Genomic DNA, 271,726 nt, shown 5'->3' with positions numbered 1-271,726 from the left:
TATCCAAAGGTGTATCAACATGTACTTCTTCATCATACTTTTTTTCTTTCTTTTCTAGTGTTTAGTCATAGCCAATGGTGGTCTCGGAAATGGTGTCAGCAGGGAGGAACTCTCTTCTGTGCTGAAAGACTTTGGACCTGTAGAGACCCTGTTGATGCCGCCGCAGAAACCTTATGCTTTTGTTAAATACAGGTTTGGGCAAAATTAGCTGGTAATTCATTTATCAAATTACCTATTGATTAAAAAATGTCTCCCTGCAGCTCCCAGGACAGCGCTTTAGAAGCCTTCGCTCAATTGAATGGACAACAGTTGCAGTGTGGTGAAAGCAGTGTCACGCTATACCTCAGCTATGTTGACTCTGGTATTGTCAAATTTGTGTCTTTGAAATTCAAGATGAATTGATTAGATATAGCTATTAGATAGATTAAACTAATTTGTTTCTGCAGTTAAATGTCAGGACCACTTGTCTACATCCTCACCGAAGGGACTACAAGTAGTAGAAGGCTTTCTGTCCGAAGAGGAGGAGTTACTTCTACTGGCCGCCGTGGATTGGTCATCTTCTGATGGTGATGTGACAGGTGAGTTTAGTAGCTAGCATTATGTAGGAACAGACCCTTGCTGTAAGGGAGAGGTTGTCACTACCTGGCTCGCTTCTGACTTCATCTTATGAAACAAAAATGAATCGGCATTAATCGATACTGTGTTTGTCTTTTTTTAAGCACAAAAAGTTCTAAAGCATCGAAAAGTCAAACATTATGGATTTGAATTTCGATATGACAACAATAACGTGGATAAAGACAAGCCTTTAGCTGCAGGTAAGTTGTTTCCTTTTATGTCACTGTGGACATCTGTTTTAATTGGACTACGAATGTAACAAACTTTTGTTTTACACCATTATAAAGATTTAAGTGTAACAATATTGATAACTTGAGAATACATATTGCCTCAGTGATTGATCTTCATGATGATGATCATGAAAATGTTGATCCATTTTGTGTTTTGCAGGTATTCCTGAGGTCTGTCAGCCTATTCTGGATCGTTGCCTGGCCCATGGTTACATAAATGTTCTACCAGACCAGCTGACTGTGAACCAGTATGAGCCTGGACAAGGTTATAATTTATTTATTATCCTAATATAAAACATAATAAACATAAAAAACTTTTTTAAATCAATGGTATAGTCAGGTCCGCCTTCCCTTTATGTATGTAATTTCTTTGTTCGTACTATTTTTCCAGGAATCCCTCCTCACGTTGACACTCACTCTGCATTCGAAGACACCATCCTGTCATTCAGCCTTGGATCAAAAGTAAGAACCCCTTTGTTCGATCTTTTTTCCATTAATTTCAATCTTCTACTTTTATCTTCTCTGAGATGATCTACTACTAGCGCAACAGTCACAGGACACCATCTTATTACTTTAAACCCCACTCGTTTCAGTAGCTTGAACCTTGTATGTAGCAAAAATAGATCCATCAGAACCGCTCTTTAAATCCACGAGCAACATCGTCTTATCCAGTTTATCCTCTAGAGAGCGCCACATATCTGTGTTGTGTTGTTTTTATTGTATTTAACTAAAACAAATAGGCAATCATCCCTACTTCGTGAACACATTGTTATGTTGTTTTCATGCCAGTATATGATGTGAAGGAGCCTTTGAATGATCTCACTGATTTTAAATTTGATGTCTATGTGTCTCCAAACTTGAACATTAAAGTGGACATGTGCAAAAATAAATAATGGATTACAATAAAATTAGAATCAAATTGAGGAATTGTTCGTAATCGGACAGCAGTAAAATAAGTTATTGACTTTAATATGCTTTAGATTGCATTGATAATGTTGCTTCCCTTGTGATTTCTTTCATCAGTACTAACTGTTCTGCAGTAAATGAAACTCACTCGTTGTTATGTTTATGTGTGTCTTAATTGCGTCTCTTAACACAATACATTATTTTTACAACTATCTGTGGGTTTGTTAGAATAGCTGAATGTGTGCTTGACTGCTTTGGTCAGTTGTGTTTGTTTGTTTGCATGTACACACAAAGTTTCAAGAACCACTTACCCCTCCTCATCACAGAATCCAATTTTGCCGCTGTCAGAAGTTTGGGGGATGCAGTCTGAAATAGTGTGGTTGTAATTTCCCAGCAGAGTTCATGCTGTTATATGCTGTACAGAACCATTAGGATCAAGCACGGCGGCCGGGTGGAGACGGTTTTGCTGGTTCTTAGTGGGGGAACACACACACACTGGGGTCCTCATGCTCCCCGGGATACATCAGAACTGTTTAGTTGAAGATTATAGGCTTCTTTTCCTTCCTTTAGAAATCAATTCATATTTTTTAAAGTAAATATGTGTTGTAAACACACCATAATAATTTATTATTAGTGGCAGCTAAGAGTTACAGAATCATTATAGAATTATATATAACTTTTACCTAAAGATATGATATAAATGTCTATAAATATGTTTATAATATTTTTTTATAATTATTTCCAAGGATAAGAAATACTCACAAAGGTACAAACAAGAAAAAAAAAATCTTTAAACTTAACTAAACTAGCTTATTAAACATTTAATAAGTAATTCATTTTAAAATGCAATGCAACCATTTAAAATTATGAATGTAAAATGTAATTAAATTAGCTACATGAAAATTTTGAAGTAATTTCAAATGACTACTGTCTAAAATCAAAAGTGGATCACGTTAATGACGATCTATGCTGCTTGTTCTTTATATTATTTCAGACCGTGATGGAGTTCAGGCATCCGGAGGGTCCCATGGCTGACGTCCTGTTGCCAGCTCGCAGCTTGTTGGTGATGACTGGAGAAAGCAGATACCTTTGGACACACGGGTGGGTTGAAGCATCTGTCCCACCTGCCAGGAATCAATTTACTCTGATGTAAACTTCAGGTCAACTCACAGTCGAGCCCGTGTTCAAGAGTGACCTTTTCTCCAGGCTTTTTGCTCAAAAAGTCTTCTGGAGTTCCATCTGGAACGCTTCCTCACTTTTCTTCACAGTGATCAGCTCTGTTCACAACTTGCAAAAACATGAATAAAAACACGTTATTTAAATTTCAAGTCATAAGAATTAAGCTCCTTGGCAGATGTATTCTTTGTCTTTGTGCATTTTTGGTTCTGTTCTGCAACTACATAAATAGCCTTGTGTATAAAAGTACATTTTCTTTCTTAGGATCACACCGCGTAAATTCGACACTGTGCTGACCAGCGACCCACTATCTCCCACTGAGACACAAAGTGACCTCAACAATCTTACCCTGAGCAAGAGAGGCGTCCGCACTTCTTTCACATTCCGCAAGATCAGGCATGAACCGTGCTGCTGTTGTAAGTACTTTTCTCAACATCCCCTTTCTATTATTTATAGACGATAAAGGTCTTCAACACAATTGTTTTGGGTTATTTATATAATAAAGAAATGGAAAATAGTTTTGTCTTCAGGAAACACACTTTATGCTTTTATTGTAACCGATATTGACTTAGATGTTCAGTCAGTTTGTTTTTTTTGGCGGGAGGGGGGTTCCATTGCTAACAACTTTGACTTTTGATTTATGAGTTTATGAGTTATTTTGGCGTTACATTTTTCATCATATCAAACCAAATTTTACATTCTGCTAGTATTATTTTGGAGGAAAATCCTAGCCTGTGTTGCATTCTGCTAGTCTTATTTTGGAGTGACATCTTGGCCTGTGGTACATTCTATCAATACTACTCTGGAGTGAAATCTTAGCCTGTGTTGCATTCTGCTAGTATTATTGTAAGGTATATTCTATATGTGCGCAGGTTGACGTGCATGAGGGGTTGCCAGACAAGTTCTGGTGAAAACATTTTGAATTTCTGTACTTTCTGCAAATATTTTCTTCATTGAACATTAAAAGAAAAGCCAATAAGAAACACTGAAAATGGTTTGCTTTTTCAGTGTGGTTGCTTCAGAACTGGGGCCATTACGATCCTGGATATCAGTACTCATCTCTGCCCCTGGTGTCTGATGCACTTCAGTGGGGAGCGTCATGACTAGTTGTCCTGCCACTTTAATTGGCTTAACTCTCGGGGGAGCATCACTGAGACTCAGAGAAAAATCACTTGTACAAGTCAAAAGAAGACTTATAAATGACCACCGTTATTTAGTTGAGCCCGACATTAACTGTGAGCATAAAAGGAAAATAAACGACTATATATTTACAACAACATTCTAATCATTTCTTTTTTCATGTTTGTGTATTTCAGCGTTTCCATCTGCCTGTGACAGCCAAAAATCTCAATCAACCCCGCCGCCTTCTCCCCCTTTATTACCTCGTTGCCATGCCGACGCCACCCGTCTCGAGGAGGAATACGTCCACCGGGTGTACGACGCCATCGCGTCTCACTTCAGCAGCACCCGCCACTCCCCCTGGCCTCGCGTCTGCCACTTCCTCTCGTCCCTCCCGGCCGGCAGCGTCGTGGCCGACGTGGGCTGCGGGAACGGAAAATACCTCGGAGTCAACCCCGAGGTCGTAGCTGTGAGTGACACCTCATATCTCACATTCCGTCCCTGAAGAGAATTTGTTCATTTCTTTTTTTATTGCACTTCCTCCGGAGATCACGGTCTGCGCAAGGTCACATTATTTTGGAAAAGGTTTGATGCAAAGAAGGCAAAGTTGACGAACGGGAAGTCGTGAATGAGAAGAAATACAGCAGCTTCAGGCGGACGATCAGAGCATTTAAATAATAAATATTGAAGCTCCGATGGAATCTGTTATATAATATAGCAGCGAAAAATGCTTATTTGGATTTCTAACTTAAGCAATTTAATGACCATTAACTTACTTTATTTAACTTACTTAATTCACTTGGATTCAATTTTTGATTAGTCGTGTCATCCCTTGTGTTATCTCAAGGTCAAGGTGATCGACCTTCACCACTGCATATGTATTTCTAGAAGCCAGGGAGGTCGTTCACCTTAATCCAGAGACAACACAAGGGATACTACTAACATTTTCTTTCGTGCCTTCAGGTCACCTTGAGATAAAAAGAAGGGTTAAGAAGAAAAATATACTTTTCTTTTCAATGAGATAAAGATTAACTTTTTCCTATATAAACAATTTTGCTGCATTTAATTCTTTCATATGTTTTTGATATGTACCTCTTACTTTAACTAAGGTTTTACGGAAATATACTAAACGTTTAGGTAAATGTATATGATGGTATATAAAGGTAATATTTTTAAATTTTCACTCATCTGTTTCCAAGTGCAGCTCTTCATCACTTTCTGTGTGTTTTTCTATTTTTCACTGCATTATTTATTGCTGCTCTTCAATTCTTGGTACTTTCTCCTTGGATTTCACACCTCACCTCCACCACATTGATCGGAACGGAAAGAGCTTTTTCCTGTCCGTGTTTGCGTGTAAGCAGGGGATTGACACAAATTGTGCACAAATGTCACAGCTCGGTCTCTGTGGTGAGATCGCTTGACTTGTGAAGATTAATATCGCATCCCTGGACTCACCTCCCAACTGCCTTTGTTTCTCTTCCTAATGAGTCTGAAAACAACGTCATCGGTTCCACCTCAATCCAATGGTTCACATGCTGTAGTTTTAACCATGATCAATCTCTTTAATTGGACTGCCTCCCTTGTCTCTGTATCTTGGTACAGATGGGTTGTGACCGCAGCAGCACACTTGTCGATATCTGTGCCGAACGTGGATTCCAGGCATTTGTATCAGACGCCCTGAGTGTTCCACTACGAACCGCCAGCTGTGAGGCCTGCATCTCCATAGCCGTGATCCACCACTTCTCAACACCGGTACGAAGAAATCGGATAAAAAGAAACGTTCAACTTGAAAATATTATTATTCATTTTAGTTAAACATATATTCAAAAAATGAATCGTTTTAGCGGCAAAACCAGGAATCTTGAGTTTATAAAACACAAGACTGTGTTGACAAAATGTTCTGTTATTGTTCACCTTTGCGTTAAAACACAAAATAATACTAATAATAATTTTGGTAAATTATTAGTTTTTATTCAATAAATAATCTTCTGATGGATGCTTCATCTTCCTCCAGCTGCATATGTATATGTCTCATTAGATGTAGTAATTGGGTAAAATAATTGTTATAATTGAATGAATTCATTAAATAAAATACATAATCGGGGGTATGTCTGGCTGATTGTGGTTGATTTTAGTTTGTCATTTCGTCAACAACAATATCAGGACAATGTGTGTTAATCTGTTGCAGGAACGCCGTCTAGATGCAGTGACTGAGCTGGTGAGACTATTGAAGCCTGGAGGACGCGCTCTGATATACGTTTGGGCCTTTGAACAAGAGTATAATAAACAGAAGTCCAAGTATTTGAAAGACCAAAACGAAGAAAAGCGGGACTCTGATTTAAGGATTCAGGATGAAAGGCAGGATTCAGAAAAGTGTGAAGACGACGGAAAAACTAACGTTGATAGAGCCACCGATGGCAAACTGAGTGTTCACAAGAATCGGACCTCTTTTAACTCCCCTGACCTCTTGGTACCCTGGCATCTTAAAGACCGGACAACAGGAAGCAAAGCAGAAGAGGGTGACATGAAAGAGATTTCGTCAAACTCCATTAACAAGTCAAGTTCTGGAACAAGCTATGCTTCAAAGTCACAGCTGGTAGAGAACCCCGCACCCATTTTCCACCGCTATTATCACGTGTTCCGCCAGGGGGAGCTAGAGAGTTTGTGTGGTCAGGTTGCTGGAATCCAAATTCAGAACAGCTACCATGATCAGGGGAACTGGTGCATCATACTTGAGAAGGACAAGATTCTGGAATGAGTTGTTGAATATGTTTTTAAAATCATGAGCAGATTCTTTAACAAATAAAAATAATCTATTCTGGGGTTTTTCCCAAGCATTCTGCAAATTAAGTTAAAAAAATCTGGAAACAAGCAGAAGAAAGTGGTTCATGCAAACATTATGTTGATCAGAAACATCCGTTCTCTTCCCACTTCTATTTCCACTTTTCTTGACCTCTGTGCGCTCACTGAGCCGCAGCTAAACGGCAAACACTGTCTGACCTTTTCAAAGGAAAGAGGTCAGGTGTGACGTGGCATTTTCATGCTGTTGGGGATTCACTCACAGGGAAAGAGGAAAAACAGATCTTGAAGAGAAGAAACCATGTGTGCACAGACACACAAATGTACATTTTTATTTCTGCCTTAAAAGGGATATTTTGTCAATTTCTTCTTCATTTTCTATTAATACAACATTACTCCAGACAAAGCATTTGTGTTGTTTTTTTTACAAGGTAATTTACAAGCTATTGCTTCAAGCTATTGTATAAAAGTGATATTCTGTCTCTTCTGCTGTGATCTGTAAAACAAGAATGAATGGCAGGTTAATGGAATATTGACTGATGTGGAATAGAGATTGATTATTTGTTAAGGTAGTGGGTCAGTGAATCCAGGTGAATTAACCTTTGATTCTCAGGGGGAAGGAGGTGTCGATTTATCAAGCTGTGAAGATAAAGATATGATTTATTTTAAATATATATTGTGAAATTCTCCCTTTATTGTTTCTTCCAACACATATTGCCCATAACCATAATATTACATAGTGTTAAATATTTAAAAACTTATTAAATAAAAGTGTTAAAGCTTAAATGTAAAACCTTCATAATGTCTCTCTGCCAATGGAAGCAGATTATTTTTCTTATACCAGCCAAACAACAGATTCAGTGAACATTAGTCAGAAAAAAGGACGCCCATACGTGTACTTATTCTTACTGTTTAGTGATGAAAAGTATCAATTACATCCATTTAAGTTGTTGAATAAGTGCACTGACACGACGATACGATTATTGACAAACATACAGTGAATATGAAGCGAAGAGAAGCAGATATAAAACTACAAACATGGCGCTATTCATGTACGTATGGTCGTAAACTGCTTTGCTTTACGACAACAGACAAAAACATTAACGACAGTGTCATGGCGACGAACGGTGTGAATTTTGAGAGTGTTAGGAGCATCGATGAAGAGAAGGAAAGAAAACGACAGGCTCGTAACGAAGTGATAGAAAAAGTAAGACAGAAAAGATTTATTAAAAAAAAAAGGTTTAATGTTGTGTTTTCCTGTCGCTCAGGGATCAAGAGTGTTGGCTCCTAGTGGATGCTACATAGCTAATGTGGCTAATCTAAATCGCTGGGACGACGTCTTTCTTCAATTTCTATCCAACTTATTATGTTCTTCTAGTTATATACGTTATATATTGTCGTTGTAACAGGTTGTCGTGTAGGATTAAACGTGCAGAAAAGGCCAAACACTGCAGAAGCAGATAGGGTTGTTACCAAGTTCAAACCCACGCTTGTTTGCATGTGTTATCTGCAACACTGTTAAAACAGATGCTGCCTGGTGTTTACAAGGAACACATACTAGTTTTAACAAATACAGAGAGTCGGCTATTAACTCATTATCTTTCCTGCTTGTCCGTGCTAACTGTTGATACTATTGACTTGGACCTGAATTAGTACTTGTCAAATAATGATATTCTGCCATAAACCATAAAGACACCACATAAATACTGTCTAATATATGTGTTAATATTTATTCTCTGATTTAGTCCTCGGTAGAGGGAATTGAAATTCCCTTTTTTCACTAGCTAAATATTTGTTCACACTTTCAAATGTTTGTATTGATTATTTAGGCCAAGCATCAGTTCGAGCGAGAGGAAAGGAGGAAGGAGCTGAAGAGGGAGAGAGGGGAGGACACATGGATGCTTCCTGAGATCGACCAGAGGTTGCAGCAGCTAACTGGTGTAAGTGGTTGACAAATGTAAATGATTGACATCTTTGTGTTCAACACCAACCATTAATTCTCATTACAATCCTCTCAGGATGGATCACTGAAGAGCAAAAAGAAGAAAGAGAAGAAATCAAAAAAGAAAAAAGAGAAGAAAAAGAAGGCAAAGAAAGAGAAAAAAGAGGCTGCAGAGGACGATGGATCCAGTGGTAGCAGCTCAGCGGTCAGTAGTGCTTTTTTTTCCCTATACCCACTTTGCTGCTATAAAGTAAAAAGGTCTGCCTTGTTAGATGAAGTTTTCCCCTTTTTATTTCATTGTGTTTCTCGATTTCTTTCCTGCAGGCCTCGGAAACAGAATGGGTGGAAAATACCACTGAAACACAATCAGTTAAACCATGGAAAGTTGCTGAAGAGTCGAAACCAGTGGAGACTGAGTCTGGTCAGAATTTGACCTCTCAGGTACCAAGTTTGTTAGGGTGGTTAAGTAAATAGAGTTGTCTGGGAAATATATATACTACCTACTGTATTTGTAATCCTTATTTAAGATAAACCTTTGCATCACCATGATATCAAAATTGGACTTTAAAATGTATAAGGGGTTTGATTATTATTCCTTTATTAATCCTCTTTAGAGAGATGAATGGATGACATTTGACTTTTTGGCCATGAAAACCACATCAACTACGGACAGAAGGGCTGAAAAAGAACGAAAGAAAGAGGAGGAAAAAGCCAAGGCTTTAGCCATTGAACAGGTGAGTTGAGTGTTTTATGTCCAAGATTTGGCTTTTTATGACATTCAAGTGGTGATGCTATGAATTTTTTGACTTTTCTGTCTTATTTTTAAGGCTGGTCTGCATAAATTGGAGCTAAACCCTTACTGGAAAGACGGCGGATCTGGTCTCCCGCCAGTGCAACAAGCTGACGCTGCAGCCAAGAAAGGTTATTACACAGTTCATTGCATTGAATGTCGCACAAAGAAAGTATTTTCCAAATGAGTATCATTCCCCCCTATTGAACCTTTAGAGCCTCTCGCTAAAGCACCCACTTTATTCAGAATACACAAATATCACATTATCATACTTTTTCAACCTTCCAGCCAATGCGGTGGTGAATGATGGTGGACTGAGTTGGCTGCGCAAAAGCTACCAGAGGATGAAGGAGCAGGCGGAGAGGGAGAGGCGCAGCCTTGATGCCATTGTTGCAGAGAGATATGGAGTGAGTCGTATTTGCTTATGTCGCTTACAATCATTGCTCGATGGATCTACTGACTCCTTCACATCTCAAGACATTTTTCTTTGTGCAAGCTTTTCCTTGATTTTCTGAGACTCTTGTGTTTGTCTAGGTGTTGTCTTGACCTTTTAAGCATATATTTTAATGAGTATTGTTTTGATTGTTTAAGCGCTTTGTGAACCTGGTCTGGAAAAGCGCTCTACAAATATAAATTACTTACTTTTTAAAGCTGTAACATTGACTCTAAGATGTTTGGAAAACACTAGATTTATATAATTACCAAAACAATCTTTCCTTTTTAAACATGAACATAATAGATATTTTGCTATTGGCACTCTCTTAGCATTAAGATTAATATCCATTATTATTTTCTCTTCAAGATTATTGAAAAGGCTTAAACAAACACAACCATCACTTCATTATTATGTAATATATGTGATGTAAATTATTCTTTTTCTTTTTTTTCCAAGTCAATGGAAATATTCCAGCAGAGAATGGCTGAGGCTGAAGAAGCTGTCTATGGACAGAAACAAGGAAGAGGTGATAGAGATGGATGGAGAAAAGGGAGAGAGGATCCTAGAGAGAGATGGAGGAGAAGAGAAGAGGATGGGGATCGACCGAGAAGAAATGACAGGGACAATTCGCCTTCAGAACGGGACAGATACTCTGGCAGAAGAGGGGAGACGGTAAGCTCCAGAGACAGACATGGAGATAAGGAACAGATGCATCAAGACAGGGGTAGAGAAAGAGATGGAGATTCTGAGAAAGACAGAAGTGGAAAGGAAGACAGATACAGGGAGAGATATAGGGGGAATGCCGGGGAGGAACACAGGGAGAGAAATCAAGATAGACATCGGTCAAATGAGTCACCGTCATCGTCTTCATCTTCCTCGACTGGGAGGTATGGTGATCGTCATCTTTCTCTGGGGTCACTCAAAGGTCGTTTCCTCAAACCATCAGAAGATGATGACAGTAATTCAGGTGTGTCTTAAATTATTCAACATATCTCAACCCCCCCTCAGTTTTTAAGTCTTGTTTTCTGAATGTATTCCTTCATAGCTCGGCTTCCATCAAGTGCACAGAGATCTGCTGCTTTTGTGAAACCAAGCTCTGATGATGAGGATCATGTGTCACGGAACTCTGACATGTTTGAATGGAAAAAGAAAAGCAATCCTGCCAGTAAATCTGAAATTCATGAAAAAGTTCAGAAGGAAAACGGGGTCAATAAGACGATAACCTCTCAGGAGGGCGGACCTGGTGAAAAGGCGACTGTGGAAACATCAAGGTAAACCTGCTACACTTGTATTGTCCAAAGTCTACTCATGAATGTCCAAGATCCTAGGACAAGCCACATTATTGAAGTTCCTACATAATTTAGTTATTGAGAAGAAAAGTTCAATGTATGGCCTTTTTTTTCATCCTTTGAGAAACTTGCAGTTTTGTGATATGATAACTATAAACTGCACAGAAGACTTTAATTAACTGTATCAATGTCAATGTCCAAAACGCCCATTTTATCCAAAAATATTCATCGTGGGCAGCTTGAAACGTGTATTTATAAATCCGAGAGGGATCATTTGTCATGCATTTTTTTTCGTACGGCCTCTCAGATGCCAAAACATTATTTTAGCTCTAATAATATTGAGGTCCTGCTGCAGAACTTTGTTCTGCTTTTAAGTGTTTTGAACTTTGTTTCTCAATCTAACCGATGGATCCATAATCTGAGCCTACGTTGCACAGTTCTACAAAATATCAATCACCTATTTCCTTATAAAGGTGCACGTGTTTAATATTTAAGATCAAATATAACAACATTCAATCATCTAATGAATAAATCAATCATATAAATGGACATAACAAATCATGTTTAACATATGTGCAGAAGTATTTATTTAAAGGTTTGCTTGATTTGACAGTGAGAGCAGTGAAGAGGAAGAAGAACTTCCATTGATGTCAGAGGAGGAGATGAATAAGTTAGGAGCTAAACTGGTAAAGGCAGAGATCATGGGCAACACGGTGAGTGTGACAGTTGTGTTTTCTTTTTACCAAAGTTGTTAAATATCAGTCTTGTTTCTTGTCATGTTTTTAACTTTGAACATTTTCAAAATCCAAATGTTGTTGGTTGGTGTTTTTTATGTAGTATTATCTAAGTATTTCATTTATTTTATTTTTGTAAAACTTTTTTTGGAAGATGCTAATGGGAATGTCTTCTGCCATTTGTTTTGGTGTGGTGACGGCATAGATGGGGGAGCCCAAATTACATTTTGCTTGGTGCCCCATAAAGGCTTGGGCTCTCTCTGGATACAAGTCTGCTGTATCTTCATTTCTTTTCAATTTCCCAATTTGTGTAACTTTTTCCAAGGGGTGGAAACAGTTCAAGTATAAAGAACATGGATCAAAATAAAGAACATAGATTAAAAGAAAATGACACAAAGAAAAAAGGATGCAAAGATTAACATTATCATGCTTTCACTCTGTTCCTACCCCCAATTAGAATAGAATTATAAATTCTAATAGCACAAGCAATGAATAAGTCCCCGAGTCTATTAATGTTGCATCAGGCAGTTCTCCAGACATATTTTTTGCCTAGGAGCACAGTGCTCCTCAAAAAGTTAGGACCACTTATAAATAAATTGGGAGCAAAAGCAAACCTCTTGGCCATAACATGTAATACTCCTATCAATCAATGTTAAAAACCTGGAATAAAGTATTTGAATAGATTATAAGAGAAAAGCCTACTTTGAAAGGTGCAAAACAATTGGCAATGTGTGGTATATAATGATCTTTTAGCACAGGGGTCGGCAACCTTTACAACTCAGAGCCATTTGGACCCGTTTCCTACAGGAAGGAAAACACTGGGAGCCGAATTTTGAAAGTGAAATATAATTCCATATAATGTTCACTTTATTTGTTTTCCTTTATGCTATATATAAACAAACTATAAATAAAATGTTAGTGATATTTCACCCAAAATTCAAACTTAACTCATTTTCTACTCACCCTCGTGTCAACCAATGTGGGATTATTTTCAGGGTAATTGTTCTTTTTAGAGTTATAGACAAAAACGTTTGTTCTTTTCATGCATTATTTTAAAAAAAAGCTACAAATTTTTTTTAGGAAATGCCCACATTTATACCAATACTTATTTTCAAAACCTCATGGAGCTGCATCAGGGGGGTTATTTGATCGGGTTTCTGCTGCAGGTACAAGCGAGGGGGCAGGGACCAGGTTGTCATGCTTGAATCGGCCAGCCAGGGCGAGGCGCATTCATTTTCAGCTTTCTAATTAGTTTTGCAGCAATTATCTAGGCGCAGGTCTTAATGTATGATTGGCGCAACATTCGACCGTAATTTCAAATATAGTCGACCACTCAAAATTCTTTATTCGGGCGCATTCTGGAGCCCTGATCTGGGGAAGAGCATTCGTGCACTTCATCCGCTTCTCTGTTCACTGATGACAGTGTTGACAGGATGACTGTCATCATCCGTGATGGACAGTGGTTCTCCTCTCTGCAACTGTCACCAGTCAGTCCAGCTTCATGCCAACCACAGAGCCAGCCCTCCTGATCAATCTGTCCCTAATGCATCCAACAATGGCAGTGTCAGCATACTTCTGGACGAGACTCGGCTCAGAAGTCTGAAGTGTAGATGGTGAAGAGGAGAGGGGCCAGTACTGTCCCCTGAGGTGCTCCTGTACTTCATACCACAGTGTCAGACGTGATATCCTTCAGCCTAACGTACTGTGGTCGATCAGTGAGGTAGTCCGAGATCCAGGAGACCAGGCCAGGGTCCACATGCATCTGTGTCTGTTTGTCCTGCAGCAGAGTGGGCTGGATGGTGTTGAAGGCACTTGAGAAATACAGGAACAGGATCCTCACTGAGCCGCTTCCTCTATCCAGGTTGAAGTAGGAGATTAAAAATTGCATCTTCTACACCAACCGCAGGCCAGTAGTCAAACTGCAGGGGGTCTTGTGCGTGCTGAACCTGAGACTTTGGTATAAAGAAGGTAAATTGTCCTGTTGTTCCTGGTGGGACAACCCACTGCCTGGTGGAAAGTAGGCAGTGTCCAGGTTGGCATGATTAAAAGGGATGATGATAAAGTGTCAGGGTGCTGATTCTGAAGTCTTGCTGAATGTAAACACAGTTCGCGATCACGTGACTGAACATGCGTGGTAGATAGTATGGCCACAGGCTAACAGCCAAAAGTTCTAAATACTGACAACACAAGACTTTCTTCACAGTACCATGTCCTGGGCTATACCAGCGTTTATTCACGTACATGATGAGCCCTCCCGCTCTGCGTTTCCAGTAAGCGTGTGTGTCTCTGTCGGCTATTACAATGGTGAAGCCCGGCAGGTCCACGTTAGGGTCCGGAGTGAGCTGAGTAAGCCACGTCTCTGTGAAGATCAACAAGCTACTCTCTCAGTAGATCTGCTGGTTGTTGAGGGAAGACCGCTCGTCGATGTTGTTTGTCAATGAATTGACGTTCCCTATTGTGATCGTGGGGATCGATGGTCTGAGACGTCTCCGATTGTCTGTAAGCTTAGCCGGCAAGAGAATAATTGCCGGCTCTACATCCATGATAGCAGCGCAGAAGTTCCATCGGGATATTATGACGATCACCAGTCCTTGCCATTGACTTTAGTGACAGAAGAGCCTCTCTTGCGTAAAAAAAGATTATTCTAGGAGCCAAATTTAACATTTGTTCATCATTATTTAAATATTTTATTTATTTTGTAATTATATTCCAAACTGAAGGTGTGTTGTGTAGATTGTGAGTTAAATGTATTGCCTTAACAAGTGATTCAATGTATTGAAAAATCAAACGTGTTGCTTACAGGCTCCCTGTAGGATATTGTGAATAATATGAAGACCGTGTGGTCACTGAAGATGCACACGAGAACCCTGTGTAACAACATGGTCTCACAAATGGGATATCAATACGGTGCTTAAAATGCATGTTAAATCATGGGGCCTTAGAAACAACATATAACAACATTCTGATCCTTGATCACTACATACAACGACAGTGACTAACCCCCCCCCCCTTCCAAGGTATTGATCTTAAAAGCACTTCACACTGTTTACTTATAGTCCGTATTGATTTAAGCACTCTCCATACGTCTTCATGCATCATGGTTGAAGTGCACATGAACTATCCTATAGAGGCGCGACTGCGACAAAACATTTGTTTTTTGTGTTTGAGGGTTATATCACGCACAGATTATTTATTTCTAGAGAAGGTGATGTGGCCATTTTTTTTTTTTTAGAAAATTCAAGCTCACAAGTCCAAATGTTTCTGATTTTGTAGCAGCAAATTGTGTTCTATCAACCCTGCATTTATCTAATCATTCCAGACTTATTTGCAGTCCACTAATGTTTGTGTGTTTGTGTTTCAGGCTATGGTGGCAAAGCTGAAAGCTCAGTTGGATGCTGCTCATAGAGCCAAAGAGCTTCTCGCTGCCAAAAAGAAGCTTCATGAAGACAAAAAACAGAACCAGGTGGGTAAAAAACACTGATTCAATAAGTGGAATTGAATCTCTTTTTTTAATTCGATTACAAAGAGCTTTGTTTAAAGAACACTTGGAAATATATATTTTACGATTTCTCAGAAATTACAAATTATTGTGCAACAATGTATTCAAACGTGTCGCTATCATAATATAAGAGAATAAGTGCCGGAACCCTGCTGAAAGACTGCAGTATATGCATATAAAAATCTAATATATAAACTAACATTCTGGCTTGTGTCTCTAGTGAAGCTCATGCACCTGCACTGTGTTTATTTCTGTTGTTTTGTTTACCTCGCAATGGGTTCTTTTCCCGAAAAGTTATGAAAGGTTGTGTCGATGTATAAACAAAAATAGACAATACACGATCTCCCCGGATGTATTCCCTCGCTCTCTCTTCTCCCTCCTCTGTGCTTGGAATGCTAATCCAAACACTTGTGGCGGAATCTTCATGAACTTGACTTTCACACACACAGCGTGTTGTCGGAACATCTGCCTGTTTTCTCTAAAAGAGAAAAAAACAATATAGCCGTCTTCCCTTTGCATACAAGTGTCTACGGTTGTTATTGGAGTTGTTGGAGCACCCGTCTGTGAGCTGGAAATTACAGTGACAAATTGAGAAGGGAACAAAGAGATTATATGTTCTATCCTGTCTGTGTCTGGAGGACAGGCAATTAACACATGGCAATTACTCTGCTCCGGCAGGACTGCTTATCTCCTCAGCTCTGTCCCCGCACACACATGTTTGTGCAGCTGTCTCGAAGAGGACGGTTGCATGATCTGTTCGGTCATTATCAATAATGGAGAACAATATTCAAAGTAAACTTGATTCAAGCTAATCACGTTTAAGTTTTTCACCTACGACAATTATCTTGTTTTGTCAACAATTCTTGTAAACAAAGGTAATGCATATCTTATGTATATCAATCTATTTATCAACCGAAATAACTGTTTAGTTTGACACAATCAAATAAAAGATTTTGGTCTAACAGAAAAGTAAAAACAAATGCTAATGCATTGTTGCTACTGTTTGTGAGCATTAATGTCAATAACTAAACCTGACTTATAGTGTAGATTAGTAACAGTTTATGCAAGAGGTATCCATGATTTAAATGGTAAGTAAGTAATATTTGTAGAGCGCTTTTCTAGACCAGGGTCACAAAGCGCTTAAACAAATAAAACAATACCCAATAAAATATATACTTAAAAGGTCAAGATAACACCGAGAACAACACATTAATCTCAGAAAATCTTTGCAAAGCCTGCACAAATAAACATGTCTTAAGATGTTTCTTGAAGGAGTTGTTTACGTTAACACATTTACAATATTTCAGCTTTGAACTCGACATTCATTGGTTTAGCATGTTGTTTTAGGAAAGAATATTGTTTTTCAAAATCTGTCAGATGGTCAAGAATATACAGAGTCAAGCTTTTGCTCTCTTTGGATGAAAAGATGAAGGGAAGAAAGGGATAGAGGACAAATTGTTTACATACATTTAAAGCTTGCACGTCTTGGATTGAAAAATAAACTGGTAGAGTTAATAAAACTAACTAAACGAACGTCTTGCATCAGCAAACAACCTACACAGGGCTCCTGTAGGATGAGATGAAACTTCATTGCAATATAAATGTGACATTATGAAGAAAGTAAGTAAGAGTGGGTCCGTGTGTGGCATCCACATTTTAAATTCGAGACAGACTCTGACTGTCTACCAGGGGGAGGCAATTCCCACCAACATCACTTTTCAGTTGTCTTCGCTTTTTAGCGTTTCAATTCTTTGCGCCTGTCGTCTGGCTCCTTTTTTATTTTGCTCCCGCATGTGGATTTTTTTTAGCCCGACTTGTCTGCTAGAATAGAAGAAACGTTCTTCAATTTTTCTGACATCTCACCGTCTCTCGGCTACCAGAGTTTTTTTCTTTATGTCTGGCTGTCATCGCTTTCCAATGCCTGTCCATCATATGTTTGCAGTGATTTTATATTCTCCGTCTCTAGTCGTTTTCTTTCTTTCTTTCGGATTAGTAAACAAGTTGGTACACTCTTACAATGATGTTCAGGAAAGGGATGACCATGACCATGCTGGTATCTTGACGTCCAGTCAGACCAATGTTAAATTATTAAAGGTTTTATTTCCCCTCTCTACAGGCCCCTGGTCCCTCCAGAGAAGAGCAGGAGCTCGTGCTATTCAGAACAGATCATTCTGGTCAAGCCTGGCCAGTCAATGTCCCGTCTGGACAACACGAGTCGCACGGAGGGAGGCGCAAGAAAAAGAAGGTAGAAACACAAAATTAAATGTGGAATATCTGTGTCTTTCTTTAGCCTCAGACATGACCATGTTTTTTATTTGCTTCCCCCTCTGAATTAAATGACACTGAATATTTGAAGATGTGAGAGATAATTTAATAATAATAATATTATGAATTATTATATGACCTGTATTTTTAAAATCAATCTTTTTTGACAAATTTCTCCAAGTACCACACCCGATTATTAAGAATTTATTTCTGGTCGCTTTTCTGAATTTTATTATTAAATCATTTTTTAATTTACTTTCCTAACTGTGTAAAAATGTATTTTTTTCTTAATGTTATTGGAGCACTATCTATTGATTCCATATATTTTCAATTCTGATGTACAATAATTGAACAATTTGACTTAAATATTGAATTGTAATATAATATAATAACTCTTATACGTCAAAAATGGCAAGTGTTAAAATTTGATTCTATTATTTTTTATGTAATATAAAATCAGGGATTTGTTTATTGCAATGGAAAAAATAATCTTCTAGGTCTTCGAGTGGTTAGAACAAGTCATGTCATGTATGACCCTCCTTAAATAAACAAAATAATGTGTGAAATTTCTTCAGATCGAGACACACGTTGATGGTGAGCGTGTGAGATACTTCGAGGACGACGATGGTGTAGGCCTGCAGGAAATGGTCCGGCGGGAGAAAATGAGCTCGGCTCAGGATCAGAATGCCCTCTACTCACGGATGGCGGGCAAGGTTTGTGTCAAAATGGCCTTGAGAATGAGTTATGTGATTAATTTTCCAACTGATGCCAAAGACTATTTGTTCCTAGATACAAGGTCCCCAACCTTTTTGCACCATGGACTGGTTTATTGTTGGCATTACTTTTATGGGCCGACATCAATACAACAGAAATTAAAAATTTGTTTTCTCTTATTGTGTGGCGAATACCTCGCAGACCGGACCTGTGGTTTGGGACTAATAATACACTCCTTAATCACCCAAAATAAATGAACAACAACAATCTTAATGAGGGTGAGGGTTGATTTATAGGTAACAATATGTCTCAAGTGGCTTCTACAATAATTACACTGGCCGGCCTTTGTTATGACCTCAAGTGAAAGATAATGACTCGTCTGGATTCAAAATTTACTTTCATTAAAATGTCTAGTGATGAAGCCGATTTAATTGTTAGAGTGATTATGTTAAGCAAACAAGATTATGAAACACAAGTGCTTATAAACCAATTACACTGACTTTTTAGAAAGTCAAATTTCCAAGACTTGACACCGTTTAGGTCGTATAAACAACACAAGTCTGAGTTTGACTTGACACTCAGACAGTACTACCAACTATTTAACAGGGTGTAAAGTGAGTGTGTGAAAGTATGACTCGATTTTCAATATTCGCTCTTGTTTACTGCCTTTGTTCTTTAAATATGGTGTTTTTTATATAACCGAGGCTCTCGTGTCATGGTTAAAGAAAAGACAAATGTTGGTGACTGTCTCCTTCATTGTTCCTGTCCCTCCTTCACTGAAAGAGTCAAACTAAAAGTCACCTACTCTCACTTGCGCGCCGTAGTGTGGTCAAAAAAGGACACGCACTCATTAACACACTTTCTGCACATCCAAAGAGTGGCTCTAAAAATACATCAAGTAACCATGGCAGTGTGTCTATTAATATCGGGCTAATCACAGCTATAGATTAATGATCTTGGAGGACGACACAGACAGGAAACGGTATTTTTTTTCAGACATCTCTCCTTCATCACTCGTTCCTTAAGTCTCTGTCCTCCATTCTGTAATCATCTGTGTAAATCCCTATCTGTTTGTCCATCTGCTTCAGTTTTAATCATCTGTCTTCTCCCGCCCTTACAGCCTTCTTTCGCCTCGTCTGCTCTCGTCAAACTTATAATGCTAAGGTTTAAATTGTAAGTTATATAACACGGTTAGCATCCGCCACCAAAAGTGCTGCATTGGCTTCTAAACGATCTTGAATGAAACCGTACTTATCTGACCAACAATCACTGACTGAATATGTACCAGCTTATTGATTGTGTAGCAATGATGAAGAGGTTTGAGTCAACAACATTATTGTTAAGGTACTTCGAATGAAAGCTTCTGCTGAATAAAATATATTTTAGTGTTAAAGCTCTCTCGGGAAGCACAGATTTCGCTGCCTTGATTGGGTTTTGGTGTCAATTGGTGTCATTGTGATTCACATACAACTCCTGGCAAAGACCAAATTAAACCCCCAAATAATGCTGACAGAACTTAACTCTAATTGTATTTATTTTATTGTATTTTAATTAAATGGTGTTGCAGAATTAACACGAGTCTTGATGAAGTTGTAACAATAGTGGGATAATTAAGTGTATCGATATTTTCTTACACCTCTGAGTATCAAATCAAATCAAGCTTAATTTTCATGTTGCTGTACAAACAAGAATTGTACTGTCGAGATTAGAAAATGCTCCTTCAGGATCTAAAATAAAAAAGATAGGACAAATACATGTGTTGCCTACCAATGCTTGGCCGATAAACACTATATTCTGATGGAAAAAGCTGGAAAATTGACTCAATAAATTAGCGTTTCTCTGCAAATTTCTACAAACTTTCTTAATGGTTTGTCAGCTGCCAGTCAAACATCTGCTCTGTGCTGCTGTAATGAGATCTGGTCGAGAAGATCAGGACGACGGTGACGATAGGAGAGTCCAGTCTTGGCAAGAAATCCAAAGTTTGATTGGGAGTTTAGATTTAAAAATGTGGACAACAATTGTGGCCGAATTATTACTTTGTAGTTCATGGCAACTTCTCCAGAGACTTTCTATTGACGAGAAGAGTTCACAAACACATGCATCCCTTAATATAAAAACATCTTTCTATAATGTGGACAGTATTAGAGAAGCACGTCACTACATTCTACATGCAAGTTGTGAGGAAATGTTGGTCACCAGTGTAGCTCGCAGAAGGTAAAAGATTGCAGACCCGTGCACGAGACTAATACCCTTTACACTCACACACTCACTCCTACACACAAGTCATGAAAACACACTTCAGCACAAATGTTCAACCTGTTGCACAGTTGCCATGGTAACAATGCACAGACATGGACAGAAACTGAGAATGGTCTGGCTGAAGAACACGCTCCAAGAGGAAGTTTGTCGGGCAAATAGTTGGAAAATAAAATCTTGATACTGACACAACGGTTGAGAATTTGCATTCAAAGATATGTCATCCATCCATCCTGCAGATGATGGGGAAGACGGACGGCGACAACTACACTCTGGACGACATGTTTGTGTCGAGCGCCGCTCAGAAAGAGGGTGAAGGGAGGGAGGAGGAGAGGATGAGAAACAGAGCCATCGGGGAGAGCAGGATGCTGGCCGCCTCGATGGACAAATGTCGACACTGCTTCAGTAGCCCGGAGCTGCAGAAGCACCTCATCATCGCCATCGGCAGCAAGGTAATGATGCAACACCAGCCAGTCCCTGACCAGGACCTGCAGGCGTGTGTGGTGCAACGGTATCTTTCAGCAAAGTGTGGTTTCTAAGAAAGATGCATGTTTAATATAATCCACATTGAATGATGCGAGAAAGTAATGTAGAGGTATCAGTACTTTTTTTAATTGATTTTGTTGTTGTTTCCAAAGTATTTAATTATATATTTGAATATCTAAGTTCTATAATTGCTATATTGAAAGGTTGACTTAGTTTTTATTTATTATTTAAACTCTATAGTTGTATAATTCAAGGTTTAATTTGTGTTTTATTTTAATAATAACGTTTTAAAATACATTTATTTCTTTTTTTACACATAGGGTTTGATATTTTAATTCCAATGATTCAAAAAAACATTTTTTAAATTCAATATTTTTTCATACATTTCCTTTAAATTCAATATAAAAATGTTGTTATAATAGTGGAACCAGACAAAACCAAATCGCTACAGAGCAACTTATTACAGCTGTCAGCCAATCATGTGACTCGCAGACGATCACATGACGACATTGAAGCAACACTCTATTCATTATGGTGGATTCCAAAGCATTATAATTGTATAACCTTTTATATTGAATTTAAAGGGTTAGAAATTGAAAAGAAAATGCATTTAGAATAGTTTTTAGTAACTGGAATTATGTGTTTGTTTGTTTTTTTAATTATTTAATTATTAAAAAAAGTCAATCTTTCAATTTAGAAATTGTTGAATTAAATTAGTTTGGATTTATAAGAGAAACATTTTGAATTACAATTAAACCATTCTTTATTCTGATGGCACTGATCTACTTAATGGATTCACTTGCAGCAGATGTAGATCCTTGTGTAAAAAAAAAAAGAGTACATTTTTACATCAAGAAATGTGTTTTATTTTCATGGATTCTGTTCCAAAACACATGTGACTCTGCACTGCTGCTTGTTTAATCGTGTGTGTAGATGATCTAACCTCGGTGTGTGTGTGTGTGCAGGTCTACCTGAGTCTTCCTGCAGGACTCTCCATGAGCGAAGGCCACTGTCTCATCTGTCCACTGCAGCATCACTGCTCAGCGACCGGACTGGACGAGGACATCTGGGACGAGTTGCAGGTCGGTTTGTTGGTTCCGTATAAACGGCTCATCCTCTCGACCAGGTGTCGCCAGTGTTTGTGTTCAAAAGTCATCCATGTTCATGTGTTGATCACAATAATGATCCAGTTGAAGTGTTTGGACTTTCACCGTTAATTTTGTCATTTGTTCCGACAGATTTTCCGGCGCAGTTTGGTTCGGATGTTCGAGTCTCAGGAGATGGACTGTGTGTTCATGGAGACCAACATGAGCCTGCACAGAAGACAACATATGGTCCTGGAGTGCATCCCTCTTCCCCGCGAGCTGGGCGACATGGCTCCCATATATTATAAGGTACATTCAAGACTCTGGAGATCAAAGGTTGTTTTGGTTTGTCTGACACGTGTGCACGTGCAGAAAGCCATCATGGAATGTGACGACGAATGGGCCATGAACAAGAAGGTGGTGGACCTCTCGTCGAAAGACATCCGGAGAGCCGTACGTTTCTTTTTTACCCTCTTTTTTTTTAGGTGGAAGGATGATCCGCTTCCTTCCTCGCCTCATCCAAGTGTCTTGCCTCGTAGGTTCCTCGCGGTCTGCCCTACTTTGCCGTGGACTTCGGACTCCAGGGAGGGTTCGCTCACGTGATTGAAAATGAACAGAAATTCCAACATTACTTCGGCAAGGTCAGTAGATGCATCTGCAAGTTTATCAATATCGAAGGGTAGAATTTAGAATTTTAAATGTTGAAACTTTCAATTTTTCTCTTGAAAATGTGGTAGATCTTTTTAACCCTTGTTGCCTCTGGGTCAAGGTGACCTGGAGGCCTGGAAAACAAATGTGTTTGTGGTATCCCTTGCCTCTGGGTCAAGGTGAACAACCACATATGTATTTATGGAAGCCAGGAAGGTTGTTTGTCTTCAAGCTTACGGGTCACCTTGACCTTGAGATAACACAAGTATTAATCATTGATTTTTTTTTTTTTAAGAATTATTTGATTGAACAATTTCTATATTAAAAGGTTGCATTTATTTTTGAATTCAATATTTTTTTTAATTCAATGGTTGAATGGATTTTTTAAATATAATTTAATTAAAATTCGAATCTTCTTTAATGAATTATCTTTTTATCCATATATTCTGATTTCAATAATTTAAAAATACATTTCTATTATTGGTTTATTTTCTCAATTCATAGGCTTTAAAATTCAATATCATATTTTTCGGTAAATGTAAAAGGTTGTACTGTCAAGCTTTTAATAAACACATAAAAACAAATAAACAAAAATGTAATTATTTAAGTGAATTAAATACTTAAAAAACTTAAAACTATTTAATTAGAAAAATGTTGAAAACATTTGACATTTTTAATTCAATATTATTATTTACGTACAATATTTCCGATGTTACTGACATGCTATAAATCATTAAATGCATGATCAATGTTAAAATGATTCATGAAAAAAAACATTTTCTTTATAAATTTGTTCATTTCTTTTTTTTTTGTTCATTTCTGTGCAGGAAGTCGTCGGAGGAATGATGGACCTGGAGCCGCGGCGCTGGAGGAAGCCGATCAGGGAGAGCTTTGACGATCAGAGGAAGAAGGTGCTGCAGTTCGCTCAGTGGTGGAAGCCGTACGACTGCACCAAGACTGAGAAGTGAAGACGAGGAGTCGACACGCTCTCGTGATCAGGATCTTAACGTGTTTTTCATCATGACAACATTTTTAGAAAACGATTAAATTGATATCATGGTTCATTTTTAGCACCGTGTGTGGTTTGTCTTCACGATGTCGGTTGATTAAATCTCAGACTTCATCAGAGGTTGTATTACTGGCTAATCTCTTGTCCAGGGATTCAATTTCCTGCTCCAGCCTCGTGATCATCAGCTGTGACTCTATAGGTCGTCGCATCATTGCAGCCACAAGTGTTTGCAAGTGTGCTCTCATGAAGCGACTTGCACTCATGTGTGACCCCGCCGTTCTTTTCCCCCCCGAACATACTCTTGATGTTTTGACGAGCTCATCACTTCAGAGCCGCTCCTCATTGTCGGGCCCTCCTCGGACACGTGATGTTTCAGGGGAGCCTCGTGTTGTTGATGGACCACGAGACGTTCTTGTCATTCATATTAAGTAAGTAATTTTATTTGTAAAGCGCCTTTCTAGACCAGGGTCACAAAGCGCTTTAACAATCAAAACAATACACAGTTAAAATAAATACTTTAAAAGATCAAGACACATAAGACGAACACAGGAGATCCAGAACATAAGGGAAAAAGTCTGCACAAATAAAAACGTCTTTAGATGTTTCTTGAAGGAGTCAGTAGATCATCAAACACAGAGGGAGAGGAAAATCGTTCCAAAGCTTAGGAGCAACAGCCTGGAAGGATTTCTCTCCTCTGGTCCGGAAGCGTGTTCAGGAACCATCAGTAGATTCTGATCCACAGACCTCAGAGCCCGAGCTGGGGTGTAAGGCTGGATCAGATCAGTGATGTAAGGAGGAGCCTGACCATGAATAGCTCTGAAAGTAAGAACCAGAATTTTAAAGTTGATCCTGAAAGAAGCTGGCAGCCAGTGAAGAGTTTTAAGGATCGGAGAAATGTGAGTTATTCTACTTGAGCGGGTCAGAATTCTCGCTGCTGAGTTTTGTATCAACTGCTGGCGAGAAAGATCCTTCTTATTTAGACAACAAAATAAACTGTTACAGTAGTCTAAACGAGACATAAATACATGGATTATAACCTCCAGATCGTGTTGTGACACCAATTCCTAAGTTTAGAGATTTTTTTCAGTTGAAGGAAACAGTTTCTGCAGTGTTGTACGCAGTTAAACTTAACACCATGAACTAGGCTTACTGCCCTATAGCTTGTGAGAGCATAAGGTTGTGAGAAATATTCAGATGACAAGACATCTCGCCACACTTTGATGTCTCCAAATATCAGTGTTTTTAATAGAAAAACAATCTTCTGCACCTGCACTGTAGGTGCATAGAGGCAGATGTGTTTCTTTATTATTCAATCTAAATACATTTGCTTCAACCTGAAAATATTTTCAATGAAAAAAATAACGACTTAAAAAACATTTTCCTTCAATAGTAAGAAATCTTTTCACTTTAATAAAAAATAAACTCGTTTTTGAATTCAGTAAAACGACTGCAATTATTTGACTTCAATTAATTTAATTGATTAAAGCAAACTTTGGGGGGATTTAATAATTAAGACGCACATGAATCACCCGTAATAAGGTCCCAATATATTGGAAAATTGTTTTAATTTAAAAAAGGGTTAAACGCTTTTTGATTTAAATCTTAATTTTGATTGAAGCAACATTTTTTGATCAAACGATAAAAAAGCCTCCATATTGATGGCGCCAATATTTTAAAAAAACTTAAATCATGTTGCTTCAATAGTAGATCACAATATATTTCAACTCTTTGATATCATGGTACTACATGATATTTATGAATATTCCTAATGGTTATAATACAAACTAGACAAGAAAAAAATGTCTACTCTTATCATTGTCCTTAACCCTTGTGTTGTGTCAGAGTCAAGGTGACCCAAGGGCAGAAAACAAACATGTTTGTTCTATCCCTTGTGTTCGCCTTGACCCAGAGACGACACAAGTGATACCACAAACACACATGTTTTCGGGGCTACGGGTCACCATGACCCTGAGGGTTAACTACCACCGAAGATAAACTTAATATTGTTTTTGTTATTTAAGTTAAGTAGTATTTATTTGTAACAATAAAGAATGACTTGAAATGATTACAGGTTAGAGACTGATGTGTTTTATGTTCAACCCAATCGAAATGGTAATTGTTAGTTGACAGTGTAGCTGCTACGAAACATGCCGTTAGCGACTCTTTAACCTTGGTTTTACGCTGCACGACGACGGCGGGGGATTGCAGGGGATGTTATTTATAACATACAAGTGAGTGAGGGGCCCGAGGTCATGGTTAATAGCAGCAGAGTGCTGTGGAGTGATGTATGGTTATGGCCAATTAGATTGGCTGGGGGCAGATTTATTGCCGAGACTGACATCTTGATCCTCCGTCCCTGAGCGTGTGTGTGAGTGCGTGCACGTGTGTGCACGTGAGACCACTAGATTAAACTCCAGGTGTTTGCAGATGTGACTGATGTATGAAGAAATGATGTCTATCCCGTTTGAAATGTGGTCTTGGTCCGACCCTCAGAGATTCCTTTGCCTGATTCGCATTCAGGAGGAAGTTTTGCCACGAAGAAGCTCATTTTCGGCAACTGTTCTTTCCTCCAAGGCTTCCCTCCACTTTTGTCCCTAGATATCAGGGATTTGCTTGAGCTCGCAGCAAATCCGGAATATCAAGAGCAGGTGGCTGAGATTGAGTAAATGGCAAAGAAAGGCTCTTGATTTGAACTAATGAGTTTTCCCAGAGGAGCCTGGAGCTCAAGTAAAGGGTCTCTTTTGTCCAGGCTGGTCTTGATGCTGTGTCTTTCATTATTTCAACAATGGGCTCTCACCAGGTGTTACTTGACCCTCTCGTATCCGCAGCTCGATTTCTTAAATTTACCGTAATCTGAGTCGCCCTCGTAACGATGATCTTGAACCCATCGAGCTTCTTCTGGAAATAATCATCTTCAATGAAAAAATAATTGCGACACCTAATTCAGTCTCATTTCTATCATGTTTTTTTTTAATTTTCTTTCTATTGAAGGCATCTTCGTCTCAACTCCCGTAAACTCACTCATCATCAGGGATGTGTCTCTGGTATCAATACCACAGTTAGCCACTTTTAGCACCTTCTAGTGAAGCAACACAATAGCAAGAAATTGTGTGTGTCCCAAATCGCGCACTTCTGCACTTACACTTAATATTTTGAGTGCACAAGCGCGTTAGTGTTGAGCAATGTGTGAAAATGTAGTGTGCAATGCGCACTCAAATGGCCAGAAAACTGAGTGTGGATCGATGGACACTTCCTGCCCTTAACAGGCGCCATATTAGTGACGTAGATGACGCTAAACGAAAGCTATGTCACTGACAAGGCGTCCTCAGAGCAGATACCGGCGAGAAAACCCTAATTTTACCAGGAAAAAAAACACAACAACAATAATAATACAATGAAACACAACTTAATAACTTGTTTGAATTGGCGAGAGGGGCGTCAAGTGTCTGCGATAGCGTTCCAATGGCTGGTTAATAAGTAGTAGAAGAAGAAGCTGTCAGGTCATTTCTGGTAAGTGTGTAGTGACAGTGTTTTATTTGAGAAAGTACAACCTGGTCTTACAGTGTACTGTAAAGCAGTGCACTAAGATAAGTGCGCGATTAGAGACACAGCCATGGGCTCGGTCTGTTATCTTGTCCCAGGTTGCCAGTTGAAACGCCCTTTATATGGGAAAACTACCTGAGACAACCCATCTTCGATCTAACTGATGGTTGAACTCATTGGTAAACCAGTGTTCCTCGAGCAGTAGTGATCCATGATGAGGCCTTATCCACACATCACTATGTAGAAGCATGTGTGAGGATCAGGGATCTAGTCAAGATGTGTTCTGGTGGCTTCTCTCCCTTACCTGGGCACATATGACAGATTTAAATTCTTGGTATCAGCCTTGACGTCTTTGCTCCAGATGCTTCCTCCACCACCAAAATGAATGGGTGGATAGTCTGGTCTAGTCTGGTCTAGTTGCGTCAGTTTTGGTCAGTTCTTGTCGGTTCTGGTCTGGTCAGTTCTGGTCACGTTAGTTCTGTTTACGTCTGGTCTGGTCAGTTCTGGTCTGTTCTGGTCATGTCTAGTCTGGATGTGTCTGGTCTTCTGTAAAAGCTGATGTGAACTAACATTTCTGATGAAGAACGACCACAAAATCTTCTCTAAACTCATCCTGCTCCTCAGGGACGTCCTGAAATCAACCTCAACTCCGCTGGTTCATCTTCTGACCCATCATCGTAAACAAAAATGCATTTCCTTTCATCTCTTAACTCAGTTTTACTGCGTCCACTCATCATCATGTGTGTGTGTCGCATCACAGCCGACTATATATGGAGGTTTTAACATCATCACAGCTGCAGATGAAAGATTTGTGAGGACAGTTGTTAGGAATTTACAGACTCAATGCCATTTAAGATGACACCTGAAGCTGCTGGAAATCCTTCTGCGAACTGTTTCTAGAACATGCTGGCCAACGAGTCTTTATTCAGATGTTTAACAACAAAAAGACGTATTTTCTTAAAGAACATTTTAGATGCATTTCTTAAACGTTTTTAAAGGTAATCTCGGTGATGGCAGACGACAGGATCTAAATGAAAGACGGCTGATATTAAATGTCTGGTTAATATTAAATCTTGATGCCATCTATGTTAAATATTGTAATTTAATTAAAGTAGTGCTTCTCCTCATGATCCTTGTGCCACAGTTGCCCTCGCCGCACTGAGCCGCACATGGCTGAGCGCCAGCTCCCGGCGCTCCCTTCCACACACTCGCTTATCTTTCCTGGAACATTATTTATTCCATTGTACTGTTGGCTTTATTAAATGCCCACATTATTACTGATGGATGACGGGGCGATTGCTCAACGCCACGGACCAGATAAGGCGGAGCGAGTGTTGCAAGAGCGAGGGGGAGCCAAACTCTCCTACATATCGGGGTCACGCTGCTCCAGATGGATTAGTATGCACCTCCAGGAAATGAGATGTGTGCGCACATGCGTGGCACGTCATGTCAGCCCGTCGCTTCGACATGTCCCTTCAGGGGCCGCGATGAACAGCCATGCTGTGCCAGTCGGGGTCAAGGTTGTGATTAGCACTCGACGACGAGGGTGCACGGCTGTTATTGGGCGGCTCTTGTTCACACACACCTCCGTGTCACTGCCACTGAGCGGGATTAGTTGTCAGGAATTTGGGGAATTAATTTTGCTGGTAATAAATTATGATTGTTTTCCAAGTATATTTTGTATAGTAACAAACTGAAAAGATCTAAATATTGTTTACAAACTTGCAAATAATCATTTTGCTTCGTCACAGATGGATATTAAGACATCCAAGGTAATCTATGAAGAAATGTGTTTTTTAAATGTTTCTAAAAAGGTTTAAAGGTCGACTAATGATTGAGTCTTAAATAGATGTTGGACTCGATTGTATCATCAGTATGTGTCTGTTTGTACAAAACTCTCTTTTCATTTAAATATTTACTTTAGAAAATGTACTTAAGCCCCGCCCAATGAAAACACTTGTTTTTCTGGAGATTAAATCTTTACGATTACCACACCCACTCTGCTCTGATTGGTCAAACATTGAGGTTTGTCACTGTGCGTCGTTAATCCTAGATGTCTCCACCTCCAAGGGACTCGCGTATAAAGAAATGAGGGAGTTTACCAGTCTACCACAGCTTTGTAGGAGGAGTGAAACCATTATTATGTCATAATGGACTACGCTCTCGTAACCTTTCATTCGCCGAGATTTCAGACGGGGGAGAACCTTATCAAGTAATAACTTCAAATATGGTCATAATGAGCACAACAAAAAGATCAAGTCCATTTCCTGTTGATGTCATGACCCAATGTATATTGCAATGGTTTGAGCTTATCTATTTTATTTAAATTGAGATGATACATCTTTAGAATTAGTCTGAAAACCATGAAAAAAACAATCAGTACATCGATTTTTATTTTATTTTCAATTTTGGGCTTTCAAATTATATTTATTTTTTCACAGCGTTTGGTTAGTTTTGTGTTGTCCGGCAACTCGATGGGAAGTATCATTAAGTCCTCTACAGCAAAAGGAACAATGAAATCCTGAAAAATACCAGCGATGACTGGGGACGGGAGGATACAGTCGACTCCAGCAGCTTTCGAAAACATCCAAATGCCTCTGTGGTGCTCGTCTGTAACGTCCCCCTTGTATTGAAGCCTCGACAAAAAGAGTTGTTCCGAAAAATGATATATTTTAAGCTTGTTTTTAGCGGAAGTTACTTGGCCATCAGTGAACATCTTGTGCACTGAGAGTTGCCATTTGTTTGAATGAGGAAAGATTTCAAGCAGGAGCTCAGAGACTGATAACTTCTGCTACAAACAAACTTCAATACAAGAGGGATGTTACAGACGAGCACCATGGAGGTATTTGGATGTTTTAAAGTGTCTTTTTGGAGGAAGATGAAGACGACGACAACTGAGCTCCAGTTGCTTTATATAAATGTTCTAACATTTTTGTCTATAACTCTAAAAAGGAACGGTTTACTCTGAAAATAATCAAACAGTAGGTCGACATGAGGGTGAGTAGAAAAGACATTTTGGGTGAACTATCACTTTAAGAAATGGCCCCTAGTGGAAATGAGTTTATTAGAAAGTGATGTTAAAAGAACATGTTTTTGTAGTTTTAGTTCATAAATATAAAGTCAGAAAAAAGTCTGATCTGAAGAACAAGCATGTAAAATGGAGCAGGTTGAAGACAACAAAAGTAATCCATTAATCCGTTAGACAACAGTTGGGTTATTTCATTTTTTTTTAACCGTCAGGTATGTCCACGAGCCTCCAGCCTGCTCTCTGATTGGTGGACCTCCACCGTCCAACCGGAGCGCAGCAGCGCGGCGAGGCGGACTTCTCACCCGCTCGCAGCATCACTGGGGCGGCTGACACCGCTGCCACACACACCGCCTGCTCCATCTCTTCCTCTCGTCCACCATCATGACCATGAATCCGGACATTTAAGGGACTTGGATCGACCACTTGGATACGCTTCTGACGGAAGGAACCCTAAAAAAAAAACCCACTGCGGACGAGGACACCTGGGGGTGATTTTTTTTCTCTCTCTTTCCCCCCTCGTTCAAGATCTGCAGCGACAACATCCCCCTTTTTTATTATTATTATTATTATTATTTTTTAAGCTGAATGATGTTCGGGAGAACGACACGTCGGCGTCACTTCAGAAAGTAGCGACGTTCCATCAAACAAGCGCCAAAAATATCCAACAATAGATTCGATTCTCGGTACAATCGAATCGCATATTGAAGTATTTCGCCTCCTTCTGGTGATCTGTGGACGGATGTCATGGTTATTTAGAAGGCGATAACCCCCCCTACCTCCCACCCCACGACCCCCCCCCTTCACCACCACCATCCTTACATAAATGTTTGCGTGCCGTCAGTTCTCGGTCACATCCCTCTGTCTGCCGCGGAATCGAGCCTCTCACCCACCATAAGAAAACAAGACCACCCCCCCACCCCCTAACCCTGTCACCCCCCAGTGTCTGATGAATCCCCGGCGTAGACCTGGACGTGAACCGGCTGTAGCATCCTCCTCGACACTGCCTCCTCCATCCTCCTCCTGGTCCTCCTCCTCCTCCTCCTCGCCAGCATGTCCTCGCGCAAGATCTCCTCCGAGTCCTTCAGCAGCTCGGTGGGCTCGGACTGTGGGCTCGAGAGCCCCGGGGGAGACGGGGTGGACGGGGGGCTGGAGCCGGCGGAGGAGAGCCGAGGATGCCCCTTCTCCTCCTTCTCGTCGGCGTCGCAGCGAGCGGTGCTCTGGAACGGCCGCAGCCCGGCGGAGAGGTCGCTGTGTCCGGCCGGCGAGGAGCAGCAGCAGCAGGGACCCGGGGGGGTGGTCCCACACAAGAGGGCCACCCGGAGGAGACGAGTCAACCTGGACTCCCTGGGCGAGAGTCTGAGGAGGCTGACTTCACCCACGGTAGGCCTCTCTTGCATGTTTTTATCTCCATCACAAATCATCTCCATCACAAACTTCTTTATTTTCTGTCGTTTGATCATCTCTGACTCTCACCTGTGGTCCTGATGCAAGGGCCTCTGGACTCACACATCACTCAAGTGTTTCGATGACCATCTATAACAGATGGATCTCAATAGATTAGTCTTCAACACTAGGATCATCATCACAAGATGCTCAGTGGTAAAACTATCAAACTGTCTTTTATTGTTCGAGCAAAGAACCACAACATGACCTGTCACCGGTCCTGCGTGAACAAACATTGATAAAAACCTATTATACAGTTAATGAGGACCTCACGTCCATCCAGAAATAATACAAAAGTGAAATAATTCAATTACGTTTCAGTGAAAAAAAGGATTCTTTGACATTATGAGAAGGTGTTTGATACACAAAACTACTCAAATTCTGACAGAGCTACGTTTTTTCTAGAGAGAATTCCCCCCCCCAACTTCCATACTTCACTCCACGCTGCCGGATTGTCTCCATGACAACTGAACAAACTCCATCTGCTGAGAAAGACCTTATTGAAATGTCTTCATAAGCTCGAGAGTACGCTTCAAGGAGGGGGTTTTCTACCCTTAACTCAGCTGGATTCTGTCTTATTTTCCTTCCTACACGACCTTCACATGCCCTCCAAAGTTGAGAAATGACGAACGTATCGCTTCTTTTCGAAGAGCCTTATTGGCTCCTGAACAGAGTCGCTCATCACCGACGGTGGCTTCCTGCTTGAGTCACGCAGCCCACATGTGAGGTGAAGGGAGCGATAGGAAGGCTCTGACAAAAGAGGGATCAGGCTTTTTTTAGCAGCGACTCGTAAACTTCTGAGACAGATGGCGTATCTGGATTCGAGGCGGGGGGGAGCTCGCGATCATGCCTCCGATTATGCAGTCGTCGCAGAACGTCCTCCGTGAACTGGTTATAGATTTCACCATCGACTGTGATACTGTGTTCGACATCTGGCTTGTTTACGGGTTGATGTCGCGGGAAGAATCTTGAACTCGTAAATCTTGACTGTTTTCAAGACCAAATGTACGTCTAAACAAACACAAACTAAAATATTTACAGCAGCGGGTCAGAGACAGTATTTTCCTATGATGTTCTGAGATACTTTTGAAGTTACCAGAAAGATAAAAAACAAAAACAAAGAAAACCTTTAGCTTGTTTTGTAAACAAATGTACGCGCAGTAAAATGGAAGCGACCAGACATAATCTTGCGACATTGCAGTTACACAATTTCAACTAGGGGGGAGCCAGAAACACTCTTTTAAAAATCACGTATAGGGCCTTTAATTGCTGGATGGGAATTTATTTAGAAATTAACATCATCTCAATTATTTGGAGTACAAGTTTTACTTAAAGGCTTAAAGGCATTCTGGTGGAATCCGATGGATCATCAGGCCAAGGGGCGGAGCTATATTCTAGTTAGGTTAGCTTTACTCTCTTTTGGAAAAAGCTTTATTACCATCATGTGTGTCTGATCAGCTGAACATCCTTAGGGTAGCAAATTGTTTTCTTGTTATTAAGAGTTGGATTTATTTCCCGCCAAATTTGTTGCATCTGCATTGACTACCTTAGGAAGCACTGGTCTAGGCATTATCGGTGGTGGTCAGTCAGTCTTATTAGACAAATTAATAAATACACTTTTTCAATGACTATTGGCGCCTCCCGTGTTCTGTCTTGAAAATGCCAGTATTGGGAAGTGCAGGTCTTTGATAGGGCTGGGTATCGAAGTTTGGTTCTTTTGTGTCACAGACTGAAATGCTTTGGTAGTGCAGAGTATCTTTCAGTGGCCATTGGATTTTTTATGTAAGCAATGGGCTTTGAGTGGAAATGTGCCAAAGCTTAAAAATAGGGTCAAGGTGACCCAGAAGTCCAAAAACAAAGAAGCTAGTATCGTAGTAAAGGTATTGTTTTCTATACCAAATATTTATAAATAAAAGCTTTAGTCCTGAATTAAACGCAAAACCCCCCCCAAAACATCTGACTTTTTTTTGGACTTTTGACTTGTCCCCATTCCCATTCTAAAGATTGGGAACTGGTGATCTAATTGTTAAGGTAGCACGTTGATCCTGGAGGTCTTTTCCGGGTTTTAAAGTGTTGCTTGGCTTGGGTTTGAAATACGAACCTTGTAGCATCTGATTGCTCCTTCAGTTCTCCACAAGTGATTTCTACGTCCACTCACTCGTGGACAGAATACAGGCACTTCATCAAATGGCCTCCTGTAATTACAGGACAGGCATTGAATGCAACACCGTGATTGATTCTCTCCTTGGATCAATACATGTACGGTCACGATACAGATATTTTACTTTCTATAAAAAGTTGTTTTTACAAATTTTTTACTCAACATGAATAGAAACTCAAGAAGTTCTGGAGATATAACCGAGGCACAGATCGACCTTGATCCGACTGATACTTGAAATACTTTCAAAGGTCTCACAACTGTGTGTGTCCTTGTGTGTGTGTGATCATGCAAGCGTGCTAGTGTGTATGATCACATTTGCAGGCATCGACGGTGATTCGTTGTGTGATTCCTTTGTCTACACATGCGAGGGTCGCTGTGGCGAGTCACGAAGAGGGAGAGCGTGTTGATTCAGTTCTGCGTCCACCAGGTTTAAACCGTCATGTGTCACACTTAGTGGACGTCACCGGGAGCCAGCTCAGCTGTTTCCATGGCGACGTTAATGACACACATCTTCAATGTGGCTGTTTTTTTTTAAAGGATTGTGTTTGATAGTAAAATGCGAAGGCCACTCCCGACCTGTTCTTTATCACCGCCTCAAATACATTTTGGGGAAATAATCAAGGAGATGTTAAAAATAACATATATATATATATTTAAAACATTATACCCACAAATATCAAATATATCTACTGGAATAAATTGATGTTTATAACTAATGTTGTGTGGTTGAGGATTTATGAAACAGGTGATGATGCAGTTTCACCATTTTAAAAAAGCGAGTTTCTTTGACTTAGGGGCTCATAGCCACATATTATAGAGCAGAGAGTGACATCTAGTGGCCATTAAAGTAACTCAAACTGTATCATAAGCTGTTTCATGACACTTTATTTTTTGGGGAGAGCACTGAGAGTCAAGAGGTCTAAAGTCTGAGTGAAGGTTCTTCTCACAGAAGCGGTAATTGATTGTTAACAACCAATATTAGGAGGAATCCTCGGATCATACCTGTTTCATTTGTGTGTTAAGATCCCTCAAGCACACAACAGTGCTTTGCCGGATGTGATGTGGAGGTCTGTGTGCGGGCACCGTACCTCAGGGGACCAGGGTTCAAGACCAGGACTTCATTCACAGGATACTGTGGAGTCTTGGAAGCTGAATTTAGACAACTATTTAAATATTGAAGCTACAAAAAGCCATCTTAAGGCGAGCTCTCTTTTTTTGTCTGAAACACTTCAGTTGTTTCCTGAGCATTCATACAGAAAGCACGTTGGTTTAAAAGTCAAACAGGAAGTAATCATTAGGGTTTGGTATCGTTTGAATATGAACGATTCCAATTCCGATTCCTAAAGATTTTGATTCTTTTAAAATGCAGTTTAAATGTTAAGTTGAATTATCGTTCACTTTTAAAAAGCTCTTTAAAAGTTGTTTTTGTTCGCAGTAAAACGATCAAAACAAGGAGTCTGTTCCGTCGCTCCAACACTGACGATAGTCCGTCCCAGTTCTTATGCTTTGCTTCATGGAGAAAGATGGACAATCAAGAGTGTGTCACGGGTCGTTTATTCGCCGCTCCAAGTCAAACAAAATACAAGCTTTACGATCGCGACCAGACACACTTTGTCCCGGCGACTGTACAGCTCAATAGTCCCGGGAGAAAAGGTCCCGATCTGTAGAAACATCGCTATATTTAAGGCAAATTTCCCGCCCAGGGGGTCGTCCTTTCCGGCCAAATGGTTCTTTCAAGTTCCCTGTGTCCCGATCCCCCGTAGAGAGACATCCTGATTTGTTTTCTTGTAATCTAATCATTCAAATGTTCTCGGGTGGGTGGTTTCCGTCTTTTAGCCCCCCTTTCCCTGATGTGTCTTGCTTTGTTCTTTGATCTACGATTTAAGGTGTGATTGGCAGATAAACAGATGTTTTAAATCACCGGTGTCGTATCTCTAATTCTGTTTCAAGCTTGTGTGAATCAGTCTGGAGTGAAATGTTGATTGTGATTGTGTAGTCAAACATTTAAGCTCTTAGATCAAGCGAAAAATGTATACTTCATATTTTGATTATCTTTTAGCATTAATTTAAGTATGGCGTATACGTATATAGTGTATAATAATTTGAATCTAACAGCAGAATGTGATTCCATCACGTAGGACTGGTTCTTTCACAGACGTGTGTTATCCATAGACTTGACTAAATGGTTACGAAAAAACTTCCAGTAGATGCTTTTTTCGTTGGTTTACAGTGGCCTAGTAGTCCGGTTATTGGACTGGGTATCAAAACTGGGAATTGAAATTTAATTTTTGAACAATTATGGATGAATCGAAAAGCTAATTCTCAATTGATACCGATACCAATACTGATACCTTAACTTACATACGGGCTCCTGAACGATTATTTCTTTAATAAGATCAATTCTAACAAAAAGAAAATTACATTAACATGGTTCAAATCCCCAGTTCGACATGAATAACAAATGATTTCCAGTGCAAAAGAACAATTGCTAACAAGTGAAAAAATCTGTCTTATGTTCACTACCTTCGTCTCTCATCAGTTTTCCTTCAGAAAAATCAAACATTTTCAAGTTTTGATCTCACGCTCGTACCAAAACTTGGCACCGATAGACAAAGTGTATTTTGATACTCGATTCTACAGAAGAATTTCAGTCAGTGCCACAAAAGAACCGAAGTTCGATACCAAATACTAAACCCTACTAATCCTCCTCCTCTGAAATTAAACTTAAAGACACAACAACGTATGATTTGTCCTCCGCAAGAGCCTTTTATTTACTATTCTCTTCCCCCTTTCTCTACACTTTTAATATCACCCTTTCACTGTAAGACACCTCACTGCCGCCGCGGCTCTTTTCCATTCTCAGTCCCAGCAGGCGGCGTCTCTTTTGCTGCCATCGCCTCGGCATCCGACTCCAGTCACGTCTGCCAGGGTTTCAGATAAAGCAGAAGACGTGAATGTAAAACCTGCAGACAGTGGTTCACATTAAACACAGCTTATTATCTTCTAACTCGGGCCTCACACGCTCGTCGTGCTGCAGCGCTGGCTGTTGTTGACTGCAATGGACCGTGACAGAGGGAGCAGAACATGTTCTCTGTGTTCGCCCTGACCAGGCTGACCCAGAAGGCTCGCTCTCCCTCGCTCACTCTTTCACAGACATTTACATGTGACAAACATTCTTTTTTTCTCTGCCGCCGCTGCTATCCGTGTCATGCATCCACGCAAGGTCATCATCGGCTCAGTGACCCGAGGCTTCGTCAAAAGGCCACGACATGTTCGCTATCATTTCCAGGAAATGTCTCTTTATTTGAAAACTTGTATTATCAGCTTTAATTAGATTCCTTCTGTTTTATAATTATTATTCACGAACACATTTTCTTTTTTATTTCTCTCTAAACTTTCTGCTCACAAATGTCTCTGCAAAGAATCCTTCAAAATTCAATTCATCATTAAACATTTTTAGTTTGTTATCGGGAATTTTTCATCACATTTTTAAAAGATTAAACAGTTTTTAGTTTCATGTTAAGCTTTAAAATTAAAAAAAAATAGTTGTTGGTTATAGATTGTTTGTATTATACTTTCAAAATGTAATATGTTGAATCAAGTGTATAACATGTTTATCTCTTGTCATGTTTTCTAAATATATATATATTTAATATTCAGGAAAATAAGTCAGTTTTTCATCCTTACATTTATAAAAAGCATGTTTTGATGATAAATGTGTATAATTTCTATAACACATGTTCACAAGTACATGGTTTTTCTTCTCCTACTTCGCATTTTAAGTAATTAATTTTCAGTGATATTCTTTTATTTACTATTTCTTTTTTACAATCAAACAATTTTCTCACTTAAAAAAACAAAATCAAAACCTCTTAAAGCTATTTTTCTCAATTTTGAGTTAATTTCCTAAATGAATTGTTGTGTTCTTCAAATACCAATAATTTCTATCAACTACTGTCAGATAATAAACATACCACTGTTATCTCAAAGGTCTCTTTATGTAACTTTTTAACCAATGAAGGATGGTATTGTGCCATGAAGGAAGTGAAAGCTAAACAAGAACACACAAAACCAGGCTTGTGATGTTGGGAAGCAGTCCGAGGATTCACACGCATAAAAAATGTCAAGAATGTGTCGCCCTCCCAGAGATACAGAGCAAACAAATAGATGTATTAGATTAATCGAGTTCTGTACGGGTCAATCTGGGGTCGTAAATAGAAGTCGTTGTAATTGGATTTTCAATGTCGTCGGTCATACCGCGTGATATGCATTATAGCTGCCGTAAACATTTGTGCAGCGACGTGAGACTAATGTGTGATGAGGTTGGGAGTTGTGTGTTCAGCAAACATGCCCGTGATGGCAACAATGCAGACTAATGATGATGAATATGTGTCCCATGTTTGCCTGGCGTTTGCCTACGCCGCGTGTGCGTTACATGGAAATATAAACGAGGCGTTGCACGGCTGGAAAATAAGGCTCTTGAAGTAGTACGAGTATTGTGTTGATGGAGCTAATCCGCCATTTATTCTATTAATATTTGTCTGAAAGTGGTGATGCATCTTTTCATAGCATGAAACGATGAGAGTCAACTTTGAGTCGTGTATTTAACTCGCAGAGAAAAACACACACGTGCAACTCGACTAAATCTGCGACTATATGTCCAGAGTGGGCCGAGACCTCAGGATGACCCCTCCAGCTGGCACACCGTCCTCCAGTATTGTCAGTCGTCTGAGTTGTATCACACATAATCTTGTTGGACCCTCCCTCGTGCACTCACTGTCAAACATGCACAACACACCAGTTGTACACAACACTCCGCTACACAAGCCATGCTAGTTCTACTTTTGAAATCAACAGTTTCTTATTTGACTCTAGTTTAATGTGCACTTGATCAACAGTTTACTAATAATTAATCATTATAAATAGAACCGATCAAATGTTATCAGGGGCCAAAAAAAAAAAGAAAACTGAGGGCCACATAAATACTCACTCATACCTTTTCTGTCTAAAAAGAGCACTTTAATAGTGCAGACCACTGCCAATGAGCTTATCTACAATAATATTGTGAATTAAAAATATTTGTATTCATTTTCAATGTACTGCATTCCATCTGTATAATGAATTCCTGGACTCGCTTGCATAACCTACAAAGAAGAAGCGAAAACTGACAGAGCCCTGCTGCTCCAACAGAAATTTCTGGATATTTTAAATAAAAAAATGTAATGTCCCAAGTGGTACAAATAAAAACTACGATTAATACATCCACAATAACTTTTTGGTGGGAGATATTTCAAAATACATACTGAGTCAATGGAATATTAGGGAAATCTGTGGTGGGCTGTTGGAAGTAAATAATGTTATTATCCAAAAATTAAGTTATTATCTATTTATTTTACACCAAAAATAACCCTTTTTATTCATGAATGGTTTCATTATTTTATCATTTTTTTCCCAGTTAAATACATTACAGCACAGTGCAAGTATTTTTGTGACATTGACAAATACAAAATTATGACCTGCTCTGGTAGAAGAACTCACATTTCCCCAATCCTTGAACTCTTCACTGGCTACCAGTTTCTTTCAGGATCAATTAAAACATTTTGGCAGATGTGCTTTAAAGAGTTAAATATTGAAGAAAATATATATTTTGACAAATAAGTCAGTTATCTATGGAGGTCTGGTGTTAAAGATCATTTCACAAGACCAAAAGAGAAGCGTTCTAAACTGATCTGGGTGTTCAACCATGATTGATCGGTAATCAATAGTTAATTATCCGGTTCATAGAACTTTTGTAATCATTATTGACCTGAAGACATTTGTGTCATTCATGCATTAGACCCTTCTGAAGAAGTTATGGTTGATTTTGATATTTGTTCTTGTTTTTTAAACAAACTTCTCTGTCCTGTGCAGACGCAGATGGTTCAAGATGCTCTTCAGCGAACTCTGCAGTTCTATAGACAACAGGAGATCAGGTTTGTCTCTCCTCTTGACCGACGGTCTCGTCCTGAATGTCCTCCACAGGTTATTTGAAAAGTACCATTAAATATATTCATTACAAAGAAAATCTGTGAGAAATGTTGATCATATTAGCATCGTTGTTCTCAGTAGTCATTGGTTTTGATCTCACTTCACTGCAGTCTTTCTTGGAATAAATGAGAGTAATTTTAAGTAGTATTCACTAAAAACCCTGATGGTAAATAAGCCGCACACATGAATCTAATCTTCTTTATTTTTTTATTCAAATGTTGTGTCTTCATTGACTTATCTTAAGCAAGACTTTCCTAAGCCAGGGTGAAGTTTTGCTCATGGTTTAAAGAATGTCCCCCTGCTTTCTTAAAAAGATCCAAAGTCTGGTTATTGAAGTTTTCTCTGAATTGAAGATAATGGTTCTCATTTAGGAAATGTTCTAGCGAGATTCAGAGTATATTCAGGTGTAGTTCAGGGTAAAATGGAGTGTGATTGACAGCAGTATAAAGTATTAAAAATTAAATCATAAATAGTAAAAGCGCTTCACTCTTAGGAAGGGATTTTAACAACAGATTTTTCTCACTAAACCCAAAATAGTGTGTGTTGAAGATTCATCCTCGGTTTTTGTTTGGAATCCTCCACAGGTGCCAAGTTGTTGGTGGTGAACAAAGGGGAGGGAAGAAAGAAGAGAAGTGCCCATTTCTAGAAAACTCTGGTTCTGAGGAGGACGTGCTGCAGATCCTGCAGTACATGGCAACAATACTGGGTAAGAGCGAGGAGTCATACAGTGGGCGGGGGAAAGTGTGTTTTCAGATATCATTGTTAGTCATGATTCCTGACATTAATGCCGTCGTGAAATCTCAGCTGTAAATCAGCCAATCATCCATCCTCACTGCAACATTTGTCACTGTGGCAGAAGGGTAGGTGCTAACTTTAGCATGCTCACACATGGTCCCGATGCCTTCATGTGGTCTTTGGAACCAAAAAATATTTTGGCTAATTGCTAACCTACGACTGGTGTCTGTGGATAGAAAAATGGGCAATGTCTTTAATGTCACTGGTGTGTTTCTGAATAACAGTTTTGAACGAAATACGAGGTTGCGGCCATCTTGGAAATGAAGTGTTTTGGTTTAGATGAATTATGATTGGACAAGGAAACCCCGCCCATTTAGTTGAGGCTACAGCAGTGAATACACACTTAATCTTCAAATTAATTCATCAAATCAACAATGTCCCTTGTGTCACAGTAGTGAAATTACAAAGGATTCTGATGCTTCTTTAAGCTTTAAAACATGTATTTTAATGCCCTAAAATGCATTTTTTATTTGTGTTATACGTGACTCTTTCTTTCCCGACATCAGTTCCATGAACTGTAGCTTCTTAGAACTTCGGCATCACTTTTTAAAACCTGACGTTTCCTCTTGTTTCTGCCTAATTATTCACTTGAACTTTATTTTTATTTATATCCAGAAAAAAGTGAACTGATTTCAGAGCAGTTTTACTTTCATGGATTTGTAGGTGTCTATGTATGTCACGCAGTCATTTTGTTAGTCCTAAATAATCCTGCGCATCCAGAAGGAATGAGACTTGATGACTTTTCCACATCAATATTCATGATTTTCTGTTTCTGAGGCTTTGATGTTTGATTATTTTGATTTTCTCTGGTTGACTTTTTTTTTTTTACTCTGGATGTAAATGGAAGCCGCCACAGGAAATCATTACACACTCACGTAGCTTTATTAAATGGAATTAAAAATCAGTGAAGTGAGAGTGCTGTGATAATCTTAGTGACACTGTCTGATTGTGTCTCCAATATTCATCTGAAACTCACTCCATTGATCGACAAGTTTGATCCGTGTTGGTCACGAAGCTGTGAAACAAAGGCGGGAAAAAATTAGATGTATGAGTATTGAATAATCCCTTGTTTGCCTAAAAAAGTTTCAACCAGTATTTTAACTTTGCTAATTAAGAAAATAAAGTTTAAATATGTTTTTGAAATAATAATAAAAATAATATATTTTTTACCAATAATATATTTGTTTTATTTTGTTTAAACATGTTTAATCCAGTAATATTATATGTTGTTGAATATAATTTAAAATACTAATTTATAGAATAAGTTAAGTTATAGTATAATTTATATTTCTGACAATTCTGAGTTACATTACAGGTTCTGAGTTTGGGGGCAGGAGTCGAGTGAAAGTATCTGAATGTCCTGTTCTATGTTAGTCTTTGTATCCTTTGTCTTTGTTATTTTTCTTTGATCTATGTTCTTTATCTTTATCTTTAGACTTAGACTTAGATTGCATCATCTTGTCCTTTCTCTTTATGTTCTTTTTCTTATTTTATTTTGATTTATTTTTTATGAAAAATTGCTGTATTTTCTGTGGCTATTGGAAAAAAACAATTTCAATCAAGTTTTACCTTACCTTACCTTATATTTATAGTATAATTTTTTCCTTTTTTAATTAAATGTCAATTATTATAGAGATTGATTTTCTTTTCTCAGAATTATTCATGTATTCGAGGCAGTTTTTCTAATTTTGCGAAGCGCTGTTTTTTTTCTTCTCCTGCTGATCTGTTTCTTGCGCCTCCTCTTCCGCAGGAGTTCCTTTCTTCGAGCTGCGGGAACATTTCGGCGAGGAGTTCTTCGGCCTGTGCTTCGAGGAGAACGAGCGAGTGCTTCGCGCCGTCGGCGGGAACCTGCAGGACTTCTTCAACGGCTTCGACGCCATCTTGGAACACATCCGCACGTCCACCGGGCGCCGCGCCTCCTCCGAGAGCCCGTCCTTCCAGTGCAAGGACCCGCACGAGGAGAAGACGGGGAGGCAGAAGCTGGACGAGGGGCGAGAAGAGGGCGAGGAGCGAGGGAAGGTGTTGCTGCTTCACTGTTTCAATCCCGCTCCCGTGGTCGGGTTAGTGATGCCGGGACTGATCCGAGCCGTCGCCCGGCGGATCTTTCATTCCGAGGTCGAAGTGGAAGAGGTTCCCCCTCTGACTCCTCTGTTGCCCAACGAAGACTCCGAACACAGCGATGGCGACTCCACCACGCCGACTCCCACCGCCTCGCCCTCCTCGTCCCCGTCCCCGCCCGCCACCTTCCCCACGACCGTCCCCACAGTTTGCCTTTCTTTCCAGATCAACGTGACGTCCCCCTCGTCTCCCCAGTCCCTCCCGAACGCTGCCCCGGTGTGCCCCAAGAGGGACCCCCTCTCCCTCTCCACCAACCCCAGCGATCTGCGCATCGGTCTGGCCACGTTCTGCCGTGCCTTCCCGTTCCACCTGGTTCTGGGACCTCATATGGAATTACTTCAGCTGGGAGAGGGACTGAGGCGACAGGCTCGCATTGAGCCTCATCGCAGTCTCTCCTTCAGGGACTGTTTCGAGATCGTGTCGCCCAAGATGGAGCCGTCCTTCCAGAGGATCCTGCTGAGGCTGGCCTCCCCTTTCACCATCCGGACCAGACCTGATACCACGCAGGGCGGCCCGAAGGAGAAGGTGAGTTTGCCTCGCAAAGTCTTGTCGAACTTTTTTAAATTTAAACTTTCTCAAGAGTATTTCAATCTTTCATCAAACTTGTAAGTAAGTAAGTAAGTAATTTTTATTTGTATAGCGCTTTTCCAGACCAGGGTCACAAAGCGCTTAAACAATCAAAACAATATTCAATAAAGTATATATTTTAAAGATCAAGATAAAACTGATAACACAACAGGAGTTCCAGAAAATCAAGGAAAAGCCTGAACAAATAAAAAAGTCTTAAGATGTTTCTTGAAGGAGTCAGTAGATCCATCAAGCGCAAAGAGAGAGGAAGATTGTGCTACAATTATGAAAGTTAAAGCACATTCTTCCTTCAAACAGGAAACGAATCATCTCATGCTGTATCGTGACTTCCTTAAAAATATCCATTTTGTTTGGCCCGCCATTTTGATTGAGTTTGACACCCTTTTAAGTGCACTTTTAGAACAATCATTCATAAAATTATGTTTATTTATGAGCAATCTATGGACAGTTCCAGTATATTTTAACTGTAATTTATTAAAATTTTAAGAAATCCTTTGTTACCCTAAACAGTTTTTAGCACTTTGACAAAAGCGCTTTTCCAGACCAGGGTCACAAAGCGCTTAAACAATCAAAATAATATTCAATAAAGTATATACTTTAAAGATCAAAATAAAAATGATAACACAACAGGAGTTCCAGAAAATCAAGGAAAAGCCTGAACAAAAATAAAAACGTCTTGAATGTATTATTATTATTATTATTGTCCAGGTGAACTTCTAAGTACGTCGTTTAAGGTATAGGTAAACTACCATTTAAATATTTAAAAAACACAATTTAAGCACGCATAAAAATACCATTGAACTTTAAATAACACTTTTAGTAGGTTTCACGTACACATTGAGAATGTTATATATTAGCAATGACACAAGGGTCGCTACAAAAAAAAAAGTAATAATATTCAAATAAATTAAATAGGATTTAATACTTAAATATTAACATGAACATTTTGTGGGTTATTTGCGTTGAAACTTATAATATATATTGGATGTTATTTATTTGAGATATTTTATTTAAAAATGTATTTGTTACGTAATGTTTTTTTTTAATGAAAGTCTATAAATTCAGCAGGTAATTGTTAATTCCGAGCGAGACATTAAAAGAGTGACTGCAGTAATTGTCCTGGTAAAACTCATAAATCAAGCTGTCTTAGAAGAACGGCTCACAGTGATTAGCAGAGATGCTATCACTGCTTCACTGCTAGCGTGTTATGCAGGTGATTTCCTCTCACCTGAGGGAAATTAAACAGCAGCCAAGTATCAACAAGCGAAGGATCTCGGCGGAACATGATTAGAGTCGTAAAGCACTTTAGAAGTCACATTGACTCCGTGATTACATCACACGCTGAACGTTGTTTGACCACCGCAGTGCAGATCCTCGCGCTGCTCGGTGTGTGGCGCAGCAGATCGCACTCGTCTCGTCTTAAACTCACAACACTGGGTCTCGCACAGAAGTGTGGGATCTTAAGGAGGACAGCCATTGTTGTTCTACCTCATAAATCCTCCCTCCTCGGAGGAGGATGGTGACGGATTGGGCCGACATTTTCACTGCAAAGGGCAGAGAGGGAAGCGTCCGGCCAAAGTAAAGAGTCAACCTTCTTTGTTCTCCTCGGTGTGTGTTTGGACTTTTTCTTCCAGGATGGTTTATCACTGACATGAGCTGGTCAAACTCACCTCACTGTGGACGTTTAGATAGTGATCCAGGCGGAGAGCAGAGGGTCATCTGCATATTGAAAAAGTAGGATTTATTTATTCACTGGAGGATGACGTGAGGTGGAGGCATCTGGAGTGGAAGATATCTACGTCTGGAGGTCACCATCGTGGCTGAAGAGCACAGACAGCACCTTGTGGCCTGGAGGCTATAAATAACTGTGGATAAGAAAGAAGGATGGGATGTCAGAGAGTGATTCTAAACACATGTGGCAGGTGGATCCAGGAACTTGTCAAATATATCCACTGAACATGGCAAACGTAGAACCAGTATTTCATTCACTGTGTATTGTCTCTATTAACAAATACTCTTTTGTTAAAATAGTCCAAAACAGATTTGAAAAAAAGTTTTTAAGTTACTGTTTTATTTTCATGATGGTGTTTATATTCTATTACATTCCTTTTATGTTGAATTTTTCTTTTTCATGAATTATACATATATATCTCGCCCATTGCATCCTTCTTTGTTCATCATATTATTTTTTATTGATACAGTATATTTTTACATTCATTAAAAATTAAAAAATTAAATACAAGAAAAATAAAAAACATAATGTGAAAAAAATGTAAATAAATACATTAAAAACTAGAGTATACTATGAACAAACAAAATGAAAAATTTTAAGATGTTTAATTAAATGTCCTGTTTTCAATATATCTGCTTTCATTGTATTACTAAATATGAATCACAAGGCCCTATAGTACTACAGACGAAAAAGGAAAATACAAAAAATTGAAAATACACTTGCAGAAACATCCATCAATATATATTAATCTTCTTCTTTTGTTATTTTATCAATATACATATATATTTATGTATTTATTTTTATTCATGTTCACCCATCAAATACCTTTCCTCAAAGTTGTTACTAGAAGAATTATGGCCAGTAAATAACTGTTTGTATCAACAAGACTTTTGCTCAATATTTTCTCACTTAATTATTTTTAAAATCAAAAAACTACTTCTGTAGAAATAAACTGTGACACAAGGAACCTCTAACTGAATCACAGTAATATTTTGTTAAACTACGATGTAGTGTATACTCAGACAGATGACTTCTTGAGGGGTTCTAGTAAGTGAAAGACTTCCTGGACGTTGAGTTCTATGCCGTGATGAGGAGAAAAGCTCAGCATGAATAATCTCAGCTAATGATCTGGTGAGACATCAACATATGAAAGGATGAAGAGACAACACAGAGAAAACCTCTCGAGGGTCGTTAGGTCCAAGAGCTGCTTTACGATCCTCGGCGCTAAGTGGGTCTTTATATATGACACTCGTCTTTCTCCCAGAATGCTTTGCAGATGAAGGACTTTGAAAAGTGTGACACAACTTTCTGCTTCAATGTATTTGGATTCGAACATGTTTTCTGCCACATACTGGGTCAAGGAATTTGTTATTGTTGTTGCCAAGGCAACTCGGAGCCAATGTCCTCTTTTTGTGACGATGATTGTGTGTCCGTGAGTGTGAGGTTGACTCATTGACTTGTCGTCGCTCGGTGCTCGCTCATGCAGATCGGAGTGTGTTGACATGCCAGGTTCTGCACACAAAAGCGTAGCCATTAGCCCTTCGTCGACAACCCCTCAGTTCTTCCTCCAATTCCTGTTATTCGACCACAATCTACTGATTATATCAAAGTTAGATTCTTTTGTTAAAGCACGTTATCGGTTCTCACATGTATTTAGAACTGAAGGAACATTTCTGAGGGAGTAATACAAAACCTAGTTAAAAAAGAAATCCTGATACTTTGTATTATGTTATATTTATCTTTAAATTGTAAAGGTTAGTGTTTCTTGTTGTTGTGTTGATGGAAATTAATAGACATTTACAAATAATGAGCACAATAAGAGATTTGTCGTTACGTATTTATCTCATCTTAATGCGTGGATACTCATATTATTTGAGAAAATGTGCTTAATTGGAGAATACATCTTGTTTAAAATAACCACGCCCACTCTGCTGTGATTGGTCGAGCATCAAGGTTTGTCATCGCACGTCATCATCCCGGAAGTTTCCCCCTCCAAGGGACTTGTTATATAAACAAAGCGGGGCATGATTACAGCTGGCTGGAGGAGGTGTGAAGCCATTATTACGGACTCTGCTATCGTAACCTCTCGTTGGCCGAGATTTCAGACGGGGGAGAACTTTATAAAGTAATAAGTTCAGGACATGGTCATGATGAGAGACTTACTGCATCTTGGAGAGGAAGATTCAACATTTAAAACATGTGAGTGAGTCAGGAGAGTTTGGTTTTCACATTAGTTGTTCTTAAGTGTACATTTAAAGCTTTTAAAAGTGATTACATTTGATTGAGGAATGATTTTTTGATATTTGACTCATTTAAACTGAGATTATTTTTTAACCATTTCTTGTTTTATTGCAAAGTTGCAAATCGACCTCCACTGTGGACGTCATGTGAAACACTGCTGCCCATTGGTAATATTTTGCAAGTGCAAACATTTTTTTTTTTAACATTTTACGATGCGATAGTGTTATATTGAAAGGTAAACACGCTTGTTACTTTAATATGCTAGTATTTGCTGCAGAGAAAGAAGCAGCTCCTCTGCTGGTTATTGATATCAATAGTTTATTATAAGAGCAGAGATGCTGTGATGGCTTATGAAATATTCTATTCTGGTTCTGTGCATTGTTTGTGAGTGACGTGTCAATCACTGTCTGTATCTCACACTGACTGTGGTTCAGTGTTGAAGATCTGTCGTCAGACGATACTGTTCCATTTTCAGCTGCTTCACTGCCTGAGTGATGTTCAAAGTCACACAGATAACAACGTTCATGCAATTCTCTTCATCCAGAAGATTAACAGATGGAGGAACTACCTCTGCCAAGAGCTTAATTTATGTGACTTTATTTACTTCTATAGTCCATGATTTTATAATCGTGTTGGCTCGTCTGTGGAAGTGTATCAGTGCCATCAGAATATGGTTGAATTAAACATTTTGAATGTTGAAACTTTTAATTTTTCCAAGTGAAATCATTTTGTTTATTCTTTCTTATTATCTTTTTTAAATGATTGAATTAAGAATGTAATGTAATTATGTAATGTAATTTAATTTTAAACTTGTTTTTATTGCATTATTGAATTCAACAAGTTTGATATTAAAAGTTTGTTTTTAAAATGATTGAAATAATAATAGAATATTTGAATTAATTAATTAATTTTATACAGAGATCGATATTGTTACTCTAAAAATGTAAAACCTATTTCTTTTTATAAATACAATATTTATAAATTCTTTTTAAAGCCTTTTAAATTCAGCATTGTCTGTTGGGAGTATTATAACAACACTTAAAGGTTATTACTATTATAACGACACTTAAAGGCTACGAATTAAAAGATATTGAATTTAGAAAATTAGTTTTGTGATCGAAATTAAATAAATAAAAATATTTTCATTAATTTCGATAAATGTATCAGTTTGTAAACTCAATTATTCAAAGAAAGAAGTTAATTTTAAAAACAAACAAGTTTAATAATGTGAAATGTTTAATTCAACCACTATATAATCTGAAGGCACTGATGAAGAAAACCAGATGGAACTACAGAAAATCACACCTAACAATATTTAACTTCTAAAGCTAACTTTTTAATTCCGTAAATTTCTTGTTGATCTTTTATCCATCTTTGATTTCTGCCGCTGGCCATGAAATGGAAAGTGACGAATGAAGTCCTAAACAGTCTCTTCAAGTTGTTTTTCTGACAGTTGTGGCAGAATTACTCCAGAAGAAACTGCTTTCTTTAAGCAGACAATACAGTGACCCTCACTACATTACAGCGAACAAGTGTAACAACTTGTTGAGAGAACAGTCACGTGTTATTTACTGGACTAGAACACAACACACTGGCCTTGGTTGTTCTTCTGCACATCCTTTTCATTTCCTTCCATCTCACTCGCCGACATCGCTCGTCTGCCGTCGCTCTCTTCTACTCCCATGACCTCTTTTTTCTTTTGGCGACCAGGATGCAAGAACTAGCGAAAGAGTTAAACAGAGATTCACATCTAGGCCAACACAACTGCCTCCAGAGATTGTGTGTGTGTGTGTTTTTGTGACGGAGATGAAGAGTGACAGAGGAACAAAAGCTGATACTGGGAGTAGGACTGTGAGGCTGATGAACGATCATTCAAACATCGATGAGAGAAGGAAAACCGTTCTACAGTAACTGTTCAAAACAAGGAGCTGCTAAAAAAACTTTCAATCTATATATATACGTATATGTCATAAACATAAAGTATATGATGTATTTATTCCTGTGATGTTGGCAACTAGTGGCTTAAGAGAACCTCTACAGCAGTGGTCCACAACCCTTGGTCCAGGGACCGGGTTAGAGTCCATTTGTTACTGGGCCACACATAAAAAAAGTCTTATTTTGATTATTAGCGCCTGAATAGTATTTCATTTTGAAGAAAAAGACCAGATTTTCTCTGCAATAACATTAGCATGTGACTTTTCACTTGTGAAAATCAGTAAAATGAAAACTCAACTTCTGTTTCAGAGTCATTTTTCCATATAAATAATGCCAAAACTCACACTAAAACACCACATACAGAACACCATCGTCGGCATACAATCAAATATACATAGAGGCAAATACACAATCGTGTTGTTGTAACTGGCCCAGAGCTCGTGCTAATTCAGCCTCATGGTTTTTGGTGCCATTGTATTTTTACTTTTTTCTATCTGAACGTTTGTCTGTGAATATAATCACAACATTCGACCGATAAATCAAGAAGGGTCGAGGACTTCTGCTCTACAGCACATTAATCATAGAGAAACTTCAAGAACCTGGTGACAGCAAGATCTTTGTTCAGAAGTGTTAAGATAAGACAAGGTGCCTTTATCTTGCTGAAGGCAAATAAGAAAATATGTGAGCACAAGTCTACTTGCTCCGATTTAACTGATCCCATAAAACCTCTACAGGATGTCGCAAGGTCTAAACCCAAATATCTGTCGGCTTAATTCTCGTTCCAAGAGATCATCTTAAACTGTTGGATGATGTTGTGTCTGACGCCGACAGGCATTGTGCAGCTAAAATAACACTCACAAAGTAAAGGTCATAATTGGACGAATCTATCTTGTTAGCAGATTTTTAATTACTTTGAAATTGTGGCCTTTTCGTCCATTAATGCCACATTATTTCCCCTTTACACAGTGTTAATGTTATCAGAAGGATTCAATGACATGTGGAGGTTTTCAATGGGAAACAATATCATGGCGGCAAAACAATGGAAGGTTACATTGGTAAAATATGAGCAGTGAAGAAAAGTTCTATGTGTCAAAGTGTGGACTTGGTCATCTATAAGTTGACCAATTCCTAGCGATTTCTTTTTTTTTAAAGCCATTTTTTTCAATTTCGTTTTTTAATTCCCATATTTTTTACAATGCAATTTCAATGCTACCAAATTTTTTTCCGATGCTGATTTTTTAATACTAACATATATTATTTCAATGCTAATATTTTTCATTTTGTTTTATTGTTTTTAAATAGTTTTTTCTTTTGTAAGCTAAAATCTTTATTTATAATGTTAGTAATGTATCATTGTATTTGGTTTTAAAGCCAATTCCAATTCTTCTATATGCCAGGTTTTCTCACTGGGATTTGAACCAACAACTTCACCACATTATAGTTGCGATCCAGTGAGCATACAGCCACCAACCACTGCAAGTTTGTTCACATCTTTTTATGCAACTTGAGGTGTAGCATTAGACAGTCTCTGGTGCAGTACAGTCACATGGTCGTCTATATTCACCACCAGGTAATAAACAATCATTAATGTGACTGACGTTTCCTTGTTGGTCCTTGAATGGGATGAAATTGAAACAAGAATCCTCAACAAGGACGATATCACAGGTACAAGTTGCATTAGTGCATATTTTTTCTTCTTCATATCAGGCTTTCCTGATTGTTCAGTTTCCATGGCGACTGGCCGTTTGTATGTCAGTCGTGTAGCTCCTCCCACATGGCCAGACTCAACCCCGGGAAAACAGCGGTTTTGTATTTTCTCACCGCTTTTCATAGAACGAGTGTTCCTGCCCTCCGTGGCTCACACACACATCGGAGTGGGTGTGTAGCATCACTTTATGTGCTGCAGTTGTTCAACACAAAAACAGATCAATCTTCAGGTATTTGTGAGTTTAGATTCGAGAGCAGTGTATCATCATCATCATCATCCTCATTATCACGAGTGTGTCCACTGGGTCACTAGCGACGTACAGCCCCATATGTTTTGCATCCTGAAAAAGGGCATCATGTATGTCTCCCATCTGGATATGTGTGTGTGTGTGTGTGTGGATGTAGACTATATGTATTATGCAGACCTAGGAGAGCCTGGTGCTATAAATAAAACAGGGCTGCCGTGTGCTCGCTGGCGGAATAATCTTCCTGACACTATAGAGAGTGAGAGGAGGGATGGAAGAGATTCTTACGGAGGGAGAGACAGGCTTGAGACAGGAAGACTTGGTTTGAAATTGGGTACGAAATAGCGGGGTGTGAAATTAATGTGACCCCGGACCGATGCTAAACAGCCGTCACCTTAATGGTGAAGATGCGGGAGCTGATGGTTCGGCGTCAGACGGGATTGTATGTAATAAGTAGGCCAACGATACTTAGAGGCTTTTTCACGGCATATCTTGTGCATTAGGCTTCGCTGAGAGCATCACCAGTTAATATGCACTTCATGAAACATGCTTTAATTACCTCTGACAAGGAGGTTACGGGGTTGACCATGTCCGTCTGTTGACGCTTAAATATGGGATTTCAACGATTATTTTCAGGAAACACTATTAATGGAACAGATTGTGGTGGTAGCCTCCAATAGCATTTACATTGGACTCAGGCTAGCCTTCTTTAGCATTTACATTGCTACTCACGCTAGCATTTTATAGCATTTACATTGCTACTCAAGCTAGCCTATGGTAGCATTTACATTGCTACTCACGCTAGCCTATGGTAGCATTTACATTGCTACTCATAGCCATCCTTAGCATTTACATTGCTACTCACGCTAGCATTTGGTAGCATTTACGTTGCAACTCACGCTAGCCATCCTTAGAATTTACTTTGCTACTCACGCTAGCCTTTGGTAGCATTTACATTTCTACTCACGCTAACCTTTGGTAGCATTTACATTGATACTCACGCTAGCCTTTGGTAGCATTTACAGTGCTACTTATGCTAGCCTTCCTTAGCATTTACATTGCTACTCACACTAGCCTTTGATAGCATTTACATTGCCACTCATGCTAGCCTTACTTTGCATTTACATTGTTACTCACGCTTGCCTTCCTTCGTATTTACATCGCTACTCACGCTAACCTTTGGTAGCATTTACATTGCTACTCACGCTAGCATTCCTTATTATACTACTACTAGGTTAAAAATGTTGATTACTTCATTACTTTATCATAATCAGAAAATTATCCTCTTAGTAGAAATATACTAATTGGTATATAAATACACCCTCTACTAGTGGAAACACTTTATCACAGTGAAACTGATGAACAAGAATATTAGTCTGGTACAAGATGATCAAACAGTTTTTCAAAGAGGTTAAAAATATACGCCAAATATCAGGGAAAAAATGCTGCAATACAAAATTTTGTGAGAACAAAGACTTTTTTTTTTTTAATCGTAAAGGAGTAGAAAATGCTTTAAAATCAACGTCTTTAAAAATGTTCCTGAAGACAACAATACGAGTGTGTGTCTTGTGTTTACTCTCTCAGGTGATGGAGTTGAAAGGTCAAATGATCCATGTGCCAGAGTCCTGCTCGCTCATGTTCCTGGGCTCGCCTCGTGTGGACAAGCTGGAGGAGCTAATGGGAAGAGGCCTTCACTTGTCAGACATCCCCATCCACGATGCCACCCGGGACGTGATCCTGGTCGGGGAGCAGGCCAAAGCTCAGGACGGCCTGAAGAAGAGGATGGACAAACTAAAGGTAGAGTCTCGCCCGGGATCGATTGCTTCGGAAAAACGTCGTCGACGGACGCGTCGAGTGTGTCGCTGAATTAAATTTCCCTGATTGGCTTCTTGAACCCACACTTTGGCGAGCCTCTCCTGGGACGTGCTCTCGTAATTTCCTATCAAAGTGCTCACGAGCAAAAAGTCTCTTGACCCGATCTTGTGCATCTGCTCGCTGCATCATCGCTCTCGCTGATACTCTTCCTCCGGGCTGCTGTCAAAAGTAAATCAACTTTCCCGCATGAGCGCCTGCACATAGCCGCGAGACGCCGACTTAGATAAGCGAAGGATATTCAAATGTTTGAACTCACTCCCCGGTAATCTACCTTTTTTTATCGCCCGTGTTCGTCCTGCAGGCCACGCTGGAGCGGACGCACCAGGCCCTGGAGGAGGAGAAGAGGAGGACGGTGGATCTCCTCTACTCCATCTTCCCCGGCGATGTGGCTCAGAAGCTGTGGCAGGGTCAGCACGTGCCCGCGCGCAAGTTCGACGACGTCACCATGCTGTTCTCGGACATCGTGGGGTTCACGGCCGTGTGTGCGCAGTGTACCCCCATGCAGGTCATCTCCATGCTCAACGAGTTGTACACGCGCTTCGACTACCAGTGCGGGATCCTGGACGTGTATAAGGTCAGTGGACTTGTGTTGACAATTGTTTGATTCTTGGTTGTTTTTTTGACGCCACTATTTCTATAGTTTTTGGCAAAATAAAACTGATTATACTTTTTTTTTCATACCTTTACTGACTTTAGAACTCTATTAAAACAATATTATCTAAGTACTTTGATGTCAACTCAGTAAATATCTTTATTGATTTAGTACATACTATTTGCGGGGTGTCAAACCCAAGAACAAACGGTATTTTATTCACCAAAACAAAAAGAAAGATTAATTTGAATGGTCAAGTACTTGTGTATATTGTCTTGTACTAATGTTTATTGTTTTCAAAAAATATATATATTTATACTTTTTTTTTTATTGTTTCTATTAATTTTTCTTTGGTTTGTTTTATTATCATTAATATTAGTTTATATATATATATATATATATATATATATATATATATTTTATTTATTATTATTGTATTTATTTTGTGGGTTTTATATCTTATAAATTATATCTTATATAATGACTGTGTTTGTTTAATATTTTCTTTTGTCTACTGCTGTTAGCTAAATTTCCCCCCCAGTGTGGGGGGACTAAAGTTATATAAATGAATCAAATAATAATAAAATAAAGCCTTCCCTGTAATATCTTAATAACTCATTGCACTTCATGAACATGTCTGTGTGTTGTGTATATAAGACAACAATATAAGTATAAGTATCTCTATTTCTTTTAAAGAAAACCTTTATATGTTTAACCCTTGTATTATCCTCTGGGTCAAGGTGACCCAAAGGATAAAAAATAAAAGTGCTTATAGTATCCCTAGGGTTAAAGACATGTTATTAAATGGAAGCGTAAACGCTTCTAGAAATTTGAAAACTGGAAGAACAATATCGTTAATATAACACATTAACAGCAGTAATATAGTGAGCAACAGAAATAAACCCTATGATAAAGATTGCATTGCAATAAAATATATGCCTTTTCACATTATATAATTATAAATATGAATAAAGTACACTTTTTGTAGCCATAATTCATGATATAAGTGGTTTTAATTTGTAATTTAATGGATCTTTTATGTTGAGAAGTTGACTGTAGATTCTCTCAGCTCATAAATTATGGTTCCATCTTCAGAGAAATAAACAACCATGAAAAAGAAAATACACAGAGTAAAATTGTTTTTCTATGTCGATTAGCCATATTAATAGATGTTATTTATTTTCTGGATCCTCTTCTGTGACTGACGGGTCTGCTCAGGTTCTGACCTCTGCACTGTCCTGACGAGTTGTTTTGGAAAAAGCATCCGATTAATGGTTGTTCTTTGGTAGCTAAACAAAGATGTGTCAATATTGTCCTTTTGAAAGACGCCTCTGACCAGGATCTGCTCTCCATCCTCCTCTTCCCGTCAACAGTGTAGAATGTTCTTGCACGTGAGGCGAGAGACGGTGTGTGATGAAAGTTTTATTCCGGCATATGTCGAATATGTCGGCGTGGAATACACACAAGGGAGCTGAGTGAGTGTGTAGACGAATTATAAATGCGTGTGTAGCAGAGAAAGAAGAAGAGGGCACCGGTATGTTGCCATGGTTACGTTATGATGGAAATGTGCAGTGGATGCTATTTCTCACTTTCTGGGTTGATTTTTGAACCAAACGGAACTAAAAATCACTGGGAATCAATGAAATATTTCCCTCGTCATCATTAGCAGCTCATCTGTGTTCTTCTGGTTCAGATCGAGACCATCGGTGACGCCTACTGCGTGGCGGGAGGACTTCACAAGAAAGTGGACAGTCATGCGCGGCCGATCGCTCACATGGCGCTGAAGATGATGGAGCTCTCCGAGGAGGTGCTGACGCCGGATGGAAAACCCATCAAGGTGAGTTTTTTTATTACCATCAAACCTTCAAATCGAGCGGGTGGAAACATCTCCGTCATGAGAGGGAGTTCCCTCAAGACATTCTTCCTGGCGATAAAAGGAGTCGACGCTCAAAACGAGGCACTGGAGGCACTGGATTGTGTGTCACGTGTTGCCTCTGAGCAGCTGTCAGTCACTCAAACTGCAGGGTTTTCGATTCACTGCGAATGTTTCTTCAAGTAGATGATTTATGATTAGAGTGGGAGCCTCACGTAGGTGCCAGTGTGCGCTGCGTGGGAGGACAAATGATAATATTGGTTCTATTTCTGTACTCCGCGAAGATTTGGAATGTTCATTCGGAAACAAATATTTTTGGTTTTTAAATATTGTTAAAAGAGACATTTTGAAAAAAGAAGCATATCTTTAGTCTTGTCAGTGTGTTACAGGTATGTTGGTACTGATATTGCCTCAACTTGATGATGGGATTGGTTAGAAATAAGTGAAATTTTAAAAAAGAAAAAAAATGTATGAATTAATTTTAAAATGTTATGACTGACGGGTATGACAGGTGAAGACAAAATCAGTAAAAACTTTAATTTCAAGTCAACTACAGGGATGTTCATCACAACGATAATACTTTTGAATGTCATGTTACAATGTGAATATAGGATTATTTTTTTTATATATTTTTAAACTCTTATAGTCTGTTTTCCGTGGACATTGATATCCAACAATTGAAAAACAATAAGTAAAAGGTAAAAAGAAAAGTTGCGTTCGGAACCTATAAAGTATGTTAAAAACAATTTTGTCAATAGCAAAATACTAAATTCTATGTTTATATATTTTGGACATAATGGAATCTTATTATTTTACCCTTAAAATGGCGTCTTTTTTAAATCTATTATTATTGTTTCTTTTCGCTTCTATTTAATTTGAAAAATTATAATTTTCTTGTCCAAATATTTTCAAGTGGTTGTTAATTTAGAGTTAAAGGTTTGAGTTTTTCATATCAATATATTGTCATCAATATGGGGAACAAACATAAAAATGTACATGTTGTTTCTGTAAAAAAGATTCTCTACTCATATTTAAACTTTGGCTTCTTTAGCAAAACAACATGTTAAGTTGATGCTAACCACAGTTCGTACAGAGACGTAATACTGCTAACAGCTAGCATTAGCATAGCGTTAGTGATGTTTCACCACCGCTAACGGAGTGAAGGTTCAAGATGAGACACGAGGAAAATGAAAGAATCAAAGAAGGGCAAAGTGATGAGAGATGAGGTTTTGATATGATGAAGGGTGAAGCAGAGATTTATAAATATGTGGAAGAGATTTGGAAATATGCAATGTTTTACGTTTCAAAGTCGCTAAGATATTAATTGCCTGTCAATGTTCTGGTCGGTTGTTCTAAATATCCAATTAAATTTCAATAATTTAGTAAGAATCTTTTTTATCTTTGAGAATTTCAAAATGAAATGCATAAAAACAATTTAATATATATGTTTTCATTTATCATGGCTTGATCACAGTTGTTTTTTTTTAAATAATCTTTTTAAAAACAATTCACATTATGTGCAGATGACCATCTAAATTAAATTAAACAAAGAAATTAATAAAATGCGTTTAAAATTGTCATATATAATCAATATTTGTTTTAATATCATTTTGATATAGCTTTTAAAATGTATATATATATATACATCATTTTTTATTCTTAAATTAGATTTTTGGTATTTTTAATATTTTTTAATAATAATGTATGTGTGTTCAGTGATATATTTTACTCGTATACTCTTCCTACCCTTATTTTTCCACATTAGGCTTTTTTTAAATGTATTTTATTTCCAACCTCTTCAGAAAAGAGATCACATTTCCAAACGGAGGGAGGATTGGTTATTTATCTGCTCGGTCTGCTGCCCCTGCAACCCTTGGATACACTTGAATATCCATGAAGGAAGCATGTGTGTCATGACGGCTTTATCTAACCTCATTAAGTGGTTAAGAGGTTTTCTGGAACAGAGAGGAGCTGAAGAAACTTGAACGCGAGACAGAATTAACAGTGAACAACGGGACACATCTGTTGTTGCTCCAAACATCTGAGAAGAGCAAAGCACTCTTGGTTCTGCTCTCATGTATCATGCTGCGTTCCCATGTCCTCCTCGCGCTGCCCTTTCCCCCAAATCCGTCCTGTTACTTCCTCACACTCGCTGCAAAAGTTCAACTCTCGCACTGAAGAGCCGCGGCTCAACATTTACGGATCTCCACGCAGCTACCCTTTTATCGCGGTGTTTTTCAATGAAGGGCAGTTATGCAGTTCTGCAGCACTCCAAGGTAAACGCTCCACGAGTGCTCTCGACTCCAGCCAGTGTTGCACTGTTATGCAAAACCAGCAGCAGAATCGTGAGGGAGAAAATGGTCTTTGACAGAAATGAAAAGGACGAAGGGAGAGGGAGACGATGCAAACAGGTGCAAAAGGTTTACGTAGAAAATAATATTGCCCGGTCGATCTGAGTTTCTAAGAGACGCTGACGTAACATTTGAGTATAACATGCCGAGATTTTAACCTCTTTGCAAACCGCGTTTCCCTTTGAAACAAAGGTGATGTACAGAGACTTGGTTAACCAATGAAATGCTTGAAGAGTCAATGGACCAATCACACACAGTTATTTCATAGTCACAGCGTTCAGTCAGGAAGTGGGACATGTGGCACATTTTTAGCCACAAGATTCTGAACCATTCAGAGCCCAGATTTAACACTACATTATTTGGAGATCAAGATCATCAACTCCTGGACCTGGTAACCAGTGGTGACTGGTTCAAATATATTCTCTGTACATTTATCTGCCAATAGCATGAAAGAATCAGTCCAAAATATTGGTTCAAACTTAGACAATATTGATTTTTCTTGATGAATAATAATATATATGACGCTCCTTGTTTGGATAGAAAGTACAAACACATTCTGTACATCATACATAATAAACCAAGTTATTCCAACCAGGACATCAAAGACACTTTCTAGCCACTCATCAAAAAATGCCAACAAAGACACTGCAAAATATAAAACAATAGCCTCGTATAATCAAAATGCCGGGAGTGAATCTCGTTGTTTAAGAGTGTAGCACTCGAGCTAGAGTGAGCTAACTAGCTAGAGTGCTAGTGACGTAAAATACAGGAAATCATTAATGTTCGTGATTGTTTTCGAACTAAGAAAGAATAAAAACTAAGTCTATAGTCTATCTGACGGGCTTAGACACGTCCACATTTATTTCTGTATTTTCGATCCTCCATTTTGACATTCAAATAACCTTAGACCCGGCCCCAGTAGACCGACCTACTTTGTAGAGACAGTTTGATACATGAAACCGACACCTGGTAGAGTTTAAGTTAACGCCACATATGAACAACAACATTGCTTGTGTCATTTTTTAGTTCATTCATGGGATCAAATCTTACATATTGTATAACTAGGATTGTGTAACTACATCCTGATAGATCATGAGCCAAAGATGCTGACTCATGCTAAACTGTAGCAATTGTTGCCTTTATTGTGGGTCCATCAGTTTCAGAGAAAGAGACTGTTCTGTGAAGTAGGTCGCGGCAGACCACGACTCCCGTCCTTTTCTTTCCAAACTGTGATTTCCCTTATCGCTCGTCTTTGGCTGTCGAAGGTTTTGCCGTCTATTTTTAGAGCTCTCTCTCCCTCTCTTTTCTGTATTGTTTGTCTGCTCTACCACACTAACGCTGTTCGTCTGCTGTTGCCATGGCGACCTCACAGTGTGCCGTTACATAGGCTACCTTGTGATGGGATGCTGACGGAGATGATTAGAAATCAAGTGGATCTTGTGTGTTGCATGTGTAGGAAATCAATACTGTAGTTGAGTGGCCACGAGTGAAATGGTAAATTTGCACTAGAGGGTCCTTGTGTTTGGCTTTTTGGCACAAACTAGCATCATCCTGTTGCACAACATGTTTGTAACACACGGTACACTTACTGTCCATCCGAGGGTTAACTTTGAGGTGATATTTTTGTTGAAAGTTGAACCACACCAGCTTGTTTTTGATCATCTATTTCTTTTCTCTCCTTCCTCCAGTTGCGTATTGGGATCCACACTGGGTCAGTGCTGGCAGGGGTCGTCGGGGTCAAGATGCCACGTTACTGTCTGTTCGGCAACAACGTGACTCTTGCCAGCAAGTTTGAATCCGGCAGCCACCCGAGATGCATTAACGTCAGTCCTACGACACACCAGTGAGTATCTGCACTTATTATTGGTTTAATATCTCACTCTGTTTATATCTATGGAAACAATTTCTAACTTTGTTCTTCCTGGTAACTCATAATCACTCCTGACCTTCACCTCGATCCCTCAAATTCTGTCTTGTTATACTTACATCCACTCCTCTTATCTCCAACTTCACTCTTTCTACAAATTAATATATCATCAGCAAACATCATGGTCCATGGACACTCCTCCATGTATTTTTTGGCTCAATACGGTTCACTTCATATCCAAGGTGTCTTGAGTACTTATTCTGGTTGTACTTACTGACCTTGACTGTGGCGTTACTTCGTGAGGTGCAGTGGTATTACATCAAGAGGCGCCATTGTACTGCCATGCGAGGTGCAGTAGTATTACTTTGTGAGGCACCTCAGTATTATTCCACGAGACTCTATGGTATCACTCTTCGAGGGGCTGTCGTATTACTCCGTGAGGCACCCCGCTAATACTCCGAGAGGCACTATGGTACTACTCCGCGAGGCGCCATGGTATTACTTTAGGAAGGGCCATGGTACTACTCTGCGACGCACCGTGGTAATACTCTGAGAGGCGCCCTAGTACTACTCTGCAAGGAACCTTGGTATTATTCCAAGAGGCTTCATTGTATTACTCCTCAAGGGACCATGGTACTACTCCGCAAGGCGCTGTCGTATTAATCCAAGAGGCGCCATGGTACTTCCCCGCAAGGCACCGTGGTATTACTATGCGGGGCGAAATGGTATTACTATGCGAGGTGGAGTAGTCTTACTACGCTGGGGCTTGGTATTTTTACACGAGGCGCAGTGGTATTTCTACGCGAAGCATAATGGTATTTTTCCAAGAGGCACCATGGTAATACTCCGCAAAGCGCCGTGGTACTACTCTGCGAGGCACCGTGGTATTACTTCATAAGGAGCCATGGTACTACTCCGCAAGCCGCAGGATCCTTTTGGAGTATACTATGAAGCCCCATCTAGTATATGTGCCTTAAAATCAAGTGCCATTTGTATGAGACCCTTTCATTGAATTATAATCCAGTTCACACTAGTTCTAAAAATACAACAAATAAATTCAATGAAATGTTTTTATTTCTTCTCGTCTCAGGTTGTTGAAAGACGACCGAGCGTTCTCCTTCGTCCCCCGTTCTCGCCTGGAGCTCCCGGACAATTTCCCGAAAGAGATTACGGGGACGTGTTACTTCCTGGAGGCGGGAACGTCCCACAGCCACGCCTCTCTGACCAGCTCACGCTCCGCCCCTCCAGCCTCTATGAGGAAAGTGTCCTACAGCATCGGCACCATGTTTCTAAGAGAAACCAGTTTGTAGGCCTCATGCAGAGGGACCTGGACCACGTGGTGGAATTGAACCCGTGGGGGGGGGGGGTCTGTGGAGGATCAACTTGGCTGGATGAAAGGAAACATGTGGATCAAAAGACGTGCAGCTCAGCATCTGAGCGAATCCCACATGGACTCGTACCTGTCGAGGTCGGCTGGAGGGGTTCGTGAAGGAACCTTCTGACACAACTTTTTGGATCCAGCTGGTTTCTCAGCTTCACACACGCTCTTCTCAAACATCTTACCCAACAGACATAGGGTCATTCAAGTGTTGTAAGTGAGGGAGGTTTGCTGGCACAGCGGCTCTCTGCTACTGACGGTGTGTTGATGCTCAGTATGGCTGGGATTCTTGGATGCCAGCGCTCCTCAAGTCATAGGTGGAGCTAGTGAGAGAATCCAAGAGACGCACCATCACGCCAAAGCTTGTGTTTTTATGCCCCCGCAAACTAGTCAAGTCAATTTTTAGCTAGCATGTTTAGGACACTAGTTATAGTACCAGTGCCTTTTCAACTGCTTATATCAGGACATGGATACCTTTTTCAGGTCACACCAACAGAGACACCCTAAAAAAATGTCCTTTTAGCAGGAGTTAAACCACAGGTGTAAAATCATACAAAGGTAAATTACTGCCCTCCCCCCAACAAAAAAGTTCAACCAGGTCTGAAATTCCATCAAGTATCCACACTGACATACTACAAGCTTGTTTGTTCCTCGAGAAAACCAACGGCTTGGTGTATGGTTGATGCCTCTTCAAAGGGCGAAGGTCGGACAAATTGTTGTGCGTGACCATCACAATGATGGGCCGTCTATCTACACATCTGAGAGAAGTGTTTGATTCCAGTTTTGGATTCGACGGGTGTTATAAGTAGGATGGTAGCTGGAAGATATAAAGAGCCAGTTTGACTCACTTTGTGATAGGGATGTATACTTGGTGTTGGTTGTAGGATGACTGAGTGAAGTGATAAAGACAAGGATTGGATTGAAAAAAGAAATACTCAAGAAAGGGTGTTTAACCGATCGATTTTAATGGTAATATTCATGTTTTAAATTGCCCATAGGTGTACACATTTTTGACGAACCTCAACCATTAGAGGCTAAATGGTCTTAGTTGTATTTAATAATTACCTTTGTTTTAATGTCGCCCCTTCAACTAGTTCAAATGCAGTGTTAGCTTCTGATGTCCAATGACAGTAGTCACAGTCCGGTGCACATGCAGAAGTTGAGGTGTCGTTCATCACATCCATGTGCCACGCGAATTCCCATTTAAGGTTCAAATTGTGACAAATTATTTTGTGTAGCTAATACAGAGACAGGATTTGAACAGTGTGAAGCTTAACAACACACTTTCTTTGCCAGCCTTTGACTGAGAATTCACACAACGTGAATAATGAGTTAAAATTAACTAACTCATGACGACAACAATAATGTTGATAAATAGGTAGGTACTTTGCCGCTGGTGTGAAATTAAACTGCGTTAACTGTGATCTTTATTGTTCCTACTGCACCTGAATGCACCGAAAGAAGGTCTTTAACATGATTGCATGTCAGAAAGGCTCCGTGGTGCAACATAGAGGGAAATATGTGCCAAAGGTTATACACTTTTGACCATCAAGTCCAGTTTATTTTTACACTGACGATGCCAAAAAAAGCATTTCAATATTTACGAGGAATCTATCGAGATCATCTAGTGTATGAAGGTGATCATGATGATCTTATGTAACAAGTTAAACTATAAAAACAAAAAACTGCTCCAACTTTCTAAAATACCTTGTTGTAGTGCTCACTTGGATCTAACTTTCTCAGCAGCCTCGATCCAACATCTTGGCTAAATAAAGAACATTTCACCAGCATCCCACCCACACAACTTGTGTCCAACGCTTGAGTATCTGCAGATCCTTGGCATGGTATTAAACATCAGACCACACAAGTTCTGCCTGCGAATATGTGGAGGCGTTGCAGGTTCTGGTCCTGTGCTATCAGATATGTGGATTTATAGCGCAGAGCTGATCTGGGTCAAACACATTCGCAGGAATAAAAACAACCACGGCTGGACGTGTCTATCACTGTTTCTAAAAAAAAAAGGTTGAGTACGTGCCAAAAGTGAATTAAACCTATTGTTAGATAAATTTTGTATGATTCATTAAGTACATTGGATTTATTGTTTATTTCTATTTTACTCACTTTGTATCTGTGCTATCGAAAAGAAATGTCTTTTGTTTTTAACATCAATGTATTTTTCATTTTGATAAATGGTGTAGCTTCACGTTCGATCATCTCAATGCAATAGAGATTCATTCAATGACTCTGGCTCCTGACTTCAAGACTGCCACATATCAGCGGACGTCTTTAAGATTTGCCTCCGAGAACGAGGAGCTTCCATCACATCTCACCAGCTGAAGATACTTTGAGGGACGATCAACAAACCTGGAGACTGTCGGAGAGCTGACGTAGACGGTCGACAACGGTGGCGTCACCTGCATTTTTAGGACGATGATTATGTGTCGTAAGGACCCGGTTCTGATCCCCAACATTACAGACTCTTGTATTGGGATCGGGCTTGTTTGAAGCGGTTGACATTAAGGGCACATCTTCTGTCTTTTATGATGTAAATAAAAACACTGAGAATCTTTAAAGAGCAACATTGTGGTGTTTGTTATTTGACACGATCTCTCCAGCTTGATGCCAACATTTGTCCTTTTCATGTGGAGTTTCTATGTTCTTCCTGTCTTGGCACTTTGATTTCCTCCCACGGTCCAAACATATAGGCTCATCAATAATTTACTGTAAATGTGTGAGTGTCTGTCAGTCTCCTTTTATCTGGGTTCCTGTCCAGGGTGTCCCAAACTGAATTCCAATTATAGCTACAACACTAATATTTTCTTAATGTTACCGCCCCCTGATGTGAGCTCACTGATCCAATTTCAAATGCTTTAAAAGGTATCCATTGTTTATCCATCCTTTCAGTTTCCCCCTTAACAGGCTAATCACATCCAACTGGAACCAAACAGAAATCAGCATTTCTTCAGCTGGTACTGAAGCTTTCTGGTTCCAGTCCGCGGTGTCAGATCGTCCTAATTCCTGTGATGGTGAATGGCTATTTCTTCTTTTAATGTTCTTGTAGAGTGTAATTTAAATTAAGTTTAAGTTCCTCCTCTTTTGTTATCGTAACTTTTGTATGCTGTGTTGACAGCTACTTTTTTATTTGTATTTTAATCCACGATTTTCCTGTTTCCCCTGATTATTTTGCCTGTGTATCCCAGCCACTTTACTGGTATTTTTCAGTTTTCATGTTTATTTCTTTTAGACTGCAAAAACGTATTTCAGTAAGGATACAACAATAGTTGTGTAATCATGCCATGAAATATATATTTATATAAACATGTAGATTTAAACATATTAAAATACTTTTTTAATCTTGTGTATAATGCATTATAACAGTTAATTTAACTTTATAAACCATCATAACATCTTCTATAAAGCCTTATAAATGTATTATGTCTTTTAAAGTGATTAAATGTACTTTGATGGTCAAGAAATGCTCACACAAAAAGAATAAAGAGTAAATAAGAATAGTCCTTAAACAACAACAAAAAATGTCCGGGTTTATTTTGAGGTGAATATATTATTTAAATGAATAAAACCTTATCAGTGCCACATAAAAAGACATCAAAGAGCAGCACGTGTTTCCATAAAAAGAAATGTATCCATGTTTAGTGATTCTTCAACAAACAGATCTTTCATCATCTTTCTCTTTCTTCTTCTGCTGCTTCATCTTTTGTGTGAGCAGATGTTTTGATGGGGGTCGACGGCTGTGGACGTGCACTTTAACACCTTCTATTTCAAATCCTGGAGTGAAAGTCAAGCGCCTGCAGCCCACACAGTGTCATCCTCACTTACATTGTTCCGTTCCCTCAGGTTCTCTTTCTTCCGACCATTCGGCCTCCTTCCCCTGATCTTTCCAGCCCTTCAGCCAGTGTGTATGCAAATACGCCCCCATTACTCTGATTGACTGCAGGGTGTTTGAATATTTTACATGTAGCGAGTTGTGTTATCACACTGTACACGCTAACATGCTAATGGAAATCGCACATAAACACACAAGGGCCGCAAAAGGTTGATTCATTCATGCACTGAGGGGGTGAATTATGGGGTGCGTGACTGAATGTTACATTCAGTTAAGTTATGACGGCAATGTCAGGTGTGTGTGTGTGTGTGTGTGTTCATGTGTTTGTGTCTGTTATTCCCCCCCGCTGTTCAAGCTCTGGTCTCTGTCAAATCTGTTCTACTAATGTTGAACACAGTGAGGATGAGGATCAGCTCCGACAAGATTGTCTGTCAGATAATATTGTGATTTACTTTGTGAGGGAATTTTTGGCCAAAACAACAGAACTCTCAATTTACGGTTGTTTTCTTCTTGACGTCCATCACCCAAAGCTTTTGTGGCCCCTGAGTCGTACGCTTGACACACATGTCTAGAGCAAGAGATGATGTTATAAATACATTTTATTTCATTCTTGAGGCTCCAGGGAAATCATTCATCCTAGGCTGGAGTCCTGGTTTCAACTTGGATCACAATTGATTATTCTGGCTTTTCATTATTTAAAAGGTAATATTTATGCTGCTTGTAAATATGCAGATGAAGAAATATACGAGCGGGGCGTGAACCAAACTCTAATCTTGATTCACACCTCATGGTTTTATGGGTGTCAGTTCAAGTTTGATTCACCTCCGAACATAATTCCTGGATCTTTCTTGCTCCGAACACTTATTATGTGAAAGGTTGTTTGACAATAAAGATTTATTCAAAGGGTTGAGGCCATTTTATTTTGTTATTTCATCAGTCGTGGCTCTGATTTCGATGATATCAATACGAGTTGTTCCCATTTCGCTGAATCAGCGATTGCTTTATTTATTTACTGTTTGGTAGATTCATTATTGCTTTTCTTTTTTCAGATTAAAATACCTCTTTATGTCCTTTTCCTGTCTGTGAATATCGTATCGACTGTACTACTAAGACACAGCCAGCAAGAACATGTTACAATGACTTACTTACCTTTACGTTTTTGGAACCCTAAAAATATAAATTACTTACTTACTTATAATACATGGTTCTAATGGTCCAGCTACCTCCGCCATGGATGTTATGTCGTCGAAAATGACCTAAGATTGCAGTTCTGAATGTAATTTTCAGGTTAATGTTGATAACAAATTTAATTACCCTTGATGTCTAGAATTACCATCTGGATGTCGAATCATTTTGAAGGATTCTTACCTTTGTTAGGAGAGAGCGGCATTTTCTTCTCTTGACCTCATTGTTTTTAATGATCTTTCAAATGCTAAAAATCTATTAATTATTTACACAGAGATCTGTGCTCGACATTTGAGTTTTAGCGTTTGATGCTAATTAGCAACATCGCTAACGCTTACATTTCTGGGATGTTGACTATTTGTAAGAGTTTGTTTCATCAGTGAGGGATGTTTCAAAGTCTGAACTAGACATGTTGAGCCATCTGTGGTAACACTACTCTCACTTCTGGAGTTCTTCAAATATGTGTAGATTCTCATGATGTGTTACTTTGACACACAGTAGTTGCACATGGTTTTATACATTATTTTGACTTGGATATTTCTTATTATACCATCTGCTTTGACAGCAGGTTTTTCCAAACGGTTCTCTTTCAGTTCTGAAGGAAACAAGATGATACAGAAAATAAAAACCTTCATGAGTTTTTCCCCCCAACAAGCAATAATCTGCGTATCCAACCCTGCTGATGTTTTCCATCCACCGGCAGAGTGGAGCAGAGATGCATGAGATTTGGGGATTAGTGTTGATCCATGCAAATTAAAAGATCATAGAGCAAAAGTCACATGATCGGTTGAAGCCCCGGCGCATGGATGTTCACTTTCAGTGTTGTTTGACTTCAATCCCAAATCCAGACGATGACGCAGAAAAGTGGATTGGTTTTTCTTTGACGACACCTCCTTAATCCCAGTTAATCCAGAACAATCTGACAAATTGGCGCCGCTTTAGTGTTACAGGATTATATGAAAATACTTTTGAGAGACATGTCACTAATAATTGTTCTGCAGGAGCATGACATCGTTGACACGGGCCGACAACATGATGGAAGATACATTATTTATCTCAATAATCCCATATTTTTGGGGGGTTTTCAAATATACTCTGATGGCATTTTGTGGCTAAATATTAACCGAGATATAAAATAAAAGCCTCTTTATTCAGTCAAATATGAATTCTGTATTCTTCCGTCAAAACTGGTAAACGTGTGAAGTGTTTTGAGCTTGTGTGTGTTTCTTTTCACTTCCTGGAAGATACTTTAACTTCATTACCATTTTCTCATTAGGAGCTCATTAGGACCAATCAGGCGGCTCTCTAATCCAATCAATCGCCATAAAGGATGAGGGGGATCCATGATCACGGCAACACAAAGACAATGAGTGACGAAAAAGATTGTGAGAAAAGTGTGTCTCCTTCCATCACAAACAAGCAACGCTTCACTCCACCAGAGACCTTCACCAAATTATACAGTAAAGTATAGTCACGTTTTTATTTATTTTGCATCCTTTTGAGCTGTACATGTAGAGCTAACATAAGTGTAGCAATGTACACATCAGCATAAATTATCTTCCACAACGACTCACACGACCTTTACTTACTTACTCGCATAAAAAAGAGATAAAATAGTTATAATTAAAACACAGAAACATAACTGCGAATTAAATGTGAAACTATTTATTTCATTGAGTATTGTAGTGATTGTTTAAGTGCTTTGAGACCCTGGTCTAGAAAAGCTCTGTACAAATATTACTTACTTACTATTTATATCCATTCAAATTTGTTTGCTCTGGAATTAGTGGTTATTATTAAATTAAATTAATGAATGTTCTTGTATTATCTGGTATGTTTTTATGTAGACTCCTTTGAGTTATTTTGAGTTATTTATTTCCACCTTATTTACTGGTTTAAGCCTAATCCAAATGTTTTCAACGGGGTCGACCTCGTTTTATAATATCTGGAGCAGAACATTTGTAATATTTAGGAACAGGAGTAAAATATGTGACGACAGCAGAAAATCTTAAAAAGAATTAACTCCTGTAATTCCTTGATCTACACATGGTATATGTGTGAGGTGGTCGCCCTCTGCTGGTAAATAGTTATAAGTGGATCCAAGAGAGTAGAAAGATAAACATTATTATTGTATTTAATTAACTATTGGTGACGACCTGGAGGATTTTTGAATATTATATATTTTATTGAGTTTTCCAAGCACCGAATAAAATAAATACTTTCTTTGATAAAGTATGGTGTTATTGTCTAAATGTCTTTTAATATTAAACCAAAGGATTCGCTTCTGCATCCATTTTTTTTTTTATTTCAGTTTTAATTTGATTATCATCAGAAAAAAAACAACATTAAACATTATTAAAAAATAACATTTCATTCAAATTACATTTTATATAGATTTAGGTAAAAGTGCAGAAACATAAATTGCGGTAAATGGACATGACGTTGAAAAACGATTTAGTAAAATAACAATAATAGTATTTTTTATAATAATTGTTATAATGATATTATATTTATCATAATAACAACCGTAATAATAATTTTGAATTATACAATTGTTTCTTTGATTCTCCAAATTTAGATTTTCTGACGGATAAGAACATGTCAACGTATGGAAACAGTTTGGGGTAACACTTGTAAAGATGCAATAAATAAATAATAATAATGTGAAATGAGGACATTTTAAGGATAAGAAAATTAAGGAATTTGTGGTTCAATAAATCACCTTTGACCAAGAAACATTATGAAAACAATGTTTATCTGAATCGGTTTATCTTGCTGTGGAGCTGAAGAGACAACCAAGTTGCAGCTGCTGAAATAAATTTGGACGAAATATTTAAAAGCAGAGACGAAATATTTACACAATTTGTGAGTTTATTCTCTCAGAGGACGAACAAAGATGCGACGAGTAGCAGAAACACTCTTGAGTCACACACATTAAGACTATAGACAGTATTTACATTTTAAGACGTGAACTCAAGGAGGTGAAGGTGGTTTGAATTCCCTTTTACATCCATTTAGCTAATGACTACATTCCCGAAAAAATCATTAGCACCAAGTCCAACGTATGATGATCTCAGTTTTTCTCTCATCCTCGTCCAGCAAGGTTTTGAATTCTGCTTCTTATTTGACACGTAAACATTATGCTTGAAGATGAAATTGTAACGATGGTTTCGATAGAACGAGTCAGAAGATGTGTTGCATTCGTCCGGTCTTTATTTGGCTCTTTATTCAACCTGTGTCGTCGCGCACAAGAAACCTCTCCACCATCCCACTTGTGATACCAATTGTCACAAAGCCATTCAAACATTTTCTCCTGATGCCAGACACTCACTCAGATGGAAGAGCAGTGGCTCTACTCCACGTCCCTAACAAATGACCAACCTCTTTCTATCTGTTAGCAAAATGTAGGAACAGATTTTAAATTAAATGTTAAAAATGGGACAAGAAACAGAATCTTGGTCATGTTTCAAAATCAGGATTAGGATCCAGGAAGGGATCTTTTTGAAGGGACAGGGTGAATATGATCAGGGTCGGATTCCTAGTCCAGTAATGGACCCAGAAGGCTAGTTTAGATTTTGTTTATCAAACTGACATTTGCACAGCCGTCGTCATGGTAACAGTGTTGGAGCAAAAAAGGTTGACAACACTATCATCTATGAATCTGTCCCACAAAACTAACACACAGAAAAACGTACCCTTTCACTCGACACTGGCGACCCCAGGGAGAGTTTAGTGCCGACAGTTCTACTGGAGGATGATGGGAAAATGTAACCTGAGCTCGTCCAGTTCCTCCCGAGTAAGACTTTGCTGTGTCGTGTGTTGTTGGTTCTCTGGGAACATCTTAATGCCAAAATATGATCTTTAGTGTCACTTCATCAATCATCTGAACTGGATCCCCCAACCCTTCTGAGGTCATGGACCTCAGATCCTTCTTCAAAGTCCACACAAAAGTGTGCTTAAGTCCACGTGAAGTGGTCTGAACCTTACTCACAACTCCTCCTCCTTCTTCACCTGCACCATGGGGACCGGGCCGTCCTGCGGTTCTGACAGAACGTTCTGCTTCACGGCCACCATCCGGTTGAAGTGCAGGTCATTGTAGGCGGAGAAGTCCTGCGTGTAGGCGCCGGCCGGCTGGCTCGGGTTGGCGTCCATGTTGGTGAACACCATCCCGCCGTCGGCTCCCTGGTCGTAGCCCGAGGTCATGGACAGGTTGAAGTTGGGGTCGGACAGAAAGTTCCACAGCTCTGGAACATCCAATAAGTGTTCCAGGTTCACGTCGTCGACGTTCACGTTGAACGCCTGAGGGTCGGAGTAACACATGTCCTCGAAGGCTGGCGTTCCGGTGCAGCGTCTGGGCTCCATGGCTGCAGGCTGAGGGAAGCTGTAGATCTGATCGACAACTGCTGAGCTCTCAGCTGCAGAACATCATAAGACAAATCAATAGATGGAGACTGCGGAGAACATTAGAAAAATAACCCAAATAAACCCAAAGAGGATAGAGGTTTCAAAAAGGTTTGACTCTTATCACTTGTCAGACAATAAAAACAACATGTCTGACTCTCCCCTAAAACCTGAAAAAAAAATGTGGACCCGAAGAAAAGTACTTATATAAAAAAAAAGTTGGCAGAAGTTCTGACATGTCAAAAAAAGTAAATCCAGCCATTTAAAAAACGTCCAAAATCATGAAATGTAACATAAATAAAAAATGTTTACCTTTCAAAAATGCTAAAAAAAACAAACATGTTTGGACCCTTGATAGGTACAAAAAAACAAGTCAGGCTCATCATATCAAAACGAAAAAGGCAAATAATGTATAGGAACTGTTGTAGAATTCTCCCCCAAAAAACAAAGAAATTCGGACATTTTTTTAAAAATGGCCTGAAAAAAGAAAACATAGGTTTGGACCTTTCAAACAATTATAAAATACAGACATTTTGGAAAATGTGTGAAACTAATATGGCCCAAAAAAGCTGACAAATATATGAAAAAAAGTCATGTTGGGAGAGAATGTCCAGGAGTGTTGAGAAAAAAATAATTTAGATCAGTCAATGGATGTGACAAATGAAAAAAGAAGAAACAACTGCTTCTCTACATCAATGGGCTTTTATCAGCACAGTTTTCTCACCTGTGCCACAAGACGTCTCCCTGAAGTTGACGTCCGACTTAATCTTCCTCTTCCGGTTGACATCATACGGATCTTTAAAAAAAAAAACAGAACTCGCATTAATCGACTTGACCTGGTCAACATCACCTGCAGCAGGCGAGTCGCTGACCCGGGTTGGGCGGCAGGTAGACGAAGGAGACCGGCTCGCTCTCCATCTGGTCGGACAGGCGGCGCAGCGTGACGTTGACCTCCACCTCCTCGGCGAGGTCCTGGTCCTGGTAGGGCGGAGTCTTGAACACGATGGCGATCTGTCGGTGAACGTCCGTCTGAGCGAACTCCCCGTTCGCCTTCCACGACCCCCGTCTGAAGATGATCTCGATGTCGTCTGTCGACACAGAACATCCGTGAGTGACCAGCAGGGAACACTGGACTCTAGCGATCATCAGATCCAGACTGAAGGTACCTTTCTGGACTTTGTCACACAGCATGTAGACCTCGGTCTTGCCCGTGCAGGGTCCTTTGAAGATGTTGAGCAGACTGATCTTCAACTGGGATGTAGTCGTCGCCTCTGTCACAGACAAAGAATCCGTTTTAAAGAGAATTTATGGACATCGTCAGGTGAAGAAGATCAAGACAAATATATCCTACTCTTGTCAAAGATGGGGTTGGACACCACGGGGCTGAGGCTGTCCTTCCTGCCGTCCTCCCACTCCAGCTCGCACTGGAAACACAGACGCACCACGTTCATGTCCATGTCTTCGATGCTCTTGGTGTGTCCAGCTGAGGGAGGAAGTAGAATTCCATCACCCGCTCGTGAAAAAAATGAGTCCTGCTCCTGTTTTACTTTGAAACGGGTCGATGTTCTGGCTCCGTCTCTTCTCCAGGGAGCGGTCCAGTTCCCTCCTCCGGACACACTGGATGCCCAGGTTGTGGAAGCTGTGGTGGATACAAATGATGTCACCAACTTCGACCAGACCATGTGTTCTCGAAGGTTTACCTGTGACGACGGTTGTTGTGGGGGTTCACACACACCACACAGATGCCGGATCCCTCCGGACAGTCTTTACCCACGAGGCAGTGCGGGTGCGGTCGGTGCGGGAGATCTTTGGTCACTAAAGAAACTGTGACCGTGACCTTCTTTATGTGCTCGATCGAACCCTGAATCTGCAATGGAACATTACAAAAGACAAGGACATTTATTTTAAACCAGTGGGTTTCCTCTGTGAACTCTGGTTTCCTCCCACAACGGTCGACTGTCAATGTCAGCATGTGCTGGTGGTTGTTATGGGCTGGAGTTCAAGCCCCGACTCTTTCAAATGGATGTTTTGATTGAAGTTGCCAGGACAACAAAATGGCGTCAATAGTGGGATGAGAAGTGCAAGGAAAGATTAATAATCTTCAGAAAAAAATGCTGCTGTCTATCGATTCAGTTTATAAACATCTTCACGATAGTTAAAGTTATTGATATTTTCTGTACTTTTGACTCTTAAAGACCGTATTGTTTTGGTCACATGATAAAAAAAAGGTTGCCATAAAAGGTCATATTCATCATCCGTGTTGGAGCTGAACCTGTTTGCTACTGGTTTTACTATGACTCAGTCAAACTATCACGATCCTGCCACGATCCTCTCACACATCACTGATTCTATTGGACCCTAGAAAGCAGTGACGTGCGGTAAAGTTCATGGTTGGTGAGGCACTGACTCCTTTAGTGTATTAAGTATATACACCCAAAAGAGTAACTTATTCAGTAAGCTGCTGGTTATTTTATATTTCTTCAGCATTCTTCACAGAAACACACGCACACACAATTTTAATTGTCTATAAATCGAAATCTAAATTCGTTTTAAACTTCGGATATTGATAAAGATGAATGAACTAATAAATTGTTTAAAAAAGATTAGCAAACATGGATTAAAACAGTATAGAGTATGACCGTGATAGTAAAGGATTACAAGGAAGATGCATCTGATTCGATGCTCTTAATTTGAAAACGTTTATTTCCTTCTATTAAATGGCGTTTGGGGAATTTATCGTATAGCTAGCGAGAACTCTCCAGGATTTAAGTTTGGCTCAAGAGTGAAGACGGTTAGCTTGACAGCATTATGATGTCAGTGGTGTATTTGTATAAATATGTAAAGTTTGTTTTTTCTGCGGAAGCAGTGACGCTGAAATGAAAGACAGACCAGCATTATGTTGCTTCTTATTGGTTGATGTTGTGCCTCCAGCGATAGACCCGCCTACTCTGTCTTCTGATTGGTTAATATGTTGTGGTGCCTTCTGTGATTGGCTAGATTTACGCAAAAATGATCAACGTCTATTATAATGAAAATATAAATGAGTATTAAATGGGTCAATATAAGAGAAAAACAAATCATATTTTATTTGAGGCCAAAATGTAGTTATAAATATTCTATTGTATTTTTCTTAGTCTTATCTCTTTTTATACGATTAAAATTAAAACCGTTTCTGGTCTTAATTTTATCTGTAGATAAAGTCCATTCTTCAGCCACACAAACCTCTGTTACTTTGTTGTAAAAGTCCACCTTATTTTCTTTTAGTTTTAAAAGTCTCTCCACCTCAATGGAGATGTGACATAGTTTGTGGAGGCTCATCTGTGTGTGTCTCAAGCTTTGTCTTTTCACCGAGGTGGTATTTCCGATCAGTAAAACTAAGTAAGACCCTTACAAACATTAAACTTTACTAGTTAAAGACATCTGCCAGACTGTGGAAAACCAAGGCAAATAAACGTATCTGTGAGTATTACTATTTTACGGCGACCGCCGCGCGTCAATTGTATGTATCAACACAGTTTGACACCCTGCAAGAAAGTTCCTTTACCTCAATTGCTGGTTGTGTCCGACTGGTGTCGGTGCTGGAGGCCCCCAGGATGCTGCCCGCCGAGCGGCCCTCGCACTCGTAGCGAAACCTCATGCCTCGTTCTTTAGGTTCCTCCACCACCACCAGCGTGGGTCTCTCCAGAATCTGGTCGTACAGATCCATGCCGGCCCGGCGGTGAGAGGAGGCGGGCGAGCCGGTCTCTGAGGTGACCGTGCAGGGGGGGCCCCGTCCCCGATGAGGCGCTCCGCGGGAAGAAGAGGGTCGAGAGTGACTCATGTCTCTGGAGGAGCAGCTCTGTGGGAAGCCAAGCGTCGACTGTGGAGGAGATTGTTATTGTTAACGTTATTCATGTGAACTGATCCAACTCGTCAAGTTCATTGTTTTGATGATCATTTTCTTCTTCTTCTTCTTCTTCTTATTAGATCTTGTGAGTCACACGAAAATGAATTTGTAGATACTAAGTAGAGATGCTAGTAGCTAGTGAAGGATAGCGGAGGTTTCATGATACAGTGTCATCATTTCAGCAGTAGGTGGCACTCTCAGTTTTTACATTAGTATACAGTGCCATCTTGAAAGATAAGGAAAAAGGGACACAGTTTCATAAAGCCATATTAATTCTTGTGTTATCTCAGGGTCAAAGGGAACCGAAACAAATGTGTTTGAGCTATCCCTTGTGTTGCGTCTGGGTCAAAGTGAACGACCTCAACCACTGCATATGTGACTTCGGGTCACCTTGACCCCGAGATAACACGAGGGTTTACCAATCATTGGCTTGTGTTGATACAGAGGAGCAGTGGTTCTACTTGTCAGTCTCTCACGAATGACTGCGCTCCTCATCTTATCTCTAAAGGAGGGTCCAGGATATTGAGGCGTCTTCTTGGATGCCGACCGTGAGGCTCCATCTGTACCAGGCATGACCGACTGGGAAGAGACCTCAGGGCAGACCCAGTACATGTTATAGACCAAGTCTCCTCGCCTGAAGCTAGAAGAGGGTTTTTGGGGGAAAGTAAAGTCTGTTTATCTGTAGAATAATAATATAATAACCATCCTATACAGTTTTACTTTACTGTCATGGTTAGTTTAAAGCAGGGGTCCCAGACCTTTGTTGCACCACGGAGTGGTTTAATATGTTAATATGTATCTCAAGGTCAAGGAGAACCAGAGGCCTGCACACAAATGTATTTTTGGTATCCCTTGTGTTCTCTTTGGGTCACAGTTAATGAAATGCTTCAAGAAATACACATTCAGTGGTGGAGACAACATAAGGGGTATCACAAACACATTTGTTTTTGGGCATCCGGGTCACCTTGACCCAGAGACAACACAAAGGTTAATATTTGCGGTCACTAATCTTCCCTTCTTCAAGGTAAGGTAAGGTAAAATGTATTGATCCCTCAGGACGTCTCCTTCGGGAAATGGTTTAAACATACCTTTTACCATTTTACCTTTTAAACATGACAAAACTATTGTTTTAAAAGAGTCACATACTTGACTTAGGGTACAATCCTGTTGTGTTTTACATTTTCAGACATTAATAATCAACAGAAAATAAATAATATATTTCCTCTTTCTGTTCAGGATTAAATTCCTCATGGACTCCGACAGGTTGTTGGCGACCACAATACCATCGGTATCATTTTTAGGTTAGCACTGAACTAGTTTAAGACAGTTTGTGTCACTTAAACTAAATCGCACTTTCAAAAACGAGGGTGATCCTTCCTGTCAAACCCTTTTATACATCTGGGAACTCTTGTTATCTTGTTACCGAACTCAACAATGGGTTCAACAATCTTTATGACAAACAGTTGAATCTTCCATGTGTTTAACAACCGTGATCGTCATGAATTACTACAGTTTAAAAATATTTCTAAAAGATAAGTATAAGAAGAGTCTTAGAGCTTCAAACCTGAACGGACAAAAGGGCGACCTCCTTCAGAGACCGTTACTGAGACATCTGGATGTTGTCTCGGCACCGGATCCTGTTTCACAAAAGGCCTTCCAGCCCAGACCTGCTAGCGTGCAGCTGTGTGTGTCTTAGGCAGCCATACGTGCTTCGCCACCAACAAAAGCGCAAAACCACCAACAGAAAATAGGAAGTCAAACAGAGCCCGGTGGCCAATCTTAGAGCCGGGAATGCGACCTTTGACCTCCGGTGGGTTTGGCCAGTCAACAGAGAGTATGACAAAATGAAAGTAGGTGTCAGATTACAGTTTGCGGCTCCAGAGACTCCACCTCCCTCCGTCCTCTGTTTCCCATAATACCCAACGATTATTAGAAGCTTGATCTGCTCGCCGTCCCGTGCTGTCGGCTAATGTGCAGCTGCAGTCAGTCACATGGTTTACAGTCGCAGTGGCCTGACTCACTCACACACTCAATACTCTCCTGAACTACACATGAGTCACATCCTCATCTTCGAAAACACATTCAAGAGAAGAAACTTTGTTTACCCCTTTCCCTGCATCGTTTATCCAACCACGCAGTTAAACAAATACCAGATAATATAATTATTAAGAGTCATAGTAGTAACGAAACGAGAAAAGTAAGCAGACCGAGGAGAAACTAAACATGTCTCTTTGAAATACTGACCTGTTGTTATTATTGACAAATTAAAGAATATGATTATTGTTTGCAAAGAGACTTTTAAACTCAGCAAATTATTGGAAATTACAGAAATGTATTAATTTATTGAAGCTCTACAAGTGATAATGAAGAAGTAGAAACGTATGTATTCAAGAGTCGAAGGAAAAATGATTCAACAAGTTAAAATTTTATAAGATCAAAAGATTAATTTTTAAAATTGGCCTTGATATTCTCAGTTTAATTGCAATGTAATCTGAAATAAAATATGTCACTTCAGCACCTGAAGACGAGATGTTTGGCTGGATCTTGAGGACCATTCAAGGACTTTTGTTATTGAGCTCAGAATGGGTTGAAATCTTTAAAAACTAAAATGAGTCCATTTTTTTTCCATTTGAAATTAACTTCAAGAGTATGGAGGTTTATAATGAGTGTATAATGTTTCACTGTTCAAATACTACTGTAGTGGTAGCAGCAGAAGTAGAAGTTATCTACAATTTCAATAAATAATATCGTGATTGGCAAAGTAGTGCGAGCAATGATAGTATCATGATCATGTGTAAAACAAATCCTTATGACATTATGTTTTATTGTTGTCATATAATTAATAGTTCAATTTGCGAATGTTAAGTTAAAGAAAGTATTATGTGTACTCAGAGTAGTAATAGCTGTAGTACTACTTGGGATATTTGTATCATTAGTGGTGTTGGAAGTTGTAAAAACTTAAAGGCACAACAAGAAACAAGAATAGTGGAAAATACGAGTAGTAATATTGACTAAAGATAAAATTGTTACTTGTAATAGTAGTAATAGCATTAAAATAATAGCAACAGCAGTAGTCAGTGTTATTTAAAAGTAGATAGGTAGATAAAACTTTATGAGGTCATCCATTGTGGGGAATTTAATCGGAGATCTCGGTGTAAACATTGTAAACACGCTTTTCAAGTCTCACCCGACAGTCTGTCCCTCTGGAAACCAGTCTAGGCTGGGGTGCTGGTGACGCGGTGGGTCGGGGGCGGGGCCTCCTGTGGTTCTGGGGCAGGTCGAACATGTGGGCCGGTGGAGGAGGTGGTCCTGGCAGGGACTGGTCCCCGCACTCTGTGATGATCTCCTGCAGGATGTCTGCGTCATAGAAATACATTTACAAGTTATTTGTGTAATTCCTTTTTTCTCTTTTTTTTTTTTTTTTTTTCAAATACCCCATGTTGCTATGGTAACCACCTTTCTTTTTTTCTTTTTTTTAGAATATTGTGAACCCGACCCGAAAGTGAAACTACTTTCAGTAGCACGAAAAATGTGACATTATCTATATGAAGTTTTTAAGCATTAAACAATAAAATAACAATAACGAACTTTAATGTCTAATTTATAATAGGTTTATTAATTATATTTTAATTTAAGTAATACTGATGATAAAATATAAATACTTCATGCACACATTACTCTCAAAAGAGGAAGTGCTCACCTAAATCCGACAGCGCCCTCTCGCCTGCAGGAACGTCACATGAAAAGATGACAAAAATATTAAGAAAGATAAACGAAACAACTTGACAACAAGTCACGTGTGAATGACGTCATCGCTGACTAACACTCACCAGACGCGCCGTTAAAAATGTCCATTTCTTTCATCGCACGTGTCGTCAAAAACCTCTCGGCTCACCAAAAATCCTAAATATGTTCCGTTTCAGCATCGAAAACACAACGTCCTCGACCTCTGGACTAGAACGTGACGGTGAAGAGACTCTTGACTCTGGTGTCAAACTAGCATCAGCGAAGAAACGCTGCCTCGCGCTGATTGGCTGGTTCTGGGTGGAAATCCCCAGGACGTCACTCGAACCAACCCGATCAGTGAACAGTGACACCTACTGGTCAACGGTAGAACTGCACACCGTCAGGGAAAACCCAGAGATCATAAAAATGTATTAAACGCAGACCTCAAGGGAGCAGAACGTTTGGTAACCTGGTACCATTTTTTTTAACCCATGGAAAGCACCAGAAACTTTTGGGGAAACACTTTCCACTGAGGCGATAAATATTTAAAGCAAAATGTTTTCTAAGAAGTTTAAACTAGCCTTTTGTCATTTAAAATACTGTGGTGTCTTTAGAACGTGACACAAAAGTTTTGTCGTGACTTTTTAATTTCAAATTTATAGATGACGATTTTTTTCTATTTTCCTTGTCATTTAAATTAAATGGTCACACTTAGTTTAAAACGGACATGATTTGGCTTCCATGTTGCATTAAAATGCACTTTATGAGCGTTTAATGCTCCTACAAACTCTGTATCAGTATTTTTGTTAAATATTCAAAAATGACCAGAAGGTTAATAGGAGTATTCATGGGACATTAAACTAGGAACTGAACCTTTTCTTTTCACTCTTTGACCATAAAAAAACTAAGTAAAGATGCAAACTTTCCACCTCATTTTTGGCGTTTAAAAAAACAAATCTCAAGATCTCAAAAAAAAAAAAAAAATCACATTTAAAATATAAACTCAAGATCTCAAGAGACAGTTAATGAAAACACATTCTGATATTTTGTGGTCAAAGAAATTAATGAAGCAAACATTAATTTGAATTTTTTTAAATCACACTTAAATTTTACTATAAACATGAATGTTCAAAATTTAATATGTATCAACATGACTCCCTCCTCGAGGATTTACAGCATTGTAAATTCTTCAACCGCACAACTTTCTCACTCGGTCCAAAAACCAATCACAGTAGGGAAGATTAGACTTTCAGATTGGAGGAGCTTGTTAAATAATTTGTCATAGAACCAACATGGCGGGTCGAGACCCGGTTACACTCTCAGAAGGTACAAAACAATTCAGTGACTGCAAAACAAAAATGACAATATTAATATTTTCATACGAACCTAGAAGGCTGTTAGTTTTTATGTTCGTCATCAGAACATGAAACATTTGTTTAAAATAGTGGCAGCACTCTGGCGTACTGCAGATCTCCAGTCAGCGCGGTTCCAGTTTTCCTCCAGCACGACTCGTCCTCACGTGGAATGAAAAGAAAATTGCACAAGGGAGCTACGTGAAGAACAGAAAGTTGCACTTAAGTCTCTTTTTTTCCTTGCATGAATTACTGTAACCCCGCTTGCCCGACGACACTGGCTCTCTCCGGAAATCAAACAGAATACAGTACATCACGTTTTGTTTTTACTTCACTGGAACTGCAAAACGAGAGGAAGGGGAAGAGAAATGAAGTCTACAATGAAGATGAAGTTCTGTGGATCCACGCAGAACAGCGAGGGAACAGTTGAACTGCGTGACTTTTTTTCTTTTTATAGTTGCGGGCGGCCATGAATGCTAAACGACGACAGTTCTGGCCAAGTCCCAAAAGTCATCTTTGCGCCGGCGTGTAAAGCCAGGGTGGGAGACAGTGGGAAGGGGGGGGTGTTAGGGGAGGTCGTCGGGTTTAATCCTTCTTCTTCTCCTCGTCTGGTTTGTCTGTGATGGCTTCGACAGGAGAAGGAGACGTGACTGCGTCTCCGTTGGTCTGGTTCGGGTCCGCTCCACTGGTACCGAACTCGTTGACCCTGTTGGGGTCAACTCGGTATATCCAACGCTGGTAAAGGTAGATGAAGAACACCACGTCTGCGGGAGGAAACAAGAGTTATTGTCGGCCAGAGTTCATCTTTCCCTGACCGTTACATAGCAAAGAGACATCCCTGCGTGTCTGGTCACGGAGAACATCGATTAAAACACTTGACAGCTCCAGAAATAAAGTATGTTTTGGCCTTTCTCATCAGAGGAATCAACATCAAGGCAGCTTCTTCATCTCGATCATATCTGATCATACTTGTCACCTCAGAGTTGTGCTGCAGCATTTACACAAAACCTTCAACATAAAATGTTAAATATGATCTTTATCTGGTCAAGATCTACATGTTCATTTGGCCCTCATGTGCTCAGAACAACAACATGATGGTATAGAAATGTTACTGAGAGCACATTTTATTTGTGTTACCATTAATACCAATTATAATTAATTACATTTTGGTGTATTTTTGCTTTCCCCCCTTATCAACTTCAATTACATTAGTTTTTTATGTAAAGACATTCTTTGCAAATAAGTACATTTGTTTTATGTTTTAAATCATTAAGTGTATTATAAAATGAATATATAATCACATTATAATTACACTTTATACTTGAATGTTTAATTCTGGTTAAGTCACACTGATGCCTTCAAATCATTAATTTAATTTATGTTTTGGCCTCAAAACAGTCAATTTGTGGTCCCTAAAAAGGGCTGCCGTTTGGTTTAACATTCATCAGTGACAAGACGTCAAACATAATTTAAATGCCATTACACAAGACTTGGATATTAGGAGATATACTTGTGAGGTCACTCACCGTCTCTGAGGCATCCTATCCTGTACATCATGGGCATCTTGATGACGAAGGCAAAGAGGTCATCAATGAACGTGTTGAGAGCCTTGTAGGTGAGCATCCTCCACGGGAGGTGGGCGACAGAATTCATCTTGTAGTTGATGAAGAGCTGCGGCGTCATTGTTATGAAGCCTGAACCGGAGAGAAAAAAAAAATCAATTTAACCATGAAGAGTTCTGATCATACAGACGAGTCGGCTGGGAGTGGGAAGGATGATGCGAGAGTGAAACGAGGAGACACTGACAGAGATGTACGACGACAAGGCTGGACACCCACAGGTGCCTCAGACGGTCATAAAACAAGAGATCGACGAGGGACTCACCAAATGTTAACAAGAAGCCGTAGAGCATGCTGAGTACCCAGGAGTACCAGCCTTTGTGCTCCACGTACAATAAGCTGTAGATGGCGTAGCAGCCGAACAGTGGGTAGAGCAGCCAGGACAGATACCTGAAGGCCATCTGTGAACACACAAGATTCATCAGACACGTGGACAGTCGACCTGCACGAGCTTCAGAGACACTTACGTCGTCATAGATTTTGGTTGAAGACTGAACATAGGTGGACTTGTCTTTGAAGACCAGCCTTGGAATGAGCCCGAGTATTTTGTTTTCCCTGTCCAACTACGAAGAGACAAAACATTTTCAGTAAAGATTAAGAACATCAAAGCATGAGCGATCTCGAGGTTAACTTACTTTGACGTCCATGACTTTGGTGATCTTCCACAGGTCGATGAGGAGGCCGATGAAGACGCTGACCTGCACCACGAAGTTGGTCTCGTTGTCGAGGATGTAGAGCAACACCACCAGCGACTGGAACACTCCGAAAATGATGGATCGCACTGACAAGCCTTCCAAAGACTGGCGGCTGTTCCAGAACTGGATGTCTGTCAAGGACACGGAGGACGTTTATTTAAGGCAGTCAACAGTTTGCTATTAAAAAAAAAAAAGGCGGCCCATATGACGCACCATTTTTAAAGGCGAGGAACTCGAAGATGCTGTGCACGATGGAGACGACGATGGTGAGGCCCAGGAGGTACGGGTTGGTTTCCAGGAGGGCGACCTGCAAGATGAAACATGTTATAACTCTGGTCAAAACAACACGGATGTTTGCTCATGAGCACCTTGACTGAGTCTTGATCCTCGTCCGACTGCTCGTAAGTGTCCTCGGGCAGGAAGTTCCAGGGCGAGCGAGCGTTCTGGGCGGCGTACAGCTGCCAGCGCCACAAGGTCAGCGGGCAGTAGTTGAGTCGCAGCGGCAGCTTGGTCAAGGTATCGTTGATGGGAAAATAGTCCTTCTGAAGGTTCCAGTAGTCGTTGAAGTAAACGATGGGGTAGTAGTCGCCGCTGACCGCGTCGAACTTCACATCTGGAGGAGACAAACGAGATTGTCTTACGTCGTCGTTGACGAACTGAGGTCCAAGTAGAGGCTTACGCTGGTCGAGTGGAGGTGGTACAGAACCCTTGACCCAGGCTGTGTGGTCATCCACCATGTTGATGGTCAGATTCGGATGCCAGTGATTGATGATCTCCACTGGACCGTGGCTTTCTGCCCGCTGAAAAGACAATAAAAAATATTTTGGACCCTTGTGTGATTGTGTTTGACACCCCCTGCTTCATGGTATTGCCCTGGATATTATGCCCTCACATTCCTGCCAAAGTCACTACATTTTCTAGCATAAAAATGAAAGGTTTTAGTCGTCTGCAATAACATGATCCAAACATTTTTAGTGTTCAAAATGATTTCAGTTGTGGGACAATTGTATAAATTGTATATTTAAGCTATATACGAGAGGAAGTTTCAGTCGGATATGATATTGTCAATCCTATCATCTTATTATCTTTGTGTTGGTTCCTTGTCTCATCTAAAACACAGACATTTTCTTAAGTCACATTTTCAACATAAAGTGACTGCACAGGCTCGAGTTTCATACAAGTACATGTAGACAAAAACAAATAACTAGCCTTTATCATTTTGACCACGGTGAAGCTGCTACTCACCTTAATCATCTCCGGATCTGCTTCAGTCTCTCCTGTGAGCAGGTTTTTAGTCTTGAGAAACTTCCTCCGCTTGAACTTGTTGAGCACTGAAACCAGAGAGAATTTAAAAATGAATTAGAATTGAGTGTCTGCATTAAAACATTAATAACAAAATCAATTTTGCTCACTTCGTGAGGCGTGAACTGTGGAGAGTCTCCGGTACTGTCCCTTTCTTTTGGGATCCGGATGAAACCCACTCTTGGTGAAGTAGACGTGGATATAAAGGGATCCGTTTTGTTGAAGGACCTGCAGTGTATCAGAAAAATATACATGTAAGTAAGTAAGTAATGGTTATTTGTAAAGCGCCTTTCCAGACCAGGGTCACAAAGCGCTTTAACAATCAAAAACAATAGACAGTTATAATATATACTTAAAAGTCACAGGAGAGCTGAGCACAAGAGCCTCTGGAACCAACGGCGAGATAAAAAACTGACAACTGTTACTTTGTCAATTTAACCTTCAGCCTCACCTCAGGGATATCAATCTCGGTGAACTGCTCGTAGCAGCCGTCCCCCTCCTCCCCTGTGGACCAGTCTCCATAAACCAGATCCCTGTGGAACCAGAACAGGGAATCTGTGTTGTTGAAGTCAGTGAACATCTCCTCCTGGGAGAGATAGATGTACAAGTCCTGTGGACACAGAGAGGGACAAGAGAGAAGATGTTTTTAAAACATCAAAAAGGATATTTTTAATATCATTAACATCAGCGGAGGTACTACCATGAGTGTGTCTTTGGGGAAGAGGTTCCTGCTGGGTACTCTGGGTGCACCGGCCGGCGTAGTGGGGTCGGGGGTGGACGGTCCTCGGCGGAACCAGCTACTTATGGCCCAGATTACAAAGATTCTGGAAAAGAATAATAAAAGAAATTGATCAAAAACTTAAAGGAAAAGTGATAATTCAACCAAACTTCACTCATTTTCTACTCACCCTCATGTCGACTAAGGGTTGGGATTATTTTCAGAGTAATCAGTTTCTTTTTAGAGTTATAGTTAAAAATGTTCATTTTAATGTAGTGACTTGTGCTCAGGTGTCGTCGTCTTAATATTCCTCCGAAAAGACATTTAAAAACATCCAAATACCTATGTGGTGCTCGTCTATAAAATCCATGTTGTATTGTCGCCTTGTCAAGAGTAATTGTTCTGGAAAAACGTTAATACATTTCTATATTTTGAATCTGTTTGTAGCCCAAGATCCAGGTCTCTGCACTGCGGCTACAAGTTTATCCTCATAGCAGTATGGAGGTATTTGGATGTTTTGGACAGAGACAACTGAGCATCAGTGGCTTTATTCAAATGGATAAACATTTGTTTATAACTCTAAAATGAAACAGATTACTTTAAAATAATCCCAACCCTTAGTCAGCATGAGGGTTGAATAAAAGCACACCTACAGTAGACTAGAGGTGAGCTTTTCTGTTAACACTTGCATATTGTTTTTTAGAAAGTAAAACAGTGTTCGAGCATCAGTGTCCTAAAGTACTTTTTGAACATTTTCAGCAAATTCCAAAAATACTGTACAATATATGTATAATAAGGATAACCATGACGTTTTTGGTCACAACAGCATATGAAATTCCCACACCGTTACATCCATAATCACAATAAATTACAATACAATATATTGCAATATTATGTCATAATGTAGGACCAAGGATTATCTGTTGAAATCCCCAAAATAATATATTACAGATATTATTATTGTTGTTAATCAATACTGCTGTTGAATATCAAGGGGAAAAAAGCAGAGTGAAAGTATGATGATATTCTATGTTAATCTTTGTATCCTTTGTCTTTGTTATTTTTCTTTGATCTATGTTCTTTTATCTTTAGACTTAGATTGATTTAATGTAATGTATTTAAATAAACTTTTTTCTTGTTTTTTTTATTTTTATGAATCTATCAGCTGTGTTGCTGTGTTCTAATTGGAAAAACAATTTAACGAAAGAGACCTCCAGAGGGTAGTTCTATCTATTCATCTATATCTATCCACATTTCATCACACTTATTATATGTACTAAAATATATAATGGATTCTCCTACAACAGCTGCATGTGAATCAGACCAACATGCAAGTAGGCAGAATAAAACAATATTTTGTAGAAGTATAACCAAACGATGACAAACTTGAAGAATCAAAATGTCACACAATCACACAGAGAGTAGCAATAAACATTAAATAATAGTGGATCATAAATAAGAGAACATTTTAACAAGTCTATGTCCATATTATTTTGGGTTATATTGTAGTCAAAAATTCAAAAACCAACCTAAAGAGCACTCCTTTGATGACCTGCCATGCATTAGGTGCTGGCTGCGGCGGCGGTTGAGCCTCTTGTCCATTTGCAGCCGTCTCCACAGCCTGGTCGTCTGTCGTCGCAACAGTTCCATTACTGCTCACCTGAAACAAAAACACAATCTGATTAGAGAAACAGATTCGGCTTGCAAAGGCAAAAGCATGTGAGGAAGCACATAATGAAAATTTGAAAAACGTTAGCGCTAAATGTATTTAACCAGGAGAACAAAGACCAGAGGAACAGTCTGCTGGCAAAGAACCTTCAAAGACTTCCTGGATCAACAAAAAAGTCATCTCCTGTCCCTTGTTCCATTATGAACCCTTCCTGAGAAAGTCATTTTACAAGCACACATTAAAGTCAAGTTTGCCACAAAAAAATGGATCCTAATTGTAGTACATATACCAGACTTGAATAATAATAATAATAATCTCTATTTATATGGCGCCTTTCTAATGTGGAAATTATAATAATAATAATAATAATAATAATCTCTATTTATATAGCGCCTATAGTTACATTTTAGACTTAATATAGTTTTCTTAAATAATGCTAAAGAGCCCTCATGGTGTTACGTTGTTGCCCGTGTTGTGTTTGATTTTGTTTGCCTGAAAGAATCTGTAAAAACAGGATCTTTGAGTATGAAGGAATTTTTTGTTGATGAAAAAGCAGATTACAAGAATCTCTGGTACATCAATTGAAGCTATGGACACATATATAAAGACAAGCCACACGGTTGCCTCTCCTGCAGAAGTGCTGCAGAGAGTTGTTTCTCAGCACCTTAAATACAGTTTCCAAGGTCAGGTTCATGCATTGTTCAGAAGAACAGATCGTACCAGAACAACATTGTAACTCATTGTAACTCGAATGTATATCAAGAAGTGAAGGTTCACGGGACACAAAATATCTGCAGGATTCTCACCGCCTGTGTTTGTCCACCCGGTGCTGATAAACAGGAGTTCTATTCTAACTAATGGGTGACACCTGTTTTACGATAAGTGCATTTCTAGATGACCTAAGTGACCATTTGAAGTTCTGTTTTAACTTATGGATGACCATCTCAGGTCTGGGGAAGTTGTAATTAAGGTCGTAGATGTTAAAGGTCATTTACAAACTGTGGAATCCTCACAGTAGTATGTGCAGTCCGTGAACCTTCCCTTTTGGGCATGGATTATATAAGGTTTAAAAGTAACATAGAATATGAGCAGTGAACAGTTACAAATATAAGTTATTATAAATCGGTATCTATCCTTTACATAATGTTTGTGCAGTTTTAACTCTCGTTTTGACTGAATTGCCTCCAAGTGGTTGCTCTCGTCTTACAAATATATTTTACCACTTACGATCAAAACGATAGATCATACTTTACAACAAAAATGTCTGCAGTATCGCAATATATTGTATATTTTCTGGGTTGTCATGACACGTATCCGAACGCTAGATTCTTGCCAATACACACTCCTAGATTTAATGAGTCTGCAAGCTTAACTTCAATGTACAAATACTGAAAAATCCTTTGTTGTTTCATTTCATTCATGCCATTGTAACAAGCTTCAGGCTCGTGTGTGTGTGACCCTCTCACCTTCAACAACACAACATTCTATTCAGGTGACACAATAGACAATCACATGTTTAGTCATGAGAGTCAATAGCTATCTAAACATCTAATCTCCCCTATTGTCCCAGACATACGGGGGAACCAGAAGTTTGTCTGACAGATTAACCACTTGAGGCGATGCATGTCTTTTGTTCAACTGACGTTCATCATAATTTCTCATGACAGGAAGAGATGAGAAAGACAAGACGACATGGTAGAGTTCAAAGCTAGGTGCCGTTTCGCCAGACATTGAAGTCAAGACAGAACGATGCGTTAGATAGATAGATAGGATACGACAACTATAGACTACGTTTTTTGAAAGAGTGAATGATTAACAGAGGATCAATGGTTATTATAGTGTGTCCCGTAGGTCGGTTATTGTTTTACCAGCACGTATTATAAACGGCACTAGCCGTGGTTGACAATAGAAAACTTTTTTTTTAACGTTTAACAGAAAATAAATTAATTTGCAACTAGTAGTTAGTGAAGGCATCACTGAGACTGGCCTGCCACCTTACAAGATGTTGCAAGAATATTTGAAAATCTTTCATTATCTTTTGTAAATCTCTCATGTCTTTCTCGTAACAAGAGAAGGGGGTAGTAACAGTGGAAAGGGCCCAAGGCCAAACAGATTAACACATTTATTACCGTTTCATTTGTAATGGTGTCATTTGGGAATATATGGGCAGTTTTACACCCACGATGTATGAAATGAGATACACTTTTAAGATGGATTCTAATTTTAAATCAAAAAAGAAAATGGCAAACTAACACTGCTTTAAAGTCTTAACACACAAATCAATTCAAAGCAGGAAGCAAATAAACAGTATTGGATCAAGTGCAATACGTTTGTAAAACGTATTTTACTCATTAAATTCCACTTTAATATGTAGTTCAAATGTAATTATATGTAAAAAATGAAGGACTTCCTACATTTAAACTCTGATACCATAAACATAAGAGCTTTTATTGAACTTAAGCGCCAATAATATCATCTTAAAATGTATCATTTCTAGAGATGGTGGAATAGAGTGACGGTTCTGTGACGGAGAGTGTCGAGCAGCTCCAGGCTAGTGAAGCCGAGGCTGCGTCGATCATGTCCGGGCCTTGAATCCACGGACACACCGCAGCCTCCTGCCCGGTCCCCCTCGTGAGGAGGACCGCCTGGGTGTCAGCGACCCTTCATCGTGTGACGGTCAACGTAATAACGCTGTCACTGCCGCAAAATCGACGCGTTTACAGAAAAACATCCCAGACACCGCGACCACGACAGGAGGGGGTCGTTTTAAAAGCGACCGGCACTAGCGACGTCACTGGGTCTCGTGCGGGACGTTAAACGGGCCGACACTGTCTCGCTCCGTCGGACGCGGACCCCTCCTCTGTCGGCCCACACGTGTACGGATTCACAATCGTCATTAAACATTGGGGTTTTTTACCTCGCCGTTGGTTTCTGAGGCGCTCGCTGCTTCGCTCTCCTGCGTCGCCATCTTTCCTCGTCTCCTCTCACACAATCACACGGGAAGCTAGGAGACTGAGCGAGGTCTCGCGAGAGGTCACACACGTGACGTCTTTACGGTGACGAGCCATTCGGAGAGTCAGTTGATCACGCTTGTTCGAACGTTTATTATACGTGTTTGATCAGCACTTCAGAAATAATATGTTAAGTGTAATGTAAACATTTACAAAGAAAGATGAAGACAAAAAAGATTTTTTTTAAATTGTGTTTATTGTAGACTGAGTTGAGTTATTTTTTTGCAACCGTTATTTTGACGCAGACAACATATACCGTGTACACGTTTTATTAACCTAGTCGTTGCTGTGTTTAGTTGATCCATTATAAAGACAAACATTCAAATTTAACAAAAGTATAGTGCAAAAAAAAAGAAAAGCCCAAGTCATTTATTAAACTTAAACAAGAATCAGTGTTAATGTAGAGACATATAACTTATAACCCATTTGCATCGGCCATGTAAATAAAAGTTGAATACATCATATTAAGAAAACACTTTGACTTTGTTTAATCGCAGGTTTCCATCACATGCACCAGGACCTCTGTTCTATGTCAGGATATATCTGCCTTTGTGTTGTTTTTTTTGCAGTAGAATTTGTGTCATCTAAAGAGGCACTGAAATGATAAAGCCTTAACCAAATGAATATTCCATGAACATCATCAGATCTCATCTAAACCATAGTCCTCCTCCGGAAAGTCTCCCACAGTTACTTGCGTTGGCCTGACAAACGCTCCGTATTTGTTTTCACACTCAAAGTAGCGTTTTCCGTCAACACTGTGGAGAGAGGAATCAAACAACAGGGTCAAAGAAAGGCCTGGGGTTGCTTGAGGTCAGCAGATTTACAAAAGGCTCTTACCTGCCATCATGTTTACCAAGAGGCTCATCATATTTGACACCCACCCAAAACCCTGGCTTGAAATCCGTTGTTCCTGTAAACAACACACAACATTGTTTTACTATATAAACCTATAAATGTGAATGAGAAACAATTTCCCTGAGGACTATTTTTTCATTTTTATCTTTACTAATTTGAAGTAAATTTCAGAGTTAATCAGCTTACACATGTTCATCAGTTCAACTTAAGGGTCGAAGTTCTGTCTAGAGACAAGTGAATCACTTACCAACATACATCACTGTGCCAACTTTTGTGGGGTGACCAGGCGTCTGCACTTGACATCTGTTGCCAGAAGAAATGGCTTCAGCAGCCACTTTATTCTCCTCCTCCCGAGCAGCTAGTTCAGCCTTCTTAGCAGCCATCCGTTCCTCGTTATATTTACCAACATGTTGTTTCTTAAAAACTGAGCGCACGGTATCTGAACAAGACACAGAAAATACTTGATTAACTGGTTTTAAGAGCCTAAGAAGGTTGATACGCATCAGACTGTACCTGTTCTTTTATCGTACGCTTCATCAGATATTTCAAATTTCTCCACTTTTGAAACATCACTAAACTCATTCATTGTTCCTCCACTTCGATCAATTACCTGTTTAAGAAAGTGAAAAAATATATCAAGGTGAAAGTGTCAAAACATTACCTTCCCTTAAATGATATCAAACCACGTACTATCCAGGATTTGATGTAAATATCAGGAACACTCACATGTATTTTGCAACCATCATCCACAGGATAAGAACCCAGCAGGGCTTCATTGTTGTCCATTTTCTGCAGAAGATTGTTGCTTGTGCCGTACAATTCAAGGTCCATGGAAGAAGAAGGCGCACCCACAACCATTTCCAGTTTCCGCTACATTAAGTGAAACAATTAAAAAGTTCAAAGATCAAGAAACAAAAGTACCAAGTAACAGATACACACCTTGAGGTCTCCTATAGTGATGCCTTTATCATATCTCTTGGCGACCTCAAAGGAACTGATGGAGGTTGTCAAGGTGACGTTTACATATTGACTGGACGTGACAGCCAGTCCCCCATCCATGTTTCTGATCGTGGAGCTTCAAATATTTATATGACTGCAGAAAAAAAATGGAGAAATAATTCACAGTTGACCTGGTTACTGGGCATTAAATCATCAACCAAAAAAGGATAGCTAAACAATATGAAACTACTACTTCGTTGCTCATATAAAGCTCATGAAATTCCTCGTAGATTCGACACTAGCTTCATGACTTAGCATTTAAATAACTACTTACATTTTCAAAAAACTATTCGCTGTAATAATAAACAAGATGAGTCAGCTGGTTGTATATCTCGGGACCAACCATACGCTACTTGGTTGCTTAGCATCCACAGTCACGTTGGCTACTTACTAACGAATAAAAGAGATTTGCTTGTAAATATTCCAAACCTTAAGAATAGTGTCACTGGTGTTAGAAGAAACCCTATAGTATACACCCCCAAATAAATCTGTCACTTAATGTTTACAAAAGAAACGAATAAGGTGCGTCTTCTTCCACGCTTCCGCTAGTTCTCCTTCGCTATATAAATTGACGGGCAGATAATGAGATTGTGCGATAGCGCCGCCAAATGGTCAGGAGTGATCGTCAGCAACGCTTGCATGTCGACGAAAAATAAGAACTATCCCTTTTACTTTTCAACTTTTTTGTTTTTTTTTGTTTTTGGTATACATTTCTCCTTTTAAACTGCCTATAAGAGCAGCATAATATTAAGTTACTACGTTGCAGAATTGCTGCATAGCCACTACGTAGCGCTGTGGAGTAAATCTACAAATGAAAGACTAAACTCTTTGTTTTTGTATTATTTCTTTAGTTTTCTTGAATTTAATTCACATTTATGTGTGTGTTAAAATGTGAATTGTTGTTATACATTTGCACTAGGAAGCAATTCAAAGCACCAGTCGAGCCATTCGGTTGAAAAAAGGTGAAACAAAAAAACATTGCTCCATGAAACACAAAATATCAATGAAAATCAAGCAGAATTTTCAAAATTTTTAATTTCTTTAATTAAAAATAATAATAATAATAATTGATGCTAACCTTGTAGAAAGAAGCAACATTTAAGTACATATTTATCTTTTTTATTATTCAGTCACCACAAAAACAACAACTATGTTGCGTATTTTATTTTCAGTTATTAAATGTATATTTCTGAAACAACAATAAACACATTTTAACACTGCATACCTCGTAGAGTTAGTTTAGGTAGAACTTTATTGATTGAAATTGTTTTTTTTCCAAATTATCCACAGCAAATACAGCAATTTTTCATAAAAAAATAATCAAGAACAAATTGAAATAAAGAGAAAGAACAAGAATCTAAAAACAATGTATTAAGTATTAAGTTATGGTATTTGTGAGTTATGACATTGTAGAAAGAAGCAACATTGAAGTACATATTTCCATTTTTTTGCTATGTTGCGTATTTTATTTTCAGTTATTAAATGTATATTTCTGAAACAACAATAAACACATGTTAACACTGCATACCTCGTAGAGTTAGGTTAGGTAGAACTTTATTGATCCCTCAGGAGGTCTCCTTCGGGAATTTTTTTTTTTTTTCCAAATTATCCACAGCAAATACAGCATTTTTTCATAAAAAATAATCAAAATAAAATAAGAAAAAAGAGAAATAAAGAGAAAGAACAAGATGATACAATCTAAAAAACAATGTATTAAGCTATGGTATTAGTAATTATAAAATTACATTTAAAAAAAGTTATAAATTAAAACAAATAGGTATTGTACATGATGCAAAAAACGGTTTTTATTGAAGTCCAATTTCCACAAAATACTTAACACTTAACAATAATCTATACTTGTGTGATTACTAACCTTTCAATGACAAATAAATATGCATTTGTTTGCATATTAAAAATACTAATATATTGCATCTAATAGTTCTCTGAACACACAAGTTAAAATATATTATATAACCAAACACGTTTCAACAGCTGCAGTGTGTTGTATAATGTTGGATTGAAATAAGTTAATATAACTCGAGCAGGAAGTTTGTCGGTGACTTCAGTAAACAAACGTCTAACAAAGAGTTTTGGGGCGTGACCCCGGAGCTGGCAGCCTCACGAGTGGCTCGTCTGCGGGGGAGAGAATGGGAGAGAGAGGCTCGGAGGGAGGGAGCGAGGAGGAGGAAACACAGGAGGAGAAAAAAAAAAGTTAAACTAAAAATGGCTTCCTTGTCTCTAGAGTCTCCAGAACCGTCGGAGAACAGCTCGGATGAACCCGCGGCGGCAGAGAGCGCCGAGGAGAACCTTCTGGTCTCGGAGGAGTTGTTCCAAAGTTTCCAGAAGTCCGCGCTGAGCTTCTCCACGGACCAGGTCTCGTGTCTGTGCGAGGCCCTCCTGCAGGCGGGCAATGTGGACCGTCTGTGGAGGTTCCTGTCCACCGTGCCTCGCTCCTCCGAGCTGCTACGTGGCAACGAGACCCTGCTCAAGGCCCAGGCCCTGGTGGCCTTCCACCGCGAGGAGTTCTCCGAGCTCTACGCGCTCCTGGAGGGCCACGACTTCCACCCGTCTAACCATGGGTTCCTGCAGGACCTGTACCTGCGAGCCCGCTACAAGGAGGCGGAGAGGTCCCGCGGCCGCAGCCTGGGCGCCGTGGACAAGTACCGACTCCGCAAGAAGTTCCCCCTGCCCAAGACCATCTGGGACGGGGAGGAGACCGTGTATTGTTTTAAGGAGAAATCCCGAAACGCCTTGAAAGACTGCTACAAGGGCAACAGGTACCCGACCCCGGACGAGAAGAAGAACCTGGCCAAACTGACCGGCTTGTCCCTCACACAGGTCAGCAACTGGTTCAAGAACCGCAGGCAGAGAGAGAGGACCCCTGGGAGCCACAGCAAGAGGTGGGTACACGCGACCTGTCCTGTCAGCAGGTCCCGCAGGTCCAGGACCTCGAGCGTGTGGCTTTGTTATGAAATGTGAGATCAGACACTGGGGCTCGAATTTCTCTGACGGAACATGTCCTGGTGCCCCCCCCGGGGGGCCACACTCAGAGGACCCCTCGGAGGACATTGTCAGGATGCCTTCACGAGAAGTGGTCAGATAAGAGTTTAGAATGAAATGATTATTAACGACCACACCTGACGCATGACGTCATGTGTCTTACTTAAAAAAACAATAATTTATAAACCAAACGTGTTAGAATAATAAACGGCACTTTAATTATTATAGGTGGAACTATTTGGTCAAGTTTATTTGTGTAAACGCCTTTTACTTTTTTATGTTCACACCAAAAACCTTCTTGAATATCATGGTAATGAAACATTTCAAGAGTCAATTTCTATTTATTTCACCAGGTTGTACAAACAGGGAAACATTTGCTTGGATCACATTGTTGTGTCAGCGTTAACTAGTGTAACTTTTAAGGTCGTGTCAAGTCGTGGTTATGTCGACTATGATGGCGACACAAACCTTGACTGTTTGTTATCAGAAATGTGTGATCAAAGATAATTTTAAGTTGGTACAGTAAGTAAAAACAAATGCATCACAGCACCGTAGAATCAGGAACTTGACACTGGATGTGTCCAGATTTTGTTAAAGTACTATACTTAATTTAAAATACTCCAGATTAGAAGTATTTCTAGTAAATTACATACAATGAGAACATTTTGAAATAATTAGCTCGACAACTGTAGTTTTCTAGGTTTTATTCTCCTTTTGTTTTCAGCATTAAACCAGATCCTGGAACTGTGCAACTAGCTGGTCAAACATTGTTATTTCTAGCTATATTTATGTGGTCACCACGAGTAAAACTGCTCATGAGCAAATGTGTTCAACCGCTCACCATTTTACGTTGTTCTTATTTTGTTTATTAACCATTACATTTGGTTTGTATGTGAAATCAGAAAACCTTCCACCTTACAGTGGTCCCTCGTCATATCACGGTTCATCTCCTGCCTTCTAGTGGATTATTCTTTGTTTTACACATGGTACTTTAACTCTTAATGAACTGTAGAAAACTGCAGGAACCAAAAAGTTCTTTTTTTTTTTTTTAAACCGGTGATTTTTTAAATTTAAACATCCCCCACGATAAACGAGGGACCGCTGTGTTTTTTACACCATTTTACGTCCTATAATTATTCAACATTTTAACATCTTCAATCATAAATTTGGCTAAACGTCCATTTAACATTTGTGTACATTGTTATCTGAGATAAATACTTTTATCTACCGTGTTGCTCACTACACAACGAATCTAGAGTTGTACACGATGAACCATGATGGCCGACTTATTCCCATGAATTGTGTTTGATCATATTTATGGTTCTTTGACCTCTTAATGTGTCTTTAAAGTGTCTGTCAAGGGTTGACCACGATCTCTTCTCTCTGGTTACAGTGAGTCCGACGGGAACCACAGCACCGAGGACGAGGCGATGGACGACACGCCTGAGCCGTCCTCCACTCAGACCTCCGTCCTCTCGCTGTCGGCGGTGCCGTGCAGCGCCGCCGGTCCGATCATCCTCAACGGCTCCGGCGGCTTCCTGACCACGTCTGAGCCGCTGCTGCTCAACGGGAACTCTCTGATCTCGGGCGGCGGCGGCGGGAGCGTCATCATCAACGGGCTGAGCCTGGGCGACGGCCAGACGGTCACGCTCAGTCCCGTCCCCAACTCTCCGCTGATGCTGAACGGAGCCCAGGTCATCACCAAGCAGGAGTCCAGCAACCTTCCGGCGGTTCTGAGCTGTAAGACCACGTCGGTCCTGACCCGGCACGCCTCCCACCCTCTTCACGTCAAAACGGAGACGGCCGAGGGTCTCAGGAGGGTTCGAGAAGATTTGATGGTCAAACAAGAAAGCCATACATTGTCCTCGTCTTCTTCATCTTTGTCGCCGTCGTCGCCCACATTGTCTCCGACCAGCCTTCCGTCTCTGGTCTTAACTCAACCCCCACAGAGCCAGGGACCCCTCACTCTTTCATCTGGATTGACCCTCTCCAGCACAGCCCAGTCCACCCCGGGTCACCCAGGAGATTATGTCCTCTTCACTTCCTCCGGCTCTCAGCTGACCCCCTCCAGCACCGTGGTCAACACCACCCTCTCCACCCCCCAAGTCCTCTCCTTGCCGCAGGTCGTGCCGTCCATCCAGGGGATCCCCGTTTCTCATCTGGTCCAGCACTCATCGGGAACTCAGGTCTCCCAATGTCCTCAGCTGGTCCCAGTGTCCTCACTTACCTCGCCTCTCGCTCAGTTTCATAGTCCGCAGATGACCGTTGACCAGACAATGCAGCGGCAGAACCCCCTCCTGATGGAAGGTACCCCCACATTAGTCTCCATCTCGCAGCACTCCAACCCTAAACACCCGCACGTGGTCATGCCCCAGCAGCTGCTGGACCAGACCTTTTCTACCCCGCAGAGCAAAATCCAAACATCGCAGAACATCTCGTTTGTACCCCCCACAGAAGTGGGGTCCCTCCCTCAGGCTAAAAGCTGCTCCCCGACCAAGTTGGTCTCCCTCTCGATGCCTCAGCTCGTCCCCGTCTCGTCCACTCAGGCGACTTCCACCATCTCTTTCCCACAGGTGGTCCCTGCGGCCCCCCCTCTTTCAATCCCTTCTGCCCCAGTACCTTTAAAGATACTGACCTCTGCGGCCGGAGGGAGCCCCATCAGGATCAACCAGCCGAGGCCCCCCACAGGCGTGGCTCCTGGAGTGCAATTCATCAACTCCGGGATCATTCAACTCCCCACGAGTCCTCAAGGTAACGATTCTATTCTGACACACTATCAGAACTATCACTTTCACTTTTCACTTTGGTGAAGGTTTGAGGTTGTAAAAAAAACAGCATAAAAACCTAAATTATGTGTAACAACTTGCAGGAAACATGCCAAAAAACGCAACCAATAAAGTGTCCAAATTATGTTTACTGATGCCACTGTAGTTAAGTTGTTTTCCCTGTAATTATACTGAAAAATAGTCGGTCAATGCCACGAACTGTGCAAGTTTCTTCACAGAAAGATGAATGCTGCCTCTTTGTTCTCGCTATCTTTAGCTTTAATACGCTGCATTATCTGGGTTTTCCTAACTAGGAAAAAAGAGGTTTATTGAATCTAAACATTTGGGTTTGGCCTTAAATATTTAGACTTTGTGAACCTTTGCTCTCCTTCTAGCCAGTGGCTTGCGTGTTCTGCAATAAACTGTATTTATCAGAGTTTAATAGTAAAAATAAAAGTCACTGCTTGTGCCTTTGCCGATTCCTGATATCTGAGCTTTTATTTTGAAGTTTTATTTCCAAGCTAACTCTTGGTGTGAGATCAGTGTTTGGACGCCGCTGCCTTTAGTTGTGTAAGCTTGTGTTTTTTTTCTTGACTCATATGGGAGGAAATGTTGTTTTTCTGATCTTTTTTCACGAGGGAATAATATCGGTTTCAAATACAAGAACCGACTGCAGAGAATGAGTCGTACCATTCATGTCGTCTCTCTCTGGTTTCAGGTAACCTCCTCCTGGGCGGAGGTCCGTACCTGAGTGTCCAGCAAGGAAAGCTGATTCTCACAATCCCAGCAGGAATCCAACTCACCAGCGTTCCACTCCAGCCGGTGCCCGAAGCTTCAAACATCGGGGTGGGTTCCGCTCTCGCCCCCTCTGAACCCCCGGCCGTCTCTCAGCCTCTCGCCACCTCGGCTCACACGCCGTCGGTCCTCACGACCTCCCCTCTGAACGTCTTCAACTCGTCTCCTCCCTACTGTCTGGGAGAATCTGCCATATCGACCATCCAGACTCCGGTCATCCACTCCCAGAACACGCTCGACTCCCCCGTCGTCCCGTTGACGTCCAACGGTCTCACCCCGGAGAACTTGCTCGCTCTCAGCCCCATGTACGGTGGAGTGACGCCCCAACCTCACCCGGCCTGGAGCCCCGTCTCCCTCTCCACATCCGCCGGCATGACGTTGTTTGACGTCCGCGGGAAGGCGGACCTCCCCGTCGACCCCTCGCTTCTGGGGGAGTCGCTTCTTTTGGGAAGCCCGTCCCCGGAGCGGGGGGGCGGCGGCTCACCCCTGGGACACCCCGAGGACATGGACGGAGACTCCAAGATTTTGACTCAGCTGCAGTCCGTCCCCGTGGACGAGGATTTGGGTTTGTAGACGAATGATGTGTGGAAAAAACTCCCCAGAACTTTTGTAGTCTTCTGACCAGACCAGAACACTAAGGTGGCCTTGAGAGGTATTTTCTTTAGGAATGTCCCTTCGCAAGTGTTGGGGATCTTGCCTCTTTTTTAAATGCCTTTCGTCCAGACCAGCCAATCCAACAAGCTTCAATCAGAACGTGCCTTTTATGAACCCCTGTGCCTTATTGAGTCCCCATCCACGTGCCTTTTGTTCTACACAGTGTTTCATTGGTTAAACCTTAAGTGAGCATGACAGAAAGTAGACCACCTGTAGAGAAGAGTGCTCAGCAGTCGCACATTAAGGCACTTATCGCTTTATGAAAATGAGGATTTTCAGGTCGCTCTTGCTAGTCATAAAATGGTACATTTGCCTCCACTCGTCACCAGCTCTCCGACTGGAACACTCAAAGGGAAAAGACACGTGAGCTCCTGTCGTTTAGGAGGACGATAAATGGTTGAAAGTGTGGGACGTTGTTACAGTTTTCGGAGGGATTGTTATCACTCGCTATTGTTAATGATTGTAGACCAACCTCAACACTCCAGGAAAATGACCCAGCAGTTACTTTGTGTCTTCAAATCCAAAAGCTAGATATGTTAAATATCTTTGTAGACCTCTGAAAAGACACTATGCTTGGATGAAGCCAGTGCATTTGGGAGACGAACCAAAGCTTCACTAATGTTACCACATGATACCGCCCACCTCAGACTTTGAAGTGCCTTTATTTTGTACACCAGACCAAACGTCGGGACCGCTAGTCTCCGTGTTGATGGTCTAGACTTTTGGAAGCAACGGCCCCTTATCTCTTGTTTGTATATTTTGCACATTTCGTTCACACCATGTTTACGCCGCGCTGCTCTTGACAGTGTTGGGATTAATCAATTTATCCATTTTTATACAAGTCACTGCTGACGCACAAATGAAATTTAAGATGCGTTCAGGATTGTAAAATTACTTTAAAAGACAAAATGGGAACAATCAGCTTGACAAGTAAACTTTTTAAAGTTTCTTTATTCGTTTTTTTACACTAAATGCTAGCATGTTGTCGTGTCCACGGCTCAAAATGCACCAGAAATGGGTCAATGTTCTGGAAAATTGAAGATGTTTTAAGGATCTTAGCCAGATCTTCCATTGCACAGGTCAAGAAGATGGTATTAGGAGTAACATGGGTCAAGAAGGGATGTCTCTGGCAATAGTAAAGATCTGTTGAAAATATTTTTTTTTTCGTATCAAATCATGAGCTTTGTAGTTAAACTTATCCTTGTAAACCAGGAGTAAGAAATAAGTGGGTTTGTTTCAAGGAAGTAGCAATGGTGACTTTTTTTTATTTTAAATTCGTAAACCTAGTTGTTTTTGTGCCCAAAACTAGCAACCCCAAAAACCAATGATTGTGTGTCATCTGTGATATATTAGTTAAAGACTCTCCACTGTCAAGACGCAGGTAGCGCTCACACCTTTGGCCATTTACGGTACATAGACACACAAAAGTGTGTATTCACGAAATGGCCGTGTTCTTTTAAATAATTAATCTTCCTCTTTCTTTTTCATTTAACCTATTTAACTGTGTATCAATCAATCAATACTCTTCTTTTTTATCTGAAGGTTCATAGGAAGAAAGCTCGGACAATGGTTAGCCTTCTTTAGATGTACATGGTGATCGGACAGATGGACTTTACTGAGCGTCCTCGAGGTACAAAGGGAATCTTGTTTTTGTTTTGTGTTTGAGCCATTTCTTACCAAAGTTTGTCACCAGCCAGAGCAGGCTGACGCACATTTGTACCCGTTGAGATTCTCCTCCTCCTACCTGACAAATCCGACTCCAGAATAACCAAAGATCATGTATTTTGTACTTTTTAAAGGGAATGTGTCTGTTCATGGTTTGTGTGTGTGTGTGTGTGTGTGTAACTTTTTTATATATAAAATCATTTTATTTTTCATGTTACATGACATTGTAATAAACTACATTCGTAAAAGTGGTTGTCACGGTTGATTTGGTTCCTCATTTGAAAAGGAAATGATATTCAAATGTGTTCCCGGTCAGAGCCGACCCGTGCAGGCGAGTTGTGTCCGTGTTGACACAAGGGTGTGTTGTTGTAGTGCAGAAGGTGTCTAGTTACCTGGGCAGGTGAGAGATGGACACGCTGGCGGGTTCAGACGCTCCGGAGGTGACGGAGAAGGAAGATCTTTCACTCCCGTGAAGATGATCTTCACAGCCGAGCAGGTGGTCTGCGTGTGCGAGGTCCTGCTCCAGACCGGAGACCTGGACCGCCTGACGTCTTTCCTCCACGGCCTCCCTGCTGCCTCGCCGCCCCCCTCCTGCTCGGGGGAGATGGAGAGTGTGCTGAAGGCCAAGGCGGCCGTGGCCTTTCACCAGAGGCGCTTCCCGGAGCTCTACTCTCTGCTGGAGGGCTTCCACTTCTCCCCGAGCAGCCACCCGCTCATGCAGCAGCTGTGGCTGCGAGCCCACTACATCGAGGCCGAGAGGCAGAGAAGGCGCCCCCTGGGGGCCGTGGGGAAATACAGAGTCAGGAGAAAGTTCCCCCTTCCACATACAATCTGGGATGGAGAGGAGACCAGCTACTGCTTCAAGGTACTGACAGCGTTTCACAGTCGAGGCAAAGAGCAGAAAACAATACTCAAAACAACATTTTTTTAAAGTTTCTATATAATTGATGCGTCCACAGGAGAAGTCACGGAGCATTCTCCGAGACTGGTACCGGCAACAACCCTATCCATCCTTGTGGGAGAAGCGAGAGCTTTCTATGGCAACGGGCTTGACCACAACCCAGGTCGGCAACTGGTTTAAGAACCGTCGGCAGAGGGACAGAGCAACAGACCAACAGGGGTCAGTGCCGACTCATGACCTTCACTAGAGCCAGGGGTCTCCAAACTGGTCCTCAAAGGTGGTGCAGGTTTTTGTTCCAACCCAAACAAGAACACCCCCTTTTAACCCAAACTCATTGATTATTGATTTCTCAAGTTTAAAGACTCATGATAATGATTTTAGCATTTCAAATGTAACATATTTTTTCCGACTTGCAGGATCACAGGCTGAAAATATATGGAAATAGATAAACAAATTGAATTTTCTCCACTTGATTGTAAAGCTGGAAAATTGTCTTAAGAGTTTAATGTTTTCGAGAAGATTTTTAGATTTTGTCTTTACCTTCCTTAAGGCTCAACTTCAATCTTCATTATTTTTGTGTTTGTCCTTTACCAATTTTTTTTTACTTCCTTTACTTCAACATCAGTTTTACTCTAATTGTTGTAAATCCTCATTTTAAATACTGGGATCTAAATAATTAACCTTATCAACATGAACATTCATCTACTTTGGGGGGCCAGATTTGGACCCACGCCATGAGTTTAAGACAAGTCATCTATCTGTTCTATTTTGTTGCAGTTTCCTATAATGTGGCTCCAGGACAAACCCTGAGGAAGTTTGCGATCACTCCGACGTTGACCTTTCACCTTCAGTTCATCACAAAAATAAATACATTTCAGGCCTGGACTGACTTTGTGGCTCATTTATCAAGCAAAATAAAAACACCATTTATACTTTTTTAGCACAAAATAGCATGAGTTTTTACTTTGACAAGTAAACAGGTGAGCAGGTAACAGCAGCTTTTAGGACCATGAGGTGGTTCACGCCCCTCATGCTTGTGATTCATCATCTGGATTGAATGAAAGGGTGAGAATGTTATTAATGCCTGTGAGGGCATAGAATCAAACATTCCACAGAACTATGGAAATGTGATGCTGGATTGTGCCTGGAGGTGAGTAATCGTGATGGATCACCCCTCACTTCATATAAAAGGTACGCCTACCTAAACCTGCTAGCATTCAGTCTAGAGTCTGAAAGCCCCTCTGGGTGAGACACCAGGTGAGGCAGAGGTAGGAGACACTCTGGAGTTTTCCAGAACCCATCAATATTGTCAGACAGTGATTGTTAGCCTTTAGCAATAATTAAGTGTCGGCATCAACACTTCACTGATGGGTTTTTTAAATGATTCATAAACGATTTCACACATTTCTCTGGTACAAAAATGTTCATGAGGACTTGGATCCCCCTGGTGAGGCGTCGCTGGTCCAGCTTGTGTTTTGAAGACGTTATGAAGGTACCTTCTTGGGAATATTTTTGCACTCAGAATCCTAAATACTCGGCCAGGAACACGGCCAGGATCTTGGTCAGGTTCTCCACGGTGGGCCGGTGCATGTTCTCCTCGTTGTCGTCCAGCGTGTGCCAGAACTTTGGGAACGGTGTGGCTATGACGTGCAGCACCGGGACACCTGTGTGGGAGCAGACATGTCACACTCAGGGGCCAAACTAAAAAAAAATGTTTTATATATATACATATATATATATATATATTTAACTGTAACAGGTATGATTGTGACGTTCATTCTTGAAAGGGCATCTATCGATTCATTTGAATTCTTTATATAATCTATAATCTTTAAACTAAAAAAGAAATTTACTTGTATTTAAATGTATTAACTTTCAACCAGCCTACAGGTCCGAGGGCTGGAACCGTTCTTTGAGGCATTTGTTAGAAAAAAAAAAAAAATTCAGTTGCATTGATTATTATTGTCTAAAGGGGCTTTTATTTTTTAAGGTGGCGTTTTTATTAGACTGTTTCTAGAAATGTCAAGTACCTTGTTTCAGTCAAAGTTTACTCAGTAAAACAAACAGTTAAACTAGAGCAACACAAATGCTATATGAACTATTTTTAAGGTTTTTCGTCTGTGATAATTATGAATACATTAAACCAGTCGGTGTAAAAAAGGTTGAGTGCCTCTGATGTATGATTCAAGGTGTAAAGGTTTTCTAAATCAAAGTTCATCTCGTGGTGCACCTCTATGAAGGAAGGGGATGTGGTCGTCTTGTACTGGTCCGAGGTAAACGTCCTTCCTGAAGTACGACTGCTCTGAGGGGTGAGAGGTCAGCAGGCCCTGGCGATGGAGCCTCTTCTCTGTAGTCGAGAGCTGATTAAAGCGACCGTAAGTCTCCATGTTTGTGAGCTTCACGTCTACCTGCAGCGATGAGGCGATCGAACCAGCGAGCCGTGTTGTCAAAGTGGTTGACGATGAGCGGATCGGCGCCACCGAGGAGGTCCAGCAGCACGAGAAGGTCCTGCAGGGAGATATTTTAAAGTAGATGATCAGAGAGTTGACCTTCAAGTCTGAGGACAAGATTCTGACCACAGCCTGCAGCATGTTTGCGTGTGCGGCTCCTGCAGGGTGGGGCGTGACGGCCATGAGCTCGGCCAGGTGTCTGGAGCCGTAGAGGGAGTCGGTGGCGGTCCACTCTTCAAAGGACTCCTCGCCATCGAAGAAAACCAGCTGCAGAGACACCGGCAGTTTCTAAAGGGGAAAAAAAAGGAACAAAAAAAACAAACATCAAGACATTTCTGCAGTGATGTCGCAGGATCTGTGATCATTAATCAAAGCCTCTGGTGAGAATCTGCTGCGTTCAGGCGACTGCTGGACTCAGCAGTTCTCAGGCTGCAAGATCGGATCAGATCAGCAAAAAAAAAAAAAAGGAGTCGGTAAAAATAGTTATTCAGAAGAAGCTCGTAGGAAACAGATGCAGAAGCTTGAGAACAAAACAAAATATTTTTGTTTAAATTCTGTAGACGTGCTGAAGGTTTGGTTAAGAGTGTTTTCGTTTTCGTTCATGAAGGAGTGTATCAGCAAGATGGCGATACAAACGCGATACACAACCATAGATTGTGATACTGTCTGAGCAATGATATATGTGTAGTATTGTCGAGTACTTGACACTGGTGTTGCAGAATTTACAGACCACGTGACTCTTGTGCTTTCATTTGTTTAAAAAACAAAATATGTCCAGACATCAGCTTTAAAAGCTGCTGAAGTCGACTTTATCCTCTTGTCCTCAGTCATCACAGCATTAAGCTGTGGTGGAAGGACTGACTGCTGCCATCTAGTGGCTGGATATTTAATTGCAACACAAAAATGAACATCTGCTGTGAATATTTGAATTATAATTGAAAATGAAACATCAAATTATTAAATTTTAAGCTACATTTTTATTTTCAATGAAACATCAATGGAACTATGATAGAAATAACATAATTCGAAAGCCCAGAAATGTAAATACAATAATATAATTTTAATAATAATAATTTTAGTTATTATTTTTTATTATTCATAACTAGTATCTAAATGCTGTTAAAAAAGATATATTGATATTTAATGTCTCTATATTTGCTTACACCACTAATTTCTTCGTCTTTCGTGAAGACACTGTTGTGGGTTTTACTCTAACACGAGACACTCACCTGCTGCTTGAAGGACCCGAGTTGAGCATCAAGAGCCGACACAAGCTCCAGGATCATCGCACAGGGCACAGCGGAGTCGCTGGCCCCTAGAAACACCCTCCCGGTCGGGTCTGGAGGCAGGAGTTTAGAGTCGTAATGGCAGGTGAGCAACAGCCTGCGTGGCGCTGAAGGGTCCAGGGTGGCGACTATGTTTGTGAAGGTGACCTTCCCACGAGGGGTGGACGACTGAAAGGAGTCCAGGTCGACGGTCCATCCAGCGGTGAGAGAGGACAGAGTGGACGTGATGTGCTGAGGGAGAGCAGAGAGAGTTTTACGAAAGAGAATTTTTGCACTGACCTTCACACTGGACCAACGAGCAGTCGAGGAAAGTCCCGATAGAATTTTCACCTTTTGTACCGCGGAGCTGCCTGGAGTTCCGGGCAGACGCTCGATGAGGATCGACCTGAGGTGAGTCTCCCACAGACGATGACCGTCCACCTGAGACGCCAGGCGACGGATCTGTGCTGGTGAACACTTGCTGGCTTTGTGGGATGACTTGAGACAGAAAAAAAATATATATATTATCAAACAAATGTACATCAGTGTCTTTCAATTTCTGTAAATCTAGTTAATACTAATTGAGACAGCATCACCCATATATGAATCCATTAATAGTTTATTTTAAGTTCTGTGGCTTGTTACATAGATACTTTTTTGATTCCCTGAAGGATAAATTATTTTGTCCAGCAGCAAAAACACATCGAAAAGGGATATTTTGACTGAAATAATCATTAAGAACTTAATAATTTTCAATGGAAATAAATATGTATATTTATATAAAATGTAACCAAAAAATGTTGCTTTATCTATCTTTATAAATTCAGCTAATTTTCCTTATACATTTCCAAATCGTAAAACCTATTATATTTAATAAGAGGTCCATTTTGTCATATAATTTGTTTTCCAATGAACACATATTATTAACAATAACAACAATGATTAAATCAAAATGATAAATAAGAAAAATGAATTAGACATTAGACTGAATAATCCATTTTTGTACCGTCTTAATTTCAAGTTCATCTAAATCTTATAATATATTTTCAGAAGACGAGCAGGCAATTTTGAGTCCCGTTGTCTCAAGGTTTCTGCCAAAAATAACTGGTTGTTTTCTCTGTTTTTATATTTGCTGCAAGTTCTAGTTTAAATATCAGCAAGATCTCATCTGGTGGCGTTTTAGTGTTCTCTTTGGTCGTTTTTAAGTGTCAATAGACTGTATTTTTGGGGCCCTATTGAGGTCGAGATCACATAGAAACGAACAATTTTAGTTAAAAATATTTTTTATTATTCATAACTAGTATCTAAATACAAGTATGTGTTTTTTGTTTTAGGACTTTTGTCCTCTGGGTTTATTGCCCTTCAATAAGATGTTATTTAGGTAATTATTTTTCGTCTATTTGGCTTCATCTTGATTTAATTATATTTTGTTTATAGTCGTGTCATTATATTAGACTATTTTATTCATTATTAATGGCCCCTCACAAATGAATAAAATGTGTCCCTGAGGAAATGTTATTGTCCATCACTGCTTTGGACCAGTGGTTGTCTGTCTGTCTCTACGTGGCTTGCATAGACAAGTCAAAAGGATGTCCCCTGCCTCCCGCCCCTAGTAGCTGGGATAGTATTTTTACTCCTGCACCACTGTAAGATGAAGCATATCTGAAGAAAATTGTGGCGACGCTTCATGCAACTTCAAAGCTCACTTAGTTGTAAAAATTAAATATTAATAGTGATTTGTAGTAAATGTAAGAAGCTTCGTTGAGGATTGCTGTCGTGTGTCAGTTGTCTTACCCGGTCTCTGCTCAGATCCACAGCTGGTCCTGGGGCCACATGTGCAGTCGTGGGCTCGTTGGACAGGTAGACTCCCAGGACCACCGCGAGCACCAGGACCACGAGCAGGCACAGCAGCAGCACCCGGACTCGGGGCCACCGCCACCGGTCACAGCCGGGCAGAGAGACGCCGCCGCCGCTGCTCTGCTGGAGGGGCTTGTAGCGCCGGCTGGTCCTCGACATGTCTGGAGGAACAGGTCTTCACAGAGACGTGTACACGCGGACATGTAGGAGGGAAGAACACAGGAAGTGGAGACTCATGTTCTCTTCGACACTTTTCCCTCCATCGTGAGCAGGTGTGTCAGCTGACTGACATCCTTTATTTACAACTAAATGTTAATATATCGTCAATGTTCAACACGAGAATAACTAAATTCAACCACAAGACGATACGCGTAGAAAACGTTAAAAAGTTCAATAAAAACACTGAAACATTTGGTTCTGAATCAAGACGGTAGAATATTTTTAGTTGAACAAAAAGTAGCTTAAATTCGAGCAGTTCCTTCTTCCTCTGTGGTTTCTGGTGTAGCCGATACTAAATTACATGAGTTTATCGCCACCTAGTGGGTGCTTTTAACACTAATGCACTTCACATAAAAAATATTCCGTGCGCTTGTAAAAAAAAAAAAAGTTTAATTTAAATATCTCAACTGAAGGCTTTCGAATTAAAGTATAAATTAAAGTTCAACAGATCCATAGTACATAACATTTCTGCATCTACATTTATAATCGAAATAATGCATTAGTGGAGCAAAGGAAAGCACTATATCTTTTTTAATTAATTTATGATCCAAGAGCACTTTGTGCCAATAAAATAAACCCGACAACAGCAGTGCATATAAAATGTTTATTACTTACAAAGATAATACAACAATACAGTTTTAAGTGTCATCGAACAAGCTTTTAACTTGTGGCAACTTTAGCCCACGCATTTAAAAAACGTCTTTATTAAGTTAATGTGAAAAATCAGCGATGCAGCCTCAAGTCTACTGGAACTAACAAAGTCACACGGAGAGAGAATTCAAGATCCACACATCAGACAATCGTCTCGGTTCTCCAGCGAACACACCATGGCAGCAGCGTTACGTTCCTTTACTTCCTGCTCGGCAGGCTTCTCCCCCAGAGTGCTCTCCTTCAGCTTCTCCTTGTCCAGCGTGAACTGGATGGGTTTCGCTGCAGGTTTGGTTCGCAAGTAGTACATTCCCGTCTTAAGACCCTGGAAACCAGTGAGAGGAGAGACATTTAATCGACCAACTCTTGTGGTTCTAAACACAATTGCCTGTTTAACAAACAGAAAGTAGCCATTTTTGGGTTCCAAATGTCAAATAAAGATTCATTATGCAAAAGTGCAGCATTTTGACTACACTAGTTGAAGTGTAATTATGTCCGTAACAACTTGTTTTTGTACAATTCATTAGTTAATTTCAAAAGTAAATTAAGTTTTTAGTTTCAGGACTTTCGCGTCAGCATTTATTGCATGTCAAAATAAAATACTTAAGAACCTTTGCATAATAAGTTCTTTAGTATCACAACATGTTGTTTGCAGCAATTTTATCATTTATAGAAGGATTTTTGAATCAAATAAAAAGGACCAAGTAAGACTAAACGTCAACTTAAATTTCAAGAATATTGAACTTCACCTGTTTCCAGCCGAAGAAGTGCATGCTGGTCAGCTTGCCATAGTTTGGCTCTGCGACGTGAATGTTGAGGGACTGACTCTGGTCGATGTAGGCGCCGCGGTCAGCCGCCATTTTCAAGATGGTCTTCTGTGAGATTTCCCACACCGTTTTGTACAACTCCTTCAGATCGTTGGGAATACTGTCGATCTCCTGCAGACGGAGAAGATGGAGATTAAAGTTTGATACGGCATCTTAAACAAAAAGTGTTGAGTGTGATAAATCACCTGGATGGATCCGTTCTGAGAGATCAGCAGGTTCTTCATGTCCTCGTTCCACAGGCCCCTCTCCGTCAGATCCTTGAGCAGATGCGGGTTGACGATCTGGAACTCTCCAGAGAGGACTCTGCGGGTGTAGATGTTGCTGGTGTAGGCCTCGATGGACTCGTTGTTGCCGAGGATCTGGGCCGTGGAGGCGGTGGGCATGGGTGCCAGCAACAGGCTGTTCCTCACTCCGTGTTTAGCGATCTTCTCCTTCAGCAGCTTCCAGTCCAGGAGGTCCGTCGGCGTCTTCTCCCACATGTCATACTGCAGGATGCCCTTGCTCACCGGGGAGCCGGGGTAGGTCTCGTACGGCCCCAGTTTTTCGGCAAGCTCACAGCTGGCCTCCAGGGCGGCGTAGTAGATGGTCTCAAAGATCTGGATGTTGAGCAGCTGCGCCTCTGGACTTTCAAACGGATACCTCATCAGGATGAAGGCGTCGGCGAGACCTTGCACGCCAATGCCGATGGGTCGGTGGCGCTTGTTGGAATTCTCGGCCTCGATGACGGGGTAGAAGTTGATTTCAATGATCTTGTTGAGGTTCTTGACGATGACTTTGGTCACGGACGCCAGTTTCTTGAAGTCAAAAGTCCGTTCCGGGGTGACGTACATATTGAGGGCGATGGAGGCCAGGTTGCAGACGGCCACCTCGTCTTTGCTGGTGTACTCCACGATCTCCGTGCACAGGTTGCTGCACTTGATGGTCCCGAGGTTCTGCTGGTTGCTCTTCCTGTTGCAGGCGTCCTTGTAGAGCATGTAAGGCGTCCCCGTTTCGGTCTGCGACTCGATGATGGCGTACCACACCTGCTGGGACTTCACCTTCCGCTTGACCCGACCCTCCTTCTCGTACTTGAGGTAGAGCGCCTCGAACTCTTCGCCCCAGCACTCGTCCAGACCAGGACACTCGCTGGGACACATCAGAGACCAGTCCTCGTTGCTCTCCACCCGCTTCATGAAGAGATCTGGGATCCAGAGTCCGAAGAAAAGGTCTCTGGCTCTCTGCTCCTCCTTGCCGGTGTTCTTCTTCAGATCCAGGAAGTCAAAGATGTCAAAGTGCCACGGCTCCAGGTACATGGCGAAGGCGCCGGGCCTCTTGTTGCCCCCCTGGTCCACGTAGCGAGCCGTGTTGTTGTAGACTCTGAGCATCGGCACCAGACCGTTGGAGTTGCCGTTGGTGCCGGCGATGTAGCTGCCGGTGGATCTGATGCCGCTGACGGCGACGCCGATCCCCCCGGCCGACTTGGAGATGAGGGCGCACTGCTTGAGGGTGTCGTAGATGCCCTCGATGCTGTCGTCCTTCATGGTCAGGAGGAAGCAGCTGGAGAGCTGGGGTCGGTTGGTGCCGGCGTTGAAGAGCGTCGGGGAGGCGTGAGTGAACCACTTCTCCGACAGGAGGTTGTACGTCTCCAGGACGGCGTCGATGTCGGACTGATGGATGCCGACCGACACCCTCATGAGCATGTGCTGCGGACGCTCCGCCACCTTCCCGTTGATCTTCAGCAGGTAGGAGCGCTCCAGGGTCTTGAAGCCGAAGAAGTTGTAGGAGAAATCCCGATCGAAGATGATAGCAGAGTTCAGGCGGTCTTTGTGCGCGAGGACCAGGTCCAGCGTGTTCTTGGAGATCATGGGCGAGTGGCGCTGGTTCAGGGGGTTGACGTAGTTGTACAGATCCTCCATCACGTCGCTGAAGACCTTCTTGGTGAGTTTGTGAAGGTTGGAGACGGCGATGCGAGCGGCGAGGATGGCGTAGTCCGGGTGTTTGGTCGTGAGGGTGGCGGCGATTTCAGCGGCCAGCGTGTCGAGCTCCACCGTTGTCACGCCGCTGTACAGACCCTGGATCACCTTCATGGTGATCTGAGCCGGGTCCACAAAGTCAGAGTTGAGACCATAGCAGAGCTTCTGGATGCGGGAGGTGATTTTGTCGAACATGACGCGCTCCTGGCGTCCATCTGGAAATGAACAGACGAATAGAAATATTAAAGTTGAGATTTATTCATAGATATGGAAGTAGATCAGAGCCATCAGCATTTTATCATTTTTTAATTAAATTAAGAAATAAATATTCAAAGTTAATGATTTAAATGAAATACATTATCCAATAGCAATGCTTTTAAGACCAGCCTGTTAAAGTAAATATATAAAAGTTACTTTAAAAACATTTCTATATTGAATTTAATACGAATAAAACATACTGAATTTTGAACATTTTAAAATGATTGGAATTATATTATCAAACCATCTGTAAAAGAAACAAATTCAACTACCAATATAGAAACGATCGATGGACAAAATATATACATTTCAATGTAAAAAGTTTCAACATTTGAAACATAAAAACGTTTAATATTTGGATTTACTTTAATTTCAAGTTAATTTACAGTCCATTTAAATGCATTTGACTCATTGGGTCTATTCTTAATTTTACTGTAAAATGATTTGCATACATAATAATCTTAAATGTTTCATGATTCAATCGCCTGCTGGTTGTTTGTCCCTCATTTAGTTTGGTGTTCCGCCCAGAGGCCTCCAAACAATATTAAGCAGAAAAGAAAACATCTCAGGATTATGACACAAACACACATGAGCGACTTGTATGGTTTTATTTTTCATTTTTTATTGTTTGTATTGTAACGTCTCGTTCCCCCCGCGAGTTGCCCCAACTTCCGGTGGATGTATATGGCTACTTTTGGCGCGAACTATGACAAAGATATCCCGTTTGACAAGTTTTTTTTTTTAAGCAAGACTGTACGTAAAACATGTTAAACTGTAGTTTTAGAAGATATGTAATGTTTAACCAAAAATGCTTACAATATAAATTGTGATATTGACACTTGAGCCAAGACTCACTTTTGACAGCTCTATTATAACAACTATAAATAAAAATGGAGGTTAATAAAAAGCTAGTAGACACTATTAAACAACAACACAGGGATAAATGTTGCTCACCTCTCTTGATCACGTGCATGGTGGCGGAACGTCAACAAACTTGACTCCTGAAAAGAGCAGCGACTCTCCGGCTACAAGTTGGACGTTAATCGGGTGAAGCTCCAGCACCAGCAGCTCGCGACACACGAAGGAAGCGCGGGAACGACCCTCAGCAGGATGACGGCGCATATATAAGCGCGGAGGGCGGAACTTCCGGGGGTGCGGCTTGATGCGCACACTGGCCAATCACCGACGAGTGAGACCCGGAAATGAATGATTTGACCAATCGTGGAAGAAAAACAAGAGGTCAGTCTTTCCCGGACAAAAAGTGGCGGGATTGGAAAGTGGGTCAAATTGAGACAGGTCGGAACGTGACTTATGTTTCCTTTGTGTTTGGGTGGAAAATGCTAAACAAACCCTAGATTCAGCAAGTCATCGTGACCCCCCGTTTCATTAAATAAAAAGCACACGTTTTGGATACATTTTTTTCTCCATTGTAAAGCAGCTCTTGGTAGTTTGGCTACCTTTATATTTTTATACTAAAATATTTTCATAAAAATATGACACATCAACTTTAAACTAGTTTAATATACCGTGACGTTGTAGACTTCTGCTACAACTCTGAGCTGAGTCTGACATGACTTTGTGGACCGGAGTGAGAGGAACCACTTGCAGCCGAACACCTCAAAGACCAAGGAGCTGGTCTTGGACTTCGGGAGGTCCAGGACGAAGCCACGTCCAGTGTCCATCAGAGGCGACGAGGTGGAGATAGTTGACAACTATAAGTACCTCGGTGTGTGGCTGGACAGTAAACTGGTCCTGCAACACAGACCATGTGTACAAGAAAGTTCAGAGTAGACTGTACTTTCTGAGGATGGAGGGTGGGAATGTGTCCAAGAGGAGAGTCAACAGGTGGATCAGGAGGGCTGGCTCTATGGTTGGCATGAAGCTGGACTCACTGGTGACAGTTGCTGAGAGGAGATCATTGAACAAACGACTGTCCATCATGGATGATGACAGTCATCCTCTCAACACTGTCATCAGAGAGCAGAGAAGCAGATCGAGAACACAAATGCTCCTCCCATGATGCAACACTAATAGACGCAGGAACTAATTCATTCCACGTGCTATTAGACTTTATAATTCTGAGTTTGGGGGCAGGAGTGGAGCGAAAGTATCTTGACATTCTATTCTATGTATCTTTGTATCCTTGTCTTCGATCTATGTTCTTTATCTTTAGACTTAGAATGTGTCATCTTGTACTTTCTTTTTATTTTTCTTTGTTCTTGTTCTTATTTTTATGAATAATCGTCTGTATTGCTGTGTCTAATTGGAAAAACAATTTCCAGAAAGAGACCTTCTGAGAGATCAATAAAGTTCTATCTATCTATCTTTAGGTGTTTTGTATGATCCTTATAATATATAATAGTGACTAAGTGATACTTTTTTCTTCTATTCCATCTCTTCTATAGTTTGATTCCCATTAAAATTAAACAATACACTATATTACATAATATAGTTACATAATATGTACAAATATATTTATTCTCCAATCACAATAACATCATTTTAAATATTACTTCTGGTGATGATAATTCCGATTGTAACCTGGTTTAATAAAGGTTATTAAATATATTCTTATGTAGCTGGTTAAAAATATTATTACATCATTTTCATTGACTTGTATAAGGTATAAACATATTCAAATGAACCAAACTGCTCAGTTAAAAGTGTGTTTGAGTTAGCATTTAATAAATTCTAGTTTTTCCCTGCAGCACATTATGTAAATACTTTAGTTAATCCTGTAAAATTTTAATTATATCAGCTGCAGAAAGAGTGTGAATAAGAGGCATGAGGGAAAAAAGGCCAGATGTAGAGTAGAAGTAGTGATCAGAGATGAAGGGAAGCGAAGAAGAGAATGCAGGCAGGGTGGGAAAGACTATTCAAATTAAAAGGAAATTAAACATGACATTAGTCCTGACATGATGTTTGTTTTATAAAGACTGAAAGCAGCGTTAGATAAAAACAAAACACACAGTCAAAGTTCAGTAATTTTTAATTCTTTTTTTTTATATATAAAATGATGAAAACATAATTTACACTTTTAAATGTACACTTATTACAGCCCAGAACAACCCAAGGAGAGACAGACAGCCAGGAAATCAACTGTGTATAAACATTTGAAATCAACACACACGCACACACACACACACACACACACGCACACACACGCACACACACACACACACACACACAAATAGTACCCTCTGGCCTTCACTGTTGTCAGCAACGTTTGTGTTAAAAAATAAATTATCAAAATATTCAACATCTAAAAAAAAAGAAGGAAAACAACAACCTAGTTATACATAATTAATTAACCACTAACCGTAGTGTATTACTGATTTGTTCAACATTAGAATGCTTTAAATAGCTTGAAAATATACAGAACATATACAAACACTGCTCCACGAGCAAAGAATTAAGACTAAAGAAGCTGCTTTGATAACTGGAGTGTTCTGGTCGATACTCGGAGGAGAACAGCAGGAAGAAGATCCGGATGTTTCTGTAAGAACAGTCGCCGACGAGGCTCGGGAAGTGCAGGCTGAGGAGGAACGTGTGTCGGAGGGAACCTCGCAGAACTCAGGAGTATTAAAGGGATGATGGGATCATGTCCAGCATCTGGAGGAACCTGAGTGATCGGGCTGGGGAGGAGGAGGAGGAGGAGGAGGAGGAGGAGGAGGAGGAGGAGGAGGAGGAGGAGGAAGGGGCGGCAGCTTGAGATCCCGAACCAGAATCAGTAAAACTCCAAACCTGACCGTCCTCACAGTACCGTGTTCTCAGCTTAGTTACACGTGAACGCACACGCTTGTCAATTCAGTGTCTACGAGGGTTTTTGGTCCAACAGAAGGATTCCGTGCGAGTGTGAACAGCTTATGAATGTAGCTTATAATCAAACAACATCTGGGCAGTTTTTCTATTGTAAACTGATGCTGAAAATGACACGTTTATGGTCAGCAAAGCAGAAACAATGATGAACTCGTGTGTGTTTGAGTGGATCTCAAATATTGGAAAGTGTGTCAATAATAAAATGTCAAGGTCACATGTGCTTGAATCTCATCGATGGATTTTGTTTCATTATATTTGATTGTTTAATTGAATGTTTGCATAATCTTCACTCCAGTTATGAATATATTTCCTGGTCGAACTACGTGAGATGAGTCTGTTGTTCAGACGATTGAGACGTCGGTTCCAGTGAAGCTGCACGAACATGTTACGGCGACTGAAAGTGAGAGAAGTTGAGAAGAAAAGTAAAGTTGTCGGACACTGACTTGACCACAGTGCCTCACACATCGGGTGCGGACATCACTTTGATAGAAACGCTGATATGTGCGACTTGTACCTCGCAGTCAAACCCCCTGAACTCCTAGTGCATTCTGGGTGATGTAGTATTTGGCTGATTCGCTGCAGGAACAGTATTAGGCCTCTCCGGGTGAAACAGTCACTTTCTTCCTCGGCGATGAGAATCTTTGTCGCGCGCAGGTGGAGAAACTTTTTTTTTTTAACATATAAAAATAAACCTCCCGGTGGAGGAAGTGTCACTCTCTCCAGATTAAGGCGTCCAGTGGAGGCATGACCTCTGAGCTCCTCGAATGTGCAAGGAATTGTGGGTGGGGCGGGGGGTCGCTCACTCGCGCTGGGACTGGCCGTCGTCCGTCTTCAAGGTGGTGAAGATGCGGTTGAACTTGCGCAGCTGCTCGCTGGCCGTCAGGCTCTCCTCCTGCAGACGCTGGTTGTTCTCGCGCAGGTTGGCCATCTCTGCCAGCAGAACCACCTTGTCCTGCTTCTCCTGGTCAGAACATGCACACACTCAGGTTTATTCACTCTGATCTTTTACCCTTTATTGACTATAAAAGTGCATTTTTAAAATGCTGGCACGTAGAGTTTTATCCTATCGTCTAGAAAACATAATTAAACTAACAGTATGACCACCTAAACATAGAGCAGATTCACCTGCACACAAGTTCATTTTACAGTAACTCATGGACAATTACATTTTCTAAAGTTTTTTTTTACATCTGTGGACGGTAAAAAGACACAAAGAATTAGCTAAAAACATATGCGGCTAGAAATAGCTAGAACATGAGTGAAATAATTTATTTAACGACTAGTTTAGGCTAGTTTTAACTGTTGTTAGTTCAGTTGATAACTTTATGAAGCTAAGAAACAAGTGGAAAAAAGGATTCAGTTGGCAGACAAACAGAAATCATTAAAATGCTAGAGTTTTGGTCGTCTATATGTTGATCACTTAAAATCTGAGATTTATCTTATTTAAGCTTTTACTGAAGTTGTCATGGACATTTATACACAGTGAAACTGTCAAGAAGAAATGTCTGATATGGAACATGTTAACTTAAATATAATGGACCATATTCGACCAATTGTCCAGCCAGAGATTCTAAATAAACCCACATTACCTGTATTTAACTAAATCACATCGAATGTATATTTGTCTAATAGGAAGTATAGATTGTATTATTATCTTTTTATTCTTTGATGCTCAACTTATCTTAATTATAACTGTAATTGCCATTTTAAAATCAAATTTAAAAAAGATTGTTTAAACATTTGAATCCTGTAAATCTATATTTTTTAAATTGCATTGTATTATCGATGGTTATGCAATGACAAGAGGAGGTTGAATAAGCTGACGTACGACGAGTGTCACTCACTCTCTCCAGGTCCGTGTTGAGCTGCTTCAGCATCACCTCCAGGTGGTAGAGACGTCCGGACACATCGTTGGCAGCTTCGTCACTGACAACACAAACATTCTCTTCAGCCTGAGATTTGATCACAAACACGTCGACACTGTTTGTCTATTCATGGAGAGGAAACTGCTGCAGTGCACAAACTCTTCCTACGCAAACAGATCTCCAGGCAACAAGAACCAGTCTGAGACTCAGACCGGTTTATCAAACTCCCCCATGAGGGAGTGATGCCAGCAAGCATACCTGGTGAAGGTGGGCGTGGTCCGGGGGGTCTGCGGGGTGGGAAACTGTACAGGACTGACGACTGGTCTCTTATCTGCACCGGCGACAGGAGGCTCCGTCAGTGAGAAGAGCGAGACGGCTCTTTGTGCTGGAAGACAGAAGATAAACATTCATACTTTAGACAGTGGAGGGAGCCAGAGACAAAATCTTCAATACTCGTCTTACAAATATACACAATAAATGCAATATATACTACATAATCTCCACATTTTATAACGACATGAAACACAAAATTATAATCTGTTGTTTGATGGTCTGTGTATCTGCACTGATAATGAAAATAAAAAATCTTATTTGTTTGGCATTTTAATGATATCATAATATAATATAATATTATAACGATTTTTATTTTCTACAATATATAACATAATCAGAACACAGAAAGAGGAGACGTCTTCTTGATTTGTCCAACCTTATTGTAAGATTTATGGTAATACAAAATTGTATACAAAATGTAGACAATTTGTTTGGAAGCGCGTTCATCTATCCTGATATATAGTTCTACTAAAATCCATCAATTTATGTTAACATGAAATAGATAAAGACAATTTATTAAATATTTTAGGTTTGTTTACACATTCATTTAGCTCAATATATATAGTTTTACTCCAATAAAATCCACAATTTGTTTCTTGAAATACATATATTTTAAAGCAGTAAAACTCCTACTCTTCTCCCTCATTTTATCTTCCCTTATTTTGAAAATCCTCACATCCCATCCATTTCACTATTATTAAGCTGCTCTCCTGTTGTGTCTCACAAACTCCTCGCTCACCTTCGTAGTCTTTGGCGGCGTTGACCAGACTGGACCACTGGAGGCCACAGGTGGTGTCGGGCAGTGGCATCAGACAAGTGTCCGGCCTCCGCAGAGGAGTCACTTTATCCCTCACTTCTGTCAGAGACAGTTGAGATGCAGAAAGAGGCACTGAGAGACAGCAGAGCACAGTGTGGGCCGTCAGTGAACGTCAGTGAACATCAAGATGAAATATGAAAACTCCTAACCACGTCTGTTCGTTTCTCAGCTCATGAATTATAAAAGGAGCAGAAAATAAAGGTTGTTAATAATTCAGTTGATGGTCTTTACAAGACTTTATTGTTTTCATAAGAGAAACTACTTCATAAGCTTTTATTTTAAAGATGCTTGTAGTAATAGTGGTTTGAGAAATAATATTTTTTTTCTTCAATATATGATTTCGATATTTCAACAGCATTGTCTTGATTTAACACAAAAGTATTTTTTACTTTAACTACTTATATTTTATTTTCAACATAGTTATTTTGTGGTTAATATTTCAATAAAGTGTTAATAAATAAAATATTTTTTTTTTCTGTTTACAATTAACGTGTAAATATTAACAGTGTTTGTCCATTTTTGTGTTGCAATTAAACTTCTGCCCGCTAGATGGCAGCAGTCATTACATCCTCTGCAGCTACAAGTAACAATGAAATCCTGCGACATCCTGGTGATGACTGAGGACGAGAGGATACAGTCAACTCCAGCAGCTTTTTAAAGCTGACGTTTGGACATATTTTGGTTTCAAAACAATTGAAAACGGTTAGGACTTCGTAATGAGTCATGTAGTCTGTAAAAATGAGTCAAGTACTCAAGAATACTACAAATATATATTCTTGTTCCTACAGTTTCGCAAAATATATTGTAACGTTGCCTCTGTATCGTGATAAGAATCATATGCCTGATTCTTCCAATTACACAGCTCTATGTTTCACTTTGGTAAACAGGGTCAATCCTGTAAGATATCATCTATTTAGTCTGTCCTGGGTCTGCCCCGGGGACTCCTCCAAGGTAGGATAAACAAAGGTTAATTAACTAAACTAGTGGAGTCACGAATCCGTTTCTTCTTCTCACCTTTCTTCCCCAGCGTGTGATTGGAGGAGCCGTGTCTGCGCGTGGGCAGCGTGCACGTGAACAGCGCGTCCATGGGAGTCAGCTGGTTCTCGGAGATGGCGTAGCTGGAGTCCTTGCGTCCGCTGCTGCACAGCGACTCGTCGGAGAAGGTCCGCTGCAGGGTCCGCCTGGGCGACTGCTGAGAGAGACGCAGGTTGGATCAGATGAGTGAGGGGTCGTCGCCCCACGGAGCCTCACGTGCAACACAGCGCTGCTCACCGGCTCTCGCTCGGGCGTCTCTCCGGGGTTGTCCATGATGATGAGCTTCTTCAGGTCGTCTTCGATGGTGCTCTTGTGGTTCCTGCGGGGGGAGCGGAGGTCCCGCAGCGAGGCTCGGAGTCGAGGCTGTCCGAAGACGTTCTTGGAGTTCGTGTCCACCTGCCTGCAGATGCGGAAGATCAAACGTACCCGTTATTTCACCACAACATTACGACCACTGATCTTGAAAAGCAATAATGTTCGGCTGAATGCCTGCATGATCAAACCACACGTACTTCCTGCTGCTGTCGCAGTTGTTGTTAGGAGTGTCCAGGTCTTCCATCTGCCGGCTCTTCCTGTACGACGCCTTCGGGCCGGACGCAGAAGTCGGGGTTGTCGTCGCCGCTCGTGTTTTGTCCGCGGAGGGAGTCTTGAACCCCTGAGGCGTGTAGGCCCTGCAGACGGAGGATCTTAGTGTCAGAAAGCATGACTACACTCAGTTCTCCCCTGACAGTGAAACACTTAATGGTTACTTTAGGATGAAGAGATTAAATCATTGGTGGGCAATTACATTTCCTCAGGGGCCACAAATTTATACAGCGGCCAGCAAGCAAAAACAAAGGAAGACAAATCAAGATAAATATGCCAAAAATAGGATTTTATTGTATTTGATAAAGTTTTGTAAAATCTTGTAAATTCAACATTTTCTCCTATCTTTGGATCTTATTGAGGGGCAAATGAGAAAAGCAGAGGACAACTATCAGATAAAAAGAAAACCTGGAGTCCTATTGAATAGTAATAAATAAACAAAATACATACTGAATAAAATGGTTAGTTTCTACATGATCTTTGACCTCATGAGGGCCACATAAATACAGTCAAAGGGTCGCATGTGGCCATGTCTGGATTACATGATGGCCTCTGCTGCGTGGATTAGTGACTCTAATCCCAGTGTATAGTTTGGACACCGAAGATGCAAACAGATGATCCGTCGTGATGAGAAAACCACCAAAACAAGAGTCAAATAAAAAGTGTGTACCTCGGTTTGAAGGCCTCCATCTTCTCAGCGCTGGATCCGGGAGGTGGAAACGTTCGTGTTCTGTATCCTTTGTTCTGATTGGCTGCGGCGGACACCATGGGCGACGACTCGCGCCTCTTGGTTTCTCCTCCGCTGCTGCTGCGTCCGACCGACGACTCCTGGACGCCGCCGTACATCAGCGACGGGTGCATGGACTTGTGCGGCTGGTTGTTAGCCAAGTGTCTGTTGTTGTAGTGGGCGGGGGCATCGATGCCGCTGTCGTTGGAGCCTCCTTTGTTGATGTCCGGCTCAGGGTCCGCGGGGTCTACGCCTGCTCTGTCGCCGGCGTCGAACCAGCGCTCGTCGCTGTGGCTGCTGGACGCGTTGCTGGAGAGGGTGTTGCTGCTGGAGTGGCTGGAGTACTGGGTCTCGCCCTGCGTCACGGTGGACTCGTCAGAACACTTTAGCTCCAACACTTCAACCCGGAGATCTTACCTTGGAGTGTCTGTTTGGAGAGTCCTTCCCTGGAGCATCCTGTCTCAGCCTCCTCTGGCTTCCACCACCACTGCTGCCCGACTGCCGAGTGGACGATGCCGGGACGTGCCAGAGCGGTTCTGGACGACACACACAAACACACAGACACTCGTGGATTAGACCACAGCAGAACTCCCTGGCCATCAAAGAGGATTAAATACTTATACCACATTTAATGCCAACCTCCCCCCTCCCTTCAAAGTTTCAAAGTTAGAACATCGACCTGCTGACCCTCACCCAGACTCAACATGGGTGAGATGCACATGCAGGGGAGGGAAGATGTGTGTTTGGATATTGTTAGTTATTAAACAACATAAATAATGTTTTCCCCTCTTTATCTTATATTTATATCATAAAATAAGTAAAACTGAAAGGATTTAAGGTAAAAAAAAGATTATTTAATTAGAAATAAGAAAAAATAAAATATATGTTTCATGCAAACCTAAGTTATTAGACCGTAATTAACATGAATACTGAACATTACCTAATAAAATATAGTTCTATTCATTATAATCCATAACCTTATCAATATACTATGTTTCCAAAGAACCTCCACTAAGAATCTCTATTTTTACTGACTAAAAACCTTTTCAGAGTAACTTTGATTTAAAAAGAACAATTATTTTTTGTTTTGCAGATAAATTTTAAATATTTTTAAAAATCCACTACAAGTGTATTGATAAAGATCACTACATTTTACAACAAATAATATTGAACATTTTGAAATGTAAATCGTATCTATCTCTAATTCAGTTATAGGAACTGTAGTGTGGAAAAACATACCGTCAGATTTGAGAAATCTGCCACATTTATAGAATTTAAATATAAATCTGACGGCTAAAGATAATGGTTGGCTAAAGATAATACAAGCATGCAAGTTAACCACCAGTGTTCTTTAACTTCTGACTTAATGCTGAGTTTGTGCGATCGTTTTTCTTCATTGTCACTGTTGTTATAAAGCTACCTTTTTTTCTTCAACCGTCAAGGACTACGGACGGAAAGTAGCAATTAGTGAAATCTGTCATATTTTCCTGTTCACATTCATGAAAACGCATATTAAATAAATAAATATATATATATATTTTTTAAAGCAAATCATAAATATTTTATCTTCACAAAATGTAGTTTTTTGAGTGGATGAAAAATCTATTTACAACTCATTCCATCCTATCAACACTGTATCATACATTAGTGTCTATAAATGACTTAATTTGACGTTTATAATACCTTTAGATAATTCAAACTCTTACCTGTTTTGCCACGTTCAATAGTGCTGTCCTGACTGGTGAAGCCTGAAGACGACTCTCCACTGGAGGGGAGATCGACAGTGAGGTGCGGCTCATACGGCAGCAGGGGGCGCTGTCCTGGTCCGTATCTGTAATAACGGAAAGGGAGGAAAGGACACATCAATATAAAGTTGAAGGATGGTGAAATAAAATAAGGAAACAATGTACAGAAAGTAGAGTAGATTTTAACCAAAAAAATATAAATTAAACGAAAAATGAAAAATTGTGAATTTTCTCAAACAAACACGTGTCAAGCCCATGACAGTATCCTTGAACCGGTTCTCCAGGTTTTGTGAGATCTGATCCGCCTCTGCACTGTTATGATGGGCCGCCCACACAACAGATTGTCATGAAGACAGACCCAAACACAAAGAGAAAACACTGACCTGTCTGAGGAGGGCTTGTAGCGCACGAAGGGGCCCGGGGTGATAGTGGGAGGGCCCATGTTGGAGAGGGCCACCAGGCCTGAGGAGGGCGAGGAGAAACTCGCTGAGGGGTTCCTGTAAGGTAGTACTCTGTCGCTCCCTGCAGGCGACATGGTGTAGTGGTTCTCTGGGTAGCTGACTGGCCTGAGAACAAAGAGGAATATAGATTCTTAAAAATAAGAGAAAGTATACATGTGAAGGATATTCCATTTTTTTTAATGGCACAACAGAATATGTTATTGATTTTATTTAATTTTTTTAATCATTTTATAATTTGTATATTAAAGTTTAATCCGTCTTTATCGATTACTTTAATTAAAATATTTTTTAACGGAAATGTTTAATAATTCGTGGTAAATATCGACTTTAAAAAAATGTAATTTATAAAAAACAAACTTTTAATATGTACATTTGTGACTTCAATAATTTAAAATACTTGTTTAAAAAAAAAAAAAAAAAAGTCTATGAGAATGACACCATTTTTTTTATTTCAACCCTTTCACTTTTTTTTACTGATATTCTTTTACACATTATCAAAGTATCTGAGGCGTCAAACAGAAATGTTGATCCACTATGAGGCAGAAGATCTGAGAGGATCAAGTGGAAAGTTGGATTCTGATCAACAAATGATGAAAAAAGCAGCTTCAGGACATTTTCTAATGTTACTTATAGAGTCATTGTTGAACTGTCAGCACTCATGCTTAGTCATCTACAACTGATTTAAACTTAAAGCTTCTTGTCTAAAAGAAGGTAAAAGCAGGTAAAAGAAAAAAACATATATTTTAAATTCATTTTCTACAGGAGTCTCACCTCTTGGCGTTATACTGCTGAGCGTCTCTGTAGGGAACGGGTACGAGAGTCTTGTGGGAGCGAGGCAGCGGCGGCGGAGGTGGTCCCATCGGAGCCCAGCGTTGTGGGTTCGGGGTGCTGTGGAGCCCCGGAGGAGCCGACGGGCTGTCCCATCTCCACGTGGAGGGTCTGTAGCCGGCAGCCAGGGGCTCAGGTTCTGGCTTCTGCTCCATTGTCTTCATCTCATACTCCTCGGTGCAGCCCCTGAGACACAGTGAATCAAAGTTAAGAGCCCGCCCATCCTAACTATTGATCTACGCCAACATGTCTTTCTACCGTTTATTCATTTTCGGAAGCATTAGCGAGGCAACAAATGTGATTGACCACCTGTGCTGTGATGCTTAAACACATAGAAGGCGCTCTAATGACAGAGATGGATGGAGAGGAAGAGGAGAGAAAACTGATTATTGCCACATCAGGACTCCATCCTGCCAACTGTGTGGCTGAGGTTAAGTGAACACATTGTGTGTGTGTTTAATGGCAGCAGTAAAGTGCCAACCCTCTAATCCAATGACAGCCCCTCCCTCAAGCTTCACTTCATCTGTGACACTTATTTTGGAAGCAACGGGCAAAGTCACATTCAAAACATTTCTATTAGGGCAAAATAATTGTTTTCGATTCAAATCAGAATTTAATATAATGAAATGTTTTGTATCAGCTTACACCTTTCACTGTTTTCCTTTTATGTTAAAAGTGCAATAAATGTGTAGCCAGGTTTTATATTTTATATTCTCAATATGCTAAATGACAATAGCCATATTGATTAAAATAAACATTCACCTAAAAACCCTCATTAATTAGTACTAAAGTGATGCAATAGTTTTAAGGCAATCGTACGTGACACTGGAACTAAAATCCTTGATGAAATCTGAGGTGATAAAAAAGTTATGAAACCAACACATATTTTGTGAGAATAAGCAGCTGGTTGAGGGAACTGGATGAGCCAGTCAGTAAACCAAGGAGCTCAATACCCTGTTGGGTCACGTCATAAGCTCCATCAATTGTACAATCTTTACAAACATGAATCTGTCCTTCTTTGCTTGTCGACTAAATGTTTTGTGTGGTCCCCGGCAACCAACCTCGACTTCCATCTTTGACGCCGATATATTTTTCTTGTCTGTTAAGCATCGTAACCAAGACTCAGTTCTATTTGTGATCCTCATTCAAATCTGTTTTCCTTTTCTCCTCTCATTTTCTAATTCACCAGAGTTATTTTTCTCTCTAAACCAGACAGGATGGCAGAACTCGCCACGTTCTTACAAGCTTCCCTTTTACCCGAACGTCTACATCCACATGTTCCCCTCCGTCTGCATTCTCTTCTTCACCTTCCTAAATGTATCTTTATTAACCTATAGACTTCAAGTTAAGAGTTCAAATACTACCCTTAAATTATCAAATTTAATGACATATCCTTTGACCAAATGTATATTTTACTGCACTGTAACAAATGTTTTCATAAAAATAATCACTAAAACCTGCATGTTTTGACTCCATTTCACACATGAAAGATTTCAATATTTAAGATGATTCTCATCGTTATCACCTGCAAGCGTTGGATCATTTCATATCCAAATAAAAAATCTGAGACAACGATGTCTTTAGCTGTGACACGGCTGTAAACACGACAAGCGGGAGCTGCAGAGCTACACAAAAGGAAAGACAACAGAGCAAAGGGAACAGCCCGTGCATGCACGAGTGTCATCTTCATGTGCTACACACATCCGTCGCTCGTAGTAGAGGCTGTGGACATGCACGGGGTGTAAACAAAGGGAGAAAACGAAAGGCAGCACAAACCGGGCAGCGGAGCCGACGTACGCTGACGGGGAGCGCCTTTCCCATTGTGCAAAATGAAGTTAGACATCTGGAGCTCCAGGTCCGACCAGCCGTCAATCACACCATTGTCCCGCTCGCACTGAAGCCGACCTCACAGGAGACTTAACTCCGGCTCCGCTCCTCCTCCTTCTCCTTCTCTCTCTCCCTCTCTTTCTTCCACCCACTTTCCCGGTCTGGTGTTCTGTGCCGCGGTGCGCTTCTCTGCAGTTCAACAAGCTGCGTTCTTACACGTGTTTTAATTAATCTCCCATTTATTTATTTATTTATTTATTTCCCTGCCTTTTCTCTTCTGTGGCTTAATCTGGTTCAATCTGCTCGCCTGGCGCACAAAAGCGAGCGGGAGAGAGGGGTGAGAACGAGGGGGGAGGTGGATTGTGAAGAGTCAGATCCTCTAATTATCAGCAATGTGTGTGTTTGTGCGTCTGTGTACTAGTGTGTTTCAGATGTGACATGTTGTAATTCCGTTCCCTCAACTAAAGCTTACACACTTTCCATTTCCGCACCTAGAATCTCTTTTTCCTGCCGTGTCTCCATTATGAGGGTTTTTGGAAACTGTGCTTCAACACTTCATCGCTACATTTTCGTTGTTTCTCGCTTCACTTCGACAGAGTTGAACCACAGATCCTTCCGGCGCTCTGTTCGCTCGCTTCCTCTCTTCACACACTCCCACTCAAAATCCACTTGGAACATTGGAGTCTGTCCACTATCTCGTCTGAGATTTTTTTTCTTTTTTCGTGTTGAGAAAAGAGCGTCCGACAGCCTCTTACACCACATGAAGTCACACAGCCAGATTTCAAAGAGTTTACACTCATCTTCAATCATTGAGACAGTTCAAATGATGCACTTAAACATTAATACGATACATAAAAACTATACTTTTGATTAATGTTTATAACCCTCTCCCCCTACTTTTAGACTTCTGTAGCACATGTACTTGTAATGTTTATTGTTGTTGATATATATACACAATTATTTGATTAATTACTGTGTTTATTTAGTTTTATGTATGATTTGTATTTTATTGTATTCTATTACCATTATTAATATTAACATTACTAATAATAATGATTAGTGTTAAATTATATATATATATATATATATATATATATATATATATAAATATATATAAAACTATATATAATATATATATTAAAACATATAATATACTCTTTGTGAACTGCTGTACCAACTTACATTCCCCCATCGTGGGAAGAATGAAGGTATATCATCATCATTCCCATTTTGCGGCCATTGAGCAGATTTCATTCGGAACGCAGCCTCATTAGTAACTGCATTATTCAACAATAGACTGTAAAATATAAAAGTGCAAAATTCTCAACATAAAACTTAAATGTCACACAAGGTTTTTAGGACAAGATGATGAGGTCAATGAAACCACCACATGGTAAAGCCGATAACGTTAGAAGCTAATTCCATCCTACAGTTTAAGGCGAGTTCCCTTCAAGACTTTTTTTAAACTACCATTTGAAATATAAAGTTAAGACCTACTCGACAATCAACCAAAAATGTATTAATTGAATACGTCAACTATTTTATTATTATTTTATTTTATGTTTACTTTACACCTTACCTGGTACCATGTTCAGCCATGAAGAAAATTAGACAGACTATCTCTTCAAGTTTGTTTTGACAGTTCGCTATTGTGATTGCATGTCAATCTATAAATTATAAAAATCTTTAATTACTATTGAGAAGTTACTTACTTACTTACTTAAATAAAAAAAAACCCCCATAAAAGTATGATTTAATTAACAATTTTAGATCTGAAATGAACATAAAATCTTACTTATCATGCGTTTCCCTTTTTTAAGACATTGAAAAAAATTACATTTAAGACATTTTACCGCCAATTAATTCTGAATAACGGAGATAACTCTTGGTGTGATGTCACCGAGTGGCTTCCTTCTAAAAAGGTCAACCCTGATAATTATATCAGCAACTTTGTTCGACGTGTGCTTCAACTGTGCCGTCAACATCTAAAAGTAACTTCTGCTTCATACCTGCGAGGACCGCCCTCTTCGTACGGTGGGATGATGACCACTTTGACCGTGACCGACGTTCTCAGCAGGTCAACCATCTGCTCGTGGGTCAGGTTCACCGTGGCGACCTTGCAGATCTCCACCAATCGACTGCCTTGTCTCAGCCCCGCCTGCCACGCAAATCCATACTCCTCCACCTGAAGAAGATATGGATGGATTTGAAGGCGCTGCTTCAGAGGAACCGGTTCTGGTGCGGTCAGAGAACCTACCTCGTCCACCGTGCCGTCCAGCCGGACGTGGAATCCCAACTGTCCGAGCCCGTTTCTCCTCAGAGTCATGTCGACCGTCTCGCATCCCACCGTCAGAGACTGAGGAGAAACAGGTTGTATGAGAACCTCTAAGGACTCGACTCTGCTGACTTATAATTCCTTTGGCAAGTGTAAAATTACTTTTAATTCTCAATCATTTATTAAAATTTCCGAGTGCCCCTGAAGGCATCATGGAGCTTAAGGAAGATTAGATTCATAATTAGCTGGCACTCCTGAAGCCTTTATTAAGAATATATTGTGAAACCAAAAAATACATTAATAAATACTCAACATTTTCCTTTATAGGACTTGTTAGTTTGGTTACTAATCAATCTACTAATTTCTGTGGATCGATTATGTGTAAATCTATCAGCTTGTGTTTACCGTATTTAAATAAGAATCAGTAATATCCAATCATTATTTTTTCAGGGGGATTAACAGCTCTTTGGATTCCAGCTAATCTCCTTTTAAATGCTTTCAGTTTTTTCCAGCAGGATTAGTGATGTATGACATAACTCCATTGAAAACGGAAGTGATTGCGTTGCTTGATGTGAAGAGGATGCTGTATTTTCTATTCTTTTTCCGTCAAATTAATCCACTCTCGATGTTTCAATTCCATTTATCAATGCATACATTGTTTAGTAATAATACCTTTACAACATTTTGGACATCTTATTCCTTATATTCTCTGTAATGATTTTTTATCATTTTAAACAGTCATGACTTAACCTCTTCTCTAAAAAAAACTTTGCCTCAGTATGTCTGTGAACGTCATGTGACCACCAAACTGTTTACACCAGTTGATCTGTTGTTTTCATTCAAATACTGAGAAACTTGTAAAAGTAACCAGGACGATAGAACAAGACGGTTAAATGACAAAAGCTTTTGAATACAATTAAATCTATTTATGTATATAAAGAATGTGGCAACAGCGCAAGGGAAGAGCTACAAAATTGCAGCAAGACTTTTCTGCCATGAATAGGGTTGAATTTGAATGATTCCGATTCCTTGTTTTTTGTTCTTGTTCCCAACGATTCTCGATTAAGATTCTTTTAGGATGCAAGGTAGAAGAAATATAGTATATTTGCTATCCATGATCGACTCGCTCAGTTATGAAAACACTTCTTCATCAGTATTCCTTAGCTGTGTATTGAAACTAGGAATTAAAATTGTAACTTTTGAACATTTACGGGGGAAATTGGAAGATTGAGATAAAACAAGTGAATGATATTCAATGTATAATTCTCTCACCTTTAACCTCTGCAGCACCTCCCTAATGTCCTGGGCACAGCCCTCAGGAACCCTCACAGCGATGTGGTCTCCTCTGCCGTAGAAGATCTTCAGCGCCAGGCGCTCTGGCGTCCAGCCGATCACGTCGGCACAGAAGCAGTTGAAGACCACCTCTTTGGTGGAACAGTCGACTAAAAGTAGGTACTCAGCAGACAAACCCAGAGCGCAGGGGAGCTCGGTGCTGCCTCCGCTGAAGTCCTGGGCCAGGACCCTCCAGGCCACCGCTCCCGCTGCTCCCAGCTCGGCGCCCTCTCTGGCCTTGGAGCGCTCGCGTTTCTTGGACGCCAGAGAGATCAAATTGTTCAGTTTGCCTGCGGAGTCTAGCGGCGTGCTGCTGATGTAGTTCACCGCCAGGTCCTTCAGGTACTCCCGCCTCGTCCTGGTCGCCATCGTGTGGAACTTCTCCGACTTGTGAGATGCGTTTTCGGCGTTGATCACTTTGGCCAAAAGGAAATTCCTAAACGTTTCAGTGTCCCGGAAGGTAACGCTGCTGGGGATGGCCGGCCCGAAAGGAGGCACGTCCTTCATCCTCGTCACGGCGACGCTGGAGGAAAAAGAAAAGGTTGTTGGATCCACACGCCAATCAATGATTTATCAAAAATGTTATCAAGTGATCAAACCTGTAGCACGTGTTCTCAGAGCAGGGATTATGAACTCGGACGATGACGAAGACGTGCTGGAAGTGGGAGCGGATATTCTGGGGGGTAAAAGGCAACGCTCCTGGCTCTTGAAAGATGATTGTGACGATGTCGTTCCCAATGTGTCGCTTCCGTAAAAGCTGGGGATAATTCAAATAAACAAAGTTTAAGTCACCATTCAGTCGGCAGAACAGAAATCTTCATTCTCAAATGAGCCTTTTATGTAATCTGCTTTGCATCCGAGTGGAAATGGACAAGAGGCTTAGAATTCCAGCTCCGTGGAGCATCCTTGCCAGCCTCGTCTTCAAAAGGAAGTGTGAGAGTAGCAATTATGTAATGCAGCCCAGTGTTGGGACACACATCCTCAAACATGATGATACACTTGTTCTCAATGTACTGCAAACACCGTTTCAATGATTCAGTGGTTGCTGCTATTAATCCCCTGAGACTGGTTAGTTTGTCTGGTCCAAGTAAGATATTAAATACCTAAACTTTCTCTTTAGAAAAACTTTTATATTTTAAAACAATAACGAAGAAAAAGAGATGGAAAAACATTTCAAAATTGTTTAAATATACATGAATGATCTGGTTTATTTCTGGAAGTTTGAATACAATGTTTCCACAGATCTTGTGAAACTTTCTTTCCAGCCATTCTTTTCACTCAAAAGGGAGTTAAAAAGTAGAGTCCCTAATCTGTGGCTTGCAAGTCAAAGTTAAAAAATAGTATCATGGTGGCCTCATAAAAATCAGGTTTGTAAAATTAAGTAAATGTTTTTATAAACTTCATTTGGCAACTACAAATCTAAAGATGACTCTTCATCAACCATCTTACATCCAGACTTATTTTGCATCTCTCCAAAACATTTTCCGTTACAGCTTTCTTCCCCTTCACGAATAAAATAACCCAATTTTAACCCCAAATAATTTTCAAATAATTAAAACCCACAAGCAACAGCGGCACTTCTCATTTTAACGGCGTGTGCTGCCACCTAGAGGATGAACCCGGGCGTGTGTGTTGTTGCAGCCTTTACGCCTCTGGATGGAGATGTTGTGTCACTTACCAATAAAAACAATCGTTTAAAAGTTAAAACAGAGACCCTTAGTGCGATTCAACTGATCCTGAGTTAATAGTGAGAAAGGGAGAGAAAGAGCTGACTGAAGTGTTGTGTTCAAAGTGACTATTGTGAAACTTGAGAAGAGGTTGTTGCCTCGAGGGCTTCTCTGAGTTTCTGTCACGCACACAGTACGCAAACTGTAATAAAAGTCTATGCGATACTTGATATGGTTTATGATGATGAAGTTAATCAACAAGGAAGGTAATAAAAATGTAATAAATCAAACATTAAAATCACATTCAAACTCAAGTTGATTAAATAACTTTTTAAAAATATGATAAATATGGTACATTGTGTTGACATCCATTTAAAATATACTCCAACATGTTGAGTAAGAGGACCTTTTACATTGTGAGATTCATGACTAATTTCTCAATCTGTCCAGTTACAGCCCATAATACTGACTAATCTGACTCTCTTCAAGCGCACACACCTGTTGTGGGTTGTTTGGCATGTACGGCAACATGGTGGACACGTGGAACATGACCTCGTAACCCTGGTAGGAGGTGTAGAGCGAGTGGGTGCCGGTGGAGTCGGCTGAAAGAAAGGAAAAGATGTTCAAATAAGACGTGTCAGATGTAGTATTTCTGAGACGTGGGCAGTGGCTGGTACTCACTCTTGGTGTCGAGCTGAGCGGCATATTTGGTGAATCCTTTGAGCAGCACCTGCTCCCCGAGCAGCTTCAGAAACGCGGCGAAGGCCGGGGACGCCTCCTCGTTGTTGTACATCTCCTCCTCGGTGCTCTGGCCCGCTCGGCACAGCAGAACACCCACCTTGTGCTTCTGACTCAACTGTGAGCAAGACGAGGGATAAAAATGATTACCAGCGATCGCGCGGGCGGCAGCTCTGTTCCGTCTTCTAACAGAGAGATCCACTGACATCACCGTATCTTCAGACCAGAGGTGTCACACTCAATCACACAAAGGACCAGGATACTTAGTAAACAATAGCACTTTTAGACGTCACCATATCAAAATGAACATTGATCCACTTTGATTTAAGACCATTATTTTGACACGTGTGGTTTAGAGGCTCAGAGATTTCATCATTCGTGAAATAAATGTACATTACATTATGCCCGACTGTTTTAAGTTTACAACTAGATGTATGTAGATGTCACGTCTATGATTTGTTTTTCTAGATTTTTAATATAAGAAAGTAATTCAACAACATTTCTGTGAGTTTAAAATTGAAATAAACTAGTGTTTAACTTGTGTTGTTTTAATAACACACTTTCTCTCATTGTATTAATGTAATAAATGTGAAACAACACTATGAAATTATCCTTCCGACCCACATAAATCACCGCCTCCTATTTTGTAACTTGTAAAAATGTAAAATCTTGCTCCAATGCTGGTTTTCTCTTGCTCCCCCTCTGTGAACTCATCCATGCATCTGCGTGGGAAAAGCTAATTGCAAATCTCATGATTTCTGCTTCCAGAGGACGTAAGGATTTCTATTTAATAACTTAGTTGTTTTAGTTTTTAGTTTAGGTTCAGGTGAATCTGCTGTGGGTTTTCTAGATTGGACATCGCTTCAAGAAGTTACAGTAATTTGCAGTGAGTCCAGTCAGTGGTGTCCAAAAAGGATTATAAGACAGAAATTAATGTTAAGCCTCCAATTTTTACACACAAATGTTGAAAGAAAGAGAGATGTATTGATTCTGTGGTCAACTGTGTTCACACTTGAGTTACGTCTCTGCAATAATAAGTGATTTTATTTTTCATTCAGTCTCACCGCTTGTTCGTCCAGTTTCAGCAGCTGCTCCGTGACCTTGGGCGTGCTCAGAGCCAACCTCAAACAAGAGACGTTGAGCTCGGGGACGACTTGCTCCAGGACTTCCTTGAGAGGCAGACCTCTTGCCGTCCCGTGTCTCCCCGTTGACGCCACCGCGTCCTCCAGCACCGACCCGCGGAGTGTCACCAGCTGTGGAGACAGAAACAGTTCATTTAATTCAATCTCAACGTGTCCTTGTTCGATTTAAAGATCATCGCTGACTCTTTAAACCTTTGAGGACATTTAGACTTGTATTAGCAAGAATCTTTAATACGATACAGTGGCAACAGTATAATATATTATGATACTATTGGAATAAGGATATATTTGTAGTATTGCTCGAGTACTTGACTCTGGTGTTGCGGAATTTACAGACCACATGATTCTTAAAGTTATAACTGCTTCATTTGTTTTGAAACCAAAAATATGTCCAGACATCAGCTTTAAAAGTTATTGGAATAGACTGTATCCTCCAGTCCTCAGGCATCTCTGGGATCTTGTTGGAATTATTTATTGTTCCTTTAACTGCGGAGGATGTAATGACTGTTGCCATCTTGTGGCGAAAAGTTTAATTGCAACACAAAAATTATCAAACGCCTTGAATATTTGCATGTTAATTGTAAAATATGTATATACTGCATATATATTAACACTCGCTTGTAAAACAAATGACACAAATTAAAGATACAAACAAAATGTTATTTAAAAGCCAAACATATAAATACATATCGAAACAGTGCAGTCGAAAATCAATATGGTGCTGTGAAGTGACAATTTAAAGTAAGAAATAAGTTTTAAGTGGAGTTTAAAACTTACTTAAAGGTAACATGTTTACAAATTGGATTCAACATCATTATTATACAGATCTTTATCAGCCTCTTTTTCTACAACAGGTGGTATCGATCTCAGTGACTTCCTGCTTCGGGTTAAAGGTCGCCAGGAGCTGCAGTAAAATGGCCGTGAACTGGAAGGACACATGAGAAGCCTTTGAGCTTGAAGTCTGTCAGGTGATGGATGGTCCAGCTACTGCTCATAATAGCAACATGCTGCCCTGAAGCCACACACACACACTGCATCACATACACACACACCAGTACAGCACGGACGACTGGAAGCTTGAGCGCATTAATATTCTACTCAGCGCTGCGCTGACACAGGCGGTCAGGTGAAATTGACCTGCTTGAAAACAGAGAGACTATAATACCCGGAGATACAGTGGGGAGGAGAGCACTACTCCCTCTCAACAAACACACACACTCTCGGCTCATTAAAAATGCATGTCGGTGTGTCTGCCGAGAGGCTCGCTGACGAGAGTCTGCAGCGAGGAAATGAAACCCGATGGACAAACACACGATACCGCGAAGGCCGTGCGTGGACTGGTGGGCGCGTGGAATCGTGAGCCTCCAGTGACGCGCTGTGACATGAATCAGTGAGTGATGGTGGGCGAGAGGAGGAGGCGTCACTTTGCTGCGTCAGCACGGAATTAAACGACAGACTTAAGGCGGATTTATTCCTCAAAGCAAATCAAGAGGCGGGGAAATAAACTCAATAATCAATTTCTTTCGTTAGTGGGGAGGTGAAAGCAAACGTGGCTGAGTTTGAAGCTGGAAAAGTTATTTGTCATATCAGCAAAGGCATCAGTGTAGTGTAAGGAAGTTTACCAGTACCATCAGAATATTGAATGGGAGAATAAAACATTTTTTTGAATTAAAAAGCTTTTTTGTAAGCGTTCAATTGTTAAATGAAACATTTAATTAAATAATATTGATATTGAAAGATTGAAATTGCTTTTCTTTTTTAATCATTAAAGTTTAAAACATATTATTTTATTTCTACACATAAGAGTTACAATATTATAATTCAAATAAATACTTTTTCCAAATTCAAAATGTTTTCATTTGTAGTCATTTAAATTTAATAGAAAAATGTTGGTATATTAACACCAACAGATAATACCAAATGAGTACTGAGATACCTGATCAAACTTTCAGCCGATTGTGCGTCGTCATGTGACAATGTTTTACATTGAAATTAAAAGGCTATTAATAAAAAATAAAATAAACCATTCAATATAGATATAATTAAATTCTAGTATTTAAAAAATAAATACATGCTTGAACCCCTGCAAAACCATTTGAATTAAAATTAAAAAAAAATCAAAGTTTCACCATTTGAATTGAAATTAAAAGGCTGTGATAAAAAAAGAAAAAAAGAAACCATTCAATATAGATATAATTAAATTCTAGTATTTAAAAAAAAAAAATGCTTAAACCCCTGCAAAACCATTTGAATTAAAAAATATATATAATAAAAATCAAAGTTAACCATTTGAATTGAAATTAAAAGGCTATTGATAAAAAATAAAATAAATAAATAAACCATTCATTATAGATATAATTAAATTCTAGTATTTAAAAAATAAATAAATCCATGTTATCTCTGGGTCAAGGTGACCCAGTAGCTCAAAAACAAATGCCACTTCATATGTATTTCTGGAGGCCAGGGAGGTCGTTCACCTTGACCCAGAGGCAACACAAGGGATACATTCAACCGTTCTATATTCTGTTGAAACTGATACATTTCCATAGTAGTCTTAAAGAAAACACACCTCGACTGCAGAAACCAGCAGAGTCAACATATCCGAAAAAACTACTCTTCCTGTAGTGGATGTTGGGCTTTTAAGCAGATCTTATCAAACATCTTTCACAAGAGTCTCATTGTGAACGAGAAGGAATCTGGAGAGCGCGGGACAGTCAAAATATGAGCGTCGGATCCTCTCAGTTCATCGATGATATTAAATCAGCAGCTTCCAGACACACCACATGATTTAACACATGACAAGAGCTCGACCAGTCGGCGTGGAAAAGTGGCCGCGAGAGCTCTTTGAGCGAGAGCCGCGTGTGTTTGGGTTGGCTTTTGTGCGGCGAGAGTGAGCAGGTGGAATTTCCCACCGCAGACGGGCGAACCTAGACGACCCAAGTCAAAGCACAAATGTTCAATGAGCACCGGAGACCCATGTGGATTTCGAGTGAGCGACTATTTACTGCACTTCACGAGACAAAAGCTCATAAGCATCCTTTCTTTTTCATTAAAACTATTCATAGTCGATTTCATCTTTGGAGCGCAATAATAACATATAACACAGACAGAAGATGCAGGATCACTTGGGACATTATACTGAATGTTCAGCATTAATAACTTAACTATAATATCCAAGAAGATTGTAATGTAAAAGCATATCCAGCTGAACACAGAAGTGTGTGAGATAATTTAAGAAAGTTATTAAAGAAAAGCAGACCAGAGTGTCGGTGGCAATATTTGCAACTCCTATTTTCAGGATTTTAACCGAAATCCTTGATTAAAAAAATTACTTTGACAATCATCAGTGTGACAGAAGCTCTAGTCCAAGTCTCTGGTTGATGACCGATCTCTTGACTTGGTCTTGATGTAATTGTTCTTTTTTGGTGATCAAAGTTTTTCGACTAACCTGGTCTAGAGTTGGAACGACCTCCATAAATGAAACCGCACAAATACAACACAACAGAGGACAGTTTGCACAAACCTCATTGGATCTGGCTATCAAGCGGTACTGGAACTGGTCCTTCAAGTCTTTGGTGTCTTCTAGTTTCTCCCTGCGGATGCTGACTGCGACCGGGCCCAGCTTGTCGTCTGTTCCAAAGTAGTTGGAGTGTTCTGGGAGAGAAAAAAGAAAAAGTTCACTTTAAAAAAATGAATCCCACAATAGGATTTCTAGCTAATTTTTATGCAAATCCTTTTAATGATTGTTCCCAGTGTGTTCAGTTAAAGTAGGTCAACTTTGGGAAGATCACAGTTCATCAGTGTAATGTCACGAGTAATTAAAACCAGGAGCTCTGAAGTCAGCGTGTCTTGATACTGCTCCACTGATCTGGTCCGATTCAAACACGCTCTTGATTGCAAACACAAGGAACTGAAGCTGTTTCATCACTAATTATTCCTGCGACTGAAGAGATGACACTGAGGGGAAAAAAGGGAAACGTGGAAATGAGGAATGAAAAATGTCGTTTGCTGACGTGGACGACAAGAGGTTGTAATAGTTTTCTCGAAATTAAAAGTCCACCATAACATCAAGAAAATAAAAGTACAAAAGGATTTTTATGAAGATTTTAATTTAACATTGGAGTGAAGACAAAGTGTTGCCCAAGGGGAAATTGCGGCCCTCAAACTCTTTTTCTACTACTTTTTCTTTTGAAGAAACTTGTTATTATTAGTTCAACTCTACTTTTTTTTTTTTTAGATTTCCCTCCTTTTATTTCTCCTTTTTTTATAAATGTTTTTCATTTTTAAAGTAAGTTTAACAATTAAATGAACATTTTGTGGGATAATACCATGTTTTTTTATTTGATGCTTTTTATTTAAATATTAAGATTAGTATATTTTTTTATTTTTAGAATCGTTAAATAAAACAGATAAAAGAATATGAAATAATATACCATCAAATTAAGACTAAATCTTTCAAGAAGGACCAAAAATGTATTAATTAAAAAACAAACTTATAATGTTGCCCCTTAGGAAATTGAATTGCCTATAAGAGAGCCCTAGTTTCAGACGCTACAGACATTTATCTCGGCCCATGATTTGTGCGATAAGCCTCTAGACAAAGAAACGACTTCATAGATTAAATCTGTGTGTTACCAAAGAAGTCTGTGCCGCCACTAAATGCAAAGACCAGGGTGAACATTTATTAATAGTTCCTCATATTCAACCTTTAAAGGAAGTACAGTGAACTGTGACTTTCTTTTCAATATTTAAAAAAGTGTCTTTATAAGCATAAATAGCATAACTTCACAGTTCATATGTTAAACAAAAAAATTAACTTCTTTCTGTTTTATTATTGTTACAAATGAATGGAAATTACAAGGATATTTGTTTCTAAAGTTGTGCAAAACCATATGTATTAAGAATGACACATGAATGTTTAAATGAATGTCTCTAGTGACTTGTGTCGACACACAACATAAGACTCTGTTTCCAGCCAGACTTTCAAACACACTCCACAAGCGTCTTGGATGTCCTGATGTTGCTTTGCTTACTCGTGTTAATGCCAAGGGCGGTACACGGGAGTCGCAACATAAATTCTCCAGACGCTGTCAGAGGAATCTCGCCTGACAAGTGTTCCCTCCTGTCAACCCCCCCCTCCATCCGACTCGACTTAAACGTGATGATGCGCTCGCAACAACATCGGCTTCAGTGCCATGTCCTGTGGCGGAAACGTCAACTTTGTCGAGGCAGCTCTTCGACGCACGCGACCGCGCCGCCACACATGCAAAGTTGCTGATGCATTCTGGGATGCGGGGTGAGCTAAATGAGTCAGGAGAACATACTTATGGAATGATAACCTTTCAGTGGGTGTCCACGGGCCTGTCTTTCTCACACACACAATAAAAACATACACGTTTAAGTGCATGTGTTGAAAACAGCATCTGTTGCTAATAAGAAGGGAGCCAAGTGGCGCTTGTCCAGTTACTTACACAATAAAGCAGTTATGTTGGCGAGGAATGTCTATGTGTGCATTCAAAATATTAAGACAATGTTTACATGAGGTGTGTCACACACTGAAGACTTAGCTGATGCAAAGTTGCACAATAAACCATATTTTCTTTTTCAAGTTCGAAGACATAGATTCAATTTAAAGCTGCTTTCAAATAATCTGGTCCGACACACTTGCTTGAATATAAAGGGGGTCCGTTTATGACAAAGAAGACAAACACTTTTGCATGAAGATGAATTGATCTGAAAATGTGAAACTAGTTTTCTTTGCGTCCCAGGATTTCTTGATTGTTTCCATTTCATTTTATTTTAAGATTTCTGAAAATAATTAAGTTGCTAAAAACTGAGAAACAGGTTTTAATCACTACAAAAATACTATTAATTTGTCTAGACTGGTACATTTTACGATTTGTTTACCCCCCCCCCACCCCAGTACACTCCCTGTTCAAACATGATCTCAACAGACTTTCTAACCGTCAGTTGGAACTTGTTTTATTTAGCAATTCAGTCTTTTTCTTTCACTTTGCAATTCACACAATGTCTGAGTTGTAAATTAAAGACCGGTGCTGCGGCTTTCTTTTGATGAATCGCTTTTTCATACACTTTTCATGATGAATCATGAATAATGCTGCTGACTACACAAAAATAATTATCTTAAGCCTTAGAAATAATTATGGGTGAGGATTGGCAAGAATCTTGCAATACAATACGTATTGTAGGATACAGTGGCAACAGCATGATATACATATATATATACACACACACATATATAATATATATATATATATATATATATATATATATACACACACACACACACACACACACTCAGTACAGTCAACTCCAACAGCTTTTAAAGCTGCTAGAGTACTTCACTCTGGCATTGGAGTTATTTGAGACATAATATGAAGAAATATGAGGAAAATTTCAAGCTTTAAAGGTTGTTGGAGTTGACTGTACCTGCTCTCCCTGGTTCATTTTTGTCCTGCAATCTTGCTAAAATGACTGTATTAATAATAACAAAATAAATAATTTTATTTTCATACAGAATTTCTTGAAAAATGAGCTCAAGAACTGCGATAAAAATAAAATATGATTTATAAAACTAAATATTAGTGCTGTTGTTACGGTGGAAACGGTATTGTGAAAAAAGTATTTAAGTATATTGATCATTTCTTTCACCTCTAGATAAATTGATCTTAATAATGATAGTCATCTACAAGAGGCATATATGTGGATGGTTAATATAAAGAATTATGTTGAGTTGAAGATGGAGCGGGGACAACCCTGGGCCATTTTGCTCTTGTGACCCATCCTCAAACAATTAAAGAAATACATTTGTTTTTTTGTTTTTGTGTTTGAGCTAAAAAATGAAGTGAAATGTTGGGTATAAACATCCATCTGCAAAAGAGCGGTGAGTTTACCCCACAGACAACTCTCTGTGTTCTAATTCCAGAAAGAATGTAAGAGTGGGATCAGATCCAACCGTGGTCAGTCCTGCGAGTGTCTGGGATCTGTTCACACCTGCACACTAAGCTCTCCACGTGAGATCAGTTCGCTCAGCACTTAATTCCGGGCCCGAACAGAACCTGGGTTATAACCATCTCTTATCAAACTGCAGGGCGAGCAGGTGGTTTTTATTACGAGGCCAAAGGTTTAAACTGAACACTGGTAGTGTAAACAGCAGGCCGGCTGCCAGCCGAACCCACTCTGTTCAGCCGGTTTAAAACCACTGAGAGATTAAGTGTGATGGACGATAAAGAGCCCGGCCCACATGTAGGAGGAATCAGATATTATTATACCAAATCATAGAAGTTTGAATCCAGCGATGGCTCATAAATCACATCCTGGTTATTCCAACAGTATCTCAATGATTTCATCAGACAAAAATGTTTGTGCGAATCAAAGTCACAAGCACAGTCGGACGATAAAATAACTTGGATTTGAAGTGTTGTTTTCTCGAGTGTGGCGAGGTGTCAACAACAACGACGGAACATTTTCTCGTACCATCTGCACCCACAACTGCAGCATGATTTGAGTGAGAATCACAGACGAGAACCAAAACTACACAACTAGCCAAAGGCAAAATGACCTTTTAAATAGCTTAATCGAAACAATCTAATGTCAACAGGCGACTTTTAGTCTTTTTTGTTGCCTGTTGCAATTTGGTTTCTGGTCTGGAATGACTACACCATCAATTTAACCATGATCTTTAATAAATGAAACCTTAAATTAGTTTAATAAAATAACAATTCATGTGTCTATCTGACAAATTGTTAGATTATCAGATCAATTAGGTTGTATTAACTGTAACGCTGTTGATTTTGATCACATATGTTGGTACTGTGCTGAAACTGTAAAATTATGGCAGGATTTTTCATGCATGAAATATGTTAAAGAGCTGAAAATGCCCCCCAAGATTTTCTCCAGTCAAAGGACAATGAAGATAAACGTAGTCGTGTGTCTTACCTTTCCCATGGAAGTAGTCTCTGTAGTATCTGGCTCCGTGGTCCACATGTTCTATGCTGTACAGCTTTAGTTTCTCCAGTCTGGACACCTGCTGGTCAACAGGAACCTCGAGAACAGAGACGCTGGCGTTGCTCTTCCTCAGCCAGCCTCGACCTCCTTCGCGCTCGGCCGACGTGCTCAAGAAGCTGATGTTGCGCTCGCCGTGTCCTCCGGTCTCGTTGAGGAAGTGAGGACAGCACAGGAGGAGAGGACTGGTGCCGTTTAGTCCCAGTGGCAGGTCCAGAGAGTTCATGCCCATGGAGGGGAAGGAGCCGGCGGGGTCGAGGCTCACGGTCAGATCCTCGATGCTGGAATAAATGTGTTCGTTTGCACTCGGGGGGGTTTTGGACGCGGAAAGAGACACGGAAGCTGCCGACGCACCGGTCGCCGTGTTCTTCCTCTGTTTGGCGTAGCTTCGCGGCGCCGCAGCCTCGTGAAGGTCGAACAGAATGCTCTGAGAGTCAAAGTGGACAAAGCTTTTCGGGCAAATCCACGGTTTATAAGAAGCGTCTTCAGTCGTGTCCCCCTTTCCGCCGTCGAGCTCCCCTCGACTGGAGCTCCGAAGTTTTCTAAACAAAGAAGAAGTACCTAGAGAAGACTCTGTTCCGCCACTTTTCTTCCTCACGCGCTCCGGCCCGTCTTTTCTTCCGCTGACTCGCTCGTCCCCCGGTGTAAGTCCGGGCGACGGCGCTAAGGGAGGGGGTACACTTTGTGGCAAGTCCGGCGCACGGAGCAACTCTCTGAGTTCGTGGGGGGCTGAGCTGCGCTGGTCCGGTCTTTCCTGGTGGAACTGAGTTAGCATGTCGAAGAAACTTTGCTCTGGAATGCCCTGGATGTCGATGGATGAAGTACTGCCGTACTCTCGGAACAAGTTTGCCATCCCGACTCCGCCCCGAACCTCCACCTTGTAGAAGAAACGAGGAAGTTAAGACGATGTTGTAACAATGTAAACAGAGGTGGGCTATTTCCTCGGGGGCCACATTCAATTCTGTGTATCCTGTTGTAACGGGACATTAATCCCAAAAAAACAAATAAAAGAACAAATAGACTTACACATTTCTTTAAAAAAATCATAAAATAAACTTAAGATGTAAATCAACTGAATATAATGACATTTTTGGGGGTGTAAGAAAATATCGGTAATATACATTGTTTATTTTTTTTTCACAATACTGTATTGATATTCAATTGCATTGTATCGATTGTTTTATATTTGACTTTTAAATTATAATGTTATAATATTTTATCAAAGTTCTTTTATGGTGTTAGTTCAATAAAGTGTATAAAATAAAGGTTGTTATTTACAATTAACATGCAAATATTCACAGCGTTTTTTCATTTTTGTGATGAAATCAAATGCAATTTGGTTTCAAAACAAATGACCCGATTCTTGCTCTTTACACACCCAGAAAATGTTTTATTTATTTTACTTGGGGATCCTTAAGAAAGGAAAACGAATTCAATATATTTTTTAAGAACAACAAAAATGAAAAGGCGACGTAAAGTTGTTACATTGTCCATTACAATCATAAAACAAAGCTGAATAGTTATTATTTTATTTTACAATAATAATGCCAAATAAATCCATTCAAAGGGCTGCATGTGTCCAACTGTAATGTTAAGTAATACATGACATAAGTTTCTGCTCACCTCGTTCTCGTCCTGTTCACTCAGAGTCACCTCGCTGTTGGAGCGCTGCCTGAGCGGCGGGAACACGCGGAGGCTGAAAGGTGAACATCCGTCCATGCCGAACCCTCTGATCTCCACCTCCTTGGAACGTCGGCGGGGCAACCGGGCGACTCCGCCCCTCACTAGGCCGACGTCCGACGACAGGATGGACGAGGAGATGGACGTGGAGCCGTCGTCCTCGTTGTAGTTGATGCCGGTTTGACCGTTTTCGAGCAGTGACTCCCGGGAATGAGCCCGGCGGGGCGGCCACTCTGCGATGCGAGCCCTGACCCCCATCTTGGGCACGGATACGCGTGGCTGCATGGCGGGGTCCGGGTGGCCATTAGGGGTGTGACGAAATAGAGCCTGCTGCGCCAACCCTGCTTCATCTCCCCCCTGGAGGAGGTCAGCGGAGGTGCAGGTGACCCCTCTGTCTCTGTAGCTGTTCATGATGCCCCTTGAGAGCTCAGGGCAGGAGAAAAGGGTAGCGGGCAGGGGGCTGGCATCTCAACTCAGGAGGGGTGCTAGAGGAACGCCCCCAAACGGACTGTGTAAACCAGGATGCAGCCTGCTGCTCTCTCGAACATCGTCTTTAGATGAGTTGAGTGACCTCAGTGAGCCATGATGGACCTCTTCTTCTTCTTCTTTAGACTTTCTTCAATGAGGATCTAAAAAACACAGAGACATGGCAATTATTACGAGGGCCAGAGAGACTTCAAGACTATTTTTTTGTTAAGTCATTATCAATTGTGTGTCTTCGTTTCTTTCCGGTATAATAGGAATGCATCTTTAATTGGAAATTATACGTAAAAAGTGAGGAACCGGGCGACAGAACGACAACACAGAATGAATGAAGACGGAGAGAATAATGTGGCAGAGTGAAGTAGGATTTCTGCCAATGAGGCTAATCTGCAGCAGGCTGACACAGGGGATATTATCATACACACTCCCACAGCAATTGCACATAAGCGCCATTGACGCTCTCCAGTAACCACAACAGAGACTGCGGTATTGCTACGCTTTTGATTAACTGAACTGTAGATGCGTCGACCGGAAAATTAAATGATTGCTCCCACCAAAAAAAAAAACCCGCACAAATGAAAAGGTTCTCAATTTTAATCACCATAATAATCTATTTATAACCTATTATCAGGTCAAATCGACATTATAGGTGGGGTAGGGGATCTTCAGACGCTGCTTAAAATGATTGGAAAAAGTTACATCTGTGCTATTCATTCCAGGGGTGGCTAAAGGAATAAATTGTAATTGATTTGCGTCGCTGGATGGTTGGCTTAAAATCAAAATACATTAATGTTGACCTATAAAGATGTTAGTGTGTACGATAAGATAAGAGATTTCAAGGATACTGGAAATTGAAGATAAATTGAGCCTCAAAGAATGAAAAGATAATATGAAAAACACACCCCCACATCCAGTCTGACCCCCTTGTGCTACAGAATTGGCAGTATTCGAGGTGCGAAGAGTATTATAAACGTGTGTTCTCGCAAAATATATTTATAACTATAAACTGCTATGGTGACTTCATCACAACTGAAGGGACTGACTAGTACACAAAATAGATTTAGAGACTTAATGGAAGCCATGAATCCCTCTTCCTGCATCAGGGTTTAAGTTATTATAATGCAATGCTAACTTCTCTATATAATCAGCTTTTATTCTATTCTAGAGTTTCATACTAATCTCTGCTTTGATTAAAATCCTCCGCTCTTGGATTATTGCACTTTCATCTCTGAGAGTGACTAGCAAAGTTGTTTCAACACCTACATACTGTTGCATAATGTTTCTTAGTCACGGCATTACATTGAACCAAGGGAAATTTCTAAGTAAATATTGGTTTACTACTCGCCTTGTAATCACCGCCACATTAATACAGACTCACGGATGTGCTTCTATTGTCTAAACATTATTTTCAAGTTACATGAGGAAAGAATTTGGAATTAAATCTGATACATCCGTTGTTCTGCACATGTATTACTTCCACAAATGTTGACACACAGGGTGGAGTTCAATCACAAACACTGAGCTTTTCTTTGTGTCACTGCAGCAGTGTTTTATGTGTTTTATGATACACAGTCGGTTTCTTTTATGAGTCCGATGCCAAGTTATTTCTGGCCATAACACTGCGTTACTCATGAGCGCCAGAGAGCACCACAAACAAAGCTCATTCAGAGCAAACAACATACCAGTGTAGCCGCTAACTTGGGCACATGTCTAATATCTTTGTCTGGAAGAAGGAGGGACACTTCCGGACAACAGGCTTGTGCTTCTCCGACAGAGCCTTTGCTCATCCGGAGAGTCGTGGTGGGATCCACGGAGATTATCCTGTCGCAGCTGCAGGAGCGGCAGAATGGCTTCATTATGTGTCGGGGCCTGACAAGAGAGCTGATGGACCGAGTCTTTATCGGAGATCTCCAGCACGATGCTGCACATGAAGACTGATGTGAACGCTGTAAGATTCGTCTTGTACTTGACAGAGTTTGTTCAATAATTGACGGCGGGATCATAACACAGAATTTTAAAATATAAGGTGGAACTCCAGAGGTCAGGTCAACCGAGCTCATATTGATCTTGACCAGAAAAAACGCCTTAACACAATGGGGAAATATAAATATTTAAGATATTACAAAGAGTAATGATGCCATGATTCAAGCGAATCTTGTTTTTATTGTATACAGGATTCATCCAGGTTAAGGGAAGTTCAATTCAGAGAATTTTTAAATACCATTCGTTGAGAAATTTAAGGTAAACTCAACCACCATCTACTGTGCAAATGCTTCACTGTTTGGTTAGTACCAATATTGTGAACAATATTGTAAATCTGTAAAAAAAACTTACATGCAAAAATGTTAGAGAATATTTTGAGAGTTAAAATGTGTCGTCATTAAGGTCTTTTTTAATGTTGTTATGAGACATTTCAAGGGCCATAAGAGCTTATTTTTAGAATCCTGAATCTAATGCCTTTCATTTTTTTTTAAATGATCAGTGGAAAGCCTGGTTGATTTAAATTGTACACATTTTACTGAATTGGAAATCATCAAGAACTTATGACAAACCTTATGTTTTTCCTAATATGCTTTCAACCTATGGCATTAGATAATATATAAATATCTTTTAATATATAGAATATATCCTAAAATAAAAAGCTTTTGTACCTTAAAGAGAACTAAACAAAAGTTGCGAGCAGTCAGAATTTACTGTAACATGAGTGGGTAGCGAACTTTAGTTATTTTGTGGCATCAACCTAAATGCCTTGGATGTACTTCGTCTCTTGGTAACAAGTTTCGATAACCACCCATAATCAAATATTGGTAATTTGTGACAAAGTGACGAAGAAAAGTGACAAACGCAATGAACATCAGATTAATATCAGTTTTTATTGAATCTGTACCTGGTACGAATTGAGATTTTTTTATTTATTTGATTTGAAAAAATCGTATCAAGAGCCAGCATTGAATTCTGGGTAACAGTGTCAGTACCAGTATCAAAAATGTTCGATCAATACCCATCCCTACATGAGTATCTTCATCATGTGGAGCATGTGGAGTGGAACAAAGTTCCCAAACAGCCTTGAAGTGCACAAGCTAACATTGTAGAATCAATTTTTCTTTGTGTCTTTCAAAGTGTAATTATTTTCAAAAGGCCTTGGTTTACACTTTTGACTAAAGAAATCTTGTCGAAGTTGAGACAGTTTTCATCCTATTGTGACCTTTAATCCGACTAAAACTTATTATCCTTTTTTTTCTTTCTTAGCTCATCTTCTCTGCACACCCCCTGAGATGTGATCAGCATGGATCCGGCCCAACTGTGTACCGCAAACACACACCGAGTTGGTAATTATGCCAGTTAGATGGATTTAATGACAGAGTTAGCAGGATCTTAGCTTCCAGGGAAGCGACTGCACCGACTGGAGGAGGAGCTGTGGAGCTAAACACAGACCAGGGATCAGTGCAAGTAAGAGCTTGTCATGCGCTGATGAAAGATGAAGAGATCACACGTGCATATGCCCGTCGACAATCTCATTATACCTGACAGAGGCCTGTGGTCACATGGCGTTTGGCTTGAGACGCGATCCAACCCACAACTTATTTAATTTATCTCCGACAACAGCACGAGCATCATCCTATTGACACGAGGCCAAATCACATTCAAGGACATTAACTGAAGATTTAGATTATAACTTGTTGTAGTGGCACACAATGGAGCAATTTGTTTCAACATAATGAACTATTGTCAAGATATCTGCGGAAAAACTGGATTCTAAAGCTTTTTTTTTTTTCAACTGTGACACATTTGGTAGTTGAAAAACACAAATTGAAGCACAATAGTTAACACAGTCGGAAAAGAAATAAGTAACGGAAGGAGAAGACTTGGAACAATGATGGGTAAATATAGAAATATAATTATGTAAATGAACAAGAATAATATAACAGTGAGTATAAAAGAATTCTGGAAAACAACAATTACTATATGCATCTTTATAATCAAGAAAAAGATGCCGATTCTATGAATTACCAAGTCCAGCTTTACATATAAGGTATTTTTAATCACTTAAAAATGCTGTCGCCATGACAACCCAACCTACACTTGAGCGCTGAACAGGTATTAAGACCTCCGTGTGTTGATGTATATTCCAAAACTGCTGCCGTTTGTAACATAAATGAATTTAATAAAAAAACATTGGAGGCTCAGAGGAGCAGATGGAGGCACATATGACAGATTGCAGTGCAACAAACAGAGCTGGCCGCCGGCCTGAAGACATCACGTCAAGGATTCACATGATCACAAGTCTGACCAGACAGCAGAGAGTCTTTGGAGTTTACTCTCCACTAACACTTGATAGGCAATGACATTAATAAGAGACAGATTCAGAGAGATAGTGGCGGAAGTAATAATATATCAACTTTTTGATGGAAATATTGATCAGGCGGTTTTCTTTTAACACCTCACAGTGAGGTCACGGAGTGTCAGTGAACCACTCAAGGACATTTGAGCGGCGTGTTGACCTGCTGACAGGAGGTCATAAACCACGAATATCTAGAAGAAATATGGCCTCTCAACTCCCAACACCCCCCTGATGTATTACTTCCCTCTACCCTCCTCCATTTTACATGTTTTACCCACAGACGTACCGGAGATAGCGAGGGTGTCTTTAACTGCATTTTTCTTTTAAGGAAATTTGAGTCGATACAATCTCAAGTCAAGCTTTTCTGTCTTGGAGGCTAAATTTGGCAAAACATCTGTGTTTTATTGACCTCTTAAACTCTCGATCAAGCAAAGATACAAATCTACTTTTAATGAAATTACAATATAACAGTTGATGTTTACTAGTTATTTTAAAAACTGAGATCATTATACATCATGATGTCAACACTTTTATTATAATATCATTTCCTTTTAAGCCTTTAATCGAGCAAATCACAAAAAAATAGTTTGGGACGCCACAAATTCAAAACACATTTTTTTAAAGGGGCGTGGGAAAACTTAACAATATCTTCTTCCAAAACTGGTATTAATGAACAACTATGAAGTATTACGATTACTACAAACATATTTAACAGTAGGATGGTGCAAAAATAAGAAAGAATTCCGGATCTCTCAGAGAAACAATAAAAACTGCCTCAAGCTCTCACTCATGACTTTTTTGCAATTATGTTGCACTATAAGGTCCAAAAGAGTTCCTTCATCAATAAAGCAGAGGTTATTTCAAGAAATTAGGATTTATACATGTCGTTTTAATGGTGGTTTGTTATGTTGTCAAAAAAAAAAGAAAACTAATAAATACACAAATAAAATTGTAGGATGCCTAAAAGGTCAATTGTGTCCATTTCTGGGACTTAGTTTCGTTTTAAAATAATACAAGATCGTTTTAAATAGCAAATACATACTTGGATTATAAGTAGCAGTAAATTACCTGATTCCGGATCAGTTGTGAAGTTGAAGCTTCCTTAGCGAGGGATTTATTCTTCAGGATTTCTCTGCAAATCAAAAGAGAAAAAATGTTAATGCGTTTATAAATAAGCCTCAGATTTACTTTGAAGACTCATTCAACTTTCTTGTTGTCTTAGCATAAATCACATTCAAGATTATTTTGATTTTAATTATTAAAAACGCACCACTACTAATTATACAAAATTTCTCATATTCCAGTGCAACCATTGAAGTCTTTCTCGTTAATAAAATACAGTCAATTGAAGCGAATTCATGATTAAAAAATGGTTTTAAAAGTACAATCAGTGAGTTTTGACTAGGGGTGTATAGTGGCTAATATCTGGTGATGTGATACACACGATACACATGCAACGGTACAATATATTGCGATACTTTAATAAGAATGATATATTGTTTTGTTTTTTTAATAATTTGATTACAGGAAATTCGTATTAGCGTATTAGGAAACACACAATGCTGTTAGATATTAAACATCAGCTTACTCAATTCAAAAAGGATCTGTATTATTTATATTTCACAGAAAACAAGACAATATTCAAGGGAATATTTATATGTCAATATAAATAGAAAAGAAAACATTACAGTGCTGTTGAATATCAACACAATTTCATGAAAAGAAAACAATTGATATTTAAGTGTATCAATATTTTGTAACACCAATCGTTTTGACTAGTTTTTTCATGCAGGATTGTGAAAACAAACAGTTTTTTGTGTTGATATAACTACACTCGTAACAGATTGTAAATGTTAGTCCTTTTGTGCTGAACCTTCCAAGCTTGTTGGGTCAAATGCTGGTCTTTTGTTTAGAAGCAGCAAGAAGCCTGAGGCTGATGGTATTGACGTGATTTTCTCCACACAAACAATGTGTAAAAAGGCTTTTTTTTTATGTAGAAACTGAGGAAAATGGCAAAGAAGGATTTAATTTTGGTGGAGACCATATGGAAATGGAGAGCAGGGTTAAAGGAGTCTCTAGTTTGATTGTCAAATGAGTAGTGAAGGAAATGAGGGGGAGGGTTCCTCAAACACAAGTAGGACAGCGAGAAAAGGGGGTGGCGATGGGAATCAGCAGACATGATGTCCTGAGGGGGAGGCCCATTACTGTCTGACAAATACTGTTCCAATCAATACGGATCAATCAGGGCCCCACTTACCCTTCCTCGGCCTGCATAACAACACCATCTTTGGGAGAGGGCCAGTATGGGGGCTGGGGCGGGGTCACCGATTGTGCAAGTGTGTTTAACAAAGGCGGCCATGTCAGCACTGATTTAAAACTCAAGCTTCACCTCGCCGTCCACGAAAACAAGAAATCCAGAGAAAAAACACGCCGCGCTGGTGTTTGCATATAAACGGACGAGCAAAGATTAAACACAAGTCTTTGTCTCTCACATGCATTACGGCTCCGATAGCGACTTGGCAGTTGCACTCATTAAACAAATGATGGTTAACTGACACTAGAGAAGAATCTAACCCTCGAGGGGAGACGTCTGACAGCAGCGGAAGCATAATTAGAAAGACAGACATTGTTCACGCGAAGAGTCTTAACCCACTTTAGACGGTCAAAATATTCTAGTTTTCAGGCAGTAAGTCGCTAAAAATAAGTCATACGAACAAACAACAGGGAAACTATGACGCCACATAACTCAGATTTCAAACCATCACAACTCCTTGGATCAACGTAGCGTCATCTATTGACTGCAGTTCAGAACTGCAGTTCTGTCCTCTACAAGTTCTTTGTAGGCATCGCTCAGTACTATACAATAAAACAAAACATCAAGCTAGTTGAATTCATATATGGATAATGTAAAATTATATATACAGGTCATTCTACAAAACAAAATTTCAAGAGTTCTCAAAAAAATGTATTTGAACTACATTTTGATTTGCATTCTTATTGAATAAAAGTAGGATTTTGTAAAAAATAATGATTCATGCCACCCCATAACAGCAACGTGCCCCGACGTGGATGAATAACTAGTATTTCGTTTCTAACTGTGATCTAAACAAAAAATCCTGATGTAAAATCCACCACAGTTTAGTTTTGTATATTCAGAAGATTTGATTCATAAATCTGTAAATCTACTATAAAATAGAAAACCTAAATATTTAAATTATATCTCAATATGAGGACAATTTCCATGACCGGAAAATGCATTTAATATTTTAAAATAACAGTCATTTACTTTTATATTTACTGAAAATGACAAAGGTTCACATATGTTTGTTAAAACCAAGGAGAAAGCACTTCATGTACACATTGATCAAGAGCCTCTTTTTTTATGAAGCCTGACCAGTTCCAATTACAGATTTCTACCGGACTTTAATAGCCTTAACAAGATTACAAAGGATCTATAACAATGACAAATCGGCGGTGACGTGTGCACTGCTACTAGTGACACAACAACACTGAAGAAAGTTTCAAATGTGTACAATCAATTTACAGCATTTATAGACCATAACCCTTTTGAGTCAATAATGATCCAAGTTGTTGTTGGCAGTGAGAAAGTGAAACATACATGAAGAATACGTGTTCATCGACAGAAGGCAAAAGTACCTGGAACGCTGAACACGGGTAGCGTCGACAGCTTCAGGTTAAACCGGTGGCAGAGTGAAACCAAAGTGGAGCCAAAAGCTGCTCAACAAACAGACGGAACGGCAAACAAGGCATCGCCTGCGCATCTAAATTACATACTTAAATGTCACCCCAGAATTATCCATTATAAAAGGTCTTTGAAGACCACAACAAACAGACTTAACGTCAGTGAAGCTCACTGAGCTTTCAGGGGTTTAACATGTTCGCTGATTCAAAGCATATTCCTCAAGTACGCCATGAAACAACAGCACGTCTGGATTCCACAAATACCTAACTTACAGTAAATGCTATGAAAAGCAGAATGCAGTTCTTTTTTATTTGTCTCAGTAGAATTCAGGGTGGACCCTCAATCTTTGTATGAAAAACACTAGACTTTGAATTAAAAAAAAAGACTTTACAATGTTTTCAGAACAGTCTAAAATATTTCTGTCTCATTTTTTTCAATGTTATTTCAGCATTTAATGTTTTAAAACGCACTCACTGTCACTAGAGTGAGCCATGAGGATGAATGTGAAAGCAGCAGTGTGTGTTTCTGGCTCTGCAGTGGAAGGTAGAATGAAAGCGTCGACCCCCCTGCAGGAAGGGCCGGGCTTCCCCATTCATGCCTTCTACACCGGGGGTTCCAGAATGTCACACTTTCTTTCACGACCTCTTCCGCAGTGTTTCCTTTTTTTCTCAGCTAATTCTTTACCTTCTCCAAACAAGTGGAAATGAGCAAAGGATCTGAGTTTGAAGACGAGAAAGCCTGGTTGAACGACACGTGCCACTGACTCTCACAGGGAATGTCTTCATTTAGATTCAACAAGGAAGTGTCCCAGGAGGGCACCGCAAACCTGAAGAAGCACATACAAAGGCTCATACCAAACATCATTTAAATCTTTGAATAGATGTTTGATATTTGTTTGGTATCCTTTGATATAAAGATTTTGATCTTTATGATCCATTTGAAAAAAGATCACTAAAGTTGTATTGATCCATAAATCACAAATTGAAGTAGGAATCATGCATTTTTGCATTTAATTCCACATACAAATTAAAAAGATAATTTTTCACAAAATTATGTATGTAAAAAAGTGCAAACATTCACAGTTATTTTTATCATTTTTACGTTGCAATTATACTTTCGGCCGTTAGACAGCAGTCTCCAAATATTCTGCGGCTGAAGGAACGATGAAATTCCGCAAGATCCTGGGGATTACTGGGGACTAGAGGATACAGTCGACTGAAGCAGCTTTTAAAGCTTTGCCTTTTCAAACAAAGTTACAACTTTGTCAAGAGTCATGTGGCCAAAAAGTACTCAATACTACAAATATATTGTTGTTCCTATAGAACAGCAATAAATCGTATTGTTGCCCCTGTATCGTAAAACCAGATTCTTTATACATCCATACTTAACATCTAACAAAATGAACTAAAACAAGTTGGATAAGTTTAACTCCACACAATAATTAAAATGTTATCACTAAAATAAACAGGAATGAATCATTCTTAAATACTGATCAGACATCAGCACTGTGCCTCACTGAAACCGAGCGCGTGTTTAAAGAGGTGTCAAGCTACAGTTGTTTTATTATTTGCTGGTCGCCATGGTAATGTGAAGGTGCAGCAGCAAATGGCTGTGAGGTGGGCGGCGGGACGCAGGCACGATCAGGCCATACGACCTGACAGAGGAGCGGTAAATAATGAGGCGCGCTGTGGAATTTACATGAGCGATGCCCTCGGTTATCCGTGAGAGTCGCATCCCTGTGCCCACACACATCCAAGGCACTCACCGATCTTTGCTAATCTTTGCTAAAAAAAAATCCTTAAAATCCACTGCAGATTACAGAGGTCTTTAAAAGTTTAATGTCCCTCCTCTCCTAGGTCTTGCATGCCTGGATAAGGACTTCACAGAACCTTGTTTCGATACAAGAGTGCACGTGTTAGCAGTCTCCGTGCACCTGTTGTTTCCGGAGCTTTATCCGATTTACGGGTGACTTCCACCTCAGGATACATGGAAAGAAAATTAGGCTAACAGATGTCAAAGGGCCCAAATGTGAACCCGGTGACAGAGTCGGTGGATTACGGAACAGGGCCAGAAGACAAACTTAAAGGTTCACTTGAGGTTTTCAGAGTCAAACTGCCTGACCTTTCACATCACGGATGTAAAACCATTCACAGGATAAAATAGACTGTGGTTCTTATGTCGTGGCTTCAATACAAGATGGACTTCACAGAAGGGCCTTGGATATTTTGAGGTGCATCATTTTGGAGTACGAAACAATGAGGGTGAGTAGAAAATGAGCAAATTTTGAATTTGGGGTAAACTAATAACCCTTTGAACAAAATCTAGAATCTGACATTTCTGCCTCATAGTCTCTCCTTGAGCTTTTTTTTTTATTATTATTTTCCACATTCTCACACAGTTTATACTTACATCATCCTAACAACATTACATTTCAACAAGTGGATTGACAAGGTTTAAACCAAAAACATTATGCTTTGCCGCCCAGCCAACCTATCACACCTGTCTATCAGTTTTGTTTACTTAGATACCAAAATATACGTTGAATTTTGATACATTATTGTAGCGACAAATCCGCTGTCATTTAAAAGATCAGTGTACACAATCTCTACAGTTCGCCGTACACATGACCAAAGGTATCAAATCCATCGGTCTGTTTGTGCGACTCACATTACAAAGTTTAACACAACATTCTTCTGCCCCATAAAGGTATTGGTCACGGCATCAGATCTTAGACGACTGGCGTCTGGATATTATTTCAGCTGCTTTTACCTACAGTGGATGTTTACAGAACAACACATTCCACAGACACATTCTGAGACTCACACACGCGGCGCAGACACAACAAAACCAGCTTTTTGTTTGTTTGGACGAGGTAAGCTTGTTGTAACACAAGAGAAGTGGTGATAGTCAAACAAAGAGAGCTTCACCTCCGTGTTCCTCGGGAACAAACTCACTGCTCCAAATGTAAAATGAAGCTACAAACATATGATAAATATCGAGCACTGAACACAAAGAGCATATGAATAACGTCAGAAACAGAGAAGTCACTGTGAGAGTTAGACCCCCAGCCAAGTTCTCAGCTCTGGCTTGCATACGAGTGTGGTGAGCCTTCCTGTGTGTGTATATGTGTGTGTTTTGTGTAGAAGTAACGATGGGTCTTCAGGGTGACTTGAACCATCAAAGCTACCACAGAAGTGTCTACTCAAATAGGGTCAGCACACTCCCCATCCCATGACCAGAAAAACACAAATACAGACAGAAAAAGCGAGGTAGACTACTACCCAAATATTCACCAGCTGCAGACCTAAATGAGCCGTTACGTGGTTGTTTATTCACTAGTACTTAGTCTCGCTGAAATATTCACCAGTGTTCAAAAGGAATGACAATAACTCAAACGGAGCTGCCAAGAATTAATTTGCTTCCTCATTCACCATCACTGCCACCTGACCTGGTGACATATCACTGAGAAATTCAGATTTATGCCGGTTCATTTGCTCACCTGTCAAGACGCGATAGCTCAGAGGAAAGGCTGCCTCAACAGTAAGCATCCATCTTCCCACATGTGTTTCATATTCTATTTGTTATGACTCCACTGAGGGAGCATTCAGATGAACAGAAGTTGAGCATTATATGGTGACATTTGGGGTTTTCTCTAACAAATGGAGGACATGCCAAGCACTTCCTAAAGGAAACTTCTCAGTTAATAAAGTATCATCTACCATTTAATCTATCTATCTCTCCATGTATCTTTAAGTAAGTAAGTAAGTAAACTATATATATAGAGCGCTTTTGCAGACCAGGGTCACAAAGCGCTTAAACAATCAAAAACAATACTCAATAAAAGATATACTTAAAAGGTCACCGAAAACACAGAGAACAACATTGGAGTTCCAGAAATCCATGCATCCATCTACAGTATATACACGTCTATCTATTTATCCATGTATCATCCATCCATCCATCTATCTAGCTACTTTTGTACGAGGAGTCCTGTGTAACCAACATCTCAATGACTCAGGCAGGAAAGTAGTAACTAAATCATTAACACTACTTCAATAAATCTATATTCTGTTGCTGCCGGAAAGCTGATCTCTTGGTTAATCAACTGTAGTTGAAACACTGCAGTCTTCACTACATGATGTGAAACATGTCTATTTGGTAGTGTTACATTTTTTAAATACACTATATTAAAAAGTAAATTAATCTCACTTATTTCGGGAGTTAAAATTGTCAATCTCACAATTTGGAATTTTGTCTTTTTTTCTGTTATTGTAAAACAACTTTATTAAAAATAGTTGCGGAAGTGTGAAGAAGTCAAGTTTATTAACATTTTCAACGTGATAGCATGATAATTATCCTATCAAACAATAACAAAAAACAGCCCTCAGTATGAGGATAGGGTAAATGTTTAATGATAAGTAAGTAAATGAAAACAAAAAAGGTTGCTGGAAAGTATCAAATAATTAATGCCTGGCACTCCACTGCAACTATCATGTACCAGTACAAGTCAGAGCCTATATAGGAAAGAGGCTGGAGGCGTTCAGATCCAAAACCTGTTTTAAAGCTTTTTTTTTAACACCTAATAAATGCTCCTTTTGACTCTTTCAAAGTAGAGCGAAGGAAGGTAAATACACTACCTCAAACCATGCTTTGTTTAATTATTTGACTGTAATAAAAATGTGATACCTACACGCACAAGGACAGCGATATGAAAATCTGACAGTCACGTCTACGCCATGGCAGGTCTGTTCTTGTAACTGGATCAGGGCAGTGACAGATTAATGAGACTAAATGATTATGAGGCTTCAGGAAGATGAGGTCTCCAGATGAAAGCAGAGGAAATGTGTCTAGCATGTGGGGGAGAGTTTCATTTGTCCTGCTGAAGCTCCCCCTCAACCCCCCGCCCACCTCACCAAAAAGTTCCGGAATGAAAAAGCTGTGATCAAACCATTGCGAAAGAATGTAAAAAAAGAGTATCGTCATATGATGTTACTGTTAATGTGGAATTTGTTAAAATAATCTCCACAGACGGAGAACAGACATGCAGGCTGTGTGGATCAGAAGGGTCAGATATTTTCATGCGCCGCTCCGATAGCACATCTTTCAATCAGTGCAGGCTCACAATGTTATGGCCTGGAGCTCTAACGCGCCTTGAATAGAACAAAATGGCATGACAATCTGTCAAATTAATGTCTGCTCAGTGCATTTAACCGGACTGATAGATGAGAATGTTAATGTGGGATAGATCCTGTAAGGAAGAAGAGGCTGGTCAAGTGATATGCATGCGGATTCGGGATCGGGCCAATGACTTTGGTCTTTTGTTCTTTCATTAAAACAGGTTTAACAAACACAGTGATGACATCATTTCCTGCTTTCAGCATTCCTAGCATGTCATATGTCAAGTTCACTGCAACACCATATTAACTGTGCACTGTTAATGACAGATGCAACAATAATAACACAACTGAACAGGGGTTGTTCTAACTGGTGCCTTTGGAACGGTTAAACAATGAAAAACAACTTTTTATTTCTTTTTACAGTTTAGTTTTGTGATGGACAGAAAGTCCGCTTCATAAATGCCTAAGAACGCTTTGTGATTTTACAAATTTTGAAATAAATATTTTCACTGGGGAAAGTGAAAAAAAGCACTGAAATCTCAGTCACTATGGTACTGTGGCAATCAATTATTAGAAGAATTTAATTTGTGTCAACATTACATCCGTTTCCTCATTCTTTTTACTTAGTTTTAAAAAAAAAGAAAAAGCCTGTTTGAAGATAGTGTTTGGCAACCAGCAGTAACTGTAGAACATATTGTCCTGCCTAGAGCAGCATTGAAACTCTATTGAAACAAAGTGACTTTGTATTAGATATCCATAAACCTACTGGTTTGGTTTCATCAAGATAGAATCTTGGAGTGAATCATCCAAACCACATGCTTTTTTGGAGGATGTGGCAGTTGTGATGTCATTGAATTTTAAGTCTCTTCGAAAAAAGCAGCCCATTGACGAAGATCAGTTTACCCGAGAGACGCTACTTTGTGGAGAACAAAAGCATGTCTAAACTACCAAAGGTCGTTGTTGACACTCTATAAAAAGACGCTCCTTCCAATATAAATATTAATGTAACCCTTAGCAAACCTTGAATACTTGGCCAGAGTATCAGTGTCAGAGTGTGGCTTTGACTTCAGTCTGATAACATCGGTGCTACTGCCTCTTCTGAAGCCTGTAAAACAACTGAATCCTGTGGGGTTTTCTATTCAAGCCCTACTCTGTAACTGAATACTCTGGTGTTGCTGGATTGACCCACACAAAGTGTGGGAAAACCATGTTCCATTAGAGTGTAAATCTATATCATCCGATTAACTGAAGGAGTGGGACAACCTTGGATACATTAGTCGCCCCAAGTGACTACTTGACTTTTGAATTACAAGCCAAGAGTCACATATTATCAATAAATTGGTAAACATTACAGTGTGTAAACTTGTCATATCCTTACAGTGTGCATTTACCAGTCAGTACAAATAGACTTTATAAGCATTTGTTCAATATTGTTCCAATGTGCAGATGACTGGTACTTCAAATAACTCGGAGATCAAGATCGATTCAGTGATCTGGCACCTTTAAAAAACCCAACAACGATATCTTTACCTAAGCGTTAAATAAGCACTGAAGTGACCAAACTGGGCATTTTAAATACAGTCTATAGAAAATAGCCAATTGGGAAAGAATGTTAATTTCATCGAAACATTCGCTCTGTGAAAGTAAAAAGCACCACAGACATCACACAATTATATCGATATTTTACAAAATAGAAATACATATTGTTCTTCTTAATTCATTTGAAATTTAAAAAAACAATGTTTATTGTGTTTTGCTGTGAACACTGGCAAAAGTTTTTTCTTACGAATGTTTTTTCCTATATAGGGCAACTTCAGAATTACTTTGGGAAAATAACACAATACTCAACATTTGATTTCATTAAAAAAAACTTTCTGACTGCGTTCTCTAATCAAATAGAGCAAAGTCAAAAAGATCAAGGTATACAAGAAATTTCATAATTAATGTTTTCACAAATCCACCTTCTCTCCTCGCCCTCCCCCGTGTTGCCCTGACATGACACCGAGGCCCTTGAGTCCACCACAGGCGGGAGGCAACAGCTGGCTGAGAGCAGCGAGGAGGAAATAAAAAACACATCTACCACTCCCTTATTAGACCCGACATCTCCCACCACTGTGGAGAGCCTTTTACACCGACTTTTTAAACATTTTAACTTTCCATCCTCGAGTCAATCTGAGGTCAAAGGGAGTTTTTTTGCTTTTACACAACAACACATTAAGTCATGAAGACAAGGAAGAACAAGAAACCCTTCAGTAAAAACAAGTCGGGGAGTCCCGATAACACGAGTACCTATAATATATCTAGTGAAGCAGAGAGAGATCTGCCTTGACTTGCAAACGCACCCGAAGCCCTGAATTTAAGCATTAAGATAATGAGTGTTCACCAAGTCAGTAAGATTAAAAAGCACTTCGGGTCATGATGTTAACTCCCAATAACCCATCTTCACATTTTAGAATACGTTGCAATAACATGAACTGTAGTCAAGCTTATTACATTTAATCTTTAAATCTTGTTATAATCCGACTGATGAGACAATAACCAAATCAAACAACAACGTGCTGACTGGCTAAAAAGAGTGAAAGCGACTTCCTTGCGTCGTGCGAGACTGTGCCTCCCCTGGGACTGTCTAGTTTCTGGAACCGTTTCATGTAAACACGTTCAAACAGCACGGACCCACAACCCCAAACAAAGCCCTGGCTTGCTGAACGCCGGGCAAAACAGGATATTCGACTTCATCACGTCAGCGGAGGACGACGGAGAGAAAAGTGAGCCGTGGAGTTTCACTACACCGTGAGTCACCGTGGACCTAAATAAACAGAGCTGACTTATTTGTTTTCTTCTTTTTTTGACATATGCACTAAGGGCAAAGCAGGACCAGGTCAACAGAAAATAGCGGGATGGAAAAGAAACAGATAGTGTGGAAAGCTTTGATCAAAATAAAACGTCTGGAGGTTGTTTTTACTGAAGAGTGATTCTTAATCCAAAGGGTTATATTTATATGTTTATCTTTAACTTAAAAGAATGTGACTGAAACTTACTAATAAATACATAAACGTAAATAGAAAATGTAGTTGCTCGTTTTTTTTTTCAGTGTATTTCTGGTTTATCTTTAGATCTATTTTTTTAATCACTATTATTATAATTATATTTTTATGTTTAATATTGTAGTTAAAAATATATATATACTCAAGGTCACACTTACTGTAACTTGGTTTCCTTGCCGATTTTTCCTAAACAGAAACAATATTAACAAGATCTCTGAAAAGTTATGAACCCGTTTACGTCAAAGTTTTATTGAAGAGTTGCTTTGTAAGAAAGAGAGACGCTCAAAACATTGTGGTTTAGTATCTAAAATAACTTTAAGTTAAATACCAAGAATAGTCTTGACGCTTTTGTCTGCACACAAGAATTCACTGGTCACGCCTAAAAGCAACATTTGTTTTTAATGTACACAATTCAAAACATACCATTTCATTGGCAGTGCTTACAATCTACAGACTATACTATAATCTAGTATCTAGTCTATAATCTATCAGTCTGGATGTCATATCTTGGTGAAAGGGGCACGAAGGAGTCAGTAGCATGTGGAGTCGTGAGCTGGCGACGGTGGGGGTGGAACCGCTCGCTTCAAAGCTCCTGTGGAAGGTCTTGTTAATGAGATAAGCCGTCGCTTTACCACATGTGCTGCAGAAATGTTCACACAGACCTAGTCGGCGAGCGGTGAAAACTGAAGTGCAGGAACAGAGGAGAGCCGACTGTGACCATGAGCCGGCTGTGTCCAAGATGTTAGCTGTATGTGACAACAGCGGGTCGACCATCGACATGGCAACAGCACAAACGCACAGCAACATTAAGGCTTCTTATAAAAGCCAGTGCTGCAGGCGCCCACTCGCCACTTACTGCCGAGGTTTTTAGCTCGGGAGCTTTTTTTAACCTCAGACCTGGAGAACATGGGGAACAGGTGTCACACACACACACACACACACACACACACACTATGTGACAAATGGCGAAGGTATAATGTCTGAATTCATGCTCCACCAGCACCAAGAAAAGCCAGCCTGCCTGCCCGGAAGATCCTTCTCATGCCAAGTCACTGCCTCCCCGCAGTGGCACGGCACTCAAAGAATCAAATATTGACCGAGGACAGGATCTGAACCGAGCTCCTTCACTTCACCACATATACTTTGACTGCTAAAAATAATTCAATAAAGAGCAGGTCCCATTGGTGCCTGCTTCATTTACCCAAGAGAGCTACTGAGCAGGATGACTGTGCTACGTTCAGGGTCAAATATGAATTTAAGAATAATGGTGACTCATGAGATTTTTTTTTTTTAGGTAAACAGGAAACAAGCTTGCAAACTAGCTGTGCATGATGGTTATTTATTATTAAGCATGTGAGATGGTTGCCACTATTGAACCCAATGTTGTGTTAAGGTAAAAAGAGTGTACTTTTTTGGTGGCATTTTAGTTTCATTCCAAAGAAGTCAATATTTCGGATTCCAGAAAATACATGCTATCATTTTAAACTGCTAGCTAATATGTGTATAAACCGTCTTATTAGTCAATTATTGGTTACATTAGAAAGTACGCATTAACACTTGAGTTGGAAGATATTTGTGTATTTGGAAATATTGAGTTCCTTTATCCACAGTTTAACTGTAATAACAATCCACAATAGGCGTTATAGATTCTTGGCTTCTACAGAGCAATTCCTTATGGTTGTTTTCATGTCAGAGGTGTCACAATCTATCACATAAGGAGCCAAAATCTTTTAACTGTCCAAGTTGCAAGCAGAGTAAATGGATACTTTCCAGACTTCTCTCCATCACAAAACACTTGCATCAAATCCTTTCCTTTTAAAGTGTTGACATTGATAATCTCTGTTCATTTTCTTATCTTAAAACACTGGCATTTTAATAGGTAACATTTGATTTGAGACAGCTTTTAAGCAGGTTACATAAAATCAGTTGGATGGTCGGATTTGGTCTCGAGGCCATGACTTTTTGTTTTTGAGTTGGACTATACAATTAAAAATAAGTTAAGCTTTAAACCAGACCAGAATAAAAAGCACATTACAAAGCGCACGCTTATTAATCTGTGATGTATTAATGCATAAAAAACGATAACTACTGGACTGAAAACATCTCAGAACTTGGCAGTGTCCAAACTATTAAGGCCTGAACGAATGAACCACATTCGAACAAGTGATCACCAGGAAGCTTAAGGGTTTTGACAGAAAGGTGTCACTCGGAGCTGAGATGGAAAATCCGTCCTCCTCGCTGAGCCATCTGTTTAGACGGACACAGTGCGGCGGGCCGAGCGAGGCCAAGCCATGATTAATAGCCCCTTCAGCGAGCCAGCTCCTCCGGAGATGAGGAAGGTTAGATTAGATTTATATCAGTCCCTCTACTTGGGCAAGGCACGCCGGGGCGATCGACGCAATATTGTTGTAAGAACAGCCTCGGCGAGGAGGTGTGGTGAGATCGCACATTAGCTGCGATGTGTTAAATTGCTACTGTGGGAAATGAAACAAAAAGGTAATGAGTGCTTGTAACGTCCTGAAGCTAATGAACGTCGTCAACAACGTTTATCATTATTTTGGCGTCTGCACCGGGACACACACTGCAAGTGATTTAGTGTCAAGCATGTTTGTTGTATGATCCATATTTCATATCCTTTGTTTTGTGTGACATTGTTATCTAATCTAAGACTTGATGAGAAATTGACAACAGCCACAGTTGACTTGTGTTTTCAAGCTAAAGGAAAAATCTGGGATGAACTTTGTTCGTATTTGTATGGAGTTTTGCGAGTGTTGTGCTTCTAAGAACTAATAACACGCTCGTACATTATTGGCATGATGATAATTTACAGTATTTTAAAAGGAATGCAACAATTATTTGGTCGAAATGTAACCTTTAAGTACAAACCCCTCCATTTATGTTCCGCGATCAGATTAAATAAACTGCTGTGACTAAGAAGCTTAGACTTGGCGTGAATTTAGAAGAAGCGCAGATTGTATCATTACTTGTGCCTTGTCGGTGTGTTTTTTTTTCCTGCTGGTTTCCTGTTATCGGAATTTAACAGCAAGTTAGTCAAACATCCCATTTTTCACTCCCTGCAACCATGCAGAGGATTAAAAGCAGATTTCTCTCTGTAAGAATTACGTTCACTTTTGTTAATAATAAATCTCCTGGTCTTCATCCAGGAACTAAAGCATGCAAATGAAGGGTGATAATTCATGAATGAGAGTTTGGGGAACGAGCATGTGAATCTGGTGCTTGCGTGGAAAGCGACATCTGCAAAAGAACATGCTCGTGTAAAGGTTAAATAAAAGACTGTGTTGCGATGAAGCTGACCCCAATTCCACCATGACTGTGCTCAGTAGCGAAGAGCATGAGCGGGAGAGAGGGGGGGAAGGAGGGAGCGCTCCAGACATAAAACTAGTGTGACAGTGCCACTGCTCAAACAACACCCCCCCTCCTCTGAATCACCCTTTTCTAGTTTCCTGCTCCTCCTCCACCTTTCAACTTCCACACTCAAATTCTAATATTGCAGATGGTTTCTCGAAGTTTGGTGATAGACGACTGTGGATTTGGCAACAGCGTTGTTTGTGGCGGCACTCATTAATGACAGAGTCAGCGTTTCTGTGCGCCTCTAAAGCGTGCATGTGAAAAACCCCCAGAAGAGTCGGCTGCTCATGAAGAATCCAAAGAATGTGATGTTGTGACCCCAATTTCATAAGAGGTGGAGTCTTGATTTGAGGAGCAGACAGACGCATACTTTGAGTTTATAACAAGTTGTTATTAAGCGCCTAAATGTGTGTTTTTGTAGTCAACAAAATAATTCCCTCACTTGTGCTCTCCGGTTCATTACGATGACAGATCCATTACAGTCCATTAAAGACTAATACAGTTCGTTGAGGTCCGGTGGAAATCAGTAATAGGAGACAGTCTATCTCTTGGGGATCAGTGAAGCTTACAGTGCAAATGCTTAGCAACAACACTTGAACTAAGAAAGAGAGAACTGGTGTACAGTTGCCGCTCAATAAACGATTGTAACCTCAAAGAGAACTTTAACAGATAAACAACCACAAAATAAGACAGCTTTTATTATGCTTCATAAACCACAACACCGACAAAACTTTTAGAAAGAGGTATTGACACATATTTTGTTTGACTCCTTAGGACTGAAGTGAATGTTAAAATAACGTGGTTCACTCGTGTTACCACTTAACTATCGACTGTTTAAATACAGGGCTAGAGTTGCTATGAATTGAAAAACACTGACAACATATACCTCTGCCGAGGAGCTCAATTCACAGGGGTCTCACAAAAAAGCCACCACAGCACCGCTGGACTGGGTGGTTTTTTCAAAGCTCTAATGGTTCAACCATAATAAACATTTTATTCAAAAACGATATGTTTTGATTTTATTTATTTTTAGTGTCTTGACTTCATTTTGTATATGAATATGTCATGTCATGTATATGTCATTTTTTTTGGTTGTTCGCTAGTTCTTGGGAGGTGGGTGCATTAGCAGCATTTAGAAAAAATACAAGTGAATGTCAAAACCTTCAAAGCCATCCTTAATCCAAATTAAATTACAAAACAATAAAAAAAAGTACACACTTAAACTTAGCCCATTACTTTCCAATCCTGAAAATGTGATAAAATCAATGCTTCCAGTAAAGCGTAAATGTCAAGATCACTTAGAAATCTTTCTTTAAAGGCAACAAAGCATTAGCAGTTGTAAAACATTGAAATCTTTCATTTCTGGGTGTAACACGCCAACATAAATATGTTAATGATGTCGAATAAAAACACAACTTTAGAACTTGAAGGAAAACTAATGTAGCCTAATCTGGTTTGATCCTGAAATGATTGCTTTGACAGATCTAAAGAAAAGAAAGTGATGGTTGTCTCGTCTTTATGTCGCTCATCAACATTAAAACGTGGTAAACCGTCAACTGAAGATCACAAAAACCCAGACAACTAGATTGGTTCAGACCTTAATGATCAAAAACGTGCAACACATGCTGACTGACGCAGTTCGTAACTTGGTCGTGAATAATTTGATAACATTCACCGGGAATAAGACGCAGCTGCGAGCGACAAACTATCGGCTCACTCTGGGAACAGGATTGAAAGCGCTAAGCTCACCGTTTTGGCAGAGACCCTGAGATGGTGTGCTAAGTGGGTTAAAGCGCACCCCGAGTCTCATAATCGCTTTGGCTTCTCCCTCCTCCTCCCACTGTCTGCCAGCACCAGCTGTAGGGAGCGATTTCAAGTCCTGCTGAATATCTGGAGATGTTGGTGCAGAGGCTGCGGAGTCGCATTGGAAAAGGCTTACACCCCAAATATGCTACAAAATAATCTGGACAGACACTGTAGCAACGCATCGGAATCACTTTCAAAAGACACCCTCGTGTGAATCTTTTTCGCCGCTTCTTCACCCACACCTACGACAATGCCTGAGCGTTCTCTTAAGCCGCCCGACTTCATGTCGACTTGAATGTTTGTCAGAGTTTACACGATTTCAGTCCGAGACTCGCACGTACACATTGTTCCCCAGACACAGTGGTAACATGAAGCTTTGGTGAAACCGTGATGGTGTAGCGTTGCAAGCCGCGCTCTGTCTGAACACATTTTCCAAGCCCCGGAGAGACCAGCCGGTGTTTGCCAGCGGGACTTTGACTAGTCAGAGCAAACAAAGTACAGTAGGTTCATTGAAACGGGCCAGAAACAAAGGGTGTTATAAAGAGCTGTACAAACTAATGCTGTGAGAAAGTAGAGTGAGAAAGTGAGCGTCTGACCTTAAACACAGCTTACATTGATCGACAGCCTTAATGAGCGAGAACTTTTATTCCATTTTTATGTGTTTCTACCTGCTACAAATCTGATTATTAAATTAGGTTGGAGGTTAAAGAACCAGTTCTGAGTGAGATCACTTTTCGTCGTACTCGGGTGAGTCATGTGCTTCTGAGATATCACCAAACAGAACAAAGCAGCACGGATGTTTTGTTATCTTTTTACATTTTCAATCAGTTACAGTGTTTTCTCTAAATCAAAACATTCTTGAATATACACAACATCAAAAGCCTTCGAGTAATGGGTTCCCCCTTGGGCTAAACATAATCATTTGTCCTTTTAAAAATACTTTTGACAAAAGCAAGGTGCCGCTCTCACTCCTTCTTCACACAAAGAACAGTCGAGTTTGTTTTGAAGCCGCGATCGCTGCCGACCGTTAAGAGGAAACAGAGCTAAGTGGTTAAGTTCAATGGGCTCTTTGCCTTCTACTTATAGGTCAACTGATGGTTCAATAGCAGAAGCAATAACTTATGAACCGTCCACAGTTTTTAACCTTGACACATCAACCACAAAGGGAAGGAAAAGGGGTGGAGCTTAGAGAAAGAAGTTAAGCTTTTAAAGAATCCAGTCTTTGGCAACGACTTTCCTGCAACAGAGAAGTTGTAGCCACCAGCAACCATTTAACATAAACAAGTTGTCGATGATACAAATGTAAAAAAATGTTAACTTAACCTTTTATGGGCTTTTTTTTTCAATAATAGTAGTACACATTGTCAGTGATATGTTTACTGCATCATTTTACTTTGGTGCTTAAAAGTCAGGTATTAATATTTATACCATTTTTTAATGCATGTTTGGGAAAAAACCTTCATTAGAGGAAATGAGACAATCCCCTTATTTATGTTGCTTTTGTTATTACCATTTAAGTAATTTGAGCCAATACTGATTATGGCATTTTTCTTGCCTGATATTAAGACCAAGTTTAAAAGGGGCTTTCCAGTCTTTACAAATGTATGTGGTTGTTTAAGAGCAGAGGTGTCAAACTCAATCACACAAGGGGCCAAACATCCTTTAGCCAAACAAAATGTATATTAATAGGAAGTAAATGTGACTATTATATTGTAGGAATGACTCTTTTTTATTGTTGAAAGCTCAATACATTTTAATTATTTCAATGTTCGTTGAACTAAAAAAGCAAATTATTTACCTACAACATTAGTTTTACCTCTATTGGACGTATCTACTAATCAATAATCTCTGTTTTTTAGCATCTTTATTATCTACTTTGATGTTAGCAAACCATATCGAGGGCCACATAAAGTAACGTGGCGTGCCAGATGTGGCCCACGAGCCTTGAGCTAGTTCTGGAGAATATTAAAGGAGTATATATTGAGCCATGAGTCATTGATCTCGGTTCACAAACAACCCAAAGCAATCCCATTGAAAGTCCGAGCAAGTGAGGAGTGCTGTTACAACAAGCTTAATCCATCAAGCAGCCCTCTCTCTTTCTCCCTGTGTTGGTTTTAGGACTTGTCCAGGGAGTGGCTCCGCAGCCCGACTTGCACTCACGCATGCATGTGCAACCACACAAAGCTGCACATGTGCGCACAAAGGCGCACACTGGCCTACTTGTGTTCCAGGCTCATTCAGCACTGCTTTGACTAATGACTTGTGCTTTAAGGAAAAAGGGAGGGAAAGGTGGAACGAGAGAAAGAGGAGAAACAGACAGGATACTTTAGAAAAAATACATAACAAACACCAGAGCCCAGAGCCTTTTCTGTGGGGTTGTCGGCATTCCTGTCACACTCAGACGTGGGAACCGCAAGAGAAACACACACTTCCACCGGCAACAGGAGAGTGTGTGTGTGTTACTGCGGGTGCGTGTGTGTGCTGCTTCATCTGCAGTAGCAAAGGTGGGAATGTGTTAAGTAGACGCACTCGTGTGCGTTTGTGCTGAGAGAAGAAAAAGAATCGGTGTGTGTGAGAGAGAAAGAATACGACGGTGGGGTTGACTAAGTGGGGAGGAGGGTGAGGCTGTGCGGGTCAAACAACCTTCAGCCTCGGGCGGTTTGATAGTTGTGACCTTCAGAACACACAAAACACATAGTTGTAGTGCACGCAACATATTAGGCAATTTCAGCCGTTTTTATTGTAGGCCAGTCACTAAAAAATATTTTCATTCGAATATGACTTTTTTTTATCCAAAAAACACTGTTATCATTTATATTTGAAATTGTGTGTGTGTAAAATAAGTAATTCAATTTATCATTTACAATTAACATTCAAATATTTACAGCGTTTGTTCATTTTTGTGTTGTAACTACACCTCGGTCCGCTGGAGGACACAGTTGATTCCAGCATCTTTTTTGAAACCAGTTATGACTTCTTTAAAAGTCTTTAAATTGTGCAAAACCAGAGTAAAGTACTCAGGCAATACTACAAATATATCCAGTATCGCAAACCATCATATCATTGCCCCTGTATCGAGATACGCATCTCCTGATTTGCATCCCTAGTATTTGCTCAACAATAATTATAACCAACTAACTTACTTCAACATCAACACAACAACAACACATTCCTAGAAAAAACGTACCAGTCTCTTGGGACAAGGTGGAATCTTATCTACATTTTAACTTTTTTTTTTATTTTCCTTAAACATTTTGGATCTGTCAACATGTGAGCGCCAGGCGGACTTATTAATATGAGACACTGAAGGTCATGGAGGGGAACATGCACAACATGGCCAAGACTAATAATTTGGACAGTGAACGGCTGAAAGAAGAGTAAAAGCTCTCGAGCTTGAACAATAAGCCTCTTCTTTAGTCTGTCCCTCTGTCAACCCCTATTTAACCATTTTACTCCATCTGGGTTATCAGCTATCGGTTCCCTTCTCTCCCACGGTGATAACAGGCTCCCGTTGTAAGAAGAAACACCCAAACTTCTGTCACTTCCTTCTCGTCTCCTCAGGGACGAGGCAGTCGGCGCTTCAAAAACACAAACAACGAGCTAGCTTTGGACATCATCAGGGCTCTTGGTGATACATTTGACTCCTTCAAGAAACATCTTAAGACACTTTTATTCGTGCAGGCTTCTCCTTTACTCTCCGAGACTCCTGTTTATTTTATTGGGTATTGTTTTGATTGTTTAAGCACTTGTCTAGAAAAGCGCTACAAATATTACTTACTTATTGAGATTGACAAACAATATATCGGGTGAGAGGTTAGGTTAGGTAGAACTTTATTGATCCCTCAGGAGGTCTTCTTCGGGAAATAGTTTTTTTTCCAAGTAGCCACAGCAGTACAGCAATTTTTCATAAAACATAAATAATAAATAAGAACAAGAAAAAAGAGAAATAAAGAGACAGAACAAGATGGTACAATCCAAGTCTAAGATAAACAACATAGATCAAAGAAAAATAACAAAGGATACAAAGATTAACGTAGAACAGAACATGCTGATACTTTTACTTGAGAGGGGAAATTAATCAAACTTCCTTTTTAAAAACATTCCAAATTCAAAGTCATTTCAAAGCCCACATCTATCAAACATTAATATCTATTACTAGCCCCAATAAAACACACTTGGAAACGGTATTAGTGTAGAAATTGTGCCAACAGGCCTTTGATGTTTTTTCACTGAACAAATCCAAGTCTGTTACTTTTCAAATAAGGTTCAGCAGTTTTTTTTCAAAATGACACCAAGAATATAAAACAAATAAAGAAACATATCAATTATAAAATTTACGATCTTGCTCATATAAAAAAGGGAAGCTGTTTAATGACTCCAAGTCAATTGTTGTCAGACTGAGTAGGTCACAACACAACACCCTTCTGAGCTATTACTAAAAGTTTAGCGGGTTGAGGTTAGTCCATCTTAAACACCAGCCTGCCACAACACAGCGTTTTTAAGAGCTAAAACTGTGGTCACCCTGGCTTTATTCAAGTGGCCGGACTTCAGATTTAAATATTTGTATTGCGACTTCACAGAGGATATCGAGAAGCAGAGAAGTTCAAACCTCAATATAGAAGCAGTTTCTTTGGCATTACAAAAGGATATGTAAAAGTAATAATAGAACTGTCCATTTTGAAATAATTAAACTTTTCTTTTTAGTTAAAAAGTGTGTTGTTGTCATTCTTAAAGAAAAAGTCATGGAAGTACAGGAGTAAAACCAACACCTACTATGATGTAGCAACCAGGTCAGTGTGTGACACACAAAGCCGGCAAGCATGTCTTTAAAGTGCTTCACAGTCCTAAACATCATCAAAGGAACAGTGGTATTCACAGCCTTCGCTTGGGATCAAGGATTTTCTCCTTGGGTGTCTTTACTTTTGAATCCCTGTCCAACGGGATCATCTCTGGAAGTATATCATTGCTATAAAAAAGTTAAATTTATTTATATTTTTTAATTCAAATAAATATAAAACCCAACATTTAAATATAGAAATTATATAATTAAGTTAAACAAAACAATGATAGAATAGAATAGATTTAACTCAATGTTTCAACATTTGAAATGTTTAATTCAATAATTCATTAGCATCCCATACAGTAGGTTGAGAGTCCGTGGTCATCCTTGATGTAACACAAAACAATACATGGAATTTATGGATAAAACTAAAAAAAAAGATAGCTCAAAAGATGTTTTTAAAAAGAACTGTCGGTTAAAGCGTGACCTTCATCTTAATTACACCAGCAGTTAAAAATCTTCTCTCCAAAACATGCAGCACCACACAACGGATTACTACAAATGTGACCTGAATGAGAAGCTGGTGAATTGAATTTGTCACTCAGTCAAACAGAGAAGCCGATGAGAAGGTATTTGTGGAATGACTTGTGCAACGCTCACTTGGCATTACAGCAGAATGAGAGCGAGCGGAGAAGGTGGGAGAGGCCGCGAGAGTCCACTTCCCTGCGCACATACCACAAGAAGAAGCCAGAGAAAGAAATAGACTTTTGAAGAAGCGTCATAAAAATGCTCCTATTGCGACACAAGAGCCGGAAACGTCTTTAAAAGCTGACCAGTCTGACCACACACAAACACAAGGGCTGTGTGGCTTCTTTGTGTAGAACTCCCCCAAGCTATCTGCGTGGTAACAAAAGTGAAGGTCACTAAAAGCAAACAATTTAAACTTCAAAAGGTAAAAAATAGAAAATATTTTCCCACATCCGTTTATCTGAGTCAACAACCTCAACACAATGGTTAATGGCAGAAACAAAATATTGATTCATTATCAATGTAAGGTTAGGAAGGTCATTCAGCAGAGAGAAGACAATAGTGATATCACAGAAATAGCTGTGAATTATTCCATGAAACAAGCTAGTCAGAAAAGACGTGACAGAGACACAGACAACTCATATTTAAGCTGCAAAATGACTTAATAATTCCGGATTATTCAAGGAATTCTTCAAGAGGTCACGATGACTGATCTCCACGCTTCTTCTGTGATTCACCAGGTAGCGCTCAGCAAACATCCTGCGTCGTAGTTGACACTCATTTCCTGTCTGACTCTGACCTCCAAGAACCCGGAGCCAGAATGACCAATAAGGGGGGAATGTGGTATTTAAAGGAAAATATGCACGGCGGGACAACAGTGGCCTCATGCTTTAGCAGAACTCAGGAAGTAATAACATGACTTCATTTTTCGAGACTGATCTTATCTGTCTCTCAAAGTATTCCGTGTAAGTGGTGGGAATCAATTCTCCTACAAAAACCTTAATAACATGCATTATGAACGTGTTTTGCTGGTGATATAAATCTATAAATGATTATGTTTGCTAATGGCATTTTTGCTGTTTCAAAGCCATTCACAGAAATGACATGCTCAGGACAGAAAACAATTGAAATACTTAATTAAAAGAATAAACAAATAATACTCTTAGTTCAAAATGTTGGATGACCTGGTGGCGCGTCATTCAGGATTTCCTCTTTTCATAACATTTTGTCATAGACAGGCTGCACCATATGCCCTGCGGAGAGAAGAGCCACAGACTCCACCTGCCTACTGTGGCCCCGGTCCAAGTTTAGATGAAGACGAGAGCGGCAACAGTGTCACAACCTTGAATAAAGCAAGAGGTTTGATCTATGTATGATTGAAGTATGTCGACATTAAAGACAGTGAATGGTCTCCATGTTTAAGCAAGTTATAAGCTATATTAACCCCTGACCTCTGTCCTGGGTGTGAAGTTCAACATAATGTGAAAGCTCCCTATTTCAACCTTTTCGGAGTACAACCCCAACAACTGCGTCCCACGTCGAGCACAAAAAAGACCCATGATTTTTTGTATGGAAAAGGTTAGTGGCCATACTAATAGGGAATCTAACATGAAAATCCTCCTGACTTGAAACATGTTTGTAATGTTGAAGTATTCCTCTTCAAGTCCCTCATTATGGCGATGTTTTGAAGTGATTACTTTTTAAAGTTCTCCCCCGTCTGAAATTTCAGCAACCAACTTTTATCACGCCCCACTTTGTTTACACAATGAGTCCCTTAAAAGTGGAGACTTCTGGGATTGACAAACAAACATTCTTGACCAGTCACAGCAAAGTGGGCGTAGTTATGGTAAACAAGATTTAGTCTCCAGAAAAAAAAGGGGTTTTCAATGGGCGGGGCTTAAACCAATTTTCTAGTGTAAAAATGTCAATGAAAAGAGAGATTTCTACAAACAGACACATAATGATCAGTACAATAAAGGTCCAAGATCTATAACATTAGTTGCCATTTTAATTTAATTCTTAATTTACTGATTTTATTTTGAGAACAATTGCCTCTGGATTGGAATAAAGGAAGAACCTGTACACCCCTCAAACCTCCTCTGAGTATCATCATAAACCTGCTGGTCGAGGCAATCTTAACTTCCCAACAAGCTCCGGAGCATTCAACCGTATTGGATGAAGTAAAACCAAAGCATGCCTAGCTTGCTAAAAGCGCAGCGCTGGGTCACTTTGAAGTGTTTTGTGGACGGATGAGGAGGCTTTCCCTCTCGCTGGCTTCCTCGGCTACCAACGCTGACCAGTGGCGGGACCCGACCGACCGAAGAACGGCCTACTCAACATCTGTGTTTATCCTCAAGCTAAAACCAACATGCTATATTTACACTGGTCAAACATGCCCTGTGCAGGGGAACTGAGAGGGAAAAAAGATTTTTGCCTGCAGTGCATCTAGAATCACTTCCACTAATGGAAGACAGCTACTCTCGCCCTGAACTGCATGTCCAGTCTCAGAGATTTTTGGATGATTTCTGAGTCATTCACATCCTCAGGAGGAGCCCATATTAGTAAGCAACACCCACGGGGGGGGGGGGGTCTGACCTCGGATAGAGTGATGAGATGAAATGTAGGAGTCAGGACTGATAGATCAACCGTCTGCCTAGGAGATGTTTTATTGCCCCACGAGAGGCTATAAAGCTCGCTCTCATTTACAGAGACGTGTTGTGCTCCTCTTTAGTAAATCTCCTGACCCCAATGACACTGTCATGGTTGCTGACTTATGGATAAGACCCCCTCCCCAGAGGAGCGCAACACATCAATGAGAGTGTGGGCGAGGGGCCCTGCTTCATACATCTCCTGCTTCGTGCCATTTTACACTAAACAACACAAACTGTGCTTTCACTAGAAGTCTGAGAAAATACACCTGTCACTCAGGCAGATATTTTCTCTCAAACAGCACTTATCGAACCACAGAGTCGCTCAGAAAATGTTGCATAATTAAGAAACTCAGCTGGCTTGACAAACACTGAAGCCCACACAATGTTCTTGATGTCTCTGTTTTGTTCTGCATCCTGGCAAGTCAGTCCGTCCGTGAAAATCTCAGTGGCTCTATTATGCGAAGTATTTTCATGACATTAATGGAAAATTGATGAAGCCCAACAATGTGAGTCATTATATTTTATTTAAACTCTCAAGATAATATTTGATTCAGATGAAGACAACCTTATTTACTCTCTGTTAAATCATTTTTATTTACATTTTGCACTGAAGAGAAAACTATTATTTCAGAGTAATTACATTGTTCTTTTGTTGCATATGTCAAATTTAAGTGGCTATGCAATGGCTTTCAATGCAATAAAGTTGGCTGGAAACTGATTTAAAGGAAACCAAAAATATCAACGTCATGACCAAAAAGTTAATGAGAGATAGAAAATGACATTCCATTCAGGATGTTTCATGGCAGGATAAACTGTTTTATAAATCTATAACAATATAAATTGACATGTCATTCAGCAGATAACTTCGACTCTGACCCCTTGTGTGACTAAGATCACTTTATGAATGTCTCACTGGACTAGAGCGAACTGCCATAAAGTACAAACAGATTAAAAACAACCTTCTTAAAATGTCCATGGTCCACGAGGGAGTGATAGTAATACCCTTATTAGAAGTATTTCCCCCTTAATTGTTGGTTACCCAGAAAATAGAGCAGAAAGGTTTGTCTGTATTTTTAAGCCAACTTCAATTTTATTCTAAAAAACCCCACTACATCTCACTCGAACCATTGAGTGAATTAATCTGGGCTCAACAACAACTTTATTTACGAGTTGCAAGGGAGAGATTAACAGTTCATTAGGATTTAAACCGTGTCATGGTGTCAAAAGAGGGTTTGCTGCACATGAGGCACAAAAGAATGCCTAGCAGACAATATAACATTGATAAAAGCCTTGAAGTCATTAAAGTCAGATAGTAGCTGAACACATTTGTTCAAAGTTTAGGAAATTAAATATTTTCAACAAGCTCACACAGTAACTTTATTTACTGTAATAAACTCTCCACATTAACCAGCGACTATGATGTTAGAGTGCTCTGTCTTTAACTGCTCCACATTAGATCTTATACTACAGCTTCCAAAGGGACTCATCTCTAGAACTACACAGTATCATTTCACTCAAAGCATTCTTTGATCACAAGCCTTTTTGTGTGGCGTGTTTGCAAAAAATGCCAACTAATGTGTCACATCTGTGCGCCAAGAGATCCTTCAACACTAGGTTAACAGGCGAGACATCACAGATGGCCACGCTCGTGTTTAAAGATTGATACAGGAGCTCAGACATCAATGTGACCATGAGATATTCATCAGCCCTAGTAATGCCAGACTCAGTAAGGACCAAACTCTGTCCTACAATACGCCATCTTGGCAGTTGAAAGCAAAACACAATAATAACAGTTTCACCTTTAATGAATAATGATATTTAAGAAAGGAGACTACAGTGACCTGATAAGCATTGTTGGTTAAGTGAAATGCTCCGAATTAAATCTACCAATTGCCTTTATACAAAATCATAGTGTAGGTATACAGGTATATGTACACATTTCCTAGTTTATGTAGAATATTTTTAATGTCGTATTAATGAAGTACACACAAAACTCCCTCGCAAAACATCTTAGGTGAGAAAAATATTCATTGGAATCACAATTATATGATACAGTTATATGGCAAATATATTTTAAATTTATCAATTCGCACATTGTTTGCTTTGGACCCGCCGTTGCCTGGTCAAGTCCAACTAGACATGTTTATTGACATTTTCTGTCACTTTCAACACTAATTTCATGAATTTAATAATACAACGTAACTCTGCTTCATTACTGTACCGTTTTCTGGGGGCAGGAGTGGAGCGAAAGTATCATGATGTTCTAACCTAACCTAATGTTAGTCTTTGTATACTTTGTCTTTGTTATTTTTCTTTGACCTATGTTCTTTATCTTTAGACTAAGATTGTATCATCTTGTTCTTTCTCTTTATTTCACTTTGTTCTTGTTCTTATTTTATTTTTATGAATAATTGCTGTATTGCTGTGTTCTAATTGGAAAAAAAACAATTTCAATAAAGTTCTACCTAACCTAACGAGCAAGTTATGGAATTTGGAAATTCGGGGTTTAACAAAAAGGTCACGCTTAAAATATCGTACCCCATTAACTTAGTATAAAAGGAGGTTGACCAGAAATTAGTGCATTTTCACACATTAATATAACTTGCTTAATGTTGATCACAGGAAATTATACTTATATCGCCGTCTGTACAATACCTTTCAGATGATACTGTTCATCATATAAATCAGTTTAAAATGTTACACACATACCTACATAGTGTGAATGTAAGAGGTTGTGTTATGGTGTGTAATTACACACACCATAACACAACCTCTGTCGCTTTTTAAACGACGAGACCGGCGAGGATGAGCCACTAAAAACATCATCCTCGTGTTATCTCTGGTAATAACAAGAGCCATTATCTCCAGCGAGGATGCGAGGAGAGTAAACGATGCTTTGCTCCCGCACGACAGATCCATCACCGTGATGCTCGACGTGTCATTTCCTGAGGGTCGGGGGACACGCCAGCAGCATTGGGGGGATCTCTGAGACAGGAACACGACACACACCGAGGCATCATCACCTTCCTTCCTTCAGGATTCATGCTCGAGTGTAAGACACACACACACCGAGGGCTCACGTCTGCTGCTCGATGAACAGGTTGTAAATGTCCCCCCAAAAAAGATCAACACAGTAAAAACATGTTGCACATGTGTGACTAGAAAACATAACCATTCAAAAACTACTGCAAAACACAGTCTCGTACTTCAGTGTGTGGTCATAGAAAAAAACACCAAAACGCTGCTCATTCATAAAACAAATGTCGAGTCGATTTCAACTTCCGACAGCTCTGCTGGAAAAGCTAACTTAACTAGCTGGCTAGCTCTCGTACCCAAACAAGGCTACCATTGTCTTGGAACTTGTAGTTTTGTCCCTTTACCGCTGGCCTTAACCACCGGTGAGTGGCTCAGGTACGAAAACTACAAAAGTCTGCAGAGCCACACGGACATGCGCAGTAGCCACGCCAGCCACCAGGGAGGTTGTTGTAGAATCCTGGTAGTTCTAAAGTAGCCACGACACTTCAGGTGGAGGGTGGTCTTCAACAAACGTTCCCCGGCGGGTTAAAAACTGACTCGGGGAAAAACAAAATGAAGTTCAACTGACTCGAGGAAGAGAATAATCTACTTTCTGTTAGTAGAAGTTGCTCGTAGTCCGAGCTCGCGAACACTTTTTTTTTTAAAAACCTTCGAAACTGTGTGAAAACTCACACCAATGTGGCGACAGAGAAGCGTGAGGTTTTACCTTCGTTCGTAGTGACGCGCCGAGGTTTTTCTTATCCGCTCCGGTCCATGGAAGTAAGAGTCCAGACGGAGTGAGTGAAGCTCCGTGTGCGCCGACGCTTGACTGCCTGAGCGCAGACGTTGCTCAACCGAAACCTTCGCCCGCCCGACCTGCGCATGCGCGGAGCTTCCGTTGGCGCAGCCAGGGAGAGAGAGAGAGCGAGAAAGAGAGAGAGAGACGGACGCAGTGAGAGGAGAGGGTTTTCTACCTAAGTGCTGTTTTTTCCTGGAGGTAAAGAAAAAGAAAAGGGACATTTGAGCGTTAAACTCCCCAGGAATGATACATCAGACGCGCTTCCATGTATTTTTTATAAGCCAGCAAGAGTTTCACACACCATAGTGATAAATAAGTAAATAGCATAACCTAGTGGCAAGAAAGCATCATCCATCCTGACAAGAACTTCCTTAAAAAAAGTTTCTTGACTTTTCCAGCTTTATCCTCTGCTGCCTTGAGCTGCCTCACTTTAAAATTATAATTATTTGCATTCCAGCACCTCCAGCCTTACACCCCAGCTCGGGTTCTGAGGTCTACCAGAATCTACTGATGGTTCCTCACACACGGTTCAGGACCAGAGGAGAGAAATCCTTCCAGACTGTTGCTCCTAAGCTTTGGAACGATCTTCCTCTTCCTCTGTGTTTGATGATCTACTGACTCCTTCAAGAAACATCTTAAGACATTCATTTGTTCAGGCTTTTCCTTGATTTTCCGGAACTCCTGTTGTATTATCAGTTGTATCTTGCCCTTTAGAGTATATACTTTATTGAGTATTGTTCTTATTGTTTAAGCGCTTTGTGACCCTGGTCTGGAAAAGCGCTATACAAATAAAAAATACTTACTTACTTACTTACTTACTCTATCAAGGGCAGTATTAGTTGTAAATTAAAACTTTGAAATGAAATGATAAAAGTTCAAGTTAAATTCTTTGTGATCAGCAAAATGCCATCCAGCAGCAGCAGCACGATTAAATCAACTATGGTCCAATAACATATCTGCACTTCTTTATTTTAGACACAAGCAAATAAGTTGTAGGTTTTCGACAATTAAGCCGGATATAGATGTTTGTTAGCAATGTAAAGTATAATGACCGATTTCCACTCAATAAATGAATAAACCCAGATTCTTGCACATTAGTAAATAGATTTGCACTTTAGTAGAATACTTAAGTTGCATCTAATAATTAAAAGGTTCAATTCAGTTTATTTAAAAGGACAATGTGCAGTTACATTAAAAGATGGCTGCACCAGATTTAGCACAATGCTACTTTCCATCTGTAGTCCTCAACTAAGATGCAGAAAGTTTACACAAGGAAGACTTATAATGCATATACGTTTAAACAATGAATTCAGAATCAGAATTTAACTTTGTATTGTTTTGTTGTTTAAGCGCTTTGTGACACTGGTCTGTGAAAGGCACTTTACAAATAATAATTACTAACTTACAGTACTTACTTTTATTGCAAGTGTTGAAAACAATTTGAATTTTTGTGGTGGCATTACAGAAAAAAAAAAGAAAAAAGATAATACAGAAATTAAGCAATAGATCAACAGGACCAAGCAATTAATTTTATTTATTTAAATTAGTTTTTATACATGTTTATTAAAAGTTAAAAAAAAAACAATGATTACATTTTCGCAGTGATGTTATTTTTATATTAAGTAATATCAATTATATATAGTTATTTTTATACAAACTATTTTATTATCGTTTGTGTACTGTTTAGCATGCATTATCATTTTTAGACGCTAGAGGTAGGACTTGTCTCAAACACTAGATGGCGACCGTATGACGTTGTCCTTAATTCAGTGTTATATCAATTCGTTTGTACAATAATGTGATAATTAACATCCTGTTGTGAGAATTATGTTTTTAAACACGTAAAAATAATTAATTAATTTCAATTTCGCCTGGGGGAATATGAGCGAGGCTTTCTCTACTGTGAAAGCCATGACCCACAGCTTCTATTCTGTCTTGGATACTGCATGACAACAAGCAGAAATACGTAAAACGTGACCCTAATGTGCTGTTATTCAGAAACATGGACGATTAGTATCATACATGTTTTGCAAGGAGTTTAATCATCGGTAATATTATTACTTTAACATTTAAAATTCCTATTATGATTTGGTTTCGCTGATATAGGTCAAAGACATGGACCGAGCTACTACATTACCCAGAATGCAGTATGACCCGCCTACCCCCTGTATCGCTACGACAGACCTCCCGAGGCAGAGATTAGCAGCGAGTCGATCTGTACAGCACGCGATAGACAGCGCGTTACAGCGGAAGTCCATCCATGCAGTTTGGAGATCGGCGACTCTCGGGACGCTCGCTCCCACGTCCGTGAACGGCACCCCGGTGTGTTCGGATGCAAAGTCAGCCGCCGACTGACAGCTCGCCGCGCGACATGTCACGTCAATGAAAAGGAAGAGCCGGTTTCATCAGGACCTTTCACCGGATGTTTGGATGGATTAATCGGACGTGGACCGATAGCTGCTTCTCTGATAAGAAAAAATAGTGCCCGGTGTTTGGGATCCACACGCCCATGCGACGGATGTTGCTGCCTGTCGTTCGCAGGTTACTGTCAACAGTGTCGGGACGGAGAACCGGTCGTGGACACCTGTAGGCCTCCTGCGTTGGTATTTTTGAGCTGTTCCTTTTTTTGATTTAACTGGCTTCAAAGGGAAGAATCAATGGGATACCTTCACATATTTACCCTGTAGTCATTTCCAATGAAATCTAATGGGATTATATTCTCCGACATTTGAACATCACAATTCTGCTTTTTTAAGGAGGTAACTTGTCACAATTTAGCCTTGATAAAGACTCAGGCCTCTGCACTCTCACTGCTCAGACTGGATGTTGAACATTACAGCTGTGGATGGAAGTCTTGTTATCACAATTCCCTCTTAAAATGGAAGAGCTGGTTCTGATCAAGACTATTCGTCGACGTTGAGTTCTGGAATGCCCATACATACAGGATTTATCAGGGACGGACGTGGCGGGGATGTAGGGCTTCAAATCCAGGGATAGATCCGAAACACCACTTTCATCTGTGCAGAGTTGATGGAGATGGCTGGCGGGGGAGGTGCATCCATAGTGGGCTGGTTGAGAGATAATGAGGACCCCTGCTCAGAGGCTTTCAGGCAGCTCAACCACAGACTGACTTTCCTATTGGCGCTCTGAAGAGAACCTCATCCAAAATTAATCCAGGCAACGGTGATGTTATGACAACCTCAAACCGATGGGCTGATTTAAGCGTCGCGAGTCTTGGGTTTTGGGTGAATTGTAGTTTTGCACGTTGATGGAGCGTTTCGCTTCTAATTGGCGCTCGACAGACATTTAGACAATGACCCAATTTAATTAAGCTGCAAATTCGTGGACAAGAGGATTTGTCCAAATAATTGTTACACTCCTGCTGTTTTGGAGAAAACCCTCATAATCAGAGCCTCAGCTACTGTGGCAGGATTGGAAAGACAATTGAAATAACAATCAATCTTGGTCACCAAGTCATTGACATTATTTAACCTAGTGATCGTTGTCCCTGAATGAACTTGCCTTTGGGAATACATGTTACCAAACACTGGATAAAGACGAGCACGGCAACGGCTGGTGACCAATCGATGAGATGTTGTGATGGAGAAGAGAACCCTTGCTCCTTGAGCCTCTTATTTCCTCACCACACATTGGTGGTCGAGGACACCTGGTCCTAGTCGATGGGCCGTGGGTGGGTTTTTTGCTTGACTTTACAAAAGGCAGGCCTCCGGTTTCCAACAACTACAGGGTTGCCATGAATCCGTTCGGCAGAGCTGGTACCACAGTAACCCCCATGTCCTGTACCAACTGTGGGGGTTGCTGCTCCCCACCTCCGCCTAGCCTTATCCCTCCTGGTCCCTTTACTTCCTCATCCATGCCCTCAAACATCACCCCTCCACCGTCAATGTATCCTGCTCCTGTGCTGCAGGTAGAGAATGGTAGCAGCTGGAACTCCTTCGGTTCTCCAGACTCCCACCCAGACCATTGCTGTGGTACCACCAATCCTTACTGGACTGCAGTGTTCGATTATGAAGCCACAGCAGATGAGGAGCTAACACTGCATCGAGGGGACCTTCTTGAGGTCCTCTCCAAAGACTCCAAAGTCTCTGGTGATGAGGGTTGGTGGACTGGTAAGATCCAGGACAAGGTTGGTATTTTCCCAAGCAACTATGTGACGAAAGGGGATACCGCTAACTACCAGCAGCTTACAGTAGGAGGACTCGTACCCGGTAGTGAATGTCCTTTGGAGATAGACTTCTCAGAACTGATTCTTGAAGAGGTCATAGGAGCTGGAGGATTCGGGAAAGTCTACAAGGGAGCCTGGCGGAATGAGGAAGTAGCCGTGAAGGCGGCAAGGCAAGACCCAGATGAAGATATCAGTGTTACAGCAGAGAGTGTGCGGCAGGAGGCCCGGCTCTTCTGGATGCTCAGACACCCCAATATTATTGCACTACGTGGAGTTTGTCTAGGGGAGCCCAACCTTTGCTTGGTGATGGAATACGCAAGAGGAGGCGCTTTAAATCGGGCTTTGGCTGGGAAAAAGGTCCACCCAAGGGTTTTGGTGAACTGGGCAGTCCAGGTTGCGACAGGAATGGACTACCTGCACAACCAGGCGTTTGTACCCATCATCCACAGAGACCTCAAGTCCAGCAATAGTAAGTACTGAAAATGTCATAATGATTAAGACTATGTGAATTATCCTAAGGAACTAATTCCAAGATGCTTAAATGCAGCCTGTTTAATAGGATAGCCTACTGAAGTCAAAATGTATTATCTAGTTGGAACCAGTTGTTGTCTAGCATTGACAACATCAACTTAGATGCAACTCTTGTACCCATGTAAACCTACAAGGGAAAGTCAATGTGTTACTTAAAAACATGTCTACTTAAAAAAGCTAAATAACTGCAATATTCTTAGCCCCTGTTTTGCAAGAGGTATTAGCGTTTAAGTCTACTACGGAAAAACTACTGTGTTCCTGAGAGCTTAGAAAATACAACAAAGATGATTGTCAATACATTTTAAGTCCTTATAATGCGTCAGCACAAATATTATGTCTTTAAGACCTTTATTTCCTGGTCACATTTTTTAAGAATAGGATCAATTGTTATTTTATTAAAAACATCCAAAAGTATGGCAATACACAAACATCTTATCAAACCAAAGTACTACAACTCTATGGGATAAAACGCATGATTTCATTGTAGCAGGAATACCACACAAAATTATATTATCTAACACACCTTTAATAATGATTCATTTTTACACCATCTTTTGATGAAGCAGTGTGTTTATCAGTTGTGTTAAATATTTTCCTTAACTTGCACGTGTAGATCTGTAGCAGTGTTTCATTTTCTTATTGATTTCATGCGCATTTCAGTCATTGACATGTTTGTACAGTTATCGATCGTCGTGCATCCCAGTGCAAACACTAGACCTCTTTATTCTCAATGATCATGTCTTGATCTCCTCCTGTCATCCCTCCGTACCTCCTCGTACTCGTCCTGTTTCCCACCCTCCGCAAGAAGAGCAATTCTGCTCTGCAACTCACTGAGCTATTTTTGGTCCTTTGTGCTACATGCTGTTTAAAGACACAGTTGCCTCGAAAGAAATCATACAAAACATGCTACTAAGTGTATTTGACCGTGTGTACTGGCAGGTCATGGAGTGTGTTTATCTCCGTTGACATGAGTGAAGGGGGGGTGGAGTGTATAAATATGGGTGTGTATTGCTGACTCGGCCCTTTTTTAAAATACAACGGGCTGTGTTAAAGCACACTGATCCGCCTGACAATTGTCAAGATGTTGTCTTTTTGATGTTCCTATAATAGGGTGTCTTGCGGAGCCGCTCTTGCAGTGATGACGCAGGGTGTTAGATGTGCATTGAACAGTGTGGCCCTGGTAACGACACAATAACGCTGCCTTTCCATGGTGACATGGCACCGCTTCTGTGTCACTGAGTCATACAGCTGCTGCGAAAAATGTCAGCGTGTGATTGAACGATTGTGTGAATCTGGCAACAATAAAGACGCATGGAGGCTCTGGATATATCCATTCCCTGGGAGTGATGGTGATTTTTCTGAATATGTGTGGGTGCTGTGTGAAGAGAGCATGATTCACACTGAGGGATGTTTGCACTGGCTAAGCTCGGAGGGGGTTATCAAGGGAGGGAAGTTCAGTCATGGCTGCGAGGAGCGAAGTGCACAGAGATGTATGCAGCAGACGAGAGGTACAGCATTGAACAAGAGAAGGTGTACGCGGGGGTTAACATGAAGTATAACTGAGTTTAGGGTTTCACCTCAGCTCATTGTCCAGGCACTCAGGCTCTCGGGTGTCGGCTTTAAACCACCGACCACTTGGCATCCATGCGGTCACAGAGCAGCTCGGGCCCCGGAGCCTCTTCTCTGTCCTCCATTTGCGCTGGATAATACCAGCCTTGTTATCTGAAGAGATACACGACTGATCCGATCTCGTAACTAGACATCTTGATGAGTCAAAATGAAACGCTGGTGTTTACATTCTTAGCGTCGCAAATTGACTGGCGGAGGTTTCGTGACTGTTCTCATTGAATAATAATAACTAAAATAATAAAAATAAAATAAAATCTTCATTGATAAGTTAGAAATTGGCAAGTTCATATAAGTTTACATTATGATAATAATAATAATAATAATAATCTCTATTTATATAGCGCCTAAAAGATGTATTTTTCAGCTCTAACAACAAGATGGTCGTGGTTATGTGCGATGTCAACGGCGGAAGTTTTCAGCTCCTTCTCATTCATAAGTTCATTAAAAATAAGTGAAAACGAAAATAATAAAGCAGTCATCTAAACAATTTTTAGCTACGTATGAGTCGAGAATGATGAAAACAAAACGTGATGATTATCTGAGAGACTAAATCTGAAGCAGAAATGTGATGCAATCTATTTAAAAGTAGTTTTGTAATCATTATAAATGATTGTTATGAAATACTTAACACACACTCAGGAGGTGACGACATATTTAGATCTGTTTTAATGAACACACTCAAGTTTAGTGTTGTTTTGTGCTGCAAAATATCTTTTCCCTCCGGCTGTCCCTCATTTCATTATCCATTGATATCATCGACAAGTTTGAATACTATTATACACAGTAAATATAGATATTACATATTGATATTAGTTTCATCAGAGTTTATTAGCCTGCAGCTGTCATGCGTTGCATGATTTGTAATACGGAATATAACAGCAAATAAACACCCCAAAAAATATAAAATAAAATCTTAACAAGAACTTGCATCACATTATTTATTTAGTTTAAATGTGGTTAAAGTTGAACAGTTTAGCAAAACACATAATTAATAACATCTTCATTATTTAAGACAAAAATATTAACAACATCAACTTAATAAGGGACTGAAATAAAAATAACTATTTCATTTGTATTCTAAATGACATGAAATAAAAAGATGTCAATTAATGAGATAGAAAGAAAAAAACAATCCAAACTGTTTTATTAGAATTTAAAGTATTAATAAAACACCTCAAAGTCTCTGAAGATTCACTCTTTTATCACTGAGATTGTATTTTTGGCACACAAAACATTTTCATCTATTTTTATCTCACACATCACACCAGCAGTTTTAAACGTCGTTGTGCACGTGTTAGAGTGTTTTTATCTTTTTCACACCCGAGTGTTTTGCTGCAAATTAAAACGGGGATAATGCAATAAGTTGCATGTTTGTGGATTGTCCTTCTGGTCCTGCTCTACCTATGCAACTGATCCCAGTCCAGCACACAAGCCACTAGTCCACACCAGTCATTGGCTGTTCCTCTACTTTGCGTTAACAGAAATGACCACTAGGTGTGTGTATTGGCAAGAATCTGGCGATACGTATCACGATACAGGGGCAAACATACCATATATTGCAATATATTGTGATACTGTAGAACAAGGTTATATTTGAAGTTCTGTTCAAGTACTTGACTCTAATGTTGCAGAATTAACAGACCACATGAAGAGTTTGTAACCAAATATCAGCTTTAAAAGTCTACTGTATCCTCTCGACCTCAGTCACTGCCTGGATCTCGCAGGATTTCGGTGTTCCTTGCTCTGGAAAGGACGTAATGAGTGCCATCTAGCAGTCTGAAGTTTAAATGCAACACAAAAATGGACAAAGCCGTATATCAGATTGTAAATAAAATAAAATAAAATAAAAATATAAATTAAATTAAAAAAAAAAAAGAGACAACAAAAAATTCTTTACATTTTTTTACACACACTTACAAACATATAAACCATAAAATGAAAATAAAATATTATTTATATTTTCTCACACTGTAAAGATGCGCTGTTGGCTTCCTTAGAGACACTATTGTTTGACGGACCCTTGAAAGGCATCAATTTAGACACCACTAGAGACCACTTTTCTGTCTTTTAAGAGGTCCTTCGAAAGTGATCCAGAAACTTTTGAAAATATTTTTACTTCATCATTTATCAAATATTGATGTATCCTTATGGAGAACTGTTTCTTTATCTATAAGTGGTAAATTCTCTAAACATCAAACAAAAAAAAAATGAGGCAATTTTAAGATGAGTAATAATAAAATTGAACATTTGAATGAATAATTGTTGAGAAATTGATAATTAAAACATAATATTTGGGCTGTGACTCTGATATATGTTGTTGTCAAAGATGCCCTGTTTATATCAACGACTGTTGATGATGAATGATCTCTTTTGTATCATTTAAATGCAGACTTATGGAGAAATGAATCATTTAAAAAGTCATGTTTAAGCCATCTTAGTCATAATACATTCTCAAAGTTTACACATGAATTCTCGAGTTCGACATGACTCTCAAATCTCACTTTCATTTTCTGAAACTTTGCAGGCCTGTGGGCGTTTGAACTCACAGTACAACAGAGTTTCAGTAAGACATCGTAAGATCTTTGCTAATTGGGGTTGTCGAAGTTTTTGAGAATTTTTTTCTTTTGGTTGGATTACAAGCCTGATGATTGGCAAGAAAGTAGTTTTGGGAAACGTACTATAACCATTGTGTAAATTGAATCAGGCTGAGTCACGGTTTGTTACAATTATCCGACTGGTGTGTCACCGAAACTTCTTCTGAAGACCCGGTCGTCAGTCAGCTGTGGGTAACTGGAGATATTTGCTAAACTACAGCGAGACACACCAGCCGCCCTGTGTTCATTCAAATTTAAACGACATGAAGTCAGACTTCGTGTCCCGGCATTAAGTGTCTCAAAACAATGAGCATCAGCTCAGATACTTGCTGCCTGCTTTTAAACATTGTCAGAGTGTAGATGATATTACCTGCTGTTTTGACTGCTGCATTTTTTAAATGGTAGCCATGTTGACACAGTCAACAATCACCTGACGGGAGGCAGTCCGCTGACTCAGAGCAGGCTTGTCAAGTATGCTGTTTGCTCAACCAGTGAAACTGCGAAGAGAAGAAATTACACATTAGTTTCTCACTTTCCACGTCGATATTGTTTTGGGCCGGGCGTCCGACTCGAGGACCGCGGCGTCCACAACACACTTGTGCTCATAAGAAGCTACTTAAAAGATTAGCAGGAGAGATGTGTGTGTGTGTGTGTGTGTGTGTGCACGGAGCCCGGATGACTGTGTGAACCAGCGAGCTGCTGGTCTCTCAAAGAAAACTGATGAATCGACAAGACCAGTGGACGTTTTTTTTTTTTTTTGGCACAAACCACAAACGGGTCATTTCACAAACATTAGATTCAAGTTTGTTAACTTAAAATTTACCTTAACTTAACTAAACAGAAAAGTGTCAACTTGCAGTGACAATATTTGTCAAATACATTGAACCTCATTTAACCCAAGGTATGTAAAGGTAAATAAATGCATCACATAAACGACAACTAAAAATATTTAAAATAGAATATGTAAAGTTTATGTAATTGACTTTAGAATATCTTATGTTCCTGTTAACATGCTTGCATGGACTTCAAAGGTTGCTAGCGTTCCTTTTCAGCCAATCGCCACAGATCAAAAAAAAATGTTTGCGAAAGCTGCTAAAGACTTAAAAAATGGCAAAAATTGAAAAGACTTGCAACTTTTTAAAGGTTGTAACTTGCTGAATATTTTAGCTTCAGAGTTCTAATTAAATAAATTAATAATAAGGGAATCATTTTCGGCCTTTGTGGATGAATAAGACCAATAACGAAAAAATCATGAGCTGTCCAAACACAGAGCAGATTCAAGGGCGGTCATTGTGAGCCCAAGAAGATCTCTGTCGCCCCCGTGAGAGGGTAACCAAGCTGACTCAAGTGACCTTTATCGACATGTAACCCTATTATGAATCACTGGCCTAGTGCGAAGAAAAGATTATAAATGATTTATAAATGTATGTGATGATTCCAACAAATATTTTATTTAATAAACATGACAAATGGTGTCAGAAGTGGGATTGCTAAAAATATATTATAAGTCGGTGTGTTTGAAATGTACCCTCAGGAATGACTTTAATCCTTCTACTTGAAACATGTTAAAGTGTTCAGTGCTCACGGATGCCGTTGGTGGAAGGATGACCTGATCATGTGACCGACTCGCCTCTGCTGGACTTTCAATGCTAGCTATGAGCGCCGGCTCGCTGACCAACCAGTCGGTTCTTTGTTGTCCAGTGAGCCAATTGAACGAGACACCGGTCAGAAGTGGGATTGAGAAGTGGACCCCTTGACCTTTATGTGTATGAGGGGCTCCACTCAAGATGGGGTCAGCGATAGCATGAGTATGAGGAAGGAGATTGAGTAGGAGCCCCGCAACGAAATAAATATTTTGCACCCATATCCAAAAAAAGTACCACTTCTGGTTAAAGGTTTTCAAAATAAAGGATCCAATAACAAAGTAAAATGATTACATTTATAAATAATAATATAATGAAAATAAGAATCAATTAAAAATGTATTAACAGCAAAATCTCTAAGTAGTAATTTGATATTGCAAGACATTAAATCCTCCTCTTTCTAAAGCTTTATTATTGAGTCAAACCGAAGTGAAACAAAGGCGACTGGGCTGCTTATCTTGTCTGAGCGTTTGCCCTGTGATCCTGCTGTATGTGCAGTGAGAGCAGGCCTGTGTGTGAAGGTTGTTCGGCATGACATGCCGGCGCTGGGGCAGCAAAACCCACTCGCACACGCACACATCTACACATCACATCAGAGGAACAATGACCCTATTCTCACACAGCAGCCCAAGACAGAACCAGAGCAGCTCTCACAATGGCAGGAGTCACTGCGTTTCAAGGGCCGAAGAAGGGGGGCGACGAGGGAGATGGAGGCAAGGGGAAGGCGACTGCAGGTCGTGAATAGGAGCATAGCGATGGGTTGAAGGGAGGCAGGAGCGAGGCAGGAATGCAGGGGAGAAAACCCCTGGAGGCTCGGATGGGAGCGGGAGCGACGGCTGGGGGTGGAGGGAAGGGAAGGGGGATGGAGAAGAGCTGCAGATAATGTTACAGTCTCAATCAATTATGTGTGTTTTGTGATCTGTATGTCATTCAATTGACTACACACACACACACACACAAAAGACAAATATTCGACTATCTCAATCATGAAAAGAATCGTAACCCGGTTAGTACATTGTTTTCTAGAAATTAACAGAAGAATCTTGTAGCATGCGACGCTGGGATTTGTTTAAGTCTGGTCGACAATTCCCCGAGGCAACATGTTTTCAGGTCGTCAATTTGTCCCCCTAATGTGAACACAATATCACAGTCTGAAGAAAATACTGTTAAATCTGGCACAGGTCACTACTAGGACTCAAAGCTGACAAAATGATATTCTATTTGACTCAATGTGGCAGGAAAAAAATATGAATTACCACTATAATTACAATTGTACAACTATACCTTTGCAGAGAAGGTTCTTTTTTTGTGTAGATACTGTATATCTGTCACAAAATAACTCATATAAATGAACATATATTAAACTTTTATTACTGATTCAAATGTGGTGGTTACTGATTACCATTCGGATGCAGATAGTTTGAAGGATTTGTCAATTACTTTTTAACAGTATTAAATGGTTATTTTTGTGATACCGTTATTCATGTTAAAAGAGAAACACAAACGGGTTGTAATTTTCAGTAAAATATGTTGTTTTTTAAAGTGGGTCATACATTTTAGGTAGTGACTGAAAAAACAAGCTTGTGTGGTTACATTTGATGGATTGTGTGTTGTGCCTCAGGAACACAAATAGCTTTAAGTTATGACAAAGTTTTGTGAGTGTGAGCTGCTTTATTTACTCTTATGCTTGACCTTTTCTACACTCACTTGCACTCAAAACTGCCTCAAGAGCAGGGCAGGGTATCGAACTTCCGTTCTTTTGTGGCATAGACCGAAACATGCTTCAGATTGTGGTGCCAAGTTTCGATACCCACGCAGACTCAACTGTCTTTATATAAAATAAAGCAAAGTTCGTAGGACCTTTATCTCCCACAATGCACTTTTCTTTGTGACCATGTTGGTACCAGGTCTAAAATATAAACAGTGCAACTTGAACAAAGATTTTTGAGTCCAGGAAAAAAATGTTTTCTTTTTATTTCCATTGATTTATTTTATGATGCAGTGTCAGAATAAGGGGAACCTTTATTCGGAACAAAGAAATTAATCAAGTAAACACATTAGAAAATGTGTCACTAGTATGTCACAAAGGCAGCAAACATCAGATTGATTTGTCATTCGTTAGCAAGTGTTCCTTTGAATTGGAAATTAAAGGTTAAATCACTACCAGTATAAAAGATTTTCAATCGATACACAGCCCTACTCGAAATATTATTTAATTCCCATTTAACTTTATGTAAAACCAAATTCTTTGTTTATTTATAAATATGATTATTATTATTTATTTCTAGAGTAAGTCATGTTGACGTTGAAGTTCCCCTGATTTGTTTATAGCACCTGAACACCTGTTTACACATTTTTGATTATAAAAATAATAATAATTATTATTTGTTTTAAATATTTATAAAGCTGATCTGGTCTAAGCAACGGTGACGTTGAGCAAAAGTGAAACCCCAACCATGACTGATGTGTGCAAAGCTGATGAGAGGAAACATGAACGTTGTTGATCTCCTTTAAAAGGAGTTGCATTAGTTCTAGACTGTGACGAAAAACTCGTCATTCGTCACATTGTTAAAGGACGGGGATGTGATGTCTGCTCGCGTGGGTGACTCATAGCATGAGCTGCTACCAAAATGAAAGCCTTAAAATCCATAATGGTTCCGTAATTATATAACATTTATTTAACCATATCTAGTCGTTTGTGACTTAAGTGGTTCATCCACCATCAGACCAACATATTCTTTAGCAACGATCTTCTGCGTGTGAACGTGAACACACTGTCAACAGGTGCTGGTTTCCACAGTCCTGACGGGGAGCAGAGAGACACGGCCACATGCAGCACTCACACCAGACGAAATACACACTGGCGAACACACACTTGTGTGCACCATCATCTCCACTGGTCAATGAACAGAGGACTTGATGCCAAAACAACAGACATGACTGCCCGTCTGCTTTGCTGCATTGCAGTGAGTCTCTGTGGAGCTGCCAAACGTAGTGACACACTTTCCTCATGTAGAGTTGTATAACTGAGGAGATTATATCTGCTGCGACAAGAAGGTGAATATATGTTGTAGCAAATTGTGTATCGATCTAAAATGAAAATCGGAAGTCATTTTGAAAGAGAAAACAACGATCCATCCTGGTGATACTTCAGAATCGAAGAAGCTTCGCAGCCCAGAAAAGTCACTTAGGATTGATCAGACAAATTCCACGATAAATCTCTAAAGAGATTAAAGAGGGAAAATAAAATCCTGAAAATGTGAAGCTGATAGTTGGCGCAGAGGAAATCTACCAAACCCCAGAAGAGGTTGATAATGCCTGCCAGACACATGACCAACGGAACCATCTGGACCAATGACTGAGGGTTAAGACGGTTTATAGTGATACTTCTGAGGTGGTCAAAAACATTTTACACTGATTTATACTGATTATATGTATATATTTTTTTAAATTAATGATAATATTTGAGCTTCCATATTTCATGCAAGTAAACCTCAAATTCAAAGTAATGTATATATATACATATAAATGTATATATGTTTATGTATAACTCTTTTCATTGAAATATTGACATGTGTTTAAACCCTGCCCACTGAAAACACTTTGTTTTTCTGGAGATTAAATTATGTTTACCATAACCACTATGCTGTTATTGGTCAAACATCAAGGTTTGTCACTGCCCATCATAAAACCCGAAAGTTTCCACCTCCAAGGGACTCGTTGTATAAACAAAGTGTTGAGACCCAGAAGTATTAACTAGTAAGTAAATTAAATTTGTAGATTATTATTTAAATATCAGTTAATACATTGATAGACTAAATTGATTAGTAATAATGAATATTTAGATATTTTGTTTATTTTATTTATTCTTTAGATTGTTTGGATGGAACGAGAAGATCTGCCCTTTAAGAGATACTTGTGCAGAACAAACTTTTGTTTCTTTAAGTCATATTTCTAAAAATCTTGAAGAGATTATTGGTATACTGGTATCAATATCGATAGTGTCTGATACTCAAAGCCTAGCAATGGAAATGGAATCCATAAAAGTCGGAACCATGCATCGCTTATTGCTAAATACATGCTGAATATCTGTATTTTCGACTAAGAAATGCAAACGAAAGAACCAAATTCGGTTCTAAAGTTCGATCTGGTCACCTTCTATTATCTTAAAACAAAGTTACACTTTTCTAAAGTTGACCATCTCTCTGAAGGAAAAAGAAAAATAGCACAAAAATGTTTCCTCCCTCCAACATGACCTCGATAGGAAAGAGTTGTTGCTGCATATATGCTGTAAAGTGGATTAACCTAAACTTCCACCACTGCTCAATATTAAGGCAGGAACACAAATGAAAAAAACACATCTGGGCTCATCAAGGATTCTGTATATGTCTCCACGTCATATAAATAACGACTTTGATGGAACATTCCTCGACATCATGTGAAGATTCTGGAATCATATTCACTCACATAAACTAAGATACCAACATGTTGTTGCTGTGCAATTTTATACACCGCGATCTTCACTGGAAAAAGCGCCTCCTTTCATGCTTCCATCTCTGAGTGAGACGCTGGCTGGTCACACGAATCTGGCAGCTGCATTTGTGCAGAGACAAAGTGAAGTGCTGCAGGGTGAAACTCTGATGCGACCGGGTTCGGGATTAGAGGCCTGTAGTCGTACATGAAGAGCCAAACCGCCGTATCAATGACAGCGAAGCATACCAGCTCTCATCAAACACAGATACCTGCTGATTTACAGCGTATCGCTTGTCTCTATAATTGCGTGCACACATGCACGGACGGAGGTTGATGCTGTGAATCCACGACTGCATCCGTAAGATTCTCTCCAAAAGATGCTGCAACCTTCTCTTGAGACAATGGCACGTGGTTTGTGTTGCCGCTAAAATGACAAAAGCTCTCCCTGCAGCCATCTCTCTTCACCTCCGCATCTTTCCATCCTCCTTTCTTTTCTCCTCCATCCACTCCTCCCAATATTTCCCTCTCTTGCCCTCATTCTGTGCAGCATTATTCCTCTCATCGTTCCTCCCATTCACTCCGCCGCCCTTCCCCCACGCCGCATCCTTAAAAACCACCACCACTCCCCGACGGTGCCTATCTTCTCACCCCCCCCCACCACCAACTCTACCTCTCACTTTTAGGACTCCCTCCTCCCTCGCTGTATCTTTTTCAGTCTCCCCTGTGAGTTGTGATTGTAGCCGAGCCGGCGACAGCTGCGAAAGCAGTCGATGGTGCGGCGGGCGAAAGGGTTAAGAGGGATGGAGTGGATGGAGAGGGCGCTGTTGTGGGCGTGGCTTTCGTTTTTTTTAACTTCTTTGCCTGAACTTAAAAGTAAACACAATAACGACTAGCTTAAGTCAAGCCCTCCTGGATGTCGGCTCGCTGCCATGCTGGTCCAGACACAGTAGTTGAGTGAGGGATGATGGAGACCCCAGGTCAGGAGGTCCAACTCAATCACTAAAGGGGACAAAATATTTTAGCGGTGTTAGTCATGGGCCAAACAAAATGTATAGATCAGAATCTACTGATGGTTCCTCTCCCTCTGTGTTTGATGGATCTACTGACTCCTTCAAGAAACATCTTTCTCCCTGATTTTCTTGGGGCTGCCATGTTTGCCACTGTTGTCTTGACCTTTTAAATTTGTATGTATTTTTAACTGTGAATTGTTTTGTTGTTTATGCGCTTTGTGACCCTGCTCTAAGAAATGCGCTTTACACTAAAAATGACTTACGATTCGCACAGGATAAGTATTACCTGTGGACCTTTGGCGATTTTTAATAATTGTGGAGAATGTCGGAGATTCATTCCCGTGCTCAAATGACCTACTGTATTTCGCCTAACACAGGCGTTGGGTGATAATACTAGTCCAGTGCGAATCTGCATCCTTGTGTTTATTATTGTAATTGAGTGATTTTCCATCTTGCCGCGGATATGCTACCTTTCTTTTTTAGTAATTGCATTCCTTTTTAGATCTGTTGGGCACCGTAGATTGAAACATTTGTTCATATCGGGCCTCGTCCCATACAGATATTAAATGAAGTGTCTCAAGTCCAGTGCCTACTTTTGGAGTGTTTACGTTTCGGAGTGCAAGGTACAACGGGCGCAGCCATATTTTCAATGCCTGAAGTAGAAGCGGGTGTGACAACATAAACGGCTGTATTGTCAGTAAAACAGACTATTTTACAGACGTCGCTTATCTCGTGCGAATGTACTTAAACTAACACAGAGATGTGGGTAACTTACAAATCCACAGGTAAAACTAATCCCATGCAAATATGGCTTAACTTACTTATTTACAAACACAGGGTTCTCGTAGAACCATTAAAAGACCTTAATTTGCATTCAAATATCCTAAATCAAACGTGTATTTACTTACTTACTTACGTATTTATTTATAATAACTCGCAGATTGACGCGCATAATAGTTGACGTATGTTGTGGATTTACTTCAAAGTGATTCATGTAGCAACTTTATAAACAGACGTTTGCTTTGGGCAACAAAATAACGTGTAAATTAAATTACAATTAAGACATAAAACTTAAAAAATGTCTTGAGTGTTACTTGCCTTTTAAGCCAGAAGTGACAGACAGTATGCGTCTGACTTTGATTTTCAAGTACCCAACAGAAAAATCCCCCCAAAAAAAAAAAGATTAGTAGGTGTAATCATAAAAGCTTTGACCTTTTAGTGCAAGTTAAATTCTTGGTAAAGATTTAAAGTTTTCTCTGTGAGCGAAAAACCACCTTTGATTCAATGAATTTGTGTTATTAATTGTGCTTTGCTTTCGTAAAGTCAGGTGAAATCAGCACCTTGGCAGGTGTTTGCGATGTTTCAGTGTTTTTCCCAGTTCCTTCCTTTACTGACCAGCTCAGCAGATTCCTTCTATTGACCACTTTGAATGTCAATTAACCAACTTCCGGAAAAAAAAACGAAAAAGCTGAGTGACTCATATATTATACATCAGGAGTGGCCTTGTGGACGTGGCTTGAGACGTTTGAAGTCATCAGCTCTTACCTTTAATGGCTGTGAGACACGTCCTGTTATGGAAGATCATGACCAGGGTGGGTTTTTAGAGACGTGAAGAGGATTGGAACATAATAAACATAGGATGGAGGGAGAAAACGTGACCTTTTCTGTGTGACATTCGTATGTTTTAGCTGTGTTGCGTGGGTTTACTCCAATTTCCTCCCACAGTCCAAAAACATACAGAAGTTTTTTTGAAACTTGGGGAACTTGTCTATAGGTATGAGTGTGTGTGAATGGTTGTATATCTTTGTGTTCCCTGCGACAGACTGGAGTCCTGTCCAGGGTGTCCCCCACCTCTTGCCCATAAAAAATTGGGTTGAGTAAAATCTTTTGAATTCAATATCATTTGCTTAACATCAAACTTTTCCTTCACTAAAGATTATTAATTAATAGTTTTTACAGCTACTGGAGTTTTTCGTGTCACATCTGAATTCCCACATCTGTTTGCAGATAATATTTTGGTGTCAAGATTCCTGTGCGGGTAATAAAAGAATACTGATCTTATCTTGGAGAGTAAACTGTGTGAGAGTAAACATGCACTAAATGTGGTTCTGTGGTTTTTATACTGCATATTATCGTGACTGTGGTTCTAGTGTTGTGATTTTAGTCTGTGACCTTTGTCCTTGTTACCATAATAACAAGGTAGTGATGGTATGAATTTTCCATGTTAATTAATGTGGTTATTGTTACAGCATTTATTTTAAGCTTTTTAGAGAAAATATTTACATTTTTTTTAATTTTGATGCCCTTTTTCCATACCGGTCCTTGAAGATTCTTGATTCCGACACACATTTATTTCTACTTCATGAACTCAGAGGAGATGTTTTTTCCATGTTCTCTCATTATTATCTTGTCGCACGTGTTGCTGCTCTTTGGACTGCGGAGGCGAGCTTTTCTCGACTTGCTCGGTTATGAAAACACTTCTGACAGACGCTTCTTCGTTGGTGTTCACCGGCTTCCTCTTTCCTTTTGTGTACTTGGTATTGAATCTAGGAATTGAAATGTACACTCTTGGACGATTCTGGGACCCAGTTCAATCGATTCTTGACTCTCAAAACTCACACTAATAAGCTGTAAAATGTTGTCCATCAGCGGGAAACCAATCCCTGGTCTTGGCCACACAGACAGAGGCAATCCTTAATTGAATCCATGTTCTATTGATTATTACTGTGTGAAAGGTGTTTTGGTTTGAAAAAATAATGGTATTTCTCTTAAGTAACATTATCCTGTGACTCTAGACATGTCGAGATCCTTGTGTCAGTCAAGTCTACTCAAAAAAAACAACCTGTAAACTAGTGAAATTAATGAAACAAAAACTCTATATAATTAATTTTGTACTAGTTTTATCTGAAGATCAGTCCCTGGTCATCTTTAACACTAACATTAAACTGGTCCCTGTTTAATGTGGTACATTATCATTCATGCTGTTGTTGATTAAACACGAGAGAGAATAAAGCACCAATAGAAGCCGTTGATTCACACAAAAGCTTGTCACTGGTGAAGTGATCCGTTCCGATGGGATCAAAGACAATGTTACGGACTCTAGAAGGGGCTCCGTCACATTCCTGTGGAGCTAATGTGTCACCTGAGTTAGGAGAGAGGGACTTCTGGTTCAAAACCCTTGTGAGAGACTTCAAGAACTGTTTGAACAGTGACTCGGCCGTGTTTCCCAACAGTCGTCCAGGTTCAAAGTCCACGATGAACCAAAGGTTACGTCAACAGACGTTGTGTGCTCTGAGGAGTGAAACGCATCCAAGTCAGGTTTCGTATACGACCTACAGTATCTCTTCATGGACACCAGGCAGCTATTAAAAACACAAGATGTTGTAAGGCTGCATTTTAGCGAACTGGACCTTCTCAAATATAAAAGTTCCTGTTGCATTAAATTATGTTTAATTTTTAAACCCACTATGTTCTAGTGAAATACACATTTAATCTCTCAGCAGTCTAAGTTACTGGAAGAGAATTATATTTAACATCATCGTATTTACCAATTTGTCTGTAAGAATAAGAGTGAGTCGGATTGTCTTTTCATTCGTGAAGACTCAATAATCTTAATTATCTCTGTGTTTGTCCTCCTTCACCACTCGCATCAAATTTATTCAACATCCATTTTACTCTTCTTCCAATTCTCTGTTCAATTGTTGACGACAACAACCTTTTCCGTAACGTATCCTAAACACTGGCTACTCTATAGGTCATCATATTATGGACATTCATCTCTTTGACTTGAAGAAAACCAACCAGCGAGTGGTCTTGCCTGTAGTTAATACAAAACTCTGCAGCAAGAATTCTGACCCGCTCTAGTAGAAGAACTGACATTTCTCCGATCCTTAAAACTCTTCACTGGCTGTCAATTTCTTTCAGGATCAATTTTTAAATTCTGGTTCTTACTTTCAGAGCTATTCATGGTCAGGCTCCTCCTTACATCAGTGATCTGATCCAGCCTTACACCCCAGCTCGGGCTCTGAGGTCTGTGGATCAGAATCTACTGATGGTTCCTGAACACGCTCCTAAGTTACTCCTAAGCTTTGGAACGATCTTCCTCTCCCACTGTGTTTGACGGATCTACTGACTCCTTCAAGAAACATCTTAAGACATTCTTATTTGTGCAAACTTTTCCCTGATGTTCTTGGACTTATGTGTTTGTCTTATGTGTATTGACCTTTTAAAGTATATATTTTAACTAGTTTATACTTGTGTATTGTTTTTGATTGTTGAAGTCCTTTGTGACCCTGGTCTAGAAAGGTGCTTTAAAAATAATAATTACTTACTTACATACTTATGGAGGTGAATGTGTTTCTTTAATATTCAACCCAGAAAAAGTGACTTTAATTCAAAAAAAAGTGAGCTCAATCCAAAAAAAAGAAATAACTTTGACCCCTTGTAACTTTAAAAAACCTTTTTGGGTTTGAATAATTAAGGAAAAATGTCCTACCCATTTTTTTAATTGAAGAAATTGAAGATGAAGATTGAATTGTGTTTGATTGAATAATAAATAAACACATCTACCTCCATACAGACAGAGGAATGCGTTAAAAAAGGATACAAAACCTCCTTTTTTTAGTAAAGCATATAGCTAGCTACTTTTTTAATATTGTAGAGTTTGTCTCGTTTTAATGTCTTTTCCATGTTGATGTGGTTTTCTTTATTGCTTTAGTAGTAAATAATAATTTTAAGCCTCAGAAATTACACATTTTCTTTAAAAAAAAGACGAGATGAAATACATACCAGGATTTAAGATAAGTGCAGTCGGTCCTCGGTTCAGCAGCATTATGTTCCCCAAGAACGAGGTCAGCTGCCTTACCTGCAAACACCCAGAGTTCTTCTATGGATGCCTCACGTCCTAAGATGACACTGCCATGATTCATCAGGCTCACACAGTTATAATGCTTCAGGTAGCACGAGACGTAACATCAGAGCAGGGAGTCCAGAGATTAATAAGTAAGAATCTTTGAGATGAGCTGGTGGATAAAACAAATCCGTGTGAGGTGTTTTCGATCTTAATCAGCGTTCGCAGATCATCTATTTTTTCAGCGTGTTGCCATGACGAAGTGCAGCGAGCTTCTCGTCCCTTATGGATTCTATAATAAGATAACATTTACCAAAGCACTGACGCTGAAAAAGACACTTTATCCTCGCGGACGTTTCCTGCTCTCGTACTGTAACGACGCTAAAAGAACATTTGAGCAAAGGAAGGCGAGCTTGATATTATTATTTAACGCTTCATCCTGTCGTTCTCTCTCCGGTCTCGTGTTCACTGACCTGCACTTTAACATATGTTTTGTGTATGTAGTTTACGTCTCGCTCGCGCCGAACAAACGAGGCAGACGGCGAGGACACACCCGGCCGGGCATGCAAACACATCTCATGTTCCGCCTTTATGTCTGGCTCCATCGCTTGTTTTCATTACACATGGCGACGGTGCTCGCCCGAGGAGACAGCTGTCACTCACTTGTTTGTTTTAGGATGGGAAACGGCAAAGATCATGGGACGTTTCAATCATCTGGATTATAGTGTAGCGCTGTTGGAAGGATCGATTCTGAGGCAGCTTTGACTGTGAACTTGGATCATATCTCACTGTATGTATAGAGCAGTGGGCAAAACATGTTATAAATTGTTGCCATCAAGCAAAAATAAAGGAGGGAAAAGTCTAAATAATGGGAAATAAAATTTAAAAAACAAGTTTAAAATCTAGCTACAGTGGAGGAAATAAGTAATTGATCCCCCACTGATGGATGAAATGAATAGTCTATGTGTTTAATGGCAGGTTCATTTTAACAATGAGACAGAATATAAAAAAGAAAATCCAGAAAATCACATTAAAAAAAGATTATTTTGCATTTCATTGAGTGAAATGAGTATTTGATCCCCTATCAACACAATAGTTAGTACTTGTTGGAGAAACTCTTGGCAAGTACAGATGTCAGATGCTTCTTGTAGTTGATTTCCAGTTTTGCACACATCTCGGAAGGAATTTTAGAACCACTCCTCTCTGCAGATCCTCCAAATCCTTAAGGTTCTGAGGCTGTTGCTTTGACACATGAAGCTTCAGCTTCAGATTTTCTATAGGATGAAGGTCCGGAGACTGGCATCGGTCACTCCATGACCTCAACGTGCTTCTTTTTGAGCCGCTACTTTGTTGCCTCGGCTGTATGCGTTTGGTCATAGTCATGCTGGACCACGACCCATTCCAAGTGTCCTGGCTTAGAGAAGGAGGTTGTCTCCCAGTCAGTAGTCTTGTAGCCCATCCTGTGCAGGTTGTACTTGTCCATGATATGCTCTTTGGTCTTGCCCATGATGGAGAGGTTGGTGTCTGATTGTTGGATTCTGTGGACAGGTGACTTTTATATAGGTTACAAGTTAAGATTAGAAATACTTTATTCATGTGAAAGGACTAATGTGTGGGAGTTATTGTGGACTGTGAATAAATATGTGGGAGCAGGACTTTATTGTGATTGGTAGAGGATCAAATACTTATGTAACTCAATGAAATATCAATTATTTTTAAACTTTTTTATTCTGATTTTCTTTGTATTATTCGATCTCATTCATTTCTTCGTCAGTGGACACACATACAAATCAGCTGGGGATCAAATACTCATCCACTCCTCCACTGTAAATGAGCAAATTTTTATTGTTTTGTATATAACTTTAAAAAAACAATCTTATACAAAACCTTTTTTTCCCAAATATCCTTTAAAATATTGACTTAAATATTTTTGAAGGGCAATACATTCTCACAGAAACAACAGAAAATGTACGACAAAAGTCCTAAAAACCATATAGTGATACTACAGTTGACTAGTCATGAATCATAAAAAATATATATTCTAAATAAAAATGTTTGTTTCTACACTTTAAAAAATATATATTTTGACTGTTTAATAATAGTTTTAAATACAAGAAAGCTAAAAATGGCAAATACTCTTAAATTATTAATCGAAGTTAAACAATTCCAACAAAATGTAAATCATGTTACACATTTACAATACCTCTCTCTTTTTCACACTTCCTCTCAGTGAACCTATCGCTGTAGCTACAGGTGTTAAGTGGATTTTAACCATCATTATACTGTACACTTTGACAATAGGTGTGTAAGAAAATCGTTTTTTGTTTTCAATGATACCATATCAATAGTTGAAGAACTGTATCTTATTAAAAAGAAGAAACATAATAATAAAATAAAATGTTTTTTGTTTTCAAATCATATATATCTATCTTTTTTTTTATCATCAGTTCTTTTATTGTTTAAATGTCAAAAAAGTTTCACAGCATTTGTTAATTTTTGTGTTGCAATTAAACATCACGTCCTCCCAAGTAAAGGAACGATTAAATCATGCGAGATCCTTGCGATGACTCGGGGCGAGAGGATACAGTCGACTCTAGCATCTTTAAAAGCTGATGTTCAGACATATTTTGTTTTCAAAAAGCTATTACGACTTCGTCAACCAGTCATGTGGTCTTTAAGTTCTGCAACTCCAGAGTCAAGTACGTGACTATTCTACAAATATATGCTCGTTCCTACCGTGTCAGAATATATGGTATCATACATGTTTCGCGATGTGTATCGCATCATTACAATCTTCTGTTTATTTCACCCATTGTTCAGAATCAAAAGTACTTAGACGCCTGTGTTACTCTTGACACAAGTGCCTGTGAATCTAGTCTTTGTTTGCACGATCCTGCTGCATACGTTCAGCTACAACATATGAGCCATGAATTCACATTTCTAGATGGTATAAAACTTCAAGCAGTTATTTAAAAAACATTTTCTTTGAAGAAAATACACATTGGAAGATAAACTTTAGATCCTTGAATTGTTACCAAATAAAATCTAGAGGCTCCATCCATCAGTTAATCTACTTAATACTAAAATATAGTATTTTATTTCGTACTACGAGAGATATTTATTGGGTCATGTAGATTGTTTGATCATTATTATTGTAATTATTGCTGGAGTCTTATCTGTCGATGAAACTCTGAAGGAACAGACACACCTTGATGGATTTAGTGTGTTGCATGTGTGTGTGTGTGTTCACAAAGACTGCTGTGTGCACTTCCACCAACCTTTGCATAACCATGTAGTGAAAGCACTTCCTCCTGCTGACACTTTCTTTGTGTTGTACAATGTTAACAAATCATCTTATCTTCAGGTTTATAACTGATAACGTGGCTTGTAATGATCCCTACATTGATGTCTTCTTCTCTCCTGTTCAGTCCTCATCCTGGAGCCGCTGGAACGGGACGACCTGAGCGGGAAAACCCTCAAGATCACAGACTTCGGTCTTGCCCGAGAGTGGCACCAGACCACCAAGATGAGCGCGGCGGGCACTTACGCCTGGATGGCCCCGGAGGTCATCAAACTCTCTCTGTTCTCCAAGAGCAGCGACGTGTGGAGGTACAGCACTTTTCTGTGGGCGGGAAAAAAAACACGCAACATTATGACCATCTATCGATTAGATGTTAGCTGCACAGAACAGCTGCGATGATCACATGACAGCTCAAAACAGTCACAGCAATTGAAGAAGGCCTTGTAGTCTCCTTGGCAGCATAACTGTGGCAACTTGAGTCAATAAAGACATTGACATTTAAAAAAGAAGGACAAAATACTAACATTCAGTTCAAGTATATACAGAAGTTGATTGGAAACTTGTTGTATGGAGGTATGAGTGTGTGTGTTTGAATGGTTGTGTGTCTTTGTGTGCCCTGAGACAGACTGCCGTCCTGTCCAGGGTGTCCCCCTCCTCTGGCCTGATGAAACTAGGATAGACTCCCAGAGAGAGATTTTTGTTGTTTCTGTTGCTCATTTGAAGAAGGAGAATGAGACAAACAAGCCTGTTAACTTAGCCATTATTCATTCACTTTAATATTTTAAATCAGATGATTTATCTTTTTGTTATTCTTAAAACTGCCATATTTTCAAGTTTGAATTAGTTTATGTATCTTTTTATTATTCATAAAACTTCCATATTTTCTATTTTAAACAGAATAATTGTGTTTTGCATTTCAAAAGATAAATGAATTGGATAATTTATCATTTTAATTTAATTTAATTTCATAAAATGTCATTTAATATCAATTTAAATTATTAAAGCCAGTTTCTAAGTTAATTAATGATGCCTCAACTGTTCTGAAATTTATTTCTAGACCAGACACATTATATTTTATTTCTTCAAAAGTTAAATGATCTTAAAAAAGATAATTTTGCTCGTATAAAGCAATATATTTGCACATGATGACTTTTGCTGTATAGTGAAATGATTATGTTGCTGACTTTACTTTACTTGTTAATGTCTGATGTCCACGGTTCACAAGATAATCAAAGTAAAATGATTAGTTCAATGGTCGTGTTCAGTTCTTGAGGCACATGAGGAACAACATTCAAAGTAGTCATTTGTTTGTGTATGAGCTAACTGGTATTTATAATAGAGGGGTAATGCTCATCAAATGTTGTGAAGAAGCTGCATTGGAAATGTAATTGGGGTTATAAGCAACATTTTTTCTAGGAAACAAATTTAGTATCTGTTTTGATTGTCAGTGTGGAACATTTTCACACAGTAATTGTGTAGAGGAGGATAAAGTAGACGTTGTATTAGTTAGTTGAATAAAAGAACCTCTGGTTATCCACAACCTAGTGTCAGAGCCACTGAAGCATCATCTACGTTTGTTTTAAAGTCTCTTCTGTCCAACAGCTTCGGTGTGCTGCTATGGGAACTACTCACTGGGGAGGTTCCGTACAGAGAAATAGACGCACTCGCGGTCGCTTACGGTGTCGCTATGAACAAGCTGACTCTGCCCATCCCGTCAACCTGCCCAGAACCCTTCGCCCAGCTGCTGGCAGGTGAGAAGAACCTCCGGGACATTTATCTCTGGGCTAACAAACTGACGAGGACTATTTTTATCTGGAAGTGAAGTGAGACTTTTTTCTAGCGCTGCACAAAATAAATAAAAAATATATACATTACACTTAAAATGAAGAACTTCAATACTTGATTAAAGACTAACATAGTAAAATAAAACTTGAAACAACAAAATATAGCTATAACTAAGTTAATATTATGATTAAAATGACTGATATTAGCTCCATCTACACACTTCACATGTGTCCCTAAATCCTTTTATCCACCTGAAGATCCTCTTCCTGGTCTTATCTCTGTTCATCCTTTAATCTCTTCTTTACCAACCATTACTATGTTTACCTCTGCTGCTCCTTCTCTTCCTCGTACTGTATATGACCAATAAAACTGCTGCCATTTTTTCTTTACCTTTACATTTAGACATTTTGTAGATGCTTTGATCTGTTCTAAGTTAGCGAGCATGACATCGTGTTTTACTCTTCCTTCGTCTCAATTTATTATGTGTTAGAAGGTGATTAAAGTACACTTAACATACTCTAGATACATACTTTTGTTTTATCTAGGAGAGAGAAATGTACATCACAAACTTTTATTGCTAGTGTTGTAAACACAACATAGGAATTTGTGATTGTGTCAGTACAGGATGAAATAAGATAACAGACAAAATAAACGGTAGAAAAACAAAAACAAGCATCAAGGCAGATGTTCTGCGGTGCAATAACATAAAGCAGCATCATTTCTAAAAGGGAATTGTAAGGAAAAATACAAATATTAAATAAATAAAATGCAAATATGAATGTCTGATGATGAAGATTATGATGATATTCAAAATACATGTTCAAATGTATATATGTAAAAATGAAAGAGCAAAGATAAAAGTAAATAAAAAATAAAAATAATAATAATAATAATAATTAGGTTGGTTCAGTTATTAAAACAAATTACCAAATAAGCAAAACAATTGTGCGGGAACAGCTCTGTGATGTCATCTGCTATCTGTGATGATACATCATGATTTAAATGACAAGAAAATATATTTTTTACATACATATACTACCAGTTACATCGTTTAAATATGACATTCCTTAAAACCAGGCTAAAATTGGATAATTTTACATTAGAATATTGGACTTTTATTCTTTTCATTAAATGTGGAACTTGTTATTCCACGTGTTTCTAGTAAAGGACAAAAAGTGTAGAAGACATGACCTTGAAACATGTTTGATGTGATTCATGACACTTCAATAAATGAGCCTTTTAAATACATTTTAGAGGAATTTTCAAACTTTCAAGAGCCTCTGAAATGGACACTAAGACACACTGACAACTCAACTGAAATGATTTGACATTATTTTGAACAGAAACAACAAATTTTAGATTTTCTCTAGACTAAGTTTGATGTTTGTTGTCGTTCTTCAGAATGCTGGAGTCCGATCCCACACGGCAGACCCTCCTTCACCAGCATCCTGCGACGACTGCTGGCCATCGAACAGTCGGCCATGTTCCAGATGCCTCTGGAGTCCTTCCACTCCTTACAGGAGGACTGGAGGCAGGAGATCCAGCAGATGTTCGACGAGCTGCGAGCCAAAGAAAAGGTGACGACGACTAACCCAGTTGTAATTATCATGTCAGAGGTGTGAAGGAGAGAGATTTAAACCGGCGGCCCATCATCGCTCTCACTTCAGCTCATCAAGAAAGGTGTTGGAAGAGGCGCCAAACTTCTTTTTTTTCCCCTCTTCCTCTCAGGAGCTGAGGTCTTGGGAGGAGGCGCTGGCTCGGGCGGCCGAGGAGCAGCGGGAGCAGGAGGAGCAGCTGAGGAGGCGAGAGCAGGAGCTGGCGGAGCGAGAGATCGACATCGTGGAGCGAGAGCTGAACATCATCATCCACCAGATGTACCAGGAGAAGCCCAGCGTGAAGAAGAGAAAAGGCAACTTCAAGAAGAGCAGATTGCTGAAGCTAGGCAGAGACGGCAACTGTATCAGTCTGCCATCTGGTGGGTGGACAGAGCAACTGCAGCAGTTTATACGCTACAATACTCAAGTATTTTTGACACAAAGCGTCTTGTCTCTGTCAGGGTTCGAGCACAAGATCACCGTGCAGGCGTCTCCCAGCATCGACAAGAGGAAGATGCAGGGGAGCGAGAGCACGACCCCTCCTGCGAGCCCGGGGGTCATCCCTCGCCTCAGAGCCATAAGACGTGAGCCCTCAAAGTCAACCTTGGAGCCCCAGACATGACACCAGACTAATTAATTTGTGACCACAAGATACTTAATCATTCATTTATCTGAAGCACATTTCACAAAATATGATCTTACGTTATCTTCTCAACAACAATATGGTCTTGAATATTTTTGTTAAATATTTACATTTTTAACAAATATCATTGTGATGAATCTCTTCTAGTGTAATTAAGAAAAACTGAGGTTGTAGACAAATAATGACTATACAAAAATAAATAAAGAAATGGATATAAAATATTGTTTGTTAGCAAATTCCTCAAAATATTGTCTCTTAATATGGCTAATGCAAACACACATAAATACTGCCTTAAAATTGAGTAAAAAGAAAGAAGCCCGGAGCGCGCATGTAAAATATATATATATAAAATATATAAATATATATAAAAATGTTGTCATGATCTCAACCAGGCGGAACCAAAGTGCAGGTGACAGTAACCAGAAGAAGACACACTCAATGTTAACAAATAAAACATTTAATAACTTGCTGCAAAACAATACTAAATAAAGAAAACAAGAGCCCAAAATCTCTAAAAGTCCAAAAACCAAAACGTCCCTCGAACCGGGGAATAAAACGTGAAACAACAGGGAGGGAATTCTTTGATCCAGCTCACAGGTCTGGACTAAGATATAGAAAGTGAAGTAGGGGTCTTTGGTAGTCATAAGGTCCAGCTGTGTGCCATTACCTGACTGGGTAAGAAACAGGAAGTGAGAGAACAAAAAGAACCAAAATAAAAGTGAAAACATAACAAAGTTCTTAGGGTCTTAGTGGTGTGCTCTACCGATAAAGCTATCCGGACAGCTGGTCAAATGGAAGTACATTTTAAGAGTACAATTAAATAATGTAAAAGAAAATTTAATTAAAAAAGTATTTCCCTTTTCTTACAACGTCATGTCAGGGTCTTCCTAGTCAGCAGGTGCAGAGAAATCGTTTTGAAATCCTTGTTCCTGCTCCACAGTGACACCAAGTGACGGCAGCAAGACGTGGGGTCGCACCGCTGTCTGCAAGAAAGAAGATCTGACCGCCTGCAAGAAGAAAGGGAGAACTTGGGGTCCGAGCTCCACTCACCAGAGGGAGCGAGTGGGCGGGGAGGACAAGTATGCCAGACTCGTTTTAGTCAGTGAAGTCAGAAATGAATTTAATTTTATTTATTTTTTTCAGACTGAAATCTCTGGGTGAAGGATGTAAGGTTTGGTCGTCCAGTGCACCTAATCTGGGCAAGTCCCCGAAACATGCACCGATGACTGCAGCCTTCTCTAGCCTCAATGAAATGGGTGAGTTTTTTTTATCATATTGACATGGATTTGGATTCGTTTGGAATTATATCAGCGCCATCAGAATATTGAACGGTTGAATTATACATTTAAAATGTTGAAACTTAAAAAAAAAAGTTTTTTTTGTGTTATCTCAGGGTCAAGGTGACCCGAAGTTATGAAATCAAATGAGTTTGTCGTACCCCTTGTGTTATCTCAGGGTCAAGGTGAATGACCTCCCTGGTTTCCAGAAATACTTATGCAATGATGGAAGTAATTATTTTGTTAAAATAACTAAAAAATAAATGTAATAATTGAATTCAACAGTTTCTATATTGAAATGTTGAATTAATTTGATCAATTAAATAAATAAAAAATGTGCGTATTAAACTGTTTACGTTTTTTTTAATAATTGTATTCAATATTTTGTATATTGAGAGGATGATTTTGTATTTGTTGAATAATTTAACACAATAAGTAGAATTATTGTAAATTGTATTCCTTTTTTTTAATGTAAGTATTTTGTTGTTATTTTTCATATAGAGTGTTTTATTATAATTCCAATAATTCAAAATGAAATTCACAAACATTTATATTTTTTCAATTGTACCTATTTAAATTCAATATTTGTGTTTGTATAATAGTGACACCAGACAAAACCAAAAAAGCTACTCGGTCGAACTTTCAGCCAATCATGTGACACACAGACGATCACATGACTCTCTTTAACATGTTGAAATGTTCAATGCTCTGATGTCACTGATAAACCGAGATCATCGTAGATTATTAAAGATTTGTTTCCTCTCACAGAGGAATGTTGTGAGTTCGAGGTGTCGCCAGGATCCCAGCAGCCCTCGGAGTCCAGCAGTAACGGGGTTCCCGATGACTCGGGGTCGTTGTGGAGCAGTCTGAGCTACGCCTCCGTCCCCGCGGGCGTGTCCTTCAGCACCGGCTCCAGTCTGGGGTTGGGGGCTGTCGGTAGCGGGGTGGGTTCCCAGGACTCCCTGCGGCGCTGCAGTCAGAGGAAGAAGAGCGACATGCTGATGCTGGGCTGCGCCTCCCTGCTGGCAGCTGTGGGGCTTGGACAAGACCTGCTGCAGCTCGGGAAGATACAGGTGAGCAAAGAAAACTATCAGGATTATTGTTAATGCCAACAGAACATTGAATGGTTGAATTTAATATTGAAAACTTTGAAACTTTGAATTTTTTAGTAAAATTGTGTTGATTATAAGCATTTCAGTTTATTTAAAAGGAAAATGTGCATTTAGTTATTGTTTTTGTTCAGTTTAATTCAATATATAGATATATTTATTCAAATAATGAATAAAGAATGAATGATTGTTTTGTACATATGGTTTGAAATTCTAATTTAAATATTGAAAAAAATAGATTTTATAGGTGCAATATATTTTAAATGTGTAGCTTTTTAAATTCAATATGAAATGTTGGTATAATAGTTACACCAGACAATACCCAAAGAGTACCGAGCTACTTGATCCAACTTTGAGCCAATCATTTGACGAGCAGACGGTCATGTGACAACGTAGAAGCACTGGCACCTCAATTCAGTCTGATGGAAATATTTTACAAACACTTTTATATTGAACATAAAAATCAATGATTAAAAAAATATTGAATTTAAAACAGTTTTGAATTATTGGAATTAGAAGTCAAACTGTGTAGTAAAATGTTTATTTTTTTAAATTCAACTATTAACAAATAACAAATTAAACCATTCAATATAGACGAAATGAATTAATTTATTTTAAATTAACTACATTTTTACTATTACTTTTAACGTTTAAAATGATTTATCTGTAATCATTTAAAATTGTGATAGATCTGATATACTTGCATGGAAATGAAATACCATCAACAAATAGTTTAAATGATTAATTTCTTATCTAAGGTGTCATATAAAACAACTTTTATCATTCTAGATGTTTTGTAGCTCAAAGCAAAAACAATAAAAGTATGTTTCTTTGGTGGAACTCGTGAACTCCTTGTGTTTCCACTGCATGAGCAGCAGCGGTGATCAGCCATACAAGTGAACGACTAACCCTTCACGATGTCTGTAAATCCAGTGACTTGAGCAAATGTTTGTGTTCAGGTTCTCCAGGACGAGCAGGAACTCAGAGAGGAACAGCGCAAGAAGAAAGAGGGTCTTTTCCAGCGAACGGGTCGTTTCCGTCGCAGCACGTCCCCCCCGAGCAGGAACCTCTCGCTCTCCCTCACCCGCCATCACGACTCCACCCTTCCCTCTCTGGACCCGTCCCCCTCCGTCACCCTGCTCTCCCTGTCCTCGCTGTCGGACTGCAACTCCACCAAGTCCCTCCTTCCCTCTGACCCGGATGAGTACCCTATGACCCCGGTGTCGGGGCTCAAGACGCCGGCCGCTCCCTCCACTCCGGCCCTGAATCCGCTCCTGGACTTGCGGGCGGAGAAGTTCAAGAAGGAGCCCAACCAGTCGCTGACCCCCACCCATGTCTCGGCGACCATGGCCCTGAACAGAGGGCACAGACGGACTCCTTCAGACGGGGCCATCAGACCCAGAGCTCAGACGTTAGGACATCGCAGGACACCGTCAGATGGAAGCATGCCCATGCCACCGCCGCCAGGGGCCGCTGTTTTAACAAACAACAAAGGTATGAAACTGATTCCATCTCCGTTGATGCTCAAGAAGAATTATTTGGAGAAATATATATTCTCTTAAAAGCAGCGTCAAAGGCTTTCTTTTAAAAATTAAACTTATCATAATCTTGAGAAAAAATGAAAATGCTCTGATTTCTTGGTAAAAATGACAAAAAATGTTTGATTAATTTTTAAAATGACATTTAAACGTGTATTATGTAATTCACAATTAACAGTTATATAAGTCGTATATTAAAACTAAAGTTGACTCAAGCATAGAACGGGTCAAACTTAAGGCTGATTGATCTAGACCCACAGACAACACAAGGGATACCTCAAACACATTTGTTTTAGAGCCTCTGGGTCACCTTGACCCTGAGATAACAAAAGGGTTAAGGTAAATGCAAGATAGCCCTCTGTGACGTCACATTGACACAGAACATAACATAAATAAATTAATCTATACATTCCCATGTGCCATTTCTTTCACAATGTCAGTCAACATGGAGTATTACCTGAGGAGACACTTATTCAATACTTATTTCAATACATATGTTCTTAACTATTTACAACGTATTGTATCTATTTTTAATCTGTTTGTCCAACATTTGACAGGACATTGTAGTAGAGGTGTGGACTGGCCCATAGACTGCATCCTTTCGAAAATCTGGCCCTAAGGACATTTTATTTGAATAGTATTACAAAAAAACCTCTTATCCTCATTAAAACATCTATTTGTGTCATGTTAGGAATTTAATTAAACAAAGAATAGAAATCAGATCTGATCTAATGACCCACATGTCACTTGTATACAAGTGAGAAAGAAGAACACAGAGTTTACATGAATCCTCTCTGAAGCACAGAGCTGTTAGTTCGCTGTTATATCTGCATCCAAGTTTCATCATTTAATTATCTTGAGACAAAGGTTTACAACAAAAACAAGCTTGGATTATTAATTATCGCTTAAAGTCCTTCAGACTCCTTTCATTATATGTGGTTAAATACATTCTTTAGCTCAGTACTTTACCATCAATGTGTGTTTTCTCTCCCCTCAGGTGGTCTGGACAAACTAGACATCCCTCGGCTCCGGGACCCGACCGCCGTCTTCCCCACCACACAGCGTCGCAAGGCTCCGGCTCCACCCATCCCCGACTCCAGTCCGCATCCCCTCATCAGTCCGTTGGAGAGACCCAAGACTCTGGAGTTCGCCCCCCGGCCCCGGCCCACCCCGGCCCGGATCAAAGCCGACCCCTGGAAGCTCGGCTCGCTCTCTCGGACGTTGAGCTCGTCGCCCGGCAGCAGCTGCGAAAGTCCCCTCGGGTCGGGGGACGGCAACGGCGCCAGCACCACCACCAAGCAGAACCTGATGGACATGGACGTGGAGGGACAGAACTTGGACAGCACTGTCCCTCTGTGTGGTGAGATGCAGCCGGCGACCCTCTGTGGACAACAGTACTCCTAGTGGGACTCCATCTGAGGGGTCACCAGGTCCAGACCGGCACCTCCAGTAGAGATCAAGATGCCTCTTGAAGCCTTGTAGTGTCCTCAGACACCTGCCACCTGAAACTACCTGCTGCTCCTTCAGATCACTCTGACAAAAACGCTTCACCTGCGGTCAGTCAATCCACGTCACCTCCGCCCGTCATGTCACTCGAACATCTTCTCCTCCACGAGGGCGGGACCAAGACTAAAATATGATTCTGGGATTCTAGCGACAAATACTCTATTATGATATTTTTATCCAAATGTATCAAATTAGATTTAAATCCACTTTTTTTTCCCCGCATTTTTTAAAATATTATCAATATCTCACAGATTGTTTGGATCTATTAAGACACTAAAATCTGGTGTATTTGCCAAAAGTTGATTCAGGCTAAATAACATGAAATTAAAACAAAACAAATGATTTACTTCATTCTCTATCTTTCTCCAGATCAAGTGTCCAGTTCTCTCCGGCGTAATGAGCACAATTACTGCACAAAAGCCTCAATACAGTCATTATAAGTGTCAGGATGTGACCTTCACATACATTTACTTTATTACACGGTTTATAATGATATAAAACGACAATTCAAACACCGTTATGGTGACCTTGATTGTCTCATGGATGAGTTCATGCTGCATTCAAGATCAAAATATTTACCAAATATCCTCTTTTTATTTGATTATTTTCATACAGTTTATGAGTTTAATATCCACAGCAGGCTTGTTTCTCCGTCTCTACGAGAGTCACCATCATCCACGTGTGTCATTGTAGGACTTCAAACTAACTCCCATTATTACAAAGACAAAAAAAAGAAGACAACATGTAGAGATCACACTTGCAGACAGAACAAGCAGCGTCACATCTTATCCAATGATCTATCAAGGAACTGCAGAATTTAATGATTTGACGAACAGTATCATTTTACAGTGAGAACGATCATGAGCAACTCAGAGGTATATGGAAGTATTTCAGTTCCATTAGTAAAAATTGAATGGTTGAATTTACAGTAAAAGTCATTTGTAAAGTGCCTTTCTAGATCAGGGAGCTTTAACAATCAAAAACAATACACAGTTAAAATATATACTTTAAAAGGTCAAGACATATAAGACAAACACAGGAGTCCCAGAAAATCAAGGAAAAGTCTGAACAAATAATTTAATCATTTTGATCATTGACTGATTGTTGATCAAGTAGCTCGGTACTCTTTTAGTGTCGTCTGGTGGAACTACTATCATACAAACATTATTCATAGAGTTTAAAAGGCTACGAATTAAAAAAAAGAAAAAGAATTTAGAAAATGTATTTGTTATTATTATTGGAGCTACAATATCGAACTCCACGTGTGGGAAAAAAAGTCAAATCTAAAAAAAAAACTTTTTAATAAACAAGTTAATTAATTAAATGATAAAATAAAATACAAATTCAACCATTTAATGTAGAATTATTTTATTTAAAAAATGTAAAAAAAATAAAAATAAAGATTTAGCATTTGAAATTAAACCCTTCAATTTTCTGATGGCACTGATACACTTGCATATGAACAACACACAGCTCTAACATGCTTTCTTCATGGCTGACCCATCATTTCTGCACATCCACACTCTGAGCTTCAATTCAGAATCGAACCAACACTGCCCTTGTTCATCAAAGACAAACTGTTCCAGGCTTGACTCAGACAATGAGTGTCAGATGTTCAAACATCTCTAACAAGGATTTGTGCCAGAATCGGCAACTCTCCGTTTTATAGAATCTTTCCACCGCAAAACTAAATGTCCAGATCTCATCCCGCATGTCGTCCTCTCCTGCTGGAGCATCTCAACATGATCAGTGTCTTCTCTGTAACCGTCTCCACCGTCCTCGGCCTTGTACAGTGAAACCACGTCTCTGTCCATATGTAAATATTTGACTGTACAATGTGTGGATGAAAGAAAAGCTTATTTTCTTCTCAGTGCATGTTGACACATCCGTTTTAACGTCAGAACATTCCTCGCCAGCAGCCGAAAATCTCCAGCATCACTCACAACTTCGACCTCATCCTCCGGATCTTCTCCCTGAACCTTCAGTTTTACACAACGCTGGCGGACAACTTTGATTTTTTTACTGTGCTCAAATGTCTCTGTTGGAGATGCTATTTACTTGACTGTGCAATTTTTCTCTCGACGAGTGTGTGTTTGTGTGAGTGTGTATCTTCATGCGTGGGTCGTGATAACACCCGCACGTGACTTAAGCACAAACTGGATCTTTTGTGGTTACGAACGCTGAATATTTATTAAATTAATTGTTGAAAAGGATGATGATAATTATTACAAAGTTCCTACTGGTGAGTCTGTACATATTCCTTATAAAAACCAAGTGAATTCACTGCTGTCAGAAGTTGAACTTTGAGCTACTTTTTATGGGCTCAATGAAGACGAAAAGTGTGTGAATGAGGAAAAAGTAAGAGACGAATAAAGATTGACGTCTCAGCGTCACGTTTGTGTCTGTTTTGTTTTTAAGGAAATAACCAAAGAAACATTTCCGCTCATACACGACTCCATTATTCTGCTATTCTACAACTATTGATCCTAAGGTTAAAGATATTTTTAGGTTCAGCTTGAACGACACTGTAGTTAAAAATGACTGATTTAAGTTTGACTCAAGAAACTCTTTAAAAAATCTTTATCAGATCTTATTGTAGAAGAAGACTATGAGTTCGTTAAACTGTCATTTTAAAACATATCAATTGTCATAAAATTCAATATTATTTAAAGATCAAAACAATTGGATTAAAGTTTGATCAAACTGGCAGCCATTTTGGTTACTTAAAAAGGTTGAAGGTCAACATTTTCTAGCAAAAAGGTCAGTAATGTTATAATTATTCTGTTATATACTTTCAAAATGTTATGACGATAGTTTCTTTTTACGAAAATTGCCTAAATAAGTCAAAATGACACCATGACTCACTTGCACATACTTCAGTTCCCACAAATGTGTCATACATATATGTATATCTATATAAATAAGAAGATAAATGAATTGTGTAATACGTCTCTTAATTAAAGCTGCTCAAATACTTTAAAATACTTTAGGATTAATAGCTGCTCACACTCTAAACAATTCAGGAAACAGGTTTGATATATTCTAGTGCTTCTCCATAATAAAATGTTTATTTATTGAACTTATTTATTGGCTTCAACACAGAAGGTTGTTGTACTTTAAAACTGTTACCCTCTGGTTCTGGGACGACAAACGTTCTGAGCGCCTCGTCCTCCCGCAGAACATCCAAACAGATACAAGAGGAACAACAACAACATGATGGAGATGATGTCACCTAGAACGAGCACTCTTTCTGCAGCAGCAGAAACTAACCTCTAGATGGCACTATTGTATCCTTACAAGTCCTATTTTGTTGGTTTTCTTTATTTTCTTATTTTATTAAACCTCTTTCTTTGACACTACAATGAAGGTACATTCTTGGAGAAATTAATCAGACATTTGATGTTTCGGATTGATTTGGTTTTCATTTGGTTGTAGCTCTAAACAACAAAGAAAGATTTCTAAAACTTATTTTTCTATTATATAGTAGATACATCCATGCGTGAAAAAAACGCCTGGTTGTGTGTTTATCATGTGCGGGGCTGCCACTCAAACACTTGCAGACGCCAGCCAGTTACCTAGCAACGCCTGCTGACTTCCATAGTGAGGCTATTTTTAAGCAGAAGAGAAAAAAGACAAAAAAAAGAGGGATGATGGGACTCAGAGTGAATTGGGAAGAGAGAGGTGGCAAAAAGCAAGCTGCATGCTGGTCATCACACACATCACACACACACACACACACACACACACACACACACACACACACACACACACACACACACACACACACACACACACACACACACACACACACACACACACACACACACACACACACACACACACTCACACAAACACACACACAGTTTTATTCTTAAGAGACCATTGTAATAAAATGATAGATCCGCAAAAGGGTTCAGAAGGAGATCAAGTCAAAAAGAAACAACTATTTTTAAGAGAAAATAAAGAGAGTGAGTCAGAAGTATTTAAGTATGACTTATTTACATTTAAAAGTGATATATGCTGTTGCTGACATGAAGAACTCCTGAGCCCTGGTCATGTTTCTTTAGGTCAAATCCTGATTGATTTACATATTATTTGGGCTTTTGTGCGATCACACAAGTGGTAACTTGAATTATAAATGGGTTGGACATACAAGTTTAAAATTAATACTAACTAAATACATACTGAACATACATAGTAAATTTACAAGTTTGAAGTAAATTTGAGATAATTGAAAACAACAATTATGAATAATATTATTATTTGAACTTCAGGTGATTTTACATGTATTAACAATGTTACTAGCATTCTCTCTATAATATTTGCAGTGTACACATTTTTAAATGTGTATTAATAGTATTTATTCAGCAAGTTGCAAGTGTTAGTTAGTGTTCAACTATCTAGCATCTGTCTTTTTTCATTTAATGATATTGGACAGGTTGTTTGGTTTCTATGGCAACACTAATTATTTGAATGACAATAACAATTAAAAAATGTAATGGAGGAAAATAATAACAACCGATTTTTTTAGGTTTGTTTTTAGCCTTTAACAAACTATGTTAGACTTCCTGTTTTAATGTTAATATTTAAAAGGGATTAAACATATGAAGGAATCAACAAGATACATTTAATAAACAAGACAAACCTTAATCAATACAAAAAACATTTAAACATAAGTCCCACAGGTGCCCCCTTTTATATTTATTTATTTTCATCAAACATGCCTTCAAATTAGAAGTATTTTAAAATTCTGCAACTACATCAATCATACACATAAAATGAAAAAAAATCATGCACACTTATTGAAAACAGTAAGTCCTTGAATTATATTTCATATTCTTTATTTTCAATCAATAGTGCATTCCTGGACTAGCAGTTCAGTAAAACCAGTGATGGAGGCTCTTGGTGTTTCAATGTTTAATGGACCAAAAAAGAAAGAAATAAAATCTTTTCAGTAAGACAAAGCCTCAAGAGAAAATAAATGTCTATCATAAACGTCATGTCTTTTTCTCTCTTCGCATAAAATAAAACAAGTTAGGGTGTTTTCTCGGTCAGAGTTTCCCCGTATGTCGCCACTGAACTGTACACAAACAGAAAGTGCGGGGTCGTGACCCCTCTGAAGAAAAAGGGACGAAATATCAACAAATACAGACACAGTCACAAAAGCAGCTCAGTATCAGCCAGTAAATCAAATCTTTTATTTTCCTAAAGTAAAGCTTTAAACAACCATAAAACGTTCCCTTTTTATCGTGGAGCTATGTCATATATTCACAAACATCGGACAAACATATACAGGTAACAAAAGCAGGAGTTTTTAAAAACTGAAGTTTTTCTCTTTGTGCTCTATTTGATGGACGGACGTGGACGACCTCTGTGTGGTTTATCTGGAGAACACATCAGTCTGGATTAAGTGACTTTCATCTGGTACTTGGGGGCCGGAATGACTAAGCAGAGTCGGGACAAACACAAAATGGCGGAATGATGCCATGGAGAGAGGAGTGTGGATGGAGACCTAAAGCCCCAGGGGATTGTGGGTGAATCGTTTCTGGACTGGCAGCGATGGAGACCGAAAACATGCAGCTCCTGCTGCTTTTTGTTGTTTTGTGGATCCTTCTCCCCTGAGTGAAGAGGAACAGGAAAATATTGTTGTCGTAAAAGAGTTTTGATACTTCAGGTTAAGGAGTAAATAAAAAAAATGCAATAAAGTCAAGATGATGATATGTTGTCTTAAATAACTTTAAACCTCTACTTGGTGTCACTTCTAAGACCTACTTAACAACATCAAGTGACTATGTTTGTTATAATCCATCTTTAACTCAAACTGTAGCTATAAAAATATGAATTCATTTTAATGTCATTAAACTACAAATAAAGCATGTAACAGAGTTAGCTTGTGTTTTCTTTGTGCAATAAGCTTGACTATGTTTGACTTTAATAAATATAAATTAATTTTAATGTAGTTAAACTAATTAATAAATCGCAACAACCAATAACAAATATGTAGCATACTTCTAATGTGTTTTCTGTGTGCAATAGGTTCGACTTTTTTTAAACTTTATATTAGACTTTCCGGTCAAGTGTTAGCATCTGTTAGCGGTGGCTAAGATGCTAACACTTGAGTAGTTTTAGTGTAGCTAGTAATACAGTGTTTAAACATGTTTCAACAGTTTTCTCCATAACAACATATACTTCTGCAATAATAAATATTTATATTTATCCATTATTTCCTTTATATTATTCTTTTGGAATGTATTCCAGGGGTTGTTGTGAGCTAGCAGACGATGCTAGCTGATGTAAACCGATTGTGTGCTGCTGCTGCTTCACGGACCTGAGGGCCTCGAACACGTGTCACAGTGAGGAACTGGTCAAGATTGACATATAAATTCAAACATCTAATAAGAAATTAAATCAAACATCTGCGCATCCTTTTGTTTCGATGATACGGTGCAACAGATCGGGTTGTATTTTTAGGGACCACTTTAATTCTCATACGATCAACACAAAAAACGTATGATTTTACAGATTATAAGAAGAAATCTCAAAAGGCAAACTCTGAGAAGACACTGGAGCTTTAAGGGCAGATGTGTTGCTAACTTATCCTCCCCGTGTTTTTGTTTCCCTTCTTCCCGTAATGTTAAACGATTGAAAAGACGAGCCACCGATGGAATAAATGTTCCTTTTCTAGAGTTATTCTCTAACAAATCATGACAAGACCCCCCCACCCATGTAGTGACATCATCAACACACCTTTAGAAGTGGGCAGCTTGACACGACAACAATGAACCGAGAGGAGACTCGGACAACAAAACAGTTTCCACGAGAGCATCAGCTGCACACGCACACGAGCTATTGACAAATAAATCCACCACAGCGAAAAAAAAAGGGAAAAAAACAGTCAATGAAAGACTTGAAGTAGCCCTTGTATAAATAAACGTCCAGATACGGAGATATGTGAGGAATAAAGGAGCGTTTAGAGAACATAGAGACGTTTTCTGCTCGCTGCAGATTTTCCCTTCTGTTTGATAGTCTGAGGAGCCTGAGAGCCCAGTCGCGGCGGGATGTACAATCAGATTAGACGAATGGTCTTGATATGTGTCTCACACCCCTGGATCCTTTCATCGCCGCACAAACCTACACCCCACTTTCTATGTCAGAGCCCCCGGGCGCCATTTTTTATTTTTCTCCTCAAATAGACGGAGAGAGAAGGCAGAGTGAAAGAAGAAACAAAAGCAGGTTTTTCTTTTTTTTTTTTAAACACTAACCAAAATGGTCTGCCATGATATTTTTTACTTGTTCCCAGCAATTACTGATATATTACACGTTTCCTTGTTGTTTTTTTTTCAATGTTTTGTTGACTGTCGAGGGAGAATTACTGCAGCACCTGAGGGGGAGGCAGCACGGGAGGAGCAGGAGGAGGAGGAGGAGGAGGAGGAAGAAGCTCCTGTTGTTTCCCGGGAGTCGCTGTTTTTTCGTCCGTCTGCAGGGGCTGCACTGTCTGGGGTCAACTGAGGTCGTACGAGGAGGGACTGGATGCAGGACAACTCGCTGGGACAGAAGGTGGAAGGATCAGTGGAGGCGAGGGAGGGTCCGGGTTCAGCCGTGGGTCTCTTTGCCGCTCTCTCGCTCCCGCTGTCCACTCTTGCTCATCTTCATCTCCGTCAGCTGAATGTATCGCAGCACGTTGGTGTCTGGAAACACATCAGACCATTCAATAATAATAATTTGAATAATCTAAGTATCATATGAGGCTAAAACCTTCACAAAAATAAAGTAATTGATAATATAAGAATCAAAAGCTAGCATCATATTATCACTTGAACACAATGTTTTATCCTGATCTCTGTATCTTTTTATTTTATCTTAACATTTGCTTTTCGTTGAAACAATGTTTTTTTTGCACAATATTTACACACAAAATTGTTTAAAAAAGAGAGGAAAAATGTTCCCACCTCCACGGCAGCACGTACAATGTCAATTCTACGGTAGAAAACGTATCTTATGATTACAACGATCCATCTGAGAAATGTTCAACAACTTTTGATGGGCAAGAGGAAGTATTTTTAAGTGTTAGGTTTGCACAGAGATGTGAAATGAGGCGTCGCTGTTGCCAGGTTGGGTAGGTGTGGGCGTCTTTTAAACAAGTTGGGTTTGTAAAAATAGCTTCATTGCTTTCTGTTTTGCTGACCGTTGACAGGTTCCGAGGTCCTCTTCAGACGCGCGGATGTTTTGACAGTCAGAATCTTCACGGTCTTATCTACACGCTGGATTTTATGTAGACTAGTGTCGGCTCGTTGCCCAGATCTACCTGGTAATGCCTGACACCTACTTGTACCTCTTGGTTGTTTTATGCCAGGACTCTTGTATTTCCTGGTTCATGATTGACTGTTTTGTATATTTTCCCCAGTGGACCGTACGTCTTACGACCACTCCATGGACTGAGAAAAAGACTGTATCGGATTTACAATGTTGACATAAGAAATTGATTTGCCACCATCTTAAGTTATCTGTCCTGCAGTCTTACTCTCTTCCACTCATGGGTATCTTTAATCAATAACTTTGACTGTCTTATTGTAAAAATAATGTTGCATTTTTGAGGTGGTGTTGTCGTTTTAATGTTTTTAAATGCTGTGTTTGGGATAGAAATGATCGTCCAGACCTGGCGCAAAAGAAAACTAAGGAAATCTTTGGCACCAACAAATTGACAATGTCAATTCTATAAGTGTGACCTTCAAGTAATCTTTCAGATATATGATACTTTTAATAGCAAAATATTTACCATTTACTCTCTTCTGTTAAAGTTTTACTTGAGACTCTGACTGCTTAACATGGGAAAATCTTACCTAGAACCAATGCCTTCTCAAGGTCATTTTAAAACAATTTTTTCAACTTTGATTTATTTACACCATATTTGACATAAATTTCTCTGCATCTTAAATTACCTGTATGTTCTTATATGTTGTTCTTTATTCAAACAATGAATTGAAAAATATTTTTAAAACACCTTCTTTCTACCTTTCTATCTTTTTTTACCCTTGTGTTGTCTCTGGGTCAAGTTGAGCCGAAGAACCAACACAAATTTGTTTGTAAGTAAGTAAGTAAGTAATATTTATTTATATAGCGCTTTTCGAGACCAGGGTCACAAAGCGCTTAAACAATCAAAACAATACTCAAAAAAGTACATACTTTAAAGATCAAGATAATACTGAGAACAACACAGGAGTTCCAGAAAATCAAGGAAAAGCCTGAACAAATAGAAACGTCTTAAGATGTTTCTTAAAGGAGTCAGTAGATCCATCAAGCGCAAAGAGAGAGGAAGATTGTTCCAAAGCTTAGAAGCAACAGCCTGAAAAGATTTCTCTCCTCTGGTCCTGAGCCGTGTGCGTGGAATCATAAGTAGATTTTGATCCACAGACCTCAGAGCCCGAGCTGGGGTGTAAGGCTGGATCAGATCAGTGATGTAAGGAGGAGCCTGACCATGAATAGCTCTGAAAGTAAGACAACACAAAGGATACCACAGACATATTTGTTGGTTCTTTGGGTCAACTTGACCCAGAGACAAAACAAGGGAAAATACCCGTTTTCAGTCCATTGTGGCAAGAGTTTTAGAAAATGTTTTCTATTATTAAAACATTGTTTTAGATTTAACAACACTGTGATATGATGTTGAAATCATCCGCTGCACTGTGTGATACAGAGTTATATATATTCATGTGTGCATCAGTGTTTTTCATCACCTGTAGGCTCACGGTTCTTGGCGTCACGCAGGTAACGCAGGGCACATTCATAGTCACCCAGGTGATAGAAGGCGATGCCGGCCCGGTACATGGCCTTGAAGTGGTCTCTCTGATGGCCCAGCACCTTCAGACAGTACTCCTTCACCCGCTCGTAGTTCACCAGCTCGGACTGCAACAGGCACGCTGTGGGGAACAGATGAATAGTCGGAGATAATTAGATCCACGTGAAGAATCCTCAGACTATTATCGAATCTTTTAAGCGACACATTATGCTGACTTCTCACTCTTGTAATAGCACTAAACTCTGTCTCACTCTTCACAAGATACTTGGGACTCGATGAGGAATAAAAAATAAAAAAAGTTGTGTAAGCAGATCGAGCCCGGAGGCGGCGGAGTGGATCTGAGCAGCTGCTGAACAGAACAGAAGAGCGCTGAGGATGAAGTGTGAGCGCTGAGAGGATGTTCAAGTCTGACCACGATGACATTGCAGAAATAGTCTTGTGGGCTGCAGGAGATCAACAGAGCTGCTGATATTGCAGAAGTCACTCGGCGCTGAGCTCCAGTTATTGCACAAGTTTATTTCTTCTGTCAGGGTAACATGGGCCGATCTCTTTGTCCACAGCAGGCCTCCAGCACATCTATCCGAGACCGTCCAATTACACCGATAAACATCTTCTGTAAGATCACAAGCATGGACCAAAAAAGAAGCAATTACTGTCGCCTTGGACGTACCTGTGGTGCTCGGGGCCACATACGGCCCTTTGACTGTATTTATGTGACGCTTGTGAAGTCTTAAGAAATGTTCTGGTGCTAACAATGTTAAAGCTTTTATCTCTAGATCAATTCTTTATACAACCTTTTCAAGTTCCTTTCCCTATTCTTTTCTTCTAAACGGTTTCCTTTCATGAGTATATCCAGTAATTTTTTTGCAATGAATCGCTTTTATATTTCTTACTTTAAAAAAAAATAAATTATATAATTATTTTTTTGACTGGATATACTCATGAGATGAAAACGTTTAGAAGAAAATAATAGGGCAAGGAACTTGAAAAGGTTGAATAAATACATTATAAAATGAAATAATGTACAATTAACCAATAACTTCTTCATCTTATTTACATTTTTTACAGTTTAATATAATTTTTGATTTTTTTTTGTTGATGGTCCCTTGTGGCATCTCTGTGGGCCTTGAGGCTCTTGGGTCACCTTGACCCTGCAAGGTCTTTTGGGAAAATAACTCAAAAAAGAGTTTCAATGAAATTATAAGAAATACTTGATAAAGAGACAAGGAACATATGATAACATGTTGGTAGTGTTACGTATTATCATCTGGATCCTAGAGACAGTTGAAGATATGTCCCTAGAGGTGGTTCAGAAACAACTGTTCTTGCTCTAGCATGCAGTGCTTTGTGCTACTGTTTTCCAGAAGGCTACTGCCCTCTGTTGCCCTGTTGTATCAATTCTATTATTGAGATTTAAAATGTTAAAAGGACCAAATATATTGTTAAATGTATGTGGGGGAACAATATTTAGGGGAAAAAAACAGCCAGGATATAGAGTGACACATATCTGGTCATAATTGCTGTGTCGATCGAGTTGTACAAATAGCTTAATTTTGTCTTTGTCTGTTGATTGAGTTTATTTTGCTTTGTTACTTCCTGTCCTACACTCTGCTTTCTAGTTTGAGACAGGATCCTAGAAGTGTTGAGGGTCCTCTTAGGACACATGGCTGTCACAGTCTTATCTATACGCTGGATTTGATGTAGACTGGTGTCAGCTCGAGTTGAGCGCAGAAAAAATGACTCAAAGTGAAAAAAAACACAAGATATTGTTTTGTTGAAAACCAAACACTAAAGCCTTGATATTAGAAAAGTCTTGAAGGATTTCTAATCTTCATCGTTTCCTCTTTCATCGTTTCATTTAAAAAGCAACATCTTTTATCTGATCTTGAAATCAATGGAATATCTTCTCCTCTGATTTTTTAAAAAGAATCTTTTCATCTCCACTTTCTCTCATTATTTCTTCCGAGCTCGTGTTCGGCCTGGTGTTCTGAAACATCCGAATGATTCCCCTTCATTCCCTCGCTCTTGTCTAACCTGTCTTGTCTCCTTCACTCTGCCCTTGACACTCCGACGGCTCCGTGAACAACATGAGTCAGGGGCCATTAGCTGGGAGGAAGGGTGAGTCAGGAGACGAGAGGGCTGGGGGGATGCAGAGAGAGAGAGAGAGAGAGAGAGAGAGAGAGAGGGGCATGACACTGGTAAAAAGGAGTTAAAGTGCAGGAGCGGAGGTGAGACTTGTGGGGGTGGAGATGCTGTCGGGCAGCAGTTTGTTGAGACGTGACAGAATATGTGGAGAAAGATGAGAAGAAAATCTATTCAGAATAGTTCATAGCAAGGTGTCAACAGTTTGGCTGGCTCAGGAAGAATGTCTATCCAAACGAATAGACGACATCTTTGTTATGCTGCAGGAGCTCAAGGCCATTTCCTCTACGGAAACCTTTCCAGGAGTTAAAGGAAGTTGTCTTGGTTATCAAACAGGGTTAGATTTGTTGCTCTCCTCGTGTATCAAGTCATGAGGAAGCGAAACAATCTTAGTCGTTACCCTTGCTAGGTTCATCTGGAGTGCGTCTGACTCAGATTTCAATGACATTTATGGGAAATTCATGGAGGAGATGACTTCATTTTGCTTTGGTTTTGGATTTGTATCTGGATCCAGGAATCTTGTCAAAAGAATGTGTCACTCATTTTCTACTCACCCTCCTGTCGACTAAGTGTTGGGATTATCTTTAGAGTAATCTGTGTCTCCATCGCTGAAATCCTAGATGTAACTTCATTATGACTAAAGCTAGCAGGGTTATCAAGATAAGCTAATTGTGTAAAATCTGTGTAAGAAAAATCCTTAAAGATTTAGGTTAGGTTAGGTAAATTGTTTTTTTTTTACAATTATCCACAGCAAATACAGCAATTTTTCATAAAAAATAAATTAAAATAAAATAAGAACAAGAACAAAGAGAAATAAAGAGAAGGAACAAGATGATACAATCTAAGTCTAAAGATAAAGCTAAAGAACATAGAGGGTTATAGGCAAAAAATACATTTTCATTTTAACGTACCGACTGGAGCTCAGTTGTCTTTGTGTTCTTCCTCAAAAAAATCGAAATACCTCAAAAAAATCCAAATACCTCTGTAACGTCGATCATGTATTGAAGCCTCGACGAGAGGAATTGTTTGGAAAAAAACTTCTAAATCCTATATTTTATGCTCATTTGTGGCATAAGTTTAAAGAATAACAATGATACAGGCAGGAAGTACTCCGGTTAAATATCTAGAGTGTTTCTGGAACGCACACAGTTTACTGTCTACACTGGAAGTGCCCGCGATATTTAACCAGAGTACTTCCTGTCTGTATCACTTGTTGTTCTTTAAACTTCTGCTACAAACTATCTTAAAATATAGACTTTTAAAACATTTTTTTGGAACAATTCTTTATGTCGAGGCCTCAATACGAGAGGGACAAGCACAAAAAAGGTATTTATATTATATTGAATATACATATTTGTGAGGAACCGATTACTCTGAAAATAATTCCAACCTTTAGTCGACATGAATGTGAGTAGAAAATGAATGAATTTTGGGTGAACTATCGCTTTAAGTCCATTTGATTTTGACAAACAATGATGTGCGAGTTTTCAAATACTATACTGATAAATAAGTCAATTGAAATACAACAGATTTTGTTGGGAAATTACAAATTTAGTGAGAAGGAACTTTTGATCCAGTTGATTTTGTGACTTGTTTTGCTGCCACTGCTGGATTCTAAGACTGAATCAATAGCAACTGTAGCATCTTTTCAGATCAACACTAGATTGGAAGATACCCACAATCTTCTATCTAACTTTAATCTACCCTGATCGATTCTTCTTTATTGGTACCATCAATCCTGCTGCCACTTTCCAGGAGAAACAACAATGTTTAATTCATGCTCTTCATCCGGAGTCATCAGCAGTCAGGTGGACTCACCTCACTTGGCCTCCGTCCCTCCACACACTCTCACTACACTTTGTTTTTACAACCGAGTGTTCGGCTCTCGTCCCGACACACTCACATCCATCACGACGAGAGCTCTCAGAGGATCCGGTTACAGTCTACAAAGACCTAATGGCGTGCACGCCAAAACGCTGCCACACACACACACACTGTTATAAACATAAAAGTGGAGCCGATGTCTTGATATTAACGACTGAGAAAACTTTTCTTTTTTTAAAGATGTAAAAGGAACAAAGTGTGGATCTGAACCAGGACGAGTCCAGGAGCGATGACTGGCCCGACCACGCCCGGCTGGACCATTAGGCAGATGGATGGGATGCCAGAGGAAACGCAGATTGTGGTGAGATGCATTAAGGTTGCGATAATGACGGCGTCATCAGAGCAGCGAGGGCAGACAGAAGCCAGAGATTAAGAAGAGCAGAGGAATAATGTTGGAGCTGCAGTCTGAGCGTCGGATGCAGCGCGACAGGACGACCTCACCGGACCGGGATGATGTATGAAGGTAGTTATGTATTATTCAATCAACATGTAGCCTCAATCAAAAAGAAATGTTGCTTCAATAAAGAAAAGGGGTTGAACGTGTTTTTATTGAAACCGTTTTCCCCCCCATTAACTGTACTTAAGGTGCTTTCAAAACTTTTTGTTGGTTCTTAAAGGTCAACTAAAGGTCAAACCCAACTCTCCTGACTCACTCACATGTTTCAAACATTGAATCTTCCTTTCCAAGATGCAGTAAGTCTCTCATCATGACCATGTTTTTAAGTTATTACTTTATAAAGTTCTCCCCCGTCTGAAATCTCGACGAACAAGAGGTTACAAGAGCAGAGTCCATTATGACGAGATAATGGCTTCACTCCAACCAGCTGTAATCAAGCCCCGCTTTGTTCATACAACGAGTCCCTTGGATGTGGAGAGTTCCAGGATTGATGAAGTTATTGTCAAAAGTTATATGAATGAAACAGGGCGAGAAATACAAAAGTCCCTATGAGATATTTTACTCTTTATTATGATGCATGTGTTTATTCATCATTATCTGGCTCGCTAGCGCTGATATCATTTAGTATAACATTCACTTCAAAATTCACTGAACTTACATTAAAGTTGAGAAAACATTTTTCTTCACCCTTTTATTTTGAAGGAGGTGGTAAATGTTACTTCATCAGGACTCAGACTGCTTTGACTTTTATTAAGCTAAAAATTACTGTAAAAATAAATATTCTATAATACATTTGAAAATTATACTTATTTGAACAGTTTCTGATTTGTACCAAAAATAATTTGAATTTAAGAAATTTGACACTTTGGCTACTGCAAAGTTTTAATTAATGTATCTGCTTGTCACATGATTAATCTGAAATATTTCTACATTTTGAATTAATATCAGGAGCTAAATTCAAGTGGAACTTTCTTGTCGTGGCTAAAATATAATTTTCCTGATTAAAAGTGACTGAAAAGGGCTTTTATATTGTCAGAAACATTGAACCGTGTCATTTCAAACTATTAAATGAAAAAAATGTCATTCTCCTACATGTCTGAGAGACATTTCATGTGGACCCGACACAAAAGGCATCAGGTTTGCGGAACCGATCGTCCATATCGCATCAGAGGAGCTTCACTGATGGAGTGACAGCGCAAATGAGAAGATGGAAACAAGGAGGGGGAAAATAATGAGACGTGGGTCGGCACGAGAACCAGACGAGGTGGACGGATCCGTCCTAATGAGGGACCTCATGTGAGGACAATAGAAGTGTAATGTGTCCCCCCTTATAGAAGGTCTTATATAAATGCAGATCTCTACGGGTGAACCTTTACCGAACCAGAAGATAGAGACGCGGATAATCTATAATCGTGCTCCGAAAATGTCTGCAGAACATCTCTGTCGGCCTCTGAGTCCCTCTGGACACGAGCGGCTGTCCATCACAGACCATGTGACACCGTGATCTGGCTAATTTGAAACCCCGGACACCCCAGCGATTAGTCGCCCGTCCATCACCTGCTAATGAGTGCAGCAGACGCGGAGAGTCGGCCTCGTACTGATGCGGCTCAGAGCCATCATCTCCTCACACATCTATCTTGGACCGCCGTCCTTCAACACCAACACAAGGCCGTGTCCTTGTCCACTCACTGGACCCTTCATGATGGACCATCGTGTGACCGACACACACCCTGATGGATCATCCCTTCTTTTTAATTTCAGTGAATGATCCACAAGCTTTTATTGTCCACATATTGATGTGATTCTAATTCAAATTATTTTCTACTCAACTTCATGTGGTTAAGAGTGATCTGTGTCTCCATCAGTGACATCCTAGATGTAACTTCACTACGACTATAGCTAGCATGGTTGTCAAGATAAGCTAACAGTGTAAGTAAGTAAGTAAGTAAGTAATTTTTATTTGTATAGCAATTTTCCAGACCAGGGTCACAAAGCGCTTAAACAATCAAAAAAATACTCAATAAAGTATATACTTTAAACATCAAGATAAAACTGATAACACAACAGGAGTTCCAGAAAATCAAGGAAAAGCCTGAACAAATAAAAACGTCTTAAAGAAAAATCCTTTAAAAAAAATAAAATAAAACTTGGTTGAACAGTTTCTATTTCTGATGTGCATTAAAGGTGGTGAGGTTAACCTTCAGCTTACCAAAAATAATAACAATTCCTTGAGACCTTGGCTCCTGCAATAGTTTGTCTGACTCATCACTTTATTAAACGGTATCTTTGTAACAACCAGATATAGTTTTTTATTAGTTATTTTTTAATGTTTTTTTTTAACTGTTTGTTTATTTATTATTGTTGTTTATTTTAAACAGGTGTTTTCAACATGGCTTAATGTATGAATATATGTAATGAATGAAGTTAAAGGATATTCAAAATGTATCAAATATGTAACTATTCTCACATAAAATTTAAAAAAAAGTTTCATTAAAAATAAAGAAAAAAACATTAGAAAACACTACATATTCATGTAGGGTACGGGCTTTAAATTGGTTTGGTCAACATTTAGGAATTACGAGGTGATATGTTTAGCATGTATGGTATTTAAAAAATCAAATAAAATCACTTTTATTTGTCATTTTCTGACATGAACAGGATATAAAAATGACATTTCTCACTATTCTATGGTGTAGACAGAGAGGAATGAACTTTTTTTTTTTCAAAAAGACACAATAAAACATCCAAATACCTAAACATCCAAGCGTGCCTCAGGTGAACTATCACTTTAAAGTTTGAGACGGAAGCAGCTAATTCATTGTCGGCGCTCAAATATAAAAAGTGTTGCTGGTGACGTCTCATAATTACACTCTGGTGTTTGGCAGCCATGTTTCCCTCTGGGCGTCTTCATAATGTGGAGAGACGCACCAGCTGAACAAATGACTCAGACACTATTTCGGATGAGCCGCTCCGAGGGGTTTGTGGAGTGAGAGGAAGAAAATTCTCCACCGTGATCCACGTGTGACTCGAGTCAGTCGGGAGGAATTGAATCAAAAGATACTACAAGGTTGTTTTGACTCCTTTGTTTTGTACAGGTGCGCTCAAAGCTGATTCATGGTGATGAATCGTCGTCTTCCATCTCTGTCAATTTGCTCCCTCATGAAAGTTTCCACTCTCCGAAAATAGTTTCCGGCTAGAGATTAATGATTGTCTCGTTAAATATTTATACCGGCGAGGAAGCGATCGCCTCAATTCTTTCATCTGCGGATCACAGACAGAAACATCCTGCAGGAAGATTTGCATCCATTTCAAGATGATAAAAACTTATAATTAGCCATAAATGTTTCATTATAGTTGTGAATGGATGTAGAAAGATTTACTGGGAGATGGACGTGGATCAAGGGAGTCGAAGAAGAGAGTGCGGGCGGGGTGGAACAGGTGGAGGTGACAAGGGGAGATCTGTTTAAAATTCAAGGCACAGGAGCCAAGTCTGTTTATGAGGCTGTAGCTGTAAGGTAGATAAAAGTTTATATCGCTATTGTGACCGATGAAGATGCTAAAGTCTAAGCTAAGTTCGGGAACAGAGATGGTGTGAAAACAAATTAAAAATATGACATCACACTTTTTTAGTCAGTTTATTATTTTTACATTTTATTGTCCAAGTATTAAATAAGAGTATGTAATAAAACCTACTATTATGTAAACTTGTCATATCTGCCTATAATAATCAATACACTTGAGAAGATCATTAGGAGTGAATAGGACGGAGAAAGAGAAGAAGAGTTTTACTTCATATATCACATGTTTCATCGTATCTCGGTTTTTTAAATCTCATGCATCCATGAGCAGTTACCAGGTGGTGCTCAAGCACCTGCACATCTGTCTGTTCCTCAGGAAGCCATTTTGTTTTCATCCACAGTTCAACCGTTCAAAGGATTAGACAAGTCCACGGGTTTTGTTCCGTTCAAAATCACATCACAACAGGTCCTAAAAATCTGCCAGGGAATCGTTTTTATTGGAAAAATGTACGTTGTATGTATAAGAGTTTTGTAAGTGAAATTGTGACCAAAATAACCAAAACTTTAGTGGAATTTATGACATTAATTAATTAAATTAGGAAATGATTAAGAAAATGATTAAGAAAATGATTAAGAAATAATTAAGAAATTAATTTGAAAAAATGGAAAAGGCAAAAAAGAAAAACAGTGTTTAATCTCATCTCATCATCTCATTCATTTAATAACACTGTTTTTATTTATTAAAACAACTTTTATATATTTTTTTACTTGAGTACCTGCCTCCGAAAAATGCTCTTACAAAGACTTTTGCTGACTGAGAAGGACAAATAAAAAGTCCATGGTCCGGTGGGAGGATCTGCCACACAATATTGGGCAGATGGTTTAAATATTATCACTGATGAGAAAAATCAGAAAAAAAAAAACATTTTTAAGGAGAAAAGCTTGTTGTTCTTCACCAACTCTTACACAAATGTAACATCTGACCATCCTACTTCTTACACCACTTGCCACAGAGAGTGTTAACTAGGGCTTTGTATTGGCAAGAATACAATACGTATCACGTTACAGGGGCAACAATACATTATTTTGTGATACTGTAGGAACAAGGATATATTTGTAGTATTGTCGAGTATTTGACTCTGGTGTTGCAGAATTTACAGACCACATGACTCTTGACGAAGTCGTATCTGCTTTCATTTGTTTTGAAACTAATATACGTCCAAACATCAGCTTTAAAATGTGCTGCAGTCGACTGTATCCTCTCATCCTCAGTCATGGCTGAACTCTCACATGATTTCAAATCGACCTTTAGCTGCGTAGGATGTAGTGATTGCTGCCATCTAGCAGTGGAAAGTTCAAAAGCAACCCAAAAAAACTGTAAATATTTGCATGTGAATTGTTGAAAAAAATAATGATTTGATTTTACACACAATAATGAACTACACACCATAAATCTATGCTAACACATGTCATATTATAATTAATTTTATATATATATATCATTTAAAATCATAGATAGAGTTCAAATAATCTATGCAGTAGAACATCATAATATTTATTTTCTAACACCCCTAGTGTAGGTCTGTCCACAACCGTTTATAGTAAACACGGAAATACCATTTTAACAGTGAAATGATGAGTCAACAGGAACAAGCTCGTAAATTATAATCGTAAACCTTGAAGCCAAACTTGAAAATTGCATGTTTTATTTATTATCTTGGGTTATTATTGATTTACTGAGGGTGTGTGGAGCCAGATGAAGATCCAGGACTCCCTTCTGTACTTGCTTGAGTCAACGCAGACACCGCTTTAAGAGTCGTTGCAATTTAATAAACCAAAAAAAAAGGAGACATTTATTGAGAGCTACATCTTAAATCCTTGAGAGTCTTCTTGATTCGATTAGTCATGTCTTGCACACAGGCAGGACAATCCGTCTCTAGTCTGTAGATTTCAATCGTCTGCCGCTGCTGTCAATTGTTCTGAAGGAAAATGAGCAGAAACTCTATGTTTACGCAGAAGCTTTGATAAATATGATGAGTAACTCTATAAAAGGTCAACCAGGAAACATACCAAAAGCCTTTTGGCTCGGATTCTTCAGGTGTTGAGCTTCAGTGGCTTGAAAACTTTCTTTAAACATTCATTGGAATTGTTATTTATTATAGAAATTCTGCCATATCAATGGAAGATAAGGGTGTTGTTATAAGGAAGTGCTTCCATTAAAAATCTGCAATAAATTAAATGGGTTTTCGGATGATAGCGTCGGCTGCTTTATCGAGAAGAAAAGCCAGCCTAAGTCAATTCTCGTTACCGAGAGTTGATGGAAGATGAATTATTCGCATCTCTCTGTCCTTCGGTGACTGGCTCTTTCCATCAGCGTGTCAGGACAAGACCTCGGTTTCAATTTCCTCCGAGCCTCGTCTGTCACGACTGACGCTGATGGAATAAAAAAGCTCTGACAGCCGCAGACTTTCTAGTTATTTCAGACCGCCGTCCTCGTCCGAGCAGGCCACGCGAGTGGCAGCTTCTCATAAGTGGCTGATGTTCCGCTATAATGTGATAAGAAAGAGATTTCATTGGTTTGTATTCAGTCCGTCCAGCTGAAGCTGCAGGATTCGTGACTCGTGTCAAACTCCGGCTCGATTTATTTTAAGACACTAATTCATTATCTTGTTGTTATTTACTAAAAACATTTATTATTTGTTTTATTGACGTAATATTCCAATTAGAAACACAAATCATTTAACCTTAAATGTTAAATTAATGAATGTTAAAGATTGTTGCTGTGTGTAATCTGAGTGAAATTGTGACAAAGAAAGCACAATTTAATTGGAATTTATGGCATATTTTGGAAATCAATTTGATTTGGGGAAAGAAAATTTGCACCAAAAAAAAGGTATTGTAATTGATTTTTAAAAAATCAGGCATATTTATATTCACAATTTTTTTTTTTTTTTTAAAACATCACAGGGTCACACAAGGGCCTCAGATATGATAAGTCGAGTAAAGAACCAATCTTTTTAAAATATTTAGCCAAAAAATGAATTAAGATGCAAACACACTTAAATGAAAGTTCATACTGTTAAGTTTGTTGAATCATTGACTCTGGACTTGACAGATTTCTAAATAGATATTTTACTGTGTTTTGTAATTTTTTAATAGTTTGAGCCAAAAAGAACAATTTTTTTCATCATGTAGGATTACTGAAAAACATTACACACACAATTTTTTTTCCTCATAACAGGTTCTCTGGGTTCATTTACTCAGAAGCAGCTCAACGGTTTAGTTTTCTGTCAATTAAACTTTAAATTCGGAAAGAATTCTCTTTAACATTTGACTTGAATCTGTAGCACCATTACAGTCGTGATGACTAGAAGAAGTGCGAAAAGTCATTTTCACCTAAATACGTAGAAAATAAGTGTCAAACTTAAGGACCAAGAGCCAAATCTGGCTCAGATATATCATTTATGTTACTTCAAAAAGTTATTAAATTGAATTTAACAATCATTTTTAAGTGGATCACCTCTAGTAAATGTCATGGTGTTCCATTAAAACCATTTTTCCCCACGTTTATTTGCATTCAAAAGTATGTTTTCTAGCAAGAAAAGATTGTAATTGACAAATGGAAGATACATATAAAAATACATGCATAAATCATTCAAAAGTTGCCAACAAAAAGTAAAAGTGCACGTCAAGCAAGAGGGAGAATTCTATTGCATCATCTTGGCATGGCAGAAGAAAAACGTTTGGTTCTGCAGTGCATGGAGAGGAGCCTGTTGCTGCGGCTACTCTTCTGAGTCTCCATAGTGTCATGCAAAAGTGTCGAGGGTTACTCTGGATGCCCTGCATAAGAGCCTTCATTCTTTTCTCCAGAAATGCTCCCACAGAGTCCACAGTTTTCCCCATCACAGACATACATCGAGGTCATGCCGTCGCCCAAACACACAACCCCAAAGAACACGGCACTAGCTACGACAGACTGATAGAAAAGGTGCAACATTTGACTGCTAACGTCGAAAGACCTCAGCCTCAGGAAGCTCTGACCCTTCCTGTTCACCGCATTTTCCTGAGCTGACCAGTCCAGTCTGTGGTCAATGATCATCTCCTTGGTCTAGGACACGTTAAGGGTGATACCATTTAGGAAGAAGGATGTATGTAAGTGCTTGAAGGAGGAAAACACAAGTGTTTATCGTGTTCTGAGGTTATTAAAGAGGAGAAAATACGTGTTTTGACTGTGATTCTATATTCCATCACATACGATTTTGCCCCTTAAGTGGTCGACAAGTCAATTTGAAATAACTTTACACATATAGAAACAATTTCTATACCACTTTTATAGCTGCCAGAATATTCAGCATCTCTATGAAGCACACATGCGTCTCTCTCGTGCTTCAATGCTGCAGCAAGTCCACAGTTCCACTGGTACAGTAGAAGAGGCGTCCGTGGAATTCATGCCATCTGCAGCTCTGGCACAGAGCGATCCTCTGGCTTGTCTTCAAGTCCCACCACCTCTCTGATGTCAGACATAAGTTACACCAACATCCCCTCTCCTTTAGCAACTCAATTTCCTCGAAGAAAACTCTTCTTTTTTTTCTCCTTCCTCCCTCCCTCGCCATAACCTTTCCATGGATGTGTTCCAGCATCCTGCCTCTTCTCATCTTGATTCCTCGTCTTTTATCTCAGGCTCGGCTCCGTCCCCTGCTGATGGAGCAGGCGGAGGATGAAAGGGAGGAGTTTTCTGATCCGCTCCGGGTTCTGATGGAAGGAGCGTCTGAAACACTAGCAGCGGGTTACAGTGGAATCAACCCGTCTGTGGTGTTACACATCGCTGATGAAGATCTGCAGCAGCAGTAGTGAATCACAGGAAGAGACGGCGAGGACGTCGCGGGATTTCTCTTCCATACGTTGATGAAAGACTCGTCGTGGAAAACTTCAATAGCACGATAATATCAAGTCAATGTGTAAAATCAACACAGGTTTAAGTTAAAAATTCAAAGAAAATGATATACAAACAACGCTGTCCATCATCCAACCACACGCTGAGTCTTTTTAGTCCTTAAAAAATACCATTCATCATCCACAATAATATAACATCAAAGGTAAGTGTGCCTGTTTTAAAATGCATTTGGATAAATTATTAAAGCAGTTGCATTGATTTCCATCAAAGATAAAGTACAAAAAAAACCTCCAGTAAAAGTTAAAATAAACCCCTGATTCAACAATAGTCTTTCATTTGTTCTTTGGCACTGGAGACCCTTCAGTTTTCACGACAATTGCAATTGCATTGTGCCAACAACGGGGGGAACTAGAAACAAATGTGTTCAATCCTCGGTAGTAGAGAAAAAATGACTGAGGATGGATCATTTTGTTAAACCTTTAAGGGTGCTAATAAGAATAACAGAATTTAGCGTCAAGATTTTGTATTCTGGATTTTTTTACTACAATACATCACGCATATAAGAATGTTATATTCATGTATAACCTTGATGTAGTCTCATGTGTTAGCCTAGTAGCCTAGCTTGAACAGACAACACACAAGGGGGTCAAATTCAATTACACAAAAAACAAAATTTACATTTACTGTCTGTAATAAGAAGTATGACTTTATTCATTCATTTCATTTTTGAACGCTCAATTCATCCTTATTATCTTTGTGTTTGATATCATTTCCCAGAACAAATTTCATTTCCTTTGGCATTTGTTGTATTGTTACTGGAAGTCTCTGTTTACCCGTAAGAATCTGTTCCTCATTTTATCTTCAACAATTAAACATCACAAAGGTCACGGAATGAATCTACTTTGAGGTAAAAAACAATCTGGGGCCACATGAAATGACTTGGCAGGCCAGTTAGTTGTGAAGCTGCGACACCAACAATGATTAGTTTGGAGAATAAAGCATCATCGAGTTTCCTCTGTGCTCGTAGCACATTAAAGATGATGCAGTTACTCTAACTTATAAATTATCCGGTTCATAAATTCAGTTTGGATTTAATGACCCGGGAAGAAAATGGAGGCTCCACGTGTTAAGTACAGATGCTTCAGATGTTTTCCACTTGATTTATCAAAACCTGGCTGTGAAGCGTCATTATCTTCAGATACATTTGTCGGGGTGAAGAGTCTTTAATGATCCGAAACAAGGTTCAGGAATTAAAGGAGCCGCGGATGTGTCGGAGCTAAAAAGACAAACTTGTCTTAACAAGTGAAGATGATCAAAGAAGTGAGGAGAGAAGTCAAGCTGTGGGAACGCTAACTGGGGTTTATTTGAAGATCGTTCATCTGAGGGAAGAAAGCAAACTCATCATGAGATCGAGGAAAGGTGAGAGGATAACTTATCTTATTTTAGTTCAACAGATGAATCTTTGCTACAAGAACAACGACCTTCACCTGCTGTAGACTCGCTCGCCCGTTAAACACATCATTAGGAGCCGTTTTGTCTCGTCGTGTTCTGACATTTAAGACGTTCTTGTCGAGGCGCAAACAAGCCGCGGTCACATCTGCGGTGTCTCTGCGAGCAGCCGCTCGAGGGACGGCGGCGCCGGTCTGACAGGTGGTCCGCCTTCAGCCAACAAGTTGCAGCTCCGTGAACTGCGACAGACGCCGGAGGAAAGTGTTCAGACGTGAGCTCGCGAGGTTCCGTAACGAGGACGACAAGCAGGACATCCATCATCTCCGCCCGACAGAACCGCTCTGTTGATGCTTCCTGGAGACCATGTTTCTGCTAAATCTTACTGGTTAAAGGTAAAACATGAGGCCTTTTGGATGTATTTATCCGACTGTCATGAGGTGAGAATATCAAACTGATGATATAAATCAATCACACACCGAAAACCTACAACAGATTGAGTGGGCTGGAAAAATATATGTTTACCAAACAGTCAGGTTTGGTAAGGAAGGAAGTCTGGAAATCTGTGTCACCAAACACTTTCAAGTCCCTTCAACCTAAGTTCAACTCTTGTTGCAAATCTCAGTTTATTCTGTTCCTTTACTTATATTAAACACAGGCCACATTATAAATGTTAACATCGGGCAACATAAGATAACTGGCTCGGCCAAATTTAACCCCTGGGCCTTAAGATTGACACATGTATTTTAATACTATTTTATTTTTGTAAAACTTTAATATATTCAGTTTTCTAGGTGATTCACAAGCAGCAATTTATGCATTGAAAACATGTTTTTTTACCCTTATTTTTTGGTATTTTTAGTCCCACAAAATAAACCAATAATATTTAAACATTTTGATGACAGTTCTTTTGTGGTTTCTATATTATCAACAATTAGTTTTACAGCTCAATTACACATATTTTCTTCCTTTTTTGCTCAAATTAATCCAGTTTTATTTTACAATTACATTTCCTCTGGCTTGACACAACAGCCCCAAAATGTAAAGGGCAACTCAACCCTCCAATGTCTCAACATGACTCACATGTTTCTAATGTTGAATTTTCCTCTCCAAGATGCAGTAAGTCTCTCATCATGACCATGTTTTGAACTTTTTATTTTATAAAGTTCTCCCCCGTCTGAAATCTCGGCGAACAAGAGGTTATGAGAGCGGATTCTATAATGACGTAATAATGGCTTCACTTCTCCTCAAGCCAGCTGTAATCATGCCCTGCTTTGTTTATACAATTTGTGGTGGAGACTACTGGGATTGATTACGTATAAAGTTATAAAGTCAGAAATCTCGGCAAACGAGAGGTTACAAGAGTAGATTATGATGTATTAATGGTCTTAACTCCTCCTCCAGCCAGCTGTAATCACGCCCGGCTTTGTTTATACAGCGAGTCCCTTGGAGGTGGAGACTTCTGGGATTAATGACATGCGCTGACAAACCTTTATGTTTGACCAATCACAGCAGAGTGGGCGTGGTTATGGTAAACAAGATTTAATCTCCAGAAAACAAAGTGTTTTCAGAGGGCGGGGCTTAAGATAATTTTCTAATGTAAATATTTCGATGGAAAGAGAGTTTTGTACAAACAAACACATACTGATGATACAATAGAGTCCAACATCTATTTAAGACACACTTAAATCAACACATTAGTTGAACTTAAATGTTGCCCTCGCTGGTCATGGTTCAATACAAAAGTATAAAGGTTTTTATGGATGCATGGCAAAGTGTTGGTTTTATTAGATACTCCATTAAAATAATGAAAAGTAAAATGTGAGTGTCAAGAGCAAAATGTAATTAGCAAAGATGCTAATGTTTTCAAGATCATTATAACTTTATTACGCTACAAAGGGGCGAAGAGTTTCCTCATTAAATTGCTGTAATGGGTTGAAACTCTTTTAATATAATGGAGTAGATAATGTAAAAGTCAATGCAGGTGTGTGTGTGTGTGTGTGTGTGCACTAAATCAGAGACACTCTATTTAATAGAATCCAGGCAGGATCAGCAACTGATTGACCTGTAGAATGAGACGCACTGACTTCTACCACACACCATGAACGCACCACAGAGCTTCTATGTCAGCCATGACGGCTCATCACGTATCAAAGCCATCTTCAACCGATCATTACAAGCGTTTTCTGCAAACTCATGCTGCCATGATACTTCCAAGTGACTCTCTCACCTCCATGTCAAACCTCTCTGATCCAATCTACTCCGGCCCTCGCCTCACCGCTGCCCCCTGGAGACCTGGACCATTATTTTGTGCTCATATTGATTTATATTCTCAGAACTTTTCCACTGGTCATACCAGGTTTTTTTCCTCTCCAGCTCTTCTCCGTCCAAGCCTAAGCAAGACCACACAGTAAGAGACAGACGGACGCAGGAGGCACAGTTCGGGAACAAAAGGATCCGAATCCCACGCAAGAACATCCAAGAGCCCAAAATAACAAGAACAATCATGTAACCGGACACATGGTGCTGAAGACGAGGCTCAGAAAAACTACATTTCCCATCACTATTCAGCCAGAATGACCCTTGTAACGACATGTTACTGTTACGACAGCAGGAAAAAAAGACCCACTGATGGTTGCCATGGTAAACACGAACCCCTGTGGTTTACCACTGCCCCCACCCACCCCGTCACCTCACCAGCCTCTGCTCCTCATCTCCACATTTTCATTGCTCATCTGTCGCCACTTGAAACCGAATCTGTGTTCAACGCCTCTTGTTTTTTTCCACCCCTTCATGTTTTTTTGTCTCCTGATACCACCCCCCTCACACACCCCTCACACACACATCTCCTCCCCCATGTTTCCTTCACGCCACACTGGTCTCCCCACAGGCTCGAGGAGGCGGCCCACACAGCGACCTTCAGAACATCATGGCAGCTGCCCGGGCCACAAGCTCCTCCGACCGATGAGATCACCGAGGCCACGTCAGTGACGGGAAACTACCGTGTTTGCATGAGCTCATCGTCGCCTGAGCTTATTCATCCATCTTGTGGCAGCGTTACACGAGATTAGAGGGATGAAGGTGAGAGCGAGGGATGAGGATCAGCACCTCTTCATTTTTAATGTATAATGTATAAAGACAATTGTCCTCTGCTCTCTATAATGTAGCTTCTACTTGTTACTATACTGGACAAGCATCACAAGTAGAGACTCATATAAACATTTTTAAAAATTCAGACGTACAGCAAGTATTGTTATGTCAACGAGCAAGAACAACTTTTTCTTTAAGGGTATGTCCTACAATAAAAATGTCTTTCGTGTCCCAGTTCACAAACTCTCTGAAATATAAAACGTGTATTAAATAAAGCATCTAATTTGTATTGAATAGTTTTGACTTTTCTTTGAAAAAGAAAATATGTTTGGTTCCAAAACATTTTTAGGGTATGTCCTACAAAAGCAACAAATGTTATCTTTTGTGTCCAAATTGAAGATCTCTCAATATAATTCAATTTTTATTTAATAATAATTTTGAGTCATAAAATAGTATTGTGTGCTTTAAAACCATTTCCAGATGCCATAGAATTACTGTTTTTTTCAAACAGTAACAATACAATAATAAAAGCGGGGTTTTTTCCACAAATAAAAGATCATTTTTTTCATTCTATCCTGTAAAACTAAAATGTTCCTGGTTATTACAAAAACTCTAAAAATTAACCTTTGAGGTTGAGCCAAGGTCGCAAGTATACAGTAAGAAAATGACACTGGACTCAGGGATTTGTAAAATATCTAAGAGTAATCTGGTCCATTTCTTCCTGGACTTCTAAGGGGGTGAAGAGATTCCTCAGTGATTCCTCATCCATTGATGAAGTCTTTGTCATCATCTATGACTCAGTGTCTCCTGCACCTGCTCAGAGCTGCGGTGTTAAACCAGGACACGGGGAGACTCACCTGTCAGGCTGTCGTAGCACTCGATCTCGGTGCTCTCCACGGTCCTCCTCTGCTCCTCGGTCAGCTTGTTCAGGAGGTTCACGGGCTCGGAGCCGCTGGTCCCGTCGATCACGTGGACCCCCTTGAGCTGGAGCAGAGCCCGGTGGTACTTGCCGATCGCTTCCCGGAATTTCTTCTCCTTGTAGCAGCGGTGACCCTCCGCCTTGAAGTCGATGGCTTTCTGGATCTTGGTCTCCATCTCCGCCTCCCTGTGGCCGCCCTCTCCTCCTCCTCCTCCACCTCCTCCTCCGGCGGGCGGCAGACTCCGGCCGCCAGTCTCCGGGTAGCTTTTAAGGCTCTTGATCTGGTGCTGCTTGGCTTCCATGTCTCTCAACGGGCCATGATGCTCGCACAAGGTGTGTATTGGGGAGGAGCGGAGCAGCGTGCTGTGCATAAAGGATGTGGTGGTGAGGGGGGGTGAGGTGGTGGTGGTGGTAGGGGGGTGGGCAACAGCCGTGGGCACCTCCTCGTCTCCCGGTATCTTCGCTCACCCGCTCCTAAGTCCAGCAGGGGGACATTTCTCCTGCTCCACGCTCAGATCCAGACTGCTGGGCTCGCAGCATCAGCACCACACTCCGCCGCCGCCGCAAAGCATTGTGGGGAATCAACACAGGAGTCGTGAGGCGGTGCTGCAGTCTATAAACCCTCACGATTTCTCACCCGGTGACATAAGAACAACCCCTCAAACCGGACCAAACTACAAACGTATATGACATTATTGGACCAACATGACTTTTAATATTTTAAGATCAGGGTTTATGGGATGTCTTCCGGCATGACGTCATCCTATTGTCTGCGATTAGACCGCCACAAGAAGCAAAGACTCAGTTCAAGTAGATGCTGTAAACACTTTTAAATCCATAACCTCTTCAACCGTCAGATACTCAGGAGAAGATTAAAAAGACTTGAGCCGATGAGGTTTTATAATAAGAGACAATGGGAGGCTTCACGAGTAGAGCAGCGACCTCTGCAGGAGAAAGACAGTAATGACAGGTGGTGTCAATAAAGAGACTCGACAAGTATTTGAGGAAAGAGATATTGTTTTCCTCCAAGTATTCAACTATTCCTGGGTTTACATTGACTTCCCTCTCACCAGGAAACTCTGGATGTACTAACATGATCAGAACCACTTTGACTTTGCAAAGTTATTTAGATTTTAAAATCCCAATTAAGCTTTTTTTTTTTTAAACTTTCAGCACATTGAAACTTGGTTTTTAAGCCACATATAGGAAGACTAAATGCACAATCTTATCGTAATGATGTCACAATATTTTGAAGATTCCCAAGAAAATATGACTGGAAGAATGTCAGCAAAGGACTTCTACAGCAGTCAACAAATGAAAAAGTTGAAAAAACTCACATTTAAAAACAATTATATGCATGAACAATAAAAGAAAATTTGAGTAATAAATAAAATAACCATTCACTTTTCTTTCCTTTAAAACGTTTTGTGGTACAAGGTTTACATCAGAAGTAAGATAAAGATACAATTTAAAAAAGGAAATTGATGAATACATTTGTTACCACTTGTCTTGTATTTGGTGAGTTTTTCTTTTGAAAATAGAAAAAAATAGCACATTGACATCAAAAGTAAATTCTTAAAAAAAAAAAAAAAAGTTGCATGTTTATTGTGTTTTCTTCTCACAAGCCAGTACACAAGCCAATATAGTCAGATATCCGGTAGCGAGTTGTTCAACAAGTCGACCAGAGTGCGCGTGACAGGAAAAGACGGACAGAGTGATGGACTCTTTGTTCTTTTAATAATTTATCAAGCACTTATCAGGCTCCATCATCAACAGTGAACTGCATGTGCTCACAGTTTCAACATCGTCAGTATTTACAGGTGGTGTGAACAGAACAACGTTCCAGCAGCCTTTGTTTGAAGTCTTAATATGGCAAAGTGGTAGAAAAATATTCTGCAGTCGTGTCAAAGAACTCCACCAAATATTGCATTTGAAAATTAGAAACTACTCATGCAGGTTTGGACTTGGTTATAAAAAGTGTAACGTGATAAAAAACGTTTTTTAAAGAGGTCCTATGCTTTACTTGATCGTCACATCAATACAAAACATCGATAGTAAACGGAAATCTTACGTCACTTTAAACCGAGTGTCTTACAACGATGAACCTAAATCTCTGGTAGCACAGTTACTTCATTATAGGGGGGGGTTTAGGAAAAACTTTTTACATAAATTTAGGGGGAAACGACCACCATACTGTCTCTGTGACATCATGCTCATGCCATTCATTCTGAAGTTAAAATGGTGAAAGGTTTTACCTGATATCATTAAAAAAAGAAACACCTTGTGGAGGGGTGACTTAAGATTTAAAAAATAAGGAGCCACTAGTTTAAAAAAATAAAAGAGGGGGAAGTGACAACATTTCTTTGAGGATACCGTGTTAGGTTTTCCTGCTGCCCAGTCTATTGAACACACTTGCAGGCTGACCGTCCATTCTCGCTCCCTGACTGTCCCACGATCGTGCCGCTCCAGCGGGCCCAGTGCTGCTGCTCACTTTAGGACTGGCTATGGTGGGTTTCTCCGCGGCTTTGGGCCTGGTGCTGGTCACCCGGTTGACCTGCGTGTCAGCAGGCGGAAGAACTGTCCGTTGCTGCGCGGTGGTGGCTTTGCCCAGTCTCTGGAGGACGCTGACCTTGGCCGGGGTCAGGCCGTTGGCGCAGGAGGAGGTGGGCGAGTTGGCCGGAGGTAGCTTGAATTTACCCCCGAGTCGTCGTAGTGTGGTGGGCGGCGCTTTGACCGGCGGATCCTTCTTCTGAACGGGAGATCTCTTGAGGACGCCGGCGTATTGGAGGACGGATCCTTCGCCGTCGCTGTCGTCCTCGACGTTCTCAGCAACGAGCTCCACGGCTCCGGCTTTGTCCAGGCGGCTGAACACCCCGGTCGGCTGCACGAGGCAAGTGAGAGATGAAGATACGTTTCTGGTCCCTCGACTGTGAGTCACTGGGACGACACTTCACCTTGTTATTGCTCGTTGTTGTATCGACCTTTGACTCGGCACCCAGTCTTGAAAACACCGAGGTCCGCTTCAACCCTGTGAATCAGAAGCAATATGACACGTTTGCTTCTCCACACAAATTCATCGGCAGCAGGAGAGTCAGTTGGGTTAGAGAAGTTCACCGTGAAGATGTTTTTAAACTAGAGAAAAAGCACAAAAACAGCTGAAATGATTGCGCCTCAGATTTTTGTCTTTAAAAAACGACTGAAGGGTTGCGAGAGGAAGAACAACAAAGAATATGTTAAGTACAGGCAGAGGTGGATGAACATCAGACTTTGAGAGAGAAAGGGAGAAGGCGGCGACGTAAGGAAGGATGCTGAGGAAAGAGAGGACACTTAAATGAGTGGAAAGACACAACCAGAAAACCACAGTGATTAGAGAAACAATTGTTTTTTGGAAACAATGGCTGCATCAAAAGAAACCATATTGATGTGTAGGAAACTGGTAAATTATTAATTAAAAATTATTATTATGAAAAATTGCTGTATTTGCTGTGGATAATTTGGAAAAAAACTATTTCCCGAAGGGGACCTCCTGAGGGATCAATAAAGTTATATCTAAACCTAAACCTAAAAAGTTTACACCAAGTTACACAATCACACACACTGATGGGAGTAGACTGCACCATCAGGATTAAGCGTCTTGCTCAGGGACCCCCTGCCACAATCCTATCTGCAGCTGGCACTGAACCTTCAACTTCATACACGACAAGCTAACCACTTCGGTTACGAGTGGAAACATTCTTCTACTTTATGTTTTCTTTATTTCCTTAACCTGATATCTGCCTTTTCACAAGACAAAGAGCTGATCATAAGAAAGAGTGTTGTTGTTATTGGTGTTAGCATGTGTGAGACGAGGGACTCGAGCAGTAAGAGGTGCGACACTGAAGCATTAGTAGCTACAAACACCACAGGGATGAAGCATTAAAGTTTAGTTGGTAGTTGCTATGTTATTCTACAATGGGTTAGTCGTGTCTAATTTTTTTCAGGCAAGTTGTCGACGAGGCGCCCAGACCACCGGGTCAGGCCTACCTTTTTTGGCCTGCTGGGCAAGGATGCGGCGTGTGCGCGCTGTGGTGCCTTTGGGCATGTTGACGATGTACTTGCCTTCCATCTCTGCGGTCACACGCCGGCCCTTGGCTGCTGAGGAACCGTTTCCCTCGTCTGCTGGCTGACTGATAACTGGGAGAGAGATAAGGTTCCGTCGGGATCAAAACAGCCGCAGGTGGAAGACGACCCCGTCTGTGATATTTACCTGCTTTACTGCTCTTGCTGGCCGCCACGTTGGACACGGTGACGGAGAGACAGTTGTCAGTGCGACGGGCTGGAGTGGGTGGAGGTGAATCGTGACTCAAGGCGTTGGCAATCATGCGAGTGGCAGCTGAGGAGATAATTAGGTTTGATTTTAAACCTTTAATTTCACATATGTATTCCAGACATTTCACCAGTTTTATCAGTATTCAACATTTAACATTAAAATGTATTGTGTTCGACTACTTACTAAATCTGGCAGAGAAATACATTTTAATTAATATAGTGAAAGAAAATATCTGTCTCAACCTTTAAATCACTGCTAGAACAGGAAATAGTCTTTAGTCACGACTGAATCTTCAGATGTTAATTAATAATAGCTGCTGATATTCAAGAAACTATTGATCGGAATACTCACGAGTGTTGGCGGTTCTTCGTAGCTCAGCCTTTACGCTAGTTTGACCTGAAGATATCGCTTCGGTGGCCATTTTGCACATGTCCTAGAGGCAGAAACGAGTGTTATAAGACTCCATTTCTAAATCAGAACACGGTTTTGAGGTTACCTGTCGGTGAACTTGTTTAGCGTGTTTTAAAATGGCGATGATGTCCCCGACGACTGTAATACCAAGATCTATCATGATGTCCTTAGTGAGATCCATCAGCATATTTTTCTGGATCCTGCAAAGAGCATCTAATAAATACAACATTCTGACCCGAACATTTACACACACAAGTTACAAGGAAAAATGCTACATGAATGGATTGTGTGAGTATTTTTCGCAATGTTAAGTTTACCTGTTGTCCACGAAGGAGACTGCATAAGTCACAGCAAGACTAGCTGGGATGCCTGCATCCTTAAAAAACTGTATCCACTCTGACGTGGCTGAAAGAGAGACATGTTCAAATGTATTAAATGGTGACATTAGGAGGATTCTTTAGCCAGCACCAATGAGCACGGCTGTGCAACTGTAGTTTCATTATCTGGCATTCATAGGTTTTCCTTGTGTTTCACTGTCGTGTAATTGTGGTCCTCGATCCAACATCCAGATAAAGTCTTATGTAAAAAATAATCTCAAATAATAAACTGGTACAAAACAATTAAGCCAGTAGAATAAATAACCTGAACTAACAATCCATACTTTTGAGAGAAGGTTTTATTAGGAAATTTCAATACATGTTTATGGAAACTTCACGCTGACATGCTTCCCCTCAAGAGGACTCATTGTATGTTAGAAATAAAAAGTACCAGGTGAACAATGAGGAGGCAAGAGTGAACTAAGAAAAAATAAACATTTTGATGTGCAAAGATGGATTGTTAATCAAACTTTAAAGCATATTCTCATTGCAAGGCCAGTTTTTGAAATCAAATAGAAAAAGGGTACAGACACCAAGTTAAAGTAAGTTAGTTACATTTTTTTAAATTAAATTTAAGGCTGTCTCAAAAATTAATATTAATATCCATTTCTTTCTCTGTATATATAGACCATATCTATAATTGATGCAGATTGATTTTGAAAAATGCCTTCCACAAAATACACATTGGCTGGTACACGTTGATTGGTAAAACTTTCAACCATAAAGATGTTGGATGGACAGACAATTTTCTTTGAATTTCCATCTCCCCATGTTGCCTAAAGCAACTTTCTCTTTACGATGTTGCTACATGAACATGTAGAAGCAACAGCTTCCTTCACTGGCTGCCAGTTTCTTTCAGGATCGATTTAAAATTCTGGTTCTTACTTTCAAAACTATTAATGGTCAGAATCCTCCTTCCATCAGTGATCTGATCCAGCCTTACACCCCAGCTTGGGCTCTGAGGTCTGTGTATCAGAAGAATCTAATGATGGTTCCTGAACACTCTTCAGGACCAGAGGAGAGAAATCCTTCCAGGTTGTTGCTCCTAAGCTTTGGAACGATCTTCCTCTCTCTGTGTTTGATGATCTACCGAGTCCTTCAAGAAACATCTTAAGAAAATGTTATTTGTGCAGACTAGTTTCTGGGACTTCATGTCCTGATCTTTTAAGTATATTTTTTAAACTGTGTATTATGATTCTTAAAGCGCTTTGTGACCCTGGTCTAGAAAGGCGCTTTACAAATAACTATTACTTACATATTTTTTTTAGTTCTGCTACTGTCATTGCACATAAATCTGTACATTAAAAAATAAGGATAAAGGATTCGGCGAGATACCAGAGGAAACAAAGAAATATATATATGTCCATGTTTGATGTTGAATTCTATAATAGTTCAATGACTTAATTTAAACTAAAGGTTAGCTCAACAGATAGTTAGGTTCTCAACCGGCTGTCCGGAGACATACACAGTGTTTCCCACATGCTCGCCAGGAACAGCTGGAGGCTATTTTTGAACAACATTAGGGGCAAGTGTTGGGTGGTAATGCAGAATAAGATTCAGAAAAAAAACTACTGAGTTGAGGATCAAGAGGACATACATATTATAAACTATAACCCCATCATGTCTAAACAAAGACAAATAAATAAATAAAAGAAACATTAAAAGGAATGTGACCCATTTATGTACCACGAATGTACATACACGTTTAGTAAAAGGGAAATTATAAATAAACGACGTGACAATATGATAAAACAAGCAGTAAAGATGCCTCGAGTGTTTTCTTTAAACATCCCGCCTGAACATTATCTGTATCATTAAACAACGCTGCTGTGTTAGCATCTGCATTAGCTTCGTGTTCTCCATCGACGAGTCGCAGCAGCAACGAGGGTCTAAATCGAAACAAAACATGGGAAAAACGCTTCTGCTCCGTTCATTGAAACATTCGGTTCACGACCACAAACCAGCGAATAAGAATAAGCAACCCGGGCCTTTGTGCTCTCACCTGTTGTTACAGACGCCATGTTCACTCGAATGAAATGTGACGTCACCAGCAAGGTTTTTACTCTTTGGTTTTTGGCTATACAGTCGAATAGTGTTCTACTGCCACCTAGAGGACAGGAGTAGAGAGTGTCAAAAGTACCTTTTTTAGGAGTTTAGATATCTGGCTAAAACTACCAAATTACTGCACATGTAAAAGTATATGTATGTTTTAGGTAATTAATGAAATATTTAAATCTAAATAAAAAAGTGTTTATATATCAGGTCTTTTAAATTTCTACTATAAACAGTCTATTATAATATTTATAATAATAAATCCACGGTTAATCTAAAAGGTTTAATGTCGTTGTTTTAAAATGAATTACGTCGTAAATGAACAGGTTTTTTACTATCAGTAATTCACAAGTTATTATTTTACCAATTGTTTTTTTAATTAAACAAACCACGTCATAGTTCTAGGTGGACACTAGATGGCGACACAGACTAGACGAATATTTATCTTGTACTCGAAAGATTCATCGCGGTAATGTACATGGTTTACAAATACCACTGCCGTTGGTTTATACGTTATATTTAATCGCGTTGATCAACATAAAACCTAGACCAGGTAATGGAAATTCTACAATATATTGTTAAATATTTTTAAACATTTTCTTTTACATTTAGATTCATATTCAGTAACGAGTCACACAATAATTATGCTTATAGAATAAAGGCAAAACACTTTTAATTATGTTAATTCATGTTTATTTACAAATCAGAAAATAAAGATTGTTCTCAGAAGACATTTGAAAGTAAGGAACAGAACACATGAATAAACACACATTTGTGTTTTGAAGATGGAAAATAGAAAACATAATGAGAACTTTTACACTTTGATGTCATTTGATCAAACAAATACAAAAAAATAACACATTATAACAATGACAAGTTTTATACCAGAACACCTTTTCGGGTTCTTTTTCAACAGTATTCATTTAGTCTATTGTGGAAATGATGTTTAATTCACAAAGTCAAATTTCACAATAACATAAACATTGGTGAAAGGAATGCAAACTTCTTTGAACAGCACAAAAATATATATTTTTTAAGATAAGTTGCCACAAACCCTCTATCATGTTTTCTTAAAACTAAATGTTGCTTGTGAGGAGAGAATGGATATTTAAAGCAATATATAATCACACCCCTCAATGTGTAGCACTAAGTCTCAGCACAGTAGGCTTTGCTACATCGTGTCTATGCATCAGTAAACTTGACGAAAAACGAGTCAGAGTAATTGTACGGGACTTGTGAAAAAATAGAAATGCATTGCAACATTCTTGTCATCATAGAAAAATAGGAAAACTCTTAATCAGCGTCCCATCTCTGTACATGTGGCTGCATGCGGTTCTGATAAAATAGATCTCATCGTCCTTCAAACCATTCGTGAAAGAAACATTATTGAACCAAAGGATAGTCTCAGAGAAATACATCTATATATATATATAAGGCAAAAACTGCAGGATGACAGGTCAAGTCTTACAATTGGTTACAGTACAGAAACCCGGCAGGCGGTTAAAACGGTAAATTCACTGTGTTATTGTCTCGCACATTCAGATCAAGGGACAGTGAGCTGATGTGTGTCGACAGCAGCCTCCAATCTTGAACAAGTGGAATCGTTATTGTTGTAAACTAAACGTAGCACCGCAAAATATATGAGAACCGAAGAATACGTAAAACGTTTTTTTTTCCTCTCACAACTGAACATATCCTCATCACATTTGCATTAAAGGTTAAGGAAAAGGCGGATCTCCAACATCGCAACAGGCAGAGAACTTATTCAACATTTACAATTAAAACGGGAGGTCTGCCCTTCTTCTGAGCACCAACACAAAAGCATCATTGCATGATTGAAATAGTTTATTTTGAAAAAAAAAAAAAAAATACAATCAGGAATCAGGAATGAGCACATTCAGAATGTGACGTGTTACGAGTGTGTGAGACTTTTAACATTTAACACAAACCCTTCAGTAAACTGTGTGTAACATCTTTTTTTTTGTCCTCATTTGCAGGATGGTTTGATGGCGTCAGCAGCTCAGGGACAGACCTCACAGAGAACAACAATACCACAGCCTTCTTATACCAAAGTTATAAACATACATATACTAGATAGTGATTTATACTGTTTATAAAACATAAATACACACTGATAGAGGCAGTGACATCGTGCTTCATCTTCAGGATAAATGTTTGTTTTTTTTGTTCTATTAGAAAAATATTATATTTTAAAACTAAACCTCAGTAACATCTTACATTGTTCTTCATTGACAAAAATATCCCACTTGAATTTAACATTCATACAATCATGGAGCATACTCTGATATATACATGATACCTGTGTATGCATAAGACTTTTTCTTTTTTTTCCGACACAGAAACACCCCTGTAGTGCACAACATGCCTCTAAAGTTGCCAGATGAAAGGAATAGTTACAACAATCATAGTAACAGTAAGCGTAAACATCTTTGGAAAGAAACAAAAACAAAAAAAATGTTTATGCCAAATACGAACATTCAAACACTGAAATTCTCACTGAAACGTACAGGAAAAAACAAGTTCACGGGCAAGAGAAGACACAGACGGCACAACATTAGCTTGTGTTCCCCGCGGGTGTGGCTTTGTGTGCTCAACCTCGCTAAAGAAAGAAATAAACGGGCCGGGGATCCTTCCTCGGAGCGGGCGATAGTTAACGCCCCCGAGGAGGAAAGTGCAGACACCGCCAGGCCCAAAAAGTTGAGAGGTTGTCTATAGAAACTCTTGAAGAATAAAGGCAATCGGGTCACACCTGATTGTAACGCAGCAAACAGGCGAGCAGAAAGAACACAAGAGCTGGTGCATCATCATCATCACTTCAACATGTCGATATGTAGCTCCAGCTGGAGGAACATCAGCTCCAGCGCTGGGCGAGAGCAGGATTATCTTGCTAGCTTCAACATTTGGCTTCTTTTACATTTATTTTTTTTACATTTGGTTCCAATGTTAATAGCAAAGCACCTTTGATATCTGTCATCTTCATCATCACAAATGGCTCAGCAGAAGACCTCCACGTGTGCATCCATCAAGAGCACTCAACAAGTTCCTCCGTAAAGGTGGTGCTTCTGTATTCCCGCGTGTACCCTGGGCTTCTAAAGGGGTTTTTTGTGTGTGCGTGTTAAGTTGAGAATCACTCTAGGTCCCAGGGGCTGGAGGGGGTCTTCGGACTCTCGGGGGTTGGAGACTTTAGAGAGAGAAACACAGAGACAGAAGAGGAGATGGCAGGATGGAAGAGGAATTATAAAAACGAACAAAGATGTGATTTTTTTTTTCAGATCCCCAACCTGCCAAAGTCCAAGCAGCACATGAAGAAGCAGCAGGAGGTCGAGGGAATGAAGGGGGTTAGCGGTGATGCTGCTGCCGCTCACAAGAAAAAGAAGCTCAACAGAAGGGTCCTCAGCCCCTGCTGCAGATTTGCACAAACACATCAAGCAATAAAAAAGGATGGAAACACCGAAGAAGAGACGGACAACAGAGGGAACAAGGTGGGGCTCTGGCGTTTTTTCTTTAGTTTTTTTTTTTTGGTGGATAATTTTCAACAACAAAAAACTCTTTGAGTCACGTTTGTTGTTCCAGTTCAAATACAGATGATTTTCTCTGAATAGTGCAACTATTAGTTCATATGGCTCTTTATCGGAACAACTAAGGAATCGAGTGCGTATACTGTGCGGGTCGGCCTTCTACCGGGGCCGACTCAAGGTGTGTGCGTGCAGATTAGTGAGTAACTATCAGTCAGTCAGAGCGCCAGCAGAGAGGGCGAGTTCAGGGAATCAGACGACTGCTCGCTACTGCTGTTCCTCTGGTTGGCACTGACCCCGCAGGCTCCCTCTGGGTAGGTGAACACAAATGAAGATGTGTATGAGGTGTTGTGGCTGCCAATGGCTGCATCGTCATGGTTACCACCACCACCACCACCACTACCACTGTTGCCTGCCATGATGCACGGCCCGTCGGGCGCCAGCGGACCGGGGCAAAAGAAAGAACTAGAGAACTCTACCTCCTGCATTAATCCTGGATGCGGCGCTCGCGGCTGCTGCTGCTGCTGCTGCTGCTGAAGTGGCAGTTGCGACTGCGAGGAGGCTGGATGGGCCGAGTAGGGCGGAGGAAGGTAAAAAGGGTCCTCCTTCATGGACAGACCCACGATGGAGACGGAGGGCTGTAAGGTGGACGAGCTCTGCTGGGGCTGCTCCTGGTAGTGGATTTTACAGTTGGGCTGGTGGGCTACCAGGACGAACTCCAGGCGCTCCTTCTCTTTCTGCAGCTCCGAGATCTCAGCCTCCAGCTCGGCCTTCTCCTCCTCCAGGACGTCGGTCTCCTGCGGACGGAGAGGGAAGGTGAGGTGGAGAGGTAGGTGGTGTAGGGGTAACGCCTTAAGTCTTTCCTCTGAAGCCAGCAGTTAATACTATTTTTTGTATGGTTCAAAAAGTGATCAATAATCAATGTTCACGTTTTTATCAGGATTTGAAGAATATTGTTTTTGGCCAAAGAGGCACTTCATATTAGCATAAAAAAGGAAACAGCTTACAATGCAAGCCAATTTATATCTTGTTGGGCATATGTGGGCAAATTTTTGATAATTTAAATGCCAGATAGTTTAAAAATATATATATGTCATCATTTTATTTCATTTATTTTATTCATTCTATTTTACACCAAAATAATTCTGTTTTTTGTTTTGTTTTCTTAAAAACTTCAACTTAACTCAGTTAATGTTTTCTGATTCTGATACAATAATCACTCTCTTGAAATGTAACAAACTTAAAACAGAGGTGGTCAAAATATCTCCTTCATTGTATTCATAAAAAAACACTATAATAAAATGTAAAAAAGTCTGAGTCTAACCTCTTTTTAAACACTACATTAAAATGTTTACTTTAAACAAAAAAAACTGGATCAGAAACATTCACAGTTTATCATGAACTGGTTTCATCAACACACAAGTATTTATCAGTAAGTTAGCGTCAGTACTTACTATCATAACATGCTTTTAAAATAAGATAATGTTGATTAAAAAGTAACTACAGTGACTTTTGACACTGTTTTTAGTTAGTTTGGTGAGACACAAATAAGATGTTCATGCCAGAGGTTGCAGCATGGAAACAAATTAATCCTTAGACTTCATAAGATAAGATAATGCTTCTTTCTTTCCACATTCGGTAAAAGTAAGATGCCAAGTATTTTGAATTGTTACAATTAGCATACACAGTAAAATAATAAAGACTGTTTCTACACTTATCCAAGGCTCTATAATTATCATCTTAAACGCTCCATCATTATATCCCACCCTTGAACAGACATGTCATTAGCATGAGGGCAAAGCATGTTATTATTGGCTGTAGTAGCATCAGATCCTACCGACTGCAGTCTGTCGGTGAGCTCGCGGCGGCGGTTCCTGCACTTGGCGGCGGCCAGTTTGTTTCTCTCTCTGCGAACGCGTCGCTTCTCTTCCTCCTCTGGAGTCAGCTGGAAAAATAGAAGAGGAGGGCAGAGTGGGCAGGTGAGAGGGTTTGTCTCCATACATGGAAATATGAAGTCACACAGTCGGGGAGGGTGATGGGGGTCACGTGTGCGATGTACTTGTTCTTGTAACTCACTCAGTTATAATGAAAAATAAACTTCCATGATGAAACTGAAGTGTTCTAAAAAGACGGTACTTACTCTTTAGCATGAATGTGATTGGATATTTACGATAAAAAATGGATTTATGTTTTAGCTTCATATCATCTGTGTGGGGGGTGCGGGGGTGGGTTTCATACATCCTTCTCAAGCACACACACTTACTAACACACCAACATCTCCATCTTCACTCACAGACTCCTCTCGAGTGCGGCGGCTACGGGTTCTGGACTGGCGAATGGGGCCCGGGGCCGGGCCCGGAGTGTCATCTGTTGGGGGGGTTAGGCCTAAAGAGTAACTGGTGCCCGGCATGTCGTACGGGTCGACCAGAGTGGAGGGCTGGGTCATGGTGGCGGTGCCCGTCGAGCAGCTCTGTCCAGAGGCCTGCGACGCCACCAGTGTCGGCTGGACCAACCACTGCAGGTCCTGGCTGCTGGTGATGGCGGTGACCGTCGGCACAAATGACCCGGGCATATCCGCGCCGAGACTGGTCCCAGGCCCGCTGCCCACAATGCTCAAGCCAGCTCCGGCTGGCCCACAATCCTAAAACGGTCCAAAGTTATGTTGTGCAAAACTCAAAGTAGCAAATGTGTTTGTCCAAAAAAGGTTGATTCAAATACTCAACAAAAGCAACAAACTGTTAAGATCAATTTGGTTTTGTTGCTTGTGGTCTACATCAGCTCTTTCGCTCACACTAAACTGGCAAAACTGTGAATAATTCTTAATAATTCCCCGCCAAAAACAATTTAATCAAAGTATATCTTGACAATATGGTGAGTTTTGATACTGTTGCTGACTAAAAAATTGCTCAATCATTTCCAAAAAAGGAGTATTTCATCTTAATATTATACATAAATATGTATATTTACATATTTACCATTTATTTACATTGCATGTATTTTATATATGTTTCCTTGAAATCGTTTAAACAATCTCATCGATTAATAATCGATTTTATCATTTGTTTTACTATTATCTTAATGTATTATTGTTTTAGTTATTCTAAATTCTAATTGTTCTTTATATTTGTACCACATGTCCTAATATGTGTACGTACTGCTGAAACAATATAAATGTCCCAGCTGTGGTAAGAATAAAGACTTATCAATCCATTAATAAACTGCTTTATCTTCAACAATTTAAACATTATATTTAAATATTACTTCGAAGACGTCCCTCTTATAAACAAATAATACTCGTTAACTTTTAAAAACACGTATTTATTTTTGAATATATTCTTACCATTTCTTATATATTTTATTTTAACGTTTGAACTTAAATTTAAATAATAAAATAAATAAAATAACTGTATTTGAAATCCCAAAACGATTATTGTGTTACAAGCATTTTTTAAGAAGCTAATAAACTACTAAATATAAAAGTATTCTATTGCGTGTTGACTCCGGAAAAAAAGCTAGAATAATGATAGGTTTACTTTTTTTTTTAAATGCTCGATCTCTCTCGACCAATGAGCGCCTTCGGCTGTCGCGCGGCTCCCCCTCCCTCCTCCCCCGTCACACCCACGGTGTTCCCCTTGGCAACGCAGAGGAACTCTCGAAAATAGAACCACGGTCTACGTCACAGCCAGTGTGTGTCGAGTGTGAGTGTGTAGGAGCGGTGGGCGGGGCTTAGGCCGTGTCACCGCTGCGGAGCGGGCACGTTGGTACCGGTACCGACAACTCCAATGTGAATTTAAACAGAATAAAGTGTTGTTTTTTTTTTTACCTGCGGAGCACTGGTGGTAGGCGGGCTCCCGAAGGAGTCCACGGAGGAAAGGTACTGAGACTCTAAGGACGGAGAGGAGCTTCCACGGGATCCGCTGTCTGGGTCGCCGGGGAACCCTTGGTACATCTCCCCGGGGGGACCGCGAGGAAACAGGGGGCCCGCAGAGACCGACGGCAGCAGGAGGTCACCTGGAGCCAAACATTAAAAAAAAAGTGTGTCTAAGACTTTTCATGACATTTTTTCCCCTGAAATACAACATTGATCGACACTATTTTTAAAATCATTTTTAAAGAGACTTACCGCTAAAACACTGTTTGTTGGTTCCCGACGAGTTGTTCTTAATTTCTTTCCAAAAAAGTTGCATGAAGAAGTTTAATCCGGATCCGTTTGTTTCAGAGGCGCACGCGTCCTACATGTAGTCCTGTGTCTGCGGGTACAATCCTCGGGTCCGTCTCTGTCGTTCGGAGGTTCAAGTACAGATCCATAGGAACCCCGGTGGTTGTAGGTTTTACGGTGTAAAGTGGCAGATTTGGTCTTATGAATGAAGCCATCCTCTCTAGTACAACCGAGCCATCTGTGGCTCCGCCTCGGAGTTCCGCTGACGTACATGCCCATATTTGTGCTGTTGTGTTTGGTCTCCTTGGTGACGTGAAGGGATTCCCTCTGAAACACAGAAGCTGCTTCGGATAATAATAGACGATTTCAAATATATATATAACTTGTGAATTTTACACTCGCAGTTTAAGGCAGAAATATCTCGCCGTCTATATTTGAAAGTAACATTTTAGGAAAAAAATTGAATTTCAGTTTTGACTTTCGGAACAATTTCCAGAGTTTCTAATACGTCACCAAAGAGAAACGCATACGGCTATGGGAAACTTTTAAACTGTGAAGTCAAGTGGTTAAAAAAAAACAACACTTGGGTAGGATCATTTTTATTTAAAAAACAACAAAATAAACAATTTAAGCGACTTTGTGGCCCGATTACTAAATGACAAATTTGACTCAAAAAATATGTTACAATTATAATACTCTGTATTTATATACACACACACACAGAAAAAGATATTCCACTTATACTATGTGCCCACTGCAGTCAGACTATTTTTATTTGTATAGCGCCTTTCTAGACCAGGGTCACAAAGCGCTGAAACAATCAAAACAATATTCAATAAAGTATATATTTTAAAGATCAAGATAAAACTGATAACACAACAGGAGTTCCAGAAAATCAAGGAAAAGCCTGAACAGGAACAGTCAGTAGATTCTGATCCAATTTTTGTTGTACTCTTATAGTTTTAATTGTATTTATTTTTTTATTTTACTTGTATTTATATTATGAATGTTTTGATATTTTAATGTGTACTCTATGTCTTAATGTAATGTATATGTATGGGGGACGAATAAATGTGTATAAATAAATTAATGACCCGAACATCTTAAAATTGTATTTATACTCTCCATGAATATTAATAAAACATAATTTTAATACATCCCATATAAAAGTACAAATAATTTTTAGTTCATTAAAAAAAGAAAAAAAGTTTTGTGTATATGTTTCCTTGCTAAATAGTTAAATAATTAAATTAATAAATTAGTAATGTTAAGACACGGTCAAGTGATTCGGAATCACGGGTCAGAAGTGCAGGGACACCCTGAAGAGAAGGTTCTCAGGACACACCCTATCAGGGGGGAAAGCCCTTTTCTCCACTTGTGTTGACAACTCTCAGGTTACCGACTGACAACTGGATGTTAAAGCAAGTGGCCCTAGTCGGGAGAGCGAACCCGGCCCCAGATCAGTGGGCAGCGAGTGACGGAAATGATCAGCTGTCGTTACAAACACCCGACGGTCACACACACATGATTCACGAACACACACACCAGTGGGAATGTGGCAGGTGGGAGTTGGTTAAACGTGGCGGGTCCAGCAGGAGACGAGTGTGATGTCAAACCTGATCTGTGAGGGTTTTTAAAAAGGAGTAGGGGGGGTAGATTCGTGTACAGGCGTCAGTAAAAGGGAAGAGAAAAACGAATTATTAGTCACAGAAATAACGTCAGAGACGAGGACTCACGGAGGACGCCATGTCCCAACCGGCTTGCCGTAAGCAGCGCGGGGACGCGATGACTAAACCTCAATAACCGGCGTTAATTGATCGAAAACGCGTAAATGAAGTCCTGGTAACGATCTGAAATACGAACTGGAAGAATCCGATGACTTTAAATGAAACGACAATATAGTAGAGAGGAAGTGCGGGGCTCATGTTAGCATTAGCATGCTCGGCTACAGGAAGTGTTTACTGAGAAATATCACTAAAGATACATTTAACTTTAACTTTACATAACCCAGCAGATACTTGACCAAACAGGGATGTGTGTCTTACATGTGCCAATAAGTCCAGAGCAAACGTTTAACGCCATATGCTGTGTGTATACATGTATGTGTGTGTGTAGCGTTCTGTCGCTATGGTAACGCCGTCGGCTGTGACGTAAGCGCGTATAACTGTGACTTTTTGTTTTGTCGCTTAGCAACCGGTTCTGAAAAAAAGAGACACGGTAGCAGAAGAATACAATATGGATTCCGGATTGATCGGATTTATTCCAGTTTTTAAAAAAACAACTCTTGCGTTATCTACTCCCAGAGAGGAATGTTTAATGCGTTTCCAACATTCAATGTTTATTTTTGTTTGCGTGGTTCTCGAGGAAGTTCAGCATCCGATTCTATTTACCTTGTCTGGGTCTAATATTTAAACGATTTTATTTGATTTTATTATTCAATTGAAATACTTTAAGGCTGATGTACTGCGTCGGATCTTGTACATATTTCCAATTTAAAAGGCTTCTCGGGTCTAAATGTAAAAGGTTTATAATTCAATTAAAATATTTTATAAATAATAATGTATTGCCCATAAGAAAATATGTGATACATTGTGTGCACTGTAACACTGACTGGTGTTCAGTATCTCAACCGGTTCTTGGCCCAAGTACTGTAACTGGGGTAGACTTTTAAACCCCTTTGACCCATTGAATAATTAATAGATAAAATATTTATCAAATAATATACTGTGTTTATCAGACTTCAAATTCTACTTAAGTTATTTATTGTTTCATGTTTTGACACAATAAACAATAAACAATAAAAATGTTATCTTGATCTTTTTAATATATATATATTTTTTTTATTGTTTAAGCGCTTTGTGACCCTGGTCTAGAAAAGTTCTATATAAATATAAATTACTTACTTACTTACATATGAATAACAAAGTAACTGCATAAGGTTTTTTTTTTTACGTGAGTTACATTTCTATTTTAGCCTAGTGCATGTCATTTGAATCATAGCACAGGTTAAAAGTAAAGCTAAGATTTGAACAAGCTAAGCAAATATGTAGAGTAGATAGTTAAATATAAAGGAAAAGGGTATAATATTGAATGATCAATAGTCTTTATAACTAAATAACTAACAAGCATTCCTACTTATGAAGTTGCTCATAACTCCTTAGTTTCATTACCAAGTATCTAAGTAAAAAGTTATTTAAGCACTTCATAATAAACATCATAAAAGCAGCCGAGAACAAGTGGTCTTGAAAATATGAACTGTTTTCAAATGATCAATACGTCTTCGAACATGAAGTATACTGTTAATCATGCAGTGTCTGGTTCAAACTGAAACCTTGACTAAAATAAGCTACTATGGGAATGATATGTTGTTTACAAAGTTAAGTAAATAAACTCGTGCCTTGTATAAACAAAAACTATGTTGTCTAATTCCTTTTCTGTGCTTTGTTTTGGTTGTCTCTGTCTCTTAGCATATTTTCGGGAAGTCTGTAAATCGCAGCCTGCTCGTGAGGCCTGCCCCTGTTTCCTTCTGGGAGGTTGGCCATGTTTGCTCTGTCCTTCCCCATAATAATGTTGCCAGGCAACAGCGAGTTCTCGGGCCCGTCCCATTCCTAACTGTTGTCTACACCCATGCCGAGATGCATGTCCCAACATTGCATAACTTTCAACTCTCCGCCCCACTCAGAGAAATCTGATCAGTCATGACTTTTCCTCGTGCTTTGTCTGTTCAGACAGCAGAGAAAGTTTAAATGTTGCAAAGTAGACTGTTTCTGAAAAAGAAAAAACGATGCTTGATTCGAGACAGATATCCCACAAAGCTGTTCCAACATTTAATGGGAGGGTTTTTTTCTGCGCTCGTAAGGTTTTTATAACACAGCTTGCATTCCTTGACTGCTGTAAATCGACTTTTGCAACATGAACACACTATACAGACAGACATAAACAAGAGTTGAAACAAAGTCTTTTTGGTACTTTTTTTTTTTTAAACCTAATTAGAGACAAGGTTCCATCTTCTTGCCAGAAAATATAGGTCAAGTCTTCAATTCCCTGCTCACAACACAGGAGCTGTTGTTGGTTTAGTTTCCACTGCAGCACAAACCAGTTTCTTTAGTTACCTGTGACATCCCTATTCCTGGTCATTTTATCTTGCTAAGGTTGACAGGGCAGGGAACTATTAGAAACATCTAAGGCAGGAAAAGGGTGCTGGTAGAACGCATGCTGCACTATAAACAGAACAAGAATCCTGCATGAAGTCAATTATTCAAAAAACCAGACAAGAAATCCTTGTACTGGCCTCACCAGTTACAACAACAACAACAACAAGTTTACAGATATTTTTATGATCGCCAACGGGCAGTTTGTTTTACAGCTAACAGCACAAACAACAACAAACATAAAGAGTCGTACCGAAGTCACAATAGGAGCAAACACATTTTCTTCTCCAAGCGAAAACCTTTGTCTTACAGGGAACATAAGTAAATAACTACATAGTTTATTGTTACTTAAATAAGTGTAAATGAGTGGTACAGAATTTCTTGCCGCAGGCAAACAGGCAATTAAAGACAGCCTCTTTAACCCTTGTGTTATCCCTGGGTCAAGGTGACGCAGAGGGCCCAGAAAAAAAATGTGTTTCAGGAATCCCTTGTGTTGTCTCAAGGTCAAGGTGAACGACCTCCAACACTGCGTATGTACGGGAGCCAGGGAGGTCGTTCACTTTGACCCAGAGACAACACGAGGAATACCACGAACATATTTGTTTTTGGGCTAGCGGGTCACATTGACCCAGAGATAACACAAGGGGTTAAAACCAAAACCATGGTCCTCATGGAAATGTCCCATTCATGTTCGAGGCGAGACTCTATTCCATCTGAAGGAGTTGAAGTATCTAAGGTATTGTATACAAACGAGAGAATGATGGAGTCTGAGATGGACCGTCGGATCAGGGCAGTGTTCTCAGTCATGGAGTCTTTGTATGATCTGTTGAGATGTGATGAAAGAGCTGAGCCAAAAGCTAATGCATATCTATGTTCCTTCTCTCATCCATGGTCACAAACAAAGAACAACTACTAAGTGGTTAAAATATTTTGAGTCTGGACTTTTACTTATGTCCATAGGGAGGAGACCTTGGGGCAGACCCAGGACACAGATTGGTGTTCCCCCAAAAGGAGGAGAGGTTTCTGGGGAGTGGGAAGATGATGACTGATTCATCCTCCCTTTCCTGTATCCATCCGTCTGTCCATCTGTCCGTTCATACATCTATCCAACGAATATTTTCTGCTTATACAACATGTACAGCTAGAAGGTTTCAGAACTACACACCTGAACAAACTTCAACTGGCGCCTCACCTTGCGAATGAGTTTTAACTCAGAGCCACTCATGCGTGACCAAACTCCCCACCCTTCCTATCCATACACGACGGCGATTACATCGATGAAATGGTAAAATCGGGAGCTTTGTCCGTCTTGTCTGTGAAAATCCTCAAACCCTCCTGCTCTAAGCACGTCATTGTAAAGGTTCAAAGCGTATGTTTCTTTCCGACGCTTGTGTAACTTAAGCCTCGGCTTGCTTTGCTTACACAAGGACTGGATACACTGGCAAGTCGCACCGACGTTCCTCATCCAAGCACAAAGATCACATACAATCCCTTCATGGATACAATGGAAAATTCCCATGACCTCTCCGGACCAATGTGAGGGTGAGGACCTTTTGGCAAACATCCTCTCTGCGCTTTTATTCCACATTGTTTTTGAAGAACTGCAGTGTTTGTTTTGTGTAACTGTTTATTAGACAACATGCATGACAGTCATGTAACAGAACATACTTGAAAAGAGTCACATGGTACAGCGGTTTGTCACTTTTGCCAAGCATTAATTACTTTTTGGACTTAAATATATTTCTTGAATGATATCATATCATATCGGTATAAATATGATATGTGTATTATTTATATTTTTGTAGTTTTACAATATATTCTGTATGAAATCCTCCAGGCTATCATCACTCACAGCGTCAGATGCGGTGAGTGAACCCATGAACGTCAGCAGTGAGGTGAGGTGAGGCGACTGGATGGATCTATTGTATCATGCACTGCATGGGAGTCGGGCACCAAGAGTGAAATGGAATCAGTGGGTTTTCAGTGATGGGCATTCTCTGAGTCAGACACATGCAGCGCGTCAATCCTAGCCTACTTTCACCAGGATCGCTGCCAGTCACCGAGGCAGAGTGCCAGAGAGAGGGAGGATCAAGTGGTCGAGGGCGGGGAGGGAATGCGGATGAGATCAGAAGTGGAAAGTAACCCACTGTTTAGCCAGATAAGAACCATGTTGAGGTAATGAGCGCTGGGTTCAAACATTCTCTGCGTTTTGACCAACATTTCCTCTGATGAAATCTTAAATGACAGAAACATTTTTTCCCAGCGTGAGCCGCCAGAGGAAATGACACACTGTCGTTTTCCCAGACTGTGTGAACAGAAGCCCGACTGGATCCAGCCATTAGGAAATATTAACCGCTGCATACCACCAATGAGCTCAGTCTGTTTACAAGTGTTAGAAACTAGGAAGAAAACTTTGAAGGCATAAAGTAAACTATTCCATGATGACCACTCAAGTGTCACGATGATGTTACCACTAATACTTTATTTAGTAAATATAGAACCTAAAACATCAATACTTTACCCGTTGTCTACATTTACACATTTTATCTGTTACTCAATTGCAATATAACAATGACAAATAAACACAAAATATCTTTATTTAGAACTTTGTTTGATCTTTATCTTTGTGTTTTTTCTTTGGTGAGAAATGTGTATTATTTATCTAAATAAGCAAGAATAGACCCTATTTGGTCTTAAAAATGTGCATTAACTGAAAAATTAAAGTTAACGAAAAATTTCGAATGAATTAAAAAGACTTGACTCACAAATTTGTTCTAAAACTTTGACTTATACTTCATAAAATGTTCAAATTTATTCTGTAAGGTGACTCACTCCATTTTCAATTTGTATTTATCCTCTTTGTCTAAGTATGTAAGTAAGTAAGTAAGTAATAGTTGTTTGTAAAGCGCCTTTCTAGACCAGGCTCAGAAAGCGCTTTAACAATCAAAAACAATACACAGTTAAAATATATACTTTAAAAGATCAAGACACATAAGACAAACACAGGAGTCCCAGGAAATCAAGGAAAAGTCTGCACAAATAAAAATGTCTTACGATGTTTCTTGAAGGAGTCAGTAGATCATCAAACACAGAGACAGAGGAAGATCGTTCCAAAGCTTAGGAGCAACAGCCTGGAAGGATTTCTCTCCTCTGGTCCTGAAGTGTGTTCAGGAACCATCAGTAGATTCTGATCCATAGACCTCAGAGCCCGAGCTGGAGTGTAAGGCTGGATCAGATCACTGATGTAAGGAGGAGCCTGACCATGAATAGTTGTGAAAGCAAGTGTATGCACAGACATCCTGGTTAAATTAGGTTCTAAGATTTGTTATGAGACAAAATTCTATTATGTATAATTCTTAAATGTAATTATGAGACGTGATCAAACCCTCATATTAGATAGAAATACGCTGTAAAACTGATAAAGATGGGAGTGTTTGTTGAAGGAGGACAGACGTGAAGGGGAAAATAATAAAAGAGTGAAAAGACATCCTACTCAGACTTGAACCTCTTAAAGAACATATAAATACATTGTTTCACATTGATTGATAAATTATTGGTCCTTTGTTTAAGTTTGAAAAGCTGTTATTTTTTTGTAGACGATAACATGGACATGCATGGGGATCTTGTATCTGGTGCGCTTCAGTGTTCCATTGCATTACTCTTGTAACCAAACGGCTTGTTCATCCCTTCATCTTTACTTTAGATTTTACTTATTTCCTGTTGTCCTCATGTCCCCTCTCAAACTCGTACATCCCTAAAAACATCCTAAAAATCGTCCGACACGAGGCTCTGCGTGACATTTAGGAACAATTTGTTGACGAATCATTAGATAGAACGGAAATGTCCTTCCCAGTGGGGGAGATGTCTTTGAGGAAAATACCTACTATTTTCATTTTTAACTGAGGTATGAATAATTTCCCCACCTGCTGAGAAACCTGAATGCCAAGTTTATTATTCCCCCACACGCTCTCTCCCTGTTCCCTTGTTTTCTCTCCAGAAATTTCATCTCATCTTTTTGCTTGCAGCCCCTCATCCTCCTTTCTTATATAAGGACTGCCCTATTTTTCAGGGTGCTGTAAGAGGAAGAAATAAAGTGAGTGAGTGGGTGAGGAACACCGGTGAAAGGTGGAAATGAAAGGGAAGGTAGAGGGGTTGAGAAGAAGACTGTGTACGCATGTGTCCTTGTCTTCCCCCTCACCTCTCCGGCTTTCTCCGCCTACACAGCTTTCTTTCAGATCTCCGGCCGGACCTGTATGATGGTCATAATTAAACCACTGCTGCGTATAGAGCATTTATTGCTCTACAATTTATCGTCCACAACAATTACAAACCTCATGTTAACTCAAAGACAGGCCTCAAGGCTTACGCAATAATGCCCCCCTGATGGGTGGTTCATTTAGTACGATTTATTGAGTCTACAACGAACTTGCGCCTGGAAGATATGCAGTAAGTGAAGTCATTCACAGAGAGAAGGTTCTTATTTCATACTTGGACCAGACGTGAAACCCTTTTACAGATGAGAATCATGGTCTCAGAGGGAAAGATTCTAATCCTTACTTCACCTGGAAGACCCAACAACAGGCGTCCAATTAGGGCTGACCTGCAAATGTATTTACAAGTCCAATGTCAATCTATTTAGATACTTTATTGATCCAAATATAGGAAATTAATTTCTCTGTGGTATTATCTATTTTTAAAATGTTATCCGGTGCCAAACGTTGGTCTGTCCTCACGACACATCTTTGCCAAATGATTTTCCCGGATTTGCTGGTGAGCCATTATTAATAGCCTCAGATTCTTGGTGAAAGGGAGGTGAGCGGGTATCTGTGAGAACACCTCCCTTTTCACCAAGAATCTGAGGCTATTAATAATGGCTCAACTACAAATATATACAGTTTATATATATATATATATATATATATATATTGTGAAAGGGAGTTTTCATGGCTGACCCAAAAGCAGACAAAGTAAAAAAAATAAGAGTAAAAAATTAAATAAATAAAACAAACAAAAATCAAAAATTCTAGTCAAAACTGAAAACTGCCAAAAACTCAAAAAACGAAACTAAGCTTTCAAAGTAAACTCACTTACAACAAGGAACTGAAGGTGTGTCTCAGATCGCATACCTAAACTTAGTATTTTTTGTGTGTCTCAATTCTTAGTTTGCGAACTGTAGTGTGCCACACTAAATTGGCGTAGTAAAACGCCCACAAAACTGAGTAAGGAAACTTTCTACCCTTGACGGCTGCCATCTTAGTGACATAGAGAAGACTTAGTGATTTTACCACAAAACAACAACAATAATAACACAATGAAACACAAGTTAATAACTTGTTTCAATTGGCGAAAAGTGCTGTCTAGTGTCGTCGGTAGTGTTCCAACTTCCGGTTGAGGTCTGACCCTGGATCCAAAATGTACATTGATGATGATTTTTCTGGCGATTCAATCTTGTTTACCATAACCACACCCACTCTGCTGTGATTGGTCAAGCTTCAACGTTGGTCACTACAGACCTCCACCTCAAGTGGCCTCATTGTATAAACAAAGCGGGGTGTGATTACAGCTGGATGGAGGAGAAGTGAAGCCATTATTACATCATAATGGACTCCGCTCTCATAACCTCTTGTTCGCCAGGATTTCAGACAAGGGAGAACTTTATAAAGTAATAACTTCATCATGATGAGGGACTTACATCTTTTAGAGGAAGATTCAACATTTAAAATATGGGAGTGAGTCAGGAGTTTCACATTAGTTGCCCTTTAATATTTTCTCGGTTTTCCATAATTGTCAAAAGAAAAGAATGTAACTGTTTCTCTGTCTTTTTTTATTGTTACTGGATGGTTAAGTTGAGTATAACAAAATAATATCATAAAGTATGTCTTCTCAAAGGGATGTAACATTTCTACCTGAGACTTTCGCTTCTGTAGCTTGAAGAAACAGCTTCATTGTAAAAGCTAGAACCATCACAGCGTTACAGTGCGGTATTCTAAATTGCGTTGGGAAAGTTTTTTAAAACAAGAAATATTGCTTTTATTGAAAAAAAAGAACAACATAACAGAGCAAAGAACAGAGCTATGGAACCTAATAATTCCTGAAGGCCAGCTTTTCATAATGATGTCAAGCCGTGGGCCGGTCAGTACCTCTGCTACTACTTCCTGTTCAATATCGGGTAAACATTTGCGTTGGGTGTTTGCTTTATGTGAATATTTTTCAGTCCATTTGTCACTTCAGTTTTCCATGTTAAGTTGATAGCGTTCTGCTAAATAAAAAGGACCGAACGTGTGAACGGGACTTCAACATTCAATTGTGGAATAAAGGACATCATTCAATGATCCAAATTTGATTTAAAAATTATATTTTCAATGAAAAACGTCATTGTTAGACATGGATAAATTGTCCATCTTGTTGGTCAAATGACATTGAAGAATATTATTCTAATAACCAGCAGTTTATTCATACATTTGACAGCTTTATGTGCTTATATAATGGACCAGGCATCCGTGTAATTGTCATAATATTTTTTGACTTGTTTTATGTCAAAAATAAAAAGTCATATAAAATAATATATCTTTAGTTTGAGCTCTGGCAAAAAGTGACATAAAGGAGGGAGAATATGCTGAAGTATTTTCAACCATCGGTTTATTAAACATAATCACCACCATAAATACACGCCACCTCCTTTCAGAGTCTGAGCTCTGACGACTGAGATAGTACTGCTCATCAAATTTATGCGTGAGCAAGCTCTGGCTAAATTTGCAACCACAGCGCTGACTTACGCAATCCAGCCCCCCCCCCCCCCCTCCCATCTTCACAGAGGCTTTAAATCTCAGCTTCCAAACCATCCCAGATCCCTCCTCCACACTATACAATACTGCTCCAGGGCTATTTCTGTGATGCCCCCTCCCATCCCTCCGCCATGAAACCAAAATACCAGCACCTCCAAGAACAGACGCCCGGCCCTGACAAAGCATCATCACATCCCACGGGACAGCTGGGGGGGGAGGAGGAGAGGAAAAGAGAGGGATGGAGAGTTGCTGGAGCAGGTGGAGAGGGATGAGCAAAGCCAATGTCAACAGAGCAAAGCTGAGACGAAATAAGGGATGAGCGAGGGAGGAGGGCCGTCAGTGATCAACAAACTGATGGAAGAACTGAGGATGATGAAGGATAAATCTAAAATAATAGTGTCGAGGGTTATATTTAATTTAAATTGGGGATAATAATAAAATAATTAAAAAAAAAAAAATTAGTAATATAGCATATAAATATATACTTTTTTACAAGATATATAAGTAAGTAAGTTATTTATATTTATAGAGCGCTTTTCTAGACCAGGGTCACAAAGCGCTCAAACAATCAAAACAATACTCAATAAATATATACTTAAAAAGTCAAGATAATACTCAGAACAACACAGGAGTTCCAGAAAATCAAGGAAAAGTCTTACGATTTTTTTTGAAGGAGTCGGTCCATCAAGCAGAAAGAGAGAGATATATGTATATATACACTTTATTTGTATTAATTAATTTGGTATGTAGAATTAATAAGATAATTAATATGCTATATGTTCGAATATATAATTTGTAGATATTTGATGAGGTTTTTTCCCAATTGACTCTTATTTACATATAAAAATGATAGTTTTGCTCATATATAATAGAAAGAGATGAACTTCTTATTTCTGACAACTTTATCAAGCAGTGGTGAAGTTGTCTCCCTCAGATTAGATGACGTAAACCTAGATATTGTACTTCCTCAATTTCCATTAGCCGGCCTGATCACTTTCTGTTTTGGAGAAATGGTGCTTTTGACTTGCTTTCCACTTTGTAAATTTAGTAAATCGAACATGATAAACAGTTTTTCGTTTTCAAGCACAATAGTCAAATGTCATGCGTGAAGTCTTTTTTCAGAAATATAGAAGTGGAAAAAGTTGACTTAGCTGTGTTTACTAGCTGATAGTAGCTAGCACTGGTTTGCTGGAAGAATTAAAAATAAAAACTGTTCAATGAAATGATCAGTTTTTTTCAAATGTAAAAATTGTATTATCCTGATGGTGTACACTTAAACTAAAATCCAATGTTACCAAATACATTTTAATAAGTAAAGTTTAGTGAAATAGAGAGATAGATAGTTCAGCCTAGAACTGTTAGCTAGCAGCAGATAATAAACACAGAGCTAACTCAAGCAGTACAATTTTTGACTTACATAGTTTATTACATTTAAAACCTATTAAGGTGAAGATCATTTAAAAAAAAAAAAATGTTTGCGGTTGATATATTCAGTTATTATTCAAAGGGAAGTAATGAGTGAAAAACACAAATTCTCATTTCCAACTTTCTCTTCTGTATCATCAGAAACAGAAACTTGTATTGCCAGCGTTGTAAACACAACACTATATTTGTTGTTGTGTCAGTACTGAATAAAAGAATGAAATAAGAAAACACACAAAATAAGTGATGGAAAAAACCAACCAAGCACCAAGGCAGCAATTCTGCTGTGCCTATCATTAATATTCAATTAAATTCATAGCATTTAATTGGATTTAAAATAATTGTCAGGCGAATTTCTTCAAATAATATCTGACACAACAGAGGAAGAATGAAAGATTAAAGCGTGTTGAGAGTCAATTTATCGCCTGCTGCTCAACAGGGTGCAGTGAGCTTTAAAGATGGTGCTGACGTTATTGAATGAATCATGGAAGCATCAAACGTGTCAGAGGAATTCAAAATTCAAAAACAAAAGTTTCCACTCCATTAGCATACTCTTCTATACTGAAATATCTTCCAACAATCCATACGTTTGTAATTTAATCTTGGTCAAATTGACAAAATAATCCCTGTGTGACTAGAAGAGCAGGTCGGTTTTCCTCTGAATACATATATTTTTCTAAAACACAAACAGATTAATTCAGTAGAGTACATGCATTTGACATGTTATTAAACAGACAAAAAAAACAATAAAATGATATCACGATTTCCAAGAATTCTATTAGCTCTCGGCAAAAAAAACCCAAATAGGAACTGAAACCCAGCTGCAGCAGAGAAAGCACCACTTTTACAACCATCTACATATTAACTGTTGATGAACTATTTTTCATATATGTATTAAAAAAAATTAGGCACTTATTAACCATTATAAAATACTCACACCTTGTTAATTGTGACTAAATAATTAATATTATACTTGATATTATACTTATATGGAATTCACTCTGAACAACATCTTAATTACTTATTATTAAAAGGAAATAAAGAAGTAGTTAAAGATCAACTGTATTAAAAACTACCTTTTATTAGGTGTAAATACCACAAGAGAAGTAATTCATTTTTCAAAAAGCACAATCATAAGAGTATTTATAGCATCCTAATAATTTATAATTGTGAATGTGTTTCCTATTGCAATCATCATGTTCATACTTCATTCACAAGTATTTGACAGTTATAACATCATACATGTTATAACTGTCCACTACATAAATAAAAAATACTTACTTGCTTACTTGCATATTTCACACTTAACGCTTTTTTTCTACTGAAAAAAAACACTAGTCCACATGTATTAACCTTTTTTGTACACATTCACAACTACAAATACTTGTTTTTGAGTAATTAGGGTGCTATTAATACTGGTATGTTTTTGCTCTGTTTTTTAACTTTAAACGATCTTGATCTTTAATTAATAATTTCCTGTTAATAATCAGTAATTAAGGTGTTGTACAGAGTGAACATATTATCATGTTATTAAGGGAAGAATAGTAACAAAAAAGAAGGTGTATAATGGTTAATAAGTGGCTCCTTTTCTGTTAATTCACATATGAATAAGTTTATTATTAATAGTTATTATATGTGTTCCCCATTCTAACGTGATACCAAAAAAGAACACACACACACACACACACAAAGAATCTCACATAATTATATTGTTTAGCTAACTTGCGAGTTGCGATAAGGTGCTAAAGCTTCCAACTAGCAACCCTAAAACAACATTGAAAAACCAATAATGACCTGTGTGTCACAGGTATATGAAAATGTTTTTGCTTCAGTAATTCAGTTTTGTTCCTCATTGTTTGCTATTAACGCAGCTGGTTTCGATGCCATACGAGTGAGTAAAAAAAACAAGTGAGTTAAAAATCCTTCAAAACTTTCTTAAACCCAGATGGAACTCTGGAACACCACCGACGTGTTGTCATGTGTTCTGTAGGCTATTGTTGACCCTTGTTGTAAACTGAACTACTGAACACATGTAGCATTTCTTTCTGGATATTTTGCTACCAGACGAACTTAAAAAGAGAACAATCTAACACAAAAAGTCTGACCACTTTTCCATGGAATCCTCTGGTTTAAATCATGGGCTGACTCCAAGCAACTCTGGCAAACAATGAATATGAAGTAGAGGATGAAAAAATACAATATTATTAAACATTTTAAGAGTGTTATACATACTGAACAATAGCATGTCATAATTTCCAGATCAAACGTATTTCAACATTATTATTTATTTTAATTTATATATTTTCCACTTCATAAACCGGCAACTCTATCTCACACGCAACTAAAAAATGACGTTAAAGAAACTTAAAAAAAAAAACCTAGCGCGCAGACCTACGCCAAGCAGCTCTTTTTTTTAAATTCCTCTTTGTTTTCCATTCAAGTGCAGTGTGAGCCTCCTCTGTGGTTCCATCGCTCACTTCCTGCCTTAACGTGAGCAACGGAACGCTGTGACTATTATTGTCGGCCGCAAGTGTTGCAAAGCCTGTTACTAGACAGAACGAGAAAGGGGGGAACGAAAGAGTGAGGGATGGACGGAGGGAGAGAGAGGGGACGTTCTGTAGGAGGGGGTGAGTGTGTGTTGACGCTGTGCGTGGCGTCAGAGCGATAAGAATAGAGCGGGTGAACGTAACGCTGCTGAGGCATCACCCTCACACCCTCGGTGGGGCCGAGTTGGAGAGTTTCACACGTTCTTACATTGGTCGCCTCATGATTACACGGATGAGTAAACTTGCAGGGGTTGTTGGGATATTTTTAGGCAGGTTGTTCATTTCCTTTTTCCCTGCTGCGGGAGTTTAATCATTAGATTTAATATTTCCACGACCGGGAGCAGGAGGTGCACATTTGTTTGAGTATTTCAATAAGACGCCAGGAGCTCAATACAAAATGTGTTTTATTGACGTTCTGAGTAATACTGCAATTAAAATGATTGCATGTGAAGAGAAACACTGGGATGTTTTTTTTTTTTCCAAATTTCTTCACAGCGTCAGAAACTGAAGGAGCCACTGCAGAGGAGAGATCAGGTCAAAACAAGTCCTGTGTTTTTTTATGACAAAACGTTTGATGCTCACAGTGTTGATCCCTCTTTCTTTCACCTCCTGACTCGTCTCTGATTCATACAGAGCTGAAGAAAAGAGACACAATCTTACGGGTCAAACTTCCAAACATATCCTTGTTGTTGGACGTCTTCAGGTACATTTTCTTTTGACAAATAAACTCCTCTCGGATCTCATGAATCTCAAATAATATTCTTGTATTTTAAACCATTGATCAACTTGTGTGTTTTGATGCTTTTATGGCTGCAATTTTATAATAGACCAAAAACCTTTTTCACACTGTGACCTGGTATTTCAATTCATGGATCAACCTTCAGATAAAAATAAATGATATAAACTTTGTGTAACATAATATTATTTTTTAAGGAAACTTACTGACAACAAGCATCTCACAGCCTAATGTAACGTAAGAGAAAATAACGACTTTTAAAATAAAACAAAAACACCTTTCAGACCTTTATAATCAATTAAACATACATTATATGAATATTTATTTATTTTTGTGTGGCCTTATAACTGAATTTCATAATTTTCTTTTACTTAATTTTAACTTTCTCCTTTCTTAAATTCTCGAGTTTCTTTAAATACTGATGCTCATCTTTCACTTCCTCAGCTATATTGTTGTGTTTTCTAATTTATGAATGTTTATTTTTATCTTGATGAATAAATAAATAATGATAAAATCTTCACTTGTTTCTTCACTTAAAAGTGTATGTGAAATAAAATGTAAATTATTTATTATTTATTTAAAAGCATGGCATTATTACACTTGTTAACGTTCTGAATTAAGTCATTTGTATGAAGGACGATACATGAAAAGTATTAATAAATAAATAAATACATAACAAAATGTATGAAAACATGAAAAAATAAATAAAAGAAAAAAGGTATGTAAATGTATATAGAAATAGAAATAGCACCGTTCTTCAACAAAAGTGTAATAAAAAGTCACTTTTTTATTTAGACATTTTGACATGTTTATATTTATCCATACATGTATTTATTTATTTAGAAATGTTGTAATATATTTATGCATATATTTATATTTATGTAATTTATCATCCTTCATACATTTGATCTTTTTTACCTTCTTTTTTTCATTGATCCTTCTGTCTGTGTTCATGACATTTCTATCTATAAAAAAATGTAGTTTTTCTATGGAATGATTTTTCTATTTTCTGCTGTGACTTGTCATGCACTTAGTGATGTAAGATGGTATAAAAAACAACATACAAGTCAAGTTTAACTCAGGTTTTTACCAAAAAGCTTGCGCAGCCTGGTGACGCAGGAGACGAAGCCATGGAAGGGCAGGTTCTCGTCTCCGGATGCAAACCTTTCGCTCAGCAGCTGCAACACCTGAGCATCACACGTCATACCTGCAGCACAGAAGTCACAACGTTGTCACCACTGTGTTGTGTCTTTGTTGGAGTGTGTGTTCCGACACACCGTTGGCCTGCAGTGCAGCACCGAGCTCGAACGGACTCATGTTTCCAGAAGAATCCTCGTCAAACTTCAGGAAGATGGACTTGAAGAGACGGAGCAGAGTCGGTGAGGTGATGCTAACACGTGCGCAGACACACTGGAATATCTACCTTCAGGCTGCGCACGTTGTCGAGCAGGTTCTTTGCTTGCTTCTGGTCAAGTCTTGATCTGCCTTTAGTCTGAGGAGAAGCTAAGGACATGTTTTAAACTCCAGCAATCTTATCTAGTAAAATCTAAACATTATTTTTGAATAATAATTATTGATAAATATTTTGTCGCTTCACTCTAAAAAAAAAAGGATTTATTACAGAATTTGATTCCGTGCTTTGAGTACATTTTATTTCTCTTTCTGGATAGATCTAGAAATGTGAGCAGCAGCAGTGAAAGGTCATACAAATGAACAACCTTCCAACCTCTACAAATATTACTATAATATTAATATTACTTACTTACTTTCCCTCATCAAGATGAAACTCCGGATAAGTTTTTTGTCAACCCTTGTGTTATCTCTGGGTCAAGGTGACCCGAAGCGTCGAGACACACTCAAACACATTTGTTTTCGGGCCTCTGGGTCACCCTGACCCAGAGATAACACAAGGGTAACAACAGAATAAAACCCCCTCGGCTGAGGTAACAAGATGTAAAGACTGAAGGATACGTCCTCTGAGAAGATGAGATCCCTGCACGTCTGCAGCGGCAGATGGTGTTGTTTATCCAGAACTGAAATCACAATTAAAATAAAAAACAAAAAAGTCAACAACATTTCTTCCTCTTGACTGATGTGACCTCTGTGAACCCGTTGAACCCGCTGTCACACATTGGGTTGTGGCGCTACTCCCATCTAGTGGCCATCAGCGGTACTCTCCGGGGGCCAGAGTTAGGAAGGGGTCTCACCTGAGTCCAGCAGCTCCATCAGCTCCTTCACGTTTAACTTGTTGTCCTGCATTGACGGAAGATACTGATGAGAAACTCCTTGTTCTTTTTTTTATGAACCTGATTTCAAAATGTTGTGTAGGAATCTACGGTAAAATAATTAAATACATATTAAAAAGAAGGCATATTGTATGTAAACAGTACATACAGGAAAATATGTTACACAATACTTCCAGAAACACATGTGTTTGAAACATGTATGAGGAAAAAACAATATGGATGAGGATGAAAGCTTTTAAGTGAAAGAATTGACCCTCAATGGAGCGATGACGTCACTGGGCAAATTATCTACATCCGACATCTCCGCAGGTGTTACATTATTCCAGTTTTAAGACTCGAGAAATGCGTCATTCACGAAAAAGTATTAAATGGAATTTTAACGCATTTGTGTCTTAATAGTTCCTTGTGTGGAAAACAGCGTTAGTTAAACATCCCATGATGCATTATAGGTGTTCAAGCTATAATTTAATTAACATTTTAAAACCAATTAAAATATGGTAATCCTGTTCTGTAAATCTCTGGGTTGAATATCAAGCTTTTAATCATCAAAACCTTGGTGAATATGAGAAAAAAATATATTTATTACCGGCCCAGCATGTTTGTCAAACATCTGCTGGACTGACGTTTCTTCCTCGGTGGAAGCAGGAACTGCCATGACTTGCTGGAGAAAAACATGCAAATGAAATACATCAGAGACCACTTTACTAAAGATTAAATGATAAGAAGAAGAAGAAGGAAACAAGGGAGGAATACTAAGAATGTATTGTATTCATTGACATACGTTGATGATGTTTTTTTTGACATATTAATATGTTAACTTGTGAAGAAGCTGTGAAAGTAGAGGAGGATGGAAGGTCATTGAACTCACCATGATGAAGCTGGACGAGCAGGTGAAGTCCTGATTCCTGAGAGAAACAACACTTTTAGTTTTGTCGTTCAAATTAACATGTAAAGTTTTGTGTTGCTGTTGGAAATTGAATGAAAATTGGAACAAAAAACACTGAAAAAGACACATTTGTCAACACAAAATAGTTATTTTAGTTGTAAATGTCGGGCGTTACTAAAAGGAATACTCACACACTTGTCTCTTTTTTTGGTGGCTTGTAAGTTCCCAAAACAATCTTTGACATTAACCCTTGTGTTGTCTCTGGGTCAAGATGCCCGGAAAACCAAAAACAAATGTGTTTGAGGTATCCCTTGTGTTATCTCTAGGTCAAGGTGCCCGGAAAACCAAAAACAAACGTGTTTGAGGTATCCCTTGTGTTGTCTCTAGGTCAAGATGACCCGGAAACCTAAAAACAAGCGTGTTTGAGGTATCCCTTGTGTTGTCTCTGGGTCAAGGTGACCCGGAGGTCCTAAAACAAATGTGTTTGAGGTATCCCTTGTGCAAGCTATGGGTCAAGGTGACCTAGAGGTCCTAAAACAAATGTGTTTGAGGTATCCCTTGTGTTTTCTAAGGGTCAAGGTGACCCAGAGGTCCGAAAACAAATGTGTTTGTGGAATCCCTTGTGTTATCCCCGGGTCAAGTTGCCTGGGAGCCCAAAAACAAATGTGTTTGAGGTATCTCTCGTGTTGTCTCTGGGTCAAGTTGACCCGGAGGCCCGAACCAAAACGTTTCTGTGGTATCCCTTGTGTTGTCTCTGGGTCAAGGTGACCCGGGGACCCAAACTATGAAGCAAAACAACATTTTCCGTTGGTTATAACATAGACAAAAAAAAGGTTGAATTGAATTTTGAGCAACTGTACATGTTTAAAGCTTTTAGGTTCATTCATATTCATATTCATATTCATATTCATATTCATATTCATATTCATATTGATATTCATATTCATATTCATATTCATATTCATATTCAAATTCATATTCATATTCATATTCATATTCATATTCATATTCATATTCATATTCATATATTGTATGGTTTTTCGTTATTTAATCATCACTATTATTAAGTGAGTTCTTAGTATATATTTTTTAAAGTTCCTACAACCTTGACAGCACCTGAACATCTGATCCATGATCAGCGCCTCTGATCGCCGGCTCTACTAAAACCTGGTAAATTGTTGGTTTAGTCATCCTTACGGCACATGTGGGAAATGTCACACATTACTGCTACAATTGTGAATTCTTATAAATGTAATGAGGCTGTCAAAACCCTTCTTTCCGGTCGTACAAACCCGGTTAGCGTAAAGTGCGAGTGAGGTTACAAGTGATTCACTGACGTCGAAGAAATACGCAGGAAGTGAGTAATTAAAGATCCGTGACGCAGTCACGCCCACTTAACATTTACTCTAAGTGGTCGTTGAATGGAGTGATCAGGACAATTGGCAGGTTGGTAAGGTATAATTTCTGTGAAGTATGATGTCTCTGTTGGAATCCGAACACGTTGTTGAGCGGCGGTGACAGCCCCCCCCCCCCCCATAGCTCACCTCAAAGTGTTCCCGGTCTTGGAGAAGATGCGGACAAAGAACTCCCCGGGCTGGTCGGGGCGATAGGTGGACGCCACGAGGATGTAGTGACCCGGCTCCAGGTGAAGGGTTCGCCGCACGCCCCTGTCACCATGAAACACAAGCACAATATATTTAAAAAAAAAAAACTTTATATCTTTTATAATCTTTTTTATCTTGCATTTTTTAAATAAAGAAACCCCTAAAAACTTGACTTTTTATTTGATTTTTTTTTTTTTA

At 39.5% G+C, this 271,726-nt stretch overlaps 16 protein-coding genes across 22 annotated transcripts in view; 6 read left to right on the top strand and 10 right to left on the bottom strand.

Moving 5' to 3' along the window:
• The window catches only part of alkbh8 (alkB homolog 8, tRNA methyltransferase), a 7,839-nt gene extending 622 nt beyond the window's left edge, over positions 1–7,217 (top strand). The window contains exons 2-12 of the mRNA XM_087795532.1: positions 59–192; positions 261–361; positions 447–578; positions 720–815; positions 1,006–1,110; positions 1,237–1,307; positions 2,746–2,852; positions 3,192–3,343; positions 4,244–4,515; positions 5,649–5,798; positions 6,235–7,217. Coding sequence (XP_087651658.1) covers positions 59–192; positions 261–361; positions 447–578; positions 720–815; positions 1,006–1,110; positions 1,237–1,307; positions 2,746–2,852; positions 3,192–3,343; positions 4,244–4,515; positions 5,649–5,798; positions 6,235–6,804 — 1,890 coding nt within the window. The 3' untranslated portion in view covers positions 6,805–7,217. The remainder of the gene's footprint in view (positions 1–58; positions 193–260; positions 362–446; positions 579–719; positions 816–1,005; positions 1,111–1,236; positions 1,308–2,745; positions 2,853–3,191; positions 3,344–4,243; positions 4,516–5,648; positions 5,799–6,234) is intronic.
• A 738-nt stretch (positions 7,218–7,955) lies between these two features.
• Positions 7,956–24,053, top strand: cwf19l2 (CWF19 like cell cycle control factor 2). The gene is made up of 19 exons (XM_087796159.1): positions 7,956–8,052; positions 8,675–8,785; positions 8,864–8,992; positions 9,112–9,228; positions 9,402–9,521; positions 9,615–9,708; positions 9,866–9,984; positions 10,470–10,980; positions 11,059–11,284; positions 11,916–12,015; positions 15,398–15,499; positions 17,652–17,780; positions 18,376–18,513; positions 21,010–21,222; positions 22,222–22,338; positions 22,495–22,650; positions 22,714–22,794; positions 22,881–22,982; positions 23,817–24,053. The coding sequence occupies exons 1-19, from the start codon at positions 7,960–7,962 to the stop codon at positions 23,955–23,957; spliced, it is 2,799 nt and encodes a 932-aa protein (XP_087652285.1). The 5' UTR covers positions 7,956–7,959; the 3' UTR covers positions 23,958–24,053.
• Positions 24,054–30,912: 6,859 nt separating this feature from the next.
• On the top strand, positions 30,913–64,066 carry gucy1a2 (guanylate cyclase 1, soluble, alpha 2). The gene is made up of 9 exons (XM_087795805.1): positions 30,913–31,949; positions 40,084–40,145; positions 40,785–40,906; positions 42,746–43,638; positions 53,146–53,358; positions 53,738–54,010; positions 55,722–55,865; positions 59,941–60,095; positions 61,210–64,066. Exons 1-9 carry the CDS (start codon positions 31,620–31,622, stop codon positions 61,427–61,429), a joined length of 2,412 nt encoding a protein of 803 aa, XP_087651931.1. The 5' UTR covers positions 30,913–31,619; the 3' UTR covers positions 61,430–64,066.
• Positions 64,067–69,377: 5,311 nt separating this feature from the next.
• On the bottom strand, positions 69,378–78,806 carry relb (RELB proto-oncogene, NF-kB subunit). 2 transcript variants are annotated; one of them, XM_087795928.1, is made up of 11 exons: positions 78,644–78,806; positions 78,514–78,537; positions 78,001–78,170; positions 74,472–74,786; positions 72,628–72,794; positions 72,475–72,566; positions 72,279–72,410; positions 72,094–72,198; positions 71,800–72,015; positions 71,652–71,723; positions 69,378–70,941 (listed from the first exon to the last, which is right to left on the bottom strand). In XM_087795928.1, exons 1-11 carry the CDS (start codon positions 78,675–78,677, stop codon positions 70,514–70,516), a joined length of 1,755 nt encoding a protein of 584 aa, XP_087652054.1. In that variant the 5' UTR covers positions 78,678–78,806; the 3' UTR covers positions 69,378–70,513. The 2 variants fall into 2 exon arrangements, with proteins under 2 accessions (XP_087652054.1, XP_087652055.1); XM_087795929.1 differs by lacking the exons at positions 78,001–78,170; positions 78,514–78,537; positions 78,644–78,806 and adding an exon at positions 76,378–76,553.
• An 809-nt stretch (positions 78,807–79,615) lies between these two features.
• Positions 79,616–88,898, bottom strand: clptm1 (CLPTM1 regulator of GABA type A receptor forward trafficking). The gene is made up of 14 exons (XM_087795926.1): positions 88,812–88,898; positions 85,755–85,885; positions 84,208–84,331; positions 83,959–84,117; positions 83,618–83,735; positions 83,451–83,536; positions 82,885–83,005; positions 82,574–82,818; positions 82,419–82,512; positions 82,146–82,336; positions 81,978–82,073; positions 81,776–81,911; positions 81,418–81,585; positions 79,616–80,655 (listed from the first exon to the last, which is right to left on the bottom strand). Exons 1-14 carry the CDS (start codon positions 88,860–88,862, stop codon positions 80,477–80,479), a joined length of 1,899 nt encoding a protein of 632 aa, XP_087652052.1. The 5' UTR covers positions 88,863–88,898; the 3' UTR covers positions 79,616–80,476.
• A 260-nt stretch (positions 88,899–89,158) lies between these two features.
• On the bottom strand, positions 89,159–91,320 carry tbcb (tubulin folding cofactor B). The gene is made up of 7 exons (XM_087795547.1): positions 91,189–91,320; positions 90,700–90,853; positions 90,487–90,630; positions 90,274–90,370; positions 90,008–90,199; positions 89,743–89,815; positions 89,159–89,660 (listed from the first exon to the last, which is right to left on the bottom strand). Exons 2-7 carry the CDS (start codon positions 90,817–90,819, stop codon positions 89,546–89,548), a joined length of 741 nt encoding a protein of 246 aa, XP_087651673.1. The 5' UTR covers positions 90,820–90,853; positions 91,189–91,320; the 3' UTR covers positions 89,159–89,545.
• A 1,486-nt stretch (positions 91,321–92,806) lies between these two features.
• Positions 92,807–99,876, top strand: six5 (SIX homeobox 5). Its single transcript, XM_087795598.1, has 3 exons — positions 92,807–93,659; positions 95,153–96,510; positions 97,243–99,876. Exons 1-3 carry the CDS (start codon positions 92,983–92,985, stop codon positions 97,890–97,892), a joined length of 2,685 nt encoding a protein of 894 aa, XP_087651724.1. The 5' UTR covers positions 92,807–92,982; the 3' UTR covers positions 97,893–99,876.
• Positions 99,877–100,036: 160 nt separating this feature from the next.
• On the top strand, positions 100,037–101,422 carry six9 (SIX homeobox 9). Of its 2 annotated transcripts, none has more exons than XM_087795784.1 (3): positions 100,037–100,503; positions 100,598–100,758; positions 101,317–101,422. In XM_087795784.1, the coding sequence occupies exons 1-3, from the start codon at positions 100,114–100,116 to the stop codon at positions 101,324–101,326; spliced, it is 561 nt and encodes a 186-aa protein (XP_087651910.1). In that variant the 5' UTR covers positions 100,037–100,113; the 3' UTR covers positions 101,327–101,422. The 2 variants fall into 2 exon arrangements, with proteins under 2 accessions (XP_087651910.1, XP_087651909.1); XM_087795783.1 differs by having other exon boundaries at positions 100,598–100,816.
• Positions 101,423–101,425: 3 nt separating this feature from the next.
• Positions 101,426–106,588, bottom strand: qpctla (glutaminyl-peptide cyclotransferase-like a). Its single transcript, XM_087795781.1, has 7 exons — positions 106,049–106,588; positions 104,606–104,752; positions 104,219–104,506; positions 103,116–103,277; positions 102,948–103,047; positions 102,770–102,886; positions 101,426–102,203 (listed from the first exon to the last, which is right to left on the bottom strand). The coding sequence occupies exons 1-7, from the start codon at positions 106,268–106,270 to the stop codon at positions 102,058–102,060; spliced, it is 1,182 nt and encodes a 393-aa protein (XP_087651907.1). The 5' UTR covers positions 106,271–106,588; the 3' UTR covers positions 101,426–102,057.
• Positions 106,589–106,920: 332 nt separating this feature from the next.
• On the bottom strand, positions 106,921–111,121 carry LOC148075695 (ribonucleoside-diphosphate reductase large subunit). Its single transcript, XM_087795748.1, has 4 exons — positions 110,970–111,121; positions 107,991–109,972; positions 107,728–107,916; positions 106,921–107,303 (listed from the first exon to the last, which is right to left on the bottom strand). Exons 1-4 carry the CDS (start codon positions 110,986–110,988, stop codon positions 107,109–107,111), a joined length of 2,385 nt encoding a protein of 794 aa, XP_087651874.1. The 5' UTR covers positions 110,989–111,121; the 3' UTR covers positions 106,921–107,108.
• Positions 111,122–112,986: 1,865 nt separating this feature from the next.
• sipa1l3 (signal-induced proliferation-associated 1 like 3) lies at positions 112,987–174,615 on the bottom strand. 2 transcript variants are annotated; one of them, XM_087794958.1, is made up of 24 exons: positions 174,482–174,615; positions 146,810–146,873; positions 140,860–141,545; positions 139,171–140,113; positions 134,735–134,865; positions 131,134–131,322; positions 130,013–130,187; positions 129,830–129,933; positions 128,264–128,421; positions 127,605–128,187; positions 126,315–126,413; positions 126,067–126,242; positions 122,174–122,416; positions 121,325–121,507; positions 120,903–121,027; positions 119,614–119,732; positions 119,140–119,552; positions 118,397–118,555; positions 118,122–118,284; positions 117,864–118,041; positions 116,772–116,921; positions 115,958–116,084; positions 115,679–115,760; positions 112,987–114,795 (listed from the first exon to the last, which is right to left on the bottom strand). In XM_087794958.1, the coding sequence occupies exons 3-24, from the start codon at positions 141,325–141,327 to the stop codon at positions 114,634–114,636; spliced, it is 5,130 nt and encodes a 1,709-aa protein (XP_087651084.1). In that variant the 5' UTR covers positions 141,328–141,545; positions 146,810–146,873; positions 174,482–174,615; the 3' UTR covers positions 112,987–114,633. The 2 variants fall into 2 exon arrangements, with proteins under 2 accessions (XP_087651084.1, XP_087651085.1); XM_087794959.1 differs by having other exon boundaries at positions 117,864–118,038.
• A 2,309-nt stretch (positions 174,616–176,924) lies between these two features.
• Positions 176,925–210,579, top strand: map3k10 (mitogen-activated protein kinase kinase kinase 10). The gene is made up of 11 exons (XM_087795298.1): positions 176,925–179,208; positions 198,897–199,077; positions 200,372–200,520; positions 201,956–202,131; positions 202,283–202,529; positions 202,611–202,733; positions 203,733–203,871; positions 203,936–204,048; positions 204,838–205,142; positions 206,138–206,672; positions 207,714–210,579. The coding sequence occupies exons 1-11, from the start codon at positions 178,308–178,310 to the stop codon at positions 208,118–208,120; spliced, it is 3,276 nt and encodes a 1,091-aa protein (XP_087651424.1). The 5' UTR covers positions 176,925–178,307; the 3' UTR covers positions 208,121–210,579.
• Positions 210,580–213,046: 2,467 nt separating this feature from the next.
• ttc9b (tetratricopeptide repeat domain 9B) lies at positions 213,047–236,857 on the bottom strand. The gene is made up of 3 exons (XM_087796292.1): positions 236,247–236,857; positions 217,957–218,139; positions 213,047–215,910 (listed from the first exon to the last, which is right to left on the bottom strand). The coding sequence occupies exons 1-3, from the start codon at positions 236,677–236,679 to the stop codon at positions 215,816–215,818; spliced, it is 711 nt and encodes a 236-aa protein (XP_087652418.1). The 5' UTR covers positions 236,680–236,857; the 3' UTR covers positions 213,047–215,815.
• A 1,003-nt stretch (positions 236,858–237,860) lies between these two features.
• Positions 237,861–243,442, bottom strand: c7h19orf47 (chromosome 7 C19orf47 homolog). 2 transcript variants are annotated; one of them, XM_087796285.1, is made up of 8 exons: positions 243,408–243,442; positions 241,346–241,433; positions 241,114–241,228; positions 240,969–241,050; positions 240,555–240,680; positions 240,407–240,481; positions 239,263–239,336; positions 237,861–239,189 (listed from the first exon to the last, which is right to left on the bottom strand). In XM_087796285.1, the coding sequence occupies exons 1-8, from the start codon at positions 243,424–243,426 to the stop codon at positions 238,686–238,688; spliced, it is 1,083 nt and encodes a 360-aa protein (XP_087652411.1). In that variant the 5' UTR covers positions 243,427–243,442; the 3' UTR covers positions 237,861–238,685. The 2 variants fall into 2 exon arrangements, with proteins under 2 accessions (XP_087652411.1, XP_087652410.1); XM_087796284.1 differs by having other exon boundaries at positions 237,862–239,189; positions 240,332–240,481.
• Positions 243,443–246,591: 3,149 nt separating this feature from the next.
• On the bottom strand, positions 246,592–251,462 carry fosb (FosB proto-oncogene, AP-1 transcription factor subunit). 3 transcript variants are annotated; one of them, XM_087795720.1, is made up of 6 exons: positions 251,117–251,462; positions 250,817–251,004; positions 249,257–249,634; positions 248,831–248,938; positions 247,473–247,790; positions 246,592–247,303 (listed from the first exon to the last, which is right to left on the bottom strand). In XM_087795720.1, the coding sequence occupies exons 1-6, from the start codon at positions 251,178–251,180 to the stop codon at positions 247,238–247,240; spliced, it is 1,122 nt and encodes a 373-aa protein (XP_087651846.1). In that variant the 5' UTR covers positions 251,181–251,462; the 3' UTR covers positions 246,592–247,237. The 3 variants fall into 3 exon arrangements, with proteins under 3 accessions (XP_087651846.1, XP_087651845.1, XP_087651844.1); XM_087795719.1 differs by having other exon boundaries at positions 246,592–247,790; positions 249,287–249,634; XM_087795718.1 differs by having other exon boundaries at positions 246,592–247,790; positions 251,117–251,461.
• A 14,981-nt stretch (positions 251,463–266,443) lies between these two features.
• Positions 266,444–271,726, bottom strand: part of capn12 (calpain 12) — a 17,388-nt gene continuing 12,105 nt past the window's right edge. Inside the window, exons 12-21 of the mRNA XM_087795909.1 lie at positions 271,469–271,591; positions 269,907–269,943; positions 269,625–269,699; positions 269,000–269,045; positions 268,764–268,825; positions 268,216–268,284; positions 268,070–268,148; positions 267,883–267,999; positions 266,639–266,691; positions 266,444–266,572 (exon numbers count right to left, since the gene is read on the bottom strand). Of these exons, the coding sequence (XP_087652035.1) occupies positions 266,546–266,572; positions 266,639–266,691; positions 267,883–267,999; positions 268,070–268,148; positions 268,216–268,284; positions 268,764–268,825; positions 269,000–269,045; positions 269,625–269,699; positions 269,907–269,943; positions 271,469–271,591 (688 nt within the window). The 3' untranslated portion in view covers positions 266,444–266,545. The remainder of the gene's footprint in view (positions 266,573–266,638; positions 266,692–267,882; positions 268,000–268,069; positions 268,149–268,215; positions 268,285–268,763; positions 268,826–268,999; positions 269,046–269,624; positions 269,700–269,906; positions 269,944–271,468; positions 271,592–271,726) is intronic.

This window comes from Callionymus lyra, chromosome 7 (genome assembly GCF_982586985.1).
Source record: "Callionymus lyra chromosome 7, fCalLyr1.hap1.1, whole genome shotgun sequence".
In the NCBI taxonomy this organism is placed as follows: domain Eukaryota; kingdom Metazoa; phylum Chordata; class Actinopteri; order Syngnathiformes; family Callionymidae; genus Callionymus; species Callionymus lyra.
The sequence above is the reverse complement of the archived record's forward strand: the minus strand, read 5'-3'. Positions and strand labels throughout refer to the sequence as shown.

Bases quoted from the DNA above. Each gene is read 5' to 3' on its own strand.
- qpctla (XM_087795781.1), bottom strand. From the start codon at position 106,270: ATGTCGAGGACCAGCCGGCGCTACAAGCCCCTCCAGCAGAGCAGCGGC. The intron at 102,887-102,947 runs GTAGACGTGAAG...TCTCGACTACAG, and splicing joins CGATCGCCTCATCGCTGCAG to AGAAGAGGCTCCATCGCCAG. The intron at 102,204-102,769 runs GTGCACCACGAG...GCTCCCACACAG, and splicing joins CATCCCCTTCCTTCATAGAG to GTGTCCCGGTGCTGCACGTC.
- six9 (XM_087795783.1), top strand. From the start codon at position 100,114: ATGATCTTCACAGCCGAGCAGGTGGTCTGCGTGTGCGAGGTCCTGCTC. The intron at 100,504-100,597 runs GTACTGACAGCG...ATGCGTCCACAG, and splicing joins AGACCAGCTACTGCTTCAAG to GAGAAGTCACGGAGCATTCT.
- fosb (XM_087795718.1), bottom strand. From the start codon at position 251,180: ATGCAACTTTTTTGGAAAGAAATTAAGAACAACTCGTCGGGAACCAAC. The intron at 251,005-251,116 runs GTAAGTCTCTTT...GTTTGGCTCCAG, and splicing joins CAACAAACAGTGTTTTAGCG to GTGACCTCCTGCTGCCGTCG. The intron at 249,635-250,816 runs GTAAAAAAAAAA...GGACCGTTTTAG, and splicing joins CTACCACCAGTGCTCCGCAG to GATTGTGGGCCAGCCGGAGC.
- clptm1 (XM_087795926.1), bottom strand. From the start codon at position 88,862: ATGGCGACGCAGGAGAGCGAAGCAGCGAGCGCCTCAGAAACCAACGGC. The intron at 83,006-83,450 runs GTGAGTAGCAGC...TTGTCTTTTCAG, and splicing joins CAGATCCGGAGATGATTAAG to CGGGCAGAAAGCCACGGTCC. The intron at 81,586-81,775 runs GTGAGTCCCTCG...TCTCCGGTTCAG, and splicing joins CGGCTTCTTGTTAACATTTG to GCTTCATAACAATGACGCCG.
- tbcb (XM_087795547.1), bottom strand. From the start codon at position 90,819: ATGGATGGGGGACTGGCTGTCACGTCCAGTCAATATGTAAACGTCACC. The intron at 90,371-90,486 runs GTGAGTGTTCCT...TTTCTTAAACAG, and splicing joins ATGATGGTTGCAAAATACAT to GTAATTGATCGAAGTGGAGG. The intron at 89,816-90,007 runs GTAAGTGATTCA...TGTTGTTTACAG, and splicing joins TGGCACAGTGATGTATGTTG to GAACAACGGATTTCAAGCCA.
- six5 (XM_087795598.1), top strand. From the start codon at position 92,983: ATGGCTTCCTTGTCTCTAGAGTCTCCAGAACCGTCGGAGAACAGCTCG. The intron at 93,660-95,152 runs GTGGGTACACGC...CTCTGGTTACAG, and splicing joins CCTGGGAGCCACAGCAAGAG to TGAGTCCGACGGGAACCACA. The intron at 96,511-97,242 runs GTAACGATTCTA...CTCTGGTTTCAG, and splicing joins ACTCCCCACGAGTCCTCAAG to GTAACCTCCTCCTGGGCGGA.
- c7h19orf47 (XM_087796284.1), bottom strand. The intron at 241,051-241,113 runs GTAACCTCAAAA...TTCTGCCTCTAG, and splicing joins CTAAACAAGTTCACCGACAG to GACATGTGCAAAATGGCCAC. The intron at 240,681-240,968 runs GTGAGTATTCCG...TTATCTCCTCAG, and splicing joins ACGAAGAACCGCCAACACTC to CTGCCACTCGCATGATTGCC.
- cwf19l2 (XM_087796159.1), top strand. From the start codon at position 7,960: ATGGCGACGAACGGTGTGAATTTTGAGAGTGTTAGGAGCATCGATGAA. The intron at 9,985-10,469 runs GTGAGTCGTATT...TTTTTTTCCAAG, and splicing joins TTGTTGCAGAGAGATATGGA to TCAATGGAAATATTCCAGCA. The intron at 21,223-22,221 runs GTAATGATGCAA...GTGTGTGTGCAG, and splicing joins TCATCGCCATCGGCAGCAAG to GTCTACCTGAGTCTTCCTGC.
- map3k10 (XM_087795298.1), top strand. From the start codon at position 178,308: ATGAATCCGTTCGGCAGAGCTGGTACCACAGTAACCCCCATGTCCTGT. The intron at 200,521-201,955 runs GTGAGAAGAACC...GTCGTTCTTCAG, and splicing joins CTTCGCCCAGCTGCTGGCAG to AATGCTGGAGTCCGATCCCA. The intron at 205,143-206,137 runs GTGAGCAAAGAA...GTTTGTGTTCAG, and splicing joins TGCAGCTCGGGAAGATACAG to GTTCTCCAGGACGAGCAGGA.
- sipa1l3 (XM_087794958.1), bottom strand. From the start codon at position 141,327: ATGAACAGCTACAGAGACAGAGGGGTCACCTGCACCTCCGCTGACCTC. The intron at 126,243-126,314 runs GTAGGTTCTCTG...TATCTTCTTCAG, and splicing joins TGGACGGCACGGTGGACGAG to GTGGAGGAGTATGGATTTGC. The intron at 122,417-126,066 runs GTATGAAGCAGA...ACTGTGTCTCAG, and splicing joins GAAGAGGGCGGTCCTCGCAG to GGGCTGCACCGAGGAGTATG.
- ttc9b (XM_087796292.1), bottom strand. From the start codon at position 236,679: ATGCACAGCACGCTGCTCCGCTCCTCCCCAATACACACCTTGTGCGAG. The intron at 218,140-236,246 runs GTGAGTCTCCCC...TGTTCCCCACAG, and splicing joins GTGCTACGACAGCCTGACAG to CGTGCCTGTTGCAGTCCGAG. The intron at 215,911-217,956 runs GTGATGAAAAAC...ATGTGTTTCCAG, and splicing joins CAAGAACCGTGAGCCTACAG to ACACCAACGTGCTGCGATAC.
- gucy1a2 (XM_087795805.1), top strand. From the start codon at position 31,620: ATGTCCTCGCGCAAGATCTCCTCCGAGTCCTTCAGCAGCTCGGTGGGC. The intron at 31,950-40,083 runs GTAGGCCTCTCT...TGTCCTGTGCAG, and splicing joins GGAGGCTGACTTCACCCACG to ACGCAGATGGTTCAAGATGC. The intron at 40,907-42,745 runs GTAAGAGCGAGG...CCTCTTCCGCAG, and splicing joins GTACATGGCAACAATACTGG to GAGTTCCTTTCTTCGAGCTG.
- LOC148075695 (XM_087795748.1), bottom strand. The intron at 107,917-107,990 runs GTGATTTATCAC...CTCCGTCTGCAG, and splicing joins CTCAGAACGGATCCATCCAG to GAGATCGACAGTATTCCCAA. The intron at 107,304-107,727 runs GTGAAGTTCAAT...ACTGGTTTCCAG, and splicing joins ACTTCTTCGGCTGGAAACAG to GGTCTTAAGACGGGAATGTA.
- relb (XM_087795928.1), bottom strand. From the start codon at position 78,677: ATGAAAGAAATGGACATTTTTAACGGCGCGTCTG. The intron at 72,199-72,278 runs GTAGGATATATT...TGTCTGTGACAG, and splicing joins CAACCCCATCTTTGACAAGA to AGGCGACGACTACATCCCAG. The intron at 72,016-72,093 runs GTACCTTCAGTC...CTGTGTCGACAG, and splicing joins GTGTGACAAAGTCCAGAAAG to ACGACATCGAGATCATCTTC.